At 42.3% G+C, this 242,426-nt stretch overlaps 2 protein-coding genes across 3 annotated transcripts; both read left to right on the forward strand.

Moving 5' to 3' along the window:
- Positions 1-13,259: 13,259 nt before the first annotated feature.
- On the forward strand, positions 13,260-122,426 carry TEAD1 (TEA domain transcription factor 1). Of its 2 annotated transcripts, XM_056493903.1 has the most exons (13): positions 13,260-13,363; positions 29,811-30,064; positions 81,518-81,582; positions 84,112-84,174; positions 84,263-84,325; positions 92,485-92,619; positions 92,792-92,838; positions 93,174-93,235; positions 95,139-95,263; positions 103,861-104,034; positions 114,274-114,414; positions 115,323-115,475; positions 116,703-122,426. In XM_056493903.1, the coding sequence occupies exons 2-13, from the start codon at positions 29,917-29,919 to the stop codon at positions 116,814-116,816; spliced, it is 1,290 nt and encodes a 429-aa protein (XP_056349878.1). In that variant the 5' UTR covers positions 13,260-13,363; positions 29,811-29,916; the 3' UTR covers positions 116,817-122,426. The 2 variants fall into 2 exon arrangements, with proteins under 2 accessions (XP_056349878.1, XP_056349879.1); XM_056493904.1 differs by lacking the exon at positions 84,263-84,325 and having other exon boundaries at positions 13,261-13,363.
- Positions 122,427-155,877: 33,451 nt separating this feature from the next.
- On the forward strand, positions 155,878-157,363 carry RASSF10 (Ras association domain family member 10). Its single transcript, XM_056491922.1, has one exon. The coding sequence runs from the start codon at positions 155,974-155,976 to the stop codon at positions 157,285-157,287; it is 1,314 nt and encodes a 437-aa protein (XP_056347897.1). The 5' UTR covers positions 155,878-155,973; the 3' UTR covers positions 157,288-157,363.
- The last annotated feature ends 85,063 nt before the right edge of the window (positions 157,364-242,426 follow it).

Consider the following 242,426-nt stretch of genomic DNA (forward strand, 5'->3'; position numbering starts at 1 on the left):
CCTGCTCCCTGGCAGCCAGGAGAGCTGAGAGCAGGCACTTCTCTGCAGTGCATGCACATTTACACTCTGAGCAGACACACTGGGTCACCAGAGACGAACTGCCTGCCCCGAGCACTGTGCCTTTAAATTGATGCTTTCACATGAAGGAGAGACATTTAAATAATGCAAAGGGGCAAACTAGCTTGAGTTATGTGTGGATTGAGCTGGGTGGCTCTTACTGCCTTTTATGGGAATCTCTCATCTAAGGTCCTGCTCAATTATCCCCAAGGGCAAGTATTAACCCCATGAAAGAGAGGGTATCACCAGTGAGACATCAGTGTCTGTGTGCTGGCTGGGGATGGAGCTGGTGGCTGGATAACAGGAACCTGGCTTGGCTTCCTTTATTCATGGGGCACAGGGAAACTCCCTGGGCAGGGTGATTAACCCAGAGCACTAATTAAGTGCTTGTATCATTCTGCAGTAACGAGGTGTTCATAAAGGAGCAGGGAAATAGGAGGACTGACATTTTTGGGGGCCAGGAGCCTGGCTGTGCTCTGGTGGGGTGCTGGGTGAGCTGCCCTGTGTTTGTCTGTGGTGCTGGGCTCAGCTCAGTGAGTTCAGCCTGTTCTGCAGAGGTTAAATCTCTCTGTCACCCCCCTGTTGTGGCACTGCCATTGAGGGTGACATCCTCAGCATCCCACTGGCCTGGCTCTGGCAGCAGGGTTTGGTGCCTGCCTTGGGGCTCCCAGTGAAGAGGTGGATAGCACAGGGGCTGGTGAGGAAGCTGTTTGTTGGCTGGGGCAGTGCACAGGGCACTGAGCTAGTGCTGCACTATCTGATGTGTGGCTGTGCTCTCCCATGGGCTGGCTGCCCATAGCCAGAGCTGCCAACCTTCCTTGGATTTATTAATCAGGTGATGTCACGAGTCTGGGCCAGTGTGTCTGCACTGGCCTTGGTGCCTGTCAGAAGTGATCTCTGGAAAAAACCACAGTGCATGTGCAGGGGGAGCAGGGAGCCACAGCTGGCTCCAAGGTGGCATCCCTGTCTCTGGTCACACCTCGGGAAAAACACTGGCAAAAATCACTGGCAAATGGAGTTTGGAGCTTGTTTGGGAGCTAGGAACAGCAGCAGAAGGGAAGCACTGACCCTGGCTGAGCTGCAGCTCAAGCAGGGATGCAGCTGGAGCTGTCCACAATGTCACAGCCATTGTCACATCTGTCCACAATGTCACAGCCATTGTCACATCTGTCCACAACATCACTGGCTGTGCCCTGCTGGACCCCAGGTGGGACCCTCACAGCTGCCTGGGCAAAGCACAGGGCTGAAATTCTCTGCAGAGGGTCACTGGGGCTACCAGCACTCCTGTGCCTTGCCTTGCTCTCTGGCTTTTCCCAGAGGCCAAAGAGGTAGAGCAGCAGTGGCACACACTGCTATTTTTGATACAGCAGTGATTTTGATATAGATATATTTGATAGAGATATTTATCCATTTTGATATAGATATTTTTGAACCCTTGTGTTTTATGTTCTGTTCTCATTAATTAATAAGTTGCTTTCTGTGCTAGGTTGAGCTCAGCTTCTCTCATCAGTTCTTTTTTTGTTTTTTTTTCCTGTATTCTCTCTGTCTACAGCTCTTCTATTTTCAGGAGGTAAAAGCAGGAATACATAATTACGAAAAAAATTTCTTTGAACTTATAAAATGCAGGTTGCTTAAATTATGCAGTTAAAGGATAAAGAAAATCACAGAGCAATTTTAACAAATTGCCCTTAACTGTATTGCACAAACAAACCTCTCATAAGAAATCTTAGAAAGGTGTGTTTGAGGGTGTAATCTTAGCTTGTGGCCAAGTAGAGTTAAACTTGTTTTTCAAGTTGGTTGTGTATAACTTTCTCATGCTAAAGATTGTGAGCATTCCAGAAGGAAAACAGTTCATCTGTAGCAGGAGTTTGATGGTGAATGTTGATTATCTCCAGTAATTCTGGCCCCTGGTCCATGTACTGTACTTTACCCAGTGGCTTCCCTTTTCATCTGTGTTCTCAATGTTTTTGAGTTCTACCCTACACCCCTGTGTATATTTTTATGAAATGACCCTGATGCTTGCAGGTAGTGCAGATTTTCAAATTCTGAATTATAAACCTGGATGCAGCAGAGTGGGCACACTCAAACACACTTGCCATTCTTGTCAGATGCAAGACAAATTGTACATTTTCCACGTGTGCAATAATGCTGCACTGAAAATTCCCTTTTTAATAAACACCACTACCTCAGTCACAGGTTCCAAAATGCTGAGCAGTTTCTGAATAGACCAACATCCCCAACTTTAATCAGTTTTTTTTTCCAGCATGTACAATTTCTGTTGGTGTTTATGTGGTTTAAGTAAGCTCATGTGAGTAGCTGAAGAATTGCCATGTACATTTGCAAGGATTCATGATACCTGCAAAGCCTTTCTATACAACAGCCAAGCTTATGTACATAAGAGAACTGTTGATGCTCTATTAGGGTTTAATTTGTTAATGAAACAAGATGGACTGAGCTCCTACTACACCTCTCTGGATGTTTGAGGCTAGGCACAATTAATTTATTTGTACTGTCTGTGTAGGCGTATGCCAGCTAATGTACTGTAAGAGCTTTTATCTTTATGTTCATAATGAAGAGGGGCAGGTTTTTGGCAACCAGACAAGGATTTTCTGATGACTCATCCTCTCTGGATTGTAAAACACTTTCTTGTAAAATCAAAGAAGAAAAGTAGTTCCTTAGAAGTAGGCTCAGCCAGAGCAGTTTGTCCTTCAAAATCGAGCTGCGAAGCAGAAAGAAGAAAGGCTTAGCTGCTTTCATTTACTTGTAATTGGACCTCTGCTGAAAATTCAATCATATTATTTGAGAGGATGTTCTCACACAAGATATTAAAGCATCCTTGGAGTAACTGTGCTGTAGGTTGCATTGTCAAGTGCCTGGTTTGTGCTCCTTTGTCATGGTATTGGTGTTTTGATGCCCTTGGCAGTGCTCTGGGCACCCATGAAGCTGCAGTGGCTCTCCCCTAGCACTGAGCTGTTCTGTGTGCTCTGTGCCACTCACCTCCCTGCTGCCCAGGAGGAAAAGTTGGGTAGAAGCTGGAGCAGGGGTGGGGTGTGGGTGTCTGGGAGCTAAATCCTTTTCAGTGTGGCATTTAGCTCTGGTACTGTTGGAGTGACACAGGGACTGAATGGCAGTTCCAGGCAAGGGCAGTGTGCTTCCTGATCTGCTGGTGGTGAGCAGGACTGTCCTGGGTGCTAAAACTGAGTAATTGGAGGGTGTCAGTAATTGCTTTATTTTGTGTGAGAGAGAAATCCTGCTTTCAATGACAAACCATCACCCTTATTTTACCTCACAGGACCTGTGCATGTTTGTGTGCATGCACACTTCCTCCCACTCAGGCATTTCCTTTCTCTCTTTGGGAAAAATGGGAGAGTTTGGGCAGCAGAGGGATGTCCATGAATGAACATCCTCATCCTCCTCTGAGCTCCATCACAGTGCTCTTCCTGGCTTGGGTGATGAAGCTACTGCTCCCTCTTATTAAGGTGGTGTTTATGCAATCCAGAGTGGATTAATTTAAATCCCTGATTTTAATCACAATTTAAATCAACAAGCAGAGCACTTTGATTTAAATAATTAAGTGTAATCTTGTTTTGCATTTTTGCTTTCCAGTTACTTTCCTAAACAAAGGCTCAGTTTTATTGGTCAATATAATTTGCTAACCAGAGCTGTTTGTTGTACACAGTTGGGTTTCTCTGAGCACTGCTTATGGACATTTATTCACATTCTACATTTTTACCCTCTCCTTTTGCTAGAAAACAGCGATTCACATTTCTTAGTAGAAATAATAGATCTTTTAATCTCATGTGATTCATTCATAGTAGTTTGAATTCAATTAAAATACTCAAGTGATGTTTCAAGACTGCTTTAGTGGAATACAGAATACAAGGCAAAAATTTTTTATTGAAGTATGTTGTGCTTTTAAAGCTGATGTGTTACACTAAACTAATATCTACAGCTATGGCACTGAGCCCCTTGGTTCTGAACACCAAGTGCCTCAAAATTCGTGAGCAACTTATGTAGCCTGTAATTGCACATCTCGATTTTATTCATGAATGCAAAGAGGAAAACAAACTTTCCTGCTTTTCTAATTGTTTTCCTAACTTACAGTGAACTAATTATAAACAGAACTGCCTGAAAATTAGGAGAGCTGTTGCTGTAACTTGCAAGAAAAAAAAATACTGTTGAAAAAAACTCCCTGGGCAAAATTTCAAGAAGCTGTTTTAGATGCCTAGGCAGTGAAAGGTGTCCACTCAACAATTTAGCTTTCTCCAGAAAAATTAAGAGTGAGCAGTTAACACATGCATAAAGTCACATGATTTTTTTAAAAAACAAGTTTAGGATAAAATAGAAGTGGTATAGGTTATCATGATTTAATAGCTTAATTTGGAAAAACAAAAAAAAAATTGCATTGGATAGGAGAGTTGGTATTTTAATAATATATATTTAAACTTCTTTTAAACTTTATTTACTATTTGTGCTGGGAGCACTGCTCATCCATCCCTTAGAGACCAGGATTCCTGTTGTAGAGACCTTCACACCTATTTTCATGGCAGCACTTTTGGCCACACCTTCCTGGCTGTGAGTCCATCTTACTCCAATGCTTAGCTCATTAGAAACATCACAGTCTGTACTCTGAAATTAGTGCCAGGAGAGGAGAGAGAGAGCAAAAGATTAAAGGATTATCTATTCCTAGGTGCTGCAGTGGAGCACAAAAATGTTAACAGCTCCATTCTCAGAAGGAGAGAAGGGTGGTTTAAGGATTTGACGCAAAGTATTTAAATTGTAAATTTAGAACTAATTTTGCTCTAAATGAGAGAACAACAGCCAAATCTAGATAATATGCACTCCAAAACATTATTTAAATGTTCCTTTCCACTGATTACTCATAAGAGGACTGTTAAGACAGCAAGTCTGTAATACTGCACATGGGAATTGCAGTATTTAGTATCATCAGGAAGTGGCACAGCAGAGATGGAAGCTTGCTCAGTTTAAGATGCCTGAATTTCCTTCTGTTTCTTCCCTAATTGTAGATTCTTCTCCTCTGATAGTGTAGCTAAAGAGTGGGAGGTTGATTAAATTTAATTCTGATTTATCTGAGTTCAGTCATGTTATCTCTTAAAATGTGTCTCTAAAGGTTAACAGTCCTTTGGCATTTTCATCTTTGCTTTCCTACCCTGAAGGAAAACCTAGTGGCTTGCACATCTAGGAAGTTGAAGATAGCTGGTTGTATTTTTCCATATCTACAAAGTAATATTATATCTGGATTCATATCTGCTCCTGGAAATTTTTTTAGGCTTAATGTTTAATTTCCATATGCTTAGAAGGGAAAGTTGTCCAATCCCAAGGATTTCATTTCATTTTGCCTCCAGGCAACCTTTCAGCCAAGAAGAGGTCCAAAAGAGCTGCAGAGCCCTGTTTTTGTGTTTTTCTTCCTGCCCCACGCTGTGTGGAATAAAAGCTGGGACAAAAGGGTGCACATGGTGCTTTGGGGGGGATGGAGGGGGCTGAGGTGATGGAGGCACGAGGGGATGCTGCTGCTGCTGCTGCTGCTGCTGCTGCTGCTGCTGAGACTAAGGCATGGCAAACCTCAGCAGTCCCACCAGCTGGGAGCTGCAAGGGAGGGAAATTCACCTCTGGTACTCCAATATCTCTATTCACTGCTAGGACCTGAGACTCCAATATCTCTATTCACTGCTGGAACCTGGAACCAATATCTCTATTCACTACTAGGACCTGTGACTCCAATATCTCTATTCACTGCTAGGACCTGTGACTCCAATATCTCTATTCACTGCTAGGACCTGGGACTCCAATATCTCTATTCACTGCTAGGACCTGGGACTCCAATATCTCTATTCACTGCTAGGACCTGGGACTCCAATATCTCTATTCACTGCTAGGACCTGGGACTCCAATATCTCTGTTCACTGCTAGGACCTGGGACTCCAATATCTCTGTTCACTGCTAGGACCTGGGACTCCAATATCTCTATTCACTGCTAGGACCTGAGACTCCAATATCTCTATTCACTGCTAGGACCTGGGACTCCAATATCTCTATTCACTGCTAGGACCTGGCACTCCAATATCTCTGTTCACTGCTAGGACCTGGGACTCCAATATCTCTGTTCACTGCTAGGACCTGGAACCAATATCTCTATTCACTGCTAGGACCTGGCACTCCAATATCTCTATTCACTACTAGGACCTGTGACTCCAATATCTCTGTTCACTGCTAGGACCTGTGACTCCAATATCTCTATTCACTACTAGGACCTGGGACTCCAATATCTCTTATCAGAGGCCAATCACCCTGTAGCACACTGTGCTTCCCCAGTTTGTGAGTTTTGCAGAAATGCCAGGCATCTGCAACATATTTTGTATATATTTTTGCCTGTTACAGAGGTTTCCTTTACCTGAAAAGAAAGAAAAGGCAAATAAACGGATTTTAGGAGGGGGCTTTTTTTTGTTTTTTTTCCTTTTCTCTCCCAGATGAGAGGATCTGGTTTCTTTCATGATGATTTTTTTAAAGTAGAATTCCAGAAGTCTTCTATTAGAGGACAAAATATTTCTGGAATGCAACACCTGTGCAAAGTAAATGAATTACCTTGTGCCAAAATCCTTCAGAAAACGCTGTGTTGTGTGGGTAACTTGACAAAAGTTTAGCAGCAAACCATAAACATCTGCAAAACATTTGAAACTCTGGCCCAGACTTGGGGCTGCATGAATTCTGTGGCGTTTGTAATAATTTACTGTTCCACAATATGTAATTATTTTGTGTGCACCTTAGGACTAATTTTCTTGGCAGGAGTAGAGAAAGGTCTGCTTTATTAAAGATGTAAGAATGACTGATATCCTTTACCTGTCCAACTCCAGGGTCCAGGTTTATCTTTTCCCTCTGGAATGTGTGTTCTTGTCCCTCTCCACTTGTCTATCCAGCGAGGTGAGGAACGGGAAAGGGGCAGCAGGTTCAGTCTGAGCTGCAGACACATGTTGCCTTTATTTATTTATTTTTTCCTTGGGGAAGCACTGAGAGGATTGAAGTCATTCAGCCTGCTTTGTTCAGCTGAGCTAAACTTAAAAATAATAAAAAAAAAACCCAACCAAACCACGCCTGTGTGCTTTTAGTGACCTCTGGGCTTGATGCTAAATCTTTGGAGCTGGGTGACAGGTCTGAGTGTCCGAGTGAATCATCCCTGGGCTGTGCGATGGGGAATTGTCCTGCTCGTGTGGATAATGACCCACGGGCTCTGCAGGGCTGGGCTGGGGCAGGAACAGCTCTGCAGAGACACGAGGAGCCTTTTCCGTGTCCCTTTTGTCCCGGCACATCTCCCGCACCGAGCGCTCCCACCGCGCTCCTGCCCAGCTCCCCAAAACGCTGCCAGCTCTCTGCAGACCTCAGCTTCCTGCAAGGCACCGAAATAAGGGTCAGGCTTTGAAAAGAGCTGAGCGGCAGGGCTGGCCAGCCTTTCAGAAAGCCTGGCAGAAAGCGAGGGTCGCAGCCGGGGCTGCGGGAGATGCTGCGAGCGCTGCGCTGTGCGTTCCGCGGGGCGCGCACCAGGAACCGCGCGGGAGAGAAACGGGGAGAGAACCCCCGAACTGTGCCCTGGACAGGGAAAAATCACAGTACGGGAGAGAACCCCCAAACTGTGCGGGAGAGAAACGGGAGAAATCACAGTACGGGAGAGAACCCCCAAACTGTGCTGGAGAGAAACGGGAGAAATCACAGTACGGGGAGAGAACCCCCAAACTGTGCCCTGGACAGGGAAAAATCACAGTACGGGAGAGAACCCCCAAACTGTGCCCTGAACAGGGAAAAATCACAGGACGGGAGAGAACCCCCAAACTGTGCCCTGGACAGGGAAAAATCACAGTACGGGGGAGAACCCCCAAACTGTGCCCTAGACAGGGAAAAATCACAGTACGGGGAGAGAACCCCCAAACTGTGCGGGAGAGAAACAAGGAGAAATCACAGTACAGGAGAGAACATCCAAACTGTGCCCTGAACAGGGAAAAATCACAGGACGGGAGAGAACCCCCAAACTGTGCGGGAGAGAAACAGGGAGAAATCACAGTACGGGAGAGAACATCCAAACTGTGCCCTGAACAGGGAAAAATCACAGTACGGGAGAGAACCCCCAAACTGTGCCCTGGACAGGGAAAAATCACAGTACGGGGAGAGAACCCCCGAACTGTGCCCTGAACAGGGAAAAATCACAGTACGGGGAGAGAACCCCCAAACTGTGCCCTGAACAGGGAAAAATCACAGTACGGGGAGAGAACCCCCAAACTGTGCGGGAGAGAAACGGGAGAAATCACAGTACGGGAGAGAACCCCCAAACTGTGCCCTGAACAGGGAAAAATCACAGGACGGGAGAGAACACCCAAACTGTGCCCTGAACAGGGAAAAATCACAGTACGGGAGAGAACCCCCAAACTGTGCCCTGAACAGGGAAAAATCACAGGACGGGAGAGAACCCCCAAACTGTGCCCTGAACAGGGAAAAATCACAGTACGGGAGAGAACCCCCAAACTGTGCCCTGAACAGGGAAAAATCACAGTACGGGAGAGAACCCCCAAACTGTGCCCTGAACAGGGAAAAATCACAGTACGGGAGAGAACCCCCAAACTGTGCGGAGGAGAAATCACAGTACAGGGAAAGAACCGCCACAGCGAAAAATCCCAGTACAAGAAAAAAACCAAAACCCCACACTCTGCCCTACCAGGGAAAAATCCCAGTACTGGGAATGAACCCCAAACTCTGCCCTGACAAGGAAAAATCCCAGTACAGGGGAAAAAAAACCCCACACTGTGCCCTAGCACAGCCCAGGGGGCAGGGCGCACAGGCTCCTTTCCCTTTTTAAAGATTCAGCTCAGGCATTGTCCAAAGGAATAAACAAAGCAACATCATTTAAAGGCTTTGGGAACAATAGTCTCTTCCACTTCCCTTGCTCATTGTGGAGCCCTGGGCCCGGCTTTTGTTGATTTTAGCTGCCAGCCTCATGGTGCCGGATTGGTCGGTGTCTGATTTCATTCCTATGGGTGATGTCAAAAGCTGACCCAGAAGTTCTCGGCAAGTTTGCTTTTAGCTTTCAGTTGTTGTTTTTGTGCGTGTATCCGTGTGCACAAGGGTGCTTTTCAGCCCTAGGAGGATTCTGTTACAGGCTGGATATTATTCAGCTGCAAAACTAATAAGGAATGATATTTGTGCCAGGAAGTGCGTGGCTTGTTTCCTACAAACACGAGGAATAGCAAGCGGTTCAGGCACGGTGAAATGATGGAAGTTGTAATTAATATTCATTAAGGTTCTAAGACCTAAAAGGAAATTCAAAATGAGCGTGAGAATTTTGTAACACAACCAAAAATTGTGATGATTAGCTAGAAGGCTGATCTCACATTGATATTTAACACTAATACCAATTTTCTTTTTATAGAAATGTAATACTACACTTATTTTACTGTTATTTGTATTGGTTATCAAACTGACAATATAAATATCAGGTTCTCACAGAGGTGTGCATGCCACTGACAACAATATTCCATGTTTATTTTTATAGAAAAATGAGCTGTGTTTAAGGGGGTCTTCTGTGTGCTCCATCTGCATGTATTCCTATCTTTTTTAAACTTTGTTTTCCATTTCTCTGGCCTTAACACTTGGGTATTTTTCCTTCAGCAGCCTCTGACCTCTCTCCTGTGTTTCTTTTTGTTAGATAAGTAAAAGATGAGCGTTACTTTATAAGGACATGGTTTCATACCCTTGTCCTCTCTTAGAGTACAGTCAAGTTGCTTGTATAAACACGGACAGTTTTGCTTACTTTTCAGTTTATTCCAATGCCAATTTAAGGTTCATGAGCTGGGTGTCCCCACCTCTGCCCTGCTCTTGTCACCTCCTTGTGCCTTTGCCTCTCTGCTTTGTACATCAGACACAAATGCAGCTGTAATATGTAACCAGCCCCAGGAAATACAATGTTATGGTCTGGCACAATATTGTAAAATCACCTTCTCTGTCTCTCTCAGTATGTACGAGGCTTTGATAAAGGTTTGTTGTTGTGTGTCAGATTTCACAGCAAAATATTGTTGGTGAGGATTTGATTTGAGGAGAATAAAACACCACTCCAGCTTTGCAAAATCGCATCCAGCAAAACATTCCTTGTTTTCCTGCCTATGCTCTTTTTTTAAATCCTCAAGGCAAACAGAATTCTTGCCCTGAGATTCCTTGGAAGCAAGACACTTGGAGAAATTTGGATGCCTCAGAAACAGTCCAATATAAAGCAGCAGTGCTGGGCTGAGTACTTCTCACCTGAAGATAATCTAATGCACAGATCCAGGTGTGGTATTTCAATCCCTTAGTGAGGGATGCCATTTGCCCAGGGAAGGGTGTACAAGCCACCAAGGCCTCCAGGGGCTGGGATTGCACTTTGCCTTGGCTGGGAGCAGCTCCCATCCAGGACCTGGGGCTGGCTGCTCCCTTGTTTTAGGACTGGCTGTTTTTAGGGACAGCCTGCCTCGCCATCCCTGTCCGAGAGAAACCCAAACGCTGGGAAGGAGAAATGATTTTATCTGCATTCTGAGTCTGTTTTAAGCACTCTGCCTTTTTATGATTTCCATATGATTCTTGGGGATTTTAACATCAAAAGACCCGGATTATCCTAATTGGTGTAAGAGGCTGGAAAGGTTTTCTTCATGCTGGACTTAAATAGGGTTCCTGCTTGGATGGTTTTGCAGTGGCTTAGTCCTTTAGTGACATGAAAGCCAATGCAGTTAAGCAGATACCCCTCCCTTTTTTTTTTCTTAATAAACTGAAATAACCATACTGTTAAATATTAAAATGCAGAAGCATCAGGCATTTTTAAAGCTTCCAGAAATAGCCTACAACACATTGCAGAAATTAGCAAAGCCATACATGTAATGAAAAACATTTGGTGATGGACTCTGGCTGATTTACTGCCTGTCCTGTGTTTTCCCTCCTCTCCATAAACTACCACTTACAGATAGCAGCAAACTTGGAAACTTTTGAGGAGAGGAAAACCCCTTGGATGTAAAAGGACAGCAAATGGCTGAGCACAGCCCTGTTCTCCTGTTTTTTAGGAAGCAACCCTTCCATTCTGAGGGCAGTTTTCCACACAGCAAACCAGCCAGTTATTGGGTGAGCACTCAGGGTAAAATTAATGCTCTGCTGTTCCAGCAGTTGCCAAAAGTCTCAAGACACAGTTTTTTTTCCCCTTACCCCCTTTTTGCACTCTGCCATACTTGCTGAAGGCAGTTTCAGTACACTGTGTTTAGCTTGCTCACTACTGGCAACATCCTCTTGAAAAACTGGGCACCAGAACTTGTTTTGGGGCTGCAGAAAAAAATCTCTTTGTGGTTTTGAATAAAATCCCAAGCACAAAAACAGAATTATAAAAAAAAAAAAAAAAAGCAAAAATAAAACCAAGAAGAAGATGGGAGAGACAAAAGGGGCACCTATGCACACAGGTCAGATTTTCAGCATTTAACTAAATACTTGTTTTGCTGTGCTGTGGCTCCTAAACTATCTCTGTAAAACATTTACTTGCCTGGCTCTAATGGTCCCCTTCACTAAGTGTTTGCTTTGCAAGTGAAACAAAACCTTCCTTAAGATGCAGTGAAACCATTAGTTAGGTTTCATTTTCAAAACAGCAAAAGCCAAAATGAATTCAATCATCAATCAAGAATTAAAATAATAGCAGAGTTTCTAACAGGGGGTTCTCAGTGGAAATCTTGAATACAATCTGGAATGCTCTCTGCAGGTTTTAACTGATTTTGGCTTCTGTGACCACAGGCCTGAGGTCACAGCAGCTCCCTGATGTGTCTGCCTAACAAGTGGCAGTTTTTATTATCTACATAATTCTTCTTATTTTTATTTCTGATTTCCATCTCGTGGCATGTAGTTACTGGACTATTTCTGCAGTTATCTAGGTATTTACTTGCATTTATTTGAAACTCACTTTTCCTTTCCTCCTCTTCACAGGAAAGTAAATCATTGAAAGGAAAAGACTACCAGATAGATAATTTATAGAGTAGAAAAAAAACCAAACCAAAATAATGATAATAAAAAAATAGAATCCTGAAGACCTTTATGCAACAACCATCTTCAAGAATGGAAAAAAGAATGAACTGGAAAAGCAATTGGAATTTATGTGAAACTCTCAGAGGGCTCATAGACACAGATAACGATTCAGTGCTAAATGCCTGGAAAGAACATTTCCTAATTTTTGCCCAAAGAGCTGTTGTTTGCAGAACTTACAGCATTAACACGGTGGGAGAAAAACTCTAGAAGGATGTGGAAGAAGATATAGGGATCCAGATACTCTTTTTTTTTTTTTTTTTTTCTTTATAGGAGAAGTTTTCACTCAATAGCAAAATACTGTGCACACAGTTTCAGGTGCCTGGGAAAGAAATCTTAAAGTTTTAGTGTGAGACAGAAAAGACTGACAGAATTTCAGCAGTCTGACTGAGCTTATAAGGCATGCCTGGGAAAGTCCCTCATGCAAATCATTCATAATCATGTTTGTCCAATTGTAAAAGCCAAACTCCCTGAAAATCAGAGCAGCTTTGTTGGAGTAGGATGTAGAAATTAAACCTTCTGTGCCTCACAGTGAGTGTGAAGTCACTGACAAGATCTGACACTTTCTTCACTTTGCAAGATCAAGCTCATATTTTCCAGCTGTGGGTGAATGTGTGTGTGTATTTGTTTTTTATTTTGTTTCCCATGAAATCAGACCCCTGATAATAATTTAATAGTAATTTAATAATTCAATAATTCTTACTAAAGAGAGAGCAGAGAGAGGAGCCAGGCTGCAAGGCAAGGTGCCCTTCCCCTGCTTGGAATATGCTGAAAGCCTGAGGAAGCCAGAGGGGAAGGTTTTTTGCCAGCTGCTGGCTGATGTAGTGGAGGGTGCAGGGCAACAAGAAGCCACTTGTGGCTTCCTTAATCTGCATCCCCTGGAGTTCTGCTTTAAGGTCTGCTGAGAAATCCCTCCCAGCCCACAGCTGCTCTGCCACAGGCTGCTGGGGGTGGCACAGCAGAGGCAGGAGCCCCCCCAAAATCTAGTTCATCATTACATTAAGTGTGGGAGATAGAAAGCATCCTCCTTGTCTTTGAGATTTCACCTTTTTTTTTTTTTTTTTTTTCTGGTGCTGATTTGCTGTGCAGGCAGCCTTGAAGTCACCCACGTGCTCATTGCCTTCTCCCCTGGCCTGCTGGAATAGCTGAAGTAATTTGAAGAATGGAACAGAAGATTCAAGGATGACTTGAGGATTTTTTCAAAATTTGCCATAGATTTCTTGTGGTAAAGTCTCAAGCCATCCTCAAATTTTTGCTTTCTACATCAGTTGTCTAATCCTGATGCTACCTGTGAGGAGAGACCTATAATTCAAATTATTATTCTGTCTTCCAAGGGTAAATATCCTTTTTTTCCCCCCTCTGCATAATATCTGGGAAGGAGTATAATCTGGACATGCAGCAGTCTCCTCCTCAAATTTCTTCTTTAGCTGATCCACAGTGGTTTCTATGAGGAAGAATCATCAGGATCCTATAGAAGCATTCAGAGTTTCTGCATCCCCTGTACATCTTTCTTGTAGCCTGGCTGGGACAAAAGTCTTCTGTCAGGGATTTTGCTTATTAGGAAGGAGAAGACTGAAATAGAAGTATTTATCCCTGAGTTGTTTTTTCTCACATTTCACATGGCTGTGGCATAAAGAAGGTTGTGGAATCTCCATAAGACACAGAGGCTATGTTTGACAAGACCAAATCCAAGAAGATTAATTGTCCAATTCTAAGTAAACTTCTTAATTTTTTGCAGTACCAAATGTTTTTCTCACCCTTTTGTGCTGCGAAATGTATCCTGAATTTGTACTATTACTGCAGAACAATAGCTGGGCTCCCAGTTTGGGCTCCACAAGAGGCAGCCTGTGTGAGAGCCAGCCCTGCACACACTCTGGGAGTGCTCAGAGTGTGTGACACCCAGCTCCCCTCTGCCTGCACCTGCAGGCATCTCTCCAGGAGAGACCTGCCCATCTTCCCAAGGTCTCTTTGGGAGCAGAGAATAACCAGGAGGAGTTTGGTTCTTGTGGGTATCAGACCTTTGCTCCTGTTCTGTGAGTTGTTTGTGACTTTACTAATGAGAACAAAATGATTTTTAAGCCCAGGACTCTTTGCTGATGCAGTCACCCCCATGGTGTGGTGCAATAAATAACCTTTCTTCCACATGGCCATGGCTGGTAAGCAGTAGCTTGCTAGGTACTTCTGGATTCCTAGAGTTCCCTGGTGGGAATCTGAGCTTTCCCTGCCCATTTTCTGTCTCAGTGGTTCTGTACCTCGTGTTAGCAAATCCACTTTTGTCCTGGATTTGGAGTGGAGAGTGCCCTGAGGCACAGGGTGGAATGTGTGGTGCCTGGCCCCTCCTGCACTTGAGGTGTTTGTGAGAAAAGATGGGCACAAGGTTCTGGACAAGGGGTTCTGCACAAGGGGTTTTGCTCAAGGAGTTGTGGACAAGGGGTTCTGTACAATGAGTTCTGCACAAGGGGTTCTGTACAAGGGGTTCTGCTCAAGGGGTTCTGCACAAGGGGTTCTGCACAATGGGTTCTGTACAAGGGGTTCTGTACAATGAGTTCTGTACAATGGGTTCTGCACAAGGGGTTCTGTACATGGGGTTCTGTACAAGGGGTTCTGCACAAGGGGTTTTGTATAAGGGGTTCTATACAAGGGGTTCTGCACAATGAGTTCTGTACAAGGGGTTCTGTACAATGGGTTCTGCACAAGGGGTTCTGTATAAGGGGTTCTGTATAAGGGGTTCTGCACAAGGGGTTCTGGACAAGGGGTTCTGTACAAGGAGTTCTGCACAAGGGGTTCTGTACAATGAGTTCTGTACAAGGAGTTCTGCACAAGGGGTTCTGGACAATGGGTTCTGTACAATGGGTTCTGTACAATGAGTTCTGCACAAGGGGTTCTGCACAAGGGGTTCTGGACAAGGGGTTCTGCACAAGGGGTTCTATACAAGGGGTTCTGTACAATGGGTTCTGTACAATGGGTTCTGTACAATGGGTTCTGTACAATGAGTTCTGCACAAGGGGTTCTGTACAAGGGGTTCTATACGAGGGGCTCTGCTCAAGGGGTTCTGTACAAAAAGGGGTAGGGTATTAATAAAATAAGGTAATAATGTAATAATAAAATAAGGCAATAATGAAAGGTCCTGGACTAAGGGGTTCTGCAGCTCAGCCCCACAGAGCCTCTGGGATGGGTCTGCCACCACAGCAGGAGTTTCAAGGTGTGTAAAACATGTGAGGCTGCAGCTTCCTGCTGAGTTACCAGCGTGGTCCTCAGGTGGACAAAAATTATCAGTTATGGCCTCAAACTCCTCTTTTTGTGGAGATCTCTCAGGGTAACCTGTGACTTTAATGACTTCACAGCCTTTAATATGAAGTTACACAGGCAGCTGATTTCAGCTGGGCTCAGGAATGACATCTAAAATGTCAGGAAGTGCAAAATGCCATCAAATGCAGGTGTGGATCTCAATATGTGCTTTCCTGCTTGCTTCCTGCAGGATCTCCATACAGGTGGTGCTCTGTAGAGCCCTGAATCCCCTGAGGCCACTTAACTGTCCTGAGTGGCCACTGTCACACAGGGTGTGGCTCATGACTGAGCGTGCCCCTGTTCCTGCCTGGTAATAAATTGTTACCTGATTCAAGTTTCCTGATGAAAAGCAGAAGGGCTCACAATGTTTACCCTCCATCTGCTGTCATCCCTAGTTAGTCTGTAAACCCCTCAGAGCAAGAACTTGCAGCCCTTCTGTGCACCCAGGGTGCCCAACACACCGGGGTCTTGATATTAGCTGAGCTGCCATTAATAATAAATAGGGAGTAAAAGGAGAATGTGTAAATGCATTCAGACGTGCAGTGAGGCTTTTAAGTGTCATTGTTATCTCTGCAGATCTCGGTGTGGCTGGCAGCTGGGGTGCAGCATCCCTGCAATTGCAGTCAGCACGCTCATCCCTGCTGGGCAGTGCCCAAAAACCCCTCCAGGCACCCAGGGCAGCACAACCCCCAGGGAAAACAGGGCAGAGGGTTTCCTTCTGCCCCCTCTCTGGGAGACTGAGGGAAGCCCAAGCTCATTACCTGAGGATATGGCTCAAGGTTAAGCAACTTTTGTGTAATTAATACATAAGCACAGGGCTGCACTTTCATCCTTGGAATAATCTCTGTGCAGCACTGGGGAAGGGAAACTGCTGGATGGGGCACAGCACCTCTGTGCTGCTCTGGAGAGGAAAAGGAGCTGTTTTCATCAGCATTTTACCCATTAATTTCACTTTGCTGGTCCCCTTGTTCTCTGCTTCAGTCTGGTTTTCACTGTTTGTTTGGCTTGGTTTGCCTTTTGGATGCTGTTTGTGCTGCTGAGGTTTTCTGGTGCCACTTTTAAAAGCAGCAACACCAGTTTTGGGACTTTATTTATGTAACTCAAGCAATTGCTGCTTATGGTGGTTGGTGCTGTAAAGCCCAGAGGTGGGTAAATTTCATAGGAGGGAAGAGTTCCTGGTGTGCTGTAGTGATTACTGATGGTGCAATCTAAGCTAGAGAGTTTTTAAATCTGTCTTAATTTGAACCTCCAGCCTTCAGGTTGTTCTCCCCCACCCTCTGGTAAATTGTTCCCTTCAATTCTGGGCATTGTATTCTTGCTCTGAGAGTTCTTTAATTTCACATTCCCAAAAAATTTGTGTTTTAGTTTGGATCAGCTGCAGGAAGAGGGGGGGAAAGTGTGGAGTGAGAGCAAGAATCATTTGGTAGGCACAGCTGTGAAACAGAAATAAATCAAGGTGGCAGAAAGGTGAGCTGGAGGGGGAAAGAAAATTGAAGAGTTTGTTACTGTAAATCCACATGGTTAGGAAACCCAACCATCAAATTGCAGCTGCAGTGTCAGAAAATTTGAATTACATTCCATTTTAAGAAGAAAAGTGTATTAATAAAACAGTGTGCAATACATCTTTCATGCACAGCAGAAATAAACCCACTTTTGAGCTCTGACTACAAATGTATTCATAGTAAAAGTGACACTCTTCTTGATCTAAAATCTCATCCACTTATCTGCTGCCATATCTATCTCTGGTGCAGTGACATTGAGCCAGGAAATGCTGTTCAAAAAATAATTCACATATGAAAAATAAGTCCTTGGCTCTAAGTCATCATGTTTCTCTACCAAGAGCCAAGGTTGCTTCTACTGTAATGTTCATCAGCATTTTTTTAATGCTTTCAAATAAAAATTTAAAAATGTTATTTTAGGAAACCAACAGCTATTCTGAGGGAGAAAGCCAAAATAATTTCTTTGGGTCATTTGCTGGCTCATCCCCTTTCTGGGTCATTCTTTTTATGCCTGGGTCACTCTCTCCCTCTTATTTGTATTCCTTTAATATTAATAATAGCAAAAATAGTCAAATGAAATATATTTGCCTAGGATGTCCAAGGATTTAAGTAGCAGGAGGGTTTGAGGGTACTCAGAGCTTCTCAGTGAAGAGGATGTGACAAATGGTAAAGCACAGGAAGGTTTAAAGGATTTGATACAGCAAATCAATGGCTAAGCAGGAGAAGAACCAAGGGCACTCTAATGCTTTTCTTGAAGTGTTAGATTCACTGGAAACAACACTAAATAGTTCAGGATTGATAGTCACAGCTCCAACTCTGACATTTGCTTACCCTGCAAGGCCAGAAATTGTTCTGGCTTGAAGAGACACCTGCCCTGCAAGGGCTGAGAAGCCTGCAGCCTGAAGTTTAAAAAGGAAAAAAGTGCAGGGTTTTAATGGTGTTTGGTGGTGGTGAATTAAATTGTGAAATTTGAAGTCTCAGCTGTCAACATGAAGCCACCCTGAGCCTCTAATTCAAAACACACTGGAGAAGCCATGCTACAGGTGCTCAGTTTTCACTACAATAAATGGAGTTAAAGGAACACTTGTGCACAGGTTTTATGAAAAACAGAGGCAATTTTGAAGAGCTAGTGTGATTTAACATAATGCAAATGTATAAATAATTGAGTTGAGCTTGACTAAACATTTTGAATAGAACTGTGTGCATGCATGAGCACTAACTGTTCCTCCTAAACAGATTTTGGTAGTAACCTTCAGATACTAAATATTAGCATGTGTTAGAGGGAATAGATTTTGTTAGAGGTATTCTGTTTATACCAGAAATTTTGGCTATTGGCTGTTTTTTGACCACTGTGGGCAGAGACACTTCTTTTGTCACTTGAAAACATTATTGGCATTTTGTTGGCATCACATCTTCATGGGACACTCCTGAGAGGGGCAGCCAGGGCTGGAATCAGAGCTGGGGACCAGGAGCAAGGTCTGGGACAGGGAAGCTGTTCTGGGTGATGATTGCCCCTGAAAATGTGAGTGGTGAGCACAGGGGAGGAAGGGATGCTGAGGCAGAAATGAGCGTGCTGTGAAATCGCCATTTCTGTCAAGTTTGAGATTTTTAAAAGTCCAGGAGAATTACCAGGATTAGTTCCTAGGCTTGTGCTTTTTGTTTGGGTTTTTTGCTGTTCTGTTTTCTGCTGTTTCTGAGCCCAGCCATCTCTTCTTTAGCTCCACTGGTGTCCAGTGAATTCAGTGTGCTAATGGTTGCCAGCAAAGTTATTTTTGTGGAAGATTGACACCCCCTGAAGCAGGATTAAACTACAGTGAACAAGGAGTTGAAATATAAGTCAGAGCTTAAGACAGAAATTGCTTCCTCAACAGGCAATAAACGACAAGAGAAGTACAGAATGACTGCATAACTATTATACTGAGTTTTGAAAATGCTGTAGCCACTCATTGCAGGTTTTACTTCTGTCCAGCAATTAAAGGTTTGCCACAGCTTGGGATTGTTTCAGCATCTCAGCAGGAAAGTGTTTTCTATTGCTCCCTTGCAGAAGCTGCATGTCCTGCTGCATAAAAGCATCCCTTGATTCTCAGAGGAATCTTAGATGAGGTGCAAGAAATACATTTTCCATGGTGGGCAAGCCATGGATCAGTCATTATTTCTGGGAACAGTCATTGTGTGCCAGTGCATTCCCCACCTGTGGCAGGAGTGGTGCTGGAGGCAGGAGGGAGATGGAGGAAAGAAGTTGCAGTGCAGGAGTGCTGAATATTAGCAATGCTCATTTCCTTGCAGAGAAAGCTTCCTTTGTAACAGACAGATGAACAACTCAGACTTAAAATTTAATTTGGCAAGTAATTTGCCCATAACACTACTGCTAGCAGTTGGGAAACAAAATGAGTTAAAATAGTTTCATTTGACAGCCACTGCACTTGCAAACAAAATTGTTGCTTTGATTTCTCTGTGTATGCAAAGACCTGAGTTGGTTTTTCAGTGCTGGCGTGTGATGAAGACTGTAGACATGTTGTGACTGCTTGACATGGACCCCAAATCCTGTCTGATCTCACATGCTGGCTCCTGAAATCTCTTTTTTCTGCTTAGAATTGCTTAGAACAAGGCCAGAAAACTGGGATTAAATCTCAGCCTTGCAGAGGGCTGTGACACTGATTTCATTCCTTGTTTTTTTTTTGTTTTTGTTTTGGTTTTTTTTTTTCCTTTTTATTTTTTTTTATGTCTTGCAGTTCTGTGTCCTGTCCCCAGAAAACCACAGCCTTTCCCAAAGTGAGCCTCCCAGTGTTATCACTCCTGTGTTTCCAGGCTCCTCCAGGGCTGATAGGCAGGGCCTTTTTGCAGCCAAAACAATTGCTAATGGAGCTGTGAGGAGCTTCATTAAACTTGGAGTGATTATTCATATGTATAAAATGTGTTGTCAGAACCAGAGCCTGAGGCTGTTGCTCAAGTAGTAGCCCCAAAGCAGAATAAAATGGTTTTCTCCTGGTTTTTCCTGGTACAAAAGCAGCAGATTAAGGTCAGCATGAGACATTCACAATGTCTGTAGCAGCTTTAGAGTTTGTCCAAAATTTGCTTTTCTCCTGCTTCATAAAAGAAGGGGAGACCTTCTTCAGCTTGGAATAGGGAAAGGGTTAATCCTGTGGCTGCTTCTTGTTTAAACAAATGCACCTGAGTAAATGAATGAACATTTTACTTTACTGTGCCTTTTTTGTACCTGTTTAACAGAATGCTTAAATCATTATATAAAATATTTTTTATATGGGTGAAAGTTTTATGTTACACATGAACCAGTCAGATGTTGGACCACCCTTCAAATAGCACTGCTTTTCCCTTTCCTGCCTGAACTTACATAAAGCTGTTCAAGCAGGTGGTTTTCTGTCCCTTTCCCCACCTCACTCAGAGCTGCTGGTGTGAACTCTCATGTTTTTGCAGCCATTGTGGAAAAAAAACCTTTCATCCTGAAAACAAGTTATTAAAAAAGAAAAGGGAAAAATCTAAAGCTGGAGTACAAAACCAGTTAGTCACATGCCAGAAACAGAGCAAGGGAGCTGTGAGTGTGAAGGATTCCATCTGGTTTTGCAAATGTCTGTGTGACATGGGAACTCCAGTAAAACCAGTGAGGCTCAGGGAGCTGGGGGGGAAAAACTGGGTTTGAGAGCTACATCTAGGCAGAGCCACTTGCTGCCAAGCCCATCATTTGTGTGAGCAGTGGATCATGTGTGGTCCCAGCAGGAAGCTGGGGACACACCACAGATCAAGGCTGTACCTCACTAACATTGGTAGTGGCTCCCAGCTTGGCTTTTGGGGCACAAAATGAGGATTATTGCTCAGTGGGGTCTGTGGGAAGGCAGCTACAGCAAACTACAAGGCAGAGATCCTCTGCTTGCCCATGTGAAAGCCAAGGGCTGCATCATTCACCTACACCCAGCTAGGTGGGATGGATGGGACAGGCACAGAGGATGCAGAGTTCCAGTGGCACTGAGTGTGCCTGGGACAGGTCTGCATCCCAAATCTCTGTGTGTGGGGAGCTGAAGGAGGGCCAGTGCCTCTTTCCTTGGGGCTCTTCTGCTGTAAGTGGTAATTTGTGGAGTGGCTGGCAAGGCACAGAGCCTCTGTGCACATCAATCCTGCCTCAGCCTCCACTGGGGACTGAGCTCAAGGCATTCAAGGAATAGTCATTGCATGCAAGCAAGAGCTGCACCTGCTGTTCTGACCCATTTCCCACTTCTTGGACATCAAAAAATCCTGACTGTCTGACAGTCTGATGCTGGTTTTTATTTTCTGTTCTGGAGTACAGTGACAAACACACACTCCAGGCAAAGCAGTGGCTGCAGACCTTGCCCTGAGGAACCTTCTGTGACCTCTAGCTACAAGTCTTGGGGCTGGGAATGTTTCTCACAGACCATTTTCCAGTGCCAAAGGACAGTCCTTGGGCCAGCCTGAGCTGCTTTGCTTCTCTGGGAGCAGAGCCCCCTGCCCCAAATGGACAGACCCAGCTTGGTCAGGGACCATTCTTCTGCAGGCTGAGCAACTGGTGAGTGAGTGAAATATTAGTAAATTAGTAAAAATTACTAATATTAGTGCACAGTCTAGCAGCTCTTGCCATGGAGCACAGCAGCTGGGTTAGAAGAATGGCTTCTCCTTCCCACAGCTGGCAAATGTTTTACCCTTTCCTTTGCTTCATGTTGGCAGCTAGCTGAAGCAAGCCAGACATGGTGCTGCTCACTGTGTTTATTCCACTGGGCACCAAGTCATATTCAGGATAATCTTTGTTGGTTGTGTTGGAGCTAAAATCCCAGGAACAGCCTCATAACTGGAGCCAGCTGTAAATGAGCACTGGCACCCAGAGTGTGTGCCTGCTGCAGTGTCACAGGGGGAAGGAGCTGTGTCCTGAGCAGCTGTGACTGTCACGGGGCTGGGATTCACCAGGGCTGTGCTGGGATTCACCAGGGCTGTGCTGAGATCACCAGGGCTGTGCTGGGATTCACCAGGGCTATTCTGGGATTGACCAGGGCTATGCTGGGATTCACCAGGACTAGGCTGGGATTCACCAGGGCTGTGCTGGGATTCACCAGGGCTGTGCTGGGATTCACCAGGGCTATGCTGGGATTCACCAGGACTGTGCTGGGATTCACCAGGGCTATGCTGGGATTCACCAGGACTGTGCTGGGATTCACCAGGGCTGTGCTGGGATTCACCAGGGCTGTGCTGGGATTCACCAGGACTGTGCTGGGATTCACCAGGGCTATGCTGGGATTCACCAGGACTGTGCTGGGATTCACCAGGGCTGTGCTGGGATTCACCAGGGCTGTGCTGGGATTCACCAGGACTGTGCTGGGATTCACCAGGGCTGTGCGAGATCACCAGGGCTATGCTGGGATTCACCAGGGCTATGCTGGGATTCACCAGGACTGTGCTGGGATTCACCAGGACTGTGCTGGGATTCACCAGGGCTGTGCTGAGATCACCAGGACTGTGCTGGGATTCACCAGGGCCGTGCTGGGATCCACCAGGACTATGCTGGGATTCACCAGGGCTATGCTGGGATTCACCAGGGCTGTGCTGGGATTCACCAGGGCTGTGCTGGGATTCACCAGGGCTGTGCTGGGATTCACCAGGACTGTGCTGGGATTCACCAGGGCTATGCTGGGATTCACCAGGGCTGTGCTGAGATCACCAGGACTGTGCTGGGATTCACCAGGGCCATGCTGGGATCCACCAGGACTATGCTGGGATTCACCAGGGCTGTGCTGGGATTCACCAGGGCTGTGCTGGGATTCACCAGGACTATGCTGGGATTCACCAGGACTGTGCTGGGATTCACCAGGGCTATGCTGGGATCCACCAGGGCCATGCTGAGATCACCAGGGCTATGCTGGGATTCACCAGGACTGTGCTGGGATTCACCAGGGCTGTGCTGGGATTCACCAGGGCCATGCTGAGATCACCAGGGCTATGTGGGATCCACCAGGGCTGTGCTGGGATTCATCAGGACTGTGCTGGGATCCACCACGGCTATGCTGGGATTGGCCAGGACTATGCTGGGATTCACCAGGACTGTGCTGGGATTCACCAGGGCTATGCTGGGATCCACCAGGGCCATGCTGAGATCACCAGGGCTATGCTGGGATTCACCAGGACTGTGCTGGGATTCACCAGGGCTGTGCTGGGATTCACCAGGGCCATGCTGAGATCACCAGGGCTATGTGGGATCCACCAGGGCTGTGCTGGGATTCATCAGGACTGTGCTGGGATCCACCACGGCTATGCTGGGATTGGCCAGGACTATGCTGGGATTCACCAGGGCTGTGCTGGGATTCACCAGGACTATGCTGGGATTGACCAGGGCCATGCTGGGATCCACCAGGACTATGCTGGGATTCACCAGGGCTGTGCTGAGATCACCAGGGCTGTGCTGGGATTCACCAGGGCTATGCTGGGATCCACCAGGGCTATGCTGGGATTCACTTCCTGGTGATGATCAGCCCAGGCCATGGGGCACAGGGGTGTGTGGCCACTCAGAGGGCACTTTGGCACACTGCATTGCTGGCCAGCAGCCCCAAAACACACAGTTTGGAGCAGAGCTGCCTGCAGAAGGCAGCCTGGTGGTGCAGCACAAAGCCTCCTGTGAGCCCATGAGAGTCACAATCCAGTTGTTTCCCCACTGAGAAGATGAATCTTTTCATTAATGGTATGAAATTAAAGCTAATGGACAAGAAAACTGGGTTGGAGTTAATGACTCAACATCCTCACGACAACAATTATATCTATCAACAAAAGCAGCTTTTGGAAAAATAAATAAATCAAGCTCTCAGAGTGGTACCAAACAGACTTTTCACTTGCATAGAGTGCAGAGATGAAATCTGTTTCCAAAGGGAAGAATTCCCATGTATTAGCATCAACCCACTCTTTGCTGAGTAATCTGTTTCTATAAGAAAAAATTTTAAAAAAAGCAATTCAAGGAGAATGCATTGTTTCTCTTTATAAATAGTCCCTATAATCCTAATTTCACATTTAGGCCTATATGCTGCCTACTCTTGCTGATCTAAGTCACCCTTTCTTCATGGCACTGTCTTCCTACTATTTTTGTTTGTACCCTGAGTGGGGTAGTGAGGAGGAGGAATTAGAACCAAATTCACTTCATATTGCACTCACCTCAGGAAAAAAACACCATGTGCCTTTCACAGGTGCTCTGTGGCTGTGGTTGGACTGATCATGTTATTCCTGCACAGAGCCCAAAGACAAACCTGAAACAGGTAGCTGGCAGTTCATAAATAGCTTGAAATGGCAAATTCAGTCTTAGGAGAACAAAGCTAGTTTTTATGAATGATAGGAAGAACATGGAAGCATCATTGCATGCAAGTGTTTGCTCACCAGAAGAGCAAAGCATCAGAATTTCTTCCTGAAGTGTTCTCACACTCAGAGTAAACCTCTTTTTTTTTTTTTTTAATATTTTTAATTTCAGTGGAAAATGTGAATGGCTGAACTAGTCTGACTGAGTTTTAAAGGAATACTTTATCCTAGAAATGGGCTGCTTCTTTCTCCTGTGCTCTTTCTTCTTAGAGGGAATAATTGTTGATGAGTGGAACTTGTAACAAAAATACAATATAAAGTAATTTTAATCTAATGATTTCACTATTGGATGCTCTGTAAATTATTTACATTTTTATTCTTTGTACTGTGCTGTTTCCATTCCTAATCAAAAGAAATTATATAAAGTGGCTTGAATAGATACAGTGTTTTCCTGAAAGTAATGCCATTTGAATGCCTTAGAGAGTCAGAAAAATCCATACACAGTTCCACATCACAGCCACAAAATCCACTGTGAATTTGTTTGTAAATAAAAAATAAAAAAAAAAAGTAAATTTCTTTGCGTGCTTGGCTTGCATAAACACTGCAAAGATGTGCACTGGAAAACATGAAAGCTGGAATTTAAGGCATCAGTGGCATCACCTGGTCCATGTCACCTGCTGGGAGCAAGCTGTGTGCCCCAGCAGCTCCCAGTGCCCCCAGCACTGATCCCTTCTGCTGTGGGACTCTTGTGGGGTCACAACAATCCCCCAAATGCCCAACCTGCAGTTCCCTCAAGGGCTTGGAATCACCTCCTGTCCTGGGCAGGAGTGGCCAAGAGCTGCTTCTCTGCTTTGCTCTCACCTTTTCCTTATTTGAGAGTGGTTATCTTCTCACATCAGTCTTCTCTAAATTTAAACAAACCCCAATTCCTTTCCTGGTAGGTCATGTTTTCTAGATCTGATAACTTTCTTCCTCTGGATCCTCTCCAGAGCTTTGGCTCTCCAGCTGTGGATTTGCACTGCTGAACAAAGCAGGAGGAAAATCCCATGGGGCTGCAACTTTTGAGCCTTCAGAGAAAATCTGCCATCTGCAAATTTAGCCTGAGTTGGTTTGCACTCATCTGCTGGTTGCCATCTTAATGTTTATAAAAAGCTGGTTGGATTCCTTGTTCCATTGTTTTTACATAACTGAGGCTAAGATGAGGTTGTTTATGAACTAAAAATATAATGTGCTCTTAAAAGTGTAATTTACCCCTTCAGCACTCAGAATCTCTGCCTCAAGAATCAAGATTTTTTTTTTTTTTTTTTTTTTTTCTGAAAGAGATGTTTTAGGAATATTGATCTGGCTGTAAGAGTGATTTGCTGGCATTCTGCATGTATTCATAGAGAGAAGTTCAGTGTGGATAACAATGATGTTCATTCTCAGAAATACCTGCACTTGATCCCCTTTGAGCAGACACAGTTTAGGAGATTTGGGGGACATAATGGGCTTTTTCCTCAGACAGCTCTCAGAGTCAAGGGGTGTTTTCAGCCATTCTTGTGCTCCTGCTCCACGTCTGCAGAGCATTAATCCTTTTCCAGGGGTTGTTTGACAGCACAGGGAAGGCACCATTCAGCACCTGTACACTGAAATTCAAGGAAGTGAATTTATCAAACACAGAAAACAGGTTAAATTTTGGAAGGCACTGTAAAATTAGACCCAGCTCAGTGACTTTGGAAAGACAGTGTTTCCATGTTAGTTCATTGTGCAAATACTGAGGGTTATGAGAGGTACCAAGGCTGTGGATCTGCCCTTGTCATTTGCTCCTGTGAGGAGCCCTGGGTCTCAGTTGTTGGTCTGTGAGCAGCAGCTTTCTGGGCAAGCCCAGGTTTGCATTGCTCATAAAGTGAAAGGCATGTTTTGTGTAGGCAAAGAAACAAAAAAAAACCATTTCCTTGATAAGAAGTCTCAGGCTATCGTTTGGTCTGAGTTAAACACTTAATGATTTGGTTTGATGGACTCTGACAACAGCTAGCCTTGTTCCTCTGAGATTTTAAAGCCATTTTTTGAGTGGCTGTAGTGAGTGAGCACGATGACACTAAGTCAGATCTTGTAGCTCACCGAGCTGCCTTGGCCATAAAACATGTTTAGAAAACCCTCTGCTGCCCCTGATGGTTTCTCTGTCCCTAAGTGTCACATTGATGGGGTGCACATACCTCCATCACACAGAGAAAAAGTGTCTTAATGACTGCATGAGGAAAACAGATATATTTAGAACTGACTTAACTGCACAGATAGAAAGCAACTGCAAGGCAGATGCATTTGGTTTGCAGCTAAAGGAGTTTTATGTGCAGGGGAAGCTGTCTTGAGATGTGTAAGGCTGGTGTTAAAAGGAAAACTCTGAGGAGAGACCACCTAAACTGCAGCAGTGTGCTTTAAGCAATCTTAGAATGCACAGAAAGGTGAGCCAAAATCTTTTGGGTTGGTTTGGGGTTTTTTTTCCTCTATTTTTTTGTGGGTTTGGGGCTTTTTTTTTTGTTTTTGGTTGGCTGATTGGTTGGTTTTCTAGGTAGTGTTGATGTGTTTTAATTTTGATAACAGAAAGTGTGAGCAGGGAGTTGGTTCTCTGAAAGTTAACCTGATAAAAAGCAAATACAGAACTCTTCAACTTGATCTGTCATGTGTACAAGCTCTGATTTTGGCCAGGGGAGGTGGGGCTTAGCTCTTCCTCTGCTGAAAGCTGGCATTGCAAGATTTGGAGTTTGCTGATATAAAGTAGTCTCACTTTTTCAATTTTTAAAATAATTTCAAATTGGGTTGTAAATCCACATTTTTTCACGTGAGTTTCACAGCTCATTAGAAACATGCAAAAAAAGCTCATCTGTTGACAGCTTGTATTATTTCTGATAGTCCTGCTGAACTCCAGCACAGCAGGTCTGAAATTTTTCATCACAGTTGAGTCCCTAGAATTCAAGCTAAGGAGGAGGTGGAATTGCCTTTTGATACGTGGAGCTGAGCTAGAAATTTTTTTCCTGAAGTAAGAGGGAGCCATTTAGCAGTTGCAATACAAGGTTTTTTTCCTCCTTGGCCCTCTGGCTCGATCTGCAGCATCAGCATTCACCAAAATGGAAATCATCTTTAATCTCAGAGGTTTTCTTCCAGCTGGCTGCTCCACACCCCTGTTGTACAGATGTTCTGCAAGGAGCACTTGGTTATCTTCCATTTTAGAGGCTGGAGCAGTAGCTGTGAGTGCCTCAAGATGATATCCAAGTAGGTAAAGAGGAGTGGAAGGGAGATAGCACCTTAGTGAAAACTCACCAGTAAACACAAAGCAAGATATAACATGACTATCAAGTACCATTAATTACTTTAGAGCCTCAGTGTGTTCCCTGTGCATTTTAATTATTATTTCAGCATAATGTAATAACAAGGGCTGGTTTCTGAGATGATAACAGGACTGGAGGCTATGAGTGTGGCAGGTTTGGTAAGCAGAGGGTGGTTGATGTGAGCAGGAGCTGCCCCTGGCTGTGCTGGCCTGGGCTCAGGAGGAGAAGGATTTCCTGCTGCAGTCACCTTTGGAAAACAGAGCCAGTGACATGTCCCACCCCGTGCTGCCTTCTGCTGAAATGCTCCAATAAATCCTCCAGCTGCCATTCTGCCCTGCACTGTTGCAATAAAACTGAGCCCTCCCTCTAATAATCCCCATCAACATTCAATTACCTCTATTTGCCAGAGATTCCCCCTACACAGAAGGTTTAAGTGGACATGATTGTTTTTGTCAGGAGTTTCCCAGCATCACTGTGCTCGTGCTTGGGCTAAACCCTGCACACAAGACTCAACTCTTCCAGGGGTTGAATCAACCCTTCAGCTCCTGAGGATTATGAAGGAGAGAGTTTCACTCTTTTACCAAGGTTTGCATCTCCCTTTGTGTGATGACAGCTTCAAAAGTTTTGTGCCATTTCCCAGGCAGTGCATTTGGCCAGAGTTCTCCACTCTTACACGTGTGTGGTTCCTGTGAATCCATCTGCTCCCTCATTATCAGTTATTAAAAGGCATTTGAGGCAGTGATTAGCCTGGCTGTTGGGGGGGGAGGCACTAACATTTTCCTAAGCTGGGCTGAAATGCCCAAACCAATGCAAAGGCAGGAAATGCTTCTGTAGAAACAGGAAAATGGGGTTCAGGGGAGCCCATCTCACAGGTGTGATCCCCCTGAGCTCCTGTTGGAGCCAGAGAAGGGGAAATACCCCGTGCAGGGATGCCAGACTGGTGATGCTGGTTTGTGCTCCCAGTTTCCCCAGCTGCAGCTCTGGTTTTGTGCAGGACACCGTGGGCTCTGGGGGACTGGACAGTCAGGTTTTGGTTATCTCTAGTGGTTGGTTGGCTGGGCAGCTCAGGGCTGATGGAAATATTTCCTCTTCCAGGCTCTTCTCCAGCCCTAAGGTGTTTAGTCAGAGGTGTCATGGCCTTCCACGTGCACCCTGCCCTTCTTTCTGCTGTTCTATCACTTTCCACTTGTTGTTTTATGGCATCCTGAGACCCCAGAGAGAGACATCTCAGCAGGAGGATGGAGGTCTGTGCAAAGGAAAGCCCCTCTCCTCTGCCCTAGCAGGATAAAAATCTCATAATTCAGGAGTTTTCAGTGTTCAGCCAGGAAATGTATTTTTAACTGTGTTTGCAGCTCATGCGTGCATGTTCGAACACTCCCATCCACTTAGATCAGTTAGAGTCACCAAACTTCTTCTTTTTTTTTTTCAAAATAAAACTGCATTATGCCTGGACATGTTGAGCCAAATCTGTTCCTGGTGTTATTTCACTGACTTCCCAAAGAATTACACCAGAGGTGAACGTGGTCTGCTATAGCAGCTTTTTTGCCTGGAGCAAGACTTTACAGCAGAGTTGTATTTCTCTCAAAAATATAAAAGGAACACTGACAGATCTGCAGCTCTGCTGGTGTGAGCAGGTGCAGCTGTATTAAATTATTTCTTATTAAATTGATTCAGCAACTTGAAGCTTGTAATTTTTGTTCTGCTGTGGTTCTGTGACAGAGACCTTTTAAATCAGGCAAAGCATATATCTCCTCTTGTAATTCCTTGCTCTGGTATTATCATTTGAAGGATTTCTTTTTGTACTATTGTATTATTTATTTGGGTAAGATCTGAAAATTACAGCCTCTTCCAGTTAATTACATTGAGCTGTGGCATTGCTGGTATAATTCCATTTAATCCGCTGACATCCAGATGAATGTGAACAATAGTTTTTGCTTTTGTTTTTAGGTTCAAACGGTTTTAAGCTCTGGTGGCCACTGTGGCATGAATTGGTGTGCTTCCCTTTCACACTGGCTTGTTATTTTAAGGGTGCCAGTCTTCAGCCAGATGCAATGAGTTTTGCACCAATTTGACTACTTGTGAAAGATAATCTGATTGAGAAAATGTACTCGAGGTCCCCTCCTGGCAGCCTCAGTGCTGCACCTCTGCTCCTGTGGGGTAGAACGGTCACGAATTCTTCACTTCTCCTGGGTGCTGCCAACACTGCTTGGCATGGGCAGCAGACAGGAGTGTCTGCCCGGGGTTCCATGCCTTCTAACACCTTTTGGGCTTGCTTGTGTTGCAGGTTTATCCCCCTGAAGACTCCAGGCTTCGGCTTGGAGACGCCAGCCATCACCATTGAGCCCAGCAGCTGGAGCGGCAGCGAGAGTCCTGCCGAGGACATCGAGAGGATGAGTGACTCTGCAGACAAACCCATTGACAACGATGCAGAGGGGGTCTGGAGCCCTGACATTGAACAGAGCTTTCAGGAGGCTCTAGCTATCTATCCACCCTGTGGGAGGAGGAAAATCATCTTATCAGATGAAGGCAAAATGTATGGTAAGTGCTGCGCGTTTCGCCTTTGGAAAGAATTGTTCCAGCCTGAGAGCTGCAAAGCCTGGCTGGCTGCTACACCATGTTCCTGGTTCTGGTTTTGGTGCTTTTGGAGTAAATAGTGAAGAAATCTGTGAGGCTGAGAGAGCTCAGCTGAGCTGATGTGGTGTTCAGGACTGCCCAAGCCATTTCCTTCTCTGCTGGCACTAGGAAAGCAATACTGATACAGAATTGTGCTATTAGTTCCCTTTGACAAGTTCTGTGCTGGGGCTGAATGTGGATATTTAAATGCAACATATAAATGTGTCACTCCTCAGGCAATAAAAATATTAGGCATTTTTCTTTATTTTTCAATAAATAGTGAAGACAGGCAAATGGGACATGCAGTGTGCGGGGTGATTTGGCAGATTATGCAATACTGAAGAATGAAAAAAAAAAGATAAAATGAGGAAAAACTAAAGGAAAATAAATAGGCAAGTTAGAAGTGCTTTTGGAGTAAATATTGAAGAAATCTGTGAGGCTGAGAGAGCTCAGCTGAGCTGATGTGATGTTCAGGACTGCTCAAGCCATTTCCTTCTCCACTAGGAGAAGCGATACTGATACAGAATTGTGCTGTTAGATACCTTATATAGCTGCCTTTGGCAAGCTCTGTGCTGGGGAGAATGTGGATATTTAAATGCAGCATGTAAGTTTGTCACTCCTCAGGCATAAAAAGTAATTAGGCATTTTTCTTTATTTTTCACTAAGTAGTGAAAACAGGCAAATGGGACGTGCAGTGTACGTGGTGGTGTGGCAGATTATGCAAAAATGAAAAATGAAAAAAAGTAATAAAATAAAAAAAATAAAAAAGAAAAAGAAAGATGCAAGTTAGGGGCTCTTTTCCCTTTTCCACCCTTGGGTGCCCTGTGCCCCAAGGGTGGGTGGCTCAGCCCTGGGATGGGTGGCAGTGCCCCAGTGATTATCAACCAAAATAAGGGTGGCTGCATTTTTACTTTTTTAATCAGGATCCCTACAACCACAGTAGTCACCCCTGTAATCTGCTTTTTTGGTGTTTTGAAGCATTTTTTTTTTTGGTGCCATTGTATAAATTAAAGAAATTAACATATTTATCCATTCATTGCAACGATCTCTGATTTAGTTTAATGGTTCCTAATCCTGAATGTTGACTTTTGTTGAATTATATATGGATAAAACTATTTGTGCATATCTAATTGCTGATTAATACTTGTGGCTGGTAACACCATAAGCATAGGCACATCTCATATTTGTGCTAATCCTTAATCAAATACAGTTAATTTTCAATCAGAAAAAGGAGCTATGCGTGCTTGATGCTGAAAACTTCACTTAAAAGTGCTGCCCTGAGTAGAAAGAAATGTGTCAGGAAGTGCAGGGCAGAATTTACATCCTGACTTTGCAGTGGATGAACTCATGTTTTCATTCTTCAAACTGAGTGACTGCTTTGTAGTGCTGGAGGATTTATTGAAACCCTGCTAGGTTTCTGAGGACTTCCTAAGAGAGTCTGATGGCCCTAAGTGCATAATTGTTCTCCCAGGATTTTGAAATCAAAACAGTGTAAGTGTTTTACATTCTGTGTGGCATAATGAAAATAATTTAATGCCTTTTAGTGGCATACCAAGTTTATTTCACTTCCAAGAGGGACAAGCTTCCATAGTGTTGGGGGATTCAGTAATTCAAGAAATCACCTTTAGATATGGGCACCAGAACAGATCTGATCTTTATATAGCAAATATAATGATCACTGTGTGTGGATTAAGTTAAGCAATTGTAGTTTTTGATCTTTGGAGGGAGACTTTGAGAAGAGCAGAGATTTTGCTGGAGGAAATATTTGCAGTCTCTGCCTTTGATTTGGTGAGAGCTTTGCAACACTCATGTAAGCAAGCAGCCAGAGTTTCCTCACTGCCCTTTGAGGTGGTCTGAAAAGCATCCCCAGACTGGCATTGCTCAGAGGCTGTGTTCAGCTGGCTCCAGGGGACAGAGGATTGCCAAGGAGCACTGGGGGTACTGGGAGCACTGGGATCTGTGGTGAGGGGCACTGGGAGCACTGGGATCTGGGAGGGTGTTTCCCTCTCCCCTTGCCTTCCCAAAAATGTAATTTAAGACACATCAAGAGGATGAGGAGAACAAAAGAGTTTTGATCCTGTCCCCACAGCAAAGGGCTGCAGGGGCCCTGGCTGGGGAGAGGAAAGGGGATGTTCTAAGATTTTTATTCCTGCCTTGGGGCATCCTCAGGCTGCAGAGACAAAACTGTGACCTGTGCAGGAGCAGGAGCATTTCAGGCTTGAAGAAACCCTCAGGAAATGAAAGGAAAGCTTAATGAAACTCTTGTTCTTAAATTTATAGGAACGCTTGGGTAAGAAGCAAAGACACTTGTTTTGGTTTGGATGGGCAAACTCCAGAAACTGGTTTTGAAATTCTGGAGAGAACAGGAGAACAAAGAAAAACCAAGGGGCATGTGACAAGTTTCCTGCAGGGAACCTCTGTCCATCACTCCTTTTCCCTTTCCTTTGTCAGTGAGGTTGTGAAGGTTTTGCTGCTAGGACAGCATTGACTAAATAAATAAAAGAAGTGACATAAATAAATAAATAAAATAAGTAACATAAATAAATAAATAAAATAAGTAACAGAAATAAATAAAATAAAAAAAAATAAATAAAAATTAGAACAAAGGTGAGGTGGGTGTAAATGTGGAGGGTAGAGGAACACATCAATGAAGTGATGCTCAGGGTAGGTCACAGAGGAAACACTGAGTTCTTAGCTCCATTTTCATGGCATTGGTAAGGCATTTTTCCTCTGCACTGTTCCAAAAGAAGGATTGATCAAACACAAATATCCTCCTCTGGTACAAGCAGGGCAGCCTGTACTTTTCCTTCTGCCTCAGAGATCCATGAATTCCCATGAATTTCCCTGTTTGTGCTGTGGCAGTAAAAGCCAGCCCCTGGGAGGGAATTGGCTGTGCTGTGCTCCCACTGCTGGCTTTCACTGCTGACACTTCAGTGACTTGTGGCAATCCCTGTGAACTCACCCACTGGCAAGAGATCTGCCTGTGCTTGCCTTTGCTCCTGGGAGAGTGTTTTGGAAAAGATTACAAGAATGAAAGCTGCTGTGAAATGCAGCCCTGCTTTTATCCCCTTGTAACACTGGAGTTACCACTGGATTGGATTTGGCTCTGTCTGCACATTTTCATCTTTATTTTTTATTTTTTTTTAAATTTATCTGCAGCAAGATGTGGCTTTAGTGCAGCTCTAGGGGCAATGCCAAAGTGCCATAGGTGCTAGCAAGTGGAATATGCCTGCATTTTGTTACCAGCACTGCAAAATTGGCCTCAAAGTAGCAAAAGTGGCTTTTGCCTTTAAGACAAGAAAATAACTTGATATTAATTTTTTGAGACCTGCAAACAGCTCTTCAGTTGTGAGTTTGCATTGGAGGTATTCATCTCTGCAACAGAAGTGCTTAGGAGTATGCAGTGATTATCAAAAGGAAGTTTTTTAGCATGTTTAGTAGTTTTACAGAGAAGAATGAGTGCTAATTAATGTGAGAAATTGCACAGCAGCCTTTCAGAGCTGTGGATGTTTATTAGGTTATACATAAAATCTCTTGGCATGCTCTGCTAAGGGAAAAGGATACTTTCATAAAAATTTCTGCTCAGATAATGGAATTTTTGTATGATGAGTAATAATAGTCTTCATTTCCAAAGCACCTTCTGTAAATTGGGTATTAAAATTGAACTTTGAACTGGAACATTGACAAAAGAAATCCTATTCTGTGGGCTTGCCTGATTCTGACTGCCATTATTTGGTGTTTTTCTGGGTTTCTATTAGGAAAACTGTGAGGTAAATAGCTTTATGAAGGGTACAGTAACATGTTACAAATTATTTTTACTATTGCTTTTAATTTTAAAAGTTCCATGCAAGTTGCTGCCTCCATAAAGACATTGTTACCTTATAAAGTTTCCACAGTGTTAAATATATTTGAATGTGAATAAGGTACTTGGAGTGATGAAATACCAGATGTGAAGTATCAGGTTTCATGTTTATTCATCTGTTCCTGCAATCATTGTACAAAGACACTCTCTTGTGTTTGGGTTGTTTTGGTTTTTTTTTTTTTTTTTTCCCTTTTTTGTTCTCTCAGCATCGTGCACCAAATGAATTCAGTGGAGATGGGACTCTGAAAGGCACAATTTGGGTTTTTTAGGATGTAGATGAGTGTGTCCAGAGGCTGTGTGTGTCCATGCTGAGCCCTGGGAAGGCCAGAGGGAAGGTGTCTGCAGAGGAGGTACTGCTGGAACTGCCTGGGAGCCCTTCTGCAACGTGCTGATGCTCTTGCAACATCAGCAGGAGGGCAGGATCTGGTTTTGTGAGCCCAGCCCCTGCTCAGGAGTGGCTGTTGGGCTCCCTCGAGGATTTCTGAAATGTGGGGGAACAGGGTTAGATCTTTCTCCCTGGGCTTTGAGATAAAGAATTTTTTTTTTCTTTTCTTTTTTTTTTTTTTTTATCCCTTTCTGCCATAACCTGCTATCCTAAAGAGAAAATCCAGGTGGGATAGTGAGAGCTGTGTGTGACAAGGGTGTCAACTCCTTCTTGGTGGCAAACACCACAGCTGAAGGTGTCAGTAATGCTGTGGAGGGTACACAGCACAGCCATGGGTCCAGCCTTCCACTGGCTGTGCTGGGCTGGGAGGGTGATTCATTCCAAACAAAATGTGTGCTAGAAAGTATTGCTGAAAAATTAGAAAAAGAGGGACATCCTTTGAAAGGGATTTTTAGCACTTGGGCTTTGTCCTCTCTCTACTAAACATGCTCTCTTCAGCCACCCATATAGAGGGGACAGGCAGAAAGTTGTGTATAGCCCTTGGTGGGAAATGTAAATCCCTTTGATGGGAAATGTACATATCTTTGATGGGAAATGTATATTCCTTTGATGGGAAAAGCAAGAGAGTGGCTGCTGCCCCAAAGTGTTCAGCAGCCTGGAGGAGGTGCTGGCAGCATCAGTTCCTGCCTGGAACAAAGTGGAAGCTACCAGGGCAGGTTCAGACCAGGAATTTGTCCACTTCAGAGTCATTTAGTGGTTAATCCTATTTAAACAGAGTGAGACTGTGTCTCTCCTTTATGCCATTGTTCCTTGGGTAACACTCTTGTTTAGAACTGACACACATTAACTTGAGACCACTGGAGTGATGCAACCTCAGTGGAACATCCAGGATACACTTAGGTGGTTGTCTGGGGTCATTTGTGTTGGCTGGTTTTTCTCCCAGCACTGGTTTCTCAAGCTGAACTCGTGATTGCAGAAGGCAGAGCTCTGCAGCTCTCAGAAATAGCTGTCGTGCTAGCAGGTAGTTAGCACAGCCTGGGTCAGGCTGATGGAGTGTGCTAGGTGGTTGCACACTACTGAGAGATCAAGATAATTGAAAACCCTGCATGTAGATAGCATGAAGGAAAATTGGCTTGTTTGTTTGCTCTCATTCCTGGCAGAACTGGGATGGCCCCCAGGGCAAGCACCTTCTCTTTCATGCAACCTGGGGACAGCTTGGGCAAGGCCAGCTCTTGGGGGCTGTGATGGGCTGTGAGGCTTGAATTCCCCTTCATGGGGCCAGTGTGAGACTGTGGTAGAGGTGTGTGCCCTTCCAGCTGCCCTGGGTTGTGTCACACACACTCTGTGTGGCAGCAGAGCAGTGCCCCACATCCCCAGTAAAGCCTGATGGGGCACGGGGAGGAGAGTTGTGTCCATGTGGACACTTGTTCTGGGCACCTTTATGGAAGCAGAAGAGGCAAGAAAACATAGGAATTGTTGTTTTGTGAAGAGAGAGACTTGGGCAGTGCAGGGAGCATCTTACAGGGCCAGCATCATATAAAAATATTGATCAGAAATTACCCCCTTAGCTCCAGCACCATCAGCAAGGTTTGTGCCAGCACCTAAGAGTGCTGTGTTTGGGAAGTCCTAGATGGCTGTTCAAGATGGACTGGGGGCCAGTGAGATGAGTGGTGAAAACCAGACATCTGAGCCATGCTGGAAGGGAAACTTCATCCCAGTGTTCCCACTGTTCCCTTGGTGGGATATCAAATAACACTGTGGGGGACAGGGAGCAGTGGGACACAAAGACATGTCACAGCATCTTTGGTTTTCTGGGGACATGCAGTCTCCTGAGAAGTAGGTTTGTGTCCCACCCCACACCTCACAGGGGTGATCCTGGGCTAGCTTGGAGAATAAATGCTGTGGTGGTTGTGACATGAGTCTTACACAATTCCCTGGGGGCCTGCTATTCAAAATTAATATGTATCTTATCTGAGTCTTATGGGGATTTCCTAACAGATGCATGAAGGATTTTTTTTCCTAGGGTTTGGTTTTTTTGGTGTTTTTCTTTTTTTTTTTTTTTGGTGGTGCCCTTGAGAAGTTTCATTAATACCATTGTAAGAATATTTTCCTAGCCTACAAACAATTTAATGTGGGGCATTTGGTCTGGAACATCAGACAGAAACACTTCAGGCTCTGGGCTTCCAGATGATTCAAGTCTGGAATTCGAGTTTAAGAAATTAGACACTAATGGATTAACAGTTTACAGACTTCCAGTAGAAGGAATGGTTTAGTCAGTAGAAAAAGGCTCCTCTGCAATTTTTCTGGTTTTGTTCTAGGCATACAAAGTGTTCACACTGTTTGACTTAGGAACATGTTTTTGTAAGCAAAAAATAATACAAATTTGGGGTATGAATGTGCTCATTCCATTTCATGAGTGCTCTTTTAAGCACACAGAAGTGGCATGGCTTGTTAAAGCTGATGTAAAAGGGACAGCACACATCCCAGATGGGAATTGGAGCCCTGGGAAGGCACTGCACACAGTGGGAGCTGCTGGGATGCCAGTCCAACAGTGATCTGAGTGGAAGCAGGTGAGGTAGAGTATGCCAAGTTTGCATATAACAAAGAAAATGCTTTTTCAGTTTGCCTAATCATTGCAGCAGAGCAAAAACATCTGAAGTTTATTTGCCTGAAGCTGCTTCACTTTTCCTTACTTCTACCTTTAACATCCACTGGTGTTTGGTTAGCATGGAAAAGGATTAATTAAATACAAATCACAGTTCAAATTGCATTTTTTTTTTTTTTTTGTTGTGCTAGCAATGCAATTGAGGAGGGAACATGGATGAGAAATGCACCAGTTTTACCCCTAAACTAGCAGGTAACACTGCTGCCTTAGACACTGAAAAAAGGAAAATGTTCACCCAGCTGGGTCCCAGTTTCAGGGGCTTGGGGACAGCAGGCTGGCTATAGTTGACAACTAATAATTTTCCACAGTTAAAGTGGTCTTTGGTTCATTTTAGCAGGTGCCTTCATGTGGCCTGGCAACTTCAGCTTTTAATTCTTTGAACAGGAATTGCATTTTCATTTGTTTAGCTCTTCCTTCTGGCAATGAATGGTGAAAGAAGGATTTACTGACAGCTGTGTATAAATATATACACACACATATATGTGCAAATAGGTGTGTGTGTGTGGATAAATTAAAATGCATTTAGGAGTCCTAAGCCTTTACAAACCATTCCTTGGTTTATACACAAGGAATTGGCCACTTCTTGGCTGGGACCTTCCTTGGCTTTGGCAACTGGACTCTGCAAAAGGAGGACTAGGGTGATTCATATTTGTAGCAGTTATTAGGCAGGCATGTGGGCATATATTTAGCTAGGTGAGCTGTGCAGCAGGCATTGTGTGCTACGTGTTTGGGGTATTTTTAGCTGCAGGAGGCCCAATCAGCAGCGTGCAGGGGAGAGCTGCTGTAAGGGAGAGAGGATTTTCCACCCTGCCAGGCAGCCAGCAAAGGCCACTGGAGCTGCATGGCAGTGCCACTGACAGGTGGGACAGCTCAGAAAGCTGGCCTGGCCACCCCCTTTGGCTCCTGATGTCCCCCAGCCCCGTTTGGCAGCAGGTTCTGACCCCTGTGAGGGATATCCTGGAGCCTGAGCTCAGCAAGGTGCTGAATGGGAGGGGAGATGCATCAGGGCTGGAAATACTGGCAAAAAAAATTGAAATGAGGTAAAAGAGCCCTTCAAAAGCCACTCCTGTTAAAATCACGAGTCAGGAAGTTTTACAAGCCTTGCCCAATGAAGAGGAGCAGCCTAGAGGGACTCAGTGACTTGTCTGATGTCATCTGGGGTTTTGTAGCACAGCTGGGAATTGAGCCTCTTCCCCCCAGTGCCATCTAAGCTCTAGTGCTGAAGGGGGTCCTTTCACAGCTTATCCAGTGACCCTTGGGGAGTTTAGGGAAACTGAGCGGGTAAATCCATGTTCCTGCACCTCATCCTGTGCAGGCTGCATCTTCTGAGAGAACAATAATGTGACCACAGGATGCTTTGCTGCTCTAACAAGGCAGTTGACTGAATGCCATTTTATTATTATTATTATTAGACATTTGCTTCATGTAGTAGTTCCTTGAAACCAAGCAAGGAAAGGTCCTCAAGGTGCTGTGTGTAAATAATGGAGAGGCAAAAGGAGTCTGAGGTTTGTCTGGAGGAGTGGGTGGGAAACTGAGGCAGTATTTAGCCTCATATGGATGCTCCATGAGATGATGTGGTCCTTCTACAGAATGAGAAAGAGCCTGCTGGAAATAGGATAATTTAATTTATTCATAACAGCATTATTCAAGGAATAAAAAAATATGTAGCTTTATCCAAAGAAGTAATCTAAGAGGTTTTTACTCTGTGCCAAACTAAAATTCTGCTATTTAATTACCGATTTAGAAAATATCTTGGGCTCAATTTCCTCCTCAGTTACACTGTTATAAATCTAATGGAATTGTTAGAGATTTATGGCAGTATAACTGAAGGCAGAATTGGGTCCCTTATGTTTAAAACTTAGTTTGCCACAGAAGTAATAATTCCTGTTTTCTAGGCAAGAGTTTAAGAATTTTGCAGACCTCTGTTTCTGTAAAAGAAATATGAACTACAGTAGTGTGGGTGAGTGATTAATGCTGGAGGGGATGTCTAGGGGCAATTGGAATTGGCTGGTGTGGAAAATCCATGTGCAATTCAGATTTAGGATCTGTTTGCAGATGCCTCATAATTCAAAATGTCAAAAAAAAACCAAACCCCAAACCTTAGGCCTTCAGGTAGTAAATTAATATACTGTGTGTTCAGTGTGCATCAGGCTTTGCTGAAGTGATACCCTCAGATGAGGTGTGGACTCATCCCATTCCCCTTAGTAAGGACTTAACTTTGAAATTGATTGTGACTCCTCACATCCTGACAGCATCTAAATCATGTTTAAAAAAAAAAAGAAATATCCCAGTTTTTGTTTTTGTTTAAATCATGTGTGTAATGACTTCAAAAGGAAAAACACTGCCTTATTTATTCAGACCTAAAGAAATCTTGTGTTAGTGCAGATCTGTTTTATCCACTGGCTTGTACCTCTAAAGGAAGGGTCTTTCCAATGGGCTCTTTATTGTTTTTCTCAGCTTCCACCTGGGAAAGGGGCTCAGCTTTGGAGGTTTTCAGATTTTTCCCATGTTCTGTTTCCAGGCTGAGCAGCTCTGGAGAGTCCTGGCCCTTCCTGGGGCTGCAGGGGATGCTGTGAGCACGGGCAGTTTCCCCAGGAGCACACTCTGTGAGCTGGAAACGTGCTGCTCTGGGATTCACATCACTTCTGACAAGTTTATGCTTTTTCTGGAGTGCTGCAAGGCTGCAGTGCATTGTAGACATGGAAGGGAGTTATAGTACAAAACTAAATTATGATCCCTTGAAAATGATGTAATTCAGTATCTGTTCAGAATAGCCAATTTTAATTTAAATTCAGTATTTAGGTCCAAGGTACATTTTTAGGAGCTTTATTTAGGAATGAATTGAAGAGTTCATTATTCTAACTTTGCCCCCAGTTTCTCTCCTTCCTCAGTGGTGCAGGGGGATGAGGCACAAGGGTTATGATCAGTTCATCACACTCCTTTGCTTCTGCTCCTTCCTCTTCCCCTGCTCCAGTGGGGGTCCCTCCCATGGGACACAATCCTCCATGAACTTCTCCAAAGGGATCTCTTCCCCGGGGAGCAGTTATTCCTGAACTTATCCCTTCCACTGGGTTCAGTCCTTCAGGAACATGGGGTTCACAAGTGCTGCCCACAAACCTGCCCCAGCCTGGGCTTCTCCTGGGGTCACAGCCTCCTTCAGGCACCCACCTGCTCCATATCCATCCTCATGGTGGATCTCAGCATCCCTGAGCCCTCCCTGTGCCCAGGGACAATCTCAGCATCCCTGAGCCCTCCCTGTGCCCAGGAACAATCTCAGCATCCCTGAGTCCTCCCTGTGCCCAGGGACAATCTCAGCATCCCTGAGCCCTCCCTGTGCCCAGGAACAATCTCAGCATCCCTGAGCCCTCCCTGTGCCCAGGAACAATCTCAGCATCCCTGAGCCCTCCCTGTGCCCAGGGACAATCTCAGCATCCCTGAGCCCTCTCTTGATTCATCATACCTGTCACTTTTAAATATTGTGTTTAGTTTGTTTTTTAAAACGCTGGTAAGTCACGAACAACCTAAAAATTAGTTGAAATCTAAAGGAATAAAGCCCCCCATTGCCAGTGAGGTATTCTGCAGCCTAAGCAGAGGCTCAGGTATTCCAGATATGATAGATGTGCAGATTGCATAAGGCATCATGCATTGCTGGCTCTGAGATACAGAGTCCTGTCTGCCCTTAAACCCTTTGTTCTCCTGGCTGAATGCAGTTAATTAGCAACTGTCTCCATAGCAACTGCCTCATAGTACAAAAACATTGTCTCGTTTTTGCAGTTTAGCTTATCACACTGTTTACCTGAAGGGCTTTTCACTGCCTTCAGTCTCATTTGAGTTGGCTACATGCCTGCTCAGGGAAGTGAATTGTCAGGGTAGAAAAACACCATGGCAGAGATGCTGAGCAGGGCCCTGCGTGGGGAACCAAAAACATTGAAAAAAAAAGTTCTCTGGAAACAAAAGTTGAAGTCTGCAGTGATTTCTTGTGCAGTTTTAAGGCAGGTGACTTGCCAGGAATATAGTGCATTTTATTTTATTTTTATTGTGCTTCTGTTTTACAGGCTGCCCTAGGTGGTGCTGCCTTGCCTGTAGCATCCTCTCAAACCCATGGCCCTGACAGGCACAGACCTTCATCCAGGGCCACCAGGAAACTTGCCTCCCTCCAAACCTGGGCTCTCCCAGGCTGCTCCAGCTTGTTCCTTGAGAGGATGCTGTGCCCATCACTGTATTCCCATCCATTTTCCTTTACATTTACCTAATTTCCAAGGACATCTGTGAGTGTTGGCTCCACATGATGAATTAGGAAGAGAAGAGGAAGATTTGTGGTCATGTAATAGGCTGGAGATTTAGATTTATTCACGTCAGTGGTGCTGAAATACCTGCTGTGTGCTCCTATGACTCAGGCAGTTCCAGTGGGCTCAGATTTGTGCTAATACGACTTTGCTGGTGTAGGATGACATATTTAAATCATGTTTGAACTTTAGACAGAGGTGTGGCCACATTTTCACACACCTCTGTGGAGGTTTGCTGGGAGGTGTGAGTGTGTCATTGAAATTTAACTGGTGTCTCAATCCAGCATGGTACTGCATGAGAGGCCATGTGAGAACTGTTTTCTTGCTCATTAATGCTTGATTTGTTGTGGTTTGTTTGTTGTCTTTTTTTTTTTTTTTTTTCCTTAGTTGGCAGCAGAGAGGATGAGAGGCTGATCTAGACTGGGGTGATTCTCATTTTATCCTAGGCAGGCCAAAAAAGCAGAATTTGCCATTGAGCCATGGCACCATGCATGGCCTCCCTTCCCTTTCCCAGTGACAATTTCATGGCAGAGGTGATTGCAGGATGCTGCATCTTGATAAAAAAGGTTCATTCAGTATGTGGTGTTTGAAACAATCTCTCCACACATATGAGAATGTTCTGGGCTCTCTCAGGATAAAAAGGAGGAAGTGAACAAACTCTGCCACTGCTGCTGGTGCAGCCCATTATTCTGTGCAGCTCCTGGTTGGCAGAGGGTTATTCCCTGCTTGTGTGATGTCCTGCTCACCCTATTTCACATCCACCATGGTTATTTGAATTCCAGCAGTGCTGGAAGTCTGCAGGCAGGATAAAGGCTCCATTGTAGTGGGTTTTGTGCTCACAGGATGAGACAATCTCTGCTCCAGCTGTTAATAGTCTGTTTTAAGATCAGTGGTGTGAGTGGGTTTATCACAGAGAGAGGGAGAGAAAATGTACAAAACACCCTTGGTTACATGGAGAAATTGATGTGTCTCAGGGACTTTGGATGATGTTTGTAGAGTTGAAAGGACATGAAATGCTTTTATTTTTTTTGCTGCTCATCCCCACAGCCATGGGGCACTGTGAGGGAGTAGGAAGGGAAGGGGAGGTGGGCAGAGAACTCGAGGAGGTGCCAGACCCAAGGGTGGGTGAGGCTGGCGACAAAAGGGCTGCTGAAGTGGGGAATAAGAATTCCCTGTGATAAAAGGGCTCAGTGTTTGTGCAGAGCAAGCTGCCTGCACCTTCAGGCTGCCACACAGGCCCTGCCATGGTCACTTGGAACAACAGATGCTTGAAGTCAATTCCCTGCTTCCTCCCAGTGTGTCAGACTGTTTGCTTGCATTCACAGATCCTCCACAAACTCTCTTTGTGTGGAGACCACAGAGAGTGTCCAAACTGTCAGGGTATTTTCCAGCCTTTAGAAATGCACTTAGCATTGTCAGCACCTTTGCATCTCCCTTCTCCTGAAGCCAGACAAGCTAGGTACCCTTAGGGGTCCAGAAATGGAAAACTCTAATGGCCTGAAAAAGCCTGCTAGAACTTGACTTGTTTAATTAGCTGAAAGTAGAGCTTGGCAGATGGCAAAACACTGGAAAGGACCTCCCTTTATAAAAATATGGGCCACATCCTCAGCTTGTATAAACTGGCAGAGCTCCACTGAAATAGATGTTCAGCTTCTGTCAACTCGCAGGGAAGAGAAAAACTTCTGGAAACAGGAAAAGCAGCTATAAGAGCACAGAAATATCAGTGGGGTACAGGTACAGAAGTTGTTTTCAATGCTTTAAATAAAGACAGATCCACTTCCAAAGCAATTGTATCTTTAAAGTCTTGTTTTTGTTGATGTGCAAGTCAGAGGAAGAATTTGGCTCTGTTTCCCAGAGCTGCATTAAGTCTGCACATCTTGCAGCAGTGGGATGCACTCTGTGCTGGTTTCTGCAAGTCATTCACTCATGAAAGTGAGACATCAATAATTCATCCTAGTAAAGCCAGTCTCTAGAGTTGTGTAAATTCATCTATTATGTGACAGCCCTAACCAACTTTAACTAAGTTTTTTAGAACTTTGATTGAAAGTTGTGAGCTCACCTCAATCTTTTCCAGTGGAAATTCTTGCTCAGATGAAATCTCCCATATGTTTAAAAGCTGTAGCATTCTTACATGTTAATGTTTCCCATTAATTGCTTGGATCCTCTTTGTTTTGTTTTGTTTTTAATTGGAAAGATGAACACAAAGCCTGAACAACAAAGCCGACTGCTCACTTGTCCCATTTCACGGTATCAACCTGACAGATTCATTAAATCTATAAAAGAATCAGGTCAGAATTGGAAGTGAACTCAACTTGCTGGAAGCAAGACAGTGTTCACAATCTGCTTTCAGGCTGGCTTTTCTGTACCTGATTATTTTCCTTTGTGTTAAACCATCTGTGTAATTTAAGGAGCTACTGCAGGTTAACCCCACCCCATAGAACGTTGTGAGGCTGCAGAATTCTCTGCCTCCAAGTGCAGAAATGGAAGCAGCCAGGAGGAAAGCTAACTTTAAACACAGCAGCCAGAGGGATCTGAGATATCCTGACAGCTTGCTAAACTTGGGATATGCAAACAGTTGTGAAGTCAGGTTTTGGAGGGGGTGCTGAGGCAGCCTGACCCTGCTCCCACGCACTGGGGCACGTGGGGATGCAGGCAGGGGCTGCAGGAGCAGCAAGTGGCAGAGAAATGGGGCTGGTGGCGAGGCACAGGCAGCCAGCCCTGCGTGGGTGCCTGCCTTCTGCATTGTTTTCTGTTTAGCTGGGATTTGTGCTGTGATTTGGGGGGGCCACGTGGCATTGCACAGATTCTTCTCGTGCCATGAACCGTGTGGCTCACGGTCAGGGATGCTTTCTGCTCCTTTTGATGCTGCAGAGACCCCAGCCAGCCCTGCACCCCTTGCATCCCCTCCCACCTTCTGGGCCACCCTGAAGCTGTCTGCTCAGCACTGGAGGTGCACAAGGTGTGCTGTGGCCAGAGCCATCACCAGCAGCTGTGACAAGTGTCCCAAACCTCGGGCAGAGGGGTGGTGTGGATGGCCATGGGTGGCAACTCGCCAGCCTGTGCTGGCATTTGACCCCAGGACAGGCAAGCAAGGAGCCTTGAGAGGGAAAGAAAGGTAGGAAAGAAAGGTAGGGTAGTCCTCTTCCCACCTGCTGGAGGCAGAAGCCACCAGGAGCAGGATCCAGCTCTGCCTCCAGCAGGCTCCATTGGCTTCTTGCATTTTCCCCTCAAGGAAGATTCATATATCCCTATTAATAAATTACAAACCATAGTAAATGACTTGAGAGCACTATTTAGTGGCTCTAGGGCTCTGCTGTTTATGAAACCATCCATTAAAATAATGTATTTGTGCATCCTTGGAGTTAGGGAAGGCTTGATGGGAGAGCTGGCATGTGTGTGAGCTAGGGAACAGGCACATGACATTTTTGTGATAAGAGTAATATGACAGCTTGGCCTGTTATTGAAACATCTGAATGACCTGAGAATTCATGGTTAAATGAGTAGACTTTCAGTGCTGTGTGTAATTCCAGGTCTTATTATTTTTCAGCACTAGACTTCATAATATGCAGTGCAAAATACTTGCAATTGCCAAATTGCTTGTGAGAATTGAAAGTTGTGCTGGGCAATCGAATGGCTTGATGGGCTGGCTACCAGAGGCAAAGCTTGATTTCTAAGGTTGTGCAGATTAAACTATAAAAGATAACCTAAGGTCATCGATATAAAGCCTAATAAGAGCTTTCCTTGTAGAAAATTGTCCTCATGGGCTGTTAAAGAAGAATGGTGCTGCAATACAGCACAAAATTCTCTGGACAAAAACGAAACAGCAGGTTGCACACCAAAAGGCAGATTCACCTGTGCAGCTCCCCAGAGTTTCTTCAGCACACACAAGGTGAGGCTCTGGCCAGAAAAGCAGCTCCTCTGGGGAATTGCATCATGAAAAATCTGGCCTGTAGCCACAGCAGTGGGGAGAGTGCTGACAAGGATTTTATTTTTGTTTTATTTGTTTTTTATATATTCTTGCTGTTTTGTTTTGGCAAGCCACGAGCCAGAATTTCACGTTGTCCTGAAAACTGTGAGGGTGGTTTATTTTATTTCACATGTAGAATATTAGAAGAAGAGCACTCTCAGGCAAGACTGTGTGCCCATGGAATGCTGAACTGAGGTGATGTGTTATTTACAATGGCATTCCACCCAAATTGGGTTTGTGGGTGTGAGAGTGCTGCATGCACGGGACCCATCTGCACAATTCAGGGCAGCATTTTAATCTGATTTTTTGACACAGTGATCCTGGGTAGCTGCTGCTCTGCTGCAGGTCCCTTCAGGCACCTGTGCCACACCTGCTTTAGCTGGAATACCCCGGGAGAACCCACAGGAGATCAGCAACCTGTTGAAAAGGCAGGCTCAAAGCTCTTTTTTTCTTGCCAGAGAAGCAACTGTTTGATTCAGGAGCTCAAAATCCCATGCAGGGCTGTGACCTGCTGCCTTAAAAACAAAGCCACTGTGCCTTAATAAAGAGGGGTGTGTGCCTGTGTTGTTGGAATATCATGGGGTTTATAGGAGCTCTGGAGGAATCAGCCAGGAATGGGCACATGTTTGGGGAGTTTATTTTACAGCATCACCCTCCTGGGTCAGAAACTTCAGATCACAAGGCTGTGGTGTGACAGAAAGTGGATCCCTGTGAATGGTCTGGGCTTGGGACAAGAGGAGCTGGTACCCAGAGGAAAAAAATGAAAGCCCAGGGAGGGGCACATTTTTCAATCTGAGTTCCCTGCACTTATAGGAAAATGCAAGTCTGTGTGTAGGGACAGAGAAATAAAGAAGTAGGGGACTGGAGGAGGAAATGTCGTGGATTTTGACTTTATTTTTGTGCTGTAAGTAGAAGACAGGGTGTGAAATTGTCATGAGAGAAATGCAAAGCATTTGGAGCTTAAGCAATGGAAATTTGGTGTTAGGGTTCTTGACTCTGGGTTGATATTAAACAGACAGAGGGGAGATGTCCATGGCACACAGAGTTGCTAGGTAAGGTAAATATGAGTATTTGTAAGCAGTGGAGTTCTTCATATGTAAAAACTAAGGTAATAATCAGATTTTTCATGAGCTATAATCCTTAACACTTTAAATTACAGTGATTATTTGCAGCAACAGCTAAATTCAGACCACGGAGGCAAACTAGATATACCAAATTGCTTAAATGTAGATCTCCAAATCCATTAACAGGCAATCCTGCACACAGGATTGTAGCTGAGGCCATTTCCCATCCCAAAAGCCAGCCAGAAAACCTCCCAGCAGCTCCTGCTGGACATGTTCTAGCATCCTGTGCTGACCTGCAGCCCATCAAACTGCTGGTGAGCTGCTGGTTTCACTGAAACCTGCAGATTTTGGAGATTTTCTCACGTGTGTGAGGAAACTGAGCTGTGTTTGGGGTGTGCCACGAGATGGGGGTTTGTTTCTGTAGCTGAGTTTAGTGGGAACTTGTCAGTGTCTTTTGGGGGGAAACAGGAATTTCCACAATTCTTCCTGACCCTGCTCACATCAGTGCAAAAACTCAGGACTGCAGAGGGTGTAAAGGGTGGTAAAGCTTTTGAAAACTTCCAGTAATGTGTTTTTCACTCTTATTTGTGCTAAGGTCTCATGTAAAACACTGAGTAGAGTGGCTCAGAGTTTTCCTGGGTGGTGAATCCAGCTGAACTTTTTGCTCCAGAATTTTCTGCTCAGGCCAGGCTCCCCTTTCTGGCATGGGAGCTGCAGGGGGACTGGCACAAAGCAAATGTGCCCATCTTGGGAAAGGAAAGCCAGAAAATTCAGCTTTATTAAAGCTGAAACATCTGCTCTAAAGAGAAATTCGGTTACAGAATTATTTTGTGGCACAATTGGGTTTTTCTTTGATTCCCTCCACTTCCTGCAATTACAACTCTGGAGTTCACTCAAGTTACTTTTGAGTAGCTGTTCCCCAAAGAAATCCCCTGGCTGCCAGGGATGTTGGTGAGGCAAAGTGTTGTGTCACTTCACACATTTTTATTAAGCAGTGGGTTGAAAGGCAGCATAATTGGGAAGCCCTGTCATATCTCTGATGGATGCTCTCCAACTTTGCTGTGTTTTGCCCATTAGAATGACACATATTTCAGCTGCTTGGATCTGCACACTCCAAGAAAAAGGAGAGTTTCCTCTCCTCCAGGAAAAAGCTGCAGGAGAGAAACACCCTGCACTCCAGGCTTGGGGTGCTGGGCCACACGTGGCAGATCCTGACAGGATTTTTCTGCCTTGTTTTCACTGTGTGCTTTTCTATTCTATAGCCCTGGTAGGAGTAGGAGGCCCTGACAATTGGTGTATTTATTCATTCATTTATTCTTTTTATTTTTTTTTAATCCAGCACAGCGAGGTTCTGCTCTTGGATTTGAAATATAAATAATAATAATATAAATAATATAAATAATAATCAGATAGGTATGTAACCGGTTTCTCAATGCTGACATTCAGCTTCATGCAGTTTTTATAAATCATTTCCACAGCCTCTTTACCAAGGAGAATTTATATAGCAGGTTTCTTTTGGCAAATATAGAGGCTGACTGAATTTAAATGTAGGCATTATTTGAAAGTATAGTGCCAGCAGCAAGACCCTATTGTGTTGGAATTATAATGGCTAGTTAAAAGAACATTATTTTCCTCTCCAAATTATTAATTTTAAAACTCCTAATAGTATTTATTTGTCGCTTTTGGGGGAAGTCAGACAGAAATCCCACAGTTTCTCCCCTGTGCAGCCAATTTCAGATGGTAAAGAGCTTTTCACATAGGAAGAAACAAACTTGAAAACACAAATAAAACCATGGCGAGTCTGAAGTCTAACAATACTAATAATCAGCAACTAGATTTAATAAATAAAAAGGGATTGTTAAAAATTAAAATGAATTTTGTCCCTTTAATGATAAGCAAAAAGTTCAGTGTGAAATGCCTTTGTAACTGGAGCTGACAGTAAATTCAGCTCTGGATCAGCCCTCACGTGGCTTGAAGTAAAACAGAGATATTACTCTGACTAATTCTGCATTGTAATAATTATTTAATGCTGACAATGAAGCCTTGTCCTTGGGGTTTTCTGCTTTAGCTGTTTCATACCCACGCCTTGTAGTTATTAAGTGCAGACAAAGCTGCCATTTCTTCAAATGGCATAATGTATATCAGTGTGTGTCAATGAAAAACATCAGAAATTGACATTTTCTGGTAGAATACATTAACTGTATGAAATCTGGAGCAGTTTATCCAGCTTTGGAAGTTTCTTTAAGCAGCACATAAGCTATAAATAGATTTTTGTAAGTACTGATGGCTGTCATTTCAAAACTTTACAGATCTTAATTTTTACAGAAGTAGAATTTGCTCCATTTGTGTTCTGTTGTATGCTTTCAGTTAATTCCAAGCCTATTCTTCTCATATTAATGAGTTAATTTCACCCTTTTGGTCAGGAAGTACTTTGTAATGATTGTCTTGGTTTTATTAAACTGCTGAAAATACATTTATTTTGCTTTTCTGTCCAAAAGAGTTTTCTTGATTCTGTGATGTTTAGTTTTATCCACCTCTTACAACTGTGTAATGAATGGCTAAATGCAGTATTGAAATAGAATTTTGAGTGTTTGGGGTGGGATTTTTTAATGCAGCTTTAGACCTAAGCACCTTGTGTCTCCTGGTGATTGTGTAACAGGATAAGGAGTGAGTCTGGTCACAATAAATGTGTGAAAATTCAGAAGTCTTAAAGCTCATTGAGGGTGGGAGAACACAGAAATAAGGCAGGGAAAATCGTCTGCCCATGTGGAGCAACATCAGGGGCTGGTTCTTGCCCTGGGGCAGCAAGTCCTTACCCTTGGAAAGGAGCCAGATGCTCACATCATGTAAATCAGTGTGATTTTCACAGCTGTGAATGAGTGTGTGCCCATCTACACCACAGGAGGATGGAAGTTTTGTTTTTTTTTTTTGGTTTTTTTTTTTTTTTTTTCATTTGTTTGTTTTTGGTTGGTTGGTTTTTTTTCTGTTTTTTTCCCCCTGGTTGTGTTTCTTGACATATATTTAGACATCACCTAAGTGCTGGCCCTGTCCAATATTGTATTGAGCATCAGAAAGCTCCTGCATCTCAAATGGCAGCTGGGAGAGGGAGCAAGGGTAGTCAGGCTGTTGTGGATGTGATTTGAACAAATATTTATGACCTTTTCTGTACTAACTCCTTGCATTTAGGAAGTTTAGCAGTGTGTTTGGCCAATATTTAATAATTACAAATGAATTATGGTTGGTCAAGCAAAAGTAGAATTGATTTGAGGAAAACCTTCTTCTCACAAATATATGTAAGGTGGCACTAACATGAAAAAACAAAAACAGCCTGCCAGTGTTTTTCTAGCATCAGTATTAAAACTAACTCTGTGAACTGGGTTGAGAGAGGCAGATCCCTAGCTGTTATTGAAAAGCACCAGTTCTAAGCTCATGTATGCTGCAGGTGTTTCTGAAGCTCCCAAAAGAAATCCATGCATTGACCTCTTCCCTGGGGTCACCCATCTGTGTGTTCTGTTTAAAATGTTCCCCTGCACTCATCCCACACTCACATTTTAATGGAACATTACCATGGAGGTGAGTCCTTAATTTTAACTCTTCCATTTTTGGATCAGTTTAGGTGTCCTTAGCCAATTACAAGGGCCCTGCAATTCTTCTAAACTCCTAAGAGGAGTGGCTGCCCTGACAGATTGCCTTTAATCTGCCAACAATGGGATTTTTTGTCAGTGTTATGCTGGGTTGTAAGCTCTTTGGGGAAAGGATCATCTCTTTGCTTGGCACAGCAGGGCTCTGCTCCCCCTCCCACCCCACCTGAGGAATAATCACAGGGATGTGAAGTGAGGGCAGGGGCACTCTTTGTCCAAAGCCCAGCCAGCTCAAATGTTGGATTTTTGCCTCCTGGCCATTTTTTGGTGGTGGCATGGACAGCAGAGCTGGGAGTGTGGCTATTTCCAACCTTTGGGTGACTCTCCTGCTGTCCCCAGCATGGCAGCCAGGCTGGGAACAAAGCAGGTTCTTCTGGATGCCCCAAGAGGTGATCCCTGGACCACTCCTGCAGCCACATGCTGGAAAGCTGAGAGTGGTGTGGAACTCCAGGATGGATGCCTTGGCAAGAGCTGAAACAAGGCACAGCCCCACTCCTGAGCCCAGGAGATTTGACAGGAGCTGGTTGGGAAAGCGCTGATGGCTTTAAACTGAAGAAGGGTTGATTTTTTTTTATTTTTATATTATTGATTATAGCTATAAAGTTATTAAAATGAGATAGTAAAACTCTGGATTGTGCAGAGAGGCTGTGGATGCCCCATCCCTGCAAACATTTAGTTGGACAGGGCTTTGAGCAATCTGATCTGGTTTAAGACATCCTTCACTGCAGAGGGGTTGGACTAGATGAGCTTTAAAAGTCCTCTCCAGTCTAAACTATCCTGATTCCTACACAGAGCTGGGATTTATGCCCAGCACAGAGGCACAGTGATTTTGGGAGGCAGGAGGGGCTCTGAGAGCCTGGGAGAGCTGACAGCCAGGGTAAGGAATCCATTAACCAGCATTATGTCATGTCTGCCTCACTGCTGCCAGGCCAGGTTGCTCTTAGAAAATAACTCAAAAGTTCAGAAAAGTCAAAGAGAAAAATCCAAACAAGCCCCAAAACAAAAGCGAAAGCCACAAAGAAAAGCCCCAACAGTTGGGCTCATTTGCATTCACAAAGAAAGATGTATTTGCTTTAAATTGCAGAAAGATTGAAAGTGCTGATAGTGGGGAAAAATCTTACCTATGGCACTTTCAGTTAACTGGGGAAGTTCAGCCAGCGATTAAAGTGCTGAGAGGGAGGAGAGCACAGATTGCATTTCAAAGGAGAGCTCAAGCAATGCATTAACGATTATTAATGTGTGTTATTGTTAAAGTAATCATATTTATTGTGGTCTAGCCTAGGGAGAACCAGCAAAAAATGGAAGTGTTGTTTTCTGGAGACTGTAGGAACATGCACACAGTAGGTGGTCCCTGGCCCTGCAGTCTAAATAGTCAGAGATGGAGAGGATAAAGCCCCAGCTAGGGAGAGAACAGCAAGAAATAATGTGGCTTTAGGTTTGCATCTGCCCTGCAAGGACCTGGATAATCTCTCATGGCTGCTTCTCCTTCCAGTGTTTGCTCCAGATACGTGAGGGACCCTGCCTGGGAAACAAACAAACAAACAAACAAACAAACAGCCAGATGTGGCTGTAGGGAGTTATTGATGTGCTGCTGGTCCTGCCTCTCACAGACCAAGGATGGGAGGCAGGATAACGTGGGTGAGCCAGGGGCTTGGCTCCTCACTGCTTTGCCTTAACAACAGAAGAGTTTCACACCCACTTGCACAGATAGAAACACCACCATTGATTAAAAGCAGCACTTGTTTGTTTGTCACTCAGATATTTTTAGTTTATTTTGATCAGCCTGCTCTGCCTGTCCACGAATGCTTGGTGTAGTGAAGGGTTACAGAAGCCATCAGGAAGTGATACCAGTTTCCACCTAGGAAAAGCAAGCAGACAAAACCAATCCAAACTGGAATTAGTGCCTCCTTCCCTGTGCATCCAGCCATGCCTGCAGCTGGCTTTGCCTCTCTCACAAACTGATGTTTCTAAATCGTGCATTCCCCCTGTGCTCTTTGCTGTGCAGTCAGGATCAGTGACCCCTAACAAGGAATAAATGTGGTGGAAGAGGTGTTGAACAGCCTGTCTGGAGCTGTTTCTCTGTGTCTCCATCAGTCCATGCACACCATTTTTGGGGTTTGCTGGGACAGGTTGTTCTGGCAAAAGAGGGCATTTACCACCACCTGATGCTTGTGCTTCAGGCAAGATATTTTATTTTATTTTAGATATTTTATTGGAATTCACTTTTCCCCAGTGTTTGTGGCTTCATTAGATCCCATTTTGGGTCTAGCTCAGTTACACAAAGTTGGGGTTTCTCCCTCTCCCCCCATGGTCCCTTCCCCAGTCACCCTTGATGCACTGCCAGGGTTTCCCAGTGGCTGGAGAAGCTGACCTGGAAGCTGAGAGGATGTTCCAGCAGGGCAGGAAAAGTGTGAAATCTGCAGGCAGGGAGCTCCTGGGGCAGCCCAGCTCCAGCTGCCTGTCAGAGCATCCCTGGCAGTGATGCAGTGTCCCTGGCAGTGGCACAGCCATGCAGGGAGCCCTGGTGGCTCCTGTCAGAGCAGTGAACACCAGTCCCCTCACTCTGAGGGAGCTGTGGCTCAGGAAATCCTGCTTCTCCCTGTGCCTGCCTGATGAGGATCCTGCAGAGGGATGTGGCTGTGCTGCCTGGGGCATTGTGCAGGGGACTGGGAGGAGGGGAGGGAAAGCAGCCCTGCACCTCCTGCCTCCTCTTTTGTGCAGCAATTGCACTGTAGAGAGCAGAGGCCCCTTACCCTGCCTGTCTTCTTTGACTTACAATTCAGCCAGCTCTAATTATTAAAAAATAAACAAGCCTGTAACTGCTTAAGAGCCTTAAATCCCCTAAATGACAGGGAAATAGCCCCTGAACACCACTGAAATAGTCTCTTCTATGTCTGCCTAGCCTGGCAGCAGATACAAATCATCATTAGTGGGTCACTCTGACACAGATCCCTTAATGTAAGTGCTACATTACATTAACAAGCGAGTCAACAATAATATTAGCAATAAATGAGAAATTAAATTCCTAGTAAATCATCCCTTTGGGTTTCCCAGTGTGTCTCCTGTGTTTTTCTTGTTTTGATCCTGAGCATTTCGAAACAAGAAGTGTCTTTATTTTGTGTCTTGTGGCGTGATCCCAGCCCATTAAAATGGATGGCAGTACTGCTGTTGACTCCAGTTAGCAATTACTGTAGGAAAGAGCACATGGTGTGATTCAGAAATTAATAATAACCATATACACTAATTTTAAGGAGGGGATGTAAAATTGAACTTTCCTGCTGGACTGATTTTAATTCAAACTGCTTTTTTTTTCCAACGGTTTTTCCAGGAAAGCAGATTAAAAAAACTAATTTGCATTAAATTGGAATACTTTTACTTTTGTGAACCAAGAGTGGTAGTGAGGGAGTCACCACTGCTAAGCAACAATAAAAGATAATGTTTGCACACACTAAGAAAACTTCAAATGAGGAAGACTCCCAAGCAGAAGTGGAGTTTTTTGGCTGCTGATTTTAATGGAAGATGTGGCTAGGCCCTCAAATGGCTCCCCAGCCAAAATATTTAAATTGCTTTGTCTGTGTTTCCTGTTGCTAGATGTAGACTGGAGCATTGCTTTGTTTGTTTTGTTCAGATTGCAGCAGTAGCTGAGTTCCAGTATGTGATGGAAAATTGCTTATTGGACTCTCCTGATCAGAAAGCACTGATTATGGGATATTAACTGTAGTGCTTTTATGATGAAGACTATTATAGACTGAACCAGAAACCACAAGCTCATTACTTTCAGAATTAATGCTCAGAGTAAACCTGCCCTGTTCCTGAAAGGTTAGTCTCCAGTGCATTAATTCTTTGGCTCCTTCTTGGCAGATGTATTCTGAATTGCACTGGTGGTCTGAGCATTTCTAATTTCACTGCCTCTTCACCCAGAGTGGACCTGCAGAGCCCTGTAGCTACAGCTGGGACAAATTGCATCGAATCAATTATGGAACATTAAGTATTGCAAAATATAACAAGGCAAGAGAGGGCAAAACTCAGTGCTGAGCTCTCCCCTGGCACGTGCCTGTAATTAAACCTTGCTGAAAGGGCAGTGGGTGCTCAGCCCTGCAGTGGGGATGGGGACTGGGTGCTCCTGGACACTCTCAGAATCTTATTTATTCTCTGCAGCCTTTCTCCCAAGGAGCTGTTACCCTATGGATTTGTCCACAATATAGAGATTCAATCTTAATTTTTTTATATTTTCCATAATCCCAGCATTTACTTAGTATCATACCAGCTTTTCAACTAGTAGAATCCGTCTAAAAGCCTTTGCTAAAATACTGATAACCCTGTGTCTTAGTTTTAGCACTGCTGCTGCAGTGAGGTCAGCATAACATTTTCTCTGTGGGTCACAGTTTGCTGACCAGCGTGGAAATTTATGAATTGCTGAAATTGTGATGTCAGTTAGTAATAAATTCCAGCAAATGTGAGATTTTTCATGGTTTTAATCATTAAAAAAATCCAACTGAAATTGTTGCTGTTTATGGCACAGAAAGTGAGGCAGGACTAGTTAGAAGCAGTGAAATGGTTAAATAGGAATACACTGGCTTTGTCTCTTGTCCAGTGGCTCCATCTTCATGGGTGATCCTCTGCAGCAGCAGCCCCAAGCCTTCCATTATGGGCATGTCATGCCATTTATCACTCAGGTTTGCAGCTTTTTGTTTCAGCACAATTGCAGCCCCACTCCTGGTCTTGCTTAAATTTACTGACTGCTCCTTACAGCTGCTCCAAGTTTTTTCCATGAGTCATAAAATATTGCACATAGGCCAGCTACTGTGAGAAAATAGTTGATGTTTGTTGGTGTTTGCCCTAAAAGTCTCTCAGGGGTTTGGCCATGTCCTTCATGCTGTGTCTGGGGGGTCAGAGGCAGTTCAGGCAAACCCCACAGCTCTTGGGTTTGCCTCCCACCCTCTGCAAGGTCTGAGACACTGAGCCCCTCTTGGGCACACGCAGGTGGAAAATGGGGGAAATGGGTGTCCGATTGTGGGAGAGTGGTTTTGGATGGATGCAGAGAATTCCTATTGCACTGAGGAGGGCACTTGGAGTCAGACTTGTCCCCTCCACTGCTCTCGGGCTGTTTGTTGGAGCACTGAGCAGCAGTGTTGCTCAGCATGTGGTCTATGCATGTCTGGCAGTCCATAAAACTTCAAAAGATGTTGTGAGAGAACTTCACATTTCAAAACCTGGAGCTCTCCAGTCCACGCTAACATTCCCATGCTTGCCAGTAAACAAGCAAAGTAGCAAGTGATTATTTGATTTTTAGCCTTAAATTTAATTAGGTGATAGAAATTAGAATCCTTGTGGCAGCACTGCAGAGGTTTTTTGGAGAAGCCTGGTTTTCCCTTGGTGCTGCAGGCTGTGTGTGGAAGCCCTGCATGCTCTGCATTTCTGTTCCTTCAGTCAAAAAGGAGAGCAGCAGACCTGGGTAAGATTCAAAGAGCATAACAAGGAGGATCAAAGGATGTTCCTGAGAGCAGCTCCAGCACAAGCAGTGACTCAGTGGGCTGCACCTCTGTGGCCCAGGAGTGGTGACCCAGGAGATGGGGCTGAAATCTGGACTGAGCTGCATGGGAAGGTGAATGAGAGCTGCTCACTGCTTCTTCTGCAGCAAGTGCAAGGTTTAGAGGCTCAAAGCAAACAGAAGGCACTAGCTCTGGGGACAGTGCAGCTGTGAATCCCTTTAAAAGGGATGCAGTGGAAGCTGTGTGATTACATAGGGTCAGAAAGCAAAAATTCCCTGTTACATCCAGAGGCTTCTGACTCAGGACACAGTTGACTGCAACTTATTTGAATTCAGGAGAACTTTCTTGAGCTGTCCCTGCATTTATCCTCCTTTGGTAAGGGATGAGATGCTGCCCTTGCTGGGCTTTGCTCACACCTCATCTGTGTCTGGAACTGTTTTGCTGTTCAGTGCTCTTGCACAGCAGGGTGTCCTGGCTGTTCTGCTCCTCATCACCCACAGGATCCTTTCTCAGCTCCTTTCTCCAGCCCACACATCCACCCTCTGTTTGTTAGAGATGAGGGAGGGTGGTGGCAGGGCACTTTTCCCCATCCTCAGAGGCTGTGGAGCGTTTTAGAGGAAATTCAGGTTTTTTTCCCAGAAAAGCAGCACACTGTATAGATGTCAATAGGGCTCTGGCAGTGTTTGAATTGCTTTGATTTGCCTGCCCCTATGTGTGCCAAAATTTATTTGAAAAGAGGGAAATACTGGTTACTTTATGTGGCACAGCTGCTGGGTTGCTCTTACCTCTCTGCTGTGCCTTTCACCAGCCCATTACACCTACCTGCAGTCTGATTTTCTGTGCTAAGCAAGCCCTTTGAGAAACTGTGCTCTTAAACAGCCACTGCCATGGAACTGACACTTCAAAGTAACTGCAAATACTGCAAATAATAAATAATATTGCAGCTATGCAATTATAATGTGATACTTAATTCCTTCTAAGGGTCAAAGTGAGAGTGTGCTGTGGCTGATTCCAGCAGCTCAGTTTGCAGCTGCTGTGTCATCACAGCTTTTGTGATTGTGTTTGCAGCAAAAGGAAACCCAGCCCTAGAACAAACTGGTGATTATTGTATATACTGATTTATTACAGCCTTCTATTTACAGTAGACTGACTGCAGGATTGATCTGAGCCTTTCCAAACCAGTTGTTTTGGGCTCAGTTTTGCCTTTTTTGCTCAGAATTCTCTCAAGACCATTCACATGAATGGCAGTATGTGCAGAATTACCTCTACCCCAAAGGTTTTGGTGGTTCCTGAGGTAGCTGAAGCACTGACAGTGTGCCTGCCTTGCAGTACTCTAAGCTCTGTTTTTACTCATCACTGCATGTCACAGGGAGGAGGTGGTGCTCACCTGGAAGAACTGACCCCTGCAGAAAAGAGAGTGGGTTTGGAAAAATAAGGCAAAATAAGAGAAGCCAGAAGGGTTTGATGATCCAGAGCCACAAGATGTGAGCCCAGCAGAGATCCCCCAGAGCTGGGCTGGCAGCACAGCCTCAGCTCAGCACCAGCAGCAGAGCAGGGGCAGAGCCAGGTGCTGCAGACTTGATTTTGCTGCAGCCTCTGCTGCAGGTCTGTCAGAGAAAGGGCAGAAATCATGGCCCTCCCAGGGGCTGCTTTGGGATTGAAATTATGCTTCTCTGTGTAAAAGTTCTGTTTCATCCCCACAAATTCATAAAGAGGCTTTTGAGGACTGGCCTGTTGCATTTGTGGGGCAAGAAAAGGATAATGGGACCTGTCAGAAAAGGCATTGTTGCCTCCTGGAAATGGTGGTTGCTGCTCAGCAGAGGCTCAGCAAGATAAAAGCAGCCTTAGCAAATCAAAGATCTGCAGGGAACATGTCTGCAAACACAGTCATAAAATTTGCTGTAATGGTTCTTGGAAAACATGCTTGTCTGTTTTCTCTTACTTTTCACCTGACATTGGCTCTCACAGCAGCTGAGAGGTGGCAAAATTTCATCTGTCTTGAAAATTAGAATGTGCTTTGCTGTGACTTGCAATTGATTCGATTAGCTAAGTACCTTTGGGGTTTATAATTAAATTTGAGAAGCCATGTTCAGTGAATGGTGTTGCACCTATAATTATGGATTGTGGAAGTCACCTCTTCTGCATAAGCATAAAATCTGCACGAGTCCAAAAGTGGCTGGGACTTACATTTCCATGGATAACCCAGGCAGATGATTTCATTGCCTTAGACAGAATTAGAATAGGTTTCATTGGTGTACTCCTATCTAACACAAGAATATAATATTTATTATGCTAAATCACACAACTGTCTTGCAGTACATCATAAACAACATGCAGCAATTCAACATCCTCATCCAAATAGTTTGCAACTCATTTGTTTAAATCTGGCACTGCCTTGTGAATAAAATAAGAATTAACCAGCATTTGTAGACTGAGTGCATGAACTAAAGTATGCAGGGTTCAGGATCAGTTCTGTGGGAGCATGAATAACTTCTCAGCTGATTTCAAAGCTACAGCATTTAATTGTAAATAATCAGATACATTTTTATGACTAATTATTCTAATTAAATGTTAGAGATAAAAGTGATCACAAGATGGTTGTGTTTAGGTTTTTTTGTTATGTAACTGCAATGGTTTTCCTGGTTCTGGTGTCTTTTCTGAGAGATGATCAGGAATATTGAAGTGCTTCATTTTAGCTACCAGCAGCACCACATCCAAGCAAAATTAGGAGATCATGGTAAAATGCCAGTTTCTGCTTTACAGCACTATGGGAGGGAAATTCTAGTTGAAGGCGAGTGTACAGGGTTGGGATTCTGCTTTTCAAACAAATAATGTTAGAAGCAAAGTATTTAAATCTTTTTGCTTGAGTGGTAGCACAATGAAAACAGTAGTAATAGTAATAGTAATAGTAATAGTAATAGTAATAGTAATAGTAATAGTAAATATGAGTAAATAGTAAATAAGAGATTATGTGTAGCAGCAATGTTGAGAATCTTGCCTTTGTTTTCTTTGCAGATGTGTTTTTTGGTTGTTTTTATGAGGAGATCATTTTGTTACTGAGCAAAGAGGCAAGGGAAGGAAAAACACAGATTCCCTATTGTGTGATCAAACTGTCACTACTTCCCTTGGATTCCAAACCAATGTGAAATCAGGTGCAACATATAAATATTTCTGCTTGTGATGTGATCCTCAAACCCTGCCTTCATTCCAGAATTTGTCTGATTTTTAGCTGAACTTCAGTGAATGGAATTGTGACTTGAGGAGAAGTCACTCATTTCTGGGGCAGGGATAACTGAGAGACAGAGATAAAATCCTGGCATGAAGTCCATGGGGACTCCTGGCCAGATATTGCTTTTTGTTGGGTGTCACATTCATGGGCTACTAGTTTGTTATTCTCTTTAGGATCTGCTCAGTTTTGCCAGACAAGACCTGAAAACTCAATTCTAGCTCGAGCAAAACCACAGCTCCTGTTTATCTGCTAGAGAACTGCTGGTTCCCTACTAAACTGTATTCATGAGGATTAAAAATTATGTGTCCAAAATCTGTGAAATCTGATAATACTGTGAGATCTGATAAATACTGATAGATAATTACAGACAGACTGCAGTTTTACATCAATATGACTTTGATACAGAGTTTGGTGAAATGGCTCCATATTTAAACCAGAAAATCCTGTATGAGAAGCTCAGTGACAAAGCAAAGTTGCTTGCAATTATTTTCCTGCTGTATGTTTTTTCCTTAGATTTTCAGAATTTTAAATACAGTTTTTGGTACACAAAGTAAAAAATTATTAATTCTGAAGGAAAAAAAAACATTTCAAAGATATCATGAGCCCTGTGCTTTTGGGTTTATTTAGTTTAGCTTGATATAGTTTATTCTTGATATAGTTTATTCTTGATATAGTTTATTCTTAATATAGTTTATTCTTAATTAACAGTGAGTTCTGTTGTGTTTGAGATGCACGGGCAGTGTTTGAATTCTGTGTTTGCAGAATGGGCTCTGACACAAAATTTCTCCCTTTTATCATGAGTGGAATGGATGTCTTTGCTTGGCAGAAGGATTGCCACGTGGATGCAAGGACAGCACCTTTCTTGCTCTGCCTGAGGTGCAGGTGGTGCCAATTTGCTCTCAAGCACATGGCTCAGGAGAGATGAAATGGGAAATGTTTCAAAAGTCACCCATTGTCACCTGGGGCTGAGCTCTGCACAGGTGCTCCAGGGGCTGTCACAGACACCCCTGGCTGGGGAGATTTCCTGGCTCACAACCAGAAATGCTCTGGGATCTGTCACACGGAGGGTGGATCAGTTTCAGCCTGCAGAGACTGACTGCTGGGAGCCAGAGCTCAGGGCTGCGACAGAGGGTTAATGAGGAGAATTCCTAGATGGGGAAGGGATGGCCTGTGTGTCCCTCTGTCCTGTGTGTCCTTCTGTCATGTATGTCCTTCTGGCCTGTGTGTCCTTCTGTCCTCTGTGCTTCTGTCCTGTGTGTCCTTCTGTCCTGTATGTCCTTCTGTCATGTATGTCCTTCTGGCCTGTGTGTCCTTCTGTCCTTCTGTCCTGTGTGTCCCTCTGTCCTGTGTCCCTCTGTCCTGTGTGTCTCTCTGTCCTGTGTGTGCTTCTGCCCTGTGTCCTTCTGTCCTGTGTCCCTCTGTCCCGTGTCCCTCTGCCCTGTATGTCCGTCTGTCCTGAGCCATGTGCCCCTCTGTCCTGTGTCCATTTGTCCCGAGATGTGTATCCCTCTGTCCTGTGTGTCTCTCTGTCCTGTGTCTCTCTGTCCTGTGTGTCCCTCTGTCCTGAGCTGTGTGTCCCTCTGTCCTGAACTGTGTGTCCTTCTGTCCTGTGTCCCTCTGTCCTGTGTGTCCCTCTGTCCTGTGTGTCCTTCTGTCCTGTGTCCCTCTGTCCTGTGTGTCCCTCTGTCCTGTGTGTGCTTCTGTCCTGTGTCCCTCTGTCCTGTGTGTCCCTCTGTCCTGTGTGTCCTTCTGTCCTGTGTCCCTCTGTCCTGTGTCCCCCGTCCCGAGCCGTGTCCCTCTGTCCAGGCTGTCCTTCAGTCTGTCCATGCCATGAGGAATCAGTCAGCTGCCTGTCTCTCAGCAGGGCCCAGCTCTCCAGAGGAGCTGCAGGGCTGTGTCTGAGAGCCAGACAAGCTGGAGGCTTTTTGGGGCTGGTTTCAAGTTACTCGTGTTTCATTGTCTCCTGTTTGCTGAGCCTTGGTTTCAAATGCTTGTGCTGGTTCTCTGTGCTTTTTAAAGGCTCACAGGTTCTCCTGCTCCCCTCTCTGCACTGGAGCTTTGTGTTCTCTCTTGGTTCCACCCCAGGGTGTGTACAGGGAGCCAAAAACCCAAAAATGTGCATAGGTAGAGGGGCTGGGCAAGGGAAAATCTACTGGCAGCATGTCTTGGATGAAAGGGTTTATCTTCCCGGGTTATTCTAAAAAAAACCACAAAAAACCACACTTTAAAAAATAAAAATACTCATTAGAGTATCATTACTCTAATGAGTTCTTTATTTTTATTTTTTTGTAATTAGTGTGGGCCAATCCATTGGGAAGCAGTGATGCTGTGTGTCCCTCTGTCTGATGGGCTGACACTGGTGCTGTGTCTGCCTCTCTGGAGCTGCTGTCCTGTGGAGTGGAGCAGATCCCCCATGTTGTGCTAAAAGCATTTCAAGAGAAAGGTCTCCTTGACAAATGTGTTGCACAAATCAGACAAAGCTGCAGCAAGTTAGACACTGACAATAGATTATCTGGGCCAACTCTGAAATAGGGAAATCAATTTTTTTTTTCATTATTTCATTTGACTTGGCACCATTCTTTTCCTGTGAAAAGGCTGAGAAATGAGAAATACCTCCTAATTCATCTGCAGCACCTAATGTAAAGATTTGAGAGGGTTTTTGCAGTTTCTTGAAGTTCAAGTGCTCTTTATTTTGCCTTGGATCAGTGAAAATGCTGCTGCTGTTTACAAGCAGCAGCTAGAGAGTTGCTGGTAATAACTTTCTGTCACAGTGAATTCACAGGCTGAAACTCCCATGTGGAACTCACAGGCAGTGAATTCCATGTGCTGGGCAAGGGATCATTTCCCTGCCCTGTGTTCAGGGTGCTTTGAGGTCCTTTGGATGAAAATGCTTCAGACATTTGAACTGATTTTCCAGTGTTGTAAATATTGTTATCTCCACAATTAAAGAACAAAGCCTGTTAAAAAGAATGTGTCTGTGCCAAGCAATTGTGGAAGAGGAGCTTCAGCTGCCTCTTCACTTGTCTGTGCCCAGGAGATGAAGTCCAAGCACTGCAGACAATTCAAGAATTCCTATATCAGCCCAACACAGAAAGAAATGTGCTCATGTTTGAAGCATAGGTGCCTTCTCCAGGCATCTTCCAGAACTGTTTTGTTGAGTTTCCTCTTTCTAATTAACCATCAGGGCCTTCTTTTTGTTTTCCTAATAAATATTGCTGTAGTTTTGTGGCATGAGAAATGGTTCATGTTTTTGCTCTGTTTGAAATAATGGACTCAAAGTGTTGGGTAGGCACCATGGAAGTGACTTTCCCTGAGATCACATGTTTTTTCCCCAGGTGCAATAGCATTGCTTGCCAGTTTTCTGCTTCCAGATCCCAGAGATTTAACTCTGCCCTAAGGTGTTGTTTTCAGGGTATGCCTCCCTCACTCAAAATAAGGTGAATTTTCCAAATCCTGATTGTCAGGGTGGCTGGAGGCTCCTTTTTGTAAACCAGTACTAAGATGTAACAGTTCATTTTCTCCCCTTTGTGTTAAAAGTAAAGAATATGATGCCAGTGCTTTAGGTCCTGCTACAGGCATCCTCAAACCCAGCAGTGATGAATGAAATCCATTTGTGAAAGGTGGCTTTTTCTTTTTTGCTTAATTGGCAAAAGATCACCTGATGATCCAAATGTTCTCCTGCAAGCAACAGAATAAAAGTGAAGTTGTAGCAAGGATGTCAAGCTGCATTCCTGGTGAGACTTTCCCAAAGCAATCAAGGTTCCTTCTGCTTCTTGCACTAATGGTTAATAACTGTGCTGTTGTCACAGCTCAAAAACTTTCCCATTGACACTTCAATCATTTTTAAAGATCCTGAATGTTCAGCATGTATTAAAGTAACCTTTTGCACTCCATTAAAATTTAAGAACTGCTAGATTTTTAGTGAATGCCCAAGCAACAGGATCATGAAAGCATTACCTCGTGCCAAGGGCATGATGCAGAGCACTGATTCCTTTTTAACAAATAATAAGAAGTTTGGCTTTTCATTTACACATTCTGCCAATTGCTAACAAGTTTCCATCTTGTTCAAACACCGAATTGATCCCAAGAAATTGAAAATATTGATTTAACCCTCTGCCTGGTTTGTGCTGTGGGCACCTGCTAGTACAGTCTTAGCACATTACAATTGCTTGGCTGTAATTCCTCAGGGGACCACTAATAACTACCACATTTGTCTTTTCATCTTCTGAAATTATGCTAGCAGTTGTCCAAGTCAATTGTGATTCATTTGATACTGCTCTCCTTCAAGACATATTGCAACCAAATAGACTTGCTCACCAGTAATATATCTGATGACATAGTTAGTTCAAGTTAATTGACAGAATGATTCAGGCTTTTATGGATGGCATTAATTGGTCCCTGGTGTCCATGCAATAATTGACCAGACAGTGGAGGCTACATTAGCTTCTCATCCAGTCAGAACAGTGGTAAGATGAGGTAAATGTGGTACAAATGATAAAATGGCTATATTTTAAATCAAACATTTATAAACTATAGAAGTGGGAGATTGTGGCATCAGGAGGGTCTGAATAATGAGAATACATAAATGTCCACATTCGAGGGCTGTGTTTTCTTTTTTTTTTTGTCTCCCCACCCAATTAACACATGTGGTAAGTCACATTTAGATGTCTTAATGGACTCTGCTTGAATCGTGGTTGAATGTGTAAAGCAAAGTAGATGGAAGGGCTGCTCGTGGTATTTCAGCTCCTCTGTGTTGATATGATACAATTTTAAGCCTGGTGTTAAGTGTTGGAAGGAAGTTAAAGGTAGGGCAGCCTCTCACATTTACAGAAAGATTCTATTCTATTCTATTCTATTCTATTCTATTCTATTCTATTCTATTCTATTCTATTCTATTCTATTCTATTCTATTCTATTCTATTCTATTCTATTCTATTCTATTCTATTCTATTCTATTCTATTCTATTCTATTCTATTCTATTCTATTCTATTCTATTCTATTCTATTCTATTCTATTCCATTCCATTCCATTCCATTCCATTCCATTCCATTCCATTCCATTCCATTCCATTCCATTCCATTCCATTCTTCCCTCCCAGAAAATGAGAGAACTTATGGAATTATTTTTACATATTCCAGGTGTCCAAGAAATGCAAAGCCTGTGCTCAAATAAGAAGTGCCATTTGTTAGAAAAAAATGAGATAAACAAGAAAAATTATGCCAAAACAATACTAGGTAGCCACAGCTCCTCTTGAAGAGTAATCATTCAGTGATTTATCACCTACTTTCCTGACTCTGTTTTGTGTAAGAAAGCCATAAAGATAAGCAAGGAGGCTCTGCTGGGTGTGGCTCAGGTTCAGAGGAATGTAACTGAGAAGAGGCACAGAACCAGGGAATATTTGGAGTTGAAAGGGACCCATAAGGATGGTGGAGTGGAACATCACAGGGCTGCCCAAAACTAAACCAGGAGAGCTGAAGCAAAGAACAGCCCTGGTGTGGTTCTGTCTGGGCTGGTTCAGGGGTTCATGGTGTACCTGGCACCTGGGGCTCTCTTTACAGCTATGGATTTCTAGGTCATACAGAAAAAAAAATCAAACATGAGTCTAGTGGGGGAGAAAAAGGAATTTGTCAAAATCTATTTTCTAGCACATTGCCAATTTTGTTTCTAGTGCCTTAACACGGGACATTCTTTGGAGCTTGTTTTAAATCTGGAAGGTGTTTTCTCGCTTAAAATTAAGACTTTGTTTTGTTAAGATCATTCGTCTGTGTATAATCTCACCAAAAAAAAAAAAAAAAAAAAATTACTGACCAGTTCCTCCTCTGTCTTTATGCAGCTCAGATGTGTTCCCTGCCCCTGCAGACTGCAGTAGCCTGTGCCCAACAGGCAGCCCTGACCCCCTGTGCTGCCCTCCCATCCCATTTATCACCCCTTTAATTCTCCCTACATGCCAGAACTGCCCCACAAAGCTTCCCTGTACCCTTTCTTTCTCTGCTGGATTTGCTGATGTGGGAGTTAATGGGTCTCAGTGAAGCCACAGGAATCCTCTTCCTTCCTTCTAGTGCAGAACCAGCTGCAGGGGTCAAGACTCAAACCCTTTATGAGTGTTTAGAGCTTCCCTAACAGCAGCACAGGGCAGGAACAGCTTGTGATTCTGTGATAATATTTCAGAGCAATAAAAGGCTGTAGTGAGCTACTGAGTTCTTGCCTCACCTTGACCATATCTTGTTATGCAGCAATTTCTATAATAATGGTAATGTCCTTAAATGTCAGCTAAAGAGTGGGATCCCACATTACCTTCTTGTTCTTGAAAGAAATGGTTTAGCTGCTTTTCCTCTGGAATGAAGGCACTGCTGGTCACACTGTTTGTGTGCACCCTGCTAACATCTCAAATTCCAGCCAAGGATTCACAGCCCTCTGAAGCACAGGATTTCTGTGGGGATTTTTAGGAAATGAGGTTTGGATACCTGAGGATACCAGCCAGGCTGAGCTGCTCTGGGAACAGCCTCTACCCCAGACACAGAGAGTGCTGCACCAATAAAGAATGCCAGCCACCATCAGCTTTGATCCCTTCACTCACTGCTACACCCCTTTTCAGTGCCCTGTCCCTATTTTTTCCCCCTTTTTGCTGAAGCTTTCCAAATTGCAGAGCTGTCACAACATCCATCCCGCATTCCTCCGGCGTCGCGCGCTCGGCGGGCACTGCCAGGAGCAAACAATGGAACCGCTCGTTGCCCTGCTTTCATTTTTATGAATTGTTGAATGTCCTGGGCTCCCACTGATTCCAGCCCTCCAGTGGGAATTGAGGGCATTCAGGGATTGCTGGGAAACTCAGCCCATCCACCATGTACATGCTGATTGCAATGTCTCCACTTCCTTGGGACTTCTTCACAAATCAATCTTTCCAATCTGCTGGTAATTTACTGCCTTCAGCACGCTGGTATGGTTTTTTGTTTTTTGGTTTTTGGTTTTTGGTTTTTGGTTTTTGGTTTTTTTTTTGCAATTGATACCTGCATTTGTGCTGCAGGCTGAGTGGGTTGAAAAATGGGAAAATCTTGACCGAAGAAAGTCTTATGGGAATGGATCCTTTTCCTTATGAAATGGGTCCATTTCTCTGTTTTTACAGACTGAGATGAGGCAGTTCCTAGATGAAGTGATGTAGTTCCTTTGTTCCTCGGGTGTTTCTACACGAGTCCTGCACGGCTCAGTGGGTGTGTCTGCCCTGCCTTTGGAAGTGTATTCTTCTCTGTTGTATTTCCCACAGGTCACATTAACATTGTGATCCTTCAAAACACTGATTTTGTGCAAAGGGATGTCATTTCTGCCCACAGGTTAGGTCAGATGTGATGTGATCTGCTATTGGAAGTATTGGATTTTATCTTGTAGAAAGCAGTGCTGAACTTTCAGGCCAATGATTTCTACTGAGTATTGAATGCTAGCTGGTTTTATTTCCCACATTTTAGGAAAAAAGACAATATATTTATATGAAAGAAAACAGAACTTTTTAAAAGTGTATTTTATTTTATGACAGCAATGAAAATTTACCTACATTTAAAATCAAGGTTTTAATTTTACATACACCTTAATATGTCACTGATGACAACTTCAGTTTAACCCTTAAAATTCTATGGAATGCAATTGACTTTAAGGAGGCTTAAGAACAGGGATTAACTTTGCCTAATTTATATAATTTGCACTGCTTTAAAGCTTCTCAATTTAAAATAAATTATAATAGCTAATACAACTTAATGCAATTTACTAATTCCTAAAGCCAGGTAGATATTTATTTAACCTCATAAGTTAACAATTTTACCAACTCAAATCTTTTCACCCATAAACATTTTGACATGGTGAAGTATTCATGATTTCTGTTTAATCCTGAACTATTTAAACCCTCTTTAGGAAACACCTTCAGAGACTTCCTGAAAACAGGAGGGCAGGTGGGAGTAGCTGACCCAAAGGTTCTTCTTTTGGGGGTCTTGCTTAAGAGTATGCAGGAAGAAAACTGAGATCTGATTTCTGTGGAGATTCAGATGCACAAGTCAAAGTGTTTCCAGTGCTTGGAGAATCAGCAAATAATTCAGGCATGAAAGTTTGTGGTCTAATTTTTATAGCTGCTAAGTATATTTAGCTTATGTTCCCTCTTAACTTATACACAAAGAAATGTTTGTCATCTTCACTTTCCTTTTTTATTTTTTTTAAAGGCAGAGAATAAAAAAGAGCCTTTTGTCCAGGTAAGAATGGGACAAGATGCAAACAAAAGCAAATGTTACAATAGAAAATAAGTGCTAGGATGGAAAGATCTGAGTTACTGAATTTTAAAATCTTTCATAAATTGGCTTACATTTTAATTGAAATCTTTCATTAATCTAGTGGAAATGAAATGATGAAGGAGAAGCCATCTCAGTACAGGACTTGTTTTAAAAGCACTTTTGTTTTTAATCTATGAACTTGTTTTTTAACAAGGAGTGTCAGAGTATCAAGCACTGACAGATGCAGAAGACACTCTGGATGAGTTTCTTTTTCTGTGAGTGAGTGCCATGAAGTCTCAGGAAATGATTCTCCCTGTGGAGGTTTGAAAAGGGATTTATTTGTCTGTATTGACTTGTCCTGAGTTTCTGGAAATAATTGTGTTGGCTGTTTCTGTTCCATCAAACATGCACCCTGCACTGGAGCCTTCAGCTGCTGGCAGCAGTTGCTGTAGCAGAAATTCAGTTTTTCTGAAGTATTAATGTGGAGGGTTTCTGAAGGAGCCTTTTTGTCACTCAGATCTGTATTCCTTTCAGAAAATGCTGTTATAACCTCAAGCCAAGCATCTGCTGTGACCCATGTGGCTTCAGGGACTTGCTTTAGTGTTTCTAAGAGTGTCCTTTTGGTGGCTGAGGCTTGTGTTGTCAGTACCCTCTTTGGGAGGACCATGAGAAAGAACTGTGGAGCCATGGGGATGTTTCTGGAGTGATGGACAGAGGGCTGGGTCATAAACCAGGTTTCCATTTGGGCTGGCACTGCTCTGCTGGGACAGGAGCCCCTTGGTGCCCCTGGCCCTGCAGGAGAGGGGGAGCTCTCCAGCTGCAGGGAGGGATTCCAGCATGCCCTCCTTCCTTGATCTTTGTTCATTCTGGGGTTTGAGCAAAACCATTCTTCCTGCTCCCACTCAGGATCTTGTTGCTGGTGTGTTCCCACATATGAGACAGAAGGCTCGGCTCTGCTTTGGGCTCTTCTTTAGACTCAAATCTCCCATTTAGTTTTCATTTTCAGCAAAAGATTCAAGTAAGCATGCAACAAAACACCTGCTTTGAGGAAAAAATCAGTGGGGACTTTGTGGCACCAGCCTTCTGATATTTCCACCTCTATCCTCTTTTCAGCACCATCATGCTGGACCTTTGCATAAATTCTGTGGCTCCTTTTTTAAAAAAGAATTTCAACTGGGAGCCAAACTTCACTGATAAGATTTTCTAGCTTTAATTCTCCTACCATTCTGCTAGGAAGAGGTGGGAAGGTGATTGCTTGCAAAGCATTTGTTTGCACCTCTTCCCCCTTGAAAGCCTCACACTTGTGTGCAGCAGTCCAGGCAGCCCTGGGAGTGCTTGTTCTATTCAGGCTTGCAGAAGCCCTTGCAAATTAACCTACAGATATTTAAAAATCCTTTTGGACAGGATTCCCCTCTCTACAGGTGTGAGGGTGGTCTCCTGGGCAGGCTCACTGGTGTCCACACAGTGGTTTGGTTTATGGGCACAGGAGAAACTTGAACTTGTTTTTCCTTTTATCTCCTTGTGGAGGGCTGACCCTGGCTGGGTGTGACCCAGGGGTGTGTGTGGCTCTCAGCTGGCACTGGCACTGCTGGGCAGCCACCCCTGTACCCCCACTCTGCCAAACCCTGGCCATGCAAACCCAGGGCACTTCTGTGTTCCTCCTCAATCTGTTTTTTCTTTCCCAGCTGCTCTGGGAAATGTTGTGGCAGCATTTCTTGCCCTGCTTTTCCTGCCTTTGGCACGCTGCAGTTTGGCAGAGCAGGTCTCACAGGGTGCAGAGTGTCCCTCTCACTCTGGCATTGCTGCACTGCCCTCCCCATCTGGCTTGAAAAGAAAGGAAAGGAGAAGGAAAAAAAAACCCAAATCTCTGAAGCCCAGGAAAGGGGGCCACACATGTTTTAGTGACAGACAGTTTTTAAAGCTTGTTTGAGTTTGGGTGATAATGTACTTTAGTATGGTAGGGGAAATGAGAAACTTCACACATGGCATCTGGAAATCCTTGTGGCTCACTACCCTCCTTGACAGCAATAATGTGGCTGTAAATTTCCCCCCACAGAAAACATATAACTGTGTCAGCTGTACCAGAAACAACCTTTCATTTTCTTTCAACTGGATGTGTTGTTTTAAATCTCAGCTTTTTAATAGCTTCATATAAACATTTGTGAGCCTCTGAGGTAAGTAAGTGTATTTTTACTTCTGGTTCTTATGTCATAGACTCACTGAATCATTTAGGTTAGAAAAGATCCCTGAGGTCATTGAGTCCAACTGTTAACCTAGCACTACCATGTCCAGCAGTCCTTATGGAAAATCAGTCTAGGGCTCAATTTAGTGTCTGGAGTGGTGAGTCCTGACATGTTCACATGCATCTCACAAAGATGAAAGGGGTGTCACTCTTGCAAGTACTCATGATAAGTCTCTGCAGCACTAATTTATTCTCTTTGTGCATGTTATAGCTGAGCCTGGTGTGGATGGAGCTCCTTTGGCTGACCCAATGACCATTTCTTTGTCTTTTGGTAGCAAGAACCTCCTGTGTGCTAAAATGTTGATGCTGGTGTGATGGCCAGGTTTGGGATGGATTTACCAGCTGCCTCAGGGAAAATGCCTTTATATGACCAAAACATATAAAATTTAAAATGTAGTGCAGTGCTTCAGAGTTTGTAAAACTTAGAAATTTGGTGCTCTGTGGAGTTGGCAGAAGTTTAGGTACAGTGTAGTAGTCTGGCAGCATTTGGTTGAATCCCAATACAGAGTATTTAACACTTTAAAACCAGTTTTCATTTGTTGGTCTCAGGCCCTTTTCCTCACTCTAAACTCTTCTCCAGGTGTCAAGATGCATCCAGGCAGCCTCTGGCCAAGGTGGAGATGTCTTGGTTGGGACCTTGCCCAGCAGACAGCAACACCCCTAAAACTTGCTGAGGTCCTGTATGGAATGGAAGCTTATCCTGGGAACAGCCAGAAAAGGGGTGGGACTGGTGTTTCTTGTCCTTACCTTTGGAGAAGGGCAGGAGGAGGAGAAGGAGAGAGGGAAGCAGCAGGAGAAACAGCACACTGAAAGAGGAGGGAGAAAAATGCATGAATGCCAACAATTGGAAGAAAAATAAAATAATTTTATGCACTGGAGATCACTGATTACTATATCAGCAGGTTAGACTAAACAGATGATAAAGTCTGAGCCAGCTGGGGGCTTGGTAGGGACAGAAATGTCTAAGCTACATTAGGCACAAAACAACCTGTGAGGTTTCTCTCCTACTGCATCAGGCCTAAAGAAAGTGGGGTTAAGAATTACTTGTGAAGCTGTGTTAGCACTTCATTATTCATTTATCCAAAAGCAACAAAGAAAAGGTTTCCAAATGTACACTTTTGGAATAAATCTTATGTAGAGGAAAGCCATGAGCTGGGAAGCAAAAGAAAGCAGTGATTTGTCATAGAAACAAATAAGTGGTAAAAAAGATTATAAATAACTGTGATTTTCTTTCAGTTCTCTGGCATGTCCTACCCCTTAAATTATTTTTCTTTAAAGAGCCCTCACATCAACCAAAATAACCACTTAAAAAAAATGTAACAAAGATTACAAACATTAGAGTTCTGAATTATTTGGTGGCTGCACAAAGCAGAATATTCTTATGATTCTCCAAGATAACCCTGCAGATTTTGAAAGGCATGAATGGGAGTTTTCAGTGATAGTGAAACCAGCAGCATGGTATTTGCCTTGCTTGGGATGTTCAGTGGGATGCTGGAGCCTGGGGCACAGGGGCAGGGAGAGCCAGGCAGGCATTTTTCTCTCTGAAAAATGAGTAGGTTTTGAGGAACCCTCCCAAATTTAAACAAAATGCATGATGGTGCAGTATTATTTGATTACTCAGCTTTTCACTTTTGCATCTCTTAGCTGAACTTCAAAACAAGCAGTGATGTCTTCTGTTCTCCAACAGCTTGTGGTGTTCTGATACCTGAGTTTGTGATGAAATCAAGGGGTTTTTTTTCCTCTCTTTGGCCTGGGGTCTTGGGAATCCTTCAGAAGTGCAGCACTGCTGTTCTCCTCCACTTTGGCTCCAACAGCAGTGACCCAGTTGGATTCTGCAGGAATGGGCAGCTGATCTAATGGGAAGGAATTATGGACAGGTCTTCCTTTAGGCTGAAAAAAAGAGTTAAAGGAGTCTCAATTTTAAACATGTTTTGAGACTGAGTTTGCAAGAAATTACCCTGTAACTCAAGTATGTTGTAGGTCTCTCTTGTGGGTTCGTAATTGGTGCAGAATATTTATTGTACTGTAGCTAGAATGACACTGTTAGCTATAAAATCTCCACAAAATGCTACTTTGTGCCTGTGGAATAACTTGGAAACCAACGTTGGTGTTGGATGTGTCCCAAGCTCTTTCATTTGCCCGTCAGACATTTCTCCACTTGGCCCATCTGGTGTCAGGAGCTGTCATCTAACACAAACCAAGGCCAAATACCCTGGACAGAATGAAAATTTAAATACCTCTTTGCACCTGCTGTGGAAATAAAGCATCTTGACTGCACAGGCACAAGCTAAACAAACAGTTTTTGCAAAGAGGAAATCCCAGCTCAGAGCTGGAAACGAAGGCAGCTCACTGGTGTTTTCCTGCCTGTGGATGGATGCACAGAACTCTGTGGCTGGAGATTTTGGCACTGCCCTGTCTCAGACAACCTCTGCATGTGGCCAGAACCCCATCACTGAGCCAGAGAAGTGACCTGCTGTCTTAAAATATCCTTACAGCAAGTGCTGAGCTGGGAGATTGTGTCCCAGCTTTTCCTGTTGGTCATTGCCATGCTCTGGGAGAAATGTGCCTCTGTTGGAACCATGGAAATTGGGAATTTTGGACTTTCTGTGCTGTCAGGCACTGACCCCCCAAAAAAACTCTACTTTTGACCTGAAGCCTTGGAGAAGGCTTCCAAAATGGAGTGATAGAGTCACTGGTGTGTGGTTTGAATAGAAGTGTGCAATATCACATGGTAAAGGGTTTGGAATTTGGGGTTTTAGAATACAGTAATAGCTATAAAGCAAGGTGGAGGTTTTAGGGCAGAGGTTTTGCTTTCTTCTTCACCTTCTTCATGGGTACAGGTGGTATTTTTGTGATTGGATAGAGGATGCTGCACTGCAGGTCATGGGTTTTTGGTCATTGGGCAAAAGTAAAAATAATTTAGGTGTTAGTTTTTAATTGGACTCTTTAGCCTTAAAAGACCTTGTAGAGAGAGATCCATCACCATTTCACCATTTTTAGCTGGTTAGCTAGAAGTGGTGTAGCACACACTGTAACACAGATAAAAATTAATAAGCATTTGAGTCTGAACACAAAATTGTGCATTCAATCCCAATCCTGGCAGAAAAGAAAAAGAAGATAAAATGCCTCCTTGATGCCCCAGCTGTGCTTTCTGTGGGTGCTGCTCTAGGCTGGAATATGCCACTGGTCTGGCTGCAGGCAGAGCTCAGCAAAGAAATTTGGCAGGACACAGATGCACCTTTTGAAAAGTGCTGGGTTTTCTGCAGGCTGCTGGCTCTGGTGTGAGCCTTGCAAGGAGCAGGATCTCCTCAGCTCAGGTCTGACAGACAGACACACAGACAGACAGATCTTGGCTGCTGTCAGATGTGTGTGGATGTTCCTGCAGCTCCTGCATCCCTTTGCCTGCCTGTGTGTCTGTCTGTCCACATGGATTTCTCCCATGGATGTGTTGTATAAACAATATAACACTGTTCTGCAGGGCCAGCCTTTCATTAGGTCACTCTCTGCAGCCATCTGGGAGTCTTTTAAGTACCAGCACTGTGTGCAGTATGGATCTGGTCAAAAGGAACCTACAGTGACTCAAGCATCTGCCTTTTGCAGCTCCTGAGTCACAGGCTTGCACTCAGGACCTCACTGAAGCATCAGTACACAATTTAATGTAATTTTTTTGGTCTTTTTCATCATCTCTCCCTGAACTCAAACCACTTTTTGGTTGGTATATGCAGCTCAGAACAAAATAAGCATTAAGGTATACTTACTAATACATATATATTATAATAATATATATTAAGGTTAGAGCACTGTGGTTGTGTAATGCTCTAATAATAAACATGGGGAGAAAAGGATGCTTTTGTGACAGTTAAAGTGTATTTCTTAAATAATAAACAGTAGGAAGCAAACCAGCACCCAGAATTTCTTCTCTGCAAATAAGCATTACTTAAACAATCATAACTCCTTTAAAAAATGAACTTCATTTTGCCTAGGAGAGCAAACAGAACTGAAGCCACCTACTGAGAAATTCTATTTTGCTAATTTTTATCTATTCGGATGCAAATAGTGGTTTTAATCCCCTTAACTCATCCATCATGCATGACAGCTCAGCCAGCCCATTGTCTGTGTGTTTGAAGGATTCCTGTCCAGATCAGACTTGCTGTCAGCAGAGGCTGCTCCTTCCTGGAGCTGCTCCTGAGAAACTGCAGCCACCTCGGAAAACAACCAGGAATTGCCCCTGGAATTCACAGAGGGGTTACTGACAGCTCCTGCCAGAGCAGGGGGAAAAACCCACAATGTCAGATTAAGGACATCTAGGTTTTTGTATAATCTATTAAACATCTGTAGCTGATCCAGAGATATGGCAAAGGTCAAAGTTTGGGGATTTCTTTTTTTTTTTTTTTTTTTTTTCCTCCTGCAGGGATTTCTTTGTATATTCTGAAGCCTAAAAATTGCTGTTTGTTTTGAAAAGCATTTTTGGTTGCAGCAAAATACAGTTTATTGTAAGTAGGAAATTATTACTAGGGGCAAAAAAAAAAAAAAAAAAAAAGAAAAAAAGAAGCCATTTATTTTTCTAGCATTTAAATTTTAATTAAATGGGGCTTAGAGTAAATTGTAAAACCTTCTTTTGTTGAGACAATCTACACTGACAAAATATTAATTAATGAATATTCAGAGAGCTCTCTGGATCACTCCTGTCTTTTTGAAATATGTTCTGCCTCTGTTTTTCAAAAATCAGAAGAAGAAAATTAATAAACATTGCTTATGTGGAATATTTCCCAGTGTGAGGACCTGCCAAACAGAATCCAATGCATTGCATTAATGTCAATGAACACTTTTGAACCAGATGTGTCTATGGGTCTTTTTCATTGTTTTCTCTAAAACTGGAGCTGGGATAAAACCCAAAGATTAAGACTTGACATGAGGAGAATATCTCTCTGTGCTACTATTAGGTCATTTCCCTTTTGCTGTGTAAATTAAATTGTGGTCTTGATTCAATCTGGGATCATTTTATTGTTGTTGGTTTTAATACAATGCACAAAAAATTCTTTGCTTTGCAAGTATCACTGCTATATAACTTAAATGAGTCATTGTAATTGTTCTCTCATTAGCATCCGAAGGGATTATTTTGGTTATTTTGTTTCTGGGATCTTTTCCTCCCCCTCTCCTCTTGTGCAGCCCAGCTAGGGTGTGCCTTGCAAGCAGTTAATTTGTGTATAATAATATTTAAGTGGCTTACTGTAGCTTTTTTTTGTGTGTGTACATACACACACCCCACTGGGGCAGCCCTTAAAACCCCTTTTAGGAACCCTGAGGTCCTTGTCCCCTCCTGGTCCTGTCCTTGCATGGCCACTTCTGTGCATGGTCCTTCCCTAAATTCTGAGCCAGACCCAAAGGATTTTAGAGCACCAACAAGCTCCAACAAGTTGAAGACACACAATTAATTTTTTTTTTGCTCCCATCCCATTCTCTGAGGACTGTGGGACCTGCCTGTGTGCTGGGCAGAAAGAGGAAAAAACTCCGAAAAATAGGGGAAAAAATAAAAGAAAAAGAAAAGGTTTAGGGGGGATCAGGGGATTGTTTGCCTTGGCTCACTTGGCAATTAAAAATACATAAGTGAGAGAATTGCCATGAACTTGCCTGAAGGGCTATAATAAATAACATCCTGCATAACTGGTACATAAAGTGTGCTCTATGGTTTCCAGTGAAATGGCTGTGTTTGTTTTTAGGGTTGTTGGCTGGGTTTTTTTTTTTTTTTTTTCCAGAACTATAACAGTTGGAATTCAAATAGGCTTATGTTTCTGCAATATGTGGTAAACATATTTTAAAAATCACTGTTTGATCAGCTGTAAATATTACCAGTTCAGAGGTTAAACGCTGCTGTTGAAGCCACTCAGGGAAATCCAGCAGAAGTGTAAATATGGCAGAAAAAGCTAAACAATATGGCAAAGGAATATTTGCTGACTTAAGAGTGCAGGATCAACACCAATATTTTTCCAGTGATGCTAAACCTCTTGTAACTGCTAAATTGGATTTGTAGTTGAATGAAGTATCAGCTGCTGTTGGACAAGCCCATAAAGGTCGGGCGGCTGGCCTTTTGTAGGCAGGGCTTAGAGGACGATTGATATGTTTTAGCACTTTTGGGATTATTGTGATTAGGAGGAAGCCATTCTGAATGATAGAGAAAAGGATGTAACAAACACAGCCCACAGCTGGTAAGCAGCATGTGTTTGCTATAAGGAGAGGTCACGACTAGTTGATCCTGCTGGTTCAGGCACTGATTGACAGTTAAGAAAACGTGATATTATGAAGCAGATCCTTCTTTTTTTCTCCCCCTTTATTATTATTATTTTTTTTAATCTCCTAAAGAAATGATGGTTCTGTTGTGTTAAGTCAAAGTATTACAAAATCTGGAAGACTCTCACTTGTTGCAAGCTGAAGACACAGCTGCAAGTTTGGAGTTGTTAAAATACCATGGAGGAATTAGTATTCAACCCATCTCGGTGAGAGCAGTAAATAGGAGTTACAGAATTAACTCTGGTGTTTCTGTGTTTGCCTTTTTCATATGTGTTAGTCTTAACAAAAACTCTTTTTGCCATCTAGTAGAAAATTTATGCTAAGCATGAGGAAATTTCAAGTCTGCTGAACTTGTTGACTATTGTGTGCCTGGTGTATCTGAGATTTTTAGCCAGGAATAATACGTGTAAAAAATATTTCAGCAGCCAGAAAACAGCTTTATCATTTTATTTCTATTAACCACCTGCCTCAGAGGACATGTAGGTTATTTCCTCTTATCTCCTCTATCCACTTGGAAACGTAGAGCTGCTTTTTTCTCCTTTTTTTTTTTCTTTGCTTTTTTTTTTTTTTTTTTTTTTTTTTTCCCCTGCGAGCAGCCATCCGAAAGCTCACAAATGCACATTTAAATAGTTGTATCTCTGACTCTTTTTTAGCTGGGCTGTACCTCTTTCAAAATTCGAGTTTAGCATACCACACAGGAAAGAACACAAGCTTGCCAGCTCCCGCTGAGCGTTTTTTCAAGCCTGTGAAAAGAATGAATTATTCAGCAGTAAGCATGCTTACAGCTGGCCATTTGGGAGCTTTGATGTGCGAATCAGGCGGTTGCATGAATGCCCTTATTGTCATGTTATGTGTACACAGTGTGTGAATTATTGAAAATAGTGAGGCCTGAGCCTCATCTGGTAGAGATTACAGTGCAGGCATGCTGGGTGAAGGTCTGTAATTGAAAATCCCCAGATGCTGTTTATTTGGCCTCTGTCACGTGGCCCTTCTGCAGAAAAGGCTGGCTGAACAAAATGCTGCCTGCCTGGGCAGGGGCACCAGCCCCCTCCCAGCCCAGCCCAGCCCACTTAAACACCTGCCTAGAATATTTCTGAAAGCTCAAATTAGATTTGCCTGTGAGGTTTAAATAGAGGATGCCTTGCTTAGGGGTTTGAGCTGCTTAGCCAGTTGTTGACTCGCAGAGCTCTTTTATCTACAAGAGGCTTTTTGTTAGCCAATTTAGCCATAAGGCGCCTTCGGGAAGCGGCGCTGCCCTCTTGGAGGAGACATCTCCCAAAGCTGGATCTTCACTGCTGGGGCTCAGCACTGTGACACAGCAGCTTCTCCCCCACGGGCTGCCAGCTCTGCTGCCCCTAGGGCACCTTGTGGTGAGGAAGGGGCTCAGGGCAGCACGTGCCGTGCCCAGGCTGGGTGCGCGCCCAGCTGGTACTCAAAGACAAAGAGCTGGGCGATGCTCAGAGGGACTGGCCCAGGGGAGCACTCACAGCTGCTGCCTCATGCAGCAGAATGAGGAACCCACCAGCTCTCCAAACCTGGCCCCCAGGCACGTGGGCAGCGCTGTGCCATCACCAGGCCAAGCAGAAGTGGATTTTCCCCAACCTGGCTGAACAGTCCTTTGCTGCGGCGTAGACGTGGCCGTGAGAATGATTTGGGGATGGAATCGTGCAGGTCTGTCCCCAGACTTCTCAGTCAGGATGGGAAATACCTGTTCCCAGCCACAGTCTTGTAGAATTTGAAGAAATTCATGCTGCTTCATTATCTGAGAAAAGCAGGATTGTCTGCTCGGTCGTTACTTGAACTACGTGGCTGAGTGTGAAAACTCTTTAAAATTAGCTGTTCATTTTCAAGTTGCTAGCCAGCTTTATTTCCCACACTTTGCTATTTTTATCCCCTTTGGGTAGTGCCTATTACTGGGAGCTGGGAGGGCAGGGGTTTAATTTGTGCCATTAATGTTCTAAATAAAGCTGCCCACCAGCCTCAGGGCTGCTCAGGGATGGGATGCAGCAGCTCCCTGCCCTGCTGCCTGGGTCTGAGCACAGATACCCGTGGCCAGGACACAGGGAAAGGGACATGGTGTGGCCAAGAGCATGTCCACAGCTGGTGCAGGTGCTGGTGGAGCTGCCTGTGGGGCTCTGGCTGCTCCCTGCAGAGCTGGTGGTGCCATTCCTGGCCCATGGAGGGGTTTCCAGTCATGCCTTCCTCAGCCAGGGGTGGATTTTCACCTCTGAGGGTCTTTCTGGTGCTGGGAGAGGGGACAAGCACACCCTGGATGTATTTTTTAAAAGACTGGATGTGGCACTTGGTGCCATGGTCTAGTTGAGGCGTGGGTTGGACTCGATGATTTTGCAGGTCTCTTCCAACCCAGTTATTCTGTGATGAAGGGCAGAGCAGGAGGCTCAGGCAGACCTCTGTGGGGGCTGATTCAGGCTGTTCTGGGAAGCCTCTGCTGGGGGAGGCTGCCTGCACAAGGAGCCCTCTGTCAGAGCAGCAAGTGCCTTCCTGGTGGGAGCTGCCCCACTGTGCAGCTGCTCCTCCTTGTCTGGAGCCAGGGGAGCAGAAGAGTCAGCTCTGTGCTGCCTGAGAGGGTCCAGCATCACACCTTCCCCTGCTGAGGCTGGTGGTGCTCAGGGGAGGCAGCCTGTGTGCCAGGGGCTGGCTGGAGCAGCCCTTGCAGGGGCCAGAGCAGAGCTCTGAGAGCTTTCCTCAAAGCTTCCTTTTTTTTTTTTCTTTTTGGCTGTCCCCAAAGCCTGATTTTTAGCATCTGCATTGTTTTCTAGCTGAAGTCCCTTTTTACTCCATGCTGTGATTAAAAAAGGTGTTCCTTTGCACCTCCTCCTCACCATCAGTCCAGGGTGAATTATAGTTTGCAGTTGCACTGATGACACAGAAGGACATGACAGATAAAGCCTGGATTCAGTGGGAAAAAAGCAAGCTCCAGGAAACAATATTTGTTGTGGTCCTCTCCTGATCTTTACAAGATCCTTGGGAAAGGTTCCTGTGCTGTGAAGGTGTTTTATCTCCCCAGGCACCTCCCCATGCCTCTCTGGTACCTGAACCAAAGAATTCAAAGTAGGAGACTGTCACAGCAAATGACAGGAAGAAAGAGCTGAAAATTTACAGTTCATAAATCTGACCTCTTCTCTTCTGCCAGGCAGTTTCCAGATGTATATGACAGGGAGACAGAGGGAGGGTGTGTATGGAAAGTATTTCCACAGCTGAGCTCTTCTACAGAAAACAAATCTATTCACCCTAATGTTTCTAATGGCCAGTTAAAGAAGTTCCCTTTGTTTCAGACTCTTCTCATTCCCAAGAACAGGAAAGAGTGGTTTTAGGATTATTAAGCTTTCCTTTCTTTAAAATCCTCTTTGGGCTTCAGCTGATCTGGAGATAAGATCATTTCTGTCCCTATCTGTCAGAGTTGGTAAAGAAGAGCAGCAGTGTTTGGTAGATAACATTAAGGCTATAAACTTTTATTTGGGGCATCTATGTTGTTTATGTCAGGCAGTGCTTCTGTTTGTGTTTATGGCTTCTGGTAGCCCAAGAAAGAATTTATGTCTTTGCAGATCCCAGTTGTGGCCAGGGAGAAGGTATTTAGTGAGCCTTCAGTATCTCCTGCTCTGGCTAAACCTGATGCATGTGTCTTTGCTGTGTTGAGAGCATGATGGTAAGGAAAACCTGTGTTAGGCTTTCACCTTGGCCACTTTCTGTTGTTCCTTGTGGATTCCTCCTCTCTGCTTATTAAGGCAAATTATCCCACCCTGTGGGCTCTTCTGGAGTTAGGCTCTGGGTACCTTCAGCTCAAGGGAAGCAGTCACTTGCCAGAACTGCAGTCTTGTTAGTCACAGCTAGATAATGGCTACAGAAACCCTCCTTGAGTGAAGCCAGAGTATTCCACGGGTGGACTGGGGCTCAGCCAGAGACAGCACTCAGATAATACAGTCTAGACTTTCAGTGCTTGGTGTTTTTAATAAAGATGCTTCTCCTGTCAAGTGGCTGCCTGGGAACCTGAGCTTTCCTTCAGAAATAGCTTTTTAGCTCTCTTGTCTGGGTGGAGAGCTGGGAAACCTCAGCTGTGGCCAGGGGGGCTGCACAGGGCTGCATTAATGGGCAAGGGGTGGCTGGAGTGACCTGTGCTGTGCCCAGGTGTTTGAAACATCTGCAGCACAGACAGAGCTGGCATTGCATCCCTTACATCACCTTGGAGCATCACTGACCTTCCACAGTCACCTGCTGCTCATCAGAACAACCTGACAATCTTTCTGCAGCAAAAAAACCCCATTCTGGGTATTCATGTGTGGCAGGTACTGTCTGGAGGGGGGGCATTGCCCAGTTGGACCAAAATGTGCATTTAGAAACAGGAAAATGACCACAGCACCTGCCCCACTGGTGACTGCAGGAACCCTGCATCTCCCCAGGCCACAGAGCCCTTGCAGGTTTGTGTTTGGGTGATGAGAACAGGGAGGTGGAGCATTCCCTGGCTGCACCCCACGGACACAGAGCAGCTGCAGGAGGCACCTTGTGAGCTCTGCAGGCTGCAGAACTCGTGTCCAGCCCAAAGACAAGGACCCTGCAGGGCATTGGGTAACTCCTGCCTCTCTGTTTGCCCACGGAAATCCCTCATTTGTGTGCAGAAATGTGCTCTGGTTTGGGGAACTGTTTGCTCAGGCAAAATTCACCTCTGGAAGTTTGTCCTGAGGAGACCTGCTGGGGAGGCACAAACCAGTGGGAAACGTGGCACACGGTCCAGACCAAAACAAAAACTCAGCCCTGCTCTGAGGCACGTTGGTGTTTCACATCCTGGTTTAACAAACAGAGACAGGAACCACCAGGCATTTGGTACAAAGGGTGTAAAATAAGGCTCACAGGGGGAGACAGGAGAAAAAAGTCTAGTTTGACTAAATGTGTTCAATCTTTCAGTCAACAAAATGCACTTCAAGCAAATCCAGGCTACTTCAAAACCTCCCTGTCTCTCCCCCACAGTATTAAAGCTGTAAGGTTTGAAGCCCTGGCTGATAAAATAATTTTCTGCATTCCCCAGCTGTGTACTCATCCACTTCAAAATAGCTTGGTGGGTGACAAGTTATTTTCTCAACCTCCCCATTTTCAGCTCACTGCTAAATCAGTTTTCTCGTTTTCTACACATGGGCTGCTTTTCCCCTGTGCTGAATGCAAATAGCTCTGTAACTTAGGGCTTGTTGAACAAGTATATTTAAGTTATTACAACTCATAGAGGAGAAACATAATATGCAGTGAAAATAAACAGGGCACCACATAAAACTTGTGTTATCTTCCATGTCAGCAATACTTAGGAAGGAAATTATTTGGATAGAAAATGTTAGTTTGCATTAGGTAGCATAATGTGTGGTTGAAGAAGAGTCAAATAGCCATTTTAGAGACCTGGGAGCATTTCACATTTCCAAGAGAAACAGAGCTCTGAATAACAAACCAGCGTGCTGATCCCACAGGAGCAGCAGCAGTGCAGGGCAGCCACCCCTGTGAGTGGAGTTAAGGGTGGGATTGAGAACCTGCTGCACTGGGACACTGATTCCCATCTCTGGAGGAGGCTTTTTGGCAGGAGGGACAGATTTTGCTGTCCTGCTTGCAGAATTAGAGCTTGGAGAGAAGCTGGCACATCTGGGTGGTGGGTGCTCCCTCCCCACAGGGGTCCAGGGGGGCAAACAACACCTGGAGCAGCTGGAACAAAAAGCCCAGAGCCTGTGTGAGCCCCAGCATGGGAGGTTCTGCAGTGGGAGATGCTGCTGGCCAAGGAGGTGCCTCTCAGCCTGTAAATCCCTGCAGGACCCTGGTGGGCAAACCCAGTGCTCTGAACATCTCCAGTGCTTTGTGGCTGCCCAGGAGATGGGAGAGAAACACTGCTGGGCACTGAGAGCTGCTGGCAAACTGTGCAAAGAGAGCTGGGGCTCTGTGTTCCACTGGGGTGTTTGCATGGTGCTCCTGGGGGTGATGCTGCTTGTCCCTCACCATGAATTTTTCTTTGTTTCAGGTAGGAATGAATTGATAGCCAGATACATCAAACTTAGGACAGGGAAGACACGGACCAGGAAGCAGGTAAAATAACCCAGTGGGGGAGTATGCATGTCAGTGAATGACAGAACTTGGCATTTGTGGCTGCAGTGGCTGCCTGTGCTTCAGCTCTGATGGGATGTTGCACTGACTTCATTATTCAGATTAAATACATGCTGTTTAGAGAATATTTAAACTCTGGGGTTTATGTTATAGTGGTGTGAGGATTTCATTTTTTCCCCCCATATTTCATAAAAATGAAGCAAAACCATAAAGCAACGTGCCTTATTTCTCTATATAACATTTTAATACAATTATTATTTTGAGATGGTAAAGAATGGAACCTCTTAAAAGTTAAGAGAATTTGGCTGTATAATAGAGGTTATGATTCTTGGATGTGAGAGGTAAATATATAAAAATGAATTGATCATAATAATGATCTCAGCTGATGGCTAGTAGTTGCTACAGAATACAAAAAATAATTTTAAAATTTCCCTAAGAGCCTTCAGGCTCCTGGCCTTTGACCATGGTATGATTTCATTCATCCAAGAGTCAGAATAAACCTTAAAACCACCTGAAGTTTTTTTTTTTTTTTAGCTGATTACCACATAACCATTAATTTATCTCATATTACTAAATCCTTTAATTCATAATATTCACAGCAATCAGCAGCCTTGCATAAAGCACAGTTTGTGTGTAGTTTATGCACTGTTTAAAAACACTCCACAATAAAAACACTCCTTGATTTTTGGGTGCTGTTTTGCCCTGGGTGGTTTCCCTTGTCAGTCAGGAAAAAAGCATGTGTGTGAGGGATGGAAAAAAGCATCAAGAAGGAGGAGAACTGCCACATATGGAAAAGGAACAAACCAAAGGCTGGCAAAAAAGTCACAAAATAAAGGCAGAGTCCCCAGTTGTGCCCTGCCTTGCCCATGTGAGCTCCAGGAGCTGGAAGTTGGGCTGGGATTGTAAAGTTACTTCAGGAGCCAAAGTGCAGAGCTTGGGGTAGGATCCAGGAGGCTGTGATGTGTGGTGAATTCTGCCTCCATACTTGTTCACCCCTCTGTAGTGATGCATAAATCACTTTATTTATTTACAAGTGCCCAAAAGAGTTTTTTGGTTTGTGGCTGCTCTGGATTTTTAACCCTGTGATTAAAAGTTCTGGTTGTTCTCCTTGTGTGACCTTTAACACTACTAATATTCCACTGAAAGCACAACAAATGAACCTGTGTGGGGACCCAGCTGAGGTGTTTGACTGCAAAATTGCTCAGTAAGCAGCAGCATAACTCTGAATTCCTGCAGGCTGGTCCCTTGAAGGTGGCTTTTAGGGGCTGTGCCCACTGATGCATCACTGTTTGCTTCCCTATAAAATACAGATTTTTTGGTACTATTGTCACAGAATAGTCTTACAGAGGAGGAAATCACTGCTCCTCCTTTTCTCCTGCTTTGTTCTTTCCCAGACAGGAATTGTAACTAATGTAGGAAAAATGTGCACCACCTGATATGGTGTGTCCTGGGTCAAAGGAGCAGCAGAGATTTCCCTTTAGTTGTTTTTGCCATCACTGCAGGTTTTAAACCTTCTCACAGGAGGCTGGAGCATGCTGGGTGCTACCAAGTGCTGCTGGGCAGCATCATTAAACCCTCATCAGGATTTCAGTATGTCCCTGGCTAAACAGGAATGGGAATTTGAGCCCAGACCCTTCACTGCACAGGCAGCAACTTCTGACCAATAGCTGGTGTAGTGCTGGACTGGGTTTGCACAAATTTCTGAGCAAAACAGCCATGGGCCAGACCTGGGCATCTCTGAAACTGATGTCAAGTTTTTGCTCTCCAGTTGCACTAATGTTTTGTGGGCAAACTTGATGCTGAGATTACCAAGGAAACCAGCAGGGGTTCAGGGACCTGTGTTGTGCCACTATTTTATCATTTGTGCCAGAATTTAAAGCTGAGTTTCAGTGGACTCCAAATGCAGCCTGAATCTCCTCATTGGAGCTGCAGAGCACAATAAATAATGCATAAAATTTCTGGGTGCCAAGTTATGTCTCAAGCCTAGTGGCAAATGGTCAGAGTGGGCATCTGCATCCCCAGCAGATGGGGTAGAAATCCTTTGGGCTCCCCACATGAGAGCTCAGGGCACGGATGGGATGGGTACCAAAGCACGTGGGCTGTGTCCAGCTGTGAGCTGTGTCTTCTATCTTGTAGCTGAATGCACAACCTGGTGGGTTACACTTTTTTTTTCCTTTCTCTCTTTTTTTTTTTTTTTTTTTTTTTTCTTTATTATTTCCTTAATCAAGTCACTGCAGTGACAACCTGCATTGTTAAGCCTTGGTGCTAAGAGCTTGGTATCTGCCTGGGAATGTGGTATCTTTAACAGCAGAGCTAACTGAAGATGCAAATAACTTCCTCCCCTCGGAAAAGTTTCTTTTTTTTTTTTTCTTTCTTCTTTTTTTTTTTCTTTTTTCAAAGGGAAAAAAATAGACATTAAAAATTTGATTTGCTTTTTGTTTTTCTTTTGTTTGTTGTTTTTTTTTTCTTTTTTTTCCTTTTCTCCCCCCCCCATAAACCTGAACAATGTAGGTGTCTAGTCACATACAGGTCTTAGCAAGAAAGAAAGTTCGGGAAATTCAAGCCGCCATTAAGGTACGTTTGGCTTGCCCAGTTGTAGGGGGCTTTTCATCTCCATGGTTACAGGCTTTTCCTTTGTTTCCTCCCTTCCCCTACCCTGCAGGTGTCTAGTCACATTCAGGTTCTTGCCAGAAGGAAATCTCGTGATTTTCATTCCAAGCTGAAGGTATGCGCTTTTCTGCTTTTGGGCTTGTGGTTGCTGTGCCTGTCCCTCCTCCTCCTCCTCCTCCTCCTCCTCCCTGCGGTGATGGGCGAGCGCTGGGGCTGCTCTGCTCTAACCTCCCTTTCCTGCATGTGGGAGCTCTCTTTGTGTTTAATCCCCCCACATTAAAAACCTTGTTTTAACACCGTCCAAACGCCAAGTGAACTCCTCTCTGTAACAGCTCAGCGCCTAAACCTGGTTTTTAACCCTTTTTTTTTGTTTGACTTTTTAACAGTTGGGTCCTAGCAGTGTATTTAAAGGGTTTTACACAGCTGTGTAGATGCTTTTTATCTTTTTTTATTATTTTTTGAATTTTTTTTTTTCCATAGGGATAATTGTTTTCTGTTCCCAAATGTTTTTTTTGTCCGTGCTTCTGAACTGCTGTCAAGAATTCTTAAACCTTTATTCCAAGTGCCAGAGAGCACAGCTTTTCCAGATTGCTCTGTGGTGTTTCTAGACTACAATCTAACATCACCTCAACTTGTGCACTATTTACAAGATTCCCTGAAATTCAGTTTTTTTAAAGTAAATTATTGACATTTAATCTTTGGAGAGCCTCAGTCAGAGTCCTGTTCAGGGAATATTAAGTATGTTTGCTTAATCTGACATGATGAATCGTACATGTCCCCGTTTTCTCTGCCTTCCATAAAATATATTCTAAGGCTGAAAAAAACCTCTTGGGAATGCTAATAGAGGTTTCTTGGATTGCTTGTTTTTTTTCAACTTTTCCAGCAGAGATCTTGAGATTTTTGGGGTTTTTTTTTCCACACCATTTAAAAGTGGAAGAGGGAGTTTTGCAGTTTCTGCTGTGGATTTGTTTTTTATACAAACAAAAAGCGAAGGAACTTGTAAATCTTTTACTTCCCTCCTTTTTAATTTTTTTTTAAAGTGAGTGGATTTTTTTTTTTTTTTTTTTTTTTTTTTTTTTTTTTTTTTTTCCTTCACCCAGCTAGGAGAACAAATCACTTTTTTGTTCTGGCTGGAAAGCAAAACGTTTCGGGCAGCGCCGTGGTGAGCTGCGGATGCTCACCCCCTGATCCATCCTGGATCTGCGAGTGCAGGAATAACAGCCTGGCTTTGTCACAGGCCTCCCTGACACAAGCACTGGGTTTTTCATGGGCAGCATGCTGGCAAGCTTGTCTGGCTGTTGGTGGCTGGCTTTTTAGCTGCACTGGCTGAGCAGTTGGGGTTCAGAACGGCTAAGACGACTTAAACGTACTGCTTTTTAACCCAGGGTGCAAAATAATGCAGAGATATGTAGCATTTTAAGCTCAAATTGTCAAGCCTTGATGCCTAAAATTAAGTTTGTGAGTAGGTGGCCTTGCTTTCAAAGGTGCTCAGCACCAGCAGCTCCTGGAGTTTTAGAGGACAGGTGAGAGCTCAGGGCTGCAAAAATCAGGAAGCCAAAACACAATTATTGGATTTGCTGTTCTAAAATGTTTCACTTCTTGAGTGACCAAAAAAATACCTTAAAACTTGAAGACACAAAACATTAAAAAACATTTCTGGGTACTGCACCTGCTGTACTTTTATTGAAGCTTTCCAAAGGACAAAGAGGCAGCCAAACCCTAAGAACATTTCATTAGCCTAGACGACATTTGCAGTAAATAGAGAGGGAATTTTCATTTCAAGGAGTTGCCTGAAGAAGGGAAGATCTGTTTGGACAACACAATTTTTTTGCAAGGGCTTCACTCATAGCTGGTTGCCCTTTGCCAGCTGCCCAGGGGCTGCAGTGCTCAGTGGAAAGCAGAGCAGCTGCCGTGTCACTGCTGGAAGAGATGGATTCTGGAAGATTCCCCAGCTCCAGACCCTGGTTCTCTGCAGTGTCAGGGAGCCAGGAGCCCTGGTGTGACACCTTCTGGAGCAGGGACAGCCTCCCAAGGGCCTTTTCCTCCCCACACCTGGAGGTTTGAGGTGGAGCTGTGATGTGAGAAGGATGTGCCTTGTGAAGAAGAGTTCCTGTTCCTCTTGCCTGCTGCAGTTGCTCCCTGGAGGTGCTGGAAGCTGCTGGTTTGGAACCTGAGATGGAACTTGGCTTCTCCAGACATTCTGTCAGTGCTACTGCCCATTTTTCTTATTATTCCTATGTTGAACCATCCCACTGTCTCCCAGAACCACCCAGAGCCATGGGTTAGTGAGGATTGAAAGGCACCTCTGGAGATCCCCCCTGCCAAAGCACTTTGCAGAGGACTTCAAAACCTGAGAAGGACATTCCTGGTGCAAAAGGAGGACAAGGTGGATACCTTCCAGCACCTCTGAGTGCTCATTGTTCCCACAGGGACCAATTTTGGCAGCAGCCTGAACAGCCCCATCAGTGTCCTCAGGAAGATGACAGGCTGTTGCTGTCCTGGAGTGGGTCTGCATTCCCTGGTCAAGAAGATAAAATGCAGTTTTTTACAGCTGTGATTTTTTTACAAGAGCACATACTGACAGGACAAGGAGGAATGGATTCAAACTGAAAGAGAATAGGTTTAGATTAGATATTAGGAGGAAAAAAAATTGCTGTGAGGATGGTGAGGCTCTGGAAGAAGCTGCCCAGAGAAGCTGAGAGTGCTTCAGCCCTGGCAGTGTTCAAGGCCAGGCTGGATGGTGTTTGAACCTGGGACAGTGGGAAGTGACCTTTTGGAAAAGTCCCACCAGCACTGGGCTTGGAAATAGATGATTTTTAAGGTCCCTCCCAACCCAAACCATTCTATTATTCTGTGCTTCCCACCCAGGCCAACTCACCCTTTTAACAGTGAGCTGCCACTTGTAAAACCTGTGCTTGGTGGCATCCAGGGAAGCAGTTACTACTTTTTAAAAAGTCCCATATGCATCTGGTGTCAATTTTCTTTTGAGATGTGTCTGATCCCATCTGTCCCATTGGCCCCAGCTCCTGGCCTCAAAGTGTTTATACAAATAACCCTTTCCCCCCAAGTAGCTGCTGAGTTTTATTTTGTACCAAGAGATCTTATTGTCCTGCCTTGGTCTGAAACCTGCTCATGGAGAGGAGAGCAAATCTTCTTGTGTTAATATTCTGCAAAAAACCACAAGGATGGAAAGGTCTCAGAGCTACCTGCACACATGGCATTGGAAGCCTAAGAGGCAGAAATCTCACCTGCATGCCATAAAATCTGGAAAATCCCTTCCATGAGAAGTGCCTGGAGTCACTGTGGATGGATGGATGGATCCTTAGCCTGCAAGGAAATGAAGTTTCACCCATAAATGCTATTGCTGCATTTCCAGACCTCCAGTGAAGAATGTCCCTTCAGCCCTTCCAGGGATGTCACTCATTTTAATTCTCTTTGCTGCAGGAAAGCACACCTATTTTAGAGATTTTAATCTTGATACACTGAGGTTATTAAAATCTTCCTGAAGTTAGAGAAATTCAATGGCATGAAAAGGGGAAGAGAGGCTGAGATGAAGCTGCCCTTGGAGACAGATCTGAAAGGCAGCTCCTCTGCATGGCACTTCCACTCACACTTTGGAGCAGGCAAAGCAGGATTTTTACACTCCAGTGCTGTGTTTCTGTGCCAAATCCATAGTGCCAGGTCACAGCACTGCCCACCTTTGCACTGACAGGGAGCCAAAGCCACCTCTGTCCATCCAGGACAAAAGATGGATTGGAAGTTGTACAAAAACAGAGAGTAAAGGTGTTCACAGCAGGGTGTACATCTGCCTTGGGCTTTCATATCAGATTTTTTTTCATAGTGCAAGATTAATTAGTGACAAAATACCCCACATTAAAATGCCTACAGTTCACATCTATTACATGTTTTTAAATCCATTATTCCACATTCCGCATTTAGGGATAAAAAGAAAATATTGTTGTCAATTATAAAATGCTAAAGATAGCTCTATACTTTTTTAAATGAACAATGATAAAAGCCTTGAAAAATTCCCTTTGATGTGAATGGAGTCTTCAGCATTTTGAAATACAATAAGATGGATTAATTGCTACTCATTAGGCAGCAAGTTGGGACAGCTTTGAATGCACATTCTCTTCTTGGCATTAGCTATTGCCTGGCTGAAATAGCCAGCTTTTGTATTTACTCCTGTCTTCTCTAATAATAAGCAAATTGGAGATGAGGGCTAGAAACACTGAAGTGCTCTCTATCTTTTGTCCAGAACAATTGTATATTGTCATGATTTGTTTATCTTTTTTGAGCTACAGCTAATTATTGTAAAGGTTATTTGAATCAATACGAGATCTGAGCAGAAATAACATCTGCAAAATTGCTTATTAGGAAGCTATTTTGTGCTAGTGTTACTGTAACATCCATTTCATGAGCAAATTGTTGTTTCTTATGTCTTTTTTTTTTTTTTTTCTTACATGAAAAGTTTTGCATTTTAAATATTGGTACAGGTTTTAGGGCTTCTTGAATTAATGCTGTTCTGTTGTGCTTACTTTTCCTCATACTGTCTTAGATTATTTCTGTTCTCCCAAAGTCATAGATAACATGGTATTCAAAGCCCCATTTATCATTCTGTGGGATAACAGTTTTTAATTTTTGCTTAAAAACTTGTTTGAACTGATTGATTGAATTATTCTTCTGTTTATGTTGGATTAAAAGAAAGCCAAGCACAAATCCTTTTGTGCTTGTCATGTAGAAGTCTTGTTTCATGCAGGGCTTTTATAGATATTAAAATTTATAATTGGATGATACTGGGGAATTATTATTATTATTATCTAATTTAACTATGTATTTTGCATTCCAAAACGAATTGTGAAAAGCAAACCCCAAGGGCCTGATTCATTAAAAGTTGCAGTCTCCTTGCATTAGGTGCTTAGAGCTCACATCTTCCAAAAACAAAGTGTGTGCAGCTGCAGCCAGGAGCAGTCAGCTAAGACTGAGACACTTGAGCTGCACCACAGAGATGGTATTTCAGGGGTTTAGTGGAGCTAGAGCAGTTTTCCACTGCCTGTGCTCTAAGTGCACCCTGCTAACTCTTCACTGGTTGTGTCCCCAGTGTTGGGAGTGCAGCCTGTTGCTCACTCCAGTGTCACCCCTGGGCAGCAGCAATCCCCTCTGAGCTCAGCAGCAGGTCAGGGCCAGGTGGGACTGCCCAAGGAGCACCTGAAGCTCCAGCAGGATTTAATTCTGCAGTAGGAGATGCTGTCCCCACAAGCCTCTGAACTTCAAGCAGGCTGGGCCAAACTTTTGTTTTACTGCATCAGTGTGAACCACATTGAGCTGAAGGAAATTATTCCAAAGTGAGAGCAAAACCAAACCTTTTCTGTCTTGGACAAGGCAGGAAACCAAAATCTTAACTATTTGCAGGCATTAAAAATCCCCCAACGTTGCTGTTTTAGAGCAGGGGTGTTAACCCATTTGTCCTGGCCAAATTCCAACCTGGGTAATTACTGTAATCTGCCTGTGTAAATTACCCCTGCCGTTTTAATTGGATATATTACTTCTCTTGCTGCCTGAGCTGTGATGTAATACCATTGTGTGTTATTAATCAGTTACCAGGTTTCATCCCAGAAGCTGCTGCCTCACAGTGATAGGTGGGGAGCCTCATTCCCTCCTGGCTACCAGTGCTCTCTATTACAGCACCAAAAAAACCCGGCATACACTAGTTTTTAAGTGGCAGACAGGCTGATACTGCAATCTAAATAAAGAGCTTTAAAATGTGGGCATCCCAATTATTGTTTATTCTGTCCTTGGTTATACAAGCACAGGCAGCTTGCAGCTCTCCAAAAATACCTGGAGTGGAAGGTGTTCTATTGCCAGTGCAACCCAGGACTTCATAAATATCTGTATTTGAATTTGATTTCTGTCATGTTGGGATGTAAAGTTGCTTTGGGAAAAGCTGATCTTCCCACTGTGCAAAGATTCCTAAGCCTACAAAAGGTGAAACTTCCCATTGGAGTGTATTGGGCTGATGTCCCAGATCAGATTTATCACTTTGGGGGTTCTTGCAACACCTCAAAACTGGCCCTATTGCAGGGATTGCCTTTCTGAGCTGTCATGCTAAAGATTTTTTTCTTTCCATCCTCCTGGGAACGTAATCAGTGAAAGAGGATGAGTTGAATGGCCCCACAAAACACAGATTATTCTAGGGTGAAAAGCAGCAATTGGCAAGGAGGAAGGCACATACCATTTTGTATCACAAAAGAAAGGATGTTTTCTCCCTCCTAAAATGCATGTCACTGTCCCTAAAATTCAGGATTGCCAGATTCACTGTAATGGTGACTAAGAGCTCCCCAGAAGATCTTGAAGGAAGTGTAAATCTTCAAAAGTTTTTCTTAGTTCATCTGTTAGGGTGGAATTTGCCTGCTGAGTGTGCAAGCTCCTATTCTAGTCCTTGGATGGCAGTAACATTACAGAAAGCAATGCACTTTTGTTGGCTCCAGTGCCTCACAAGGCAGAAATAAATACAGCTTTTTCCTCCTGGAGCTGCACTAACACTACTAGGGAATTAGCCAGAGGACTAGTGCACAGGGAATGATGCTGAGCTGGGGCTGTCCCAGAGCCCTGCAGGGTGCACAGGGAATGATGCTGAGCACAGGGCTGTCCTTCAGGCAGGATCACACCCTGCAGGGTGCACAGGGAATGATGCTGAGCACAAGGAATGATGCTGAGCACAGGGAATGATGCTGAGCACAGGGAATGATGCTGAGCAGCTCCTGCCCTGCTCCACCTGCTGCTCTCCAGGCTGTGTCCCACAGGGGCCCCTTGCACAGCTCAGAGAAACACACTCAGCAACAATCCCTCTCCTTCAATATCCTCAGCTTTCACTCAGGGAGCTGGGAGTTGTTTCTCCCCAGAGTTTTGTTGTTTGGGTGGTTTTTTTCCTCCTTTCCCCCCCCCCTTTTAATGAATCAGACCCTGGGTGAAAGTAATGCATTTGTTTAAAGCTGATATTTAATGTTGAGCAAACTGCTCTTCCTTTGTCTCTTACTATTTTGTTCATATTTTGCTAAGAGTCTGCCATTCTACACAAGCATTTTAATAAACTGTTTGTTGTTGTATCCAGGTAACAAGCATGGTAAGTATTTTGAACTAAACCAAGTATTATGTACCTTAGCTGTGCTTGGCAGAATTTTTTGGCTAGCTTTTCCTGTACTTTCAGCCTGTGCTGTTTCTAAAGGAGCTATTCAAAGGAGGAAACTGCTCACATATAGTACTACTACCTACAAGCTTTAGAGGGAGCATATGTGCAAAGTCACATATCATACATAAGAGCATGCACCTCTTGCCAGCATGCTTGCTACTTTGCTTGTAAAATAAAACCAGAGAAAAGACCTCCCAAAACATCCTTGCCTAGTACTGCTTGTGTTCCTTCACTCTCAGTGACGCTCCTAAATTATTAATCCAGTATTCTGGATGAGGAGCCCTGCTTTACCAGTGTGTAACAGTCTGTTGTTTACTCATTTTCCCTGCCCTAAGACATCCCCCTGGTTAACCCTGTGTGTCCTGTGGCCATGCCTGGCTGGCAGTGGCTGGGACTCCAAGTGCTGCTCTAATCCACATAACTGATAACAACCCCCCTTTTCCCAAACTCCTTCCTCTGTGCTCAAAAAATAGCAGGAATTTTATGGCTGGTGGCTTTCCTTGAGAGCACTGTAAACCAGTGAAGTGTGCCACAACTGAAAATTTAAAATGCCATTTCCATGCTGGTGACTTAACTTTTGAAATGCTTGTGGTAAAGCTGAATCCAAAATGCCTCTAAGCCCATCAGCATGAGGAAAACTCTGCCCCTGTTTGCAGTTCTGTGTTCTCATTTTACAGTGCCATACAAAAGGCAAACTTCTCTTGGGTGGAAATGATAGAGCTCAAATCTCAGTGCTCCCTGTCCTGCAGGCAGAGCTAAGCCTCAGGAGCACGCCCTGTTCAGCCCAGCCTGATTTGTAAAAAATCAGAATTAGCCCAGATTAACAAGTGGGCAGTAGTTTGCTGTGCCAGAGCAGGCTGTGAGAATTCAGGTCTACCATGCACGTCTGAGAGGAGGTTTTGCCTTGAGGTAGTTTCAGTGTTAGCCTCCATGCTGTTATTTTTTTTTTTTCCTGCATGGTTTGCTATTTTTGCTATTTTCTGTGTGGCTTTTTAAGTTTTTAGTTACGTGCTTGTAGCTGCAGTTATCTGACATCGTTTGTTGTGCCAAATGTTTTAAGACTCCGTGTAATTGTCATGTTAAAGGATCAGACAGCAAAGGACAAAGCACTCCAGCACATGGCAGCAATGTCATCAGCTCAGATAGTCTCAGCTACTGCTATTCACAACAAGCTGGGCCTGCCAGGAATTCCCCGTCCTACATTTCCTGGGGCACCTGGGGTAAGTCGTGAGTCCCAAAAAATTCCCTGTATTCCCTAACAGTGCTCACTGAAAACTGAGAGGGAATGAATGCATTACTGCTCTGACTTGAGTTTGCAGAAGGAATAAATGCTTGTTCAAAAACACCCAACAAAAGAGAACAGCTGTGTGTTGTTTTTTTTTCCTCTTGCAGTTTTGGCCGGGCATGATTCAAACGGGGCAGCCTGGATCCTCACAAGAGTAAGTGTGAAAATTCAAATTTGTTTCTCTGTGTTTGTGCACTCTGTGAGACCAGGGAAGCAAGAATTTTTCCAAAGAGGAGGTGAAGATAGTTTAGGGGAAAGAAAGGGCCTTTGTAGGGATCCCAAACCTCACAACTGAATGGGCATCCTGCTTTGTGTCCTCTGGGAGTGCCAGCAGAGGGTAATTCTCATCCCCTCTATTCCCCCTGTGCTGCCTGTCTGTTAAATATGCTCTGCTAGGAAGAGATATGTTTGTGGGCACAGGTGACCTGTACTGATGGGATTTCCTGTGGATGGCACAGTGTGTAATTTTTGTGTTCCTCTCCATTGCAGTGTCAAGCCATTCGTTCAGCAGGCCTATCCCATCCAGCCATCAGTCACAGCTCCCATTTCAGGTAATTCTCCCATTTATCCTCTGCCTTAAAAACACTTGAATTTTGTACTGAATGTGATGTGTTCACTTCTGACCTGGGCAGAGCTCGTGTTCCCTCCAGCCAAAGGAAGCACCAACCCCAGTGTCCTATTATTATCTGATTATATCTTAGGATAATCACTACATTTGGGTTTTTTCCTAGGTGGGAAGCACTAATGAGTTGTGATGTGTAATTTCCAGTCAGCACTCCATATTGTGGGAATTACTGTAAAAAATGAGGAATAAACAGGATGAATGTTTCATTTAGAATAGCTATGTAAAAAGAATACACCTTAATTCACTTTAAACTGAGCCTAAAACCCCTTCCAAAATCATTTATGTTTAGCCTTAAGTATAAAACTTCTCTGTGTGTCAGGTTGTTTGTAACTCATCCCCTCCTGGAGGTCCTGCTTGGCCTGGTACCACTTTGATAAGTACCTGCTTTTATTCTGAATTCCATTGCTCAGGTTGATCAAGCCCTTCCCATGGCTACTCCCCTGCTCCTTTGCCCAGGTTCCTTCCATGCCTGATTTCAGGAAAGGTCATTATTTCTTTGCAGATGATTTCTCATGCTACTTCTCCCTTGCCAAATGACCCCAAATGCTTCTGGCTGTTTCTGCTGCAGGTTTTTCACTCTTACCCAATTCTTTATGAACTAACTTGCTGCTATTTAATACTTTGAATTAAAGCTGTTTTTCTGCATTCATGAGGATGCCTTGTTCTTGACATCCCTAATTTACAACATTATTTTCTAGGACAGGTATTTTCTATTGTTTTCTTTTATCCTTCTGTGTTTTCTCTCAGAATAGGAATATAAACAGGAATATAAAACTCATGCATGAGTTTTTGCTTAATTAGAATTCCCAGCTAGTGACATTTGTAATTCCCTGTTTTGCACCAGCCTCACACCCTCAATGCCTAAATTTGAGGGTTGGGGTCAGGTACCACATTCCCATTATGGATCTTGGGCACACACTGCCCCTGACCTCCCCCTGCTTCTCAGCCTGGTTCAGGATAATCTTTGGTACCTTTGCCCTGCCTTTCTTGTGCCTGTCTCTCTCCCAAGATGAGTTTTGCCTTTGAGCTGCTGCCTTTTCCTCTTCCTTTACAGTTTTCTTTCCTTCTTGTCCAATTTTCTACAATGAGGACCAAGAGATAGCATTTATTCCTTCTCTTGAGGTGAATTAGACAGGGTAGTTAACATCCCTTCTCTATCTAGATCATGTCATTCTCTCCTTATTATCAATTTAAAACCTTTTTTTTTTTCTTTTTAGGGTATGATTCACCTCTCTGCAGTAATTATTTATTATTAGCTGTAGCATAATGATGCCTAAAAGCTCCAAAAGAAGTCAAGACCCAATGTGCAAATCCATAGTAAGAGCCAGTCCCTGCCTTGGAGAGCTTGTACTCTAAAGAGGAGAGGGGAATTGAGAGTGGCAGAAGAAATAGGCAGAAAGAGGGGTGATTTACTTGTAGCATGTGGCACATTAGGAGCCAGAAAGGGAGGCCAGTTCTCCTGACTTCCAAGGCAGTAAAGTCTCCTGTGAATCTTGATACCAGTTTCCAAGAGAGGGTGCAGCTGTAGGTCTGGGTGAAGTCTCTATAAATCTCTCTAATCTAGTATATCATTTAAACAAAAATTCTGCAGTGAGTTACAGCCCCAAGGAAACAAAACAGCAGATCTTTCCTTCCTGCCAGTATTAGACTGCTAGGCTGGCACCTCTTTTTCTCCACGGTGGCCTGAGATTTTCCAATTTTAACTCACCCTGAATTAATTACTGGCTAGAATTAATATAAATATCCAAGGGTAATGTGCATAACTCCCAGTTATGTGGAATGGGGCAAACATAAGCAGCTTGTCCATGCAGATGTTTCCTGTGTTGCAGGCTTTGAGCCCACCTCAGCTCCAGCTCCCTCTGTCCCTGCGTGGCAGGGCCGGTCCATCGGTACGACCAAGCTCAGGCTGGTGGAGTTCTCAGCTTTCCTGGAGCAGCAGAGGGATCCTGAATCTGTGAGTATTTATTGCCCTGGTGTCTGCTGAGCCTCAGCCCTGCTGCTTTACTCCTGAGCTTCAGCTTTTCTCCTTCTCTCCCCACCCTCTGGGCACGCCTTCCATCAGGTCTGATGGAGCACACCCGGTGTCTCTGTGTTCTCTGCTGCCCTGTGCAATATTCCTCTCACCCTGGGACTGAATTTTCCTTTCCTGCCCTCTTTTCCCCCATTTGCAGCAGCAAGAGGCCTCTGTGAAAGCAGGCAGGGTTTGCTCTGGCTGCTCACTGCTGACCTAGTTTAGCAGGTGTACCAAATTGCATTGTGTTCTTGGCAAGAATTCAGTGCTTCAACTCTTAGTTAAAGCCTAATCTGTTTCCTAACCAAAACAAAATCAAGGGCCTGCACAGAAAGTGTGTTTAGAATTGTTTTTTTTAATGAACTTTTAAATTTTCTTTTAATTTTTAGTGTGCATACTATACCTGCAAGGGTAGTTTCTGAAGTTGGCTTTTAGTAAGCCTTGAACCTTGACATTAATCACCATATATTTACCAAGAGAATTTCTCAGTAGCCTAGCACTGATTCTATTGCATCACAAATAAATTGAAAAAAAAACTTCTTTCAGCTCAAACCTGAAAATTTTTTCCAAGATAATTTCTGAAAAGCAAATACTGTCCTGAATAGGTGATTCTTGTTCAGATTCCAGGTAAAATACAGTATCCTGGAGAAGAGAGAAGCTATAATTTTTCCTTTCATAATCCAGCACTGGAAACCATAACATTTATGAGCTCTGGCCAGGGGTGTTATCCAGGGAGTGTTTACCCTGCACAATGGGGACTGGAGACATAGCCCAGAAACCTTACAACAGAGGAATGCTCCTGGCAGAGCCACATCCCCATGAAAATACAGAATATCTCAGCTATTCACACCCAGAGCACGTGGCAGCCTGCTGCTTTGCTCAGTGTCCCCCTTGGCCAGCCTGAGCCAGCTGTGAGCTGCAGGGAGTGTTTGGCAGCAGGTGAGGCTCTCTCAGAGCTTACCTGGCTGCTGGGCATCCATGGTTCCCCTGGAATCCTCTGGTCTCATGGCTTTCACCTGTGTGTCCCCCAGAGCACCCTGGAGCCGCCTCCTCCACCCCCAGCCCCAGATCTGCCCAGGGAGCCCTTTGCATTTCTTCTGCACAGCATCCAGGTGTCCTGCCAGTCAGCCCTGTCCATGCACAGATTTCCCAGCCCCTGCTGGCCCCGTGTCACCTGTCCTGCTGATTTCTGGGCTGTGCCATCCCCAGCCTGCCCCATGCCAGGACGTGTGTGTGTGCTCCAGCTTACTGGGAAAACAGGATGTGACACAGCCTGCCTGAAATCTCATTTCTCTGCAGCCTCACTGGCTGCTTTGCCACCTAATTATCCCTTTCCCATAGGTTTTTATAACAGAAATCTGTATCCAAGAGCCAGAGGTGTAGTGCCTCTGTATCTGTGGGGTTTTATGTACAGGGAGCAAACTGAGCAGCTTTGGCATTGCAGGTCTGGATAGAAGCCTGATGGCCCCACAAGTCCTGTAAAACCTTCTTTGGAGCAAACTAATGTTATTTGGAATTCCTGAGGTGCAGAGGCCCTCTGGGTCTTGTCCCAGCTTGCAAGGAGACAGCTGAGAAACCCACCTTTCAAAATGCTTTTATACAGGACAAGCAAGGGCAGCAAACTACCCAGACTTGTTTTTTAGAAAAAAAAAAAAAAAAAAAAAGAGCAGTGCTGGAACACTGCAAAAATGAGACTCTAGGAAAAGCCAGTTCCCAATTTAGATTGTTCTTGCATCCAAGTGGGGCAGTGACAGCCTGAAGCATCCAGACAGGTGCCATGGGGACAGACCCAAAGGATGGCACTGCCTGGGAAAGGGGAGTCAGGGGGAGTGTTGCTTGCTTTGAATTAACTACATTTGATTATTTGGCATTGAAAGGGCATTGGAAAAAGCCCCCAAGGCCATGTGGCCAGTTCCCAGAGCAGGGGCAGAAGGATGATTGCTGCAAAGGCAGTGGTGTGCCTCCTGCCCTGTCCCCAGTGGCCTCTCCACAAGCACCAGGAATTGTCCTTGGAGCTCAGCAAATGGGAGCTCTGCCTGCAGCTTTGCACACCTTTCTTTGTGTGGCCAAGGTGTTTTACTGCAGGTGGGGTTTGCACAGCAGAGAGAGGATGGGGGATTATTGCTTTCCAAATAAAATCAGCGAGGCAGGTGACGTGTGTGTGTGTGCACAGTGTGCACACCAGGTCCTGTAGGCACGAGCTGGGATTGCAGCCCCTCCCCTGTGCCTTTGCTGGCCTCAGAAATGAATGTCCTGCTACAGGAGACATGTGTGGGAGTTCTCCTGTATCTTCTGTAAATTATGGAGTCATTACACTGCTGACTTTTCACAGAAAATTACATAAAATATTATCTTCATCCAATGTGCTTCCAACATTTCATTGAAAAAAAGGTGTGACCCTTCCTCCCTCTCTACCCCAACAAAAAATCAGGCAGAAAGCCTCATAGGAGTAGAGGCAGGTAGACCAATTCCACCTTCAAACATAAGCTGGAAGTTTATTGAAGCATTTGGCATGGTATCTGGGGACAGAAATTAGAAATTGAGGTTTGCCAGCTGTGGTGACTCCACAGCCTGCAGTGGGGCTGTGCATGGGCACAAAGGTGCTCTGCAGGGAATTCCTGGTAGGAGTGGGGCCTTCAGCAATTCTGTAGCTCTTCCAATGGCAATTGGTATTTAAAAGTACCAAAAAATGAACAAATCTCAATGCCAGGCAGTTAGACATTCAGTAGTTTAATTTAGAGTGAGCATTCTGGAGGGTTGCAGATCTGCTCCACTGAGTCCTCTCACTTGTGGGCAGCTGCTGATCTTTTTCCTTGTCTAGATACAAAATTGTTCCATTTGCAAAAGAGAAAAAAAAATAGAAAGGAGGCAGTAAGCAAGCCTCACTGTAACTCTGCATGGCAGGAGATAGTCTGGGGAGCACAAAATGCTGGAATACTGACTCTGCAGCTGAGAGGTAAAACTGCTCCTCCTTTTCCATGAAAATCAATCCAGTTTACAAATGTCAAGCTGTATTTTCCTTTTGTGGCATTTTGTGCTGAGGTGCAATTCCTGAGTGGTGCATGGAAGTTTCCCTTGCAGCATTTCAGTTACCTTTGATTTCTGCCTGCCCTATATAACTCTGTTCTCAGCAGATGGAGCAGTTTTTGTGCCCATCTGTTGCTTCCAAGACAGGTTTTCCTTAATGGGGGCTTTCCATTTTTATTGTAGTGGTTCTGTAGAAGTTCAGGATAAATGCTCAAACCAAGCAATCCCATGTTCCCTAACAAATACAAACTGAGCATGCAAACAGGTTAGAGAGGATCTAAGAAACTGACTGCTACACAAGTAGATATAAAATTCAAAGACTAGGAGTGAAATGAGAATAATTCAAAATCTTCTCTCTCTATAAATATATATACACATATTTAAGCTTGATTTTCCATCAGAGGAGAAAACCCTATCACCACCCAACAGAAAAAGTTCTTTCTTCTCTTCTTTTTTGAGGTTTCTCACTCTTACTGTCACATTTATTTAAATTGTGAGCCCTTCAGACAGCTTTACATTTAAAATAGATATATAAGGCTATAAAGAACATGGCTGATGGGCATTTTCAATATTAGTCCACCCATGCAAACTGCCAGATTGTGTTAGGTCCGAATTTCAAAATGCATTTTAAAAAGTGGTGAAGAAATAAAACATTCTTTATGTTTTAATTCAGGTTTTATTGTTGTTGTAAAAGGACTTTGTGAGCCCAGGGAGAATTGTGCCTGAGAACCAGAAAGGGAAAGCAATTGCTCAAGGGCCATAAAAACAGCCTGCCATCATTAGCCAAATGCAGTAAAATTCACCAAAGTTAATCAAACCACCTAAGTGATGAAAAATAAATGAGATCTTTTCAAAAGAAGCCCTCCATCCTTGAACAATATCCATTGTTGCAAGGATTGTTTATCCTTTCTGTAGTCCCTGTGAACAGTAAAACAGCAGTCCAGCATTTCACTCATGAGGAAGTCTCTGGTTCAGTGTCTTTGTGATTGTGAAAGGACAAGAAAGCAGACCTGCATTAGGATGAATGTCTCAGAGCCACAGACTCAGGATGTGAGGTTGTTTTCATCTGGAACCAGAAAAAGTTTTGCTGAGCACCAGGCTCCTTTATTTTGCCATGCTGGAGAGCTGCACGTTGGCCCTGGGATGCAAATGTCATACTCTGTGAAATGTTCATTTCCCAGTCCATGGACAGAAGTCCCAAGAAAGCTCTTTAAAGAGGTCCAGGACTGACACAGCTCCCTGTGGCATGGCAGCAGGATTCCTGGGGAAATGATGGGAATGCCATGGACTTTGCAGGGAGGGTCCTGGGGCCAGGATGGGCTGTGGGGGGAGAGAGACCAGCCCCATGGGTCCCCCACAGTCAGCCCAGGGGCCTGGCTGTGCTCTCACTGCTGCTTCTTGGACCTCTCTTCCCTTCCTCAAATCCTCTGGCAGGGAAATTTCCCAGCACAGCTGGAAGTGCAGGGGATGCACAGGCTGGAGCATTCCCCACTCTGCCTGCCCCCAGCACCCATCCTGGCTCTCCCCAAGGGCTTTGCCCCTGGCTCTGCCTCTGCCCTGCATCTCCCCAGCTCATCCATCCAGCCCTACAGCCACCCCAAGCCCCTTGGGCTCAGAAGTTGGGCAATCTCCCCTGCCCTGCTCTGCAGAGAGCAGATAATGACATGCTCACTGTTCATTTGTTCCTCTGCCTCATTCAGTGCAGGTGTAGATGGCCCTTCTTTGATAAGCAACTATTCAGTAGTTTGTTTTCTTCTGCTGCTGCAATGTGTGGCCCTGTGCCCTGCTCTCTGTGCACTGCCTAACCTCCCTCCCAAATGGAATTAATAACTCCCTCCATTTGCATTTCACAGATGTGCTGGTGCAGTCTTTTTGGGTGAAGGAGGGTTATTACTCACAATTGACAAACCAAGAAGTTCAGGTGCAAAAGGATGAATGAGCCACTGATTTTGAGGGTCCCCTTTGATTTGTCATGAGGCTTGATTTTGCAGAATACTTAACATTATTGAGAGCTTCCTATAGTCAGCCATAATTTTCCCATCTGAGCCCTCAGCACTGGGACTGCAGGGTCTTAAATCAGACAGGCCAGAACTGAAAGATGCATCTTCACTGTTGCAGAAAAGCTGATGGAAAGGAAAGGTTGTGTAAGCACCTTGCCCAACCAGCAAGTCCCAGTTTCGTGCTGGGATTGCTGTGGCAGTAGCTGGGAAGTGCTGGGCAAAATTAAGGTGCCTTCCCTTATCATCCACCAAAGTCACCCAAAATCCCCTTTTACTTGGCATTTCTGAGCAGATCCAGGCAGGAGTCTGAGTACAGGGAGGTCCATGAAAGAGCATGCAGCTGTTTCATAGCATGGAGCACAGAAAGTTCAGTCAACATTTCACAGGAAAGTGTTAAAAACCCTAACTACAGGACTTGGTACAGACTCCAGTTATAGCATTAAAATGTCACGTTTATAACTCCCAATCTGCTTCAGTGGAGGACAACAGCAGCAGGAATTAAATATTCAGTTACCAGTGTTTTGGTGGAAACAAGAAAACTTGTTGGCAGAGCAGGCGATTTTCTTACATCAGCAGGAAATTAAAGAGTTTCAGATTTATGAGATACAGGCAGCAGAGCCCAGGCTGGGCAGGTTTGGGTGAGAGCTGCACACACACAGACTGCTGATCCATCCCAGGAGCACAGGCACTGCTTGGGCAGGTTTGGAGATTTGGGATTTGGGATGTGCATTTGGGTGCTGTGCCCACGAGCCAGGTCATTGCCACAGAAACAGCTTTTGCCACCTGCCCTCCACCTTGCTCAGCACCTCCATCACCCCATGGATGGGGGAGCCAGTCACCCCCCATGTGCTGATCAGCATGGCTGTGTCAGAATACAAATGCAGAACTGGTGAGGAGCTGCCACAGATAAATGTGCTGGCTGATAAAGCAGATGTAGGTGGTTTGTCTCTGCTGAATGCTTGCATCCCCTGCCATTGGCAATTTGTCTTGGTTCTTTTAAATTCCTAAGTGGATTATAATTTTTCTCGTGGTATTATTTGACAACAGTCATATTTCATGGCTTTACTGCATTCTTTGGATAGTTAGAATTTTTCTAAGGGAAGGAGCTCAGCTTTAAGAGGCAGCCATCTCCAGGGCATGCTGTGTAATGCAGACACAGGAGACAGGGCTGGAAATGTTCTTCCTGTTTTTGTGTACTTGTGTGCTTAGAAAATGCAGGATTTGACTGGTGATGGTTTATGGCATCCAAAGCACATTATGGCCCCAATGCCTGATGCAAATCCTTTAAATGCTGCAGCATGAGTAAATTCCTCAGCAACTAATGTACTTCAATGACTCTGGAATACTCAGTCTGAATCAACAGTGAATTCTCAGTATAATGAGAATGTTTTTAAGCTTTTCAGACACTAATGGGCTCAAAAATATAGGCAGAAAACTTTGCTCCTTTGCCTTTATCTATGCATCAGTTCCTGTCGTGGAGCTTGTTTGTCCAAAAACGATAGGGATCATTCCAGTCTCCATTTACCCTGCTCCAATATTGCATTATCATTTGTTAGCTCACAGAAATATGCCATGTCTAATTAGCTGAGTAATGATTGTACTTAGCATAGGAATTGCAGCAACATAAGGAGAAAATAATCACACATTGCAATATCAAAATAAACATTTCTGTCCTAAGAATGTTGTCAGGTGATGTCATGCCATCTGTCCTACTGTACCCGCTCAGAAATTTTGCTGCAGCAGCATCTGGTGCTTTGGCAAGCTCTGCAGACAACTGTGGCAGCTTTGCAGCTGCCTCCAACTCTGCTTTTATATTTAAAGAGTGTCAAGGCTTCGTGCTCCATGCCCCTATAAATGTGTTTGCTTTTACTGAAGTTTGGATGCTGAGCAATTTGTGTGTTAGCCTGGCTTGCAGAAGAAGGTGCAGTGTGTGAATTGGCTTGGGAGTTTGCAGAGGCCAGACTGTAAAATACAGCTCTCCCTTCCCCCTTCCCTCCACAGCCATCTTTGGGCTGGGAGAGAGACACCCTTCTGGGGAGGAGGGCAATTTACATTCTCTTTCCATAAAAATGTGGTTATTTGTACAACCTGGAACAGCTCCAGCAGGGAAGACTGAGAGGAAACAATCCCCAAATTTTTTTTGCTTGTGGAAATGCCTTAATAAGATGATACACTTTCCTTTTTCCTTCCACAAAATTTAGAAAGAAATACAACCCTGAAAAAAATCACAGGCTGTATCTCATTTTTGGCCCCATACCCAGATGAGTGTTCTCTGGTTCTAAATTCAGATTTCACTGTGCTAGATGATTTTTTAATAGATTTCAATTTCATTTCCTAAGTGCAGAAATCCAGCCAGTCCATTTCCTTTTCCCCAGAGTTTTGGACATCTGCTAGGGAAGACTCTGCTCACACCAAAGGAAGGCTCTGAGTGGCTGCCCAATTCATTTAGATTTGTCACTTCAATTTGTTCATTCAGCAGGTACATTGTAAACAAAATAGCTTAAATGAGGTTTGCTTTGGGGTTTTAAATATTTTATTTGTGCCTAGCTGTTGGGAATTGCCCCTTATATAGAGCATCTGTTCAATGTGACAGGGTTCTCTAGTGTTCATTGACTGCATATCAGCTTTCCCTGAACTGAGTTAGCAAAATGTTTTGTGATCTGGAAACCCCCAGTGTTCAATCCTGCCCCTCTGCAGCTCCTTCACTCTGCTCTCAGGAGCCTGTGCTGATTAAATGGTGGAGGGTCTTTGGGGTTCATCCTTCCACTTTCATTTTGGGGGCTGAAAGGTTTTCTTGGAGCCCCTAAAAATCATGTTGGAGGGGACTTCAATGTGCCAAGGGTTTCCCCAGGCAGGAGAGGCACTGCTGAGGTGAATCCTGTGGCTGTAATGAGGTGTGATGGGATGAAGTTAAGAAATGGGAAATTGGAGATGAATGTGTTTTGGCAGGGATGGTCATCTACATCTGAGGGAAGGGGGGGAAAGTTGGGCTCTTTTATATTACATGGGTCAAAATACAGGAGGAACAGCAAAACAGTAGCTGGCATTCTTGTTGTGCCATGCTGCAGTTAAAATGAAATCCCTTCCATCTCTTTTAGCTGAGATGTGCTGCAGGTGGAGGTTTGGGGCTTTGTTGTGGGCAAGCAGGCAGCATGCATGAGTGGGCTCTGGCACAGAGAAATTAAAGGAAAAAAATTAAAAATTAAAAAAAATTAAAAGGCACTGTTTAAAGGAGCAAAAACAGGCTTGCCCCCTGAGCACATCCTTTTCATGCTTTTTATCACTGTGCTGCCACTGGGGCTTGCAGAGGCTCATGCTTTGGGGTTTGCAGTGGGAACACAGGGGTTTTTTTTTATGTTCACCAGGGTCTGTGACACAATCAGCAGAGCCATTCGTGGAAACCACCCTGCAGAAAACACCGTGGGAGCAGTTTAATCACCCAGTCCAGCTCTCTGCAGTCAGAACCCCCTGCTTTCCTCCCACAGCCCTGACCTTTCTGCCTCTGCCTTGCAGTACAACAAGCACCTGTTCGTGCACATCGGCCACGCCAACCACTCGTACAGCGACCCGCTGCTGGAGTCGGTGGACATCCGCCAGATCTACGACAAATTCCCCGAGAAGAAGGGCGGCCTGAAGGAGCTCTTTGGGAAGGGGCCTCAGAATGCCTTCTTCCTCGTGAAATTCTGGGTGAGTGGCTGTGCTGGGGAGGGCTTTTGGGCAGCAAATTGATGTGCTTGTGCAGAAGTTGATTTGTTTGCTTTTTAGTTTGAATTGCATATTTTAAGACTGCTGTTAATGCGTTTTTTTGGTTGGTGCTTTTGTGCTGTTCAGGTGCTTTGCACAAACCCATCAGTTACAATGATTGGTGGTGGTTTAGAACTTTTATTTTGGGTCTTTTAAAATTTTGGTATTTTGGTTTTTTAGCTCTTGATTCTTCTGATTCAGCATAATTTACGTTTCACTCGTTTTGAAGGGTTTCAACAAGTTGTAGAAAAACACTTAAAAATGGCTTATTTAGTGCACTTGTACTGAGAAATATACAGAAAAACAGTTAAGTGAAGAAACAGCAAAATATGCAGGGAAAAAAAAAAACTAGGCAGCAAAATATGGAGAAAATAAATATAGTTATATATAGTTAACTATAGTTTGGCTGGACTTGTTTAGATATGTCACTTTTCAGTGTTACTAAAGTGAGGTGCCTGGCACATTCCCACTGTTGGGTGCAGAGCTGCTTGCCCTCCCAGAGGGACACTGGCCACTCTGCTGCCAGCTCCCCAGGAGCCAGGTGTGCAGCTCTGCTGGCTCTGCAGGTACCCAGGGCCCCCTTTGGAGATGGGGAACTGCCATCTAGTGGCCCAGGGAAAAGCAGGGAAGGCTCAGGAGCAGAGCCTGCTTTTGGGCATTTCCAAAGTGCAGCCTCTGCCAGGTGTGAGTGGTGCAAGGATCAGCCCTGCTTGTCCAGAGAGGATTGAGACAGCTGGGGTCTTCCTGGAGCTTTCTCCTTGCCTTTTTGTTGGCCAGCCTTAGCACTCTGCTCCAAACTGAGCATGGTCAGAGCAAGGGTGGAAGAATAAATCAAACTGAGGGCTGGGATGCTGTGTGTTGATGCAGTCGTGATGAATTTCATTGGTAAGCCAAGGTTTTTCTAATTGGATTTGCAAGATCTCCTGTCAGTGACATAGTCACGAAATGATGAAGTCATTTAGGTTGGAAAAGGCCTCTAAGATCATGGAACACAACCATCAGCCAAGCCCACCACTAAACTACTAAAAGGTTCACCCAAAAGGATCAGCAAATCTGCAGGCTGAGCCTCATGCTTATACTAAAGCTTTTTATCCTCACCAATTCCTTGGGTACCTTTTTGTGCTATACTCCTTTTCATAGCAGCAGTTGTCATCTAAGCATTTAAATATTTTCTTTTAAAACTTCATTAAAGGGGGCATATTCAGGGCTTAATTACAGGGTGGACAGGTTGAGGCTGAAACCAGAAAAGGTTGATCTGGAACCACTGCTTATGATTAGATTTCCTGGCATTTATCTATGTGATTTGAAATACTATGCACTTTATAGATCCCCCAGACTTCATATCTTTCCAAGAGCTTCTGTGGCATCAGATTTAGGAGTGGAAACTGGAGTGAGGGAAACTCTTTTTTTCTCCAATCTGGATGTGGGAGGACTAAGCCACTGAGCAGAAGAAACCCACTGGGCTGCAGAAGAAACCCACTGAGAAATTCATGGGGCTTAAAAGGGGGCTGGCTGAGCAAAGAGGCCAGAAAGAGCTGAAACACAGTGGGCTGGAGCAGGCAGGTGAGAATGTGGGGTCAAAAAGAGGGAGGCAGTGGGAAGAGGGAGCAATTGGGATAAGGAGGCTGCAGGGAATCACAGGGATGAAGCACAGCAGAGAAGGCTTCTTAGAGGTGGGAGCAGGACAAATTTCACAGCAGGAGAAATCTGGCTGCAGAGGAACACAGCTCAGAGTTAAAGGTCTGTGACCACTAAATACATTTCCTTGGGAAATTTGACTTGAGCTGAGGCCATCATCTCACCAATCCACTCTGCATAATAAATATTTGCAAAACACACTGGCAAAAATGAATGTCACCTCACATGCCTGTTCTCATTTCCCACAGAGGATGATAAGCCTCAGACTTTACACTAGAGGTGGACTGTTTTTAGGTGATGCCATGGAAAAAGCCTCTGTGAGATGTGCAATTCTGTGTTCAGCACAGGTTCTGAGCAGTGAAAGGCAAAGAAACCTTGTCTAGATGTTCAGAGGGTGAGTGTGCAGCTAAAGCCTGTGACATGATACAGTTCAGCAGCCAGGATGTGCAGGCAACTTCAATCCAACATTTCCTAACCTCACTGTGCCTTCCAACATAATGGCCTTTTAATACAATTTTGTGCTGTATTGGAGATTAAAAAACATACAGTGCTAACATTCTTCTGAGTTATGCATTAAAAATGTGGTGAGAACACTTTCCTGAGCCATGATCTTAAAATAGTCCAGTGGATTTTCTCTCTCATCAAGTGAGTGAGGCAGAGAGAAGGTGCCTGGGGTAGAGTTTGAGTGTTGCAAGACAGTGAATGCTCTTCTAGGAATAAACTTCACGCCAGTGGCCCCAGGTCCTAAATGCATGCAGGAATATGTACAGGAAAAACAGAAGATAGCTGTCTAACTAGTCATGAGAATTAGATCCTGAACTCTCAGCTCACTGTTCTTTAGTTCTTTCACCCCAATGGGGCATTTCTTCAAAAAAAGAAAAAAAGATGCTGTTCCCTTTTTTTATGGGGAGTGTGTTGAAAAACTGTTTTAAACAATCATAGTATCACCAGGGAAAAGCTGTCACAGGTTGCTGACAGTGTTTTTGACCCTAAAAATAACCTCAAATTTATTCATATAGAAAATAGTTTATTTTTGGCTGAATTAAGCATCTGGTTTTGAATAAGTATCTACTCTCTCATCATCTGCTACCTCCTCCTACTGTGTAAGCTCACCTCCTCCTGGGTTCTGTCCATGGTGTGTGATTATTGCTTGGTCCCAATACTCTGTCTCACCATTTATTTTCCCATTTCCCCTTTCCCATCCTTTCTGTTGTCTTCCTCCTCCATTCCCACTCACCCACCCATCATTTGCTCAGCTCTGTGAGCTGCTGCCTGCTAGGTGGTCGTGGCAGTCCTTGGTAAAAGAGAACTTTTTTGAAGGGGAAAATAAAAGAAAGAGGAAAGGGAATTTTGGTTGGGCAAATAAGCACAGGTGTGAAATCACTCTGAGGAGACTCAGTGAAGGGTCTGAGTGAGAGAAGTTAAGGCAAACCAGAGAAGGGAAGAGGATCATGACGTGAGAAGCTTGAAAGTGAAGGTGAGGAATTGTTGCCAGAAGGGATGGAGACCCTGCAAATGGATTTAAGGGAAGTCAGCATGTCAATGCAGGCAGCACAAAAGGCATTTTGTTTAGATGTTAACTGTGCTGGGGAATGGGCATATGGCAAACAGGAAGAGCACAGATGAGTACTTGTGCTGAGGATGACTAAGGCAGAAAGCAGCTGAGCTCTGGTGGCTGGGAAGAATGCTCTCCTGGCTTTTTCCCATTCACTTCTGCCTCAGGCTGCTCACCAGCAGCTTTCCCTGTTGTCCTGGTTTCGGTAATAAGGTTTGATTGCAAAAAAAGTGGGAGGGGAAGGTCTGAGAGCTCTCAAGAAGACGTTTGCCAGCTGTGGGGTTGACTTAGCAAGGCAGCACCGGGATGGAGTACAAAGCAAAGTTTGCTTTGCTTTGCTGAGCTTTATTGGTTCATGCAGATTGTATCTCATGGGAAACACGACCTGGTGCTGGGAATGGATGAGCTCCTGGCCCCAGTCCGGGTGACACATCTGGATGTCACACTTTTGGGGCTCTTCCCACCTAACAAAAGGGAGGGACTCCTCCTCCTCCTCTTCCTCCACCTGCACCAACCAGCCCCACGCCCTGCAGTGCAATGCCCTGCTCCTTGTCTTGCAGCTGGAATGCAATGGCTCTGCTCCTCTGCTTCATCCCACGTGGAACTGGGAACCTGAGCTCGGGGCAATTGCCACAGAGACAGACTTCTGCAATAACAGAGGGTGCTTTGTAAGTAGGGAACAACATCCCAGTGGTGTGGCACAGGAAGTTTGTGTGACAGGGACGTGAGACTGGAGATTACAGTCCTATAACAAAAATAAATGTTCCTAAATAAATGTAAAAGCTGTCCTAGAGCACTGATGCAGTAATAGTGGATCTACATATTAGTGGCTGTTTGTTGTTTTTTTTTGTTTTGTTTTGTTTTTACTCAGAGTTGGGACTGAATACATGAGAGACAGACACTATTCAAGAACTTTCATTTTGTCTCATTATTATATTCTAAAACCCTAAATTTAAAACTCTTCACCTTTGTGGAATTACACATTTCTGTTTTAACTACATACTAGTGGTTCTAACTTTATTACTCAAATTTGGAAATCTTCTCCAAGGCCTCAAGTCAAAAGCAGTGTTAGAAAGCACAGAGAGTTTAAAACTCCCAGGTTTCAGGGTTCCAACAATTCAGAATTCAGGGAAGGCTGGAGAATATCTGCAGAGGAAACCTTGCCCCTAGTCTTGTTTCTCTCACCTTATGGGGCTAAACCCAATCTAAACCCAAGATTTGTGCCACCAATTCTTAATCTGACTATGATCAATATTCCTGGTGGTTAGTTTGCATTTAAACTCTTTTTGTGACTTGGGAACAGCCCCAAAGTTTTGTGCTCTTTGAAGTTCCAGTTAGCCAAGTCAACACTGGGTGCCTGTGCTGGTTTCTTGTGTTGGTTCTGTCCATGTTCACATCTAGTGCTAGATCTACCACTATAGCAGTAGTGCTCACTACTATTCTTAAATTCTCTGATTCTTAATCCTAGATTAAATTTGACTTTGTTATTTCTCTCTCTCTGAACCCTGATTTCTGCAGCTACAGGGACAGGTTTGGGAGCCAGACAGATCTGAAAGGAGGATGGATGTTCTCTCATTGGTGACATAAGAAAAAAAAAAAACAACCTGATTATATAAATTGATGTTGACCTGTCAGGCTTTCTATGGATCTGATCCACTGGCTTAATTTTAAGTGTTTGCAGTAGCTTGAACTATTCTTCTAATTGAGGAAAGCTTAGCCAGAGCTCACTGCAACTTTGAAACAAAGACCCAAACTCATCTGAAGATGCGTGGATGATATTAATTGATGTTTAAAATGAATGCCTCTATTTGCAGGAATCTGCAATGCAAACTAGGAGTTTTAGAAAGTAATGCATATTATAATTAGGGCAAGCTTTTAAAGATGCTTTGAAGTCCTAAACATTTTTGAAATTCAAATGTGGGATGGAAATAAAGGAATCTACACAATAAAGGGGCATTAAATTATGTCTCCCAAAATTTCACTGTTTTATAGATGTAAATATATGCCATAATTAGTGGTAAGTAACATGAGGAGGATAGTTAAGTTTATTCCTATTCTTATTCAAAACAGCTGTGGCATGAAAAATAATGCTCCTTCTCTTTGTGATACAGTGGAACAAACAATTTACCCATGTAATCAGTGTTCAGAAATGGCTTGTGCCTGTGGTCTCCTCCCACCCCCTCCTGAATTTATCCCCATGTGCCTCCAGCCTTCTTAAAAGGTGCAGAGATTCTTTGTGCCCTTCATTCACACACACACAATTGCTGCTACTGCCTTTTTTTTTTTCCCTTCCCAGTCTTTCTTTCCTTCTATTTTTATGTGTAATTTATATTGCATAGTCCAGAACCTTGGAGTTCCCTCTACACACACACAGACAGACACACAGCTTGACTGGCAAATGATCTGCAGCTCCCAAATTTGGGCTGTGTCATGAAGGGCTCCATGGCCAGCATGCAAATGAATGCAAAACAAATCAGGTCTGGAGGAAAGGAGACACCCAATGTGCTTTTCCCCCCTCTGGCACAGGGTGCTGGGGAGCCACTGGAAAGGCTGGGAGCAGCTTGGGCTGTGCATCATCCATCACAAGGCCAACTGTGTGGCAGAGCTGGACACAATTCCACAATTCCTCAGTTCCTCAATTCCTCAACGTGCCAACAGCCCAGATGCTCCTGCTGGAAAAAATTGCTTCACAGTTTGGAATCCTGCTCCTTGGTGGAGCTCTGGAGAGGAGGAGGAGGAGGAGGAGGAGGGCAGGCATGGTGTGGGTGCATGAGTAACACACTCTCTACAGCCAGCAGCTGCTCAGACCTAGATTTGTTCATAAGTGAGTTTATTAAGTGATTCTTGTTGGCTACTGGCTGCCCTGGCTCTCCCCAGACCCCACTGCTTCCAGTAGGTGCTGTTTTCCTTCTACTCAGCAGGATGGATTGAGACTCTTCTCAGCAATTTTTGCTGGAGTTGCTTTTTTGTTAGCCAAAGCTGTTATTATTATTACACAAGTGCTCTACCCTCTGCCCCTGCCTGTAGCACAGAGCCCAAGAGCTCTTGGGAAAAGAATGGGAGGATGGTTTTTTAATTTATTTTTACTCTTTATTTTAGTTGCAGCCATCTCTCTTTAGGTGCAAAATCTAGCACACTAGCAGAGACTTCTTCATTTACTGTGTTGAACACTTGGTGCTCTTAATATGTAATATTTTTATTATTGACAATCTGTGCTTTATTAATGAATTAATCATGTTCTTACACTGGAGATAGGGTGCCAGAAATCTGAGTGCCTCTTCCACCTCCAAGTGCATTCAGCTAATATAAAACTCAGTGCTCAGAAATAAATCTCAATCAGAGTTTTACTCTTGAAAGTAAAGAAAAATAATTTAAAATTTCATTTGTGATTTTGGGTTCCCCCCCTGCCCAACCTCCAAATTGTATTGGTCTTTAAAACTCAGTGAGTAAACTCCTGTTCATCACATGTGAACATCCCATAATGTTTGAAATGCCATAATATTTGAATTGAACCTGTGCCTGAAATGTAGGAGAACAGCTGGAGACAGAGCACCACAGCTGGTAGCAGAAATAATGCACCAGAGCAGCACCCCAGAGGCTTGGCTGTTGTCACCTTTTGCACAAGGATCATTGGAACAGGAAATTATAAGAACATTAATAGGATGGATGTCTGTATTTCAGATTTGCTGTTATTGTATTTATGTAGCTCAGGCAGTGAACCTCACTAAGTAAAGTTTGCCTTTGGGCAATACCTGAACCAGAGCATCCCTGTCAGATGCTCAGTTGGGTAAAATAGACCCCCAGTAATGTTGATTTTTCCTCATTTGAGAATTATTCCAGTATTCCATGGCCATCAGGGTTACCAGCCCCTGCCTTGTTTCTCATTTTGCTTTTGCCTAGCTTTAGCTCTCTGCCTTTTAATGCCCTTTTTTTGCAAGATTTAATCTAGGAGAAGGCTCTTCCCCATGTAGCAGCTTGTAGGGTATGACAAGGTTGTGGAAAAACTTCCCTTGGAAAAAGTAAGTAGATGGAGTTTCATTAGTCATTCACTACAAAGGATGTTTTCCAGACCTGAAATCATTCTTGTAACTCTCTGCTGAACACTTTCCAATTTTCCAACATCCCTTCTAAAATGTAGACACAAGTCCTGGAATCAATACTGTAGTAAGGAGCTAAAGCTGAATACCAGGACATTCATTTATAACACAACATCTTCAACTCTCACAACTCTGGGTTTTTTTTGTCATAACCTTTTGGAGAAGTAAAAAACACAGCAAAAAAAACAAAAATTAATTTCATCAGTTTGAAAAATACAATGTAGCTTTCAGATGTATATGTTTAGGCAAATCCCTTACTATTTAAGCCATAATAATATTCTTAAGTCCTTAAGACAAAATTGTTGTAGTACTAAAAGAGGCTTTGGTGAAGCCTTCATTTGAGAGTGTTTGCTTGCCAACTCCTATGATTTTTTAATGCTGGTGTTAGACTTTTTTGAAGAGTCTTCAGCTTTCAGCAACCTCAGCAATTAGCTGAATATGAAAACTGTTTACTAAGAGAAATCTGTCCTTCCTTGAAAAGGATGCTAGACTCAAAAAAAAATAAAAAAAATAATCAAAGAGCAAACAAGTAAATAAAGATAATTCTCATCTATATGATCATCATGGGACTTTTGCAACCATGTTGTGATTGCATAAGAGGAAATCATGACAATTGAGTGAGAGTTTCAAGTGTTGCTCTCTGAAACATCAGCCTGGGTGTGTTGTGCACACACATCTCCAGTGGTTTCAGCCAGGGCTGCAAGGGGACTGAACAACAGGGTGACAGATGGCCACACATGTTCATTCTTCAGGTTAAATGTCAGCATGCAAATAGAACTATTAGATACTTCTCTTTTTTATTTTTTTTTTCAGTGGGCTTCAAAATCAGAAGGCAGCAGATAAAAAGTTATCCTTTTTTTAACTCTGAACATTTGCAACTGCAGCTCGAAATGCAAGTTCTGTGCAGATGGTGTTTGCTGAAATATTTTGCTCATATCTGAAACAAAATGTTACAACAGTGGTAGCAGCAGGAATAAATTCATTTTAAGAGTTTGCTTCTATCTGTATTATCATTAATTGCATCAGTGCAGTTGTTTCAGCAGAAATCCTTTTAGTTCCAAAATTCCAGTGGCACAGCAGTGGCTGCTGCAGTTTGCTGTGTTCAGCTGTTTGCCATGATGTTTGTTCAGATGTTTGCCATGCCTCCACTGTGATAGCAAATTGCTCATTTACCACCAGCCCTGAGCAATTCCTCCCTGCTCCCTGCTCTAGGTGCACATTGAACATTAACTGCTGGCCTGGCACGAGGCAGGTGCAGGGAGCAAGGAGGAGCAGCAATAGGATTTCTTCTTCTTACCCAAAATACCTGAGTGTGGGGCTGCTTGTGTCACTGTGAGCAAACCTCAGGAGGCTGCTCCACTGATTAATTGACATAGCCAGCCCCAAGTAATCTTAGACCTGTGTCTTCTCTGCACCACAGGCTAGCCCAGTGTGTGCTGTTATCAGGATATTGCCTCAGAAGCCATGCCACAAATAAGCTACAGACACTAAAGAGGATTAATGAATTGTGGCCAAGTTAAAAATTAAGTAGCAGTTGCAAATGACCTGAACTGTGGTGAGTGCTCCACACTAGAATCATGGAATGGTTTGGTCATAAGGAGCCTTAGAGATCACCTAAATCCAGCTGGTTGCTCAAAGCCTCTTTCACTCTGGCCTTGAACACTTCCAGGGATGAGGCATAGGGTAAGCACAGCTGTAAAAAGGGTTTTTAAAAGGCCTGAGGGTAAACATGAAGGTACCTGTCAGGTATTTTATGTTCCATTTCTGTGCTAGGAGTAGAAGCAAGCAGAGCTAGACCTGCAGGTGACACAGCTGCAGAAATGCCTTTCCCTGCTGAAACGCTCACCTTGGCATGACTTTCAAGCTCAGGTGATTCTTTGCTGTCGTGCTGCAGTAGCTGAGCAGCTATTTCCACATAAAAGGAAAGCCCTGCCCACTGTCTCCCTGGGCATCAAAGCTGTCAGCAGGGCTAATGCCTGAATCAACAGATCCAGCTGTGCACATCCCCAGAGCCTGCCTGTATCCATGTTAGCTTTCAAGTGCAGGGCTTCTGACAATGGGTTTGTCATGTCCAAGAGCAGAGTGGCAGAGCAGCTCCAGCCCTGCTGCAGGCCTGGGGTGGATGGGTTCAGCAGGTCACCTGTGTGCTGGCTCTGGAGCCAAATTAATCCTGCTGTGCTCAGGGCTTGGCACATGAATAATTGAAGGCAGCGCCGCTCCTCGCTTGATGCTGCGAGTCTTGGTGTCTGATGCTGCCTGCCAGAGGCAGCTGGATGCTTCCTGAGGCTGCAGGGAGATGCTGGGAGGCAGCAGATCCTTGCAGCAGTGTTTGCAGGAGGGGGGCACAGCTCTGTGCACAGGGGATGTGTTAGTTAGGGTTGTGTGCTCCCTGGAGTTGAGTTTTGCTGAATCAATGCTATATGGCCCAGCAGAGCCTTCTCAGAGCCTGTGCTGCCCAGCTGTCCCCTCTGCCATGAGGATTTCCTTGCTTTAAGACAGCAAAAGGAGAAGGTGAGCTGTGGCCTCCAGAGAGGGTGGCTTGGCTGAATTTGAGACAGCAAGGCAGGTTCACTTCAGAGGGGTTGGCTCTCATGCCTTTGGCTCCAGGGATTTCAGCAGCTGCCTGCCAGATAAGAACATCACCTGGAGCCCACAGAAATACTGGGACATCTTTTATCATCTAAAGTTTGAATAAATTGCTGGTTTCCTGAGGTTTTTACTGCAACAATTGGGCAGCTACTCCCCTGACAGACTTTTTCTTCTGTCACTGCCATCACCATTGAGCTCCCTGCCCTTATTTCTGAAAAGAATGGTGAGCTAGAGACAGCTTATGCTGTTCACAGTGTCAAGTGAAAAATCAGATCTTCACCATGCTTTCCTTTTCCCCCACAGGCTGACTTAAACTGCAACATCCAGGATGACACAGGAGCGTTCTACGGAGTCACCAGTCAGTATGAGAGCTCAGAAAACATGACAATCACCTGCTCCACCAAAGTCTGCTCCTTTGGAAAGCAAGTAGTAGAAAAAGTAGAGGTGGGTGTTGTGTGGGAGGTGTGCCTTTAGTCATTTTTTTACCTTTCCTACACACAGACCTGTGTGCTGTGGCCAGGTCTCTGGTTGGTTTGCTCTACAGTGGTGTTGCAGCTGGGGGCTGAGCCCCAGACCCACATCTGTGGTGTACAAAACAGATTTTGGGGGGGAATTTTAGCCTAGAGCTGAAGGTTGAGCCTTTACAGATGTCCTGGTCACTGTTTCTGCCCTTCTTAAACTAAATACGTTTTCTAACCATGGTGACCATAAAAAAAAATTAAAAATAAAAAAGGGGTTTTAATAATTTCCATTATTCCAAGCTTAGAGAAAGCCAAAAATCCTCATAAACCACCATCTGAGCAATTGGTGCTGGAGAGCAGAAGTCCAAGAGTCACAGCTTTACCCTCCCTCTGCAATCTAAGTCAGTCTGGTTTTCTTCCAGCTGTAGTCCTACCTCTTTCTGAAGTTTATAATGATTATCAAGTCATGCAATAATATATCTATGTTTGTATGGGCACACTTGAGCATAAATTCTTAAGTTTATTTTTGCTGTTCCCTTTGCAGACAGGTGCCTCAAAACTTCTGTAAAATCATCTTACCACTGTTTTTGGCTTAGTTCATTTTTACTCAGTTTGGGGCTTTATAATCCTCATCTGTTCAGTTTGTTAATTTGCAGGTTGGAGAACAAGTAATGATGATATGATTTTTGATAATTAAGACCCCTTGTATTTTTAGCAAGGCATTGCATAGGTCAGGCAGGGAGTCAGCAAGCAGGTGTGTTTGTGTGTGTGTGTCTGAGCCACTTTCTCTTTTTCCTGTCTACACAAAATAAAGAGAAAAACAGATTTACCAATCACTTTTTTTTTCTGTTTTTGAGTTCTCAGATGCTAAATGGTTTTTATTTTCCCCAGACTGAATATGCAAGGTTTGAGAACGGCCGGTTTGTGTACAGGATAAACCGCTCTCCCATGTGTGAATACATGATCAACTTCATACACAAGCTGAAGCATTTACCAGAGAAATACATGATGAACAGCGTCTTGGAAAACTTCACAATTTTATTGGTACGGGCTGCCTTGTCTGTTTTTCCACTTCTAAGACACTCTCAGGCTTTCTTGCTCAGCTTGTAATGTTGGGAACCAGCTTCCAGATCCCTTAGTCATTGCTGCTCACCAAACCAACCATCCCACTGACTCCAGAGTAATTCTGGAGCTGGGTGCTACAGACGCTCAGGATGAAAAGGCTCAGCTGGCTGTGAGTGTGAGCAAACATCTTTGTTATTTTCCACAGATCTCAGCTCACTTCTCAGTTCTTTCCATTCAAGTCTGGGGTTTGGAGAGAGCCTGGGGCAGTGACTTTGAACCTTCACCTGGTGCGTCCCTGCCGGGGCTCGGTTACGGCGCTGCAGGTGTCAGTGCTGCTCATTAGTTCTTGGGCAGGGAAAACAGGCAGCAAACGCCCAGCAGGTGACCTAAAGCACAGAGAATGGGCCATGTGGTGGCCTTTGAGCCAGATTCACCCAGTGACCCAGCTTGCTGTCCCTGCTGCTCCGTGGTGGCACCTTGGCCAGGCTCTCCGAGCCAGGTGTCATCGCCGCCAGGGGATTTGGGCAGGGCTGAGGTGGCACGAGCTGTTGGAACCCTGAAACCTCTGAGTTTGGAGCTTTCTGTGCTTTCTGACACTGACCCCCAAGGGAACACTGCTTTGGACTTGAGGCCTTCCAAAATTAAGTGATAGAGTTAAAATCACGGGTGTGTAGTTGAATAGAAGTGTGGGGTTTCACATGGTGAAGGGTTTGGAATTTGGGGTTTTAGAATATAGTAATAGGTATGGGACATACCTAAAGATGGAGGTTCTTGGGTGTTGGCTCTTCTTCCTTCTTGTCCCTTCTTCTTCTTGGTTTTGGGTGGTAGTTTTTGGTTGGATACAAGTGTTGGCTGCACAAGTGTTTAATCATTGAGTCAAAAGTATAAATAATATGGGTGTTAGCTTTCAATTAGATAGTTGGGCCTTAAAAGACCTTGTAATGAACAAGGTACTCTGACATTTTCTCACTTTTAGCTTGTTAGCTGTAGAACTCACTACACTCTATATAAGAACTAATAAATGAGTCAGAATATGAAAATCTGTTCCTTGTGCTTCAATCCTGACTCTGAGAGAAGGCAAAAAAAAAAAAAAAAAAGAAAGCAGCCACTAACATGTGGTGCCACTAATAAGGGGCCACTTCTTGTTGCAGCCCTGCTGTTTCCAGGTGTGTAATGCTGTGTCTGCCTCTTCCTTCCCCCACGCAGGTGGTAACAAACAGGGACACACAAGAAACCCTGCTCTGCATGGCTTGTGTGTTCGAGGTGTCCAACAGCGAGCATGGAGCACAGCATCACATCTACAGGCTTGTAAAGGACTGAGCAGTTATTTATATATACACTTCATTTCACTTCTTTATCAAAACACAGACTGTAAACCTCAACACTAAGTGGCAGTGCCTCTGGCCCAACTTTCACCCGCATTTTTCTAAATCCTGTTTTAGTGAAGTCATTTTTAATGTGTTCATATATAATTGTAGCTGTGAAATTCTGGTACAGTTGTAAAAATTATTTCTAAAACTAAGTGTTCTTCAAATTTGTAAACCACAGTTCTTTGGGAAGACTGTATTTAAGAACCTAATGCCTCTGTCTGTGGAGGCCTATTTTTAATTCTGATAGAAAAATGTATGACAGAGCATTTGCCATGGGGAAAAACTGACAGCGTTTATAAGAATTTATTTTGGGTTTTTTTCCAACATGAAATACTTGTTTTACAATGCAAGTGGAATTGAAATGAATCTTTAGCTATAACTGTAAATGAGTACACAAAGTTAATAATCTCTATAGAATTATCTTTGTAACTAATTAGGGTGGAAGATATGGACGAATGTAATTCACTAAATTATTTTTTAAAATGAAACATTTTTCTGTTTGAAACCAAATGAAAAATATAGCCTTAAGAAATGCCTGATAGAAACAGACAGGTCCTAAAATTAGGCAAATTTTGTATTTTTTTCTCAACGCTAAAACTAATCTTCTAATCCATTAAACTTTCAAACAGGTATTGCAGAGAAAGAAAACATCACCCCTTTACCCCTAACATATCTAGTGTATTTTAAAAGAGTATAAAGTTGTATTGTACTAATATGAAAATTTGATTATTTAATGAAAAAGATGGCTCATTTTGCAATAAGTAGGTAAATACTGAAGATTTAGACTTGCATTATATGTAGTCTTGTGTGTGCAGTTATATTTTATACGGACAACTATGTTTTCTAAAACGTTGAGCAAAAAACTCTGAAATCAAGAGGTGAACAGAAACAGCTGACATTGCATCGAGTCATCCTCAAACTGAGAGCAGAACACTGATGTGTCTGAGAGAAGAGTGTGCACACCTCTGAAAGGATCAGCAGCTTTAATATCTGTGAGACACTAGAAAATCACAACCAGCATCAGGCAGAGAGGATTGGAAAATGGAGAATTTTAATTTTTTTTTCTCCATTTCCTCTGAATCGTGGTGCTCTTACACCTCTCCCCAGTTGTATCTGGCAAAGACCTGATCTGAAGCAAACACAACCTACCACAAGAGGTCTGCTGTCCTCTTGGGTGTGCTAAATTCAGGGAAGGCTCCAGGCAGAGAGGCACAGCTGGAGATACTGGAATACTGAGAGGATTCACACCTGAGCTGGGGTCAGCACACCTGAGAGCAGCAGTCTCACCCCTCCCATGCAGGACTGAGGGTGCTGCTCAGCTCCTCTCCTCCTGCTGCCCCCCCTTGCCCATGCAGAAGTTTTTTGGGAAGGTGCTGGGCCAGCAGAGGCTTCTCCAGCAAAACATTTGTCTGAAAGGCTGCCCGACCAAGCACAAGCCACCTTAGGGATCAGTGATGAGTTATCAGCAAGGAGGGCTCTTGGGAGAGTCTTTTGCAGTCCTGACTCAAAGGTCACATTTCCCTACCCCTTCTGTATGTTCCTGTAGTGCCATACTCTTTCCCTGTTACCAAAAGTCAATTTAGAGCAAAACCAGCACAGTCCCCATGCACAGTTTAAGCTTAGAATTTACTCCCAGGCCCAGTGCTGTAGTCTTCAAACAAGCAAGTCTAATTCTTTTCTATAAAATGATATTCCTGTTAGGACTGTGGAAATGTCTGCACTGGACTGGAGCCTGGGGGAGGTGGTGGGTCAGACCTGGGCCATCCCTGGCCCAGGTGAGGTCTGGGCTGCAAACATGCCCAAGGAGAATGGAGACTGCTTTAATCCCTCAGCCCCCATGGGGTGGGTGCTTAGGATGGTGGCTGTGATGTCTAGCTCTTACCTGCTCATGGATATTAGGGCTGGTGACCTTTCAGCTGATCCTGGTCCATGGCAAGGTCTCTTTTGTTTAACACTAACAACCACATCAGGAGAAGCACTGCATTGTAACAGCCTAACGGTAGCCCTTTATTCTAAGCACTTGGTGTTACAAGTCAAAAACTACTTTTTGGTTTTTGTTCTAAAGTTGTCTTTTATTTAGGGTTTGAATTGTGGGTTTGGTGATTTTTTTTTTTTAATTTTTTTTTTTAATAACAAGCAAACTCTTTAAGGCATATAAAGTATGTAAGTCAATTTGCAAAACCAGGTACAGTTTTGTTTTTTGGTTTTTTTTTTAATAGGATCTGGCACACTACATATGCCATAACTATAGGGTGTAAACAGTCACAATGTTTAATGGTTTTCACATATGTAATGTTAGGGAAGCTACTTCCATTGTCTTTTCTTTACACTTCTGTAAATGACCCATACCCTGTATATGTTAATTCTTAAAAGCCTTAATCCTTCAACTGTTGAGTGTGGGGTGTGTAGTCCAACAGGCTGCCTGTAAACTGTGAGCTCTTTTGTAAGCTGGAAGTACTTATCTTGTTGCTGTTACTTTTTTGTAGGAACCTTTTAATTGAGAGCTGCCAAAGCATTACAATATGCAGTGCCTTAGCATTATATTAGAAGTACCTTTTAGCCTCTTAACGTTAAATTTTATACATCGTTTTATTAATTGGTTCCATTTTTAAAATATCTGTATTTTTTCCCCCCCTCTGCAGAAACACTCTTTGACTGCTTGGTCTAAACCAGCTGTCTGTACAAGCCAGTCCCATTGCAGTGAGATGCCTATACCAAAAGGAAAGGTTACAGACCCCTAGTTCTCCGTGAAAAGTGAATTGTATTAATGAATGCTGCCTTTTTAAATTTCATGACCAAATAATTAATTGTGACTCTTCTGCACTCTAGCATGAAAGTGCCTTTGGTTTGAAATTCCAGCTTAGAAAAGTGCTGCCATAATAATGACAATTTGTAGAGAGACCAAAAATATTTAGTTATCACCGTAATGCCTTTGGTTTATTGGAATAAGTTGAATCTACAGGCCTCCATTCACAAAAGAGCACCATTCATAGCAAAGGGATTTTGCTAATGATCAGCCTGCTGAAGAAAAACCTACTGTTTGCCATTTCTGACAGCATTGCAAACCAGCAACTGATTCGTCTGCGATGTAAAAATGAAAATATTCCCATTTATATTCTCTTCATCCTGTCCCGCATCTGCATAACGAGAGATCCACCTCCTACAGAATCCCAGTGGACAAACACGGCTCCATCCATCTCCTCAGTTGGTGTCTGTGAAGATTCTTTGCTCAGACAGCAGATTTTGTTTACAAAGTTGTGCACGCTGAAGGTCAGGTGCAGAAAACAAGAGGGAGGTGGAGAGCTGAGGGTGGTGAGGGTAAAAGAAATCGTGTGGGTTTAAACATTGGAGTGTCCAGTGGGAGCCTTGTGGGTGAACGTGCTGCTGGGGGAACTCTGGCCAGCACACTCAAAGCACAGGGTTGTTTTGTTTTCCCCCAAGATGATGTCTTGGGGAAAAGAAAAAAAAAAAAATTAGCTCCTCTTAATAATTTGTCTGTATTTGATACCTTCTGTGAACGGGGGCCAATGCTCTCTACCACAGCTGAAATCAATGGGAAGAGGAGCAACATTTAAACAATTTTAGAACAAATATCAGCAAAACCAAAAGCTGTCAGAGGGATTATATAGTTGTGAATACGATGTTAACTTGATTTTTAAAGTATTTGATGAAAACTAAGATTAACTTTTTATATAGAGAAATATTGTGACACTGTGTGGTAAATATTGTGATAATTCAAATTCCCTTTCTCTAAAATATTATTTTTGTTATTCCTTCGAGGTCTAAATCTCACTTACCTCTGTAAGACAAGTTGAACTCAACGAGACTGAGGTAGGGCAAGGACCTACACAAAGCAGGACGTACATTTTCAGTTTTTTGCCAAACACTTTGGCTGTGCTAGCCAAGGTCTGTGATAAACCACACCTCTGTCTCATTCCAACAAGCCTGATGGTACCATTTGGGGCTGTTCCAAACCGCTACTGACGAAGGTAGTTGGACTTACTTGAATTCCAGACCGGTTTTGTTTAGGTACTGCACCACTATTTGAAGGAAGCGCAGAGCCCGTGCCCGTTTCTGTCTCTCCCCCTCCAGCACAGCCCCAGCTCAGCTGTGCAGCAGCCTGTCCCTGGCTGCCATGGCTGGGCTGTTGGGACAATGAAGGCTGTACACTGCTCCTGGTGTACCTCGGCGCCGGGTGTTCGCGCCGCGCGAATTCCGCGTCTATTTATTTTCCCCACTCGGAGTCCCTGGGGTGCTGCTGCCTGCAGCAGAGCCCCTGGCAGTTCCCTGGAGCCCTCAGCCAGCCCCACTGAGAGCCCTGGTGGTGTTCCCCCCTTTCCTTTCCCCGTGAGGATACGCCTGCCCGGGCACAGGTGAGGAGGAGAGCCCGGCTTTGTCCTTTGCTCAGGATGATCTCCTTTCCCCCTCTTATCTTTCACAACCAGATGTTTAGCTCCCCCCTAAGAAAGATTGAGGCTGGATGAGTCAAAGTACAAGAAACATCTTCACCTTTTTAACTTTTCAGGTCATTCTTGCTGAGATCATGTAATTAGTTTTAGTGTGTAAATTAAATCTTAAATGCACTCAGTTGACTAAAAGGAGATGGATCCCTGTTACCTCCTTACAGAATATGTGTTTTTGTTTTTTGTTTTGTTTTGTTTTATGGGCCTCTGATTCAGGCTCATGACTGCAGACAAAAAATACAATATGTGCCTGAAAAAAAAAAAAAAAAAGACAAAAGAATTTTATAACATTGAAAACCTGAATAGCCTTTAATTCTTCAGTACATTTTATGTAAAACAGGTTGGGTTTTTGTTTTGTTTTTGGGGTTTTTTTGCCATGTGCATTTGTTCACATTTGTAAATGACTTAATGGAATTCTCACTTTATGTTTATTTGTGTAATGTGTATAAAATGGGTTTGTGACTTAAGCATATTCATATATGGTCAGTGGTTACTTTAATATTGTACTGCTGCTGGTAACTTTTGATGTAGAACTTGCCTTTTGATGATAAAGTACCTCTAGATTAGACAGTGAGGGAAGGCTCTTGGAAAAAAAAAAAAACTGAATGTTCTCCAATGTTTTCTTAACATATTTGCAGAAGCTTTCAAAAGGAGTTTCAGTCAAACCTCTTGGCAGTACAGTATTCTTGTATTTGTTATTGTCTGTGTGTAGGTACTGGTACCTTTTTTTTTTTTTTATGTTTAAAATGTTTTAAGTGTTGGCTTTAAAGTGAATTTATCTTTAGTATGATAGTAATATGAAAATTATAGGTTTTGTGTGCAGAGAATTTTTTTATAAAGTGCTTTGTAAAAAAAAAAAAAAATGTATTCTAGCTTTCGCGGTACATATGTGTGATAACTTTAATATCCATGACAGTTAAGTGCAATTATTTCATCACTCTAAAAATGCTATTTTTGTGTCGGTTACTGCAGGTGTTTTCATGTCTTTGCAAAGTGACACATTTTGATGCCTTCTTGATAAAGTGGTAGAATTTTTGTAGCTTTCTAGAAACTTTGTATTCATACAGTATCAATTGAAAATAAAGAAAATGAAAGTGTTTTGTGCATTTGGCGTAATCTCTTCGGTCAATCTCTTCTTAGTGCTGGGTTTAGCTTTCAAAATCCTTTTCCAAAACAGCACTTGCAGCAATGCCTTCCTAAAGGTGCAAGGGAGATGCAGCAGGAGGGATGGCACATCTGGAAGCATCATCCCAGCTCTTTGTGTTCCTTCCTAAAGAAACCGTGGTGGATTTTCGTGGAGCATCGTTTAAACCACACCCCTGCAATAGGAAAAGCCACCCATCTCTCCTAATTCCAGAAGCAGGAATGACCTGTCCAAAATATTACAGAATAAACAGTGCAAATACTTCATTAACTGAGCAGCTGGAGTGGCTGAGGAGCACAGGAGTTATCTGAGCTTGTTTCTTCCAGGACACTGAGCTCTGTGAGAGCTGAGGTCCTAAAAACGTGCCATGATTTCAAGAGACTCATTTCTTGTTTTTCTTAAACCACCTGCCCCTCAGCTGACAGCTGCACCTGGTGTGATGAGAGGATGAGACAGGATCAATTTGCCTCCTGGATTCACGAGGTGAAACCACCTAGCTAGGGGGAAAAAAAAGAAAAAGAGAATAAGAGGGATATCCTGGATCAAATAAAATCAATGGGGAAAAGGCCAGGATTTGGTAGAGGATACAAAAAGTACATCTGGCTCATCTTCCATGGGGGAGCAGTGGCTTTTGAATAAACCACATGCCCCTCCCACACTCCCCAATTCTCCTTTGGGTGGCAGATGTTCCACTGCTCTTTTTGAAATGCCAGCAGAGCACCCCCGTGTGCAGGATGAATGGGTGAGAACAAGGCACAGATATGGTCTGTTTTCACCCTGTTTTCTCCTCTTTGTTCCCATTAAGTACATGGCTTCAGCCCTTTGAAGTGCCTTAGCTGTTTCTAGAAGCAACCTGCTCCTTAATTAAGGTTCTGCTTCCTAATTAATTTAGGTTGAACCCATAAATCTTCCACCTTTGGGAAAATGTCATGCAGCATTTGGGGCTGGGAGTCCCCATGTGGTGTCACCATCAGGTTTTTTTTTTTTGAGGAGCTGGTTTCAGTGGGAGCCACAGCCCCTCCCTGGCAGAGCTGGTTGGCATGGGCAGGGATCAAAGGAGCCAGAGCAGCTACTCTGTGCCATTCTGTGGAGCACAGAGTCCATGTGTGGACTTTTCTGTGGATTGTAATTTATTATTTATTTATTTATTTATTTATTTATTTATTTATTTATTTATTTATTTATTTATTTATATTTATTTTTATTTTATTTATATATTTAATTTTTTTTTTTTTTTTTTTTTTTTTTTTTAAGCTACAGCCTGTCTGACCCTTAAGAATCCAGGAGCCATTTCACACTCACAAAGCCAGGAGTGGAAGGAGGGCTCAGAGCTCAGCAATGTGTGGGCAGATGCCTGCAGTCCCCACACACACAGCTCTAGCTGTTCATCCCAGCCCTCACTATTGTTGTGTGGGGCCCCTGGAGCAGCTGGGCAATCTGTTACCCCAAACAGAGAGCTTCAAAATGTTAATTTTTAGTTACTGCCTTGGAGGGATGGTGGCACTGAGCTGGTTAATGGCTGTGAGTTGTTCTGTGGCTGCTGATGCTCCCTCAGAGGTGGTAAGGGCAGGAGGGAGTGGGTAAAGACTGTACTGGGGCTGAAAGGAAAAGTGTACAAACCCACAGTGCAGTGGGTGTGAGAGAATGAATAGCAGGGCATTGCTTTTCAAAGAAAATCCAAAGCTGAAGACGGGACAAAACAGGAAAAGGGAGGGAAAGGATCATCTAAAGACCACCACCATCAAAACACTGTCCATCAGAAGAAGGCATGAGAATCAGAGTCAAATAAAACAGACAAGCATTCACCTAGGTAAATATAATTTGAATTTGCTGCTTTTTGATTCGAGGTTTTTTTTCCCCTCCTATATTAATTTTTATTAGCCCTTTCTAGTTTAGGACGTAGCTTCTTGAAGGGAAAGGGCTGCTGGAGATTCCATTCTTGTGTGCTTCACTGGGGAGACTCAATAATGACATCCTGCAGCCTCTGTGACAGATGGAGAGCTGCCAGCTCCATTTTGGGGGGAGAAAGGGCAAAATGAGCAATGGCCAGAAGAGAATCTGAAACAACCAGGTGAGCAAAGACACTTGAGTGTGTCTGCTCCCAGTTTTCCCGTCTCTGGGGATTTCTCAAGCCATCTTCTTTCCACAGATGTGTGTGTTTGGGTGCATGCACTGAGTCCATTACTGGGTTAGGTGGATGAATTTCAAAAATACTTTCCATACTCCTCGCTATCCTAGAGCTAAGAACAACATAAATGTGAAACCTTGATGTTATCAAATGGGAACAGAAAGCCAAAAAAAAAGTTGTTTAGTTTTTGTTTGTTTTTTTTTTTTTCCCCTAAACCTGCTTTTAAACCTCTTTATCAGCTTTAAGAGGTGTCCACACACAGAGTTTGGAGCCTTTGGCATCACAGCTCTGTTAAAGGCAGTGTTCCACTATGGATGGTGGTTGGAGCCATCAGAAAAAAAGCTGCAGGAGCTGTAATTAATATTTCTAAGACCCTTTTCATTCCTCTTGTACAGGTCAATGAGAGGATTAGTTCTTGCCTTGCAATGCACCTTAGTGCTCTCCCTTCTGGGCCTCCAGCAGACAGAGCATGGCAAAACAAACTTTTCAAACTTTCAAACTTACCCTCTGTTTGAACAGAAAGCAATGAGCTCCTTGAGAACCTGACTTTGCCAGGGGGTTGACAAACTACAAACTGATTTCTTTTTCTGCCCCCAAAAAGGTAAGTTCATTATTATAAATTTTATAGGTACATATTTAAAGATACTTTTCCAATTTTTTTTTCTGTTGGCTGAGATCAAAGAACATTTTTTTTTCTAGACTTATAAAAATTCCTTTCAGCTTAAATTATATATTCTCTGCAGTGTTATCAGAGATTTATTTTTTTTTTGCCAGATACTTTTCTTATCCTTCCACCTGTGATGTTGAACTCCTTAGTGAGCAAACGTTCCTACTTGGCAAAATGGACAAGAACAGCATCCAGGTTATAACCACTTCCTTTTTGACACAGCTTTATGTTAGTTGGAGGAGATGAAGGGGGAAATGGGGTCTTCTTCTTGTTGTTTGGGCCTTCCATAGGTTTAACATGAACCAACATGAAAAATTCAGGCAGTGAAGGACTAAATTCAACCACACTGCACACACATCACATGCCACAGCATGAGAATCTGATGGCTTCTCTGTGAAATATCTGTATTGCTTTTAGTGTGATTATATGGCATTTTTTATTAATATCAGAAGGGTTTAAGCTAAGCTTTTTCACCAGAACACCAGGATGGTGCAGCTCAGCTCTGGAGTCAGCAGCAGCAATGTGGGAGCCTCTGGATTCACACTGCTATCTCCTGCAGTGATCTCCAGTTTGGAGGGAGGAGGAGGTGAGTAATGACTGGGAGGTGCCCCAGACTCACCAGGGACAGGGGGGTGAGCCCCAAGGAACGGGGAGATGTGGGGCAGGAGGGACCCAACTCCAAACTCCCTCCAAACTCTTCTTTTCCTGGCTTTCATCTCCCAGATGACAAAGGACAGTGTCCTGTGAGCAGTAATCACATGAAAGGGGTGCCTTGAGACCTCTGAAAAGCTATTCTTGATCACCAGCTCCACAATCCCTCCTCCCTGCACTGCATGCAGAGCACTCAGACAGAGCTATGACATCAGCTTAGATTTTATTTTTTTCTATCCCACGCAAACAAAACACCTTCCCATGAAGAGCATCAGTGCTGGAAGTGGCACAAAGGTAACAGGAGCTCCAGGAGAGCAAGGCTAAGAGCTCAAGAGCCACTGAGAGCTGGTCAGGAAGGCTCTCCTTGTGTCCTGCTGCAGGCCAGTGTGGTTTCTCAGCTGGGGAGGAGGTGGGAGGAGAACTCCCCACCCCTGCAACCTATAGCACCCAGGGAAAAAGTACAATGGAGGAAATTATCTTGGAGGTACTGGAATAGCAATGGAAAGGAAGAATTAGCCATAGGGATTAAGTCTGAAGATGAAGCTGATGAAGCAGGAGGTAGGGTAAAGGCTGCTCCAGAGAACTGCAGAGAAGGATTTTCCATCACTTCTGGTCAGGAAAATAAAAAGGCAGAGCTGAAATCAGTGTTGGTCAGCTGGAGATGTGTCTGGGAAAGAGGAATGAACCCAGAGGACCTGGCTGAGGAAAGACTACAGTGTTCATTACCATGAATTAATTTGTACATGACAAATAAGCTGGTAGGGAACCACTGGGTGGTGGAAGGAGAGAAGAACATCAGATAATACCTGAAATAATGAGAGACCAGGTGCAGAGCTCTCAGTGTTTGAGTAGATGGATCACTGAAGTGACCACTACCAACATCAGAAGTTTCTGCACAATTCAGGCTTCCTTGGGTGTGCATGGGAAAGCTGTGGATGCAGCAGCAGACAGGTTTACAGACAAGAAAGGTCTGGGAGGGGGTGGAGAATTCAGATTCCCTGTGAAGGGAGATGGGTGGGAGGTGAAGGGGAGCAAGGAAATAGAAGCCATGCAGAGAGCCCTGCCCAGTCTGTGTAAAATGCCCATCAGCTCCAGGAAGCAGCCCCTCCTGGCTGGGAGAGCAGGCACTGTGAGGCTGACAGCCCTGCAGACACACACTCAGGGCTGAGGAAACAAAACATCACCTGGAGCTGGTGTGGACAGGCAGGTATTCCTGTCTAAGAGATGGGATCCACTACAGAGGGGATCTCTGGTTTTGTCACCCCCAGAGTGCCCAAATAACACACAAGTGGGGGTAGGGGGTGCCCAGTTTCTTTAACAGATAGAAAGGGAGGAATTATGTATAAGATTCAATTATAGGTACTTATTATAGGCAATTATTTAATCACCTTTTTTGTTCAGAGGTGAAATCCAAAGATGCTGTTTCAGCCCTTAGAAAAGTGCTCAAGGAGAAGCTGGAAATCTGGATTCAGAGCATGTGCTGCTGAGCTCTGCTGAAAACCAGGATACAGCCCTGGTGTTGAGAGTGCACAGCCCCACACGAGGGAAAATATAGGAAATATGTAGGAAAATATAGTAAAGGAAATGATGGGCATAGAGAGAACTTGGCAAGAGCCAAAGGAGTAGAAACTTCTCTGCCAGCAAGTGAATGAAAAAGCTTGAAAGTCAAACCAAGAAACAAGCCAAAATGTCTTTAAAAGAAGCATCCAATCTTCCATCCTTCCATTTTGAGATTGTAACAATTGGATTTGCCTCTCTGTGTGATAACCAAGCCGAGCTCTGTGCTTGTGTGAGGTGCCAGTTTGTGACCAGAACATCTGACAAAAAGGAGGGTTCTCTGTGTGCTGCTGCAATGCCTCTGCAGCAGGGGCTGCCAGCCAGGCTCTCCCAGCCCTGCTGGGCTCATTTCATGGCTCAATCCATTTACCTGCAAGCAGCAGGTATAACCAGGTTAGATAAGAGCATTACCACCCTGGGTAACCTTTGGACTTTGGCTTGAGGCTTCTGCTTTCCCTCCTGCAGAGAGCACCTCGTATTTCACTGTCTGCTTTATTTCCTTCTCCTTCCTTGCAGCTGTGCTCAGTACCCCACACAGATTGATTTTCCTGGAGGCACAAACAAGCAGATAGAATCCAGAGGAGGTTTAAATAAAGGGAATCGTTGTAAATGGTCCTTGAATTAATAAATATATATAAAGATAAATAAGAAGCGTGGAGATGTGTAGGACACACAGAACAAATCATGACCCATCTGTTCAGTGTGCCCTCAATGCTAGGATGTCCTGGAAAGTTTTCTGGACACCCTTGTGATCCCAGCTGGGCTACAGGAAATTTGCCACAGCACCAAGCCATTGAAGGATGCATCCCAAGATAATAAAGTGTGCCCAATAGGAAGAGTTTACCCTAAAAAGAACACCTAAAAGGCACAGAATAGCTTCTCAGCTAACTAAATTCAGGCTGACAGAACATGCACTTCCACTACTAATTAGCAGCAGAGAAAAGAACTACCAGTTTAGAGATACTCATGACCTGTAGGCAGAGGTGGTCACTGATTTTTAAGACATCCCTGAGTTCTCACCTTTCTTCCCCCCTCCCATATTCCTGGCAGCCACTGACCTTCCTTTGATCTGCTGCACACCTGGAGGTTTGTCTGCCTTCTCCTCTCTGGATCTGTGCTCAGAAAGAAGAGCTGCAGCATTCATCAGGAATAACTATGCACAGCAATTCCTTCTGAGTCTCCTTTGGAGAGGGACTTACCCCTTCCTGCCCAATCGAGAATATCAAGCAGGACTCTCAACAAAAGGAATTTGCTAAGATTTTTCATAAAATTTTTGGACTTTTCAGTCTTCTCTGGTGCACAGTCTGAACACATAAAGTAGAAATTCATGCATCAACGTAAATTAGGCCCCAAGATTGGAATTATTTCATTCACCTGAACAAAAAATACAGAAATGCCTGTTTGTGTCCCCCTTTCTTGCAGTCATCTGACTCAGAAACACAGATTGGTACTTGGGAACAGTTTGTATTGCTACCCCAGTTTATATGCATTTTTAGGAAGCTACCAATGTAAGTAAATGCAATCCATTCTCTTCCTCATTCTCTTGCAAATCTCTCCTTTGCACCAGCAGCATCCTCCCTGTCACTATCAGTTGTAAATCAATTAAACATTCAGCTCTGCTGAAAAGAGGGAGAACTGTCCCAGTTACCATAACATCTTGAATTCTTGACTTCTGCTAGTTCTATTTCAGGTCAACTGCTTACTTCTCTGTATTTCTCCACTGCCAGTAGAGTAAGCCATGTCCTCTCCTGGCTTCAATCTGAATTCTGTCTCACCTGGCCTGTATCACATAAAATGGGGTACCCTGTGCACATAAAATGACAAAAGCTCTGCCTCTCCAGGAGACCTCTATCAATAAAAATGAATTAAAAGTGCCACAGCTTTACTCCCAGCTACTGGTGAAGGCAGGTCACTGGAGGAGACTGACCTCAGCTGGAGTCAGACCAAGATCAAGGCCAAATGCCACAGAATTCTGGCCCTGCAAGATCTCAGTGGCTTTGCCAGCCTGGCAGTGCTGCTGTGCAGGGGATGGTTCAAAAGCTGAGTGAGGCACCTCAGTTGAATGACACAGCTCAAGGGAAACTGGGGCTACTGAGCATGTAGAAACCATCTGACCCTCCACAGAAAAGTTATTACTCAAAAGGTTTTTGTGCTTATCAATTAATCTGATCTCTGCTTAGTGCAGAAGGGTTTTCCTTTCTCTTTGAACTGAATCTCAATGTGTCCTTGCATGAAGAGCACAATGAATTTCATGCCTATGGCAAGGGCTGTTTGAAGCACTGTCCTTTGTTCCTAGAGCCATTTCCAGGGAAGGTGAAGCTGCAGTGTAGAGCACTTCTGGTTTTATCACACCCCCCCTCTGCTGCCTCACTGTTTGCTCAGGGGATGACACTTGGGTGGGCAGGATTTAGCACAGACACAACCTGAGGGCAGAGCACAGCATTTTAGGACAGCTGTGAGACACAAATCCAAAGATTTATCTATTCCTTCACCTCCCAAAAGTGTGCAAAGACAAACACCAAAGGCACAGATCCCACTGTTGGTGTCAATGCTGCAGAAATAAAACTGTCCAAGTTCAACCACAGAAGCTTATGGGGACTTATGAAAACCAGCCCACCCTCAGGGAAGTGATTTTCAGCCAAATATAAAGGTGTCATTTTGGCTGTTTTTAAGGTGCCATCCAGGAAGGGCCCCTCATGTGCAAATTTTTTGATTTTTGATAGATGCAGGAAGCTTTCCAGGCCACTCACACCAGGGTGGCAGCAGCACAGGCAGCCCATGCAAAGGGTTGGGTTTTTTACCAGCATCTCTCAGCCACCCTGAGGACCAGGGAAGCATCACTATTTTCCAGCTCTGCCTTTACTGAATAACTCAGCTAATGGCATCAGATGAAGCAGTGATGTTCTGATGTTTGGCCAAGCTGTTAACATTGTCATTCTAGCACATTTTAACAAGTACAGGCAGGCCTGGGCATTAGTCACATCTCTACAAACACAGTGGTGGTTTTTTCCCTCTTTTTCTTTTCTAACCTAGCCATTTTACCAGGCTTCAAAGCCATCAGTGGAAACAGATGTGTGAATGTTATAAAATTACTCTGCTGCATCAGGGTTTTTTATGGCTTTGTACAAGGTGTATGTCAAAAGACACTTCAGGCCAGAGGGCCAAGTGCTTTGCATGGAGAGAAGTTAGCACAAGGAATTACTGTGCAATGAGCAACCAGCCCTACCTAGATTTAAAAAAAGAAAGGAAGAATAAAATAAATACTAAAACAAAACTATCTACCATGACTTAATTTCAGTTCCATGTATAGGCACACTATAAATAAATAGATAAATAGTGACATGTATATTCTGCAGTCTGCAAATTGATGCTGGTGGGTTGAAAGAACAGAACTTCATTGCTTTGTCACAACCTCACTGCTCAACAGGTGGCCCTGGTACCATGAACTGTATCCTGGAGAAGGGATGTGTGGGATGTGAATTCTGCAAGAAAAAGAAAAAGAAAAAGAAAAAGAAAAAGAAAAAGAAAAAGAAAAAGAAAAAGAAAAAGAAAAAGAAAAAGAAAAAGAAAAAGAAAAAGAAAAAGAAAAAGAAAAAGAAAAAGAAAAAGAAAAAGAAAAAGAAAAAGAAAAAGAAAAAGAAAGAGGAAAGGAAAGGAAAGGAAAGGAAAGGAAAGGAAAGGAAAGGAAAGGAAAGGAAAGGAAAGGAAAGGAAAGGAAAGGAAAGGAAAGGAAAGGAAAGGAAAGGAAAGGAAAGGAAAGGAAAGGAAAGGAAAGGAAAGGAAAGGAAAGGAAAGGAAAGGAAAGGAAAGGAAAGGAAAGGAAAGGAAAGGAAAGGAAAGGAAAGGAAAGGAAAGGAAAGGAAAGGAAAGGAAAGGAGAGAATTTCTGTGCCCATTCTGTGCCTGTTCTGTGCCCATTCTGTGCTGTGCCAAGCAGGTTCCATGCTCCCCAAGCTCTGCCCTCGAGCCAGAACCCAGGGCACTCTGAGAATTTAGTTTAACACCAGCACCAAGGTGGACTCAGCTGAAACTCCTGTTTCATCTCCTTTGCATATGGGTTCCTATTCACATATATATATAATACCACATCTTGAAACAAACTGCTCCTGGTACAGTTTACTTTTCCATTAAACACTTTATTTTCAATAGTTTCTGGCTATTAATGATATAAACAGAGAACTAGATAATGATAAATAGTAACATGTATATTATTTTTCCAACCCTTTAAAGCAGAAGTTTATTCTGAGATTAAAAAGGGTGAAACAAAATGATTATTTCCTGGCCATGGGACTGAGGCAAAATGGCAAAGAGGTTCAATCAGCTTGCTCATGCAGGAAAAAACAAGAGGGGAGGTTTTGAAATCCCAGCACGGGTGGCAGCTGTGCTCACCACTCTGTGCAGAGCCATGAGATACAGGGATCTGCTCTTATCTCTGCCACTGACCACCTGTGTGACCACAGAAATCCCTTCAGCCCAGCATGCCTCAGAAATAAAGACATGATACCTCTCCCAGAGCACTGTTTTAAAGGCCTGGGTTGTCAAACCATGACCTTACAGCTCTAAATCCTTGCACGTGGGCCACAGGAGCCTCATCAAAGGGAACAGCATCCTCCAAGCCAAGGACAAAACCTTGCATCTTATTCCCTATTGCTGGCACTATCAGCCTTTGCCCACTTGTCATTTTATGTGTTTCCATGGTGAGGAGGAATCCAGGTCCACACAGATAAAAGCACTTTGCATACAGACACACAGCCAGAGGCCAGGCAACCATAGCCAGAGGAAAACTGAGCACTGCCTCGTGCTGTGGGCTGGGAGCGGTGCAGACTCCTGCCCTCCAGGGATTTCTGCTCGAGCACAGCCCAGGATGCAGAACCGGGACATGGAGCTGTCAGCCACCTCCACTCCTTGGTAGCAAAATCCCAGACAAAAAGCCTCAGCCCTCAAACTCGGCCCGGAAAACGAGGCAATAAGGCAAAGGTATATTAGGGGAAAACTAGATTTTCAGTCTCTGTGACGTTGAGAACACCCCGGCAGGGAAAGGGTGTGCAGAGAAAGAGCTTTACCTGGAGACTGGCTCCCTCTGCAGCCGGATCGCGGCCAGATGTCTTTTTGGGCATTGGTTTCAGTGCTGCTCACACCAGAGAACCTTTGGGAATGAGCGGGCTGCACACGGGAAATGTGCGCTCCCCATCGCGTTATGAGCCCGTCTCATGCTTTACAACATCGCAGGGACGGTGGGTGAAATCCTCGCCGAAAAAGCAGAATGGCTTTTAAGTTAAAATCATTGGGGAAAAAAAAATAGTGACATCAAAATCTCCTGATCAGGTGGTAAAAATCGGGAATTTCTGACTTTCCCGGGATAAGGAAGAGCAGAGGACAACAGAGAGTGAAGGAGCCGTGCAAAGCCTCTGCAGCTCTTTCCAGTTCTCAAAACCTTCCTCCTGGGCGCTTCTCTGGAGTGGGAACGGCGGAAAGTGCGGGGCCGAGGGCACTCCTGCATCCTCTGCATCCTCTGCATCCTCTGCATCTTCTGTATCGTCTGAATCCCCCACATCTTCTGCATCTTCTACATCTGTCCTGGGAGCAGACAGCTTCATGGCCAAGGGGGGGCAGGGTGAGGATTCAGTCAAAACATCAACCCAGGACAACATCTTCTGCATCTTCTGCACCTTCTGCATCTTCTGCATTTCCTGCATTGCCTGCATCTCCCGCATCTGCACATCTCCCTCATCTCCACATCTCCCACATCTCCCACATCTCCCACATCTCCCACATCTCCCACATCTCCAAATCTCCACATCTCCCACATCTCCCACATCTCCCACATCTCCCACATCTCCACATCTCCACATCTCCCACATCTCCCTCATCTCCCACATCTCCACATCTCCACATCTCCACATCTCCCACATCTCCACATCTCCCACATCTCCCACATCTCCACATCTCCCACATCTCCACATCTCCACATCTCCACATCTCCCACATCTCCCACATCTCCCACATCTCCACATCTCCCACATCTCCCACATCTCCCACATCTCCACATCTCCACATCTCCCACATCTCCCACATCTCCCACATCTCCACATCTCCCACATCTCCCACATCTCCCACATCTCCACATCTCCACATCTCCCACATCTCCCACATCTCCACATCTCCACATCTCCACATCTCCACATCTCCCACATCTCCACATCTCCCACATCTCCCACATCTCCACATCTCCACATCTCCCACATCTCCCACATCTCCACATCTCCACATCTCCCACATCTCCCACATCTCCACATCTCCCACATCTCCACATCTCCACATCTCCACATCTCCACATCTCCCACATCTCCCACATCTCCACATCTCCACATCTCCCTCATCTCCCACATCTCCACATCTCCCACATCTCCCACATCTCCCACATCTCCCACATCTCCACATCTCCACATCTCCACATCTCCAACAGTGCTCGAAATCTGTGCTGCAGTGGAGCTCAGAGCTGCAGGCAGCCTCTCCCCTCTCCACATCTTCACTGGAAACACAGGAATGGAGCACAGCCGACTTCAGCCAGAAAAATCACCTCATGCATCCCAAAAAACATGTGGCAGAATTTTTCAAATGAAAAATTTCGAGGAAAGCTTTGCTGTTAACTTTTGTTGCTTCCAAACTACTGCACCCCAGAATGGAAACCAACCCATTTTACATTTATAACCATAAAAGCTCTACACATCCCACACAACATCCCAGGCCTGGCTCTCAGGCCAGTGCTAAATATTATAAATATTTTATATTTATATATATATATCTAAATAAATATAAGTAAACAAATAAATAAATAAATAAATACAAATAAATAAATAAATAAATAAATAAATAAAATTAAAAATAAATAAATCCGAAAATAAATAGACAAATATAAAAATATAAATAAATATATATAACTAAATAAATATAAATAAATAAAATAAATAAATATAAAATAAATAAAACAAATAAATAACTATAAATAATTTAATAGAAATAAATAAATAAATAAATAAATAAATAAATAAATATTTAATAATACTGTGGGAATTGTCAGCACTGAATAGAGTGCCCATTTATGGAGACAAATAATGTCTGCCCATGCAGACACAAATAACCCCCTTTCTTTGCTGGGCAGCAGCCAGTTCATTGGTGAGTGCCTCTCCCAAGCTCTAGACTCAGTGCTGAGAGCCCAAAAAACCATCAGCCCCAGAGCAATAGTCAGACACAGTGTGTCAGTGCAAGCAGGACAGCTAGAGCACTTGAAAGGAGATGCCACATTTACTTGGCTGTCTGAAGAGTTCAGGGCTCATCTATTCATGAAATAAAGAGCATGTTTTTCTCTGTTTCCTCCCTTCAGGATTTGTGTCTGGACATTTCAACAGCCACTCATGGCAGCTGGATGGATGTATAGTTATTGTACATAGAAAACTTTAGCTGGCTAAGAGTCAGAAGAAAACCTGAGTAATGGTTCTGAAGGTTCAAAGCAGTGCCCACAAAGTGAAAAGGCTGCATCATGTCCCCACCAAAGGAAAAAAAACCCTGCCTGGTAGCATAAATTGCTTTAAAATAAATAGCATTTGCAGCTAAATCCTGCAAATGGACACTCAGAAGATTCCAGTGTGGGCTCCCTGTGCTGCAGCTCCTTGCCAGAAGATCCCATTCTCCTACAGTGCCCCTTCGAGGGACAGTTGGAAGGAGGTCTGGCCATCTGGAGAAATTGTTCATAATGTTCTATGACACTGGAAAATAAAAGCAAACAACAGCCTGGCAACGTGCAAACCTGCTACCATGCTAATTCCCACTTGTCTTCCCTTTTGTGGAGCTGCATGTGAGCCTCCAAAAAGCGTTGGGATAAAGCAGCAGGTTTGGCTCCTCCTGCAGCCCATCCCCAGCTGCAGGGAATTCTCAGCCACCTGTTTTCAAGGCTGGCTTTGCTCTGGGGACAATCCCATCTGCTGGCTGAGGTGGCAGCCTCCTCCTGCCACGCACAGAGCACACACCTGGGCTGGCAGCACCTCTGTCACCCTGCAGACAGCTCCACCAAGCCACACAGGGAGGATTCTGCACCACAAACCTGAGTGCATGGTGGCCCAGACTGAAAGGCAGAAGATAAAACATGTATGCTTGGAAGAAATTTAAATTCTAACAGTGTGAAAAATTGATCTGATGCTTTAATGCTTTTGCAGGAGTTCCATCATCTCAGGTGAGGGTCTCACCATGTGGATGGCAGAATTCAAACCAGCCTGCACTAAAGGAGAGCATTCTGCTCACTGAGTTGTAGATTTATTCCTTCCCAGCTCACAGGGGAGCACAGGATTACATTTCTGTTAACAAGGATCTGAACCTGCCAATGCTCTGGAGTGCATCTGTGGAAGAGAATTACACACAGAAGTTTTCAGCTTTCTTGCTCTTTTCATTATTTTCCTTCTTTTTTATTATTCCAGCCTCATTCTTTGAAGTTTATCTATCCTCTGTTGCTTGTGAATCTTTTGAAGGGATCTTCCTGTTCTGCAAACAATTTTTTTTCATGCAGAGAGAGCAGCAGACCACCTTCAACAGAGAATGTTACACTTTGCTAAACATATCAGCAACTGCTTTACTGTCATAACACAGAGAGATTCAAATAAAATATTTAGGTTTGGGCTTCAAACCACAGATCTGCTGTTCTCAAGAGTGAGCTAAATCCAGACCTGGACACCAACATCCAAATAATCTCACTTTTGAATTTGAAGTTTGCTTTTAATTCCAGGTGTTTTGATTTAAATTCCGATGTGCTTCAGAATAGAATGAACTGCTGGCTGAAGAACACCCTAAGTTTAACCTGAAGACTAAACAATCCTCTGAATAAACTTCATGGGTGGATCCTAAGTGTATTTTTGGGAACTGTTCCACTGGTTGTAGCCTTGCCCCTTCAGTGTTCCACAAGTAAGAGTGATCACAAGGATTTTTCCTCCATAAGAATATGCTACAAAACAGAGAAAAGACTCAGCAAGTATGACTTCAGACTGAGACTTGAGATGCAAATTTCTATTTCCAGATCAGTATCCTGCCAGGACCTACTAAATATAAAAAAAGCTAACAGAGTGGAGTTGTGGTTAATGGAAAAGACACTCAGCACTTGAATGAAAAGTGCAAAAAAAAAACCTTCAAAAGAAAAAGGAGGGGAGGAACAGGAGGGCATCAAGCCCTTGCCTTTCCCCAGGGCTTCTTTGCATGTCCTGGTTTTATTGCCACCATCATCTCCTGTGCTGTCCAAGCTCAGCTGTGCTGTGAGGCAGGTTCTGCAGCAGTGCCAGCCCACTGAACTGAACCAAGCACTCCTTGCACCATTGGCCTGGGGCCACCGATTTCAATGGGAGCTGCTGGGTGCCCAGCATGACTGACAGTCAGGCTCTTTGTGGATCAAAAAATCAGAATAATTTTGTTCCATCTGGCATTTTTCATGATCCCTGCTGTGTCCAATATTGCAGCCACAACACCTTGCTGTTTAAAAACCACCACTCAGCCAAAGGCACAAAATGTAACAAGCACTTGAGCAAGTGAAATAGTGGCAGCAACAAAATTCTTGCATATTGCCATTATGGTAATGGCACTTAAACAAACCTGCTTTGTCAGGGAGAAAATGCTGCAACTGCTCCTGGAGGTGCTTCATTCTCAACCCCCAAATCACTGGTAACTAGGAAATGTAGGTGGGTGTAAAGCTGATAGAATCTTTTCTAGGTCTCACAGCAAGGATTTACTGCAGGCCAAAAGATTAATCTCTGAAGAGGACCTGAAGGAAGGAGAAAACAGCAGAGGTAGTTGGGGTGGCAGAGAACACAGCCTAGTAGAAAAACCAAAAAGAGGGATAGAAAAAGAATAAGACAAAGAGAAAAGAAGCTGACTTGAAGGAAGTGAAGTTTTAGACTAGAAAAATAAGAATTGCTGCAGGGTACAGTCTCAGCAGGGCTGAATGACTGATGGAAGAGTAAGAAAAAAGAAGTTTATATGCTTTCTCCCTCACAAACTTTCTGTTTTAGGGTACACAGGGTAATAATCTCAGAATCAGAGATGGTAATAAATGTATTTAGCAGCTTTTGGTGGAGTTTGCTTCTGTGAATGGGTCTAGTCTGAATCCAGGTAAAGTTTTTGCACTGACAGCACCCTCTGGCAGGAATGCTCACAAATGTACCTACACTGCTTTTGAAAAAGAGTGTTTTAATTTCTATCAGGTTTGCCACGGATTTCTTGAAAATCAGAAATAGTAAATGATGTCTTTCTAATCACATTCTCTACTCCATTCATGATTTTTATACTATTTTATCTCATGTCCATTTAGTTAGTTTTTTCCTAAGGTAAAAACTCCATGTGATGGTTGACACAGAAAAGTGCCATATCTTTTACTCCTGTGTCTGCCTGTATCTTTTCCAGCTCTACAATCTTCCTTTGGAGGTGTAATCATGTCAACAACACAGCAACAGAGGTAAAGGAACCTCAATTTATTTCCTCACATTCCCTTGAATGCTTCTGAAAAGCAATTCCTTGAAACCAAACAGCAGAGGATTCAGTAAATCACAGCACTTTTAAGTTTCTGGAAGTGTTTTCAGAAGCACAGTGACCTCTTCCCCACCCCACACACAAAGTGGGAGCCCAGGATAAGCACCAGGGCCCAGAATGTACAAACAAAAGCATGGATGACAACCCAGAAATGGTCTTATTATGGCATATGAGCACTGCACAATGCAGGGAGATCTGTGGAGGGCACCCTGCACAAACCCTGCTCTCTCAGAGGGGTGAGGTTTGAGTTTTTATTAGCTCTGAGTTACTTGGGGCAAACAACAAGCCTTATCAAGGTTGTTGTGTGGCTTAAAAAAGAGCAAATTGGAGGCATTTCCAAGCTGCAAGGAAAACACTGAAAACTCAGAAATAGACAAAAGTGGGGAGAGTCTGGAAAAGAGAAAATGATCTCCAGATGGAGGACAGGGGAATGCCAAAAGTCTTGAAGACGCTTTATTTTAATCCCAATTCCCAAAACATTGGATGTTGTTTATAAGACAGAATTGCTTGTATTGTTTGTGTGTTACTGCCTGATTTCTGAAGCCATGAAACAAGCTGTGGAAGGCCCAGCAGGGTTCCCTTTCAAACATTAAATCAATGCACTGCATCTGTTGAAATCCTGGAGAGCCCAAGGCAGCAGTGCCAAATTCCAGAGTCTGTCCCCAGCAGGAGCTGTGTGGTGCATTTGGGTTCCAAGTTTGGTCTGGGAGCTGTCACCCTCTGAAAACTCTTTGGAGGCTCTTCAGTCCAAGTGCTGGAGCTGGGAGTTCTTCCCTCCCACCTGCAGCAGCTTTTCTGACCAAAGGTGGTATTTTAATGTTTTTCCAGAGAAAAGTTTCCCACCTTTTTTTTCTCTGTGCTGCTAAAAGATGGGGAGTTCCCTGAGCTGACCAAAATGCACCAACACGACAGAATTCAGTGGGAGCCGTGGAAAGCTCCCAACACCCACATACAGACACACCTAATGGTCAAAAATAAAAAAAAAAAAACCAGCAAAAAAACCACCCAAAAATGAAGATTTTACTGTACTCTCCAAATGCCTGAGGTCTGTCTGTCCTCCCACTGTTTCTGCACACAGTGAAGCTGGGAACAGAAACATAAAACACCCTGAAGCCCTGCAGAATGCTGTGTGACCCTGAGGCTGCTCCCATCCTGCAGCTCACTCAAAAATGACTGTATGGACTGCCAGACACCTCACATGGCACTGATGGGAAATCCTCAGCCTGACCTGACATGGCAAGCATTATTCCTCTTTTATTCCTCTTCTGTCCCAGCCATTGCCTGCTGATGGGGATGGTCACACCTGCAGGGATGCAGCACAGGGTGCTCAGGAGCATCCTGCACAGCACAGCTCCCAAAAACTTCACTGATACTACAGAGAAGAGTTTGGCTCATAGGTAAATCTAACTTGCTATTAGATGTTGGAATATAGTTGTTTTTTGAGTTTTGCTGGCTGAGGCCAAGTGTTACAGACAGCAGATTTCATCTCAAGAAGCAGTGAAGTTGGAAATCACTTGGGCTGTGATGGGTACAGGCTGCTGCTTATTTATTCCACACTAGGAATGTATTACAGTTTTCTTAAGAAAGTATAAATCCTGGGGAAAGCATACCAGCATTTATGATTTTATCTTGTTATAAATGATACATTAAATGTAGGTTTTCTAATAGAGACAAAAAAAAAAAAAAAAAAAAAAAAAAAAAAAAAAAAAAAAAAGGCAGAGAGAGACCAGCAAACAGGAACCCTAAACTCCAGCTCTGATGAGGCACAAACACATAAGAAATATCCTTTCCTTCAGGATAATTAGGTCTTTTATGACAAATTTTTGTTTTTTTAAAAGAAAGGAGATGTTATTTTTACACGAGTTTGATTTAACAAAAGCCCCCAACAAACAAAACAGAAAAGGGGTTTTGTATGAATGTGCAGCAGAACAGCCACAATGAAATTAAAGTACAACCTGAGCAATTTGCTTCAAAGAACAACAAATAAATAATAAACTGTGTTTATTAGACTTTTCTCTGATGACACCAAACCAAAACAACTTACACTCAGTTTTATCACCTTTGTGCCTTGAATACCAAGAAAAGAGTGGGTGATTTTTTGGGAGAGCAGATTGGCAAACCTGTCATGAAAATATTTTGACTGTTTGGTCACTGCAGCTCCTGTTCTAGGGAAGTATCCAGAAACTGATCCCCATGTCTTGGTGGGTGGAGAGAAGAAAGAATTGGAAATAAAAAAAATTAGGTTGGCTACCAGCAATAGGAATTAATAAAGTTTATAAAATGCTTTCAGATGAGAAGAAGTACATGAGCCTAAATATTATTAAATACCTGAAACTCTCAAAGTGGGGCAGATCATGAAACAACAGCAGGGAATTTTGTTGTGTGTGTGTCTGGCTATTGACCTGGTTTTGCTTGTGACCACTTGTGAGGCAGTGATGAAAAACCACAGAGTAACCAACAAAAGCAGTGAATAAGAACTGCTGATAAAGCTGAAGTGTGGGAGTTCTGCCTCATGTCCAAAGCTGTCTCAGGTCAGAGATACTGTAAAATCCACAGGAAATAAACACTTGTCCACCTGTAAAACACCAGCAGCACCTGGAGCCAAAATTCACAAACCCTCCAGCAGAGACTGCTGCAATGAGCAATGTGGAGAAATATTGTGGCACAAACTGTGCAAAGTTTGTGGGTGCAGAGAACACGACAGGCTTGTGAGTTTTTATCCACAAGGTTTTTATTGAGGCACTCCCTGCAGCAGCTGCTGGGTTCAAAGTGCCTCAGACACAAGGAGTCAGAGGATGGAAAATTGGCAGAAGATCTATAAACAAAGGATAATGATCAGCAGGGAAGTGTTAGAGGAGGTGAGAGTCTAATGCAGCACAGCAGGGACTGCCAGTGCCTGTCTCAGTTAGAAAACCTAAATAAAATTAAAAGTACAAAGCAGGGAAAGGACCAGTTAAAGGAAGAGGTGCTCCTTGGCCACGTGGAATACTGCATTTAAATATTTACCACAAAATTTGCTCAGCTCTGTGTTTCTCCACAACACCAGGCGGAACAGGAGGGTTAATTTTGTGTGACAGCCAGTCCACTGTCAGGTGTTACACACTGCCAAAAAATAGGATGGATCTGGAAGCAGATGAAAGTCTGTGTGCACAAAGGAAATTATTTACACCATAGATAATGACTGGGAGAGAAGAATTCCACTGTTTGGGAGAGGTACCAGAGTATAAATCTTTAACTGCAGACAGAAAGTCACTTGGAGACATCTTTGCAGATAGCAATTCCTGTCCTTTTCCCAGTTAAGATCCTAAACAGAGTTTCTTAGAAAGTTGTGTTTGATCTGAAGGAGTAAGAAATGGTAGGAAACCTCACCTGCTCTGTAACAAAATAAAGATTTTTCTGATGCTTCTCCATGTAACAGTTCCAAGAAACATCCTGCCATCACTTTGCTACGCCCATTTTTACACAGAGGGAGAAATCCTCAAAATTCTTTTGACTCTTATTATATGGGATTCCCTAGGGACACGAATCTTGGAGCTACATAAAAATTATTGTCTATATGCTAGAGGCCAGAGAGGCTAAAAAGATCTGATGAGGAGAGTAAAATCACTTCCTTTAACCATCATGAGCTCTCAGAAGCACAATTTCAACGCATAGAAAACAAAAATGCTGAAACAGAAAACCATAAAAATTGGCTTCTTGTCAAAACATCTGACCACATCCTTGACTCAAAATACGTCATTCACAAATTTCAAGAGCCCACTTTGATCTACAGGTGGCACATTGCAAAGTGAGAACCAGCTCACTGCCAAAGCAGTCTGCAGCTGAGCTGACCATCCTCAGAGCAAAACACAAGGAAAACTGAATGAGAAATGGATTTGCTTCAGTTCTCCACTCTCATGAATAAATTCTCTCTTGCAACCACATTTACCACCCTTAATTTCTCTTCCTATTTGTACATTCTGTTTTATTTTGCTTCAGCACCATTACAACTGATGCAGATCTCCCTGCATTTGGATCAAAATCTTCAGGTTTTTATCTGATCAAAACCAAGAGAGAGGGGTGTGTTCTTTCAGCAGCCCTTGTGGTGGCTCACAGCTCTCACCTGATGCCAGGAGATGATGTGCTTCATGTGAAGATACACGGGAGACAAAACACAGCTTTCAACTTTTATAGCCTTCTCCAGGGTTACAGGAAAAATTCCAGAGCAGAGCCCCCCAAAGCAGCAGGAGCTCTTTTGGGGTTCTGTGATGAGCTCAGAACTCTCCCAGCACAGCAGGAGCCCTTTTGGGTTCTGTGATGAGAATTTAACTCTCCCAGCACAGCAGGAGCCCTTTTGGGTTCTGTGATGAGAATTTAACTCTCCCAGCACAGCAGGAGCCCTTTTGGGTTCTGTGATGAGAATTTAACTCTCCCAGCACAAGCAGGAGCCCTTTTGGGTTCTGTGATGAGCTCAGAACTCTCCCAGCACAAGCAGGAGCCCTTTTGGGTGCTGTGATGAGTTCAGAACTCTCCCAGCACAAGCAGGAGCCCTTTTGGGTGCTGTGATGAGTCTGAACATCCCAGCACAAGCAGGAGCCGCTCTCTCCAGTCCCCTCTTCCCTTGGCTCTGGGCTGATGCTCTGCCTTTCTCAGCCTCAGAAAACAAACCGAGGCACCAGCATTCCGGGCTCTGGGGGCTCTGCAAGGAAAAGCTGCTCCTGTCGAATCAGGAAATTGTTTTTCCTGCTGCTTTGTGCTCTGGTTCAGCCGCATCCCTCGGGACACGGCCGGGGATGGATGCGCTGGGGATTCCCTGCCCGGGTTTTGGGGATTCCCTGCCCAGCGCTGCTGCTCGGGGGCACGTCCCGGGTTTTGGGGTTTTTGGGTTTAGGGGGAGCCGAGGAGGTGGATGCAGAGCCAGCGGTGCCCGGCAGGGGCCGACACAGACCGCGCTGCCCTGCGCTCCGGCCGCCACATCGCGACACTCCTGTCGCGACAGGCGGGCGCTGCCAGGGCATCCCTGCAGAGCTGGCACCCGCTGGGCTGGGAGGGACATCATCCCCATCCAGGGACAGTGCCAGCAGCCCACCCGGCTCCTGGGCACTTCCAGGGATCCAGGGGCACCTCAGCATCTCTGGGCACCCTGTGCCAGTGCCCCAGCACCCCCACAGCAAAGAATTTACTCCCAAAATCCACTCTGACCCGGCAGACCTCTGAGGACAGCAGTGACCGTGAGGAATTCCACGTGTGCTCTGCAGGAGCCTCAAGGGGCAGGACACACAAACCCCTGTCAGCAATGTGAAACCAGAAATGATCCAGCCACCAGCAGTGATCCAGCCACCAGCAGTGATCCAGCCACCAGAAATGATCCAGCCAGCAGAAATGATCCAGCCAGCAGCAATGATCCAGCCACCAGAAATGATCCAGCCACCAGCAATGATCCAGCCACCAGCAGTGATCCAGCCACCAGCAATGATCCAGCCACCAGAAATGATCCAGCCAGCAGAAATGATCCAGCCAGCAGCAATGATCCAGCCACCAGAAATGATCCAGCCACCAGCAATGATCCAGCCACCAGCAGTGATCCAGCCACCAGAAATGATCCAGCCAGCAGAAATGATCCAGCCACCAGCAGTGATCCAGCCAGCAGCAGTGATCCAGCCACCAGAAATGATCCAGCCAGCAGAAATGATCCAGCCACCAGCAATGATCCAGCCACCAGCAGTGATCCAGCCATCAGCAATGATCCAGCCACCAGCAATGATCCAGCCACCAGCAGTGATCCAGCCACCAGCAGTGATCCAGCCACCAGCAATGATCCAGCCAGCAGCAATGATCCAGCCACCAGCAATGATCCAGCCACCAGCAATGATCCAGCCACCAGAAATGATCCAGCCACCAGAAATGATCCAGCCACCAGCAGTGATCCAGCCACCAGCAGTACCAAAGGACAGGCACACAGTCAAGGCTCTGTGTGCCATCACTGCTGGGAAGGCAGTTCCCAGCACATCTGTGTGTGTTTCACCAAATTGGCCAAAATCCCTCTGAGCCCAGGGCCAGGGAACCTGCTGGCTGATGTTGGAAGGGGCTGGAGATCAGCAGCAAGCAGAGCTGGGGCCTCCTGCCCTGGCAGGGAGACCTGCCAGTGTCAAAGGAATTTTTGACTGGTGTGGTGCTGGGAGCCTGGCTGGGACACTACTGGGAGATTACTGGGGTAATTTCACTGGAGTCATCCCAGTGTGGTTGGAAATACAGAGCTGAAAGCACCTCACACACTCAGAACTGATGTATACATCCCAGAGTGACAGGAAGGTTGTGGATCCAACCACCCCAGACTCACACCAGGCTTTGGAGCAGCCTTGGTGGGAGGTCAGTGCCCTCTGGAGTGACACCCTCCTGCCCACTTGTTCTGCCACCTGAAATGGGACAGATTGTGCCTGTTTTTAACTCACACTAAGCCAATGTGAACAAACATCCCTAAGGCAGCAGGGAAAGGCTGGACACCACAGAGTGTCCACCCACAAGGTGAGATGAAGGTGCCAGGTGGAAAGGGAAGGTGGGGAAATCCTCCCCCAATACCTGTTAGGAAAGAGATCCTGTTACTGTGGGTCTAAATCTTAGCACAACCAGCACAAGCAGCTGTTCAAATTAGAAGGAGCTCTAATGATGGAAGGAAGAGACTTGCAGAAAAATTACTTTGACACAAAACAGTGGTAGCAGAGGTGCTGATGGAAAATGAAATAAGGGAATCAGCTTTCCAGGAGGAAGGACTGATGAGTTACATTGCCACTTTTTGTCACTACAAATATACTTGGGCAGGTCAAATATACTTGGAAAGGTCAAACAACTCGTGCACAAATAGTTAAAAAACAGAGAGAGCAGAAGGGCAAGGCTGCTCAGCAAACAGCCCTGTGCCCCACTCCTGCTCCTGCATCTCTGGAGAGGATTCCACCAGCTCAAGGAAATTAAAGGGCAGCCAAAGTGTGCTCCAAGACTGGCCACAGCTCTGCAGGTTTGCACTGTACAGAATAAATGAGATCCTGCTCAGTGCTGAGGATCAGCAAAGACAGGAGCTACAGCTGCCTGAATCTCTTCAGCATCCTCCAAGACACTAAAAAATGGGAGAATTCACCAGCCCAAACACAAAATTGCAGGATCTGCTCTTTGACAGGATAGTTCTGCAGTCCTGGGCAGGATCTCTCAAAGAATTCAGCCTTCAAATCAGTGGGGATCTCCTGCCTCAAGGAGGGAAACACTGGTGAAGAGGAAATGACTGAGGTTTGAGATTTGCTCCTTGCCTCCACTGTTTCCTTTGGTCCTGTGGAAAAAGTCACTAAATCTGCATCAGCTTCCCAGTTCCTGGAGCCTGTAAATCAGCCAGAACTCCCCTTGACCTTGGTGGGAGGCTTGATTAAAGCCAGCAGAAGAGAGACAGCAATGAAAGATCACATACAAGAGCCTTTCTTTTCTTCTCTTCCTTATTATTTTTTTTTTTTTTTTAAAGAAAATAAAAGAAATTTCTAGCAATGAGAAATCTTTTCTGCTCCTTAGGGCAAACTTTGAAAGTGAAGTAACAGTTACACACATATATCCTATTATTTGTTAGCAGGTTTCACACAGGTAACTTGCTCAAATCACTTTGAAAACATTTCCTTTAATATAGGAACACAGGAGATAGATTAAAAGCATGCAAGTCTCCTGCTGAATGCCAGAGGCTCTGCAACACTGAGCTCAGCACTTTGTAAAATTATCTCCCTTCAAACAAACTTTCTGATTGAAAAGGAGAAGGGAGGTGGGAGCCAATAATGCCAGAGAGAATTTTAAGTCAATTTTGTGCCTGCACAGCCTCCTGATAGGACCCCAGCCCTGGCCCTGACCTCTCCAGAGCTCTGCTTACCTGGAGAAACTCCAACCCCTCTTTTGGCAACCATTATCAGCCCTACTAGCAAATAAAGAAAACCAAATCTTCCAGAAAGTTTAAGAACTGAGCAAATCCTGCACTCAGGTTTCATCTCAACCCTTGGATTAAAAGTTTTCCTCCAAATCCAACTCTAATTAAAGATGGTGGGAGCTTTGTGGACACCCAGATATTTCTGCCAAGCAGCTGCTCCCCTTCCCAGGATTTAGTTTTGCTGTGCTTTAAGACCCTCACTGTCCAGCATGCTGATCTGGGATTTCAGCTCCTTGCTGCCAAAAGGTTTCACATCACTGGCTGGGGCTGCAGGATGAGTAAGCAGGTATTGTAATAAAGGGAAGATGAGCTGGAGCCTGCCCTAGGCTGTGGAGACTGGGAGGACTGTGCCATACAGCTCTGAGCACCTCCAGCTTTCCTTGAAGCCTGGTGGCAGCAGCCCAGGACCAAGTCTTCACTCATTAAGAATGTAATTCAACTGAGATTTTCAATAAGGTCTATTCTGCTTCTATGCTACTAACACCAGAGTTTCTGCCAAATATGTGTGGCTTCTCTCTTTTTATCCTCTTTTTCTTTTCAAAAACCCCAAACCCCACAGTGAAGGCTGCAGTTCAGTCCACTTTTCCCTCATTTATTTTATTTTTTTTAATTGATTGGTTTACTTTGTTGATTTTGTGTAGCATCTTGCCCAGTCCCCAGAAGCAATTTTAGTGGAGCTGGGTCATGCACAGCATGTTCTGGGGCTGGACACCCAAAGCCATAAACAAATTGACAAGCCTGAGGCTGTGTCCTGAGCAGAACATTGGACACTGACAAGTTCCTAAGGAAAAAAAAACAAAAAACCAGGCCTTGAGCTGTCAAGGGTGCTAAAACCCTAAGGTGGAAAAAAAAAAAAAATCACTTAACTTTTCCTGCTCAAAGGTTAAGAAACACTGCCAAAACCAATGACTGATGTTGGTACAAGGAGGATAGAAATGAAATGGAGGAATGAAAGGCTGAAAGGAATAGAGGACTTGTCATAACAACGAGGGATTTAAGTTTGGAGGTCAAGAATTTTTTAGTCTCAGCTTATGCAGTGCCTCTGACTCAAAAACAACTAGCTGACCAAGTTTTGGAGGGAAAATTGCTTTTTCTCATGACAAATGAAATTAAGTTTCCTTGCTAAAACAAAGTAAATAGGATTCAAAAGTTGCCATGAGTTACAACAAAAAAAAACTGTAGGCAGTACAGCTTCAAAAAAATGCCTGGACCAAAGCTTAGGTTGATGCAAGCCATCACAGCTTTAAGAAGTTAATTGACTTTAAGCTACTAAAAATCTGATTTATGATGAATATTCCTAGCAGAAGTAAGAGACTCATTTGTTTTCTGCATATAAAACACACCCAAATTAACTTTATTTATTATTTTATGCACTCATTAGTGACACACAAGTCTGGATGCAAAATATATATGTGCCATTACAACAGCAGCCTTTGCAGATGGCAGGTATTAAATCATTAAAAAATTACTGCTCTTCAGTCATTAATGGCCAGGAAGCACCACAAATGTGACCTTCTGGTGCTATTTTTCCTACTGAAGAGCCAGCTCCTGACAGCTGGCTTTGTGAGCACTGGGAGAAATGCATGCACCCAGCCCAGAAACCCCAGGGAACTGCTCCTGGGAATTGTTTGCAAAGGGAAGGCTGGAGGCTCTTGGCAATAACAAGGGAATTCCAATGCAGGGAGCTGCTGATGCATGGAGCATCACTCTTCCCCCAGTGACAGTGAGATGGACACAAGCTCACTTTTGGAGCTGTTGTCAGGTCTCAGCTCAGCAAAAAGCCCAGCAGGACACAGGATGGCAGGCACAGTGGTCAGCAGCCCGTCCCCTTGTTCATGTGATACCTGCAGGGTTTTGGGAGGGTTTGTCCCCATTTCTGCCAAGATCATTCACCACATTCTGCAGTGCTGTGCCAATTCTTGTTCCTCTCAATGCTGCTGCCACTTTGCTTCAAACAAAGCTCTAGAAAGTGTCAGAGCAGACTGATCTATCTGAAAATCTTAAGCAGATTTTCTTGACATCCCCTGAATTTCTCTCTTCTTATTTCTCTTCCACTTTGATGTCATTTCTCCATCACTTCCATGGCAGTTTCATACTTACTCCTTAGCTGGGGCTCACACTGTCTTATTAAGCTGAAGGAAAAAGATAAAGTAAAATATTTTTTTTTTATTGCAAACAGCAGTGCAACAAGTTCTAAACAATTCAGGTGTCTCCTACAATGTTCTTGCCCAGACCTGTGCTGGGCCATCCTGAGGGAAACCCTAATTTCCTGAGATCTTCCACATTTTTTCACCAGCTGGAGCTGCCCCTCTTTTTATTTTCTGCCCTTCAGGTTGTATTTGCTCAAGGGAAAGAAAGCCATCACAGAAATCTTCTTGCTTTCTAAAGAGAATTCTGGTCTCTGGACCTAATCCTGTTGCCACAGTCAGTGTCAGAATGGGGTCAGGGAATATGCACTGTCTATATCCAGTTCATCCTCTCTTTAAGTTCTTTTGAATTATGTTTTGTTGAAATAATTTTTAAAGCATACTTATTTATGCACCTATAAATTTTATTTACTCATCTGAACTCCTCATAAAGGCTTGATTCAACATTGATGATCTACCACAAATGCAAAAAGAAAGTGTTTAGAAATGAGTCAAAGATGCAAATGTCTTGAAGAAATAATATAAAAGTTCAGAAGAAAGACTTAGGGAATGTTTTCTGCAGAGTTAGAAGATCACAACTGGAGAGAATGAGGCTGGAGAATATAATAACCACACAGTTTTAATTCAGTAAGGATTTCATTATAACTGAAAAGTAAATTACACTTCTTACCTAAGGATTCATAGCTGCCTGTTTAAACCTTATCTGAATACAAAAGCTGAAAGCAACTATTGATCATAAAACCAGAACAGGTAAAACAGATTGCCTGCTCAGTACAGACTTCAAAAACAAATTTTTTCACAAACAATTTCGTGCTAATACTGGCAATACTGAAAATTCTGTTCACTCAAACACTGAGAATTCATCTGTCCTCTTTCCAATCTGCCAAAACATCATCCTGCTAATACCATAACTCACTTCAGGGTGGTTTCTGAGCTTCTGGAAAGATCCCTGTGGGATATTTCTGTGGAGAAAAGGATGTCAGTGATGCAAACACATGACACAGAAATAGGACCCCATTAGCACACAAAGCTTTGATTCTGACAGCTTTGCAGGGGAACATGTTTGTGGGGTGACATTTCAGAGTCACACACAGCAACACACGTCACTGAGTGCTCTCCAGCCCAAATAATGTGTAATTAAACCCCAGGGCTCAATTTGTGGAATTGCCTCACAGGATGCAGGGCACAGAGCTGCCTGGGAGCACAATGAGCTGGGCACACCTGCCAGGACCTAATGTTGATCTCCTCCTGGGTGCAGCGATGCTGAGGAACCCCCTGCTCACCTGCCAGGACCTAATGCCAAGGCTGATCTCCTCCTCTGTGCAGGGATGCTGAGGAACCCCCTGCTCACCTGCCAGGACCTAATGCCAAGGCTGATCTCCTCCTCTGTGCAGGGATGCTGAAGAACCCCCTGCTCACCTGCCAGGACCTAATGCCAAGGCTGATCTCCTCCTCTGTGCAGGGATGCTGAAGAACCCCCTGCTCACCTGCCAGGACCTAATGCCAAGGCTGATCTGCTCCTGGGTGCAGGGATGCTGAGGAACCCCCTGCTCACCTGCCAGGACCTAATGCCAAGGCTGATCTGCTCCTGGGTGCAGGGATGCTGAGGAACCCACTGCTCACCTGCCAGGACCTAATGCCAAGGCTGATCTGCTCCTGGGTGCAGGGATGCTGAGGAACCCCCTGCTCACCTGCCAGGACCTAATGCCAAGGCTGATCTGCTCCTGGGTGCAGGGATGCTGAGGAACCCCCTGCTCACCTGCCAGGACCTAATGCCAAGGCTGATCTCCTCCTGGGTGCAGGGATGCTGAGTCCAAACATGAAAATCCATTTCTTGTGCCTCAATGCTGACTCTGAGAGAAGGCAGAAGAAAAAAGAAGCCAGCCACTGATATGTGGTGCCACTAATAACCAACCATCACCCCCATTAAGGCCAGAAAGCTCCAGCCCCTTCCACAGATGTAAAAGTGACCTGAAAAAGAGTTAATCTGAGTATTTATGTGGGAAACTCTGTATCTGTGCTACTGAGAACACAGTGCTTCCCTACTCAGAAGACAAGGTGTATTCCAAGCTGGAGTGGGGGGAACCCACAAGAGCATTTGGAGTAGTTAAAAGCCTTTGTGATAAATCTCAACATTGAGCTTCATGGTCAAAACTAAGGAAAGAGGTGAGACACTTGGACATGTTCTCAAGGGATTAGAGAACTGCTAAATGTAAATTAAACACCTCCCCAGCCTTCCTTTTATCACCAACATACCTATAGAAGCTCTCTTGTTGTCCTCAATTTCCCTATTATTATTATTATATTAAAGACAGAATCTTTAATTGTGTCAGAGCTTTCCTGAGCTGATCCCTGAATGTTTGGACAGTCTCTCTGTATTCCTCACAGACAACCTGTCCTTTTTCCTGCCCTCTGCAGGCTTCCTTTTGCCATTTAAGTTTGTCCAGGAGTTCCTTGGTCATCCAAGCAGGTGTCCTGGTATTTTTGCCTGACTTTTAATTTGTTGGCACGCACCACACCTGAGCTTTGAGGAGGCAATCCTTAAATATTAACAATCCCTTTTGGGCTCATCTTGCCTTCAGGGCTTTATCCCATGGGACATTACCAAGAAGATCCCTAAAGAGGCCAAATTCTGCTCTCCTGAATCCAGGATTTAGGATTTGCTGCACACCCTCCTTGCTGCCTTCCACCATTTCATGATGACCACAGCCCAGGCTGCAGTATTCAAACCAAGAGCAATCCATTGCAGTAATAGTAAACCATTCTCAAATACAGTTGATACTTTTTGGAAAAGGAAGGTGTAGCCATCATTTGAGACTGATCTGTCTTGTATTTTCCCCCAAAGTTTACTGGTGCAGCTCTGCTGACTTACCCAGGGTCAAAGCTTTGTGTGTCTTTTATGCTTATGAGAAGTGGAAAACTTTTCTCCTTCTGTCCTCTTCATTTATATCAGAAGAAAATCCGAAACAAAAGGTGTGAAGGGAGAAGGATTCTTTCCTAAGAATACATATAACAAAGAAATATATATAGCAAATATAATAAATATAACAAACCCTGCTGCATGGCATTGGCTGAGCCTCCAAGGCAGGGGCAGTCTCCTCCCATGCACTTAGATCACATCTAGCACATCAAGACTGCCAGGCTGCACTTTAATATAAATATACATCTCTACAATTTTCTCTAATGGCAGTCTGTAGATGTTCCTGCCCTTTGAAAGCTCTGCAGAGGGATTTACCCACGCAGCCCCCACTGATTTCACTGCAGATAGTTTCCTTCTGACATACCTGCTTGTACTCTGGGTGTGTGCACATGAAAAAAGAAGAAGTTGGATGAAGAAGCCAAAGCAGTATCACCCACTATCAGCTGCCATTATGCAAACAGGCCACACCACAGTCTTCCCAAAGGGATCTTGAAAGGATGGAGGGACCACCAGCCATGGGAGGCAGGGAATGACTCCAGAATTCCAGATGTGCCTCCTGCACTGGTTGTGTTCAGAAGCAGGCAGCACCCATCAGCTGCTAGGAGCTGAAGGAAAGGGGTCAAGAGGTCACAGAGCTTATTGCTAGAGCTCTTCAGCAGCTGATCACACTCCTGACAAGCCATCTTTAACAAGAGTGCAGCTCCTTCCATGTCCTCATCTGGACATGAACATCTGGAAGTAAAAAGCACAAAAGCACTCTCCTGTCTAAAGCTGCTCAGATACAAGCTGAACAACTTTCTTCCAGGCCTAAGCCCAAGACTACAAGCTGTTCCAGGGGTAACTTTTCAAGTTTCATCCTGTGCATGCTAAGGAGGGGTGATTTGGTTATTCACAGCATGATTTGGTTATCCAGCTTTACACCATCAGGAAAAACTGGGTACAAAAGAGAAGAGCACTCATGAGACAGTGACCTGTAAGCTCCAGCAGCCCCTTCCCTGTTCATCAATCCTACAGGCCAGCAGCCATGGCAGAAGTTTGTGACACTCCCAGCCCCATTCTGTCCTGGGATTTCACCTGTGTTTGTTGGGGCAAAATGTTAGAAAGCAGCAAATAAAAGGGACAGAGAGCTAAACCCCACAAAATGGGATTTAGAGGAGCTGGGAAAGCAGCCTTGCTGCTCAGCATCACAACAAAGAGCAGCTTCTCCAGACAGTGATGGCTCAAAAGATTACCAGTTCCAGCCTGCCTTTGCTCATCCACCTAGGCTGTATTCTTTTGAACTGTAACCTCAGGAAAAATAAGTAAATTGTCCTGAGAGTGATCTAAAAAGTAAAAGCAACTTCACCGTGGAAAAAAAGAAAAATACCCTTACACTTTCCCCATTTAAATGCATTTGAAAGAAATTAATATGTGTCTCAAATGGTGTTCTAAGACTTCCTCTTGGTTCCTGCTATACAAATAATGGAAGCAGAAAATGCACTTGTATTTATTTGGTTTAGTTTTAAAGAATAAAAAATAAGGTCTTGCAAAGAATATCAGGGCTGCAATTTCATTCTGATAGTTCAGCTCAAATTTAAAAAAACAACAAAGCAGACACCTTGCTATCCAACCCCATAATAGGAATGCTGTTCTTATTACAAAAGACTTGGTAATTTATTTGCACACTTCAATGAAAAGGAAAGAATAGAAAGAACTTTGTGTGAAATGCCAAAATATATCTGATTTCTCATCACTTGGCCTTGTAATTCTCCTGTAGTGGATAAAAATAAACCACTCTATACCTGGACCTGAGCTTTTCAATACAGCCTAAAATATTAAGCTCATAAATCTCCTTTTGGGGCTTAGGCAGCTCTTAAGAGTATCATCAATTTGGAATTTTTGCAATTTATAAAACAAACAAACAAACAAAAAAATACAGGCCATGAAGGAAGTTCTGGATAGCATTCTGCCAAGGAAGTTTGTGCTTCAAAAAAGAGCATTGATGGGGCAGTACAAAAACAGCCTCTGCATTACAGCAGACCACAGTTACTACATTTTAAATTTCAGTTATGCTTGTGGCAGATGTTTTAGATGTCCTGCCCCACTGCTCTGTGGGGAAGGGAGGGCAGAGAGGAGCAGCTGTCCTTCCCCCAGTTGCTATCCCAGGGACTCTGCTGGGTGCTGTGGGATGCAGGCACAGCTGGCTGGAGGAGCTTTGCCTCCATTGCCTCACCAGGGGTAAATGCTGTCTGCTGAGCTTGCACTTTGCTCCTATCACCATCTCCAGCTGTTGAACTCGTGCCCTCCTCCTCATCTCCCTTTCCCATGGAATAATTAAGGAGAGGAGGAGAGGATGGGGTTCAGTGGCTACTGGTGCCAGAGCGAGGGAACCTGATTTGCTTTGTGACACTGACACTGCCTTGCTGTACAACCTCAGGCTGGGCACTAGATTCCCTCAGGCCAGAGCATTCTTATCTTTAGAATGAGATAAGAGCACCACCTTCCTCTGCAGGATGCTGGGAGAAAAGGCAAAAGGTTGCCTGCATTCAGTTGCCTTTTGGGATTCAGCACACAGGGGCCCAAACTTTGCTTCAGATACAGCACTTCAAACTTTGGAAGCTTTGCCAGCAGTTTCCTGGGTTTGCAGACAGCCTAAATCCAAATTCCTGAGGGTTAAACTTGAGATGCAGCAACGTGAATTTTGAATGTCATCTTTTTAACCACAGATCATACACACACACACACATCTGATGGATATATCCTACCAAAATCAAGTGTTTGCCTTCCTAATCTTAATTGTACTCTTACTGCTTCCAACCCAGCTGCCAGCATCTTCATCCTCTCTCTGGCAATGCTGCCTTGGGGGCTTCACTGGGGAGGCAAAACCAGCTTTCCATGGACAGAGATGTGGTCAAGGAGAGATGGAAGGATCATCTTCCAGTTCCATTGCACGAAGCCAGCCTTGGGTACTGGATAGATACAGGCAGTCAGACAAGTTGGAGCAGCTTGACCTGTGGGGAGCATAAAGTGCCTCTTCACATCACAACCTGCTCTTCCTGTACTGTTCTTTGCCAAGAGAAAATAGGTTCAGACATTCTCATAGGAAACACATGTAAAACAAGATCAAAACTAAACGGGAAAGGCAAGGAACCACCAGTAAAGGAGTTGGGCAGTTTCTCACTGCCTCATTAATCCCTTTGCTGCACCTGGTTCTTCAGAAGACAACAAGGAATGGTCTGTTTTTCCAACTTTCTGCCAGCCTGATGAAAGCAACAAGCCTTCTTCTCCTACTCTCCTGAAGGGATTTTAAAAAACCCTGACCCTCCCAGAGTCAAAGCTGAATCACAGTGTCCCGTTTCACATCTCCTTCCTGTTCAACATCCTATTATTCTGGGGCAGTGTGAGCTGCCAGGGGTGTCCCAGAGTCCTGACCACCTTTGTTAAGGTCATGTTTTTCTCTTCCAGGACTGCCACTGTTCCTCTGACCCAGGGAGGGGGTGATGATTTTAGGCATAACCAACGCACCTTGGGAATAACCTGCACGGAGCACGGCCATCCAGCACTTCTGGCACATCCTGAGAGCAGAACACCTTGCCCTTGGAGCTGCCAGTGCCAGGCTGTGCCGTGGGACAGGAATATGCAGCTTTAAGCTGAGGTGGCTGTGGTCAGGAAGCAAAGCCAGCCCTCTCCCATCACCCCTATCTCGCGTGTCCTTATTGCAACACGCTGGGTTTGGAATCCCTTGACCTGCAGCAATGCGGGAAAGGGCAGCAGGAGCGTGATCCCTGTGATGTTGGGCTGCAGGAATGCTGGCAGCCGGTGGTCCTGCTCCCTCAGGCCACTTCCTGGCGGGGCAGGAGGCTGCACGTCACAAACCACGCTGTAATTAGCCGAATTACGCAGCCGGAGCAGGGACTGGCCCTGCCACAGAAATACAGAAGTTGGCACAAGCACTTCCCACACCGAGCCTGTTACTTTAGAGGAAAAGAGGACATTAGGCTACGTAATAGTTCCCTCGCTGTTTGGTGCGCCCCAGCTCGGCTGTTCCCAACAGCAGAAGGGCAGGAGTTAGGCTGCAATGCCATGACTGCTCTGTTCCACCGGCTGCAACACAAACCTGAGCCCTCTCTGCACGGCACAGCGATTTTATTGGCTCTAAAACTCCCTCGGAAGGTACGGGTCAGCCTTCAGGTTTGAGAAAGTTTTCCTTCTTTGCCCATTATAGCACTTTTAAATCACTTAGATAAGCCCGGGTCCGTGAACCCTGCGATGCAATCAGTGAAAATCACCGCCACAGCCCTGCGTTTTATTACTATTTTCCACATCTTCTCCTTTTAATCCGCGCTCCGAGAGCGATCCCGTTCCCATCAAAGCACGCAGCAAGCTCCCATTAAAATCTGGCTCAGCTAGTATTTTAATAACGCTTAGACATCCCCGTCCTTTGCATATTTCATCTGCGAAGCGCTTCACAAACACGAGCTTCCTAATTACAGGCGGACGATTTACTAAAACTGGAAATTCCTCACTAGTTCTGGCTTTCCCTTTGAAGCTCCACGGCTCGCTCCTGTCCCTCGGCACTTTGGGAAGATCCCCGACGCCGCTCGCTCGCACCGAGGAGGAGGAGGAGGAGGAGGAGGGCACGGAGCGCCCCGAAGTGCGCGCAGCGGCGGCTCCGTGACCGCGGGGGCTCGGGGCGGACCGGGGCGGACCGGGGCGGACCGGGCCGGCTCTCCCAGCCCCGCACCGGGCAGAGGGCGGACCGGGCCGGCTCTCCCAGCCCCGCACCGGGCAGGAAGGGGTGGAGCGGCCGGGAGGGGTGCGGCGGGCGGGGAGGGGACGGCAGAGCATCCCGGCCGCGCCGGAGCCGGGCGGGCAGCGCCGAGCGCTCCCTCCCCATGGAGCTGCTGCCCGGCCAGCGCTGAGCCCGCCGCCCCCGCCGCCCGCCCGCAGCCGCCCCCGATGGAGCCCGAGGAGAGGAAGATCTCGGTGTGGATCTGCCAGGAGGAGAAGCTGATCTCCGGGCTGTCCCGGCGCACCACCTGCTCGGACGTGGTGCGGGTGCTGCTGGAGGACAGCCACCACCGGCGGCAGCGCCCGGCGCCGCCCGAGCCCGCCGGGGGGATGCTGTCGGGGCCGCCGCACTCCTACTGCATCGTGGAGAAGTGGCGCGGCTTCGAGAGGATCCTGCCCAACAAGACGAAGATCCTGCGGCTCTGGGTGGCGTGGGGCGACGAGCAGGAGAACGTGCGCTTCGTGCTGGTGCGCAGCGAGGCTTCGCTGCCCAACGCGGGGCCGCGCAGCGCCGAGGCGCGGGTGGTGCTGAGCCGGGAGCGGCCCGGCCGCGGGCTGGGGGCGGCCCGGGCCAGCCTGGCGCTCACGCAGGAGCGGCAGCGCCGGGTGGTGCGGAAAGCCTTCCGCAAGCTGGCCAAGATCAACAAGCGGCGGCAGCAGCCGCTGGCCCGGGAGGCCTCGTCGGCCGAGAGGATGGAGACGCTGGTGCACCTGGTGCTGTCGCAGGACCACACCATCCGGCAGCAGATCCAGCGGCTCCGGGAGCTGGACCGCGAGATCGACAGGTACGAGGCCAAGATCCACCTGGACCGCATGAAGCGGCACGGCGTCAACTACGTGCAGGACACCTACCTGGTGGGCACGGGCGAGCCCGAGGCGGGCCGGGAGCCGGGCCGGGAGCCGGGCCGGCCCGAGGAGGACTACGCCAGGAAGTGCGAGGAGGTGCTGCAGCTGCAGGAGCAGCGGGCGCAGCAGGAGGAGCTGCTGGAGCACCTGGCCGCCGAGATCCAGCAGGAGCTCAACGAGCGCTGGATGAAGCGGCGGCGGGAGGAGCTGGAGCTGGCGGCGGGGCCCGGGCAGGCCGACACGGACTGCGACACCACGGAGCTGAGCGGCGGCGGCGGCCAGGGCGAGCTGCACCTGGAGCACGAACGGGTCCGCACGCAGCTGAGCACCAGCCTGTACATCGGGCTCAAGCTGAGCACCGACCTGGAGGCCGTCAAGAGCGACCTGGACTGCACGCAGCGGGCGTGGGAGGACAAGGAGCGGGAGCTGCAGCGGCTGCTGGAGACGCTGGGCACGCTGGAGGTGGCGGAGGCGGCGGCGGAGCCGTGCGGGGCGGCGGAGCCGTGCGGGGCGCGGCCGGCGGGCGGCTGGCTGCGCAAGGACCGCGCCGACAACGACGAGGACTCGGACACGGGGCTGAGCTCCATGCACAGCCAGGACTCGGACTCGCTGCCCGTCTGCGAGTCCCTCGTCTAGCGCCCGCCCCGCACCGGGCACCGCGGAAACTCCCGGCGCGGGAGGCGGTCTGCGCGCAGGAAACATTTTAATTTGAGTTCTGCAGTTGCAACTTGTTCTGACTAGTCGTCCGCGGGCAGCGCTCGGGCTGGCTCGCCGGTGCTTTTATCTAAGGAAGAGAAAACCCACGGCGTGTTTGTGTTTCGTTCGCGTCTGGGATTGCTCGCTGCTTAAAATCGCGTGCGTCCCTCTGAAGCTTCTCTAGCCGGGCCTTTTAACCCTCCGGCTGCCCACGCTGTAGTCCAAGGCTGCTCCGGGTGAGCTCTTAGCGAGCAAAGGGCCAGGACGCGCTCCTGAGCCGGGATCAGCATCTCCCGAGGGGGTTCAGCACCTCCCCAGGGGGATCAGCATCTCCCGGGTGGGATCAGCATCTCTCGGGTGGGATCAGCATCTCCCGAGTGGGACCAGCATCTCCCAGCGGGGATCAGCATCTCCCGAGGGGGATCAGCATCTCCCGAGGGGGATCAGCACCTCCCCAGGGGGATCAGCGTCTCCCGAGGGGGTTCAGCATTTCCTGAGGGGGATCAGCATCTCCCGGGTGGGATCAGCACCTCCCCAGGCGCATCAGCACCTCCCGAGGGGATCAGCATCTCCCAGTGGGGATCAGCATCTCCCGAGTGGGATCAGCGTCTCCCGAGGGGGATCAGCATCTCCCTGGTGGGGATCAGCATCTCCCGGGTGGGATCAGCATCTCCCGGGTGGGGATCAGCATCTCCCGGGTGGGATCAGCATCTCTCGAGGGGGATCAGCACCTCCCGGGTGGGGATCAGCATCTCTCGAGGGGGATCAGCATCTCCCGAGGGGGATCAGCACCTCCCCAGGAGGATCAGCATCTCCCGAGGGGGATCAGCATCTCTCGGGTGGGGATCAGCATCTCTCGAGGGGGATCAGCACCTCCCGAGGGGGATCAGCACCTCCCCAGGAGGATCAGCATCTCCCGAGGGGGATCAGCACCTCCCCAGGAGGATCAGCATCTCCCGAGGGGGATCAGCACCTCCCCAGGAGGATCAGCATCTCCCGAGGGGGATCAGCACCTCCCGAGGGGGATCAGCATCTCCCGAGCAGCTTCTCGGCATTGCAGGGTCAGATGGTGGCCGGTGCTGGGTTAGGCTGGGCTCTGCTGGCCGTCACCCGGCTCCTTTACAGCACCAAAGCTGCTGCTGATCACTCAAGCACTACGGAGGGAAAGAGGCGTCAGTCCTACTGACACTGGGATCCCCAGGGCGCCGCCAGCCTTTGGACGGGACTGCAGTTCCTTTTGGCAAAGAAAAGGGGTGATAATCACTTCCTTTCTCTCTTTTTCTGAAGAACCAACTAAATCAAGATATAGGTTAATATGTATTAACTCTGCATAGTGCCCTTCCTTATGCGTAGATAAGAGTGCTTTGTTGAAAGGCAATACTGAGAATTCTGGAGTCGTTTGACAGTCATGGGAGGCAATTAGCAGTGCCTGGGTGCACACAGCCTTCAACTACGTTTTTTCACTGGGCTAGCTGGTCTTTGGCTGAGCTTGGTTGTAGATAAACTGAGTACAGAATCAGCTTGAGCTACTGTTTTTAATGACATAGTTCATATCAGGCCAAGAGATGAATGATAAAAGCATGACTCAAGCCCTACCTGCACTGCATCTTGATCTTTTCTGTTATTCCAATAAAACAACAACAAAAAAAAGCAGCCATCAGCTGTAAGGTGCATTTCACTTCACTGCCAAATCTAACTCTGCAGCTTGACTCTTGCCCAAAGTGTATGATCTGCTCTTGCAGTAACAGACACTAGGGATTCTTGTATTCCAGAATAATTGCAGAAATAGTTTAAGTGGTGAGAGACCAGAGAATGTTGAGTCAGGTCTGACTGATGGTGTGAACTTTTTAAAACCTCTGAGATTATTATTTATGTAAGATTATTTATAAAAGCTTTCATTTAACAATATGAAATTATATACAAAAAGGGTATACACCAATAGACCAGTTCTTTATTTTCATTATAAACCTTGCAGCCTTCTACCCAAAGACCACATTTCACTCTTGCAGTGCTCTTGTTGGTAAGAATTCTGATGGACATCAGAAAATTAGGTTCAGGAGCTGCTCAGTTTGAAAGCAAGCAGAGAAATGCTGCCTGTGGATTTGCAGAGGCTGTAGCTGTACAATTTTCTATATGCTATGACTCTTGATAAATGCTATTCCACTGAATGGGTCTCAGCTGTAACAAACTGCGGTTTATTTTAAACACTGATTATATAATTGTTTTTCTTACTTTAGTCAACCTTGGAAAATATTTAAGAACCTATTTTTAGAGCTAATAAAACTCTTAATAAGGCTAAGCAAGTGTTGCCAATTGAGTGTGATTTAAAAATCGTGCCAGGACTGGGATTCTGTGGTGTTGCCTTGTGTGCAAAGCAAGCAGAAGGACACACCCAGGGATGATGGCATTGTCCCTTTGCTTTCTGGTGGCAGTGTCCTCAGCTCTGGCCACTGCAGGGGCAGTGCAGTGGCACTGAGAAGCACACATCCAGAGTGAGGAATTTGGATTTTCGTGGAAGCAGAGCTGAAGAACAAGCTGGGGGTGGGGGAGTCCCAGTGCTGCCCTGCCTCCAGCAGTGTGGGTGTCACTGGTGGGTGTGCAAGGACCTGCTTCCCCAGGGACTGATGTGAGCAGTAAACCTGAGCTGGCTGGGTGTGAGTGCTGCCATCACCACACTGAGGAAATAAAAAATAAGTGTGTTGCAGAAATGAGCTGCAGCAGGCTGCACATCACTGTGCTGCTGCCAGAGGCTTCAGGCAGCCTGTGGAGCATGAGGTGAGGGCAGGCAGGAATTCAGAGTTGCAAAGCAGAGCCTGCCTGCTCATCCTCAGCTAGAGAAGTCCATAAAACCAGGACAAAGCCACTTTTGCTTTGGGCTGCTGTGGGCTCTGTGTGATGCTTGCTCTTGGCTTCCCCGTAGCCCAAATAAGATCATGGCCCTGCAGAGCTGCTGGCCCCTGAGGACAGGGCTGAGAACACTGCAGGTGGCAGTGGGAGCTAGAGGGAATTCTTAGGAGCACCTATTGGAGCATGTTCTTACACTGTACACAAGAAATTTGGTAAATTTGTTTGGTGTTTAAACAGTTACCAGTGCAAGAGGCTCACAGACTGAACTCCAACATCTTCACAAATCCCTCCTGCTCTCAAACCATTATTAAAACATTAGTACAGAGGAGGAAATCACTGTTTGCATTGGAGCAGGCACTTCTCCCTTCCCTTCTTCTGGGCTTGTATGTCCTCACTCAGATAACAGAGACAAGCCACAGGATGCTTGTCAGGGAATCTGGCTCTGGGCTTCTGCTGGGCACATAGCCAAGGGTTAGGAGAGCTGATTCAGAATCACAGGTAGAAGGGCAGGATTTTTTTATCTCCTCTGCAGTTCAGACAGAATGGGAGAGGGAGATAGCAGCAGGAAAAAAAACCATGACATGGAAATCCACCTTCTGGCACCACCAGGAGAGAGGTGAAAGATCCAACGAACACAGCTTTGGGAATGCTTTCATACCATTCTCTTCCATATTTCAGAGTCAATTCCAACTCAGTCTTCCTCCCTAAGACAGATGCAGGCAGCCCTGAATTAAATAAAAAGGTAACAGCACCAGGATTTATGTAAATTGTGTCTAGTATCAGGTTGCCCTCTCTATTCCACAGCCTGCTTCTCAAAGGAATCATCATGGACTGGGGCCACCAGGCTTTTCTCAGACAATACCTCCAGAAATCACCAGTTTTGTCCAGGAGATATAAATCAGAGTAGCAGCAGGACTTAGTTTCAGGCAGCCTTTAAACAAGCATTACAAAGCACTCCTACACAAGTCCTGTGTGTTTGCTGCCCTCAGCCACACTTTTTCTGACCCCACATGGCACTTTCTGATGTGCCTGTACAGGACTTTGTGGGACCAGGTAGTGAAAAAAAAAATAAAAGAACTTTAATTAGGTGAGGCCCTGGTGGGGCTCAATGCACAGTCACACAAATGTTTTTGGCAACAACAAGGCATAGTGGTAAAAATGGGAGATGGAAGAGCCTTGGAAAGGTGGAACTGATCCTTTCAGCAATGGGCACTGCTTCATGCTGACTCTCATGCTGGCAAAAGCTTCCTTCAGGCTGTAAATATCTCCCACTCACCGACCAAGTGAAGGTTTGGAGAGTGCAAAACCGAGGCTGGAGCTCTTTGACATCAATTACACTCACCTATATTAAACCCAAAATAAGCCAAATAGTGCAGCTCTTAGCCTTGACCTTGTCTCAAAACCCCACAGTATTATCAGAGTGAAAACTCTGTGTGGAGTTTGATGCATTTCTAGTTCTTAGCCTGTGTAAGTGATCTGCCAGTCTGAATAAGCACTTTGTGGGGATATTGTTTGATGCCCTCAAGAGGGGAGGAAAATACATTTACTGTAATGAACACCACTGACATGCAAAATGAATGACCTATTAATTATTGCCACAGATTCCAAAGCAGCATGCAGGCAGCCAAATCACAGCCTGGCTGTTTTATGGATCCTTTTCCAAGTTTCCAGGTTTCAGACAAGATGCAGTCAAAGGAGGGAAGCAGGTAGGTGGGTGTGAGAAAAGGAAAATATGTCATTAAGCTTTATTATTGACTCCTTGCATGAACATACGTTCCAGGCTTTAAAAATAGTCTGTGTTCCTGTGTCTGGAGACACATGTGCAGAAATCAACCTCCCTCCCAAGTTCTACACAACTTTGGGATATTTTCCCCCTCTTTCATTTGCTCTGAGCTGGGAATGTAGCTCAATGCATGAAAAGAGCAGCAGAACCTTGAAATAACAGGTCTGGTGAGCTGTGCTGGTTACAGAGTTGAAACACAAGCCCCTGTGGATTGTTGGGAGCAGTTGTCCTTTGAAGTCACTTGATATTATTGCTCCTGAGCTGGCACACAGAGTTTGGAGAAATGAGCATGGCAAAGTGCAGGGAGCCTGCATGGATGTCACTCCTCCTCATGGCTAAATAAACTTGGAAGCTTAACAGAAAGGGGGAAATTAATGAACTCAAAGCAAATCTTGGCTCTGTATGCAAATTAGCCAGCTATCTTCAAGTGGAATTGTCAAGGAGGATTTTGAGGAGCACTGCTGGCATAATTTGCTGCATCACTTGTGTGAATGCATCAGAGCAGAGCCTGCCATGCAGGGTGGATTGTCACATGCTGTCACATGCTGAATGACACACAGAGGTGGCCACTGGCTTCTTAGATGTTACAGCACTGCTGGGGCATTACAGCCTTCCCTCAAAATACAGCTTCTGCAGGCTTTACTCACCCCCTACAGATCAGCTTGTTCGCACTTCACCCTGTATTTGGAAAGTTTTATTGCCATCCCTTTACCTCAGTTTCAAAAATGTTCCATAAAGTCATTGATGTTCCATGAAAAAACAGTTTCCAGTCCCAATAACTCCTTCCCTCCTTCCTGCCAACCTGCTGCCCCCCTGTTCATCAGCACCTGCTCTGAACTTCTCTGAGTAGCTTTGTTCAAATTCTGGGACTCTATGGGTTCAGGATTGGAATCCTGCTCAGTAAGAAACCTGAAGAAAGAATGAAAGACTCTTTCTGTGTCTTGGCAAAAGCTCCATATTTGTGTGGTACCTGGAGCTGGTCTTGCTCAACTTCCCGACTTCCTTGTCCCTTCTCCTCCCACTATTTTTTTTTTTTTTTTTTTTTTTTTTGACATGTTTCCAAGCCACCTTTGGATTTTTCCCTTCTCCTACTCAGAGCACTTCTCACAGGGGAAGGGAGCACATCCCCTCAGGTGACATCCTGGGGTGACACTGCTGTGGAGCATTGGGGTGGGAAGATACAGTTACAGAAGTTACAATTGAAGAATTGAAGAATTCTTCAATTCTTCAGGTTATTGAAGGATAACCTGAGCAGGGAGTGGTGTCTTATTTCCCTGGCAGAGCAAGCTTTTGATGCAGGTATTTGTTTATGCACCACCTGGCAGGAGGAGGGCTGACCTCCTCAAGCCCTCCTAGGTGCTGCTGTAATGAAAACACTGAAAAATGTCAGTTTTCTGTGCCTCACCTCCTTTTGTGAATGGGTACAAACAGCCTTTCCCATTTACCAGCTCATGGAACCACTGCTGAGTGATCCCAGAACATTCTGCTAAGTCAGCTTTGGGATTTTATAGAGTTTAGTGGGGAAAAAAGAAAAAACAAACAAACAAACAAACAAAAAAAAAAAAAAACCAAAAAATACCAACAAAAAAAACCCAAAGGAAAAGTATCTGTGACTCATGGAAAGAGCTCTTGCATGTCTGAAACATACTATCATCAGCTTACTAGCACTGCACTTCACATGGCTTAATTATGTGATTATTTAGTCTATTATCTCCTAAAGAAACTCTTTTCATCAGTCAAATTGTGCTCATGAGCAGGTCTTTGGAAAATGTGTTAAAAGCCTCTAGGAAAAATATGTAATCCTTGTTTCAGTTTCATGTAATCCCCTTGTTTTAATCTCTTACAGAGGAGTTTTTTTACATGTAATCAGGCTATTAGTTTATGCATTTAATTATCAGTGGAGCCTTATATGGTTATTTTCTGCCTTCCACTGAATCTCCTCTTGACAGACATATCCTAAGAACAGATGAAAAGTAACTCTGGAAATTCAGAGAAAGATGGATCACCTTCTGAAAACATTGGTGCTTGTTCTTCCTACCACAAGCATAGGAAAAAAAACAAACCTATTTGCTTTTAACTGCAGATATTTGGCATTGTTGTTTCCCTTTCTTTCACAGTTGCTCTTCCCTTTCTCACTGAAGAGTTTCTCCATAATTCTATTACTGATTTTGTTTTTGGGGTGACCAATGACAGGAATCTTGAACCACCTTTTAAGCAGGTTAAAAGTTCAAAGCCAGGTTGTCATCTTCTTCTATAATTCTGCTCCTGCACATTTTCTGCATCCCCTACTTTCCATCCTTCATTGCAAAAAGAAAACAGAGCCAGGCACTCAGATTTTGCCATCCTGCAGTGGAAGAAGGAGAACAGGGAGCTTCAGGTGTCCTGTAACACACAGAATGGTCTGTACAGCCAGGTGAACAGAAGGAGACATCAGTGAAACTCCTGGGTTTTCCTGAGGTCCTGTTCACCCAATTGCAAAGGCCAGTGGCTACAGAATATGCAACAAACAAGTGTGCTGAGAATTTGAGGATGAGATGTGCCATTCTCAATTTTTTTTTTCATTTTTCTTTTAAGTTATGCTTAGTAAATATGAAGCAATTTCCCCTGATGATGCATAGTTTGTTTCATCAGCTTCTCTGCAGTACACTCCTTTCCTACAGCTGCTGCTTTTAGAGCCTGAAATGTTGTCATGTTGCTCTGCTCACCCACATGATTTGCCAAAAAACTGTGGCACAAAGCAAATAGGCAATTTCAGCTTAGTTTAATAGGCAAGCTTAAGGAAAAAGCAAATCCAGACCTATCACTCCAGTTTACACAAGCCAGATTAGAAAGGCCATTGCACATGGTTTACAAGCATGTTTTGTAAACCAGTTTGTGTAAAACAAGCCAGCTGACCCTGAAATTTCAATTGTTTAGAGTCTCTCATCATGTGTCACCAGGGTGATTCACATGTAGATCACTCAGCCTAGTTAATGAACACAATTGCCATTTTTGACAATATTAATTGGGCCTCTATTTACACTCCTTTCTGTATTTTACCTTCATAACCACCTCCATAATTAGCAGCTCCTATGGCTTTAGTATGCCTAAAGGAACAGTTTACTTTTATAGAATGTATATTTCATTATTAACTTCTCTTTCATTTCCCCTCCCTCCAATACCTTTCCCCACAGAACTCCCAAGCCTTTTTCTTCTCCTCCAGTCATCAGGCATTGGGCTTCATCTTTGCATTTTACAAGGGTGAGAGTCACTGACTGTTCAGAAATCATCTGCCACACACAAAGCTTATAACTGCAAAATTCAGTTTAAGTTGCCACAGCAGAATTCTGGTATTTCTTTCACTTATAAAACTAAAGAATGTGAAGAATGGATGTTTTCCTGGCTCAAAGATGGGTAAGACAGCCAGGGCACAAGCTCCAATCAGAGCCTGCTTGTAAAAGGAGACAAATTAGAATGTGCCCAGTTAACCCAGTGATTTGTACATTTTCAGCTAGAGCTAGACAGGATTTTAATTAGCACTGGTATAGCAACAGGACTGCAGAAAGTAGAAACCTGTTTGACTGTGTATTTTCAGAAGATTCTAGTCTTCTAGTACTCTAGACTACTGCACTTCATCTCCACACTTCTTCATAGTCTCAGGTCCATGATTTTATAGCCTGAGAATTTATGATTTCAGGAAGATTTTTGATTCATTTACATGTTAGTGGCATGAATCTCTGGTGTATTTATAAACAGGTTTCATTCTCCATTTCCTGGATATCTGCATTTCTTTCTGCAGTGAAGAAAGCCACACATACTGAAAAGATCTGTCATGAACTAAATTTTCCAACAAATTTTCCCCCCTAATATTGTTAGGTGTACATTAATTTTACAGTTTAACAAAAAGGGAGGCACTTTGTGAAGGGTGGCTCTGACAAAGGTGGGCAGGTGCTGCTCCAAAACCTGCCTGGCTTCCTCTCAGGTGAGCCCTGCTCACTGCTGCCAACATGAAAAGATTCTCCTTCTCCATCTGCCATCCCTGGAAACTTCAGGTGAGGAGGATTTTGGCACTCTAGATTATTTCCTTCTGCCACTCTATGGCCAATACAGCATTTTGAACTGAGCTCAGTCCTGAGATTTTCATCTTTACTTCAAAAAAAAACCCCATATAAACAGTATTTTAGATTACTGAAGGGATGTGCTATGGAGCATTGCTACAGAAGGCTTTACTACACAAAAATTGGATGCTGAGGAAGAATGCATCTTTCATTAAGGCTCAAAAGGAGCAGCTCCAAAGACATTTTATCATGTATTTTTTGATCTGCCTAGATGAAAGCTCCTAGCTATTATGGAGCACAAGTGAACATTAGGGCTGCCTCTGTGATTAGAGCTCCAAAGTTTGGTCCCTCACCAAAAGCCTGTACGTGGGAAGGCAGCTGTGATACAAAGTTTGTAATTAACCTGAGAAATTTACATTTTATTCAAATTGCTAATGAGCAAAATAATACCAGACACAAGAATGGAAAGTGGCAAACCTGGTGTCTGAGTCTGGAAGTATTTTAGGTGCTGAATTATGAGCTTTAATAAGAGCAGGCCCTGAACTGTCACTGGCTGGGTGGAAAAGCACAAATAATGGAAGTCATGGGAAAATGGGGCTATTGGAACTTGCTCCCAACATTTCACATGGCTTTATAAATATTCAGCACATGACATGCATATGCCCTTTTCCTCCTGTTTTGTGTCTCCTCTTACAGCAGAGACACTGCCTCAAACAGATTAGAGCCTTGCAAAAGCTTTATTAGCAATTAGCCCCCAGTATGAGAAATGTACCTGAATCTTGATTAACTGAACATGGTCATTAATATAAATATTCATATTAATTATGATGTAGTCAATTATTGAGCAAAAGAACTAAAGTTGTAAAAGATGAGATCAACGAAAAAAACATCTTATTTCCATCCTTTGCTTTAAATTTGACATGTAGTCAAAGACTTCTTTAGACATAAAGAATTTCTTTGCATGGTAACATGCACTTCAAATTGCAGAGAGAGACTTCAAAAGTACCTCACAAATTCTTTCAACAGTGTAATGTTTGCAAAAAATCAGAACACATGTTCATAATCTACTCAGGTAAACACAAGATGACTCAGGTTAATTTGATTTTTCTTCCCAATGTCATAATTAAAGTATGAATATCATTTAGACATCAGTAGATAAAATGTATGTCAATGAAGGACAAGCAAAAATTCAAATTACTAAGGAGCAAAATTAAGTTAATTTCAGAGTGGAATGTTTGTAAGCAGTGTGTAATCAGTCTTCAGTTTAAATGACTCTTAATTAAATAATCCATTATTATGTGCACTGGCAAATCGAGCCTGAACATGTACAAGTGCAAAATCTAAAAGATCCAGTTCCAGTCAGCATTCAAATACAAAGAACTTTCAGTACAATAACACTGGCCAAAACTACATTTTTATCTGGGGGAGTTTTTGGAAGGAGTTGTTTTATATTTTTAAAAATATAAAATATTGGAAGCCTGGATATGAGAATTTTAGATTTTCTGTGGTGTCAGGCATTCACCCCCAAGAAAACTCTGCTTTTGACCTGAGGCTGTGGAGAAGGCTCCCAAAATTGAGTGATAGAACTGGAATCACTGGTGTGTAGTTTGACTAGAAGTGTGTGGTGTCACATGGTAGAAAATTTAGAATTTGAGGTTTTAGAATGTAGTAATGTGCAGAGAGCAATATGAAGGTTTTAGGGTGGAGGTTTCTTTTTTTCACCTTCTTCTTCATGGGTTTAGGTGGTAATTTTGTCATTGGATATAAGATTCTGCATTGTGGGTCATGGGTGATTGGTTATTGGGTTAAAAGTAAAAATAATTTAGGTGTCTTTTCTTAATTGGACAATTTGGGCTTAAAAGGCCTTGGAGAGAGAGAGAGAGAGAGAGAGATAGAGAGAGAGAGAGAGAGAGAGTGTCTCCATTTTTGGCTTGCTAGCTAAAAGTGCTGTAACACTCACTAAAACATGGATAAGAATTAACAAACATCTGAGTCCCAACACGAAATTCTGTCTCTTGAGCTTTTAATCCTGACTCTGGCAGAGAAAAAAATGAAATTAAACATGATACCTAACCACATGAAAAGCAGCTGAAGAACCCAGTGCACCTTTCACTAGGTGTGACAAGGGTCAGATTCAAGCCCAAGTTACAAACTTTAAAATTGGGATGGCACTGGTGAGTGCCAAAAACTGACATTTGGGCACAGTCTATCCATGAGCAAACACGAGCCTACATGAGACATCCTCCCATGCTGCTGCTCCCCTGGCTCCTGGGCACACCCATGCCCAATTTTTGGAGTGTGTGAAATTCAGAGGCCTCTCTGAACTCTTCAGAGAGAGATTTGAGTGCAGAGATCAAATTAAAACCCTTAATGGATGGATTAAAGTCTATTAAGGCACTCATACATGAAATAGAGATGCAAGCTCAAGTTTTAAGTAAGTAAGTTGAAGTATGTAAGAATATGTTTTAAGTGCCTTAGAAGTGAAAGCCTTAGAATTTAGTGTGGAAAAACAAGCTTTAGTGAGAACTCAAAAACAAATTTAAAAAAAATTCTCAGTGGGAGCTCAAAAACATAGTTCCAGACATAAGTATAGAAAATGAGTCTCAAAAAGAAGTCTCAGTGGGAGCTCAGACATGGTTTTAGACATAATAAAAGTAGAGTGAGAATATTGCTTACATATTTCAGATAGAACAGATAGGCCATGTGTGAAAGTTGTAAGTAAACTTCTGTATTAAAAAACCAGAATTCTTTACAATAAACAACTTCATACCTACTAATAGCTGAGCAGCTCTTTTGAAGATTTAAACCCACGACAATCGTGACATCCAATTTTCTTTTCAGCACACAGCATTGTCCTCTGTACCCCCCCACTCTGGGGCAGTCACTAATTTCAAGGAATAATAATAATAATAATAATAATAATAATAACAATAATAATAATAATAATAATAATAATAATAATAATAATAATAATAATAATAATAATAGGAGGAAGAAGAAGAAGATGAGGAGGAGGAGGAAGTAGAAGAAGAAGAGGAAGAGGAAGAGGAAGAGGAAGAGGAAGAGGAAGAGGAAGAGGAAGAGGAAGAGGAAGAGGAAGAAGGAGAAGGAGGAGGAGGAGGAGGAGGAGAAGGAGAAGGAGAAGGAGAAGGAGAAGGAGAAGGAGAAGGAGAAGGAGAAGGAGAAGGAGAAGGAGAAGGAGAAGGAGAAGGAGAAGGAGAAGGAGAAGGAGAAGGAGAAGGAGAAGGAGAAGGAGAAGGAGAAGGAGAAGGAGAAAGAAGGAGAAGGAGAAGGAGAAGGAGAAAGAAGGAGAAGGAGAAGGGAGCAAACACCACTTGGGGTATCATGCCTGAGCCTGGCCCTGCTCCTGAAACAGGATCAGCTCAAGCCAACCAGTCTGGCAGGACTGAACAGACATTGCCTTCAAATCAAACATCACCTCCACCCCAGAACGTGCCTGCAGGGGCTTCCTTTGCAGGATTTGCTGAGGGCAGGGAGGGAGGGTGTGGATCTCCTCTTCCTTGGGAACTGAGTCCCTCTTGCACAGCTCTAAGTGCCTCTGGCTTCCAGCAGAACTGTCCCCCAAAAGGCTGCTGCTTTTGGAAAATCACATAAGGACACAGTCTGAAAAAAATCACTGAGACTCTTCTTGGAAACTGCAGCCCTGCTACAGGATGCAAATGTTGTGCCTTTGATACTTAAAGATGTAAACTAACAAGAGGGGGAGCATATGAGTTTAGACCAGGACAGAACTTTTGTCATTTCATGCACTGAAACCTGCCCAGAATTACCCCTGGTGACTTTCTTGCTATTCTGTAGAATTGCATCCATTTCTGATTAAAACAGAGACTGAGGTTAAGCATGGAAATATTTAAGCTCTTTCCTTCCCAATATTTAAGCTCTTCCCAACCATTCTAGGTCATAGTAATACATGGGTTGAAAGTGAATTGACCCAGCAGTGTCAATTTCTCATCTCACTGTAGCATTCTCATCTGAGCATCCTCATCTCATGCCAGACCTGAGCTGCTCTGCTGAGTAACTGAGCAAGACAACCTTAATTGTGAAATTTCTACAAACCCAGCCACCTGACCTAGCTGATGTGAAATTTGCAGAAAGGAAAAAAAATCCCCAGCAAGTGTCACAGCTCCTGACCTCTTTCTAGGCATCCAATTTACTTCCCCAGGATGAAACCCAAGCCAGGAGCTGCCACCACTGACTAAGGCCAGCAGTTTATCTCTAATGCTCCTCCAGGATGAGCAGCAGACACAGCCAGAGGTGGCTGGAGGCAGCAGCACTGCACATGAACCCTCAGCTGCTGCTTCCCCACCTATCTCTGCCTTGCATCAAGGGAGGAACCTCAGCCCTGCAATCCTGCATTCAGGCTTTAACCTGCTGCAATTAGCATCACTCAGGGCTGCTGCTGATAACAGAATCGCTGCTGTGCTGAAGATCCAGCCACACTTCACTGCCACAGCAAGCATGCTGTGCAGTGTGCCACTTTTATCTCCATCGTTTTTGTGCTGGCTTTACATAAAAGTTGGGAGTAGAAATGCACACAGGGATCTCTAAGATGTGCTACAGTGATGGTCTAGAGGTGTTAAACTGCAGGAAAACATGTTTATAGTAAAACTTGACATGCTGGTAAATTATGCTAGAGGGGAGAAATTCTGCTTGCACTCATTGATGTCAATCTTTTTTTTTTTTTCCCTTCCTCTATCATTTGGCAAAAGGAAGAGGAGAATCTTAGTCATTACTGCTGGGTGTACTTCTAGCCAAAACTGATTGCTAGAAACATTAAAAAATCCCTCTTAGCTCAGAAAAAAAAAATGGCACAGAAGAAAAAAAACAGTGCCAAAAGATTATGTCAGCAAGTTAAAAGAGGAAAGACCATAATTAAATAATTAATTAATACCACCACTAATTAATATATTGAAAAACTAGTAAATTTTATGTGTACTGACAATTCATACATCCTCATCTTCAGCACAAGCAGCAAGCATTTATAGCCTGAGAACAAACATTCAGGGAGTGTCCAGCCTGGCCTTTCTAAACAGCAAACACTTAACTCAAGGTGGAACTGAGCTGCAGGCATTCCCAAAATCAAAAAACCCAAAAAATCCAAAAATCCAAAATTCCAAAATCCAAAAATCCAAAACCCCAAATGCAAAAAATCCAAAAATCCAAAATCCCAAAATCCCAAAATCCCAAAATCTGAAAAGCCCAAAATCCCAAAATCCCAAAATCCAAAAATCCAAAAATCCAAAATTCCTAAAATCCAAAAATCCAAAAATCCAAAATGCAAAAATCCGAAATCCAATATCCCAAAATCCCAAAGTCCCAAAATCCCAAAATCCCAAAATCCCAAAATCCCAAAATCCCAAAATCCCAAAATCCAGAAACCCAAAAATCAAAAAATCAAAAAATCCAAAATTCCAAAAATCCTAAAATCCAAAAATCCAAATCCAAAATACAAAATCTAAAATCCAAAATCCAAAAATCCAAAACCCAAAAATTCAAAACTGCAAAAATTCAAAAATCCAAAACCCAAAAAATCCAAAATTCCAAAATCCAAATTCCCAAAACCCCCAAAAATCCAAAAATCCAAAACCCAAAAATCCAAAATCCAAAATCTAAAAATCCCAAAATCCCAAAATCCAAAAATCCAAAAATCCAAAAATTGAAAAGTCCAAAATCCAAGTCCAAAATCTAAAAATCCAAAACCCAAAACCCAAAAATCAAAAAATCAAAAAATCCAAAATTCCAAAAAATCCAAGTCCAAAATCCAAAATTCCAAAAAATCCAAAACCCAAAAATTCAAAACTGCAAAAATTCAAAAAATCCAAAAACCCAAAAATCCAAAAAATCCCAAACCCAAAAGTCCAAAATCCAAAAATCCAAAATCCAAAATTCAAAATTCCCAAAATCCAAAATCCAAAATCCAAAATCCAAAATCGAAAAGTTCAAAATCCAAAATCTAAAAATCCCAAATCCAAAAATCCAAAAATCGAAAAGTCCAAAATCCAAGTCCAAAAATCCAAAATCCAAATTCCAAAATGCAAAATCTAAAAATCCAAAAATCCAAAAGTCCAAAAATCCAAAATCCAAAATCCAAAACCCCAAACCCAAACCCCAAAAATCCAAAAATCTAAATCCTAAATCCAAAATCAAAAAATCCAAAATCCAAAATGCAAAATCTAAAAATCCAAACCCGAAAATCCAAAAGTAAAATTTAAAAATCCAAAAATCCAAAAACCCAAATATCCAAAATTCCAAAAATCCAAAATCCAAAACCCCAAAAAATCCAAAAATCTAAAACCCAAAAATCCAAAATCCAAAACTCCAAAATCCAAAATTCAACATCCAAAATCAAAAATCCCAAAGTCCCCAAATCCAAAAATCCAAATTCCAAAATTCCAAAATCCAAAATCCAAAACCCAAAAGTCCAAAATCTCAAAATCCCAAAATCTCAAAATCCCCAAATCCAAAAGTCCAAAAATCCAAAACCCAAAACCCAAAAATCCAAAAACCCAAAAGTCCAAAATCCAAAACCCAAAAGTCCAAAATCCAAAAATCCAAAAGTCCAAAATCCAAAAATCCAAATCCTAAATAAAAAAATCCAAAATCCAAAAATCCAAAAATCAAAAATCCATAATCCAAACCCCAAAACCCAAAAATCCAAAAATCCAAATCCCAAAATCCCAAAATCCAAAAACCCAAAACCCAAAAGTCCAAAATCCAAAAATCCAAAAACCAAAAATCCAACATCCAAAACTGCAAAAATTCAAAAATCCAAAAATCCAAAATCAAAAAATCCAAAATCCGAAAGTCCAAAAATCCAAAATCCAAAAATCGAAAAGTCCAAAAATTCAAAATCCAAAATCCCAAAAAATCCAAAAATCAAAAATCCAAAATCCAAAACTCCAAAATTCAAAATTCAACATCCAAAATCAAAAATCCCAAAGTCCCCAAATCCAAAAATCCAAAATCCAAAAATCCAAAATCCAAATCCAAAATCCAAAAATCCAAAATTCAAAAGTCCACAATCCAAATCCTAAATAAAAAAATCCAAAATCCAAAAATCCAAAAATCCAAAATCCATAATCCAAACCCCAAAACCAAAAAATCCAAATCCTAAATCCAAAAATCCAAAACCCAAAACCCAAATATCCAAAATCCAAAAATCCAAATCCAAAATCCAAAAATCCAAAATACCAAAAATCCAAAATCCAAAAAAATCCAAAAATTCAAAAAATCCAAAATCCCAAAATCCCCAAATCCAAAAGTCCAAAAAATCCAAAATCCCAAAAGTACAAAATCCAAAATCCAAAATAACAAATCCATAATCCAAAACCCAAAACCCAAATATCCAAAATCCAAAACTCAAAAGTCCAAAATCCAAAAGTCCAAAATCCAAAAATCCAAAACTCAAAGGTCCAAAATCAAAAAATCCAAAATCCTAAATCCAAAAATCCAAAACCCAAAACCCAAATATCCAAAATCCAAAAATCCTAAACCCAAAAGTCCAAAATCCAAATCCCAAAATCCCAAAAACCCAAAACCCAAAAGTCCAAAATCCAAAAACCCAAAACCCAAAAGTCCAAAATCCCAAAAATCCAAAAACCAAAAATCCAAAATCCAAAACTGCAAAAATTCAAAAATCCAAAAATCCAAAATCCCAAAATCCAAAATCCATAACCCAAAAGTCCGAAAACCCAAAAATCCAAAAATCAAAAATCCAAAAGTCCAAAATCCCAAAAATCCCAAATCCATAATCCAAAACCCAAAACCCAAATATCCAAAATCCAAAACTCAAAAGTCCAAAATCCAAAAACCAAAACTCAAAAGTCCAAAATCCAAAAATCCAAAACTCAAAAGTCCAAAATCCAAAAGTCCAAAAGTCCAACATCCAAAAATCCAAAACTCAAAAGTCCAAAATCCAAAAATCCAAAAGTCCAAAATCCAAAAATCCAAAAACTCAAAAGTCCAAAATCCATAATCCAAAATCCTAAATCCAAAAATCCAAATCCTAAATCCAAAACCCAAAACCCAAATATCCAAAATCCAAAAATCCAAAACCCAAAAGTCCAAAATCCCAAAATCCAAAAACCCAAAACCCAAAAGTCCAAAATCCAAAAACCAAAAATCCAAAATCCAAAACTGCAAAAATTCAAAAATCCAAAAACCCAAAAGTCCAAAATCCCAAAATCCCAAAATCTCAAAATCCCCAAATCCAAGTCCAAAAATCCAAAACCCAAAAGTCCAAAATCCAAAATCCCAAATCCATAATCCAAAACCCAAATATCCAAAATCCAAAACCCAAAGGTCCAAAATCCAAAAATCCAAAAGTCCAAAATCCAAAAATCCAAAACTCAAAAGTCCAAAAGTCCAAAATCCAAAAATCCAAAACTCAAAAGTCCAAAATCCATAATCCAAAATCCTAAATCCAAAAATCCAAATCCTAAATCCAAAAATCCAAAACCCAAAACCCAAATATCCAAAATCCAAAAATCCAAAAACCAAAAATCCAAAATCCAAAACTGCAAAAATTCAAAAAATCCAAAAATCCAAAATAAAAAAATCCAAAATCCAAAACCCAAAACCGAAAACCCAAAAATCCAAAAATCAAAAATCCAAAAGTCCAAAATCCAAAATCCCAAATCCATAATCCAAAACCCAAAACCCAAATATCCAAAATCCAAAAATCCAAAAATCCAAAAGTCCAAAATCCAAAAATCCAAAACTCAAAAGTCCAAAATCCCAAAAGTCCAAAAGCCCAACATCCAAAAATCCAAAACTCAAAAGTCCAAAATCCAAAAGTCCAAAATCCAAAAATCCAAAACTCAAAAGTCCAAAATCCATAATCCAAAATCCTAAATCCAAAAATCCAAAACCCAAAACCCAAAACCCAAATATCCAAAATCCAAAACCCAAAAGTCCAAAATCCCAAAATCCCAAAATCCAAAAACCCAAAACCCAAAAGTGCAAAATCCAAAAATCCAAATCCAAAATTCCAAAAATCCAAATCCAAAACTGCAAAAATCAAAAATCCAAAACCCAAAATCCAAAATCCCAAAATCCCAAAATCTCAAAATCCCCAAATCCAAGTTCAAAAATCCAAAACCCAAAAGTCAAAATCCCAAATCCATAATCCAAAACCCAAATATCCAAAATCCAAAACCCAAAAGTCCAAAATCCAAAAATCCAAAAACCAAAAATCCAAAATCCAAAACTGCAAAAATTCAAAAATCCAAAAACCCAAAATCCAAAATCCCAAAATCCCAAAATCTCAAAATCCCCAAATCCAAGTTCAAAAATCCAAAACCCAAAAGTCCAAAATCCAAAATCCATAATCCAAAACCCAAATATCCAAAATCCAAAACCCAAAAGTCCAAAATCCAAAAATCCAAAAACCAAAAATCCAAAATCCAAAACTGCAAAAATTCAAAAATCCAAAAATCCAAAATCCCAAAATCCAAAAACCCAAAAATCCAAATCCTAAACCCAAAAATCCAAAACCCAAAAGTCCAAAATCCAAAAATCCAAAAATCCAAACCCCAAATATCCAAAATCCAAAATCCAAGTCCAGCCTGTGCCTCGTTCCCTTGCAGAGGAGAGCTGGGGCTGAGAGCAGAAATCCTGGGAATCCTGCAGAGGATAAACTGCCCTGAAAAAGCCACCAGGGAAGAACCGTGTCCAACAACAGCCACCGGTGGCACCTGCTGCTCTCCTGTGCAGCACCCAAGGGGAGAAATGTGGAGAAAGGAGCATTCCAGAGCTGGGATTTTCCTTCCTTATTAGGAATCTCATCAGATTATTGTCCCAGTGCCTGGAAATAGTCCTGGCTGCTCTGACAAGAGCACAGTGCCCAAGGATTTCTCCTCCTCCTTCCCTGCTCCATCATGAGTGTTCCAGTGACAGCTGCTCTCCTCCTCCTCCTCACCCCCTTCCAGCATCTTGGCCCTTATTAGGCAAAAATCTCGTGTTAACCTTTCCTGTGAAACTCTGACAAGGGTTTAGCTGTGATGGTTTCCTACGAGATAAAATCTGCTCTGGGCGATGGAATCTGCTCAGCCGGTGCCCTGCCAGCAGGATAACATCTGCTGGCTCCTCGTGGCTGCATTCCCCCCCTCCAATTCCCTTCCACTCCCCATCCATTCCCTGCTTTTCCAGCCTGCTCCAGGTCTCCAGCTCGCTCAGCACATCCCTGGCTCAAACTGCACTGGGAGCAGGGAGGAGGAGGCAGGAAACCTGTGGGATGGAGAGCTCCTTTGGCCAGAGCACTGGGATTCTTCAGGAATTGGAGGACTTGGAACAGCACAGTGCAAGTGCCATGGCAATATTTCTTCTTCTGAGTAGAGACTCTCCCCCTAGGAGATTCCAATTTATGGGAGCATGTAAATTATTCATTAGGATGCTTTTTAGCTCCACTTTGTGGCTGTTAAACCAGGAACAGAACCACATAACTGAGCAATTTGCCAGGCACTTAACTGAGCTCCAGACCTGGAGCAGTGCTGTCTGCAGCCCAGTCTCACTTCATTCCTGCAAGGGTTGAGAGAGAAACCACAGGAAACTAAAAAGATGATCTACCGTGTCTTGGGGAGCATTTTTCAAACACACCACCTTAGGAAAAGCAAGCCTTGGGAATATTATTGAATCTTCTAATGACTCAGCTTATGGTTTTAGCCAAAATTCCTTTTCCCCCCCACTCCTGCACAAAAAGTTATGATCCTTTCTTTCACAGGATGGAATGGTTGCTAACTGTGACATGATGCAAAGGTGGCAACTCTTAAAGCAATCACAGATTCACCTAAAAAAAAAAGAAATCAATAGCAAAGTGCTGTCACTGGCACTACTCCCAATCAATCTTGAGGATATGTCCAAGGTGGAATTTATGATCCATAAAACCAATCCATAATTGTAACTTGGTTGGATTTCAGCACAGTAGCTTAAATATTTATGCAGCTTAAATGGAGGTGGCTGGTTATATCCTGGATTTGGGAATTTCCTTCCTTCCTTCCTTCCTTCCTTCCTTCCTTCCTTCCTTCCTTCCTTCCTTCCTTCCTTCCTTCCTTCCTTCCTTCCTTCCTTCCTTCCTTCCTTCCTTCCTTCCTTCCTTCCTTCCTTCCTTCCTTCCTTCCTTCCTTCCTTCCTTCCTTCCTTCCTTCCTTCCTTCCTTCCTTCCCTTTTTCCACACTAGAGACCATCAATAAACTCAAGGAAAAAGAGGGAGCAGCAGTTTGCTATAAAAACAAGCTCTGCCTTTCCCCTCCCTGAGCACAGGCAGGGAATCCATCAGTCCTTGGCCACTGGGTGGGATTTTTGGGACAGAGAGTTTGCATAGCAGCTGCTTGAGCTGCCCTGCACCAGACACACTTTGATCTCAGCATCAAAACACTTTCTCATTCTGAGCATTTGCATCCCTGCCATGCACAGATGAGCTCTAGCCACGAAATGGGCTGTGCTTGCAGGGCTATGCAAAACATCCCTGGGGATTGTGCAGGAGTTTCTGGGACCTGAGAGAAGCAACAGCAAGGAAAGCTCAATAAAGAGCAGTAATTCCTTTTATTAAGCAATTTAGTGTGCTCCCACCTGGGGAAAAGGCTGGATACCCATCTATAGCCCAGTAGTGAATTGGGTGCAGCTTGTACAACAAATATGTGGTTCTTGCCAATAGAAATCACACAGAATGTTCCACAATTAACTTCTAACTTCTGATTTTAAGAGGATGGTTGTGAAGGGGGAAAATAATCTCTTTCCCTATGTACTTCTTTTCAATATGAACAAAAATAGAACTTTGCTATGGTGTCATTAAGGTTATGTGTTTTAACTACTTGCTAGAGAAATATATAATTTATTTCTTTTATTTCCTAAAATGCTGCAGTTTGCAATTTCTCAGGCCATAGGAAAGCTCAAATAAATTACTGTTTGTATAGCACTCTTAGGTGCTCACATGAAAAGGCTAATAGGTGTGTAATACCTGTGCCAGAAGAGCTGTACCATGAGTTAAATGTCATGGTTTCCCCAATTTTACTGGCATAAGTTTTCACCCAGTGCCCCATCCAAAGCATTCAGTATTTAGACCTACATAAACTCTGTGCTCAGAACAAAGTCCTGGATGCATTTTCTTTCCATGAACAGCCTGGGATTGTAGGGTTCCACTTGAACAGCAGGGTACCCAAAGCCACATCTCTGTGTGGATAAAATATGCCAAAAAGGCTTTGTTTGCATAGATGCTCCACAAGAAACACTCATTCTTCTGAGACCTTGGGAAGGGGAGAAGTTCTGTTTGTCCCACATCTTTTTCACTGCAATTAAAGATGCTTGAAGGACTCCTCCAATACTGTGCTGCCAGTAAATGAGTTTTTTTCTCAGTTTTTCTCCCATGCTGCTTGGCCAGTTTCAGGCACCTCTTTCAGGACCCTGAGGTATTTTCTGTTCTTGCCACAAGGAACAGCTCAGGGCAGCTGCTGGAGCAGAAAGGGAGAAGGGGAAGGTTGAGGATGCTCCCTGGAGGAGATGTGTGCCACCCAGGAGAGCCCAGAGCAGCTGGGGAAGGAGCTCCAGGAGGAGGTGGGAGCAGTGGGTTTGGATCCCCTGGGGCAGAGGAGGGCCCCAAACCCGGGTAACCTGCTTGCTGGATGAGACTTCAAAGCTGGGACTGCTGCTGCTCTCCCACTCACACGCCCTGGGGTGTGGTTTGACACACACCCCTCACCTGAGAGCTCCTCCCAAGGGCTGTGCACAAGGATGGGTGGGATGGGTGGGCTCTTCCCCCAGCCCCAGGTGCCCTGGCACACTCCACACCCCCATTCTGCAGCCCACCTGTGTGCCTCTGGACCCTCCTCACTAAAGGAATGGCCCTTCTCTAAACCAGCAAAGATAGAGCACCTGAAAGGCTGCCAGAAAATGCAATATTCATGGGGCTGAGAGACTCGAGTGCCTCACATGGCACCTCCAAATCACTCTGGCTCCCAGCAGAGGTGCAGAACAGATCTGCCCCATGTGCCAGGGGCGACCTTGGGGCTGGGAGACCCGAGCCCACGGAGTTAATTGCATCAAGTCTTATGGGGGGAGAGGAAAAGCAGCTCTCAGGTTACCTGGAGGCTGCTGGGAGCACCTCTCAGGGCATTGAATTGCACAGGCTGGTTATTCTCTGTGCCAATATGCTTTGCTGAATGCAAAATTAAGGCAGCTAATTAGTGTAAGTTCAGTTTGCATCAGCCACTGTCTGTTTAAGGGATATGGCTGCAGGGAGGGAGCCCACAAAATGTTCAGGACAAGAAAGTGTTCTGCTTACAACAGAGGAGCTTTGCTTTGGGTATATTGCATTTCTTTTCTCCAGTTTGTTTTGGAAAAGTCTGGTTAAGGGTTCAGTACCACTAATGGACTCAGTGCTTATCTTTCACCTCTGCTTAGCAGCCATAATAAAATACAGGTATTATGAGGTATTACTTTCTATTTTTTTTTTATCTTTTGAAAACTTCAGGAATATATTTCACTCACTGAACTTCTCCTAGTTTAGTAACACCATCAAATCTACTTATCTGCCCTAATAGTTACTGGTACTAATCTGTTCCCACTGAAGTCAATGGCAAAATTGTTACTGAGTACAGGTTCAGCTACCACAAAAAAACCATAAAAAGACATTTTGAGTAAGAGATGACTCAATCTCAATATAACCCTATTTCTTGCAGTGCTTTTCTTCTCAAGGATTTGTACACTGGAAACCAAAAAGGGGTTTTATTCCTTTGTAGTACTCTTTTATTAATGCCCATAAACAAATATGTTAACAGGCTCAAAAGATTTATTACTCAGTCTGAATGACAGAGTCATGTAGATGAACTCTCTAGCAAGCTTCATTCTTGCTATACTTAAAAGATTAGTGACAAAGGAGAAAGCACAGAATTTGAATTTCAAGAGCTTAGTGTGTTTCTCCAGTTGACAAAGGCAGGAGGATGAATCCCTTTGCTCCCACCCAGAGAACAGATATTCCATTGTTCCTCTGCTTGGTGAATGCCCTCAGCTTGTCTGAATACCTTTCATTTGGTGATGGCCAGGAGCTGAAATCTTACCATCTGACACGGCAGAAGGACAGGATGCTGGTGAATAGAGGAGCAAGGGGAAGGGTTTTGGACAGCCAGCCATCCTTTCAGCTGCTACAATGGGGCAGCTACAGAGGCAGCAGTGTCCTGCACAGGGCTCTGGGCTGACATTCAGACCCTGCAACAACCTGTGTAATAAAGCAGTTAGAGCTCACACTGTGCTGCAGACCTGCTTGAAAAAATCACTTCTAGAAGGGATCCAAAGCTGACAATTCCTTCCCTCCCCCCATCTCCAGCTCAAAACCTTACGAAACTGAGAGCCTGGAATAACCCTCATGCAGAGATCAATGTTTTGCCACAGTGTGCCTGATTTTATCTTGTTTTCAGGCTGCTCTGATTGATTATATCGCTGAGTATTAATTACAAAGCATTTCAGGTGTTACACACCCAGATTTCATGCACCTCCTTCTCCAGAACGGAGCAAAATCTACCTGAGAGGTTCCAAAATTCACAACAAATCTTTCAAATCAGCCCTAGAAAAACTAAAGCCTTCTACACAGAAACTGTCTTCTGAACCTGGAGATTTATTTAAATTTATTTGAATTTACATCACTGTCTCAAAAATGGTTGTTTGGAAGTCACTGACACCAATACACTGATGTACAGTATTTAAATTCCATTTGTATCAGGTCATTTCAAGCAGTAACTCCTGCCTACAGACATATTTTTCCTCTGTTTAAGGTGCTTGCATGGACAAGACAAATCTGGTAAAGATTTGGTGCAAGAAGTTGAAGCAATGCAATCATAACAGAGTTCCTTGGATGAGCAAGGCATTGTCAAATGGAAAAACAGGAAAAACAGAATAGAGAGCAGAGATGAGTGGCTGCTGAGATAATTTCAGAGCATCAGACAGTGCCCCAGATTCCTTACTGGAGCCATGGGTTTTCCCTCATTACTCACTCTTTGTATGGCTATTAAAAATCACAACAGAATTTACTTTGCACTGAATGAACCCCTTCACACCCTGGAACTGGATATCTTCCCACAAAATCATTTCCAAGCCCTTTAAAAAAAAATAAATAAAAACAACACCTTTCTAGTGAGTGTTTCCCTCTGCAGCACTAGCAGGTATGTGAAATCAATGTTCACCCAATTAAAACACTCTGTAGCAAAAATTGGAGGAAAAATATCAAAATGCATGGTACAGGCTAAGAGAAAAAATAAAAGGTGATACTCTTCAGGTGTGTCATTTGTCAGCTCCCCCCAGAAAGGAAAAAAGAAATGCTGTTCAGAATCCAGGAAATCCAGGAAAACATTCTCCAAGAGCAAGCCCAGATTTCAGGACAAGACTCCTGAAACCCCCCAAGATTAATTCATCCAGAACTTGGATGCTACAGCATCCAGCAGACAGCAAAAATCTGCTTTTCACCTTGAGTGCAAGGAGAAATGGATATATTGGAATAACTTCTTGTACACTGATACTAGGAAAAAAACACTGATAACATTTTGGGCTGGAATTTCTGCAGGATCTGGAAATAAGCAGGTGACAAATGGCTGTAAATGCAATGAAAGAAACTAGGAAAAAAACAAAAGGGATGGATAAATGAGAAGGCCAAGTAACATGCAAAAGAAATAAAGTCCTGTTAAATGCAGAACACAACTGCAAATCCTGAAACATGAATTCTGCTAATTTTGCCAATTCTGACAAAAATATCCCATTTGAAACACAAAACAAAAAAAAAAACCCAGCTTGGCAAAGCAATAAGGGGTTTTTTTTTGGAGGCATCTTTTAAAAGAAGTTTCTAATAATTTTCAAGCAAGAAATTTCTGATTTATTTTTACAGCAGAGAACAGCTGATTTTAACCCTTTCAGCACAGGGAAATGCACAATACTATGCAGTCTGATGAAAGGGGTCTTTGTCAGGCCACAGTGTGCACATTGTTCTCCTGCTGGCCTGGTTCTCACAAAGGATGCACTTCACATCCAGGAGGGGAACGTGGCTCTGCTGGCCTTGGTGGTGGCAAGAATCACGTAGATAAATTCTGCTTCAGCTGCTCCTGGGGCCAAACCCTTGGCTGGGGTTAAATGGAAATAGCAATGGAGATGTCACAGTGAGGCTCATGGCTGTGTGAAATGAAGTAGGAAATCAATTCTTTTTTTTTTTTTTTTTTTTTTTATTTAATTAATTAAATTGTTTGGAGATGTTTTCACAGACTGGTTGGTCCTGAGAGTTTTGCAAAAACCCTGTAAGAATTAATGTTTTCTGTAAATATAAATATTCTTTGGGTTTCAACAACCATAAAGATTGATAAGCTTTCATTTGTTTATTGATCAGCTCCTGGGAAATGGTGACAAAACTAGAAATAGTGGCTGATTTTGATGTTTTAATCTCACTGATTCTGTGTGAAACAAGAAACACCTCAAGAGCAGAAAATGAGAGAATGCAGTCTTTTCTACTTTGTCCTGAAATTTTTCATCCACATTTGCTAGATTTGGTGTTCTCTCATATCTCACTCAAATACAAATAGCAATACAGGAGTTGAAAGCACCACAAAAAACTGGTAGAAACAAGCTGGGAAATGCTTGGTTTCAGAGAGAGTGGACAGGCTGTGGCTGAATGATTTGTCTGGTTGGATGGTTCTGGCATTTTTATATTGCCCAATAAATCATTAAATGGCACACATGAATACAAAGATGCAACAAAAGCTCAGTGTGAAACAGGAAGTTTTGAATTATAGACACTACATTGACTCTATAATTTATACAACATTTTTCCACATAAAGAACTTCCTTTATTGCATGGAAGAGAAGCTCAAAATAATAATGGGGTTTGCAGGAGCTTCACTAACAGTTTAAGAGCTCATTAGCACATTGAATGGTATTTTAATTGTAATATTTGCTGAAATTGGTGGAGTTGTGGTGGCTGAGTCTAAAAACACCCTTCAGACTCCAGTCAATGCTTCTCTAGCAGATTAGCACTTTCTCTTCCACTCTGTGGGTTTCCCCTTGTGTCATTCAGGCAACCAAGTGCTGAAGGGAAGTTGTGGCACATGCAGACCAGCAGAGACCTGGCACAGAAATTCTGCTCATTGCAAAAAAAAGATTACTATCAGCAGCTTCATCACTTAGCAGCAGGGATTGGAAGAGAGAGGAAAGAAAATCTCTGCCACAAATACTTCAAAATCAGGCAAAAGTTGTGAGCTAATACTAAGATAAAGCAATGGGTCTTGAAGGATTCATCTTTTCTAGTGTAGCCTGTGGAAGAGACCAGTGTGAAACCAGTCATATTGAATGGCAGAATGATGATAAACTGATAACATTTCATGCAGCTCTTTCCAGTCTTTCCCATTTTAGAGTGTTTTCTGGGGAACACTGCAAACAGCAGCTGGGCAGTGTCCTGCAGCCCTGTCCTTGAGGAAGAACTGGGAGAATGAACTTAACAGCAGCATTTTATAATGGAAAAAAACCAGATCTGTATTTTTTTCCTGGTGTTTCTACTTGAAACCTGCCTCTGTCCAACACTGCTAAACTCTAAAGTCAATCCCACCAGCACTGCCTGTGCTTGCTTGTTGGGGGGAGAGCTGCAGTAAAACCAGCATCAATGGTTCTCAGATTCTGCCAGTGTCAGATTGTTCCTCTCCTTTCTGGAAGAGTGGCACAGAGAGGTGCCCAGGGTCACTTTGCCCTGGGACTGAGCCCACTCCCCTCCTGCAGCTGAGAACAGAAAACCCAGGATGGGTTTCCTTTGGTGAGCCCTCCCCCAGATGCATCTTCTTCCAGCAGCTCCTAAGGATCTCCAAAACAAAACAAAACAAAACAAAGCAAAGCAAAGCAAAACAAAACAAAACAAAACAAAAACCAAAAAACAAACCAAACCACTCTGCAGTGGGAGTGGGGATGCTTCCACCCCTCTGGCAGTACAGGAGTGGTACAGATGAGCTGCCAGCCCACTCCAGGAGATTGTTTTTGGGTACCTGACACTCCTCCTGCAGGGAACAGCACCCAGCCAAGAGCCCTGCACCTTTTCCTCAAGGAGAAACAGGAAATTCACATTTATTCATTGAGCTGCTATAGCTGTGCCAGTTCCTTCTTGGTGCTGCTTTGCACTTAGGCAGGAGAAAACAATCCCAGTCCAACAGTGGGATATTAACACTGCTGGAAGGACCAGAAACTACAGTAATAACCCCAACTTAAAGGAACAAGTGAACTATTTCAAAATTAATTCATCCCTTAGAATGTGAAACATGTATTTATTTATATTAATTTATATATTAATTTAATTCATCTGACTGAAACAGAGAAGGATTGTCTAATTCACACAGTTTTTCAGGTCAAATTGTGTTTTCTCTACTATAATTTTAGACCTCAGACACCTCTGAAGTGGTGTCAGAGGTCACACACCAGGTCTCTAATCAGGTAAAACTCACAGCACAACGATTTGAGTGCTTAGCTGGATTTAATTGGGACTGCTGTGGACAGAGAGGACTTCTTGATATAAAGAGATGGAGTTTTTGTAGACACTCCATAATTAGTGCTTATGTTTGTTTCTCTTTAAAATTAAGGCCAGCATCTGGTTTTCCTATCTTAATTTAAAACACTCCAGAATGATGTTGTTATGATTTTATCTTCACTAGAATTAACTCAAAACACTTGACCAGAAGAATCACCACTTATTTCTTATATTTTTGCATGAGTTATGTAAATGAAATATTTGCTCTTGGAGACATATCATGAATAATATATTAAATATCAAAGAGCTCCATTTCTGGAAAGATATTTAAACAGATTAACTACTTGGAGCAAAGACAACAAATCAATCATAAGCTTTGCATGCAAGCAGGACAATTCATATATATATATGTATATATATAGTCATGCTTTAAACACCAATCAAAATTCTACAGTCCTTATGCAGGCAAGACTGCCTCCAAAATCTTGAACTGGAAACACAGCATCTGGCCAGAGACATATTTTCCACAGAACAGTCACTACACTTATTTTTATGTGAGAAAGAACAAACTGAAGTTGGTAAATCTTCCCTAAAATTAATGGCAATTTTTTTTTCCAAGACACAGAAGCAAGCAAGGAGAGGAACATTTTGTTCCAAGTCTTTCCACTCTGAACATATTATTCTGAATCTTAGCTGTATAACAATATTTTCTAATACCACTAGCTAGCTTATTAAATTATTAAATTATAACTTTATCAATAAATATAATATTAAAAATAAAACTAGTTTATTAAAATTAAAATGCTGAAAAAACTCCCCCATTTCCCATGCTCATTCATTATTTTTGTACTTTATTCAGTTAAGACAATGAGACAAGTGTTCTCCTTTTCCTGCTCCCACCTCCTAGACCAAAGACACAAAGTGCCTGGAGATTTTGAGATATTTTCCATCTTTTCAGAGATATTTTACAGACACCAAAAGTTTTCTTCCTCCATTAAAAAACTTATGAAAAACACTACCAGCACTAGGAGGGGGAATAATAAACATACACACTCCAGCCCAAATACAAAAAATAACTTTGATTCATAACAGTATTTTCATTATTTGTTTTACTTAAGATTCTATTTTGTTGAAGCAGTTCATCCCTAGAGTTCAGAACAATATACTTTTGCTAATTTGCCTTTTAAGAGTGATTTTCACAGCTTCCAGGTCAGTCCAGTCAGATTTAAAGGACTGACAGCTCTTCTTCCAGGCCTTCAACTGAGCAAATTCAGCTTGTCAGGTTTAAGGGCATCTGAATCAGCTCTTGCAGCATCTCCACTTAACACCATGGACCACTTCAGAATCTGGATTTTCAAGCAGCTGCTTAAAAGAAAAGTTGTTTTGTTTTGGTTTGGTACTGCAAGCCAGGCTTTAACAGCAGAAACCAGAACCAGGACAACAATAATTTATTCCCTTTTCACAAAGTCAAAACTGCACAGTGAAATCACAGTTTCAGTCAGATGGAAAACACCAGCTGCTTTTTTTTTTTTTTTTTTTTTTTTTCTAAAATAGAAAGAGAATGGAAAGAGATCTCTGCCAAGTTTTGTCCTTATTCACAGCAATTCATCAACATCATGGAGTGGGCACATCACTGACTGGGGGGGTAAGGAAGTGAAGGAAATGTCATTTTAACTTCCTAACCTTCCTGGTGACAAGGCAGAAAAACCATTTTGTTCCTTTAGGCAAAGCACCCTCTTCTTGGAGCTTAGGAAACACCTTCCACAGCTTCTGCTTGGAGGGACCCCTGGAAACAACAGGAGGTGAGGGCAGTGGGGTTTCACCCAACACCTGGCACCCAACAGCCTTGGAGGATCAAGTGTAGGATGCTGTGGAAACACTGAACAGAAATACAATTAGCAACCTGCAATTTTTCAGGCTGCTTCAGAAAATCAGACAGCTAAAGCAGCAGTGGGGCTGAACAAGTGCACTTTGCTATTTTTATTTATTTATTTTTTTTTCCAAAACACTGACATCCCTATAGATTTCAATATTCCTGCCTTGGTCCAGACAGCTCTGTTGCAGAAGCCTGAAAACTTTCTAAGTGCTCATCATGACTCCTAACACATAAAACATTATTCCAGAACTCTTAAGGAAATGTAAACCATTTAGCTCCTTTCAACTAGGAATGCTGCATCCATCTCAGCTGAATAATTAGAATTATATAATAATTTTATGATTATTGTGCATAATAATGATAATAATTATTAGGATGTCCCTAGTCATGGTACCAGCTGTGAGGAAACACTTCAGATCTTTGGTATTCTCAATTTTGTGCTTAACTAGAGCACCTGAGGTGTGCTAAGTGCCTTTTTAGAAGGTTTAAGGTTTATATATTAATATATAAGCATTACCTCTCACACAAAAGGATATTAGTAACTTGGTTAGTAATTTAATTGGTAATTTATGTGCTTTTCTGTGGTATTTAAGTTCTCCTTGCCTGCACTGGAAACAAGCACTGCAAAGAGATGATGGAGTGAGAATCACCTCTGCTAGAACCACAGCAGATGTTTCACCCATCTACCTACAAAGCCTTTAAACACTCAATTTTCCTTCAGATGGCTTTTTACAAAGTGATAGAATTTGCCAGATACTTTGCCCTCATCAGTGCTGAAGCAAAACATCCTGATCAGAAGGGCAGTGTTGAAACCTGGGGATGTCAACACTAATAAACCCCAGGGCTCCAAGAACTGTAAAATTCCTTCCCACTCAGAAAAAAACAAGTTTTGTGCCTGCCTTGCCTGTCCCTGCCCCCACTCCAACCCCACTAATAACAAAGCATATAAATTATTTACATGTAAACAGCTCCAGGCAGCATGGGGAATATTCAGCTGGCAGCACTGCTCAGGAGAAGAAAGGGTTATTATTTTCCATTCAGAATTCAATATCTATTTATAAAATATGAATTGTACATGTAATAATTTGTTAAATGCACTGAGTACTGGTTCTCTGTGCTCACAGCAGCTTCACATAACCCAGCTAAGCACCAGCAACTTCAGTTGTGGTGTCTTCCAAGACATAATTAAATGAGAGTAAGAGTCTGGTTCTTTTATTTGAAAACTTTTATTTGAGTTTGGGGTCAAATAACTTGGCTTTGAAAGGTTGCTGCCCTAGAAAACAACAATACTAGTCACTAAATAAGGGCAGAATCAGCCTTGATTTGTGGTTTAAATTCTGCTTTTAGGTACAGCCTCAGCAAGGAGTGGATTTCCTGCCTGCACAAGTTCAGTCCTGTTGTCTTTTTTACAGCAAGCTGGAAATCTGAAAGGGGTGGCAGGGGAAACCAAGCAGAGGATGCTGTTTCTCAGCTCTTTCACATTACCAGTTCTGCAGGTCATTCCACCACACTGGGGGTGAGCTCTGTGGTGGGAGTTTCTATCTGGCCACAGGGATCACAAAAATCTGGAAATTAATTGGATTCACTGTGATGGCTTGGGAAAAGTTAAAAGTTCAAATGCATATTTTACAAAAATATTCCTGACAGAAGAGGTGTTACATCTCCAGCCTAAAAACCAGGTGGAAAACACACCTAACACTATAGGGTCAACAAATGGGGTAACCATGAACTAATAAAAATAGGTCTGAAAACCAAAAGTTTATTGGTTTAATTTCTATTGGGTTTCAAAGACTTTTCTAAAATGCATTTAATTGGAATAATTTTCAGATATTGTTAGAGTAGCCAGTAGAGAAATTGCTGATTTTGTAAATTGAGGTTGAAGGTTGGTTTGTTTGGTTGGGGTTTTTCTGTGGGACTGTTTTTGGGTTTTGTCTGATTGTTGTGATGTGTTTTGGCAGTGGTGTTTTTCTTCCTTGTTGTTGGTTTTCTGGGTTTTTTGGTTGGTTTTATTTTTATTTTTTAAATAAGTATCAAACCAGGGCTAGTGGTTTTAATACCAGAGGAAAAGCTGTGGGAACCTAACCTGTAATTTTGTTTATAGAGTAAATTCTGCACATGGCCATCAGCAAACCACCTGAATTGTCTGCCTGAGTTTCCCTACATTTAAAAGAGAAATAAGGATAACATTTCTGAATTATACTGCAAGAATCAGTTAATGAACCTTAATTTAGCTGATGAATTCATCAAGAGCCACTAAATGGAGCATAACTGATGGTTATGCAACATTTTGATATTTGAAAATGTATTTGCTAGCACGAAGTTTATTTAATTGTTAGTGATAATTTCTCTGGGGCAGTTTGGTACAACTAAATTTATTCATCTAAATTAACTGCTAATTGTTAAAAAAAAAATCACCATTTCTGCAGTGCAGATCTTCTGGTGTGCAACCTCTGTGGATATTTAAAGTGGAGCAGACATTACAATGTGGTTTAATATTGCATTTGAATGAAACTTGACTGGAATCTCAGGGTAAATTTAACATTGAAAAAAGGTTCGCAATTATAAAAAAAAACCTTTGGCAAGGTTCCTTTGCTGCTGGGGGATTTTGGGAAGAGGCTAAATGGTGATGGATTTTATTTTTGTCATGCTGCCTTTCCTCAGCACCACAAGAATACCTGTCTGCCCCCATCTAGTGATGTGTTTCACCTAAAAACTTAAAACATGGGAAAAACAGGGAAAAGGAGCCCTGGAAGTGTGGTTATTCACTTGTCTGAGGTTTTGCTTGGATAGGTCACCTCTAAAACCTCTGACCAGCACCATCACACTGTGTACATAAAAAACAAAAAAACCCCAAAATACTCCAGAAAGAAACCCAACCCCCCAACAAAATCTTTAAAAAAAATAAATAAATAAAATACTTGCTTTGAAAGTTACATTGCTTGATCTAAAAGTATTTTTTCTGAACAAATTAAAAGAAAAGAAAGAAACAAAAAGTCAAATCCCATGACTGTCAGCTCCCATTGGGTTTTTTCCCATTAGATATTCACCAGAGAGAACATAAACCTTCATAAACTGTAAGAAATTTCCCCATGAATTTTCCCCAGTTTGTTTTCCTTTGGCTTTCCATACTGGAAATCAAGGCCACCTCAATGGTGATAAAGACAATGGAATTTGAAATTTTAAATATGTGTCAGATATTATAAGTGTAAAGGGATAAGAGGAACAAAAAACCCCACTCAAAAGACCTTTGAATTTTGCAGCAAAAATGAAAAGGGAAACAGTCCTGTGGTTTAGAATTATTTTGCAAATATAACTTAAGCAATTAGGTTTTGTTTAATCTCCTGCCAAAGCACTGCATACCAGCTGAATTTCCACTTTTGCTAGAGGAAATGTCTGGCTTTACAAAGCAGTTCATTACAGTTCCAGCCTGCAAAAAAGCAAAGCTGATTGTACTGGTTACAAGTATTTAATTTTACATCTCAACCCAGGCTTCTAATTAATCATTTAAAGCCTAGGAAGTGGTGTCATCCTGAGCTTCCTAACAATTGACATAAAGAATTACCTCATGTAACCTGAATGAAAGCAAAGGTCTGCTTGGTATCCATGGGCTGCTGCGTTTTTTTTTGTGTTTTTTTTTTCAGAACTCAATATGTATCAGCATGTCTGCAGGTAATTATTAGGGGATGAGGAGTTCTTTGAAATAATAGCCATAAAATAATCTATAATTCAAGGCCTGGATTATGGAGAAGGTTGGGAGAATGCAGTAGGGGCACAATGACAAACTGGTTTGTGCAACTCCACCTAAAATCCTGACACACAGCTAGGGAAGGGTTTTTGGCTTCTTGGTGCCAAAATACAATTCTTGTTCTTGAAACACAATTTCTTGGCAGTTGCCTTTCCCTGGCACAAGACAGAGGTGTGGCAGGTCACATAATCCAGCCAGATTTTCAACTTGTATTTTTGGTGTTCTTGCTTTACAAGGGTCTTTGCTTGAGTTTCCTGGCTGTGAAAACATCCCAGAAGCTCCTCACTGTTTAATTAGCTCTTGGAAATTGTACTGACTATACTCTTTGGCAGATTTTTCCCTGGACTGTGCAGGAGGCATGGAATTCCAGTTTAAAGCTACCATTTTATTTGATGGTATTTCACAAGTCAATGCTTCAGTCACAGAAGAAATCCCCAAGGATGATCAAAGTCCAGCCCCTGGCCCTGCACAGGACACCACGAGAGTCACACCAAGCCTGACAACACTGTCCAAACCTTTTTGGGGCTGTGTCAGGCTTGGAGCAGTGACCACTGCCCAGCCACCCTCTGGTGAAGAACCTTTTCCTGATATCCCACCTGAATATCCCCTGGCACAGCTTCAGTGCTGCCCTGTTGAACTCTATTTGCATCACAATCCACCATAAGCCCTAGAAATTTTAAAGCTTTTTTTTTTTTCTTCAAAATAACCATCTAGCTGCTCCTAAGGGCATCATCTGACACTTTTTCTTAATAATTTAGTTTTATTTTTCTCAAGTTTTCCAAGCTGTCCCTGCTTTTCAAATTGCTTGTAGCAGTGTCACCTGTCAGTTTAATATGGTCCATTTCTATATTATCTCTGTGTTTCCTGACACCCTCATTCTCATTTTCCTCTTCTCATCCTGGTCTGGAACTTGTGAGTGGTCAACAGAATGACTGTCCTTGAGAAATCCTGACAGAGCAGAAAATAAAACAATTTTATTCTTGCATTTTGTATCAGCCCCCTGCCTGCAGCACTTGACCCAGTTAACACCTTAGTGACCATTTGGTTAAATGCACATTTTTCCATTTCAGCAGAATAATTCATGGCTTAAAAAAAAAAAAAAAATCCCACCTGCTCTGACATACTTAATTTTTATTTTGGAGACCTCCCCCAAATCCTAGTTTTCCTAGCAGGCCTGTTAAATTGTTTTAATGTAATTACTCCTCTCCCTTCAATTATGCCTCAAGATTGATTCATTAGTTCAGGTACAGAAAGTCAGTCTTGGAATTCAAACCTATCTGTCTGAAAAGCCTCAAAAAACTCATTTTCCACACCTCCCCACCCACTGATTTGTTGTTCTTCTGTCAGTTCATGCCCCTTCTGACCAACATATGTCCTGATTTGTTTGTTAGCACAAGCTGATGAGCAAAAATGGTAGAAAATTACACATAATTAGGTAAAAATATGTTGCCTATGGGGTGAAATTAATTAAACCTGCACTCATCCACACCTTAAAGAGTGTGACAGCAATTAATTAGACCTACCTTGTAATGAACCATGAGATGACAAAAAATACTCAATATTAGCTTAATTTATTTTTTTTTAATAGTAATAATAGACTGTACAGATGGGGGACTTAGTGTTTAATTCCTCAAAACTTCAAATCAAGCACTACTGTGGCTTTTGAAAGACAAAATTACCTACTCTGGATACAGCAAGAAAATTCAAAAAACAAAAACCAAAAAAAACCAAAACTGTAGGAGAAATTCTGGAATCAATGTACTTTGTCTTTTGCTTGCAGAGATGTTTCACAGGCAGCAATAAAAAGCTCCCAAAACATTATTTGAAACCAAACTGAAACATTTTAAAATGAAATAAATGTGCATGGAGCCACAGGGAGTAGCCAAATATTTGGAACTGGCAATAACCATTGTTTAAGAGTGTGGTTATTTAATCATTGGAATCCCTTTAGGTTTTTTGTTGAGGCAGAAATTATATATTTCTTCAAAAAATATGCAGTTTGGATTTCACAAAAGGTCAGCCCATCAATGGCCCTGGAATCCTGTTAGGTATGGCTTGATGAAATTGCAAAATATGATGTTTCTGGTAACCTGCAGGGTCACTTCTTTCCCTTTTTCACAAAGGGCCTGTGCTGGACATCATTGAAATCCTCCTTAAGATATTCAAACAGGATTTAAGTTGGGGTTTTAAAGATTAATAAACCTCATATAGGTCTTTTTAAAGCAGGATGAATTTAATCTGCAGTTCCCAGCAGCACATCAGGACAAGCCCACTGTAGTTTTTCAGAATACAACATGCAGGGAGTGAAAACATCTGTAATTTCCACAACTGTGAATTCATTCACTGGCCAGACAACTGGGGAATCTAGTTATTTCCAGTCTGCTTCAGCACATTCATCAAATAAAGGGGAAAAACAATGGAAAGCACCAGGAAGCAATCCTCCAACTGCAGTGCCCTGGCAGAACAAGCTGTAACATCAACAAGTATTTTAAAATAAATTATATTAGGGATTAAATGTATTTATGGGTTTGTGAGCAAAAAGATGTGGGAGCACTCACAATGTGGTGATTTTTTAATATTCATGCACCCAAGTCCTATGCTACTGGTATTTATCAATTGTTTTCTGTAAAGTTTACCAAAAAAAAAAACCCCAACTCCTGCTGGGTAAGATTTGTACACAGCCAGCAGCAAGAACATTCAATTATGAGAGTGTTTATTTAACTGCACAATGAAACATGACCATTAAGTGAGCTCCTATCCCAAGGAAATACTTGTAGAAAATGCACCCAGCTTCTTTTTCTCCTGGTTTTAGAGGATGAAGTGCAAAAAGAACAGATGTAACTGGCAATTTTAGTCTCTTGGTGGCTCAGGAAATGTGGAGCCCAACTCTTACATAATAGATTGAGAATAAATCTAATTTCTCTGTGTAGAGCAAAGTAATCTGTAGGTATTCTTGCACTGGCTGAGGGTCAGGTTTGGTTTTTCATTTAACTACCCACCCTGGCTATATAATAAATCTTACATAAACAAACCCAGACAGTGGGATTAAAGGATAAACATAACTAATGCTCAGACCCAGAGACTGTGATGGATGAGAGAAAAAATCTATGCACACACAGAACTTTTAATTTTCCAGCCTGAACAAAGTGTATCTTTTTTTTTTCCCCTAGAAATTAACCTATATTTAAATAGACTTCAGCTGATTTTGAACTCTCTAGGTTATTTTCTGCTGTTATCACCTAATAGGAAAGAGGTTTTATTTCCTGATATAGCTGTATTGAGGATTATTAACAGTAAATGCCTATGAGAATTTATGATTTATAGCTTCCTGTCCAAGACTTCTGGGAAAAACCATCCTGATGTTTGCTGAGCAGAATGGAAGGGGCAACTTCATTTCAAGGCACTTGCAAAACAGATATATGCTATTTTAAGTTATTCCAATTTTATGTTATTTCAATGACACCAATACAGAATACATATTTCAGATTGCATTACAGCAGTCAATTTGTGAAAAACACTTAATATTTGGAAATAATAAGGAGAGAAAATAGAGATAAAATCTAACTCAAAAAATGCACACAGAGGAAGAGCATGATGTGAGCAACACATTCTTGATTCCTTTCAAACCACTGATATTTGTATTTTCATTTAAAAAATTCTCTCTCCTAAAGAACCCATTGAGAGCTCACTCATCTCACTTCCACAACTAAAATAACCTAAATATCACAAAGTCCTTCTGTATTTCTATAAGCCATTCATGAACCTGAATAGAAATTATTTAAGGTTATATTTTATGAATAATTTCTTTGACAATTAATTGCATTTGGTTGTCACATTGATTATCTTATTACCAGTTTATTTTTGCTAATGGAAGGTTCTTCAATCTTTCAAGTCCTTAATTGATCCTTCTTCTCAGAGCAGTATGAATAACTTAGGGAAAGCATTTACACCACAAAACTGAGAAGTTTCACATGAGAAATGAAGTAATTCATTCTCCACTTTCCAAAATCAAAGCTATGGAAAATTTTCTCAGTTATCAACTAATGGACCCCATATTTTCCCATACAATGACAAACACTAGAAAGCATGACCTGAATGTGTGTACAGATAAAATTTATTTTCTGAGAAGAGCTAAAATATGTGACCTCTAGGGAAAAACATGATGGTGAACAAACATAATTTAAAAAATATATATATTAAAGAACAGATTAAAATATTTCCATATATAAGAAATAGAAAAACATTTTTGGAAACAAACCAAAGTCTTAGCAGAAGAAAAATCACAGGGCTCTTCCAATAATGACAACACCAGCTTCCACATATTGCCTTCTGATATTTCACCAAGGAAAATCTGCACATTCAAACAAAATTATTTTATTCCCCAAATCCCCAGAAGAAGTTTTTGAAACACCAAGTGACTTTTTACTGACCGGAAGAAAATTTCTTGCCCATTTCAGATTTGATCTGATTCATCCTCTCTGGAAAAGCATTTTCTCAGGAGAGTAACAAATGGAGACACTGCCCCACACTCCACACCTTGTGTGGAAGGCACCAGCTAGCCAGAAATGGAAATTCACAGCCACACCACCAATCTCTAGGGCCATTTGTCTGAACAGAACTTGTCTGAATGCAACTCCTTCTCCTGGTGCAAGAAAACAGCTCTGTTGCCAAAAACTCTCAGATCTGCCAGCCATGTGTTTGCTGGGGAATATCTGTCTTGAAGGGCAGAGCGTGAGTCCAGCTGGAAATACAACAAACAGAAAGGATTCAAAACCACCCTCATAAAAAGAAATAGAAATTACATGTTGCAGTAGTTACTAGCAGGCTAAAACACCCTTTCAGAGCCATAAAAACCTGCATCCTGCATCTCTGCCCCAGTGGGTGTGCAGGTTTGCAAGCACAGGGCTCAATCAGGATTATCAGATGAAAGAACACTCTTTTTTACTTGCTGGTAATGGCTCTGTACCTCCTCAAAACACAGGTTTTGGAAGCATTTGATAAACAGATGCTTTTAGTTTGCATTCACTTTTCTTCTATAAATCGAATTACATGATCCCCTTTAACACAGATCTTTGGAAACCTTCAGGTTGGAGAAAACCTCCAAGATCAGCAAGCCTGACCTTTAGCATCAACAGATAAAAGGACTTTTGTCTGTGGGGTATGAACAGCAAGATAATGCAGTAGTGCTTTGTCTTGCTGCACTTGTATTTATTTTTAAGCTGCAATTGTGGCCAGTGGTTTAATCTTTCTATACCTTGTATACACCTGAAAGAAAACACTTATTTTTTCCTAATGACATAAACACTGACTCATGTAGCATGGAGCTGTTGACATTTGTCTCAGATGACATGCTTATGTGTACCTCCCTCCTCCCCCTGTCCTTTTAAGGTTTTTTTTTACCCTGTCCCTCCAGGCAATGCTGAAGCCCACTGAGAAGTACAGTGAATATTTGAAAAGCAAAAATTAGGAAATATATAGGAAAAGCTGGTATTTTCCTTGTGCTTCTTGTTGGAAATAGTTTGAGTGATAACCAAACTCTCCATCCCAGGAGGTTGCCTTGCATGGTCCCTTATTCATTATATTCAGTATATTCAATATATTCAGGATATTGCTCCAAAGTGCCCCTGTTGATTCCAGCTCACCCAGGACTGATGGGAGGGTATGCACTGGAATTCCTGTGTGCTGCACAGGCAGGATTTTTGGAAACTGAGCTTCCCAGGGGATGTCACATTGCACAGACCACCCCAAACCTGGGAAACCTGAGCAGGGTTGTGTGCTTTAATTGCCCTCATCTCAGTGATAAGGGGGATTTCTTTCAATTCAGCAGGTACTGAGCACCCCTGGAGATGTTATTTTAATTCTGTAGGTTCTGAGCACATCTTGAGCTGTTCTTTTAATTCAGTAGGTTCTGAGAACAACTGGAGCTGTTCCTCCTTTTAATTTTGTAGGTACTAAGCACATCTGGAACTGCTATTTTAATTCAGTAGGTTCTGAGCACACTTGGAAACTGTTCCTCCTTTTAATTCAGTAGGTTCTGAGCCCACATTGAGATGTTCTTCTAATTCAGTAAGTACTGAGCACACCTTGAGCTGTTCCTCCTTTTAATTCTGTAGCTTCTGAGCACATCTTGAATTGTTATTTTAATTCAGCAGGTGCTGAGCACTCCTTGAGCTGTTCCTCCTTTTAATTCAATAGGTACTAAGCACCTCGAGCTGTTTCACCTTTTAATTCTGTAGGTACTGAGAACACCTGGAACTGTTATTTTAATTCAGTAGGTACTGAGAACACCTGGAACTGCTCCTCCTTTTAATTCAGTAGGTTCTGAGCACCTTGAGCTTCTCTTTTTAATTTTGTAGGTACTCAGCACACCTTGAGATGTTCTTTTAATTCAGTAGGTTCTGAGCACCTTGAGCTCTTCCTCCTTTTAATTCAGTAGGTTCTGAACATATCTTGGGTTGTTATTTTAATTCAGTAGGTACTGAGCCCACATTGGCAAAAGAAAAGGCAAAATTTCTTTGCTGTTAAATGCCATGGACTAAGCTCTGTTATCAGAATGCTCAAAAAATGAACAAGGTCAACATTCAGATGTTCTCTCACTGTTGGTTCATTGTATGAAACCAAAGTTAAGTCAACTTGTTAATAGTTTTGAATATATTCAGAAATCTATTATAAAATAATATTTCTGGTGCCTTTTTCATTTACTCATTAATTTCTATTTCCTCAAAATCAAATCAATACAAAATTCATCAAAATTTCTTTTAGGAATGAAGACTTCTCATATAAAAATTCTCCATACTGTAGGAAGGAAAATAATTGTCAACAGCACAGATGTAAGGAAAATTCTGAAATCCTTACAGCTTTGTGACTGGGGCTGGAGAATTATAATCTTCTGACTCTAAGACCCTGGAAAATAAAGTGATATTTTACCCTAAGGCTGATGTGGGTATGTGTGTGTGAGGTGACACTTTCTCAAATAGGGCAAAGCAAAAACCCATATTTTGCACAAAATGAAACTACAACCACCCAGATGGAAAAGAATCTCACTGAGGGATGGAGTTAAATAGTTCTTAAAAAAAACAACCAAAAAAACCCCAAAAAACCCCAAAAAAACCAACTAAAAATCTACAAACAGTATAACCTCTCCAATGAATCCTAAAAATTGCAGTAATAAGAAAAGTTTCCTCCAAACATCTCTGATCAGAATGAACTGAAAAACTGCTTTATCCAACAGACAGTGACAAGTGGAATCCATTTCCCCATCAGTGATCACTCACATGTCCCCAGTGTTTTGGAGCACATCTGAAACCTGCCATTTTTATTAATTGTAGTAAAAGATAAAAGGGGAATAAATCATGTGCTTCTCCTCTAATGACCCTCTAACAAACACATACTAAAGGTCTGTGGGAGAAAGAGGAATAAATCACTTTAATTAAATTTATTCAGTCACAAATGCAAAATTATCTCCATATCCAATTTCTCACAGACAGCTCTCCTGGAACTGAGGACAAGCTAAAACATCTACTTACCCTCTTCTAATTTTCCCTCTGTTTAACAACCTTTCAGACAAGGTCTCCCCACATTTACACAATAGCCACCTGGATCTGCTTTCCTTTCCAGCAAGTTTCCACTTGTGCAAGTTTTACCAGTAAGCAACTTTTTCAGGGCGCTGGAAGCTTTCTCAAAACTTTTTGGAACTCCATGGAGGTCTTGTCCAACATCCCTTGTGTGAGCTCTGCTGGGCACACCAGCAGGCCTGCTATCAATAAATCCATAAACACCACCAAAAAATTTAATAATAATAAAAAAAATCAACATTCTTTGCAAAAGAAAATAGCAAGGCTCTCTCTCATAACCACATCTGTCAGCATTTGGCTGGTGAACAGCAACAGATCCCAATGAGAAATGAGCACTGGCACCTCTCTGAAACCAACCTGGGAAATGCAGGGCAAATTAAGGATGAGATCAAGCCCAGTAATATTTCCAAAGAGAAATGAATCACTGAAAAAAACCCCACAGCTGGGAGAAACAGCAGAGCAACACTTCTTCATAGGAGTGAGTAACTTCTGCAGCAAGAAATGCTGGGTCATGTCAGGAGAGCCCTGAAAGAAGAAATTGTATGCTGGAACAGCAAAGATATTTGTCTTTAAAAAATTATCTGTAAGAAGAGGAGGAGTAAAATCTCCAAGAAAATACTATGAGATCTACCATTGAAAAAGATTTATGTATTTATGTATTCCTGTCACATCCTTCAGTGATATTCAGCAAAAATGGCAGCAGCAGAGTTTTGCATTACACAAAATGTTGGGTTATCGCTGGTTTATTGTGAGAGTTTGGAGGATTTTTGTTTCTCAGTTCTTCGTAGATCTGACTTCTTGTTCTCCTTGCACATAAAGAGATTTGTTTCCTGAGAAGTCTTCAGAAAGCAGGCTAGTTGAAAAGAGCTTGCATCAGTCCAAGGAAAACTAGAGGCAATTACAAAAAACTGTAGCTGGTCCTTCTGTCCATAACAAAAGCAGATATTAAACAGCCAGCCCAAACCAGTTATTATTGAAATATTATTGAAATTATTATTGAAATGTCCTGCAGCAAGGTCTATGGCATAACACCACGTGGAGATACCCCTGGTGGTGCCAGCACTTTGTGATGCCACAAGCTCATGGAGATTTTCTGCTTCCTCCCTCTGTTCCTAGAGCTCCCAGATATTTTATTTTCACAGTTCATGCCAGCTGGGCAGTGGACACTCAAAAGTCAGGAACTCACTTCACCTCTGTGAACCTCTGTGCCAGCACACAGCAAAATCTTCTCAGAGGAATGACAAAAATTGGGGGAGAAAGATCTTGGGGGAAGATGTTATGAAATTAACATAAAAAATGGAATACAAACGAAGAAAAATATTCAAAGGGCAGCACAAATAGAAAAATGCATTGTGTCATAAGAAAGCTCAGCCCAGTCTGTGAAGATACAAACTGTGTGTGCTCACATCATCACAATGATGAGCATGGCTGACTCTAACCTACTAAACTACCATTATTGTCATTTTCTTCTGTGTTTTAGCCAGTTTCCATCCCTCCCAGGGAGAATTCTGCAGCAGCATCTTTACATTCTGTTTATGAATAGATGAAATTGCTTAGCTTAGAGCCACTAGGAGTATATTTTCACTTATGCAAGTGATGTGTTTACTGAGCTTAAACCTGGCTATTCCCAGCCTTTCAGCATTGCAAGGGACACAGGATTGTGCATATTTATGCTTATATTTATTATCCCTGCTTTAAAACAGTGTCCTAAGAGCCTGACAGATTTATCAGCAGTTTCTGTGTTCTTACCACAGCCAAAATACTTCAGGACAGGCAGAGTCTGTGGGCTAGGGGGTGGTTTTGAGGAAGGTATTGGACAGGTTAAAAGTGTTGTCACTGCCTCTGTGCAAACAAAACTAACCCTGGAAACCAAAGGCACTTATTTTCCTCACAAGGCCAATATTTTAAGCAGCAGATACAACCACAGGACACACCACATGAGAGTTGTCACCCTTCAGACTGGCCCACAGAATCAAACTCCTTCACAAAGTGGGAGTTTACACAGGACTTGACAAAAAGTTTATAATCCTCTGCCTGCCAGCTGCTAAGAAATTTGAAAACTTTTCCCTTCCCTGTGCCTAAAAAAACGAATAAAACCCAAAATGTAGGAGGATGTAACGGGAGCAGGGAGAAGCTGAGCACAAAGCAGGATCAGGGAGAGAGCCTGGAACCCCTGGGCTGTGCAATTAGAACGTTGACAGAGCCCTAAATCCCCCTAGCACCTTTCTCCTTTCCCATATCGCTCTTTCTCAACAGAAGGCATTTTGTCTAATCACCAGAGAGATTTCTGGTGTTAAGACTTCAGCTGTCATTGCAAAAGTTAAGCCTTTTCAGCTCCCTTCATGGTGTCAGTGATATCCCAACAGGAACGTGAAATGCCATCAATGCTGAGTGCAATCTCATCACAAAACATGCCAAGTAATCCTATGGTTGGTTTACTGCCAGATAAAGAGCCCTTGCAAATTAAAATTAAAATACAATTTAAAAATCTGAGAGATTCCCACTGGAGTTAGGGCTGGAATCCCAGATGTCACCTGTCCAGTTAAGAAAAAAATGAATTTTTCAGCCTCAAAACTTGATTTGGAAAGTGTGAGACTTCTCCTTTGGTAGGTAGTCAGCTTAAAAACTAGCATTTTATCTAATTGTCATGTTTCCTTCAGCAAAAAGGCAGAAAAATGCTGCTGTTATTGCAACAAATACACTTAATTTTCATGCCTCTCTTTCAGGCTTAATTTCCTCCATGCAGATTCTGCTGAAAAGGGAAGAGGAGAAAGGAAAACTGCATGAAACCTATTAGTTTATTTACTATTATTTACTCCTATTATTTACTCCACAATAGTATTTATAGAGCAGAAAATGGAGCTGGTTGCAGACAGGATATGTACAGGATAAAGGGGAGAAGATCAGGTTTTGAATGGAATTGTGAGCTGCCAGCCAATTTCTCAGTGGTATCCAATATTTCTAGGAAGAAGGTTGCTGCTCAGCACCACATTTGCAGAATTATCCTTTGGATATCTATGGATAACCCAAATAATGCTATATTCTACAAACCCTGCAAGAGGGTTCAGGGTTTCAGCTTTTTGCATTAGAATCTTAGCACAAACTTGCAGAAATGATAATCACCTCTGATTAGAGATACAGAAACTTATTCTTCCAAATGACAAAAAATTGATTTTGCTGTCCAGTGATTTTTCAAGGCCAACACACATCATTTATTGTATCATTCCCAAGAGGTATCATACCTGGAACACAACCATACTAGAGTGGAAATTTCCCAACACATGAGATTGTATCTACACAATTTGTCATTGAGCAATAATTCTCTGCATGCAAATACCTGGATGGGCTCCAATCAAAACTGTGTAAAACTGTGCTGAACTACAAACATTTTAATCTTGCAGCCTGATGTGGAATGTTTGACTCCTGGCCCAGCATGTGCATTGCAACCAGTTTGTTCTTACTGTGTCACATTCATCATTATTGTTGTAAGGAGAGGGAAAAAAAAAAAAAAACAAACCTCAGAAATTTTTATTAAGATGTGCTCATCTAAAAGGAATAAGACAAACACCACCAACAAAACCCAAAGCAAAAATACAGCTTCAAGTTTTCATGGCCATAGCCTTGAATATATGGCAAATCCACAGCTGTTGAATTTATCCCTGTGTTCTCTCCATGAAAACATGTGTTTTCAATCTGAGTTTTAAACATTTCCTTTTTTTTCCACAGCTGTAAAACAATACTTTCTAATCAGAAGATGGTAGTAGACAAGATATTCTATTTTTAAGACACTCTGGGAAAGTGATTTGGCTCAATCCTCTGCAAGGACTGGTGCAATCCAAGGTGACAACTTCAGTGTCAAAGTGTAAAACTGCTCACAACAACATTTAGCTAAGAATTATACCATGGTTTCAATTTTTTTTCCCATCTTTTTTAGATGCTAAAGCATCAATCATGACAAGTTACTATTTAGAAAATGTTAAAGTTAAATCTAAAACTCCATAAGTGTGGGAACATCAGAAAAAACAAAAAACAAAAAACCCCAAACAAACAAAAAACCCACAAACAAACAAAAAAAACCCCCAACCAAACACACATTTTTAGATAATTCAGAATTACACCATCAATTGCTTTATTTTACCACTGCATCTTCTCATCCTTCATATGAAACTACAACATAGCATTCACTTTCTTACATGTATTTTTCATCCAGAAGTTAAAGATCAGATTCTTAAATATTCACAGTAATGGACATGTACAGTAATGAGGATGAACATTTGCTGCAGCTGATTTTTGAAAAGACAAGAATTGTGTGTTTGAATTGTGAGGATTTTTTTTTCCTCTCGTGTTTATGGTCTCACATGGAAACCCAAATAAGAAAACAAAGAAAAATCTGCAAAAAAAAGCAAGTTTCATCCCTGCATCCCTTTCTCCAGGGCTGTGTTTGGATTTTTTTTTGTTTGTTTATTTTTTCTTTTCCAAACTTATCAGGATTTATATAGTAGAAGCTCTAAGCTGCTGCTTCACCTCCCCCTCTCCTCCCTGTTTCAGAGGCAGCAAGCCAAAAAAGAATGATGGTTAGTGTGCAACAATGTCGTGCCTTAACATGCTTCTCTGTAATTTACAGTTTAACCAGCAGTCCTGTAGCCTGTGTTCTTAAATCAGCCTTTCCTCTGCCAAAAAAAAAAAAAAAAAAAATTAAAAAGGTACATTTAATTTTTTTTAAATTGTGAAATTTGAACTTGTTTTTAATAACTCAGGAATTTCATTAGATTTCGCTTTGTCAAAATACAGGAAAACAAAGTCATAAAGACTTCCTTTACATAAACATATAGGACAATATATAGAATATATCATATATATTTATAAAAATGCTTTGTTCCTATTTTCAAGTGAACAGTCACTTGATCAATGAAGAAAAAGACATTCTATCCTCCTTCTCACTTTAGCTTGGAAGACAGAAGAGCTATTTGAGGAAAGATCTGCTTGTGCTAAAATGATAATTTTATAATTAATAATTTAATAAGTATTTAATTATTTTAATAATTTATTTTATTGTTTATTATTTAATGTTTTATTGTTCGTTATTTAATATTTTATTGTGTATTATTTAATGTTTTATTATTTATTGAATGATAATGTTCTAAAAAAGTTCCTCAAGATATCAGAAATTTATAACTCCCCCCTGCCAAGGTTTGTGTATTGAGATTACTCCAACTGGTTCTTTTTAATGATGAATTCAATGAGTAAGAGGATCTTCAAACTAAAACCAAACTGCTTTACCTTTTGCAGAAAACCACAACAAATCAAGCAAACTGCCCCCCAAAAAGCCCCAAAATCCCCAAAATTTTATCTCCCTATGCTCCTCATGGTGAGTTGTCAGCTCTGTTCAGGCATTGTCTCCTCAGGACAAGGTAGTGGCTCTCTTCTCAAAAATCTTCCATGGCCAGAAAATTGAATTTACACACAGAATTAAGGAAGCTGAGAGGTTTCTGAGAGTTTGACAGAAAATACAATATAAAATATAAAAACTATATAAATATAAATATAAATATAAATATAAATATAAATATAAATATAAATATAAATATAAATATAAATATAAATATAAATATAAATATAAATGTAATCTATAATCTATAATATATAAAAATATATAAAATATAAAAGATAAAAAGATAAAAAATGAAAAATACAACACAAAATATTTTCTGACAGGAAAATACAAATTCTCCATAGGAAAGCATCTATTTGAACCATCCTCTCCTTGTTGATCCATTTGAAACAAATACAAGGGAGCATCAGACTTAAACTACACCAAGCAAGAATAAATCTGCTTGTTCCTTACTTCCCCAAAAATCATTTTGGGTTTATGGGCATCATGTCATGATCTCAGCACTGTTCCTGGTGATGTCAGTGCCTCTGCAAGTGCTTATTAAGCAGGTTTTATCAATGGATTAAGGAGCTGCTCAGCTGCCAAGAGGAACAAAATAAATTTTAGATCAAAGCATGTAATGAACAGACATAACAGGTGACTAAGTAGCATCTGTCAGCATCTCAGCCCTGACAAAGAAGGGGTACAAATATAAAAAACAACGGTGCAGGCATCATACACTTCCTCCCTCTTTTATTTTTATTTTATTTTTTGACTAGTATAACCAGCTAGTGTCAGAGCTGAGCATGTGCCAGATGAATTAAGCCAGTCAGGGGCTATTATATTAATATTAAATAAATCATAAAATATTTTAATGTTTTGAAATATTTGCATTCCTGAGCTGGTGTGGCTTCTCTCAGTGCACAGTGATGCTGATTTTTCTGAAATCCCCTGGTTTAGGCTTGTGCTGAAGGAATTGCTATTCCACCCTCTAAGTCAAGTCAGTTTGATTATTACAGATGCCAAGTTGCTCTCTTTTATTTAAACTAGTCAGAGAAGAGCAATTTAGTATATTTTCCAAGATAAATAACATGAAAAATAAGTGTGAATTTTTAGGCTTTAGTGGGTAATAAAGATAAATCACTCAGCACAGTGTTGGCATAAAAAATGCTGCAGTTGCACAAAATCTTCTATTTATCTCATCTTGCAGATTAGGAAAGAAAACATATTTAAAATGAGAAGCAATAACAGCTGTGTGAGTGTGAGTTTGGGTGTTGCATGAGGGTTTTACTCATTTTCTTCCAGCAGGGCATCCCCACACAGGAATTGCTGATGTTTCTACAATTCCAGCCCTTAAACTCCACTCTCTGGGCTGGGCAAGGCAGTTTTATTCCTGAAAGGCTCAGTTTTATCCCAAAGGGAAATCCAGACCCAGGAAACAGCAGGAAAAATCCTGCCAGCTTCACCCAAACCCTCCAGACCTCACTTGATGAGATGTTCAAACAAGGGAGTGCAAATCTGACTTTGCCACAGCAAAATGTTGAGCTCCAGGAAGGAGAAAGAAAGAAGAAGTGAAGTAATTTAAATTTCTTATGGTCTATACTAAGCTGAGGTGATCTGTGGTATTTTCCACTCCACTACAGAAGATTAAGATGCAAAATTCAAAAATCAGATTTTATATCCATGACTTAACCTCCCCTTCTACATCATTCATGAGCACTTTGGGTACTGAGGATGTTTTAAACCTCAAATTAATCCTCTCCTGATCTGGATTCATGGCTGTAGGAGCCTTTCTGAGCACACCTGGACAGCTGCTAGACCCCAAAAATTTCCTTTATTTACTCCTTGGAATTAAAAAAACTTAAAAAAATTAAAAATTGCTGTCATGAATTAACCCTTTTCCCTATTAAGTCACAGTTTTCCCTGCTGCATTCATTCTGTTTGTACCCACATGTGCTGGGGAGCATCAAACCAGCTGTAAAATGGGGTCCATGTGCATGAAAACTCAGGATTTCAGGTGGAAAGAAGCATTAGTAACACACACAAGTGTCAAAACTAAGAAATAATCATATTAAAAGCTGTTGAAACACTGAACAAAGTCAAGATATTTAACATTACCCATCTTCCTTTGAATCAGCATTTTTACACCATGGAAGAACTCCAAATTTCAGTTTCTGAAGTAGCTTTTTGATTATTTGGGAATACTTAGGCTGAATATCTCAAGAGGCCCCATTTGCCCAGTTTATGAAAACTTTTATCAATTTCTGCCTCTAGGTCTCAAGCAGTTATTTTGCATTTTTAGGTATCTAACCTTGCATTTTCCCTCTTTCAAAAACCACCCCAGGTAAACATCAATAAACAAAAATAAAAAGAGAATCTTGTGCAAGAAAAACTGCAACTAACCTTACATGAATAAATATACAAGAAAGGAATATTTTAAGCCAGAACCATGTTGCTACAATATAATTTTTAAAACATCCAAACATACCTGTCTGTTAAAAACAACCCAGAATAATTGAAAGGCTTCTGGGTGATGTAAATATTACTTTGAAAAAAAAAAAAAAAAAACAACAACAAAAACAACAGAGCACACTTAAAAAAATCAATGATATTATTATAGAAATGAACAATTTCCAGATGCCAACATTTTAAGCAAATGCTCATCTCTGTTGGATTTTCAGAGCTTGGATTGCAAATTGTTGGTTTGAAACCAGAGTGTCTTTGTGAGGTTTGCCTGGATGGTGCAGTGCCTACAGCTCCTGTGTGGTGGAACTGCTGCTTTAAATAAAAAATTTGTGAGATCTCACATGGCCTTTTTGATCTTGCAAATGTCAGACTTCAGGGCTGCTTGTTTTATGGCCCTACAACCATAATTTATTTGAGGTTTTAATATGACTTATCAGTTAAGCAGTGGAAACCTGATCATAATTATGTTTTCAACAGTCCTATCTTAACTTGGTGTGCCCTAACTACTGCTCCCATTGTCTGCAAAACCACAATTCTTCCCAAATTTGTAACATCATCTGCCAGCTTCCTTGACTGGGTAACAACAAACACACCAGCTCCAAGTTCTTCAAATTCCTGCTTCCAATAAAGCATTTTACTGCATGCTCCCAGCCTAGCCAAGAAATGGGAAGGAATTGTAAAAAAATGTTGTGCTTTAAAATGAAATTGTTAGCAGACAACTTTAGTCTAAAAGGGACCAAAATAGGGTTTTAAAGTTTTTTAAAAACAAAGTCATTTTGCTTTTTAGCCTGCAGGTCGAATTTCTCATATTCCCATTGCAGAATAATTTAATTTTCTGTTCTGACTGAGCCCTTGAGTGACTTTTAGCCCATAAATCAGAAGGCACTGTCCAAAAAGAAGCACAGCAGAGAAAAGTGTGTCCAGGGCTCGTGGCAGTGCTGACCCTGAGGACACTCACTGCAGGACACCCAGTTTGGCTGCTGCCCCTTCTCACCCACAAATAAAAAACTTCTTCCTCCCACATTTAAAAGGACTGAAAACCAAAGGTTAAACATTGTTGTTGCTTGACCTCTCACAAAATTTCCCCAATTAGCTCACAAGGAAGGAAACTTCCCCCACAATTCAGTGTGAAAAACAACAGGATGGATTTTTTTTTTTTTCCTGTGCAAAAGAAAAGAGCTGCACTTCCAGAAGCACCAATGGATCACCACTGAAGACACAATAACTCAAATAAATCTCTGTAATGATGATTAAGACATCACTGGGCTACCCTGATTGAGACACATTGCTCCCTGTTGGCAGCAGTAAAGGAAAAGGACTGGGTTCAGGTCCTGTGATCTAGAATTTGTACTTTCTTTCATAGATGATGGGCTGGATTCCTTTACTCTTATTCACACTGAGCACTGCTCTCATTCTTCCAGGGATTATTTGTAAACCAAGAAGGACAAAGGAACTAGAGTCACTAGATGGCATAGACACAAAAAACATTTCAAAATGTGAGTTTCCTGTGAGTAGATAAATTCAAACACAAGGATTTTTGCCTCAAAGGCAGTCCAGACAATAGCTTTGGTAATTATTAATTGTGTCTTTCATGTGGAAGTAAACTCTGAAAACTAAGCAGCAATTTAAATGTAAAAATTAAGTATTCCACTCTAGATAAGATCTTACTAGAGGGGGACTGGTTGCCTTCTTACTACAACCTTTTTTGTGTTTAACAAAGCCAGCCAAACTCTCTTAAGTGCTCCCAGTGCTGCTTTTTATAAAAATAAACCAGCCTTGTTATCAGCATAGCAATGCTCCCAAGACAAATTACACCACTAATCATCTTACACCAGGAAAACTTCCTGCTGCAGACGTGCAATTAATGGGAGCAGGAATCTGAGAGAAATTTTTTTTTTTTTTTTTTCCTGTGAGAAAAGATGTTTTAAGTGTGGCTGCCCTGTGCAGAGCAGCTCTGCACATACTCATGGGGCTGTTCAGCACCAAAATCAGGAGGATTTGCCTTAACAGGGAGCTCTGTCCCAGATATTCAGCCCTGCTGGCATCACCTCCCTCTGTGGGACATTCACCACAAACCCCTTTTCAGAAAGGAGGAGCAGCAAGAGAATGGAAAGGGTTTAAAATCCTGGTATGAAATGGGTCTCACACACAGCAGGAATAAATGAAAAGGAAAAAAAAATCATATTCTCTATTATATCTTGTTAAGAATTACTTATTTTCACAATAAATATCTTCTAACAATATAAGCAACTGAGTTATTTGTGTTTTGGGGTGTTCTTATTTAATTTCCTAGCAACTTTGACTTGGAATAATATTCAGCATCCATCTTCTGAAAATGCACAGATTTCTGAAGAATGCCCAAGGACATGCAGGAGCTTTCATTCTGCTCACTGAGTAATCCCAAACTGTAAAGTTTCCCTGGAGTAGATCTGCTCTCCAGCACGTAGAAAGGAACAAACCCTTTTTTAACTCTTCTGTTCCAGCCAAGGAAAGAATCCCAAAGAATGCAGAAGGCCCAAAAACAAACACAATTCTAAGAGCTAAGTACACACAACTGGCTGCTCAACACCCCTTGCATCCTCATTTTCTGCTGCTGGCAGAATACACAGTGATGTTTCTGAGTGTGACTGTTGCAACTTGCTCCGAAATTCGGTGCCAAAACCAGAAACGTGGTCATGACATTGAATAGGTAATTAGTAACTATTAGAGCAGTATACAAACTAGGGCGTAGCCGAGGTGCCAGCATCTGTCTGAGCCACCTGGAGGGATTTGGCTTCCTAACAAAGCACACCAGAGATGGTGGTGCCTCTGTAAAATTTCTGTAAATCACCCTGACGGGCTATCAAAGGGTGACACAAACCGGAATTTCGTGTTAAACCCTATCGCAGCAAAAATGAGAAAAATTTTATAACTCTACTGCCCCTTAAAAAAAAAAAAAAAAAAAAAAAAAAACCAGCAAAGCCACACACAACAAAAGATAACACCATTGTGGATGGAGTTTCAAGGAAAATGGGCTTAGCACCCTCTTTTGGATTTTTAATGTCAGGGATTTGAGGCACAAGGGTGAAGTGGCATTTGTGTGTCCCCAAAAAACACACAGAGCTTTGCTTCCCTAGGCACAGCAGCCAGCCCAGACCCAAAATCATCAACTTTTTCTCATTCCTTTCTACCTGCAAAAGCAGGAGTTCCACTTTTTTCCTCCTCCCCAACAGCAGTGGAGTTTTCTTTGCTTCTCCCCAGCTCAAACCAGGGAGAGATGAGAAGCAGGTTTTGTGAACATAACTCAGCCTTTATGTGATATTAGAGGTGATAATTGTCATGCTCCAAGAGGATTGGTAACTGATGAATTCACTGGTAAAGTCTTGTGCCAAACATTCCCAGGAAAGAAATTCCCAGAGGTTGGTCATACTGGAGAACCTTTCTGTGCTTGAAGTAAGTTTGGGGACATGATACTGCCTGAGGAGTAATAGCAAACCAAAGTGCATTTATTGTTTCAAGCAGATGAAGGCAAACCCAGACAGCCCTGGGAGCCTGAACCTTCCCCCTGGATGCCAATTATAGATCCCAGAGCCTGCCCTTGATCCACAGAGCAAGATCAAGTAAACCAGCAAGTCAGGCTTTCCTAGATATAAGGAGTTCTCTGGATCCAAAGGATGAAAAAAAACCAAACAAAAACCCCAAAACAAACAAACAAAACCAAAACCAAATAAAGAAAAACAAACCAAACCCCAACAAACCCAAGCAGAGAGTTTTATCTGTTTGGGGTGCAAGGGAAGGAGCCCTGCAGAAGGCAGGACTGGCAGGGAGGTCACAGGCTCTGCAGCAAAGCTGTGGCACCCACACAGAGGTTGTAGCTGCCCCTGCAAAGAGAATCATCAGAAATGCTAATGCTGTTATCACACAGATGGAAAGCTGAGGAGGCTGAAAGGGTTTAACAGCCTGAGCAGGTTGTTCAGAAATTCATTCTGCAGTGACTCATGGGCAAACACTGGAGAGCTCTCCAGAACAAAGTCAGGGCTCATCACCCCATATAAACTTTTTAGCACTACTATTTCCTGCACAACAGATTTTAGAGTTCCTTTTGAACTCTTTGTGGCCCAGAAGTTATTCTAGAATGTACCTGAACAATCACAGCTCTACTACAGCCCAACTACTGGTTTCTCACAAGCTGCTGAACTTCCTGGCCCATTCCTTATTTTAATGGAGTGCAAGCAATTATTCCAAAGAGTATCCATCCATCCATGAGCACTTCACACAGGAACATGTCTGTGCTTGCACTGGGAAAGCCATTCCATGGGAGCAGAGGGAAATGCACCCCCAGATCTCAAACACCTTCAGGTCTTGAGGGCAGACAGCACTGAGAACATTAAACACACCTGAGGAATTGAATACATGTATTAAAGATATCAAAAGTATCTGCTTAGCATGTCATACCCAGATAAAGTAAAAATCCTACTGCTTTTAGTTATTTCTTCTTGATGTACTAGCTGCAGGAAAGGGCAAGAGTACAAAGTGCCCTTTCCTAAAGAGCTCTGCTGTGATGCTGCCTGCAAAGCCCAACACAAATCTGAATTTCTGACACTGCACAGACACACACCAGCCCAAATTCCCACTGCCTGGAGGAGGACAAGTTCCCTCTGGCTGCCCCCTGCCCATTCTGCAGCAGTTTTAATTCCTGGGCTTGGCTGTGAGAGCAAGGCAGGGGCTTTACCTGACCTGCTGAATAGTCTATTAATTACCAAAGGCAGCTCTAATGCATGATAAAACCATGAAGATGTATGGACAGCACTGCCATAACTAAAGCTGCTGCAAATCTGCTGTGGTTTTTAAATGGTTAGTGAATATCACTTCCACCAGGTTTTATAATTAAAAAAAAGTTCATCATTAGTGGCAGTAAAATTATTGGTTGTTGAACAGTAAATAAGGCAGGGTTTGGGTACTGGAAGGATTTTATACTGAGGAAAGCACCCTGTGCTATATCAGAACTTAAACCAGGGCAAAAATAAATGCAAATATTTTTCAAATAAGTAAGTAATGTAAATCAACCCCTGAGTTCCAAATAACCTTGTACAGATCATGCGCTTATTAAACACAATACATGGAAAAGAGGGGGAACACTGTTAGTTTGCCAAGGAAGTTTCAGCAATGCTTAGAATGAAATTAGCAGCTAAAGTCTGAGTCTCTCAGAAGAAGCTGGTGGCTTCTGAAGATCATCTGCATGGGGCACTACAATGCTGGATATCCACTTCAGCTGCTTGGGGCACCTGGTCTAAAATTTTTAGTTACTTGTTATGGTTGGAGAGAATTTTGCAGAAATATCTTTAGCAGAATGTCAGGAAAAATGGAGAGTACTGACAATTTCCAGTTCCCTGTGCCTTATGAGAGTTCCTTCTGTGGTGCAGCTGAGAGACAAACAGGCAGCACAATCCAGGTTTGGGTGTCTGTGCTAGGGAAGGCAGCACAGTGCTTTTATTCTTTTATTTTATTTTATTCTTTATTTAATCCTCTAGGGCTTCTTTAAAAGAGAGCTGCAAAAAGAAGGGGGATATGAGCTCTCACCAAAAAACTCCTCTATTTCTGGCTTTTATTTCACTCTCTCCCAGCACAGAGCTCAGCAGCACTGACTGACCACAAAAGCAGGCAGAGGATCAGTCTGATTGCTGCTAATGATGGCAGGAGCTGAAGGATAAAGCAGGAATATCATCAAGACCCTCTCTCCCTTATAAGTGAGGCTCACTTTAGTTTCCAGTTTTGAAGATTCCAATCAATCTTTCTACAAGGGCATTAATTATCTCTATCAATAAGTTTATAGGCAGCTTTTCATCACAATGTTTTAAACATACATACAGCTTTTTTTGTTTGTTTTTTTTTCCCCACCAGAACAGCACAAAATTATTCTGATCACACAATGGAAAAAGTCAGTGGGCCAGGCAGCTTAAGCCAATTTCCTAGGGCTGCACAAAACCAGACCATGAGTCTTATTTCTGTTTCCTGCCCTTTGCTGCCTACAATATGAATGAGAAATGCCAGTTGCAAAACACATGATCCTCTTTGGCAGATGGCAGGTGGAGAGGGATCCTTCTCTGTGCAAACAGTAGGTCTGTTTGAAACATTTTCAATGTCCCTCCAAACAGGCATTATACTTCTTCAACAGCCCATAAATGTTTGGGAACACACACTTGATTTCTGGGCAGGCTGGCAGGTATGAAATGCAATGTGTCAATAGCCTGTTGCTGTGTGAGGCTTGGGGGCATTTCCCAGAGTCAGGCTAGCTGGGATCCCATATGGCACAGCCTTTGTGAGACACAAAAGCTGCTGTCACAACACCCTGATCTAATGAACCTCCAGCAGATAGGCTCCAGCACCTACCACACACCTGGGAGGAAAATAAACTGTGATCCTGTTTTTCCCTAATTGCTTTCAGTCCATGGAGTGATGCCCTCTGCCAGAAGAAGCAACTGTGCCAGTTCAGCACAAAAATAGTCAGAAACTCTCATACACCCAGACTGCAATGCCAGTTTTTATATTATTTCCCATGCTGCAGAGCCATGGCACGTGGAAAACAAAAGGTTTAGCACACACAGAGGATAATGTGCTAAAACAGTGACAAGTAACATCATGAAGGAGCAGGCTCTGAGTAAAGCCCAGCAGATTTTCCCTCTCCTTCAACAGCAAATTATCTCCTTGCTGCTGCTGCCCACAGAATGAGCAGGAGTGAAGGGATTCAGGAGATCTGAGGCCCCTGATGGCTTTGACTCATGCTATGTGCACAAAAATCCACCATCCACTACCTGGCTCTGCCTTTATCCTGCATTTTCCTGTGAGCTTCTTCCCACCCCTACTCATTTTCTGCCAGGCAGATTTAAAAATGGACAAATTGTTATTCTTAATTAAACTGACAAGACTAAAACAGGAATGCAGCTGGAGTGTTTCTCTGGAAGTAGAGCATTCCTACCATAAACTTGTGCATTCAGTCTCACCTGTTTACCTGGCTGCTTTGCCTCATGTATCATTAACAGAGCTGTTAATTAGTGTCCCAGCAATTTTTGTGACTGGTACCAACATCCTGCCTGATGTCCCTTTACTGCTGAAGGTTGCCCAGCCTTGACTCCAAGCAACCAGAACAAGTCTGCAGAGCTGGCAGATGAAGAACTTTTATGTGAAAATTGTAATCTGAAAGAATTGACCTTTTAAAAAGTCACTTTTTTAAAATGGGATCCAGCCTACTACACATATTCAAAGGGAACAGAAATGGTTCATTGAGAAATTCCCCACGGGTCACAAAAGTACTGAAAAAAGTTTATGCACACAAAAATAATTACACCCAAGGGCACAAATGGAGGTGGTTTTTTTTGTTTTGTTTTGATTTTTTTTTGTTTTGTTTTTTGTTTTTTTTGGTTTTTTTCAGGTGTTCATGGAACTACTTTATTTGCTCTCTCTTCTGGAGTATTTAAAACAGAATGCAAACTTATGACCAAAATTATAAATTTTGCCTTAAGATTTAGAGGTCCACACAGAGAGCAGTTGAACTGATTGCTTTTTTCAGAATGTCAAGAATGCACAGCAACACCTATCCCTGTAATCCATTCATAACTCCTTGAAAAGATAATTGATTCATGCCTTGGAAAACATTTCCAGACTGTGAACCATATGACAGTTGGAAGTTATTAAACACCAGAGCAGATGTGTCCTTCTCAAAGAAGTGTGACTGCAGAAATGAGAGCTCTCCTTTTTTTTTTTTTTTCCTGTGTCTAGCACAGAGCTAAAAATTGCTTTTGGAGTAAAACACAACATGCAGCTGCTCCCCTGCACACCAGCAGATGACTTATTGTCATCAAACACAATGCTTCACATTGGCTTCAAATTTCTCCACTTTCAACCCAATAATTTAGGATGCAGCATAAGTCAATGTGGTCAATGGAATAAGGAAAAAAAATGAGTATGGCATTATCAACCAGCAATTATTTAGCTGGGGGAGAAATCAGGGAGATTTTGGCAAGCAAGAATTTGTTCCTGATGATGAGGGGAAGACAGATGGACACAGAGACAGAGGAAACATTGCTAATTATTGCATTGAATCATCAAAAATTGACCACAATTTCATACTTGAGGGCAGGACAACAGCACCAATTGCAGGCATGTCTCACAAACAATTTCAAATTAATACAAATTGAGGCATTTCCTCCAAGCAATGTGTGCATTCACAAAAAGGGCATGTGTCTACACAGTTTCTGTGCTTCTCTACAGCTACAAACAGCAGCTCAAAAATTCACCTTTCTGGCATGCAAAAAATTCTTGTTTCAACATGTAGAATTCCAGCTTTCAGAAAACAAATTTATGATTAATCTGAGAACTCACATGCACAAGATGAATATCTATATTAAATCAACTGTGCTTATACTCGATAGATTTACCTTAAAAATGTAATTAAAATGCTGATTCATATGGGATTTCCCCCAAATTAGTCAATAGGAATGAAAAACATCCAAAGTAGTAGACTTAGACTTCTGATTACACAGAAGGGAAATGGCTACACCAAACTTAATTTTTGCCTCCTAACATGGTAGAACATACCTTGCATTTAATGATTTCCTTTTCTATGTCCATGTGTATTTCACAGGGGCTTTTACCTAAATTTTACCTAAATTTTACCTAAATTTTACCTAAATTACCAAACCATCCAGGCTCATTTACTATATATTTGTCATTTTGTTTACAAAAAAGCAGAAGATCAGGATGTCTCTGATAACTGGAAGAGGATCAAACTATATTCTCATTTCTCTTCAAAAACATCACCTTGGCAGAAACAAATTGAACAGATATGGGATGTTAAACAGTGAATTAATCTCTAATTCCAAAAACGTGCTAGAGCAAAATTACACATGCATTTGGCAAAAAGAACATAAAATAACAGTAAAAAAGGAAAATAAGTTTAAATTTTTTTCTTTCTGCTAGAGATTGCAGTTGTTAAAAAAATGTTTTAGGGATGTAATTCATAATGGAACAAATGAAAACCTATTAATAAAAAAAATAAATTTATACACAGAATGATGAGGCCAAGAAAAAAAAAAAAAGTCTGAGTGAATATAAATAAAGAAAGTGGTAAAGTGCATCAAAATTTGATGATTTTGAATATATATACTCTCTCTTGATTTACACTGGAAGGAATTAACATATTTTGTTTATTTAAATGTATTTCAGAAGATCAACAGAAAGAAAGAGATACCAAAATTTTTCCTTAAGTTCTCTACAATGCAGTAATTACAAATTTCTACAAATGGAGAAATTTACTTAGAAAAAGTAACCAAAATTGAAATTTTGATGGTAGCTTTTCTGAAATTACCAAGAATAATTTCTGTGCTTTAAATACTCCTTTTCAGTTTTAAAATTAGATCCAAACAAACTTGCTACAGAAGTTGAAATAAAATGATTATTAACTGAAATCAGCTTTAAAACTGCAGGAGTGTGAAGAAAGAACTCTTTCACTACCTGTAAAAGCCTTACATTGCAAAAAAAAGTTCCAAGGAAGGTATAATTCAGTGCTCTTTTATGTGCTGTAATATGATCACACATTTGGCAGATATGGCACAAGATTTCCTAAGTTAATGTAATTTTCCAGCTCCTGGTAGCCAGGATAATTTTATTATTCTGTTGGTTCAACCTGCTGTGTGTCAGAAAGTGCTGCTGGTTGTTCCTAATTCAGCTCCCAGGTGCTCAGGAGGGCAGGATAGCAAACAGCATCATTTTAATATATTTAAATAATTTAACATATTTAAATATTTTAATAGTACAAATATTAACTCTTGTTTGCAGGACACTTGGAATTACCTTGGAGCCCAGTAAAGGGAAAAGATACTGGAGCTAAAAGACAGAAAAACTTTGGAGCTTTACACTTCCTTAAACTTCTTCTTAGCTGACAAATGTTGATAAAAATGAAGACATCTCCACCCTTATCTTCTATTCCCCTTTCCAAAACAATTTTCTTTTCTTTATATGCAGCACAAAACCACTTTTTCTCCCAATGGATGAAATTTTCTGCTGGCTTCTGTTTCACTCTTATTTTGTCCAATACCTCCTCTTAATATCCACTGCATAAAGTGCATTTGTATCAGCTTTACAAACATTCAAAGAATAGATTAAAAACTTACTGAGCTTTATAACAGGACTTTAAAAAAAAAAAAAGGCAGATTGTACAGAAAGCCTCTCACCAGGGAACCCAGAAGAAGCCCTGTGGTGTTTCCACACCCAGCCAATTAAAGGATTACCACTATTAAAAAACAAGTCTTTCTTTGGGACTGTAGATTTAAGAGCATTATCTGAAATTGGTAGGGATCATCTTTGCTTGTAAAATGCCAGCAGGCTTACAGACAGCAAGTTTTGAGTGAGACCAGCACAAAAAGCCTGAGTGGCTTCTGTAATAAACCAAACCAGACCTCACACCAGCTCCTGCTAGAGCAGAAATGTAATTCTTGTGTTTTGTGTCTTTTGATAGGATCATTTATCAGCCAAAAACCCCTTCCATTTTCTCCTCCATGACTAAGGACTTGTGTCCAAACTGGAAAGCAGATCCCATTTGTTGTGTTTAAGGCAATTGATCCTTAAAAAAGAAGCATTTATTTGACTATTAAGACTATGCAGGCACAGCACAAAATAAGGTGTGGGTTGGTTTTTTGGTGTTTTTTTTCAGTTTTGATTTTACATAGATCCAATACTAATTAAAGACCAGCTGGGTGTCCACTGGTTTTATATCACAGAATGGTTTAAGTGCTTTGGTAGCTAGAGGACAAGAGGTTGGTAAAAATCAACCAGGCAGGGTAAGAACAGAACAAATAATGTGTGTATTGCACAGTGTGATTTAAGGCTGTTATCATCACTGAGGACTGGAAAAGGAACATACTGGGACATATTTTTTATATAGAAACCCATATTCTATATTTTTTATATAGAAATATTTTCTATATTTTTAATATAGAAAGCAACACTTTAATAAAGCAACACTTTTGGGCTCAGTTTGACCAGTGTGCCTCTCAGATTGGCCAACCACAAACCAAAATTGCTGTGGAAGATGGTGCAATTTCTGTCCACAGCCACCTCTGGATTAAATACTGCTCCAGGGCTCTCATAACCTTAAACTACTTAAGCACCATTGCAAAAGGTGACAAATATGACATTCCTTATTTCCTCACAAAGGGTCACCTAAAAACAGCTGCAAGCAAAACTTTTTTTTTTGTGGGGGGAAGAGACACTCACCAATAGTTTCTCCTAAAGATACTCCCATGATGCCAAAAAGGTAACAGCAAAGCAAAACACAGCATCCTAAAACAAAGAGACAGCCTTGGGGCAAAGAAATCAAGGGTCAAGAATTATTCATGAACATACCTCTCTTTGTGTTAAATGTGGGTCAGGAGCTGACAGGATCAAAAGTAGCCATGATCTGGATGTGCCTGCAAAAAGAAGGAGGAAAAGAAGGAAAAGGAAAAGGAAAAGGAAAAGGAAAAGGAAAAGGAAAAGGAAAAGGAAAAGGAAAAGGAAAAGGAAAAGGAAGAAGGAAGAAGGAAGAAGAAGAAGAAGAAGAAGAAGAAGAAGAAGAAGAAGAAGAAGAAGAAGAAGAAGGAAAGAAAAAGAAAAAGAAAAAGAAAAAGAAAAAGAAAAAGAAAAAGAAAAAGAAAAAGAAAAAGAAAAAGAAAAAGAAAAAGGAAAAGGAAAAAGAAAAAGAAAAAGAAAAAGAAAAAGAAAAAGAAAAAGAAAAAGAAAAAGAAAAAGAAAAAGAAAAAGAAAAAGAAAAAAAGAAAAAGAGCAGATGGATGAAACAAAGTATTTAAGCAGCTTACTTTACAGTAATACTAAATTTTTTCACTTGATGAGCAAATACTGGATTAGTTATGAGTCCTGCCAGGGCAATTGGCACCTACAGTTTTGACTAGCATAGAAAACATATTTAACCTGAAGAAAATTAGATAAAATTTAAAAGTCAGTTACAAAGGCTGGGAAATAATATAATTACAAAAGTTTAAAAAACTGTAGGCTGAACCTTATTAAAAATTAGAATGATTTGGTTAGAATGGCATTGATTTCATATACAGGGATGAAATATCTCAGTGATTATTATTATTATTATTACACATAAGTTCTTTGTAGCATATATTTTATCATCCTTTATCCCATAGCAGAGCTTTTCTACTTGTGCTTTTGGAGTCATTTTATCTTGATTACAGAATACAGAACCACACAGCAAGCTCTTGGCTCCAGAAATACACAATTTTAATGTGAGCTAAAGCAGCTGAAATTCTTTAGTAAAGCTCTCTGAAGAGAAGGATATATAAGGCAAGAGGTCAGATTTAAAATTCTTCAATGACACACATAGTCCAAATTATTTTAATTTTCCTGATCAGCTTCAGACAGACAAGCCCTAAACAATATTCAGGAGAGTTACTGCTCCTGATCATGCAAAAGACACAGGATCAGAGATTCCTGGGATGGGAAAATCTCACACCTCTACTAATGGGGCAGATTTTGAACCTCTCCATCTAAAAATGGAAGAGTTACTCACAGGATTTACCTGCACTGGCAAAGCTCAGCACTTAAGAAAGCACTACAATACCACATTGTTAATATTAAGTTTATATTATGGACTTTATATTATTATTATTAATAATAATCTTCATATTATGGAGTTGATAATAATTTATATTGATATATAATTAAAATAATAACATTATGTTCATATCATGTTCTTCACTTATTTGTGTATTCTAAACAAATGTCTTTGGTTTTCTCATTGTCTTTTGGTTGTCTCATTTCTGTAGGAAATTAGGACACCTGAAACCTCCTAATCACCACTCAGCCTTGTTCCTAATCAGTTCTCCCTGAAAATTATGCACACACAATCTGCTTTTCATGGTTAAGGAATTTTTTACAAGAATCTGAAAAAAAAAAAAAAAAAAAATGAACTAAACTGTGTCTTCCTCTTCTAGTGCAAAATGAACCCAGAGGGTTTTCAGTGGAAAGCAGTTTCCAGCCAAGCAATACAATACATTAACTTTGTGCCATGCACACTAAAATAATCTCTGGGATAAAGTGGTTTAGTGCACAGGGGCACTTCTGGCTGTTAAAATCAGGTAAAATGCCTCAGAATAACAAATACAGGCACTGCCAGAAACGAGGAGCAATGCAATGTCACTATTTATAAAGAAAGAATGTGTTCATAACTTTGTTTTATCTGCCCTACAAGCATTTTTTTCTGCTGCTTTTATCCAATTTGCTCGTGTTCCTGGCAAAAATGCAATCTAAAATGATTTCTAACTTCTTTACTCCATCCCCTGCATAGCACAGGACTCAGCTTTCAGCTTTATCTGAAAAATTAGCTTATCATTAGATCTGTGGCAAATTCCCTCACAGATGGTCTTCCTTTATCTTTTCAATGCCTTAATGGGATCTTTATTTTGTGGTGATCAGGCTTAATAAAGGTCCATTTCACAAGGCATCCTCCTTACTGTTATCACATTGTCTACAAAATTTTGTTGTCAATCCCAAATATTCTTTCAGGCACGTTTCTTTAAATATGGTAAATTTATATCCAAATATTTTCTAATGTAGTTTTACTCTCAGAAAACAATTGAATTTTTGCAGACTATTAACAGACTGCATGTGCTGGTGATTAAATACCTGGGAACTTTTATAGACAGTCTTTATCCCACCATTTTTATTGCCATGGCTACCTTAATTTCTATTTTTCATACTAACTCTTCAACCTGCACATTTAAATTTCAGATTAATTTTTCTCTAGGCTTTTCACAATTACAGGTTATAGTAATTATACACTTGCAAATTAAATGCATCAAAATTTGCTTTGCCATATTAGTGATCAACCAAAATCAGTTCCTATGATTGTTTTGTCCAGGTTAAACAGAAATCTCAACTAAATTGCTTAAGAGAAGCTCAATGCAATTCCCTCTTCAAAATCAGGAGGGAAAGGTTGGGTTTACTGCATCTGGGAATCAGTTTCTTGACTTATGCTGTCATGGGCTGGAAAAATAAATATGTGCTTGGGAATCACAGCATCACAGGATGGGAAAGGGTGGAAGGAACCACTGTGGGGCATCTGGTCCAATCTCCCTGCTCAAGCAGGGCACAAACCTAACCAAACAGAATTCAGGAACTTGAATTCACCCTGTTTGGGAAATTTACCTCAATACTTTGCTGTTTTGTGGTAGTATGTGTGCTTCTAGCAAAAATACTGCTATTTTCTGTAACAATGAGATCTCTTTCTGACCCCTAGGACATCATGGTTTCCTTCTCCCAGCCTGCAATGAAGATAATAAATCTTCCACAGCAATCTAGGGCTGCAAACTGTTCCTTCCAGAAGCCTCTCACATTATCACTTCCAAAGCTGTGTAACATACTAAATTCTAATAGGATTAGCTGGGTATCAACTGTAACATGAACTAATGAACACCTAATGAAGTAGCCCAAAGCCCCTGTGATAAATAAGTAGATAATTAGATAAGTTTCCCTTCCACTTGTTCATCACCCAAATATTTTGCCTCTCAGGAAATTGAGGGATTTCACAGGCAAGCAGAAACTGAGGAGAGCAACCTAGAAATAAGTGAAATCTGCTTATTATATAAAAACTATATAGGCTGCTCATACTTCTTTGGAAATACTATTAGTTCCCTATCTTAATCATTGGACACTTCTAGATCTTTGAAAATATAACCCTAATTCTCTTTCTCAGATGAGACTTATGCCAGAATCCCCCAAAAGGTTTCAGGGTTGTTCCATTCAAGGCTGCAATGGCTGATTTTAAGTGTCCTGCAATGTACTGGAAATCAGAGGAAATTGCATTAGATGGACTGGTATGGATGAGATTCAGCATTCTCCAGGTGAGTTTTAATAAAAGTTTTAATAATAAGTTTTACTTCAGGCATACGACAGCAGTGTATTTAATAAAAGCCACGTTGAGTTCAGTGTTGGTTGAATTTTGTGCTGCTTGCTGGGGACACTTAAAAGGGCAACAAGGATTGGCACAGCAGATGCCACACAGTCAGCAGTGCAAAAAAATAAGCAAATAAGGTGTGGTCTGGAAAGTTAAAGAAAATAATCCCACAGCACAAGAGAGGGAACAATGGAGCAGCAGCATAACAAGATGAAAAATATTTTCAGGGATCCACGTGTTGCAAGGCAGTATTTGTTGGGACTGGAAGGGAGATGACTGGAGCTGTCAAGACATGAAATGATAAGGGCCTGAGTGAGAGTTCTGGCCATGTGAATGGAAAACAAAGGCTGAATCAGACTGAGCAGGAAGGAGCAAATGTACCATGCTGGCAGTGGCAGGAAGAGAAAGAAAAATGAAGCAGGCAGTGAAGCCTGGTGTGGAATAACGTGTAGGATCATGCACACACTGCCCTGGTACTGTGGCATTTAAGGGAACAACATTTTAGATCCAGTCCTCATTGGGCTGGTTGCTCCACAACCAGATGCTTTTGGCAAAGCCAGGCTGAGAATGAAAATGAGGGGCTGGGAGGAGGCTGGTGCTGCAGGCACGAGACATCTCCTCAAGCCTTTCCTAAGGAGGTATTTGTGCCACAGTGCTGCTAGAAATATACTCTTCATATTTCCCTTTTCTTTCTCAAAATCCTTCCTATGCTGCTGACTAAAGTACACCCACCACTATGCTGATGGAGAATTCCAGTGCTTGATGGCAATCTTCCTCTAGATCATTCCTTGTACAATGTGCATTAAATCTTTTCATTCAGTTAAAAAAAAAACAAAAAAACCCCAAAAAATTGAGGTTTGGTTTTTGTTGTTTTTTTTTTTTTCATTCAGCAAATAATTTCTTTATAGAACTAAACAAACCTTAATACTTTTCTCTTTAAAGAATAAATTATTAATAGAAGACAATTAGCCTGCATTTAATTTTCAGAAGTCCATTCTTGCTTCTTTTCTGACTAGAAAACTGTGTGCAGCTCAGAGCAGTACTTTAATTCTTGACCCACTCTTACATGACTCAGTGTTGTCCCATTGATTCAGAAGAATTTGTTAAAACTTGGAAGAATGAAAACCTTTATGTTAAAAAACAGCTACTCCAAAGGTTGTATGTCATTAAAGACAACAACATTCTTCTGAAAAGAGAGATTTTTGGCATTTTTCATTAAAAAAACCCCAAACATAAAATCACTTTGTAAAATCTGACTGAGGCTGAATGAATTAGGATCAACTTTTCCCCAGATTCTCCTGCATTAAGAAATATGAAGGAACATTCTTGTTTTCTTTGGTTCTTTACAGCTGGTGACCCTAAACTCATGTTTTAAGATGACTTTCAGATATAACATCCTTACAGAAACTGTGCAAAGATCATATTGACTTATGTGACAGTGTCCTGATCTCTGAAGATTGGTGGGATAAGTTTGGCAACCATGAAGCTTTTTGTTAAATTAGAGGCTTATTTATAAAAGGGATGGTGAATCCCAAATTGTTACTCATCAGCCACACCAGCTGGACAGGCAGTGGTGAGCTAAATTTTTTAAGCAGCAAATTCTGAGTGAAGAATTCATGGAGCAGTTGCCCAATTCAGTTTTACAGCAAACAGTCAAGAGAAAATAAAAATAGAAGGAAATACATAAATCCACTCCAGCAGAAACCGACTGGCTCTTTAATTTTGTTATGTTTAAATGCTTCCTTCCTGAAATTAACAGCTTTGTGCTCCCAAAAATATATACTATATATTTTGTAAAAATATAATCAACAAAAGTGAAAGGAAAAAGGCATAACTTAAACTAGCCAGGATTATTTTACACAGATTTATCTAATTAAAAAAAAAAAAAAAAAAAAAAGTTTTGCTGATTGTTCAAATTCTTCAAATTGTGCCTTTGTGCAGCCAGGTTTAATTCCTGGGCTGTGAAGTCATGGGATGGTGCTCAGCAGAGCAGAAAGGTGAGTGCCATCCTGCTCACTGAAAGCAAAGAGGGCATTTTAGGGATGGCTCCCTAAGCCAGGGCCTGTGTCCCCAACAAAGGGCTCTGATTCCTGGCCACATTCCCTCCCAGCACACCCCAATCCCCAGCTGCAAAGCAACTCCACACTGACAATGGTTAAGCCTCTGACTTGTGGCTTGAAGCGATTTCTTTGTCAGACTTTTGTCTGTGGACATAATTAGTTGTTTAGCCAGGGAATTTCTTGGCACATCCCTGTAGCCTAGCACTTTTAAAATCATGGCAGATTTCTACCCATGGGGAAAAGGGGTCCAAAATGCCTCCATCAGAACATGAAATTAAGGATATCATTAATTGGACAGAAAGTGTTGCTTGAAGGTATCAGTGCCATTTCTGGCAGGCTCACAAGGCAGTTCTACAAAATCAAAAAGAAATGTTAACTATTTGTTTGTACCTAACACACCATTTAGCAAGGCTGCTCCACATCTGCATCGTGATGGGTGGCACTGAGCCATGCCTGGTACCTGGAAATCCTTGGTGAAAAAGGAAAGGGAAAGGGAAAGGGAAAAAGGAAAAAGGAAACAAGGAAAAAAGGAAAAAAAGGAAAAAAGGAAAAGGAAAAGGAAGAGGAAAATAAAAATGGAAAAGGAAAAGGAAAAGGAAAAGGAAAAAGAAAAGGAAAAGGAAAAGGAAAAGGAAAAGGAAAAGGAAAAGGAAAAGGAAAAGGAAAAGGAAAAGGAAAAGGAAAAGGAAAAGGAAAAGGAAAAAGGAAAAGGAAAAGGAAAAAGGAAAAAGGAAAAAGGAAAAGGAAACCAAAAAGGAAAAGGAAAAAAGGAAAAAAGGAAAAGGAAAAGGAAAAGGAAAAGGAAAAGGAAAAGGAAAAGGAAAAGGAAAAGGAAAAGGAAAAGGAAAAGGAAAAGGAAAAGGAAAAGGAAAAGGAAAAGGAAAAGGAAAAGGAAAAAGGAAAAAGGAAAAAGGAAAAAAGGAAAAGGAAAAAGGAAAGAGGAAAAAAGGAAAAAAGGAAAAGGAAAAAGGAAAGAGGAAAAAAGGAAAAAAGGAAAAGGAAAAAGGAAAGAGGAAAAAAGGAAAAGGAAAAGGAAAAGGAAAAGGAAAAGGAAAAGGAAAAGGAAAAGGAAAAGGAAAAGGAAAAGGAAAAGGAAAAGGAAAAGGAAAAGGAAAAGGAAAAGGAAAAGGAAAAGGAAAAGGAAAAGGAAAAGGATATATTTAGATAAGAAGGGAATCAAACTGGAAGTACTGAAGATAGTTGACCCAGGAACATAAGATATCAACAGATTTCAAACATAAGTCATAGAGATAATTATTATGTCAAAACCGAAATAATTTTATTGTTATTCACATTTTTAAGTTTCTGTTAAAAAGAAAAAGCTGGAATAATACCCTATTAGTGAAATGTTTCAAAATAATTCCATATAACTGCTTTTCAGTAAATATTACTAATCAGGAATATCTATGCCAATATTTAAGGTCTGCATCTGGCAGTAAAATCAGAGGTAGAGACTGACTACAAAACTTCTACAAAGCAGCTGCTGTCCACATTTCTCAGGGTAAAATAAAATATTAAAAAATGCAAATATAGAGCTTTCAGCATAACAAACTTTCACATATATATATATATATATATATATATTTTTTTTTTTTTTTTTTTCACAAAAAAGATTTAGCATCTGCCTGTTGCTTACAAAAATTCATGAAGTATTAAAAGCAAATCAGTATTTCCCTCCAATCACTAGGCTAGAAAGAACTGAACATTCCCAAGGAATTAAAATAATTCACATTATTCTGATTATCACAGATAAAATCTTTAAAAATTACAATGCAAAGAGTACTTAATCAACTTTTAAAATAAAAATCATCAAAAAGCTGAAGCAAGGTCATGAATTTTTAAATCATATTCAAATAATAATGAAAAACAGAGACAAGGGAACATCTTCAGCAGTTTGGAATCCAACATCCATAAAATACACAATCCATACTTACAGCAATGATTTAATTTGGCTTTTTTTAATGTAGGTAACACTTGGTATAAAAATGCTAGAGAATCTAGACAAAAATTTAATTTAAAATTAGTAATGGAATTAGTTTGCTTTATTAAAACATCAAATTCAGAAAAGCTGTTTACTCCTTACAAGATAAATGGTTTTATATATTATATAGTGTATGTGCTATATAATTGAGTTTCAGTTTTTATTTTATTCATATATTCATATTTTAAAATAAGTTCCAATATTACTGTAAACATGAACTGATGATTCATAGGGAATCATCTAAATAACTAAAAAATATTGCATAACTATTTCTAAGGTTTGGTCAGTCAGATGCCAACACAACTTGGTTCTGGCATTTCACCCTTAGTTTGAATGTTGTACTTTCACAGATGAAGAATTGACTCAAGGGAGTTACCCCAAAATATTGAAAAGAACAAGTTGAAAGCAGTTTTATGCATCTATTAATTCTTCAAATACTGGTTCATGGGATTTTCAGAACAAATTCAGTGACTTATGAGCAAAAGTCTCCACTATTAATGAGGTTAGATTTGAAAAGTAGAAATTTTCTATGATTTCATACCACTCCAAAATACTGTTTCATGTGGCTTAGATGGGAAGTTAAATTCTAACCTGCTGTGTCTGTGTAAAATGTAAAGACCACATTTTATTTCAGTTTATCAGTCTGTAAATGGACTCTACTCTTCTGTGTACTGCCATTTTTTCCCAGTAAAGACAGTATAAAATTATTCAGCCGTGGAGAAATTAATATGAAAAGCTCCAGTACCAATTCCAGACAGATTTCAGCATTTCTACTCAGTGCTTGAGTAAAAAAACAAAACTCCCCAGCATTCAGGTGGGCAGAGGCCAAACTAAGACATACTGCTAGTAAACAGCTAACATAAATATTAATTGCAGAAACAACTAGATTAAAAAAATAAATAAATAAAAAAAAGATTTAACATCTGTCTCTGCTTACAAAAAGAACAACAATTCATGGCTTTAAAGAATTGAAATCTACATTTCATTTACAAGGACTTGCATACAGCTCTAAATTGAGCACATGAACCAGATTGCAGAGTCGTGGGTGACTTCTCCAGTGAATAAACAATGGAATTAGCCAAGCTGCCAATCCTTTTCCTTAAAACAGGAATATCACATACAAGGCACTACACTCCCCATAAGCTTCCATTTCTCTCCTGCCAGGCTCATTTTGTTGTTATTTATTGTGTTAAGTGGCTTCATGCAGTGTGCTGGATGTCCAAGCAGAATTGACCCATCTGAGTTTTCCAACAAGAATAGAAACTGCAACTTGGCAGAATTAGCCCATTTTTGGTTGATATTTCATCCCATCCATAATCTCCAGCCCAGCAGAAACTGATGGATCTGCCCAAAAATGGACAAATGCTGCAGAGCAGGGGAGTGTTGGGAGGGGGAGCAAAGTGCAAACAAAGGCTCAGTGAGGAAGGAAACACAACGAACCATTTTACCACTGCAGACATCATAATTCTGCATCACAGGCTTCACCTTCTCCGTGCCCATCAACTTGGTAACTCCAAAATACTCTTGGGTAATTTTTTTTGGTGGCTGTTAAGGCACTGCCAATTGGGCAAGACAATTTCCTTCTGTTTCATAACAAACATCACAGGATCAGCATCTTTACAAAAAACTAAATTTTGACCTCAACATCCACGAAACCAGAGCTGTCCTAAACCAGCAAACCTCTAAGCAGCTTACCCCTCAAAAATGTATGCCATGAATAGAATCTCAAGAAGGAAACAATGCCAGCTTGGAAATCAGAACATCTGATCTCAACTGGAGAGATCTCAACTGAGCATAAATTGTGAGAGGTGATACCTCAGAAGGGAGAATTACAGAGAGTCATGAGCAAATGATGACAGCAGGTGCAGCACCCAAGGGGTTTTGAGCTCACTGAAACTCAAAGAAAATTTTTATCCTTGGGAGCTGAACAGGGCATCTTGCTTTTGGAAATGCAATGTTAAGGACTGTCCACAAAATTAAAATGAAAATAATTTCCTGCTTCATGTCACAAATGCAGCACTTCAAGAAGCAGCATATCAAGTCACATCTAACCCTCAGCTTCAGAAATTCAACTCAAGTAAAACTCAATAAGCCAAAAGGAAAAAAAAAAAAAAAAAAAAAAAGAAAAGCTCTCAAAGGAAACTTTTCTAGATACAGTAGATACTGATTCTTTGTTTAGCTACAGAATAATATAGTTATTTCCTAGAACTCCAGGGGAGCAAACTATTCTTTTTAGTAGTAGCAGAAATTTGTAGATAGAATTCTGATCTTTCCTAAACATGCTAGAAGTTCATAAGCAGGGAGATTTAAACAAATTGATCTCTAGCAATAGAACATCTCTTTGTTTTCAAGATAAAGGAATAAAATCTCCTATTGCAGAAACACTTTTATCTTCCCAAAGAATAAAATAATCAACATTTTCATGTGACAAGGGATAAAACCAGCTACTGTCTATTGTCCACTTATTTGAATCAGCTCTTGAGAGTCACTGATGGAAATTCAGGAAGAAAAACCCACTCTGAATATAATCTGCATTAGGTTTGAGGCAGTGTTCAATGTGATCTCTGTATTTGAGAATAAAACCTGCAACTCTCATTCAGTCAAAAGCATTTCCAAGTATTTTGGAAGGAGTGACTGAAAATTGGCTTGGAAATTGACAGTGAGTTTCAATGAAGTTTTTACCCTAGTGAAGAGACCAATGAGTTTTATAGTTCATTGTAGTACAAATCCTGAGAATTGTGAAAGAAACAGGGTCTCAGCAAGTTAATTTCTCTAAAATTTACTAATTTATATGGCAATTTACCTGACAAAGCAGAACATGAGAAGAAATGCTTGAGGCAGTTCATAAAATGGTAAAATCCCAAACAGGTAATGCAAAATATTCCAGGTTACAGGTGAAAGCAAATTGAATAAATCTACCATAATTCTTGATGGCTTCAACATTATTCATTCACTAATCATTAAAATTAGAAGAGAGTTTTGAGTTGGAAGTCATGAATGAAAATATTTATATAATGATATCTTTACTTGCACACTACTAAAATGAAAGGGAGACTGAAGGAGACTAAAAAGCCAAGATAAACCTGTATCTTATGTCTTTTTTCACTAAGAAAAGTGAAGCAGTACATAGAAGATAAGGCTCTAAAAAAATAATCAAATCAATTCTCAAAACAATATTTTCAGGCAATTACAGCCTTGGCTTCATCTGTTGATCCAAATCATCCAGCAAGTTCATATTGACAAGTAAAGCTTGTGTTTATTTGCATTTCAAACAGCTAAAAATTAACTCAAGATGCTATATTTATCTGGATCCTTACATACAGATTTTTTACACAGGGCTATTGAAAACATTAAACAGGAAGTTGGAAGTCCTGTCAGATGAAATTGCCAAGAACAGAGTTAATATTGGAAGCACTTTTAAACTTTAGCTCAGTGCTTTTGTCAAAGTGAGTTAAGTGAAAATGAATGTGGGCACAGGAATAGCCAGGTTTGGGCTGCCAAGTCCTGATGCTGAGAACCAGGGGAGGGTGTCCTTTCAAAATGCTTGGCTTGCAGATGCAGAAACACAAATTGCAGCAGTTTACACTCAGTTCAGGTTTTCAAGAAGTGTCTCCCACTGTAGGAACGAGCAGCTGGATCCTGAGGCAAGGTTCTGCAGGAAAATGGGCATTCTGTGCCTGCAGTTTATGAAATATCCGAATTTCTCACACCAGAAAAGTGCTGGGTTTGTGTTTTGTAGCCACACATGTTCTGTAATGGGGTTGGTATAAAAATACTACACAACTATATGAGTTTATCAAGTGAATTTCAACAGCAGAGATCACACAACTCATAAAAAGTAAATTTATATTGGGAGGATATAAGTCACAATGCTAGCAATAATTTTATATGTGGGAATTACAGCACTCCTCTAACTCCAAAGGATGAGATGGTATCTGATGAAACAGCAAGGCATCAGCAGAATTGCTGATACAGATGACAGAATACCAGCCTGGATGACAGATCTGAACTGACAAGGCTTTGGGGACAGAGATTCTGGGAGATCAAACTCCCTTCCAGCCTGAATCTGGGCTGAGCCAGCCCCATTTATGATCTGCAAAGTGTCAAAGATTGCATTCCTGACCCAGCTTTAAACAAACACCAATCCTCCCTTCGTTTGGACAGAGATCAATATTGATTACAGCTCCTGAAACAGCCCTTCTGCAATAGGATTGGTATTTTCTGTCTGCAAAACATTGTTTTGTTTTTACTGTGAGTGATTAAAACACCCCCCAGATCCTTCTGCCTACTCACCTCCAGACTGTGATGACATTTTAGCCATTTCATTTTGATGAAATTTGATGAAATGATCAAAATTTCATTTTGATAGACTGAGCCAATTACACTTTATACAACTCAAGAACTTGCTTAAGCACACTCCTGCCATTTTTAAATATACAAAAGAAATCTCAAGTGCAATACTTTTATAATTGGTTAATTATAAAATAAGGTTTATTATTTAAGGTTTATTATTTTCTTGCAGCATAAATATTAGGATTCTTTGATAATATCTTTCTATCAAATTCTCAGAAGTTGGAAAAAAAACACCAAATCCAGAAAAGCCTTGGCTAGAAAGACATTATAGTAAATATAAAACATTTATGAAGTTTAATATAGAATAAAATTAATGTAAAATATTTAACTACTTAATAGAAATGTTAGACTATTTATAATATGTTTAATTATAATAATAATAATAATAGTCACCTCTTCTCTTTACTCAAGCTTTGGGGGAAGAAGCCTTCTTTTAGTTCTGAAAAAAACCCACTTTATCAACAGTTTACACAAAATACATTGATTGATTTAAATCACTCTGAGCCAGGGGCCCTTAAATCATGTTCTCTACAGAAAATAAAAGTAACTGTTGCTTTCCATTCCATTCAGGTTTTCAAGAGAAACACTGATTTCAATCTGTTTTACAGTTAGTGTGGCCAATATTTTACAATATATATTAAAAATAGGTGCTTTGGTTTAGAGTCTTTTAATCTAAAACTGAAGGAAGGGAATAAAATAAACAAACACCCAAAATAATTACATTGGAAATCAGACTATAGTTAGGGGAAAAAAAAGGAAAATAAGCTAGATTTACAATAACATTCAATAGTGAAAATGATAACTGTGTTTCAAGCAGACTCTGAATAACCCAGTTAAATGAAGAAATATTTTCATTCAAAAATGTTCTGTGGCAGCAGAGCAGCAATGAAACCCTTATATGTAAAATACATAATTTCTGAATATCTGAGTAATCGATTTTAGGTGAACAATAAATAAAATCTGCCAGCAAATCTGCTCACAGACATTCTCCACTGGTGGTTTACCCACCCAGCACAGAGCTAGTGTAGTTCTGCCCTCTCCTGGTGCACCCAACTCCTGCAGCAGACACAGAAAACACACAAAAAATAAATTATTGTGCAGCAATGTCGAGTTTTTCATGGGTTTAGGTGTTCAAAGAGACAAGAGCAGTTGTTGGGTGCTGTAAAGTTGTTTATTGTAGAAGCACATCAGTCTAAAAGGTAAAGAGTCCAAAGTGTTCAAGTCTGTGTGAGATCTATTTGGCATAGAGCCTTCTTCCTTCTTTCTCCTTCTTCTTTCTTCTTTTTTCTTCTTCTTTTTTCTTCTTCTTTTTTCTTCTTCTTTCTTCTTCCTTCCTCTTTCTTCTTCTTCTTCTTCTTCTTCTTCTTCTTCTTCTTCTTCTTCTTCTTCTTCTTCTTCTTCTTCTTCTCCTTCTCCTGTGTACAGTGGTAGTGATGATGATGATGGTGGAGGATTCAAGGATAGATTCTCACCCCAATGCAGGGGTTTTTATTTGTAAATTACCCAATGAGCTAAAAACACAAAGCTAAAACATTCCTTCTACACTTATTTAAATAGGTTTAAATTTAAATTTAAATCCTAGCTCTATAGTAGGAAAGTGTTGTTAAATCTCACACAAAACTTACACATACAGTTCTATTTATTTACATATATGGTCCTATCTGATCTATCTAGAAAATGTAAGCAATACTCTTACCATGTTTTCATTATTGTCTGGGACTAAATTTTTTAACTTTTAATGAGGTCTAAACTTTACACAAGATTCTAGGGCTTTTTCCTCTCTTAAGGCACTTAAAGCATATCCTCACTTATTTAAAACTAAGATTTACACTTCCATTTCATATCCATGTGACTTAATAACATTTCTACTTACTTATAATGAAATCTTACACTTCATGTCTGTGTGGCTTAATATATTTTAATTTCTCTAAAGGTTTTAATTTAATCCCTGCATTCTTTTCTCTCTCTGTTTTACTGCAAAAATAAACCAGCCAGCCTGACCACAGGCTGACTCAGTGGAGTTTATGTGCACTGCACTGTCTTAAAATCACTTTTCTGGGTTCTGATCTATCACTTGAAAAGTGTTTATAAATAGAAGAGGATCTTCCCAAACACAAGAGAAATTAAAGATTATATTTACACAGTAAAATAAAATGCACATTTGTTTTTGCTCTCACTTCATTTGTAGAAAGATCTTAATGAATGTTTTATTTTATAATTGCTAAATATTTTTTTCTCTTGATCTGAACTAAGTTTCTCTCGGTAACTGCTTTAAATATTTAGATAATGAGATTGTTTTGAGAGATAGCCACAAGCTCAGATCTGAGTGGTATCTCCTGATTAGGTGAGTTAAAAATCTGAAGTTTCATTTAATTTGATATTTTCTTTGGGCCTTGGCCTCTCACAGTGATCCAAAGGTTGCAGCTGAATTTAGAACCTTAACAAGATTTTACAATAAAATAAACATCTGACCCTCCCTCCCCCCAAAAAAAAAAAGTCTGCTTTCCAAACAATAATAACTGGAAAAGTGAAGAGAGGTTAGAAAAAACAAATGTTATTGTGGACACCAAAGAACAAATTTTTTTCCAATTTTAATGCAGGTACTCTAGTAAAAAGTTTATAAACAACTAAACAGTTCTTCACAGAGGGAGTTAGCCCAAAGTGTTGGCAGAATCAAAAACTCCAAGCCTGTAGAACCCAGGAAAGGAAAAGCTCTAATCTCCCATCCTTAACAGGACTATCTTTGTATTTCTATAAAATAGTTTTTGTTTTATCCTTGCTAGCACAGTCTATAAAGGAAAATATTTTTTTAAAAACAATTTTTGTCATATAGAGGAATCAAGGATCTTCCCCAGGCAAAGAGCAAAACTGCTCTGAGAGGAAAATGTGTATTTATAGATATAGATTCACAAGCTACACACAAGTTCTACTGCAGTCAATAACAATTTTAGAAGCACTGATGTAACAATATCTTATAAAATACTAGAACATTTTAACCAAATATTAGGTTATTCTAGTTTCTTGATAGTAAGTTTATAATTAATTTGTTTCCCATTCCAAAGGGGTGATTTTCTTACTCTGGAGAGAGAAGAATGAATTTGACATACAATTTGAATTTATCATGACAATTTACAGGATTCCAGAATGATTCCACACTAATTATGCATCTTCCTAATATTTTCCTTTTGTAACTTTATTACTGCCTGGAACACTGAGTATCCTGCTCTGCTGGATATTAAAGATATTCTCCCAAAGAGTTTGAACCAAACCACTCTGTTTTAGTTAAAAAAAAAAAAAAAAAAAAAGACAGAAGAAGTGAGAGGATGTTATCAGAAAACTCTGTGAATGAAGGGAGCAGCAGCCACCTACTCTAAAACATGTAACCCTAACTTGAAAAAGGCCCAAACATACATTGTGAGCAAGGAAACTCCTAAGAAATTTAAACCTGGCAGGAAGAAAATCCTGAGATGCAGGAGCTGGCATCTCTTGGCACCTGATTCACCTGGTGAAGTCACATAAATAGATATCTATATATCTATATCTATATCATTTATATCTATATCTATATATCTATATATCTATATATCTATATATCTATATCTATATCTATATCTATATCTATATCTATATCTATATCTATATCTATACACACACACATATATATAATAGGTGTTTTTTCCCCAATTAACATACTTCTTTCTCCTATAGCTGTACTATTTAAACATTATTTTATTGTGTTGCCTGCTACTTTACCATTAAATCAGCTTATGCCTCTGCTGGCTTGGAGACTTGGCAAATGTAGCACCTCCAGCTAAAAAGAAACCTGCCAGAAAGAAAGGAAAAGGAGGCATTTTCTCCTCCCCAGTTGGGAAGATTCTTTTGCTGTGTGCCTTGAAGCAATAACACAGTACAGGTGGTAAGAGTTTCAGTCTCCCTCCCTGGCAGAGCTTTATTTCACCTTTTCTCCAGTTCCAGTCAATGCCTCCATCACTGCACAAAACCTTTTCAGCAGACAAGATATTCTCTTCCAATTAGAGACTTTTCTCCAGCTTGCTTTTATCATTCCCTCTCACTTCTCTGCCCTCAGCAGCTCACTACCTGTTCAGGGAAGATGCAGAAACCTCCCTTTGATTTAGAGCTCTTCATCACAGGATACCATGACAAATCAGAGCTACCTGAGTCTAATCCACTGAAAAAAACCCAAAAAACTCCTACTGCTTCAGTCTGAGAAAGCCTCTCAGAAAAAAACACAGCTCCTTCCAGCTGCCTTCTCCTATTATGGGTCTCTAAGAGCTCTTTTCCACTCACAGAAGCTGCAGCTCTCTGCACTTGATTTATTGGGAAGAATCTAGGCTTTAACAAGACCTGAAAGTTAGAAGGGACTTTCTGACAGTCTATTGTTAGAAAGAAATGCAGCAATTTGAGATCTGAAATTCTGATGTGGATGTGTCTACACCTATGCTCTTTAGCAAGCTGAAGAGCTTCTTACCTCCACTTGTTCTGTCTGTAAAAATAAGCAATATTACACACTAATGGTTAGTGGTCACTGCTGATTATTTAATCCCAGCATAGCTCTGAACCTCTATTGTTTGCTCTAAACCTACTGCCTTCAAAATGGATTGTAAATCCCAATCAGAATTAAAAGGGAAAGAACAAAGATCCTTCAGGTTTCCAGGTAAGAACTCATCTTTACAAAAAGTGTGACACAGCCATAACTGTGACAAAAGGCTCCAACACTTCTTGAGTGATAATTAAAAGTTTCCATTGAAGTGTTTTAAACAATCTTTTCATATCCATAGTTTAATTTGTTCATTTTCTGCTTCTTATGATAAAAAAAGAGAGACATAATCACTCTTCCTTTGGGGGTTAACAGAACCCTTGTGACTACTTGTAACCATGGAAATATGAAGAGCTACTCAGAGCCCAACATCAAACTAACAGAGGTGCTGGGAGACAGAAAATAGATATATGATGAATTTGCTACACATGAAAGCCCATTGAATCTGTACCATCTGCATTAACAACATAAAAAACAAAGTCACAAAGCCTTTTAATTGCTTAAAAGCATATGGCATTTACTGTGGCTTCTCAGAGAAAATAAAGGGAAATACCTTTAAAGGTTTGTTTTTAATGCACTGAGCGTGTCTGAACTATTTAAAATCAGAGACAAGAGGTAAAAACGGTTTCTATGTGAATAGCAAAAGGAAGAATGGGCATGAAAAGACTAAAAAAGGCCCCTTTGAAGAAGCAGGGTTTTCATGGAGTAGGATTGCAGTTGTGGAGATGATGCCACCCATGGCCAGTGACATCTGAGTCAGTCTGCACCAAGCACCATCAAGAGTGACTTCTCATCCTCTGCTGAAATACCTCAGACAAGCAAAACTCACCTGATGATTTCCTGATCACATTATATATATATATATATATATATATATACACATATATGTATAGCATACATCACACACACACACATATATATATCTATGATTATCATAACAATAACAAGGCATGCACATATTTAACTGCCTTCCCTGTGACAGCCCAAGCCACAAAACATTGTTTAACCAACCATAACTCCAGTTCTCAAACACAGCCATCCTCAGAACCAGACACTTTTGGAAAAAAAAGGAAACCAGGTGCATTCCTTGCTGTAGTAAGCAAGACATGACCATCAACAGGAAAAAAAATCACTTCATTAATTTATCTCAGCAAATTACATCCACTTGGAAGATAAATTATTGAATATAATAAGAAAAGCCCTCTACAACCTGTGTGCACACTATGCACATTATTCAGGGACAGGGTGACTCAAAGAGCCAAAATTTGCCAGCACAGCCAAACAGATTCACTCCTGTAGCTTTGGCACCATCAAACAAACTGCTCAGACCTCTCTGTGTGACCACTTTCTTTTCTTTAGCCCACTGATAACTACAAAATCAGAACTGTCTTCCAGGGGTAGTTGTAGGTCAAGAGTGAGACATATGGTAGCTGGATGAAATACACATTTACTGTCTCTCACAGCTATGATTTATTCATCAAACCATCATCTATTTTCCCCATTTGCCACAACTGTTTTTCAGGTCTTCATTAAATTTTAAACTCAGGATCAGGTTAATGCCATGAAAAATGAAGATACCACCTGGACAACATTTTCTTGTAATTTCTTTGCCATTTTATTTGTACTTTTGGTTTCAGAGCTACCTTGCACACACTTGCAGATATGCTGAGTTAGGGTACATTTATTAAACAAACCCACAGAATATTAAAAAATCCAAATGGATTCCTTAGGGTTACATGAGATATATAAAATGCATTTTTAGTATGCCAAGAGAATCTTGGCTACCCTTCATATTTCCAATAAGTGTGTGATTTCTTTTCTTAGCCATATTTGGGAACTCAATACTCATGAGAAATATCAAATGCAACAGGTAGAAATGTCTGAATACAGATCAAGTTAACAGAAGTCTGTGGTTTTTTATTAGTGCAAAATTTTCATATTGGTAAATTTATAAAATGATTGATTAACTTTCATTATTATTTGTTGTGTTTTAGCCTTTTACTCTCAGAACCCCAACCTAATACCTAAAATCACAAACAAAACCCAAAGTTAACATGAAAAAAGGAATTAGGTGTAGCACAACAAAACACCAGCAATAAGAGCAATGATTTTTATTTCTATCTTGTTTTGCAGGGAGATTCTTGAGAGACTTAAAAAATATTAAAAAGAATGCTTTATGTTGTTTTGTGCCATTGACATGATTGAGTATGACACAGCTTCAGGATTATGGAAGCAAACCTAAAGAAACTCAAAATAATTGGCTACCCCAAGCTGCTACTTCCACCTTGGAGCTTGAATTAATTAAAAGATCAAGCATAAAACACTTCTCCATCTCTGCTTCAAACATTGGTTCATAAAGCTCATAAATAGACAACTTCCTGGAAGCACATCCAAGGAAGCAAGGAAATGGGCAGGGAAATAAGGCAATACACAGAGTATCTTAAATTTCATTGGCATTATGTGAAAATCATTGAAGTAATACTGGACAAGAAGTGCAACTGCCCATTGGTATTTTTTATTAAAGAAAATGGCATTGTTTTGGTCATTAAAATGTGTTGATTAACATATCCTATAGAAATCTGTAGCACCCAGAGCAAGGCATTGTCTCCAAACACATGTTGATGGTGAGGAGATAGATTTGGGTTGTATTTAAGATAAACAGGCTAACAGGTCACTTTGATGATTGTTTTTTTGCTCATCACATTGAGAACTACAGAAGGAAAAGGAAAAATAAAATACAAGGAAAAATAATTGCTCACAAAGCATAGAATTATACATTATATGAGTCAAAAATCATTCCATGAAGGCCCTAATGTTCATGTTTGTGGTCATGAATGGAAATAAAGACATCACAGTGATACAAAAGTGTGAAAGAATAATTCAAATTTATGCCACTCCCAGCAACGTGCATTAATTAATAAGCAGGTTAATGAAGCCATGGGGTGGGTGTGGAGAGGATGGGGCTGTATCAGATGTGGGAAGGAGATTTGTAGCTTTACTTCCAAGTTCATACTGGGCAAATGCAGGAGAAATGAGTGGTGGGTGCAAGTCCAGCATGAAAGCAGAGCTGAAGGACTCAGGTGCAGAACCTCCTGGTCACCACTCGTGGGGAACAGGCAGAGTTAAATCCCTCCCTTCAAACCCCAGGGATTGCAGCAGCAATATATTTAGTGCAGCATTAGAAACGAATATTTCAACAAGCAACTGAAATCTTTAGCTGGCTAAATAGACAAAACACGATGGATGCCAGGTCACTCAGGTGGGAAACAAAATGTGTGAAGAAAAGCAGCTTTCCACCTTTCCTAGGCAAGTTTGGAGCTGAGAAAAGAGCCAAATCACCCTTCCAGCACCTCCAGTTTGCAGCTCACATCCCCCAGTGCACAGCTCCTGAGCAGGCAGGTCAGGTGATGACACCTTTTCCCCAAGCATCTCCAGGAGCAGGTAACTTTAGCTTCTCTCAGGACTATTTTGTCATCTGTTTAGAGCTGATTGGGATTTAAAATCCACAAGGATGGAAAAGACTTTTCTTTTTGCATGAACAGATAGATGAAATCCTAGGACTTTATGGCAAGAGGCAAACTGCTTGATCATTGTTGGATTTTGGAATTAGGTTGCAACTTGGCATTCACTTCATCCTTCCACAATGCAAATATTTCCAAGTGAATCAAAATTATGCATGTAGCTCATCTTTGTATATAATTATTAATACATACCACCTTTTCTGCTGTTTGTGCTAGTTGCTGGAATTTATCCCCAACATATGTTACTATGGATTCCTTTTCATTGCCTTTTGCAGTCACCAAAACAGCACATCCATTTTATTACACATGCTGTATATATATATTTTTGATCACATCACCACAAAACATCCCTACAATGCTGTTGATACACTGGACAGAAAATATCCACGGAGAAAGACAAGACACTGAGATGAAACATGAGTGACTGAGCACAAATATGAGAATAGGTTTCACAGGATTATGTTAAATATCCTTTAGATTGTAAAGATGTCAGCGAACGTAAAACTCTAATGTACCAGCTGCTGTCCAAATAGATCACAAAATGAAAGTCCTCATGCTGAGCAGGGCTTAAAATAGAGCAGCTGATGAGTAAGACACTCTCTCTTATATAAACTTCACATTTCATGCACTAAGACACCTCATTGTCAGATATTCGTGGGGTTGCTGTTTTCCATGAAAAATCTGTAGTGGAACAAAAGCGTTGAACTGTTTCACTCCTCAGCTCCCAGATTGTTATTTTCATGCCACACAGAAACTCCCTTCTAGTCTGCTTTGTGATTCATGTGTTTGGCTGAATAACTTCCCTGGAACTCAGAACAAGAGGGAAACCTTCCCTAAGTGCTTCCTGTCTTTCTACATGTGCTAATAACAAGACAGAGTCCTCCCACCCTTCCCATTTACAACACTCCAGGCACACCTACTGCTTGATGCACTCATAAGCCTCAGAATTAGTCTGCTTTTCCTCTGGTTTTTAAATAGCAGCTTTTCCTCTAGCAACAAAACATGTTTTTTGTCTAACATTAGTATGTACCAAAGCAGTATTAATAGATTGCTTAATTAATAGACAACGGAGAAGTCGTAGCTTGGCATGAAACATGAAAGATTCATTTCTCTTTCCCTTTTCCCTGTCTACAGCCACTCATGGCTCTGAAAGCACCTTCACCTTAAAACCCTGGACAGAAAGATGTAATGCTGAGGGGAAGAGCAACCTATGTCATGTGTTGGACCCTCACTGCAGAGGCCTGATGGACAAGCATGAATTTTGACTGTGTAAGAATGACATAAAAACTCCAGAATAAGGTTGAGTAGATTTATAAGAGGAAACACCAAAAAAATAAAGTTGCTGTCCCACTATCCCATTATATCCTGTCAATCTGGAAATCCATCTCCCCACTCCTGTTAGAGTTATCAGCACTAGCTGAAAAGAGAATCAAGCCCCCAACTTTTACAGTCTGCAAAGTTTATTTTCAGCCCTAGGCTTCATTACTTCCTTGTGAAAGTAAAATGTTTTATCTAACTGATATGGGAAAGCAAGTGGAGGTGCTGAGTGACTCCCCAAACTCTTTAGAAGGCTGCCATGAGTTGCTCCAGTTCTAATTGTGGCTTATTATGTGGGTGTAATCCTGACCAACTCGTTAATCTCCAGGCCTGTTTTTCCATCCTGTAAAAGGGAGGATATTATATACTTATTTAATTAATATAGTCTGTGACTGTTTAGTTAAAAAAAAAAAAAAAAAAAAAAAAAAATCAAACAAAACAAACTATTTAAATGACATTTACCATCCCAGCTATACTTTTCTGTTTCTGCTTCTTATTTACCCTTGAGAACAAGTAATTAAGGCTGGTTGGAATCCAATCTCTGTTGACTTCAGTACCAAAAGCAAAAGTTTTGGTGTTTAATGGAACTTAAAAAATGTTAAGACCCCTACCAAGAAAAGGCAGCAAAACTCTACCCTGAATCTGTGTCCTCAGTAAATCCTGCAGAAACACTGTCAGCAGTTTCCAAGAGTGTCATTGGCCCAATCCTCTTCTAACAGAATGTCTTCTAGAATTCTTTATTATTTTTTTGTGAAGGGTGGGAAGAATCTCACACCAGCTAACTCTAGGTTTGTATGTGATGTATTTAAAAAATGAAAGCAATAAATATGGTTTTGACTCAGAATTACTCCAAGAATGAATACTAATTTCTTATCAACAAAAATTATAAAAGACTCTAAAACATTTTAATAAAATCCCAGGGGGAAAAAATGCTGTTATATAAAAAGGCTGCAGCCTTTTAGAATTTTCAACTTAAAATATTATATTCACTAAAATTTTCTTAACATATTTAAAGTTTACCACATCTTCTTAAAGTTCAGACTTCCAGACTCTGAAATACAAACTCAATTCCATATATTTTTAATGAAGTAAAAACTCTGAAGTGCTTTTACCTTCATTAAGGTAAAATCCAGATAAATATATAAATTCTTTGTCCTGAACCTTCTGCAAAGATTGAAAATATATTGCAAAGAAGTACTTAGAATTTCTTAATTCCCTGGCTTTAGCCTGATTTTCCTCCTCAGGTTCTTCTTCCTGTTCATGCTATGCTGCCAGACAGTGGATTGCCAAATCCTGGGAGTTCCTATTGAGTCTCTGAATATTAATTGGTGTTCTCAGAGACCACAGGGCTGAAATCAATGGATTGGACAAGAATCTTCTCTTTTTGCCTGAAACAAGCTTTTAGCCCTTTAAATTATGATAAAGGCCAGGAGGAAGAAGAATGGGTTTTAAAAAGCCCAGAAGGAAGAAGGCACATGAAAAAGTCAACACTTATTGCTTTATGTTTATGAATTTAATGCTCAAATGTGGAAACATTATGGTAGAAGTGCATCCTTTAAAGCAGCAAGTGTACACACAAAAGCAGAAAAACCTAATATTTCTCTGGCTTAGATTTAGAGACAAATAGAGGAAGAGGTTGGATAAAAGGATAAGACAGGTTAATTAATATTGCATGGCTGAAAACCTATAAACAAACAGCAGCTGGTTAAAATGTTCTGAAGCAGCAGGATCCACAGCTAGGTGCTAAAATAGTTATCCTATCTTGGACATAATTTGGAAGACATTAAAAAAAATAAACACATATAACTTTATCTCCAAACCATTTCACAAAAATTCAGCCTCCAAAGACTCAGAAATGTGTGTCCTCTGAGTCTCCAACTCATGAATCATGTTTGAGAGATAACACAACCAAAGCATCAAAGAACTAATTTGGCTGGTTACTTCTGAAACATCCGTGGGTGTTCCAGAGATATATCAAGACTGCTTGAAACTCCTGCCCAAAAAAACTCAAACAAAAAAACCAACTCTCAGTTTTTGGGTTATCAGCTGAGAAACAAGACTCCTTTTTCTGCAGGGAAATAGTTATCTAGATTTAAAAACACTCAGATTCTAAAGTGAAACTGCTGATATGGCCTTATCATACCTTAGGTAGGCTGCATTTCATGGAGATTGTATCTGCCACTTAATACAAAGTCAAAATCCTAAGACCTGGAAAGTTTTTACTGTAGCATTCAAATGTGAATGTGGTAAAGAAAATCAGCTGGAACATGAGCTACTTTTTCCAATATTCTATTAATAAACCACAATTTTCAGTAGCCACATAGCACACCCTTTCCCTGCTTTTAAATTGTCATTTTAAGCCAAAAATGAGTGTAAATTTTACTGTTTAAACATGGTGTAACCATTAACATATTAACATAGCTAAGGAGGCAGTTAATGTTCTGCCTAAGATCTAATTTACTACATTCTGAGAAAGAAAAGGCATAAAATCTGAAAATTACTCAGGTGAGAGTTGTCTGGATGAGGAAATGCTTCTGCTTTTGTGTCAGACACACCAGTGCACACCAGTGCTCTGAGATGAGAACACAACTGAGCTGCTCTGCCCAGCAGCTCCCAGGGTTTGTATGGTGCTCTACTTCAAGTGTTCCCTCCCTGGCAAGGAGAAAATGCTCTACCTTTGGTCCAGCCTCACCTCTCCTGTTTGCCTTTTGTCTCTTGAAATGCGTGGTGTAAACTTTTTTGGCACCAGGAGCTGAACTCGGGTCTTGTCAAATTTAAAATTGTCATTTATTAGCTCCTCAACCTTTAAAATTTCAAGGTATAAGATGCTTGATTCAGCTACAGGTAGAAATTCCCTGCACTGACCTGGCAATCTATTTCAAAGGAAGTCACAGAACAAGACTGATATATATCATCATATGCTGAGATTTGGAGTTTGATTAACCAGATGCTGTTATTTTCTCTAATATCTCATGAATAGAAAACTATGGTGTGAAAACAACTCAAAACAATTGCTCACTGGGAAATCTGACATATGGCCTGCTAAGCTGCTCTCCTACAGAAACAGCTAAAGATCATTACTCTTGGCATCACTCCCTACAACAGGCACCGGGCTCATTAAAACAGACACAATGTGATCGAGTCCATAAGGGAGATTATTTCTACAGATGGGTAGAAACAATGAGCAGAACTACAAAGGCTGAGTTGAAAGAAGTAGTCAAGGAGACTTCTCCACCTCCATAACTTCTGTGAGCTAAAACAAATCAAAGCAGCAGCATTTTTGCTGGAAATAAAAGGATGCGTTTTCTCCTCTCTCTTCACAGTGTAGATTTCCATCCTGCTAACGTATGATATTTTATTTCACAACTTCTGCTGGAGGGTTTCTGATGTGAACAGAGTTTGTATCCAGCAGGGGCCACTTGTTGCCTGTGTTTAGTCCCCACTCAGTCAGGTGAAAATGAGCTTTTAACCCTGCCCACATCAGGGATGGTGGACTGGGATAACCACAACCACCGTGACTCAATCCTGCTGCAATCCTCACTTCCTTGGTGATGGTACACTAGGAAACGTAAACCAAACCTCTGGGACGTGGCATCACAGCACAGGAAATGTTAAGGCAATTAGGATGTGGCAATGATAATCTGATGCAGCGATCACGCAATCACGTTCAGCAAATGTTTGCCTTTGAAAGCAGCTGCACTGTGATTATGAGCTTGCAACACATCTCCTCTACGCTGCCCCGTGGATTATCTAAATTTAGAATAGAACGTGGTGCTCAGGGTGGCTTCACCACATTCCACTGATGCCTCAAGTTTCAGCTTTCGTATTTTCCAGATTCTGCACTGCATTGGTGTGTGACTCTGAACTTCATATAAAACATCAGCAAGTTCTCCTCACAGCTCAGTCACACAAAACAATCCTTTTCCAGCCCCAGAACCAAGGAGCAGCTTTAGACCCAGGAAGTGCAAATAACAGCGAATTGAGGAGAGAATCTGGGAATATGGGGCTGCAGAACCTGGAATTGGACAATTAACCCAAAATATGGGAACGGACCAAAACTTGTGACTGGTTGTTCATCTTGTGTGTAGCCACAGCCAGGCCCTTGTTCTGCCCAAGGTGAATCCTTGGAAGGGCTTTTATAAATCCCTACTTTATTCCTTTA

The sequence above is a fragment of the Oenanthe melanoleuca genome, chromosome 5, assembly GCF_029582105.1.
Source record: "Oenanthe melanoleuca isolate GR-GAL-2019-014 chromosome 5, OMel1.0, whole genome shotgun sequence".
NCBI lineage: Eukaryota > Metazoa > Chordata > Aves > Passeriformes > Muscicapidae > Oenanthe > Oenanthe melanoleuca.

What these genes read in the sequence shown, in the direction of transcription:
- TEAD1 (XM_056493903.1), top strand. Translation starts at nt 29,917, where the DNA reads ATGAGTGACTCTGCAGACAAACCCATTGACAACGATGCAGAGGGGGTC. An exon ending in AGACACGGACCAGGAAGCAG is followed by an intron (nt 81,583 to 84,111) that starts GTAAAATAACCC and finishes TGAACAATGTAG; the next exon opens with GTGTCTAGTCACATACAGGT. An exon ending in AGCAGAGGGATCCTGAATCT is followed by an intron (nt 95,264 to 103,860) that starts GTGAGTATTTAT and finishes TCTGCCTTGCAG; the next exon opens with TACAACAAGCACCTGTTCGT.
- RASSF10 (XM_056491922.1), top strand. Translation starts at nt 155,974, where the DNA reads ATGGAGCCCGAGGAGAGGAAGATCTCGGTGTGGATCTGCCAGGAGGAG.